The sequence below is a fragment of the Anabrus simplex genome, chromosome 3, assembly GCF_040414725.1.
Source record: "Anabrus simplex isolate iqAnaSimp1 chromosome 3, ASM4041472v1, whole genome shotgun sequence".
NCBI classification, from domain to species: Eukaryota; Metazoa; Arthropoda; class Insecta; order Orthoptera; family Tettigoniidae; genus Anabrus; species Anabrus simplex.
This window is the reverse complement of record NC_090267.1, coordinates 475,009,348-475,297,705: the sequence shown is the minus strand read 5'-3', so window position 1 is coordinate 475,297,705 and position 288,358 is coordinate 475,009,348. Positions and strand designations below refer to the sequence as shown.

At 38.6% G+C, this 288,358-nt stretch overlaps 2 protein-coding genes across 2 annotated transcripts; both read left to right on the top strand.

Moving 5' to 3' along the window:
• The first annotated feature begins 13,353 nt into the window (after window positions 1-13,353).
• LOC136867453 (uncharacterized) lies at window positions 13,354-23,330 on the top strand. The gene is made up of 4 exons (XM_067144660.2): window positions 13,354-14,343; window positions 14,449-14,535; window positions 14,632-14,677; window positions 22,430-23,330. The coding sequence occupies exons 1-4, from the start codon at window positions 13,396-13,398 to the stop codon at window positions 23,224-23,226; spliced, it is 1,878 nt and encodes a 625-aa protein (XP_067000761.1). The 5' UTR covers window positions 13,354-13,395; the 3' UTR covers window positions 23,227-23,330.
• A 77,548-nt stretch (window positions 23,331-100,878) lies between these two features.
• Window positions 100,879-232,794, top strand: SREBP (Sterol regulatory element binding protein). The gene is made up of 15 exons (XM_067143594.2): window positions 100,879-100,993; window positions 105,154-105,836; window positions 107,427-107,601; window positions 107,687-107,877; window positions 115,250-115,531; window positions 119,679-119,871; window positions 140,641-140,825; window positions 152,794-152,975; window positions 153,788-154,039; window positions 159,676-160,061; window positions 170,004-170,329; window positions 197,661-197,840; window positions 210,021-210,159; window positions 221,560-221,785; window positions 232,513-232,794. Exons 1-14 carry the CDS (start codon window positions 100,879-100,881, stop codon window positions 221,775-221,777), a joined length of 3,507 nt encoding a protein of 1,168 aa, XP_066999695.2. The 3' UTR covers window positions 221,778-221,785; window positions 232,513-232,794.
• Window positions 232,795-288,358: the final 55,564 nt, after the last annotated feature.

Below are 288,358 nucleotides of genomic sequence, written 5' to 3'. Positions count from 1 at the left end.
CTTTTTGACAGATTTGTGTTCACTTTGCTTCACAAACTTATTGATTTATTATTTTCGTTAGACCAGCCACGCTGCAATTGACAGCTAGATGTACCGTACCGTAAAAGTACTGGTTTGCGAAGAACAGAATAATGTTATTTGGTTTTCTAAAGAAGGTAGTTACTTAATTGTGTGTATGACAATGTTTTGCCGAATGCATTTGGCATTTATTATCGGAAATCTTAAAAATACATTTTCTATACCGATACCGTCCGCAAAATAATATTTTATATAAAGCCTGATGTCCAGTGCTATGTTACAAAAATGAAGTTCGTAATGATGCATGTCTGTAGGTGCGATATTGTTATTTTTTAAAGCTACTGTACTCCTTATGCGCAAATGAATTATGTTGGCTGTAGTTCGTAGTCCTAGAATATGCGTAATAGGGCGTGTGCCATATCATATAAATGACAGTCTATGCATGATCAATTCATGTAGGTAACTTATCGTACTCAATACAGTACCGTAGTGCGATGTATGGTGTTACCATGCGGTTATTTACTACGGTACTATAATTATTATACATGGGACTCGTCAGATCATCCCCAACCTAAACAATATGATTAAATAAATCACAGCAGACAATTCACTAAAAAATACGCTTCATATAAAGCAAATACCGTAGATCTTCAGTGTATTGTCATATTATTTTATTTGTGCAATTGCGACAGGATAACTACCGTATGTAATAGATTGTTGGAAGAGTTGTCAGTATATTTTGTTATTTTCCAGAAATGTAGGTTTGACTAGTAGTAATGCTTTTGTCCTTCTGACAGTATTACAAAATGTTATTCTAAATCTTTAACTATTGATAGTGAAGTGAACAAAAATTATTGTATGGTAACGGTATATACTTATTCTTCACAGGCTATTTTTACGTTGTTCAGAATTTCAAGATTTCATCCTATATCAATTGCTTTTCTTCTTTATAACATAACGTTTAATACTCAAATGCATATTACATTTAAATGAGAGTAGATATCTTTTGCAATTTTCTCTCGAAGGTGGGTGCTGAATATCAGATGCTAGAGGAAAGTAGCTTTCGTAGTCATTATTCTGAAAATGTGAATAAAATTACTGGATCTAATTAAATAAAAATTAAATTTTTCAATAGAATGGCCTAAATTCATGGAATCGCATTAAAGCCATGTGTCATAAACCTTGTTAGGGTTTATGTGTAAGAAGAGTGTCCAGAACATTTTCCTGGAATTCGTTAGTTTAATTAAGATTCAGAACAGCATTGTGTGGGTAAATGGTAAAAGTAGCATACATAAATTATTTGCAAAAAATATCAGGCAGATTTTTGTTTGTGGGCTTGGAATTGTACTGATAACACTAGCAGTTGTGTCGACACTTGTACAGTAATTGATCAACATTCTAATGTCAAACTTATACTGCCAGTACCATATCCAGCTTGCTGTTAGGAGCATTTGTTTGATTAGTGATACCATTACCAGTACAGACTTGTTGATTTGTGATTTTCTTCGATATGTAATAAACTATAGGATGTTGAGAAAATCCAGCAGGAGGTAAAATATTTGTAATCAAATTTTAGACCCTTAAGACAACAAGTTGCAACAGCCTGATGTACTTAATGCATGTATGAATGCTGTTTGATGATATTAACTGATGTACATTCTAATGAGTCAAATGTATTGTTACTCGATTGACCAGGGCTTTGATGTCTGTGGTATTTATTTTAAGGGCATAAATAGTAGGATTATTAGTCCCAGGGCTTTATTTGGAAAATATGAACCACCGGTACCTGTTCACCTAACATTTTGGCATTTTCTACTTAGATTCACAGGGGTGAGGTTCTGTTATTTTTGGTTTGTGGAAGTTGAGGTCACCTGCCGAACATCTTCCAGACGACAACTAAGTCTTCTCATAATATGGAATTCAAGAGGACCAATTAGGGTAAATATTCATTCATAGGAAGAGGAATTTAGGATTGGAATAATTTACCAAGGGGGATGTTTGATAAATTTCCAACTTCTTTGAAATCGTTAAAGAAAGGATTAGGTAAACGACTAATAAGGAACCTGCCACCTGGGAAGCAGTCCTAAATGCAGATCATTGATTGATTGATTGATTGATTGATTGATTGATTGTGGATCAAACTGCTGGAGTGTGGGTCTCATAAGATAATAAGTATTACCGGTAAGTCTGCTACATATTTAACTAAAAGAAGTCGCGATTTCATTAATTGAGCTGAAGGCTCATTCACACTGCTGAGAATACTGCAATAGTGTTGAAGAAAGAGTTCATCTGTTTTTCTCTCTTAATTTTTTACTTCCTTGTAAGTTACTGTCTGTAAACAATAATTATTTGACTGAATCCTGAATGTTAAGTTGATCGCACAGATACCCTACACTTTCGTCTGACTATTCGGATGGATACAACACATTTAAGTGATTATTAAGATTTATCATAACAGTTTTCTCTGAATTGTCAGAATTTAGTTCTCTATGAGATGACTGTATTGTTAGCAGTCTCAGTTCCAAATTGACTGCCAGACTTCTGTGGAATATTCATGATTACCGCAGTATGCCACCACTAATACGTATGGAAACTTCCAGTACTCATTTAGCAGTTTTGAACTACCGGTACTGAGTGCGGTGAGTACCAGCTCAAGGAACACCCCTCATTAGTTCCTAGTTCGTAGTCTATCCTTAATAGAAACTTTCTAGAATACTTACACTGTGAATTAGTACTCATAATTTTGTTACAGTTTTTTTCATAGACATACAAAAGTGACTATTGACATTTTAGTTAATGTTAAAACTGGTTAGAATATGATTTTATAAATTATACATAGGTCAGAAACATGCACTTAAAAACATTGCAGCATTCTATGTTATAAAGGAGTAATACGTATATTTTTCTAGTTGCTAAACTGTTGGTTAGCAACAAGATGTTCCATTCAAATATTATAGAGAGTAGCTAATTAATATTTAGAATTTCTGCATCATTTGTGCATCTTTATAATACTGTTTTTACTGGAAAGACCATATCGACGGTGTAAATGCAGTACCTCATATCTGTCAATGCTCCTCCTATCCATTATTCCATCATGTCCTCCAGCCACAAATGGACGAGGCCATCAGTACAATTTTCTTTTGGTTCATTTTCCTATGGTTACTCGTAAAGGAAATTGAACCTTACTGTACCACATTATAGGAATGCATGATAGTATGATGTACTTACACACTCCTACAGTATAATGTATTTAGTTCATTTTCTTTTACACATTAGCATAGGAAAATGAACACAACAAAAATTGTACTGATGGACCTCATATCCATATGTGGCTGGGAGGTGTGACCAGTCTTAATGAGAATAATGGATAGAAAATGCATTGTCAGGTATTGCATTGACACCGTCGATGTTTATTCTGAGATTCAGATGAAAATTAAAACCTACAGCCTGTTTTCCAGTCATTGACCAGGTCAGGGATGTAATGTTTCATATGTAGGCTATTATTACAATGGGGTTGCCACTCCCCAAGTGATTTAGTAATGACTGATAGATGCTATGAAATCAGAATGGAGAGTGTTGCTGGAATGAAAGATGACAGGGAAAACCAGAGTACCAGGAGAAAAACCTGTCCCTCCTCTGTTTTGTCCAGCACAAATTTCACATGGAGTGACCGGGATTTGAACCCCGGTATCCAGCGGTGAGATGACAATGCGCTGCCATCTGAGCCACGGAGGCTCCTGAGATTCAGTTATCTTTCATAAAAATGAAACTGAGAGATCTTATGGTCTGGAAAGAAACAGCTGTTCAGGTTTGCATATGCCAGTGCAAAATTTCTGCGAAGGCAATGCTGATATATACCTTTCAATCAATCAATCAATCAATCAATCAATCAATCAATCAATCAATCAATCAATCAATCAATCACTAGGCTACTGATCTGCATTTAGGGCAGTCGCCAGCTGGCAGATTCCCTATCTGTTGTTTTCCTAGGCTTTTCTTAAATGATTGCAAAGAAATTGGAAATTTATTGATCATCTCCCTTGGTAAGTTATTCCAATCCCTAACTCCCCTTCCTATAAATGAATATTTGCCCCAATTTGTCCTCTTGAATTTGCAGCTTTATCTACATATTGTGATCTTTCCTACTTTTAAAGACACCACTCAAACTTATTCGTCGGCAGCCCTGAAAATGGTTTCCCGTGGTTTCCCATTTTCACACCAGGCAAATGCTGGGGCTGTACCTTGATTAAGGCCACGGCCGCTTCCTTCCCACTCCCAGCCCTTTCCTGTCCCATCGTCGCCATAAGACCTATCTGTGTCCGTGTGACGTAAAGCAAGTAGCAAAAAAAGAAAAAAAAAACTTATTAGTCTTCTGATGTCATTCCACGCCATCTTTCCACTGACAGCTTGGAACATGCCACTTACGATATAGATGTTGATTCCCAACGTTGGCAACCAGGAATGAGTTAGCTGGAAAATTTATAATGTCCAATAACGGACCATTTATATTGGTATTGTACATGCCACTTAGTCGAGCAGCTTGTCTCCTTTCTCCCAAGTCTTCCCAGCCCAAACTTTGCAACATTTTTGTAACACTACTCTTTTGTCGGAAATCACCCAGAACAAATCGAGCTGCTTTTCTTCATTGCTAGAATTTCAACAAGTGTCCATTGTAAGGTTGTCACCACAAATATTGGTTCGCTTTTGTACCTAAATTAATTATGATGTCTTTACAGTATATGGCAGGATCAAACATAGCATACCCCTACTTACAGTTCCCCTTTCAATTTTTATGGAATAAATTGTATGCAGCTATATGTACTCCAAAGTGACGTCTCTATTCTGATGTTAGGAGGAGGATTTGAGGATATTATCAGAGGTACTGCTAAAAGTAACTTTACTCTATTGGTCATCAGATGGGTCTACCTGCAATTGGTAACAGCTTTTTAGATTTTTTTTACCAAGTGAGTTGACTGTGGGGTTAGGTGTATGCAGCTGTGAGCTTGCATTCAGAAGAGAGTGAGGTTTGAACCCCAATGTCAGCAGCCTTGCAGATGGTTTTCTGTTGTTTCCCTTTTCCCATCTGGCAAATGCTAGAGCTGTACCTTAACTAAGGTTACGACCGCTTCCTTCCCTCTCCTAGCCCTTTCCTTTCACATCATTGACATAGACCTATCTGTGGTGGTGCAATGTAAAGCCAATAAAAGAAATACAAATAAAAATTTTGTTTAGGAACCGAAGATTTACAAAGATGGTGCCACGGCATACCATAGCAAGGATGGCTGCGGACAGGTTTTATCACAAACTGTGCAAAGTAATGCACTTTCATCAACTGTGTAAGAACTATGTACGGTATGAGATGCAGGCAAATTACCATACACTGAAATTAAAGTGGCCTTCAGAATCACTGGTCCAATTCTGCACTGAAATATGAGTATTTCATTATTTTATTGTACCACCTTCAAATGACCATTGGCTGCAACAAATGTTTCATTCAAAATATAGGGTTGCCAGGTGTTCAGTCTGATACAGGATTTCTCATATTGTAATCACATGTAATGCATTTTCCCCCCATATTTTATAAAGTATTTGTACTTTGATTCTACATTATTGATAATTTACATTATTAGTTCTATGTCTCACAAACTTCTTACATATTTTTGTGTACCAATAAATTTACCAACATGAGGCTGAATATTTGATTACCTTTAAATATCACTAGACTTTGCCGGTATGGAACCTACCAACTTGGGCTTAGAAAGCCAGTGCTCCACAGTCTGAGCCACTGAGTGCAACTGTTCTACAGTGTAATACACATAATTTTGCAATTAATTATTCTGTGCTGTAATCAAAACAATCCTGGGCGACAGCCCTAAATTCAAATGAGAGGTAGAGGAAATGTTAGATAAATATTTGCCCCAATTTGTCCTCCTGAATTTCACTCAAAGTCTATTAGTCTGCCAATGTCTTTCCACGCTATCTCTCCACCGACAGCTCATGTAACCGAACATCTCGTCTCCTTACTCCCAAGACTTCTCAGCCCAATGTTTGTAACATTTTTACAATATTACCCCGTTGTCGGAAATCGCCCACAACAAATCGTGCTGCTTTCCTTTGGATCTTCTCCAGTTCTCGTATCAAGTAGTCCTGGTGTGGGTCCCATACACTGGAATCATACTTTAATTGGGTTCTTGATTGCTACGTTTTAAAATACCTCTTTACCCTTTACATTAACATTTCATGTTTCTCTCAATGTAGAAAAGTTCAGTTCATAATGAAATTGCACTCAAAACTGTTCTTATTATTTTTAAGCTTAAAAGGGACTCGAATATCTGATTTCCCTCATTAGCATAGGCTTCTTCTTGTTTCCTGGTTGTATGTGTGCCCACAATGGACATTCCCAAGTATCACTAGGAACAGCTTTTGTAGGATATGTTTTACCTTGAGGACAGATATCATTCTGAGGAGCTACAGTTATTACAAACCTTAGAAGTACCTTAGTTAGGAATTGATCTAGTTCAATGAGTTTGGGGAGGATTTGCTGTTGATAACGTTATGCTTACACTTCTGATCCTTAGAGAGTACTCCCTGCAGTTGGATATCTCCGCCACTGGAATGCCGTTTCTATTCAAGACCTTTTCGGCTGTACGCCACCATGTTGCTCTCGGACGTCCGCGTCCTCTCCTTGGTTCCTCGATTGCAAGAGCTCTCTTAATGGGATGATCTTTATTTTGACGTTGTACATGTCCGTACCAGCGCAACTGCCACTCCTCCAATTTCTGACTGATAGGGACTGTATTAAATGATCCTCATATATGCTCATTGCGCACTCGGTCCAAGAGGGTGACACCCGGTGACATCGCAGCATCCGCATTTCCATTGCGTGCATTTGCTGATCATGCTTCTTTTGCCTTGTCCAACATTCAAAACCGTATGTGAGGGCAGGCCTAACAACAGTCTTGTATATCTTGCCTTTGAGCTTTATAGGCATCTTCCAGTCACATAAGATGCCTATCAGCAAATGCCATGTGGTCTATCCAATGTTGATGCGATGCTTCATGTCATCATCAATCGTCGTATCGGTGGTAATAACTGAGCCCAGGTACTTGAATTTATTTGTCATTGCCAGTGGTTCACCCGCTAAGGAAATTGTATTGAGTAGACTTTGAACTTCTGGCTTGGCAAAGTTACAGAACATATACTCCGTCTTCTTACAGTTTATTCTGAGTCCATTCTTCTCCAAATTTCTAAGGCTGCCTCGACCTTTTCGTGTGTTTCACCAACAAGTATGATGTCGTCTGCATATAGAAGGGTCCATGCTAGTTGTGTCATCAGTTGTTCTGTGAGATAGTTAATAACTAGGCCTATATTGAATAAGATTGGGCTCAAAGCTGAACCTTGATGAACACTAACCTCAACAGGGAAACTTCTAAGGATACCACAACTAGACAACTAGATTCCCCTTTGTGGAGGGACTAACGTACATGTCCTGGATAAGCCTCACGTATTCCTCTGGAACATTTTGGTGTCTCAGTGCAGTCCAAACAATTTCCCATAGCATAGGCTATTACAATAGTATCTGTTTTGCGTTATTTTACTAGTATATCTGAGAATATCTTGATTGTATTCCTTTGTATTTTTACCCACCAAATGTATGTATTGGAATGGAATGATCAAGTGTACTAATATAACTCTATGAAAAAGCTCTAGGAAGGAGAATAGAAGCATACCCAAGGCAAGTAATGGAAAGGAATAAACATGTGAAAATTAAGTAATTCAGGGAGAGGCAGCAAAAAGTTACTGCTCTATGCTGGGAACAAATTGCCCACAATCCATAGCTAGACTCACCAGTAAACTGTTGCAACACAGGTGGACATTCAGTTTCATTACTGTAGGCCTAAATTATTAGTTAAAATTTAATAATAAATTTTGAAAACTAATGTAGATCTTACCTTTCATCAATAAAACTGTTGAAAATGATGTCCATTGTTCTCAATAGAAATGTGCCAGTATAAAAAATAATCTGAAATCCTCGTATCTCCACCTCAGAAATTTTTTGTATCAGTCATCTGATTTCATTCTCCAGGGCTTCAAGAGTACATGGTCTATTTTTGTAAACTTTCTCTTTTAAAGTTCCCCACCGGTAAAAAAAAAAGACACTTAAATTAGGGAATGAGGTGGGGGGCATAAGTCCATGACTATTTACTCATCGACCACCTGTTGTATGCATTAGGCCTAATTGATGAGTTGTGGTGTTATCCTGCTGGAAGTAGGCATGCTGTTTTTCTTCCTCAGTCAACATTTCAAAAAGTGGCTTCCATATAAAGTTTCAAGTTAACTGTACCGGTACCATAAAAGAAAATGGAGCCAATTATTCCGCATGCATTAATGCCACACCATATATTGACTTTCTGACCGTGAATAGGATTTTCGTGCATTACATGAGGATTGTTCATGCACTCATTTAAAAGGAAATAAGCTTCACCCATCTGTCATAATTTAAAGAGAAGGATCAACAATAAAGTCTTGGATAGATGCAGTGTCCATTGACAGAAATTTACTCGGGCAGGTGGATACTGTGGTGGTAACTGATGAACCACTGACACTTTGTAAGAATAAAAGTGTAGTATTTTCAGTCCCCGTAATGCCTATCTTTGTGAAACACCACACTCCTGTGCCAATCAACTTGAAAATTTCCTTGGGCTGATATCCATTCTTGCTTGAATATCTGCAAGCTTCTTCTCTGTTATGTGGTTTTGTTTAAACTGACCCTGTTCCTCTACATTTCCTGAATATGATATAGATGCTGATTCCCATAGGGAACCTGAAATATTTGTCCCGAATGAGTAAATTTATAATACCAATATTAATGGTCCGTTATTGGACATTATCAATTTTCCATCATCAGTTGGTACTTAGCACACCCACCAAGTCGCATGACTAGTGGATACCGTGGAGGCCTCTGCGTAGGCTATTTGGAGCCATCGGCAGTGTCAATGTACTATGAGAGACTGTCTCATTACCAAAAATTGATGCCTGCTTGGCCATCAGATGATATAGATGTTGATTGGCATAGGGAACGTGAAATATTTGTACCGAATGAGTAAACTTATAATACCAGTATAAGTGGTCCATTATTGGACATTATAAATTTTCCAAATCAGAAAATTTCCTGAATAACTTGGTGAAGGCATTGTAGAACCATGGAAGAAATATAGAAATTTGTGAATGGTTCTGACATATGATTTCTTCTTTAGGAGAAAGGTGTAAACTAGAAATATCCATTGTTCAATACCTATAGGTCATCATACTGATAGCTAACTCAAATAATGTTCATCAACAAATGTAGAATATATGAGTATCATGCATAGTTTTTAATACCATACACAGTAATTATAGTTCATAAGTGAAATGAAACTTAACATACAGTATTTCTTACAGCATATTGGAGGAAATGGAATACCCTAAGGAAATTTGCTAATTCTGTTTTGTACAGTTTTTACTTATCGCAAGGACAGGGGAAGTTAGTCATGTCATTTTATTTGACTTTATTCTTATTTCAACTTTATAATCTACATATCAAAGACAGAAAGAACAGTAGTTTTCAACAGATGAGATAAACTAGCTCTTCTGGTATGGTCACATCAGAAGAAGAAATGAATACCATTTAGTACAGAAGCTTTTGCAATCAACGAGCTGAAGAGAGGAAGAGGGCATCCTGAGACAACATGGAAATGAACTGCTGAGGCTGCCTTAAGGAAATGTAAAGTGCCATTAGATTTGGTGCAAGAATGTCGGACATACGCTCTCAGAGTCAGACGAGCCAACCCTGAATAAGCTTGGGAGTGCATGTTTTATGGGTACATACACAGCCAGGAAAGAAGAAGAAAATAAAAGAAATAATGAAATAAACCTATTTTATTTCAAATTTTTATGCCTTTAAAATTTCCCGACACTCCCTAAGCTGATTTTTTTTCTTTTTTCTATTGATTTTTTTTTTTTTTTAATGTTCCTATCTTTGACTCTGAGCTGTGTGTTCCAAAAATGTGAAACTAAAAATAGAAGTTGAGGAGTGAAAACTGTATAAGCAAAATTACTGTTAGTATTATCTAGGAAGTTTCAATTTATTTTATTTTTTAAATGCTATTTGTTCAGGGCGTCGACCCATGTGGATCTTTTGCCCCTACTGGCACCATTTTGTATGAACCTGAGTGTAATTGGAATGGTGATAATGTGGAACGTTGTGTGTGAGGAAAGGAAGATTAAGGACATCGCAAACACCCAGTCCCCAGGCCGGGCCTACACCGCGGGGCTGGACTAATTTATTTATCACATTTCTTTTAGTCTATGTGAATTTTTCATTATGTTCTGATTACTGTGCTTGGTGTACTGTATTGGAAAACAAATCAATCCAGTTAAGAGAAGAATGTATGTATGTCTACCTCTAAGTCCCGTTTCCTGATACGGGTCAGAGATGAGATGAGATGAGCTGAAATAATACAGCCTGTTTTTATGACCTGATGCCCTTCGTGACACCAGCGTCAGTTGAGGAGCTAATGAAAGTGAAATTTAAATTAGGTAAGTAGGTGGAAGGAATCAGCTGTGGTCTATGAATAGGAATTGTCATGCCTTTTGCCTGGAAGTGGAAATGGGGAACCACAGAAAATCATTTTCAGGACAGCCAACTATGGAGTTCGAACGCATTTGTCTCCCTAATGCAGAGTTTTGTCCCATAGCTGCAATGCATTAACACATGCAGCCACTCCATTCGATGTTGAGTGACTAAATGATGTACTAAATACTTTTTATATAATTATTTACTGTAGGTTATTACACAAGAAACACAAACGCATGTATTTTCTTATATTTAAGCATTGTTATATTTTACTATAAAAATGTTTCATAGTAAGAAAACACATAACATCATGCAAAAATATTCTCAATTCATTTCCATTTCCATTTTACCTACACTCAGATTGATTTACTCTTAGAAGTACCCTTAAATTTTAGATTATTAAGTTAAATGAATAAAATGTCAATGTAAGGTTAGAAACATTATAGTTTATATTTTTCGAGATATAGCTCTAATAATAGTAATTATTATAAATTAATTTTAAAATGTTAAAATGATTTTTATGATGCTTTACATTTCATACAAATTACATTTCACATTAACTTTAAATTATAATTAACTTATTTTTTAAGTAGTTATAATGTTCAGTATATTATGTTTATACAGGTGCATAATTATATGGTTTGGCATAATAGCAGGCTTCATAGCCTGAGCCCCGCCATGTACAGAAAGACATTAATAAATAAAATAAATAAATAAATAGTCACTGTTGTATTTTCTACAAGGTCTTTTCCTTCTTTTCTGGAGTTCTTTTAATCTGTTCATAAAAGTATTTCATTGGTTTAACCAGCATTACATTTCAGTACAGCGATTACCTTTAGCATTTTAATCTTCAGTTGAGATAGGTTTTGTATTCAAAAGTTATAGAAAAGTAGAAATAATATCTACTCGTTCTGCAGAGTGTATTCATTCACAGGATGCAAAAGGAAGAATCCAATAAGAAGTTTAAACGTGTCTGTTATTCAAAATAACTGAATACTTCCACCCATCGTTGACCGACAAGAATTTGAGATCACTCAATTCTTTAATTTTTTCTCCAGTGATATAATATTTCAGTCATTACGTGTTTTCAAACTGGTATTCACTTTCAAGTCAATCAAGAAAGCTTTTCTAGGTCCTTGAAATAGTAAGACCATTGCCGAAGATGGCCATCAAGTTTATACGGTCTGACACCGTGATTAGCCATTTTGAGTCCCCTTGGTGGAATAAACTTTCACCATCAGAATATTAGCCTGGATTCAGTCCCAAACTCCTCTGCAGTGTTCATATGGAGTGAGGCACCTGACGCTGTTGATGGTGATTCGTTGATCGAATGAGGATGTTAAGCATTGAGTAGATCCCTTGGTGTTATTCGACAGGAGTAGGTTATATGCTGATGCTGGGTTTCACCCTCTCCCTTACTATTATATCACTTTGTTAAAAAATACTAAGAGAACAAAACAAGAAAATTACCTCTAGATGAACTTAACATCCAAGAAATATACAATCATTTTGATTTTACAGACTGAAACAAAGTAGCATGTTTGTGATAATGGTTGAAAAATATTCCCTCAGCTTTTATTCATGAAACTTGGAAATGATAGAGGAAAATAACTATGAAATATGTTATGCCAATAATAAATGTTTTTCTAGAAATAAAATAGTCTTTAGACTTATGTTTTAATAATAATAAACTTTTGTGAGTAGGCAGCATCTGCTGTGTATGGGAAACTGCATGTTACAGGTCATTATCCTCATGTTTGTTCCGTATTGAATGATGTTGATCACAGCAATTATAATAAGTAGTATTTCTTATCCACCTATTCAATACAAATCACCTTTATTTGTGTTTACATTTTTATACAATTAATTCTTCTATGGACATTGTGATAATTTTAAATGTTCATATTATCACGTTTTTGAAATGTTTTAAAGTTGTTTTTTAGATGTGATGTAATTAGATTTGTAGACTACTGTAATTTTAATTTTGACTATTGTTTTTTTAATATGTTTACAACTGTTCATGAACATCATTTTAAGATTAAAATTAATGGCAGAAGATGCTCTTTATAAGAGCGAAACATGTCCTTAGAAGCATTAATTGTATAAAAATGTAAAAACCAATAAAGGTGATTTGTATTGAACAGGTGGATAAGAAATACTTATTATTATAATTGCTGTGACAAACTGCATGTTACCGGTAATGTGGTGGAGTGGAGGATAGTGTTGTATGTGGTGTGTGAGTTACAGGAATATTGGGGACAATGCAAATCTCTAGTGGCTGAGCCAAGAGAATTAACCATTTTAAAATTAAAATCCCTTGGCCCAGCTGAGAATTGAACACCGAAAACCAGATGCCGAGAAGCTGACCACTTGGCAGTGGAGCCAGACACTATTGTATTAGATTCAGTAGATTCAGAAATAGATTATTTTTTGACTATACATCATTGTATTTTCTTGAATTTTGGTGGTAAATTTTAGTCTTTGTTACGTGGAAAATGTTTATTAGAAGAAAATGTTATTTACATGTTCAAGATATTAGTTATTGGCTGATTGTCAGATGAACTCTCTTTGGTGTTACTGAAGCTTCGAACTGGATGAATGTGGATACTTTAAATATTACATAAAACATAATAGGTTATTGCTATAATTAGTGCTCTTTTCCTTTGTTTCAGGTGTAACCATTTTGTCCACCATTAAAGTATACTATTAAAGCATCAAAAGTGGAGTCGAACAGTTGCAACGTGACTTCAGAAGAAGTGACAATGGGGAGTAATATGCAACAGTATTGCTTGCGGTGGAACAACCATCGCTCTAATTTATTGACAGTCTTTGATGAGCTCCTTCGAAATGAAGCCTTTACTGATGTCACATTAGCATGTGAAGGTGGTACATTTGTCAAATGCCATAAGATGGTACTTGCAGCTTGTTCATCATATTTCCAGGCTCTCTTCACAGACTTACCCTGTCAGCATCCTGTTGTAGTATTGAAAGATGTAAAATATAGTGAAATGAAGGCAATATTAGAATATATGTACAGAGGAGAAGTAAATGTTGCTCAGGATCATCTTGCTGCTTTGCTCAAAGTTGCAGAAGCATTGAAAGTTAAAGGACTCATTGAGGAAAATGGCCCCTTGACAAGTACACCAAAGGCTAACCAGAACATGGCCACAAGAGTAACACGGGATGAGGATCCTTCCTCAGCCCATTCTCCTCCTAGCATAACTACCTCAACACCAAATCCTTCATGTGTGCCTCATAGTAGTAGTAATGGATCTCCTCCTCATTCCTCAGGTATGCCTGGCCCACCTTTCACAAAAACTCCATACAATCTGTATGGAAAATCGCCGGTTATGGATCGGGGAAGCCGCATCTCGTTACCTATGTGGCCCATGCCTGGACTGCCCCTACCTCATCATCCATCATCTGTGCCTCCTCCCAGTCATCCTCATGCAGCAGCTGCTACAGCAGCAGCCATGCTCAACAGTTGCTACGAGGCAGCTGGAGCCGACATGAATCCACTGAAGCGGAAGAAGCTGCAGAGCCTTCTCATGAGTCGAGATACACCCATACTGCGTACTGTATTGGGCCAAGGACAGGGGCAACCCCAGGCCCAGGCCCAGGCTGATTCTTCTCAGCCCATGTCGCTGGTGTGCCAACCCGACAGCCATGAACGCATTCACTCCAACGGGTCGGATCATGATGTAGATAAAGTAAGAAAGATTGTCTTCATTCATTGTCTTTTCATATGGACAGATTATTTCTAGAATGTTCAGTATATTATTGTCAGGATTTAATATATAACTTTTCTTTCTCAGCAAAGTGTGAAAGCCGAGCAGTCAATTGAGGAAGCTCGATCACCATACACTGATATATCGACAATGGATGAAGAAACAAATGACAAGGTAAGGGTGACCTTTGGTGAATCTGCTGTAATAATTAATATTTTGCAGTATGTGAAGTTCTTTTAATCAAATTCTTTGGGTTTTTTTTTTTTTCAGGCTAATAAGACAATGCTGTCTCAGTCATTTCCTGGAGATATGAGAGGTAAGCTTTGCTCTGTAGTAGAAGTTTGCATTCTCATTTGCTTGCCTGAGGGACCCTTTCATTTCATGCCTGAACAGAAAAGATGTGTGGACATTAAGCTTCCATATTTTTTTTTTTTTTTTCGTGTCTTATTTTTTCTTACTCATTTGGTAACCTAATTTTAAAAATTTTAAAGTTATTTTGGGTATTGTAAGACTGTGTAGGGTTTTCTATTATCCTTACCTCACTTTTAACATTACTAGGTGGAGTATAACTTGCAAGTGATAAAACTTGGCATAGGCCTACATTTTAGATCGTTATTTTTCTCTTGTAAACGATTCTAATATTAGTTAGCTGCAGCTCTCCAACTTTATTGAGCTCTGTGTTGATGGGATAGATGCCTTCATGACCTTATTGATGTATTTCAACAATTATCCACTCATGATTTATTTATTTATTTATTTATTTATTTATTTATTTATTTATTCATTCATTCATTCATTCATTCATTCATTCATTCATTCATTCATAACGTTCTTTCAATCCGCAGCAGCTTTGAGTATCATCTAAACAAGACTTCCCTGTCTTAGGAAATGATCAACCTAGACATTTTGTTTTGTTTTTTGAATGATTTCTCTGAGCCATGGTTTCTATTCCTTTATCTCAGCAGAACTTCTTCATTTGATACAGAGAAAAGTATCGCATTCCATTCTTAATAAAGTGTTTTCTGGCATATTTAGGCCTATTGATGGCATTTGAGGTGAAGAGATTGCTCATACTCTAGAAGGGTGCCTTTGCTTTATTGATGTAGTTTACAATGAATTTTGATCTTCCATTCAATGTAATCCTTGTCCTTAGAAGGGTCGGCAGTTTCAGAGTCGGCTTCGACCTACCAGTGGCCACGGCTGGTCTGTGGTCCGACAGCTCTGCATTCCAACTGTCCAACCGAGCAGAGGAGGGTTGGCCATGAGATGGAGAGGGACTGGTCCCCACCGTCGGCTGTCCTGTGAATGGCTTTCTGTGGTTTTCCATTCTCCTGCACTAAGGCGAATGCTGGGACAGTTCCTAGTATAGGCCACGGCGACCAACCCCCTCCCATTCTCTGAACATCTTTACCATATCATATCTCCCTGGCCTGAGAGAAAACGTTACCACATAGGAGGCCCACCATCTCCTTCAGGGACGGAATGAAAACATTTTAGTAGTAGTAATAGTAGTTGTCCCTAGATATCTTAATTATTCTACACTCTTCAGTCATTTCCCTCTAATTAAACAGCAAGCTTATATGCTCAGTTTGCTAGCAGCTAAGATCTTAGTCTTTACTGTTGTGTGTGTTACAGTTGTTGCTGAGAATGATCTGTGTTTCTTCCAAAATAATTTTATTCCCAGCTAACACTATTTATGTCATCAGCAAGGCTTAACATGGTAACTTTCTCTCCTTTTGTACACACTATTCCTATTTCTCTCAAGTTCCTCTCTCACCTCATCAGCCCTCTATGGAGATACCTGTTGAATAGAATCAGTGAGGGTACACAGCCCTGTAGCATACTTTGCATGATGTTAGCCTGTTTTAGGCATTTGCCATATCTGATCACTGCCACCTCTTTATTGCACAGGCACTGCAGCATTCTCCTTACCTTGTATTTCACTCCCACATCCTTAAACATCTTGAATAATTGTTGCTAGTCAATTCTGTTAAATGTCTTTTCTAGAACTATGAATGCAGTATAATTTGGAACTTGGTTTCTTTGTAATTCTTTTTCTTGTTACTAGGCAAAGGATTAAATTGGCCTGATGAGCGTTCTTTCCTTTCCTGACCTTTCCTTTCTCCTCTATTTTTCCCCTCTGCCATCTGCAACATTATGGTAGTTGGAGTAGACACAGGCTGTCGTATGAAAGTGTGATTGCTCTCTTTCAAATATTTGTATATTGTTATGCATCATTTGACCATGTGCCAAAAATAGATTTTGAGATATTTACACAAATGCAAAATGCTTTGTATTAATTCATCTTTCCTTCAAAATGTAAAGTATTACCAGTATATACCAAAATGAACATAAAAACATGAATTTTCTTGTTAACGTATCAAAATTAGTGATGCCTTGTTGTAGTTTCTGTAATTCTTTTGTTTTCTATCATTTGACTAACTAATAAAATTGTCATCTAGTGATTCGATTTGACTTGAAAAATTCAGTGCAGTGTAGAATATTTAAAAAAACCAAACCCCATGGCGCAACAACCCTGAAGGGCCATGGCCTACCAAGCGACTGCTGTTCAACCCGAAAGCCTGCAGATTATGAGGTGTCGTATGGTCAGCATGACAAATCCTCGTGGCTGTTATTCTTGGCTCTCAAGACCAGGGCCGCCATCTCACTGTTAGATAGTTCCTCAATTCTAATCACGTAGGCTGGGTGGACCTCGAACCAGCCCTCAGATGCAGGTAAAAATCCCTGACCTGGCCAGAAATCGAACCCGGGGCCTCCGGGTAAGAGGCACGCACGCTACCCCTACACCACGGGGCGGGCTTAGTGTAGAATATGGTACTTTAAAAAAAGTATTGCTCATTTAAGTACAGGATTATATTCACTCAAATACTTCATCATGTGTTATCTTGATACTATTCATCTGCAGACCTCTTTCACAAATGTCAGCAATTTTACAACTAAGTAGAACTGGCTGAGTCAGCAAAGAGGATGCATCTGGATGTGCTAGGAGTAAGTGATATTCGGGTAAGGGGAGATAGGAGATTGTAAAGTGTACTTGACGGGTGTTAGAAAGGGAAGGGCAGAGTCTGGGGTAGGGCTCTTTATCAGCAATACCATTGCACACAACATAGTTTCTGTTAGGCACGTAAATGAGCGAATGATGTGGGTATATTTGTCAGTTGGAGAAATTAGGACTAGAATTGTCTCCGTGTATTCACCATATGAGGGTGCAGATGAGGATGAAGTTGACAAGTTTTATGAAGCATTGAGTGACATCGTGGTCAGGGTCAACAGCAAGGATAGAATAGTGCTAACGGGCGATTTCAATGCAAGAGTTGGGAATAGAACTGAAGGACATGAAAGGGTGATTGGTAAATGTGGAGAAGATGTGGAAGCTAATGGGAATGGGAAGCATTTGCTGGACTTCTGTGGTAGTATAGGTTTAGCAGTTACGAATACATTCTTCAAGCATAAGGCTATTCACCGCTACACATGGGAGGCTAGGGGTACCAGATCCATAATAGACTATAACTTAACCGACTTCGAATTCAGGAAATCTGTTAGGAATGTACGAGTTTTCCGTGGATATTTCGATGATACAGACCACTATCTGATCTGTAGTGAACTAAGTATCTCTAGGCCTAGGGTAGAGAAAGTGAAATCTGTCTGCAAACGAATAAGGGTAGAAAATCTCCAGGACGAGGAAATTAGACAGAAGTACATGGATATGATTAGTGAGAAGTTTCGAACAGTAGACAGTAAGCAGGTTCAGGATATAGAAAGTGAATGGGTGGCATACAGAGATGCTGTAGTAGAAACAGCAAGGGAATGCCTAGGAACAGCTGTGTGTAAAAATGGGAAAAAGCGAACATCTTGCTGGAATGATCAAGTGAGAGCAGCTTGTAAACGTAAAAAGAAGGGTTATCGGAAATGGCTCCAAACAAGGGCCGAGGCAGACAGGGATTTGTACGTAGATGAAAGAAACAGAGCGAAACCAATAGTTGTTGAATCAAAAAAGAAGTCATGGGAAGATTTTGGTAATAACCTTGAAAGGCTAGGTCAGGCACCAGGGCAACCTTTCTGGACAGTAATAAAGAATCTTAGGAAGGGAGGGAAAAAGGAAATGAACAGTGTTTTGAGTAATTCAGGTGAACTCATAATAGATCCCAGGGAATCACTGGAGAGGTGGAGGGAATATTTCTTCTCAATGTAAAAGGAAATCATCCTTGTGGTGTTGTGAACAGTCAAGCTCATGGGGAGGAGGAAAATGATGTTGGTGAAATTATGCTTGAGGAAGTGGAAAGGATAGTAAATAAACTCCATTGTCATAAGGCAGCAGGAATAGGTGAAATTAGACCTGAAATGGTGAAGTATAGTGGGAAGGCAGGGATGAAATGGCTTCATAGAGTAGTAAGATTAGCATGGAGTGTTGGTAAGGTACCGTCAGATTGGACAAAAGCAGTAATTGCACCCATCCATAAGCAAGGGAACAGGAAGGATTGCAACAACTATTGAGGTATCTCATTGATTAGTATACCAGGCAAAGTATTCACTGGCATCTTGGGAGGGTGCGATCAGTCGTTGAGAGGAAGTTGGATGAAAACTAGTGTGGTTTCAGACCACAGAGAGGCTGTCAGGATCAGATTTTCAGTATGCACTAGGTAATTGAAAAATGCTACGAGAGGAAGAGGCAGTTGTGTTTATGATTCGTAGATCTAGATAAAGCATGTGACAGGGTACCAAAGGAAAATATGTTCACCATACTGGGTGACTATGGAATTAAAGGTAGATTATTAAAATCAATCAAAGGCATTTATGTTGACAGTTGGGCTTCAGTGAGAATTGATGGTAGAATGAGTTCTTGGTTCAGGGTACTTACAGGGGTTAGACAAGGCTGTAATCTTTCACCTTTGCTGTTCGTAGTTTACATGGATCATCTGCTGAAAGGTATAAAATGGCAGGGAGGGATTCAGTAAGGTGGAAATGTAGTAAGCAGTTTGGCCTATGCTGACGACTTGGTCTTAATGGCAGATTGTGCCGAAAGCCTGCAGTCTAATATCTTGGAACTTGAAAATAGGTGCAATGAGTATGGTATGAAAATTAGCCTTTCGAAGACTGAATTGATGTCAGTAGGTAAGAAATTCAACAGAATTGAATGTCAGATTGGTGATACAAAGCTAGAACAGGTAGATAATTTCAAGTATTTAGGTTGTGTGTTCTCCCAGGATGGTGATATAGTAAGTGAGATTGAATCAAGGTGTCGTAAAGCTAAGGCAGTGAGTTCGCAGTTGCGATCAACAGTATTCTGTAAGAAGGAAGTGAGCTCCCAGACGAAACTATCTTTACATCAGTCTGTTTTTAGACCAACCTTGCTTTATGGGAGCAAAAGCTTGGTGGACTCAGGATATCTTATTCATAAGTTAGAAGTAACAGACATGAAAGTAGCAAGAATGATTGCTGGTACAAACAGGTGGGAAGAATGGCAGGAGGGTACTCGTAGTTAGGAGATAAAGGCTAATTTAGGAATGAACTCGATGGATGAAGCTGTACGCATAAACCGGCTTCGGTGATGGGGTCATGTGAGGCGAATGGAGGAGGATAGGTTACCTAGCAGAATAATGAACTCTGTTATGGAGGGTAAGAGAAGTATAGGTAGAGCAAGATGACGATGGTTAGACTCAGTTTCTAACGATTTAAGGATAAGAGGTATAGAACTAAATGAGGCCACAACACTAGTTGCAAATCGAGGATTGTGGCGACGTTTAGTAAATTCGCAGAGGCTTGCAGACTGAACGCTGAAAGGCATAACAGTCTATAATGATAATGTATGTATGTATGTATGTATGTATGTATGTATGTATGTATGTATGTATGTATGTATGTATGTATGTATGTATGTAGATCAGAAGCTTTTAAACATTACAGTTACATCATAAATTGTTCATATAAAATGATCCAAAACAATATTCTAGTCCACCTCTGTGGTGTTGTGATTAGTGTGATTAGCTGCCACCCCTGGGGGCCTGGGTTGATTCCCGGCTCTGCCACGAAATTTGAAAGTGGTATGAAGACTGGAACGGGGTCTAGTCAGCCTTAGGAGGTCAGCTGAGTAGAGGGGGTTTGATTCCCACCTCAGCCATCCTCAAAGTGGTTTCTCGTGTTTCCCACTTCTCCAGGCAAATGCCGGGATGGTACCTAACTTAAGGCCATGACCACTTCCTTGTCTATCCCTTCCAATCTTCCCATCACCCACAAGGCCCCTGTTCAATGTAGCAAATGAGGCCATCTGGGTGAGGTACAGGTCATCCTTCCAATTTGTATCTGCGACCAAATATCTGATACTCCAGGACACTGCCATTGAGGTGCTAGAGTTGTGATCCCTCACTGATTCCGCAGGAAAAAACAACCCTGGAGGGTAAATGGATTAAATAACAATAGCATACAATACAAAATAATGTAATTCAGACTCAAAAATGGTGGTTAGTCACTTGATAGAAATCTTTAATTTAATGATTGAGGGGTTGGCGTTTAGGAAAATTAATTTTCCGAGAAATCATGTTGAGAACAAAAATCCGAACAATCAACTACGAGGGTTGGAACTTAAATAGTGGCAACACCACTGTGGAGACGCTATGCAATGGACTCTAATATTGTCACTGATAGCACACGTTGGTTACATACCTACCTTACCTCAGAGTAAATGGACTTGCCCTGCCCACATCGCCTAAGCAAGAGAAACACGGTCACTTTTGAGCTAGCAGTCTAACATAACATCACTATGTTTTTCAAACAGGAACAACGGAGTTGGATCAAGATTGAATGTGCCAGAGGTCGTACAGCACGACAGTGTCATCAAGGCCTTCAAGAGGCTTGCGGGGAATGTGTATTGCCTTACAGAACAGTGGCACGTTGGGTAAAAGCCTTCAACAATGGTCGGCAAACTGTGGCAGACATTCATCGGTCAGGTCGTCCTACGAGCGTCAATGGAGAAGAAGTGCATGCTCTTGCCACGTTACTGGACAATGATCGAAACCAGATGATTCATGAGCTTGCATTCACTTCAGAACTGTTGCAAAGATTCGACAGGCAGTAGACCACTCCATTCGCATCATCAACAGAACAGGCTCTGCTAAAGGTATACTACAACTTCCACATCGCTGGCATTGGTTTATACACAACGCTGGTGACTACATTGAAGGACAGTAAATGTTACTAACATGTAACTCTTTTGTATCTATTGTAAATAAATAGTTGCCACTATTTAAGTTCCAACCTTCGTATATAAAATGTACACCTTTAGCTACCAGATGAAGCAATAATCTAAAAAAGTAGAAAATAAAATTAATTTTTGTGCTTGGTCAAGTGATTCATAACACCATCCATTTCTTCAGTAGTATGATGCAGTCAGCCTGAAGTAATGGATTTTAAGCCTATACATCAGCAGCCTCTACAGTTATATCGTCATCAGTATGCAAGCATAGAAAATGCTAGTTTTGAATGTGTCTGTAACTTTTGAAAGTCTACATCCAAAAAATATTGCCCACAATTTTGATTTGAAATCTCGAAGGAGGCAACATTTGATCCATAGATCATAAGCTTGCGAAGAGTACAGCTTGCTCTTTGCACAAAACGCAAAACATTTGATGTAGAAATATGTCGCCTGCTGGTCTTGTGAAACACTCACGAAATATTCATATACTATTTTCTCAAAATTGGGTAGGAGTTGCACTTTGCAATTGGAACCAGTAAAAGTTCTTGTCATGGCCTGCACGGATATTTAAACTGGGTCAGATTGATGGGGACACGTTGGTTAGCTGTCTTAAGTTCTATTGTTTCTTATTATTATTACCATATGGTTTTGTATTAAATTATTCTTTTAATACTTTGGTTACGAATTGAGACAGATGATTCTGTTTGGTTGGTTACTGTTCATTAAGATTGAAACAGAGAGTCAGTTTTCTTCCTTTAATTAGCAGTTTATTTAGTTTTGATTTTTAAACTTTCCGTTCGAAGAAAATAATTTTGGTACTCATTTTTCATTAATTTGGTTGTGTTTTCTTTATTTCAGGACTTTCATCAGGCATTGCAACATATGTTCCTACCCAGAAACCTGAATGGAAGCGCTACAAGCAGTATACTCGAAATGACATAATGTCAGCAATAGAAGCAGTTCGTACTGGAATGAGTGCTTTACAAGCAGCCCGCAAGTATGGTGTTCCCTCACGCACACTGTATGACAAGGTAAAAAAGATGGGCATAACAACTAGTCGCCCATTTAATAAACGAGTCTCTAACATGAACTCGACAAGTTATTTTCCATACAGTACTGGTGGGAGCAATTCCATGGGATCTATGTTTGGTGGTGGGGGAATGTCAGAAGGTGAGGAACAGGGGGTAAATCATACTCCAGGAAATATGATGGAACCTTTATTTTTACAACATGCATTAGATGGCATGAAACGTGAAATTGGAGAGCGTGAAGCAATGGCGGCGATGGCTGCTGCTGCAGCTGCTCATGTCTCGGTTCAGTCTGGAAATTCATCCAGTCCAGGTGAAAATGGGAATGTTCACTCACCAAGTGATAGTCCCAATAACATTGTCAAATACATCCATCACAACAGTCTGACGCCCAGTCCTGCACCTGGCAGTGATGTACAGCAACCAGATCACATTGAAGAAGACGACGATCAGGTGGAGGATCTGTCTGTGAGTCGGAAACAAGAGCCTTTGCCTAATATGAGAGTAATAATGCCACCTATGAATCAGACTATCAAAAAGGATGAACCTCAAATTGAGGATACTAGGGAACATTGTAACATAGATGAATCAAGAAGTAATTCTCTTGAAAATACAGATGGGGATTAAATACACTGTTTCATGTAATGCAAATCACCACACTACCTCACAGATGCCACAAGACACTATAATATATAAGCTTGTCTGTTAACCTGTCAAGCTTTGTATTTCAATATAATCACATAAGACTGTCATAGTTAAAAAAAATAGAGGATACATTTTTGTTATATTTGCAGTTTACACATTATATTGATATTACATTTAACAACTGTTTATGCATTTATAAAATCAGTGCAATATTATTTACCGTATGTTGTTTCACATTAGAATTCTACAATGATCTGTACTCATGGTAGTTGGAGAGACTTCATTTGATATTTTTGTTGTTATTTTTATAGTTTAATTTCCATGTACTATAGTTTTCAAATTTTTACATTATCCTACTGTGCAATACACTGCCAGTTATTTTAACTTCCAAATACCTAGTTTGGAAGTTGCAAGTGATGATTACTGTGTAATCAGATTGGGAGTGGCTAACTTTCCTAGCTGTATTGAGGAGGAGTATATATTTTTAACATTGTTTTGACAATTTCATTTGGATGTTTTTTGGATGAATGAGAACATGTATAATTCATAGATTTAAGATAAATAAGCATATAGATGTTACACTCAAACACTTGATGATGCATGTCACTCTGTATCAGTGGAAGATCAAATCTGCTTATGTTAACTTGGATTCAAGCTTTGCTAATCCAAGAATAATCTTTTTACATTATATTTTCTGTGCAAGACTGTCAGATATTTAATATTTGTAAATTTTAATGATAATTGTAGGATAAAGATGATGTTGAAGAAGGATTACTCTTTTTCTTTCTTTAGCTGTTGATATTTTTTATGAGGAAAAATAGTAGTAAGCACGAAACATTTACCATATTTCTGCCAATTCTTCTTCATATTTAAATAATGTAAGCACATTTGAAGCTCTATGGCAACCAAACTGTATGATGCACTGTAATTCACTCTTAAAGGATACTTCTAATACTGAGCCAAAAGAAGATAAAAATACCCTTCTGATCTGGTAGTCAGTGGGGTGTGTGTAGCATTCCAGGCAAATTTCTCTCACATTTATATATATATTTATTTGCTAGTGGCTTTACGTCTTACGGCTTTAGGTCTTGTGGCGACGATGGGATAGGAAAGGCCTAGGAGTGGGAAGGAAGCGGCTGTGGCCTTAATTAAGGTACATCCCCAGCATTTGCCTGGTGTGAAAATGGGAAACCATGGAAAACCATCTTCAGGGCTGCCGACAGTGGGATTCGAACCCATGATCTCCCGGATGCAAGCTAACAGCCGCGTGCCCCTAACCGCAGGGCTAACTCGCCTGGTATTACTCATTTATAGGAAATACTTTCATTTAGATATGTTTGAGTCATTTGTGCTTCAACAGTTGGCATGACAGCATTCACACTGATATAAGATTATTGTTTTTCCTATCATTTGCAATTACACTCTTTTATGTGGTCATTGTAAGGTGGCAGTTTTATGTATGGCAGGTATTTAGTACTATTGTGATCATAAAACTGTCTGAAAGCTCCAAAGGAATAGTTGAAATGGCAAAGAAAATGTTACGAAGTACGAATAGAGACCGCCATGGTGATCCGGACAATATTCTTATTCCCACCTCAGATGTACTGAATTCCCGCAGAGACTACAGCGGTCCATATTTAAGTAATTTCCATTTAGCAGCAGTCCTCTAGTCTCCAAGAAACAATATGTTCAGTGTTTATTCAGCTGTCACCACGGACTATCATGACCTGTTGGGAAATTCAACTGGTGGTCTTAACGGACTGCTCTGGTGCTCAGTGTTAAGGCTCTACACTTTGACAGCTAGTACTGCAATTGAGAGCAGTGAGAGCAGTATACTCAGCACTGGATCTCAAAACCAGATTTTATTTCCCATAGGGAATCTGCCTATTGAAATAATTATTCTCCATAGGGAATTCACCAATGGAAATAATTATCTGATTAGAATTTGTAACTGTAATTTGCTAACCGAGTTCACACTGGAAGCCACCTGGAAAATTGGAGAGTAGGTCTAAGTAATAATGTTATTGGCTTTACGTCCCACTAACTCCTTTTATGGTTTCCGGAGACACTGAGGTTTTGGAATTTAGTCCCACAGGAGTTATTTTACATGCCGGGAAATCTACCAACACGAGGCTGACATATTTGAGCACCTTCAAATACCACCGGTCTGAGCTATGATCGAACCTGCCAAATTCGGGTCAGAAGGCCAGTGCCTCAACCGTCTGAGACAGCCTGGTGAGAGCAGTTCTAAAATCCTCTTCTCTATTGGGGATCAGACCTGACCTTCATCATTAAGTCAATACAGTTGAACATTACTTCCTTCTTCTATGAAAATAATATATCAATTGAACCAACCCAGCTTGTGTTATTTATGGATATATTGAAAAGGTCAGAAATCCTCATGAGTTTCTGGATTTACTATTATTATCAGATTTATCTGATATCTTAAAGTAACTCTTAAAAATCAGATTAGAGGAGAAAAATTAGCCAAGTGTCTAAAGTATGTCTTCAATTCTAGAGGAAAATGTTGTAGTTTCAGTCCTAACCCTTGTCACGGAGTTGAGAAAGTTAATCTCATGGGAGTCCGACTCGTTGGCTGAACGGTCAGCGTACTGGCCTTCGGTTCAGAGGGTCCCGGGTTCAATTCCCGGCCGGGTCAGGAATTTTAACCTTAGTTGGTTATTTTCAATGGCACGGGGGTTGGGTGTATGTGTTGTCTGCATCATCATTTCATCCTCATCACAACGCGCAGGTCACCTATGGGAGTCAAATAGAAAGACTTGCACCTGGCGAGCCGAACCCGTCCTGGGATATCCCGGCACTAAAAGCCATATGACATTTCATCTCATGGGTTAGGCGATTGGTGGGGTGGGGAAGTTAATAGGCCTGTTAATTTTACGAAAACCAGCCCATGGTGTAGCAGTAGCCTGCCTGTCTGCCTCTTACCTCGTCAGGTCAGGGATTTTATTTCAGGATCAAGGACAAGGGGTTCACCACTCAACCTTGTGAGACATAATTGTGGAGTTGTCTGATATGAGAGGCAGTGAACCCATCGTGAAAGCCAAATAATACGGCTGAGGCTGTTAGCACACTGTCTGTGCAACACTCCAGTGTTTTCAGACAATCTGGCTGAGCAGGTCAAAGGTCTCGATGGCCTACATGTGCTGTAGGATTTTTTCTTTAACTTCACTTAAACATAGGTCAAGAAACTCTCTTTAAAAAGCTTTGGCTAAATCTACAAATTGGTGTTATTTTGATTTGTTTATCAGTGCCATGTATTTAGTATCAGCTGATTCATACTGTTTCGGTCCTGTGTTTGATTCCTGGCCAAGTCAGGGATTATTATCTGGATCTGAGGACTGGTTTGAAGTCAACTCAGCCTACGTTAGAACAGTTGAGGAGCTATCTATAATGATATTGTTGTTTGTTTTACGTCCCACTAACTACTTTTATAGTTTTTGGAGACGCCGAGGTGCCAAGAGTTCTTTTACGCGCCAGTAAATCTACCGACAAGAGGCTGATGTATTTGAGCAGCTTCAAATACCACTGGACTGAGCGAGGATTGAACCTTCCACGTTTGGGTCAGAAGGCCTGTCTGAGCCACTCAGCCCGGCAAGGAGCTATCTGACGGTGACATTCTGCCCCTGGTCTAGAAACCAAGAATTTTGGCTGTGAGAACTCGTCATGTTGACAGTGCATCATTTCAAAATCTGCAGACTGTCAGGCTGAGCAGCAGGGCTAGCACATCAGGGCTGTAGTGCCATGTTTTTTTTTTTCTCTTTACATTCTGCATATGAATGTGATATCATAAAACATTTTAGTGGAATACATGCAGTGGAGTTACTGCAATGCAGTTGTGCAAACAGTACTTCGGTTTGCTAGTAACATGTACAAATGAGATGTACATGCTCTGTTGAAAGTAGTTTGAGTCAGTCAGGAGCAAGGGAGGCAAGTTCGTAAGCTCTGTCCTGGTTATCATGTTGATACTTGTTTAACCGATAACCAGTTAGGAGCATGATTGCAGAGTAATATTGTCACTGCGTCTTCACCAAGGACAGCCACAGTTCAGATCCCAACCAATGCATAGGGGTTTTTGAAACGAAAATGTCATGTTTCTCTGCATTGAATTCCATACTGAAATGGAAGCCCTGCTTTTGACTTCTGTAGACCTAATCCAAGATAAAAACGAAGTATGAGGAGAAAATGCTAATTTTATTTATATAGATTGTGCATGCAGTTGTGAGCCCTTGTCATAACTGTAACCTCACTTTTTAAAGACTTTAATTTTCTTCGACCATTGGCGACAGATTTGTCATTCTAAAAATGTCATATTGTCATTTATATATGGTGTATGTCAGGGGTGGCTATTGAGGGGTAGTAGGTGAAGTGGCACTTTCCCAATTAATTTTGCCAGAATTATTTTAAAACTTATTTTCCTTGTCACCTAGAGCCTCCGTGGCTCAGATGGCAGCACGTCGGCCTCTCACCGCTGCGTTCCGTGGTTCAAATCCCGGTCAGTCCACGTGAGAATCGTGCTGGACAAAGTGGAGGCGGGACAGGTTTTTCTCGGGTACTCCGGTTTTCCCTGTCATCTTTCATTCCACCAACACTCTCCACTATCATTTCATCCGTCAGTCATTAATCATTGCCCCAGAGGAGTGAGACAGGCTTCGGCAGCTGGCACATTTCCTATCCTTGCCACAAGATTTGGGCTTCATTCATTCCATCCCTAACCCAGTCATTGACTGGAAAACTGCTTGTAGGTTTTCATTCATTTCCTTGTCACCTATGTTGGTTTTAATAGAAATGCATTTCTATATGTCATTTGACTCTTACTGTTCTGGCCATAAGCATAGAGTGATTTTGGCCACAGTGACAGGAGAAGTGAAGTAGTCTTCCTCTCATGCTGCTCAGCCTCTGGGAGCAGAACTTATCTCCATGGTTTCTGTGACAACTGTGTCTTATCACTCACTTACAGAGATATACAGGTTTCTTCTTCTTCTAGTGTCTAATAGAGCACGCTTCCTTCTTTAGAGCTGTGCTGTTTTAAATATGAATCCTGTTTGATATAGAGGTGTTTTAATAGAAACAATATTTTTCCATTGGAAAGATGAAGATAGGAAGGAATTAGGGATTGGAATAATGTATCAGGAAAAATCTTCAATAAATTTCCAAGTTTTCAAAATCTTTTAAATAGGTAAATAATTGATAGGGAATCTGCTACCTGGGTGATGGCCCTAAATGCAAATCAGTGTTGATTGATTGATTGATTGATTGATTGATTGATTGATTGATTGATTGAAGTTTTAAAATTTTGGGCACCCTACTGAATCTCTACAAACATATGGTACAAAAGACATAAAACATTCAGGTATATTGTACAATCTGAATTTCAAATGGTTGTGGTTTAAGGAATTTCCGTGGTTGTACTCCTCTCCATCTCCGCAGAAATTGTTTTGTTGGCCAGGTTTTTTTTTTTTTTTTAAAGCAATAAAAGCACCGTTTGGAAGGGGCAAGTTCAGTTACCATTAAAATGAGCCTGAGTAAATATGGTATATACTTTTTCCTACTAGATCTTCACCTAAATTCACAACCACGACCTGCTGCTTTTGTGTGTTCTATTGTTGATGCAGGGAATTAATTCTACTCATTCACTTCTTACTCATTTATTTCACTATGGATAAAATTGTGGGACAAACTTGACATTTCTTCTTGGAAAATATTTTCGTTTTATTTGACAGTGTAGATAATAATACCAATATAGTTGGTTCGTTATTGGACATTATAAATTTTCCAGTGAACTCATTCCTGGTTGCCATTGTTTCAGCCCAGTGTGCTAAGTTGGGCTCATCAGTTGGTAAATAGCACACCTACCAAGACGCATGGTTAGTGCATACCGTGGAGGTCACTGTGTAGGCTACTTGGAGCCAACGGCAGGGCCATTGCACTATGAGAGAGTTTGTCTCGTTACCAAAAATTGATGCTTGCCTGGCAATCAGATGATATAGATGTAGATTCCCATAGGGAGCTTGAAATATTTGTCTCAAATGGGTAAATTTATAATTCATGGTATCTTTGCCCTCCAGTTACAGAAATACTGTAATACTTCACTGTATAAATGTGTCTTATTAATGTGAATGCCTTTTGTTGGATGAGGATTGCTGCCCTTAAATATTCATGGCATTTTAAAGACTTATTTTGCAGCACGGGTTTGAAAGCAATGTTGTAACTCTTTTGTGACTATAGATATTAAATAATAGAATATCATACATAATATAAATAACATTACTCAAAAACTTCATAAAATACTTAAATTAAATTAATAAACATAATTCATCGAAATTGTCCGTAGTATGGGCGCCAGAGTTCACCAGAATGGATCCCTTGAATTTAGATAGAGCATGATAATTCTTTATCTCCCAGGGCGTGTACATAATGCTGCGTACGGTACATCTGCTGCAGGCCTTACCTAACCTCCTGAAAATGACTAAATAGGTAGGAACTGCACCTAGATTCATCAATAACTCCACTGATTCTAAAATATCTAACTATATTCTCAGTAAAATCCGTGCATGAGCACCTCATCAACACACCAAAATACATTTATAATACACAAACCAAAAGATTGCTGGAAGACTCCATATTTACAACAACAACAACAAAGAAAACAGTGGGAAAACAAAAGCGAGAACTAAGCCACCATTTGTAGTTAGTTCGTTGAACAATGTACATATATGTATATAAGAACCCTTCACTGTCTCTGTATCAACACGACTTGCCGATTCTCATAATCAGCACTTATAATATCACACAGATACTGTACCTCGTAATACTGTGTTCACAGACTTTAACACTTGTTGTAAAGATATATACATTTGAGCAACACACGCTTGCCAATCCTGAACATAAATTATGGAAAGTCTGAGCTAGCTTTCACCAACATATAATGCCAGGCCGCCACAAGTGCTACAATACCTAATGCGTAAGCACTCCACAATTTGTCGATCAGCCACTTTCCATGAACTTAACAAGACAACGTTCCACGAACGTTTGAAGTTCAGTGCATTGTAGTCATGTCACTTGAATACCGTATATCCAGTTTCACTCCTGTGTGTTAGCATCACTTCCTTCCCGTACAGTCTGTCCGCACTACTTCCTTCTCGTACAGTGTGTCAGTTGTGGTTCCCTTTCCACTGTGATGTCGAAGTATATAAAGACCTCATCTTTCACATGATTCGCTGAGATTGATCCTTGCCAGCCAATCGTGAGTGATCGCCTTGTCAAGACCATGCCCTGAACTACTACTTGGTCCCAAGACATAAACAAACTCTCTGGAGTGTTTCACATGAGTCATAGAACTTTCCTAGTACAACATCAACAAGCTCATGTGATTCTGGGCTATTCACATGATTCATCGAACTTACCGACAACAACAAGTACATCTCATAAGACACTGGGATGTCCGCATGAATCATACAAATTACCAGAGTCCAATATAGCAATGTTTTCCCACTCATTGTTCAAAACAAATTACTCATACTACATATATGGAGATCTCCCAGCTTACAAATATAAATGACAAAATATACAAATAGAATACTGATAATAATAATAATAATAATAATAATAATAATAATAATAATAATAATAATAATAATAAATACTGACAATAACATCTCTCACTTCTACATATAGTGCGAGGGTGTGATATATGTACTATCACAATGTACAGTGGGATTTTCTTTTTACATGGACTGTAGTTGACCTTCTGAATTCAAAATACAATGGATATATTATTAAATTTAGCCAGCAGCTGATGAGGCAGTAAAAGCATTTTCTGTGTCTTCAATAATACAGTCATAAATCATAAAGCTGCCTCACTAGTTAAGTAACAGTAACATAACAATTAAGTCTAAAACTTCTTGCCTCCATCTCTCTCGATCCATGCCTCACCTTCACCCTCATTGATGCTGCTCTAGGTCATTGGCCCTTCACCCTCATTCCACTTGATTGATGTTCAGAATAATGGATTTCTCACATTATATTTAAAAATACTCTACATTTGTGGATAAAAATCATATGAGAAACCACTTTGAGAAGAAAAAAAATCTCAAAATTTCTCCACTGTACAAAAAAATAGATGTAGAAGGCAGGAAATGATATTTTATTATACCTTTGTTTTGTACAGTTTTTGGAAAGGATTAATATTAACTGAGATATAGGAAAATTAATTTTGAAATCTTCCCACCCTGCACTAACTGAGGTTACAATTCCTAATTCCTTCAGCTGTTTTCATGTGATGCCATAAGATATAAATGCTGTTGCTTTCAACCTTTATGTAGACTAAGTCAAGATAACAAAGTACAAGACAAATTCAAAGTTAAAAGACAAAAAAGTATAAATTTGAGAATGAGATTTCCACTTCATTTGTGCAAGTAGCATGAGACAAGCGTGTACAGATGAGTTCTGGTATTTTTAAACATGAGAATAATTTTCATATTAAAAGTTATAAAAGCCTGAGAGAAAATGATTCGTTTAAGCAGCCAGTCCTCATTCATTTCACTGAAATGGACTCTCCTCATCCAATACATCCGAAGTATCATTACCTCATTCTGTACTCTGCCAGTTCGACCAGAGTGTAACAAAAGGAGTAAATATTATGAAGAGTTGCAAAATAATATTAACATTTTTTAATAACCTATTTAATTTTATTTTTCCTTCTCAATACTGTGCATAAAACTTCTATATCTTAATCTTTATTTGTACAAAGTATCTTTTCTCCCTTGCAAAATATATTTACCACTGTAGTTTTCCATATTAAATATTATTCTTATTACTGATTTATATATATATATATATATTTATTTCTTCCACATGGGCATTACTTGCATTTACACATTAGAGCTACTATGGGAAAATTATTAATAACTTACTTCTAATTGTAATAAGTAATAAGAAATGATTTGATCATGTGCTCCAGATTTTCTGGATAACTACACAGGGTGATTCTAAACAACATGAACAATGATAGTATGTTGTGCAGGATGGTAAACTGATCATTTCTCTAGAAGGAACATGTGTCGGAAAATACATGGTTCGGATGCTGTGGGGCGTTGGTTTGGCAACGTCACAGATACGGGAATGGATGTGCATTCTGCATTTTGGCAAGAAACCTCCACCAAAACAACAAGAGCATTATATCGTGCATTAAATTACAAATGCGATTTGAATTACCAAACCGCCTACTTTATTACAGAGCTACGTCGGTGGTGCAGAGACTGACACAAATTGTCAAATACTATACAGTATATGTAGGCTCCGTAATCAACTAGGAGGTCGACTATTCAGACCCCCTTTTGTTTGTAATTTAATGCACAATATGATGCTCTTGTTGGGTTGGTGGAGATTTCTTGCCAAAATGTGGAACATACGCACATCTATGACGTTGCCAAACTTTGACGTTCCACAGTTTCCGGTTGAAAAGTGATGTTTGCCATCCTGTACAACACACTAAATGTTGTTGGTGTTATTTTGACACACCCTGTAAAAGTAAACATTAAACGTGGTATTTCAATACCAGAAGTTATTCTCAAGGTCAGTCAACGGAAGTATTGATTTTCTTTTACGGTAATCAAAAATATATCATGTTAATAATTTTCTTATGGTAGACGTGTATTTGTATTTAGTTTGTAAGGTGAATATTCATTGGTGAAGCAGACAATAATATTACTTCATCATCATTGTGTTAAAATAACTGGTTTTGTAGTGCATGTTGTTCATATTATAAAGTCTACTTCTCTTTCATACCGTAGAATAATCAGAGCCAGTAAAGAAAATATCTATATGAAGTTTCTCCACCTATATCTGTTATGTGTAATGGTGTACACATTTTAATATACTGTTAACAGAACATGGAATAATATTTTGCATTTGGAATAAAAAAATTAGGTTCAATACTGTAGAATGTAGCACCACAGTGAAGTTGAATCTTCGCAATCAAGTAAGATTACCTTCTTTTCATACTGTTCTGCAGAATGTACTTTTACTGTGTGTGGAACTGTCTCCAGGTATAAGTTTGTTATATACGGAAGATAGATGGTGATGGTACATAAATCCTGATAATGTAAATTATAAATTTGAAAGGTACATTAACCCTTGAAAATCTGGTTTTTACCTAATGATGTAATTACTTTGTAGCATTAGACTGCCATGATCCAAAAACAATCACATTTAATTCTTGAATCGACATCGTTGTTGTAATCCAGCCCATAAGTTGGTTAATTAGGTACTCATATCTGTTATTTGCAAAACATTTTCATGATAATTAACTGAATGGACCTTCACAAATCCGTGAAAATAATCATCATATTCATTTATTTATTTATTTATTTATTATCCTTTCCTTGCAATGTATTTTTCTCTTTCTATCCAAAATGTTATCATAAAGGGAAAGAGAAGGAGAAACTCAGTTCTAACAACCTTTATATGAAAATGTGGGTACCGTACCAAAATGATGATCAGGTATTATCTAATTAATACATTTTAATTTGTGAAATAGAACTTTCAGATGTTATACAGTATTTTCCTGATCATAATCATTAATGAGCAATATACAATAGATATACACTACCAGCATTGAAAGTTATGATCATTATTTCCTTAAAATATGCCATTATTTTTATAGCCATATCCAATTATATCTCTTCTATTTAAAAAAAGTTGTACCTCATTACCAGTCTTATGTACTGTATGGATAACAAAATATATTTGGGGCTTATTTTGTCATGTAAAGGAGGAATTTTACTAGCCAAATAAGGCAAATAAGCGTGTAGAAATGCACTCTCACGTGTGATTGCACTGACCATTTGATGTACAACATATAAATTGCCTTTTTTTTGTCATCATGTAATGAGTTTTGAAGTTTAAGCTTGAGGAGGGACCACAATAATCAAAGACTTTTCATTTATCATTATGTCATGATGATGAAAAAAATCGTTGCCTTTTATTGTCCAAAGAAAGGAACGTATATATAAGACTGATCAAAACACATTACTATATTATACACTCTTAGTTTGTAGTACCAAAGGTCTTGATTATGGACTCAGGCTGTGTTTCCATGATCAGGCCATTGCAGCTCCCTTGGTGGAGTTTGCGATCATGAGACTGACTTCATGTGTATTTTCCTTGTCATTTGCTCTTTTTAAAAGAATGTGTAAAGATTTGCTGGAACAAGAGGCTATTGACTGGAAACAGAATGGGGATTGATGCAATTTTTATTAGGGAAGGTAATGTCTTTTGGTGCCTTTGGCTTAATAGTTTTTACATCTGAGTGTATTTTGAGAGCTTGTTAAGCCTGCACTAATAGACATTTTGATGCAATTCAAAGAAGGAGCTCGAAGCGTGATGATGTGTGGTTAGAATATCTTTAAAAGCTATGTAAATATATATAACAAAATGATTCTTGTTTTTATTATTTTATTTGAGACGATTGAAGCCTTATTAGGTAAAGAAGGACAGTTGCTGTCAATGGTTTTTTCGTAGATAGAAAATGGTTTTGAGATGTAAGCCTATCTCATTAATAATTTGTATGAAAGAAAATGAATACATTTAGTCTTGAAGACTTGTAATGCTGTTACAGACTTCTTCAGATGTAACACAAGAATCATTAAAATGTCTGTCCTTGTGTTATATTTTGTCATCAGTTGATAACAAATTAAAAGATCCAGTTTACTCTTTCATTTGCAGATAAATTATAAGTGTTTTTTACTGACAGTTTGTTCTTTTCATGTCCATTTTTTAAATATAATAGTGGTTTTGGGATGGATTTATTTTCTCAAAGTTAGAAACATTTTGTATTTATAGCTTTGTAATTGTAAAAAAATACATCTGTAAATGGGAGAATGGTAGGGAATGGTCGCATTTTGTGAGAATCACTAACTATACTGTTTGGGGTTGGTTTTCATTGTGATAGTGTGGCTTATCTGCATTTGGCTTGTTTGTTGGTTATAGTAGAAAGTAATTTTAGCAAATTGTGTGTATATCACCCAACTCTTGAAAAAGTATATGCACATTTGTTCACGTTCACATTCATTTGTCACAATGTATATGTCAAATTGGAAAATTACTAATACAGGATAGCTGGATCAATTTACAATAGATTTTCTAAAGCAGTTTTTGTCCATCCACAATAAAATATATGCAATAAAATATTTTATAAATCAAGTTTCCATAATGCTATTGAGAGTGGTAATTTTCTTTTTAAACAAATATGTTATTTTCAGACATCATCCTGGTGGTCGTTACATCATAATGTTATCATTTTATTAATAATTTGGGTCATATTATTCAAGTTTTCTTTTTAAAAATTGATAATTAACTGTCTAAATCCTTAACACTGTTGATGTGTGCTGTTTGTTTAAATTCTTAATTACCTCTTTTTAAAACAAATTAATTACTATTATGTATACCTTGAAGATATGCTGTTTCTAATCAGTCCTTTCAATATTTTCATAAGGGTCATGCTTTCTTCACATAATCTCTAGAAGTTACATTGAAGTCATTCTCAGTACATGCAGAATAACAAACTGTATGGTAAATATGGCTGTATTTTGCAAGCTTATCAGTCCTCAAATATTACTGCCAGGCAGCCTCTATCACTCATCTCTTCTCTTTCACCTTGCATTCGTATTGGCTATATTTAATTAAGAATGATACAGTACGAGATTAGCAGCAATTTTATGCTAAATATATGATTAATTTGTTATCATATAGTACACAGTCTGTCTCTAGGGTCAAATAGCTATTGCAGTTTGTGTGTTCATTATTGAATATTTTATTGCTGTATTTGAGTGGATTACAAGTAATGTTGGCATGAGTTTGGTTATTCCATCTCTGAAGTTGGCACTTGCGATGTATTTTGTTATTGTTATCTTAACATTTTATTTAATTACTGTGATTTTCTAGACTGAGTACTGTTGAGCTTATTGAGTGAAATGAGCTTCACTGTACTAATTTTCACATCATATCCTATTTATAGCAGAGTACAGACTGATATATGCTTATCCTGTATTTAGTTAGCCCTGGGAATCTGCTACTATGTTAATTTTTAACTTTCTTGCAATTGGATTTAATTTTAGCCTATTGAAGAAATGTCAACTTCATGTTGGGTTTCATTTCAATGATAGAGGGAAGCTAGTGCTATCTTCCTGTCATATAATATCTGGAAATCTTGACTTCTCTTGAAATTTAAAACAAAAAAGAGTTTTCTTTTACTGTCTTCTGAGAAGTTAAATAACTTCATTAGGTTCTTTGTACATTTTTTGTAAGTCATATAGCCATATAATTGTTACCTGCAAGGCAGTCTATTCCCTGGGTTAACCAAGCTCTAGTCAATGAAAAGCATTTTCATTGTTAGGTCCCTTGTTACACAATATACCTCTGACAACAATACCATGCTTTTTATTAATGATGGTATTTATTATTTTATCCATTCAAGACTTGTTATATTTTTTATATATTAAAATAATTAAAAAAGCTGGATTGTGCCACACCGAGTTAATGTTTCTGTTTATCCAGATTTTTAAAAACAGTAAAAACGCAATGATTATATTAACATATATAAAACCCAATATTATATATATATATATGATGTTTTAATTATTATGTACAAATTCTACTTATTTAATCAATTAATAACTCTAGAATATTTTGTTTTTAATTAGGATGTAATCATCTTCTTTGAGGATGTGATTAAATAAGACTGAATTATACCTAGATTTATAGTTCTTCGTTTGTTTGTAGACTGAAAATAACTGTTATGTGTTTATCACGATGCCTTATTATTATGTCCTTACTCATCTGTGTCTGGAGGAAAATTTGTTTGCTCTTCTCCAGCAGGGATAAAAATTGTAAAGTGGCAATATTTGAATGCTAATGACTTGTATATAGAATGAACAGGCATTTTCATGTCCCAAGGGCATGCTAAAGAACAGTAGGTATTCTGTGATTCAGAAAGAATAAATATGGCTTCTAAAACAGGATTTTCAATGAAAGATATACTATATTTACTTGTGTTTAGCACATAACCTAAATGAGGATGCTGTTTTGTGAGAAAAAGCTATTAAGATGAAAAACTAACACAATACACCCAGAAAATATTTAAGTTTCAGAGCTTTCATTGTAATAATTCTAGTAGTTTCATGATCATAGTATCATAATTACTGTCACAAAATTCAGTACTTTGTTCTCTTCTTCAAGGTGGTGTTGTTGTTGTTGTTATGACTTCACATATTCACTAAATTTGTCTGGTGTTCCCTAATAGCAAACTGGCTGTCAATATTGTTATTGACAAATTATTAAGGGTTGAATTATGATACTTTTTTTTTTGCACATTATCAGAGCTCTTTTTTTGTTAGAATGCTGAAGAATGTATATCCCTACATTTTTAGGTTCCCAAAGAAAAACATAATAATTATTCCCTTATTTTGAAAATAATTTTAAAAATCGATCTCTTGTTTTTATTTTTATCTTCTTCGTTCTTTCACTATTATTATTCCTATATGGGGTCATGGTTTCCAGTCTTCATCTTCTCTCTCCAAACTTTCCTGTCGCCCTCGCGTCTCCATCATTTTTTTCCTCGGATCTTCAGCAACCTTTTCCTTCCACTGTAGTTTTAGGTTTTCCTCTTTTTCTTTTCTCCTTCACCTTCAAACGTTCTACTCTTTCCCTGGCATACTCTTTGCTCCTCTCTGCATGTCCAAACCATCTTGATCTGCATTCTTTGACCTTCTTTTTGAGTGGTCCCACTTTGACAGTTCCTTATTCTGTCCTTCCGGGTTACATTGATCTCCCTTCTCAATAACCTAATCTTCTCTCCTCGGCCTTGGTTATTGGCCACGTTTTAGCACTATAAAACATTGCTGGCCTCACTTCTGTATTGTACAGCTTTCCTTTCATCATATAACTCACCACGTTGTCACGCAGGACTCCACTCAACTTTCTCCAGTTCATTCAACCACTTATTTTTATATTTCATATGTTGCCAGTTGTGCTCTTTAATCATAGCAACCCTACTGACTGCTTCTGGTTACTAGTGTTATCAAAAAAGTACCCGAAAGACTAGATGGAGGATCACCTTCTGCAAACAGAGAATATTTCTATTCCGAAATGTGTTAAAGTTTTTGACTGTTCGACTTGGCTAGCTAGTCCTAGAACTACTTGATGAGTCGATCTGGGCTTCTTGTTAGGCAAATCATTCTAGATTTCTGGGATTATCTTAAGGGTGAGAAAATTCATATAGCCCTTCTTCTCAGTACAGAGAAGATTGTTCCCATATCCGCCGTCACGTGCGAGCATTGATTTTTCCCAAATTCATCTGATTATCACACCTACAAGAGCTTCGCTGTGCCATTCTACAGTCACCAGACTCCTGTTTATCAAATTGATTGGACTGCCACTGCAGCCATTTAAATCTACTGTATTGTGTGTGTGAACACCTGCTTTTTGATGGAAGTCATCTTGGAACTACTAAAAAGAGTAAAGGAGAGAAGGTGTGATGACTAGAACAGTGACAAATTGATGCCAATGTGGAATTCGCTGTGATGTAAAGTAGTTTCAGCTATATTTACATTAGTATTACTATCATCAGTTCTATCTCTCTTTGGAGGGAAACTTCAAATTTGTGGTTAGTGAAGTGATTACTCAAAGTTGGCTCTCGGATGAGAGTACTCATAAGAACATTTTAGGTAAGCAAATTCACCGTTTAAAAAATGTAGTATCGTAATTCCAGTTATGCATATTAGGAATGAAGGCTAAAGACTATTTTCTGTGGCATTGGATGCATCCTGTTTTAGGACTTATTTCTAAGGAAAAATTCCATGTACTACACACGAGTAAATACAGTAAGTTTTAGAAGCTTGTAACATAATTAAGATTGGAAGTTCAGCTTGGTTGATAATGTACTCAGCTCTGAGTTATACCAACCCTCTGTCGTAGTAGTTTATGACTCTGTCAGAAATCTATTTTAAATATTTAAAAATTTGTTCATATCTTTTTCAGAATATTGCAGTTAATCTCTTCTTAAAAAATGATAATTTCTCTTTGTTGATTATACTGCCACAATTTAGTTCATTTACTCAAGCCTGAGTACATATACAACCAGACTGAGCAAACTACCATAACGTATTAAAATGGTTTTATGTGACCGTGTGGATGTTAAAGTTTCAGAGAGTTTAGTTACAATTTGTTAGATATATTACATAATGTGCCTTGAATACAAGTTGGGGACATTCTCATTTTCTCATGAAATTCTTTTTTTTTTTATGCGGACATTCCATTAGAATTTATGAATTATTTTGCATGATTGATTGTAAACTTTTCAAATTGATTAGAAATTCTACTCAGTGGAAATTGTAATTACAGTTCATTTCACCGAGAAATTTATTCAGGGCGTTGTATCTTTCCAAATTAGTGAACTGTACTGGAATCCAGTATACTGCTATTAGGAGTAAAGCTGACAAAAGAAAAGTGTGTTACAGGTTGATATATAGGAAACCAAATAAATACTTTCAGTGAAATGCTTTTTTTTTTAAAGAATGATAACCAGTAAACTAAGAGTGCTACTGTAATGGTTGCAACATGAATTAACATTGTCAGATAGATTGATAAACAGATAGCTCATGCATCAGATTTGATATATTACCTTAACACATTCCAGTCTGGACTTTGAAATCTGTACCAATCACTCTGGTCTGGTTGTTTGTTCTGTTGTTGAGGTTTCTCAAGCATTTTTCCTCTGTAACCAATATAGTTATTTGTGAAACTGTTTATTGATTAGATCGAGTTGACTTCCTACATTAATGTCGTATGAAAATGTTGAACACAATCTCCACAGATCTTTTAAAGATAATTACCCTTTTTTCATTGAAACAAGAGACTCAACTGATAGGTTTTATACCTATTTTTGTTGCAAAAACAAAGCAATGTACAGGTTAAATGTGGAGGGACATGTCATTTTTAATGACAAACACTAACGAATAAAAAAGAACAGTAAATATTTACAATTTATTATTATTTTTTTGTGTTTAATATCCAAAATTCCATTTGCGTCTTAACACATCTCCACATTCTGCACCCATTTTTAGCAAGAGCCATAAAGTCGGAGAAAGTCTTCTAAGACGAAAATGCTTGGAAAATATCACGTACCAATATCATTCAGTTGGGCATTAGTATTACCATTTAGCAACATATATCCGTAATTAAACAGTGTAATGGCAAATGTCCCTCCATAGGCTGTATCTAATAATTAAATAAATAAATAAATAAATGTAGTTCATACCCGATATTTGATGTCTTGGCAAAGCCCACTGCGGGCTATGCTCACAGTGCGACCAGAACTTCTGTCGTTACGGGTTATTGTTGGTCTGCTTGCACTTACACCAGACTGTGTTAAAAGGGTCGATGATAATTATATTGGATTTCTGTCCTACTTACTGCTTTTTCCATTTTCAGAGACACCAGAATTTTGATTCACAGGAGTTAATTTTCATGTCAGTAAATCTATCAACATGAAACCGTCATTTTTAACACCTTTAAATACCCCTTGGCCTGGGCTGGGATTGAACCTACCAACTTGGGTTCAGAAGGCCAGCACTTCTACCGACTGAGCCACTTAGCCCACATAAAAAGGGGCAAGAACCAAATAAATATAATTAAAAGTCCATTAAAAGCATCATTCTTATGTTGTAAGCTGAAATTTTTTATTTTTTTTAATATTTACAATTGGCTTTACATTGCACTAACACGGATAGCTCTTATGGAGACAACGGGATAGGAAAGGGCTAGGAGTGAGAAGGAAACTGCTGTGCCTTAATTAAGGTACAGCTCCAACCTATGCCTGGTGTGAAAATAGGAAACCACAGAAAACCATCTTCAGGGCTGCGAACAGTGGGGTTTCGAATCCACTATCTGCCAAATGCAAGCTTACAGCTGTGCAGCCCTAACCACATGGCCAACTCGCTCGGTAAGCAACAATTATGAGTTGAAACTTACTGGCAACTCAAACATATTTGGTATAGTTCAGTGACTGGCAGGTTTAGCCCATGGAAGCTATCCACTGGTTCTCTCTTTCTTCCTGCAGAGTGGACCATACATTGAGCCTCTCACTTTGCCTTCATAGTGTCAGCAACGTACCGTGCCTCTAGCGTGAATTATGTATTGATGAAGGAATGCATGTAATGAATTAATACTTCAAAAAGCAAGTCATTGATAGTATTAAACCATATTTACAGTATTGCTATAGCAAACACTGTAAATACTATTAAATTGAAACAACTTCTTAGCATCTTTATAAAATTAACACTGTACTTTTGTTAGAACTACATGTTTGTTTTATAAATCTATTATTATCTTAATGCTTTCCTGTCATTCAGTATTTGGAGTTACATTCAGCTTTGAGGTTTTTATCTGATAACCTGCTTTTTTGGAGCACCTTACGTAATTTCATAACCGAAAATAGCTACTCATACAAGTATGTTGTACCAAGCATACACAATATTTTTGTAGATTTAATGTTTTATTGCTTAGCAAACATTTTGCAACCGTTCAAATTTAATGAAGAACGCTTCTTCCCAGTCACCCTCAAATGTAGGAGTACTTGCTCTCTGTTTACCTCTGCAACCAGCCTCAGACATTGTACAGTTGCTCAAAAAAGAGCGAGTGTATGGTATTGTGTAAGTTCTTGGCAGGTACACTTTTCTCAGAAACATTTGAACCTATAGATATAATGTTTACTGTGGGCATCCACAGGGTTTGTATCTACAAGGAAGGTGAAGTGTATTGTGGTGATTAAAAAGAATGCAGTACTATGTGCTCATTCTGTTTTTTTGAGCGGCTGTACATTTGACAGCGTGCACACCTATACTGAACATCTCTGCATTCTGATCATTGTTGCAGGCAGGCAGGTGGGTAACATGAATTAATCCTTTCCAACAGAACTAATACAACGTAAGCCACCATAGCTCAATTGGATAGAGCATCCGATGCAAAAACGGAAAGTTGTGGGTTCGGATCCCACTGGTGTCCGGTTGACCATTTTTGTTCTGTACTTAACATTTCTTCAGTATGTACTACATGAATTGAACATGAACTGATACATTGAAAGTTTATTTCAAGAATAACTCCTTTTGTTTTTAATTTGATCACTTTCACTGAGAGGTGGCGACATTGCTAGCCAGCTTAGTTTTATATGACTGTTGTTAATCGCAATCATAACCACATTGTAAAGGCATCAAGTCTATACGGTCTGACACTATGGTTAGTTGGTTAGAGTACCATTGGTCAAAAATACTGTATATTCACCACCAGCTGTTGCCGGTAGGGTAGGAAAGGTGGTGATATACAATTTCTAATCACTCGATTGTGTGCCAAAAGTCTGGACTCAGTTCTAAACCTCTCTGCGGTGTTCATATGGAGTGAGGGCATATGACGCTATTGATGATGATTCTTCCGTTAGGTGGAGGCGTAAAGCTCTGAGCAGACCCCTTGGTGTTATTCAACAGGAGTAGGCTACGTACTGACACCAGGTTTCACCTTCTCCCTACATCATTATTCCACATCCAGATGCACATGTCACCAATGGGTGTCAAATAAAAAAACCTGCACCAGGCAAGACAAACATGTTCTCCGACACTCCCAGCACTAAAAGCCCTATGATAAGTAATTACATGACTTGTAATTTACATGAAATCCAAACCATGGGAAAGTGACTTTCTATTTCAGTAGTCTTGCATGCATTGTCCGGTTTTGAAAACACAACTACCTCGGTGAGAAGTCAGTCACACTGGCACTCCCATATGTGTGAAACTAAAGGCCAGCTTTGCGAGAAAATTTTCTGAGTGACTTTGAAAGCAAAATGTTTACTACATAAATAAACTGAAAATTAAATAAGTTGTTTGTCTATACTTGCTCAAAAATATTTTAAATTATCTGTTTGTTGGTCAAGTCCAAAATAAAAGAGAGATGCAATTTTCAAATGTCTGCCATGTCTGTTTGTATGCAGGCTTTGTACTCACATTATGAAAAAATGGTCAGAAAGAATTTAATGAAGATTGGTATTTAAGGTTGAGGAAGAAGGTTCCTCAATCTTAAGATATAAATTACTTTATTCACGCGGGGTGAAACGGTAGTTGAGGGGGAGATCTAAGGATTAATTGTCAAAAATTTCTGTTAATAATGGTCCTTTTGATAAATGCTACAAAACAAAAGTTATAGAAACTAAAATTTCTAATCTTATGTGCAGTACAAATACATCCTGCGATAAGTAATAATGGATATATTTACCATTTAGTAATTCTTATTTTTTTCCAGCATCCTACTGTTGTTCACATCAATCTTACCAGATAATCCTTTGTAACAGAGAGAGGTGGAATGGAACATTCTGATCTTCCATACCTCACACATATTTAACGTAATGGAAAGGTTACTGGTCCTAATATTTGAATGTCGTAAAGCAAGCTGTGAGTGGACGTCTGCATGACGCACAATCTACAGAAGTATCTCACCAATTGCAACAACCTCTGTGAATATTGGCAGGAAGGAGCCTGGGAGTTAGATACTGTACGCAAATAATCCCCACATATAATTCAAAATTTTGTGGTGAAAAGTTTGGGGGCAGTTATTTTTTGCATCAAGATTGATATTGTGCTCCTGACACAGAAATCTGAAAGTTCTTATTTTTCCATCCACTCTGTTGGCAACTCTCCCACCCCAAGTTTTAAGCGTGCCATGTACGTATCGCATCATTTACTTGGCAGCTGTTTAAGTAGTATCACGTGTTCGGAATGACAGGTGTGAATTCTCATTATAAGCTGGTCACAACCAAAGAAAAGCTTCACATTACCGAAGAGGCAGAGCAAATTGGTAATCACGCTGTGGAATAAAGTACAATGTGGACAAAATTTGTGGTTGGAGGAAAAATAAAGCTTGTCTCGAACTTACAAATGGTAACCACCAGGTATTTTGTGGACAAAAGGCAAAATTTTCAGAAATCAAAAACAGGATATGCAGACATGCGACTGAAAAGAAACAGTTTGGATGTGCAGTCACAAGTGAAATTTGTTTGTTGATAGCTGTAGCAATGGCAAGAAAGTTAAAAATTAAGGGTTTTAAGGCTGGCCATAGATGACTCGCACATCTTTATGAACAAAATTGCTTCAGTTTTTGTAGGAAAACTAGTTTTGCATAATGTTTCTCAGTCAATAATGTTGAAAAGATTGTCAGTTTCTACAGATTTTAAATAGATTTGCACCACAGAAATTCGTATATACTCTCGTGAACTGGCAATGCAGACCATACGTTGGTATATTTTGAAGATTACGATGCAATGAGTTGTTTCATAATTTTGTAATTTAATGTACTGTAGTAATGAAAGTTTTAATATAAATATTTAACAAAGCTGTATGTATAGCAGTAAAACAAACTTTTATTTTTACAAAATTTTCCCTTCTATAATTAGGATGCAGGGATTATTGCTAATATACAGTAACTTTCATTTTTATTTTTCCATTCTTCTGGATCACACATATTCTGATAACTACTGGTACTTGACACAGTGGTCCGTCATACATTTGAACTATTCTATCCATGCTATGGAAGTGCTGACAGAAATCGGGAGTTTACACACTGGAAGGAACACAGCTGAGCAGCCTGTGGCCAGTTCAACCTAGCACTGGAACTTGCTATTGGTAGATTGTGAGCATACAGTAGAATTGTTCTTGAAAAGAGAATCTGTGCCACTCTGTGTGTCATGAAGCATTTCATATGATAGCATTGCTTTTAACTGCAACATTCGACCATGTTTCACTCTTGCTGTGAATCATATTGCTTTTTCCCGTTTAGCTGAACCACCTACATAGCCGACCTATCAAAGACAGGCATGCAGTAACTAATTTTAAATACAATTCAGGAAACTCAATTGTCAAAATTGACCAGTGTTTTGCTCCAGTGTGGCATGGACTCATCAGTTGGATACCACACCTTCCCAAGACACTGGCCAGTTAGCATGCTGGTAGCGACACCACTGCAAACTATCCTGCGCTAAGCACAAATGTAGTGCCGACGTACTTCGGGAGAACTACATCTTCACTTGCTATGTATGCCTTCCGGGCTAGCATAACCAGAAATATGGCTTCTGATTGGGATAGCTAAATAAAATTCAGGAAACTCAATCGTCAAAAATGACCAGTGTTTTGCCCCAGAGCGGTATGGGCTCATCAATTTTAAATATAATTAGCATTAATGTACATGCAACTTTTGTCAGCTTAACCCTAATAAGTACATTAGTTTATTTATATTAATGTGTAAAGTGTATTGTTTGACAGAACGTTATGGAAAACTTTTTTATATTGGAATATCATCTGGATTCTGATTTAAAAACACATTTTATTTATTATGTAAAAAATTCATGTACCTAGGTATATACATGTCATCATTTTCAAGGGTGGAACTAAAAAAAAAAAAAGGTATTAAAATTAGTGATTGCTGAAGTGTGCTAAATTAAATTACTGTGTAAATAGTGTACTAACTTTAAGTTCCTTCTATCTTTCACAGTGATGCTCTATATCGTTGTACAGAACTTAGTTCATCATACATTTTTATGTTATATACTTGTTTTATTTGTTGTATTTTTAAGAAACCAATAATTGGAGGTTACTCCAACATTTACATTGTTTTGTTACGTGGCTGTGTAAATGTTCTCAAGAGTAACTCTAAAAATTATTTTATAGAATGAATACATCACAGTGACTTTGTAGTCCGGTTTCTTTGACAGCTTTTAAACTTTAGTAGCTAATATCTTAAAGGTAATGAGAACACTTCGTAATTTTCATTATCATTGATTACTTCCATGTTGCATTTATGTGTTACTATACATTAGAACCATCTATTAAAAACTGCAACAAAGTAAAGGAATTTTTTTTTTGTGTTAAATATACTGCAGCTGGCAATTTTGACACAACGTGCTTAATCACACACACCATAAATTTTCTTCACATCACACCCAAGTTTTGATCTTATTTTGTAAATTACTTCAATTTTAGCATTTGTTGTTTGCTTTTGGGAATTGTTTTACCAAATGTGCTGTGAATCTGATCGATATAAAGGGAAATTGAAGAGACATTTTATGATTATTTATCAGGAATCTTTTTTTTTTTTTTTTTTTTTCACTTTTAAAGTTCATTTGAATGTAATTGTATAGTTGTGAAGACTGAGTTAATTATTTTCATTTATTATTTTTATACAATTGCAAATGGCCTTTTTTTGTCTTTTATTCATTTCAATATTTATTCCAATAGATCTCAAGGATCACAGGTAACAGAACCGTACTGTGCTTTTATCTACCTCATATTCCAGTGACATAAATAATTCATGATACGTAAATATGTAACTTATAGTTGGAAATCATTGGATGATTTCATTATTGCAGGTTTTTGTATATGTGTATATATGAAAGAAACCTTTTATACTGGTACACTCAAAACTATTTACAGATTATCCATTTATAGAAATGTTGCATAATGTTTGTTATTACAATCACACAAGTGGATCTGTCTTTTAGCACAAGTGAAATGAGTTATAATTCAGCTGAAATGCAGATTATAAGAATGAACGTGTTTCATCAGATTCTAAGGGTTCCTAACATGGCCTTAAAATTCTTATTCCATTTCATACGTTGCTCTTATAGATGTGAAAGATTGCTATTATACTAACATATTATTGTACAGATACAGAACAAAAGAATATATACAGCACTTAATTTTTATTACATATTGAAATGGATACTCTTGTAAGTCAGTGCAATTGCAAGATGTTTTATTTGCAATGTTTTTCTTCTCTATTAATTGTGCCATAAATTTAAAATAGTGCTTCCCAACCTGCTAGGTGCATTCTTTTAATGGCAATTAGCAACAGATATGTGTTCTCTTTTTCTAAATACTGTATATTATAGGCTTATAGCATTATGTAGATATTAGGAGTACTTTGTAGACAATAGCTGGTGCTGTATCGTGATATCATTTAGTATGGAACATAGTTTATTAAAGGGCGTTTTCTTTATCTTGAGACAATATATACTATCAATCAATATTAGATTGTTACAGCTGTAAACTCTTCCTTATTAGTGTTGTTATCCTGCAATTATATTTTTACTGTGTTGCAATAATTTGGGCATTTGGTTATTAATTTGTATCAGGACAGGAAGCACTAATTTAAAGAGATGGCACTTATTTACTTATTGTTCATTACTCTCTCTGAATAATGCTTTATTGAATGAGAAACTGGCTTCAGTGCTTATGGCCATTAATAAGTATAAAAATTATGGCTGTTGATGTTTTGTGATATCTCCCATACACTGGGTCTGGTTTTCAATGAATATGGTGAATTATTTAACAAAGTGTTCATAAAATGTAATCTCAGTGTATGATTGATCGTTGTGTTGAGTACAGTACTTGTAATGCCTGAAGAATTATAAATCTAGCTGAAATATTGCTTAGATTTCCTTTGGGAAAGTTCTGTTTTGTGGTCCCACTTAGCTTTGTTCTCAGGGAAATGAAATGGTACTTTGTGCCTAACAGTGTCTTAGCAAATTAAGGACCAAGTTAAGTTGTGACTTACATTGCACATTGTTTTTGTGTCATAAATAGACCTTTAATAGGAGGATAAAGTAGTAGCAGTTACATTTAACCATTGGCTTTTAACATTTAGAATACTCTGCTGTCCCAAGTAGAAAATACCGAAGTAATGATCTCTATCTGTAATGAGATTCAGTATAATTGTTTGTATCATTGCCCGATTTTCTCCAGCATAGTGGCAATATATTGAAATATGGTACATGCACTAAAATTTTTAAGAATTGAGTCTCCATATGCTATTTTAAATTTGTCTCTTTTCATAGTTGTTAGTCTGTCCTTTATAATTTTACAAACACCAGACATTTACATTTATAAGGTGACAGAGATCATGACAGTAATGCATACAGAAATGTATTGTGGGAAGAACAGCATGGTTATTACCATCAAATGGAAATAAAGATGAGGACACGAAGCAGTCTTGCAGGATCTGCATGAGAGATCCTGAAGATTAGCATTTTTTTTTTCCCCCTTTTTTTTTTTTTTCCGTGGTTGTTTAACTTTTCACCAATTCAGATGGGATTTTTGGTAATGATGGGATAGGAAAGAGCTTGGACAGGGAAGGAACTGACCATTGCCCTAACATTAAGGTACAAACATCCCCCCCCCCCCCAGCATTTGTCTAGTGCAGGGCCTCTCAAACACGTAAAATCTCACGCGTGAAGACCGAGGCGCAGAGGTTCTGTGCACCATGCATCGGTCCGACTCTGCTCAGTTTGGACCCAACATTTTGTCTCGGGGCGACTCGGCTAAGCTCGACTCAACTCTGCTTGGATGGTGGAGCACTGCACAGCAAGTGAGGAAGGGGGAGACAGGCGGAGAGAGCGATACAGGTGTAGGGAAAGAAAGAGACAGAGCTATTGCTTAAAATAGAGGAGTGGCTCGCCAGGTGTAGGTATTTTGATTTGATGCATGTAGGCGACCTGCGCATCGTGATGAAGATGAAACGATGATGAAGAAGATGACACATATACACCTAGCACCTGTGCCAGTGGAAGTAACCAATGATGATTAAAATTCCTGAACCTGCCGGAAATCAAACCCGGGACCCCTGTGACCAAAGGCCAGCACGCTAACCATTTAGTTACTCTTCTTTCAAAATTACTACTTGAATGAAAGATACCAGGTATATGAATAAGTTTTTGCTGGTTTTTGTGGTAAAGAAAACGCATAATTTTCAAGGGAATTTTATTTTTTGTTTATTCAAAATATTGGCCATCAGCTTCTACACACTTCGCCCATCTTTCAGGTAAGTTATGAATACCATGCCAGAAAAACTGCTTGTCTTTTGTGCCAAACCATTCATCGAGCCATTTTTCAACTTCCTCGAAATTGCTGAAGTGCTGCTTTGCGAGCAAGTGCCCCATTGATGCGAAGAGGTAATAGATGGTGCCAGGTCGGGGCAGTACAGGGGGTGAGGAAGGATGTCCCATCCAAGCGATTTCAAGGTGTCTTTCACTGGTTTTGCTGTGTGAGACGGCGCATTGTCATGTAACAAAATCACTTTGCCATACCTTCTGGCCCATTCCGGTTGTCTTTCAATCAATGCGTGATTTAAATGAATCATTTGTTGGCGATAGTGTTGTGCATTAACAGTTTCGCTGGGCTACAAGAGTTCATAATACACAATACCGCTATCAGAGCGTGCACTGTCTTTCACATTGAAATCATCACGTTTAAATTGTCTCGCATGTTCTAATCGATGGAGCATGTTCACCATATATTTCTACCAGCAAATTATTACTTTTCACAGCCCTTTTCTTTTTATTAAATAAAAAAAGCAATGCATGCCGCAAATGTTCTTTTCAGGCACAAACGTCGACACGATCACTGAACGATACAACACAGACGCTAGTGTTTGGCGGTTAATGTCAGACAAACAAACTAAAGCATGTATCAAATTCATACGCTTCGTACTGTTCGCTGGCGCCATCTCTTAGTGAAACCAGAAAAGACTTGGTGGATACACCTGGTATTTGATTGAAATTGAAGTTAGTAAAATTTTGAAGTACCGTAGCAGGGTATTGTACAGTTCATCATTTTCAAACATAACAACACATTGGTTGATAACCATGCAGAAATCTGAAAAAGTAACTGTCACCTGTAACTTTCATTAAAATGCTTATTTAAGTCTGGATGTTTCCAATAATATTAATTGTGTGTTAATACACATTATATCTAGGTTAAAGTATGCTATTATTTAATTTGTTTGAATATGAAATTACAGTTTAGATGAAAAAATTGCCAATAAAGCAATAGGAGCATTGCTGTTAATTGGTGTTTTAGGATTTAATTATGAAAATTGAATATTTTTGGAATATTACTGAAAAGTAAACTGCTGCTACAAAATTGGCAGATTTTCTTTTTCTTACTCTGGGACTTTTAAATATATCATGAAATATACACTTTGTACTAAAAGCATGGGTTGAATGTAATAAAATACCTGGAAGTAATCAGTTATTGAAGAACTCTATTTTCCACATCATAAAAAAAATGACGTCTGAATGAATATGATACATTATTTTGCTACACATATTAAATATATTCATAAGCATATTTTACAATGGTTTGTTATATGCTTAAACCATTGTAAAATGATAACAGAACATTGTTTAATGAATGCTAGGTGGTAATTATTGTGAAATTTACTGGATACAAGTTGACCTGTTTTAGTTGAATAATTATCTTTTATCCCAGTGACCATATTGTTAATCAGTGAAATTTTTATGTGGCTTTAAATATGAAATTTATTTGTTTGATAATTCTTTGAGATATCCAGTGATTTAGAGTGATTACAACAGTCAAACTGATTAATTCCATTGGAGTTAAATTATGATTATTTAGCCAATTGTTGTAATTTTTCTCCTTGGATAAAGGCTGATTTATTATTATCATTATATAGTTATTATTATGATGACTTTTAATTATTATAGTATCATTTTGTAGAAGATTAATAAATCTTGCACTGCACTTTGTACTACAAATAAATATGTAATTGACTTGTGTAATTGTTTATATTTTTCTTCCTTTTTATCCATAGATTAATTCCCTTTACTATTTTATTCAAATTAGGGCTGGAACAATGATAAATTAAGCTACCTATGGCCATAATTGTGAAGGCATCATACCTTTATGGTCTGACACTGTGGTTTGCCAATTTGAGCCCGTTGGTGGAAAAAAATTCGCCATCAGAATGTTGCAAGTAACAACTCTCATTATTGTTCCGTATTGAAGATGACGTTAGGCATAGATATGAAGGATAACTGTAAGAATCATCAGTGATAATATCAATAAACACAGCGGCCTTAGTAAGATGGAAATTGAAGAATTCATGAAGATATTAAATTTTGTCTTAAGCAACAAATTTTTCTCTTTCAATGGAAAGTTTTACCAACAAAAAGGCTTAGCGATGGGCGACCCTCTTTCTGGCATCTTAGCAGACATTTATATGGACACAATAGAACACACAAAAATTATAACATAAATAAAAGGTGTATGTTTATGGCTCAGATTTGTAGACAATACTTTCGTAATTTTCGACAAAAATGTCACTAATAGTGACGAGATCTTGGAGTCCCTAAACAAAATTGATCCCAGTGTTAAGTTTACTAAAGAGGATGAGGTTAGGAACTCATTAAACTTTTTGGACTTAACTATTACACGCGGACATAATACCTTCGATTTTCGAATATACAGGAAACCTACACACTCTCCCTTAACTATTATGAATTCATCCCTACACCCCAAGTCCCAAAAACAAGCCTCTTTCTATTATTTAATTTATAGAGCTTTTAAAATTCCTCTTTCTCCCAACAATTTAAAAATTGAACTGAAGTACATAAGGAGTCTTGTTCAACTCAACGGGTTTAAAATAGATATGGTCAACCGTTTGATTAATAAAATCAAAATTAAATTGTCCACTAATCTCGTCCCAGAAAAACCTAAAAAAACTAGTTTTGCCACATTTACATATAACAACCCAGCCGTCCATCAGATCACAAATACTTTAAAGAAGCACAATATTAATATAGCCTTCAGGACAGTTAACACCAATCAAAACATATTTTTTAACCACAATAAGGTCAATCACAATAGCAACCATTATTCAAGGTCCGGCATATATAAACTAACATGTACACAATGTGATTTCTCTTATATTGGACAAACTGGCCGGAGCTTTAACACGAGATATCTGGAACATTATAACGCTCAAAAACACAATAAGTACTCAGCGATGAGCCAAGATATGAGAGAAACGGGCCATCACTTTATATCTATAGAGAAAGATCTTACCATCATTAGAAGCATAGGTAAAGGGAAGTTAATGCATGAACTGGAAAATCTACACATCTTTTTAGACCAAACCTACAATAAAAATAAAAATCTCAATTACGTCAATGAAATTAAAAATCCTTTGTACGAATTAACACCTAGATTAATTAATATCGTGAATTCAGATCAAAACAAAATCCCTCAATTATTTAAATCTCCACACTCAAATGCTTCATCCACCATGCCAAAAGTTAAACCCGCCCATATCGCTTCTAGAAACTCCCCTCCAGCAATAACACACACGCCCATAGACCAGCCTACCCCCACTCTCCCTCCATGCCCCGCCCCTCCATTACCGCACCAGTACAACACCAGGAGTAGAAATGTTGATAAGACAGGCGCTGCCGGAACAGACAGGTCCATCTAGTATTAATTGAACAAGTAAGTCATTTTACAGTTAAGAGGTGTTAATTTAATACATTTTATCACAACACGTGCTCTAAATTTTTAATTCAATATTACTTTTCTACTTCATTACAGATATTCTTAAGATCCCTCCCAAAGACCAAGCAACACATCAACGGGAACAATATTCATACAAGACTGTATCAAGTGTCTAGGATGTTCCTTCTCAATTAAGCAGCAGCCTAAAACTATGAAACAGCTTAATATTGTACTCTTGTCAATTCCTTGATGTTACATGAGACCCAAAGTCAAGACGCTAACAGTTTCATTCACAACGTTCTTGACCAGTCTACCTACAACAATCGTTTTTTTAAATCTCCACTTGTGCATGACAACACATTTAAATATTAGTTACGTCAAGAACACAAAAATGAAAATCGTGGGTCAAATAAGCCCCAGTTTTAATATCACCCTTTCTCAAGACTTATGATAAAAAAGAAGATCCATTTCATTTTATTTTTGAACATTTTAAGTTAACCAGAATAGAACTGCCAAGTTAAAACACATTTAATTTAAATTTATATTTTCAATCTTGACCAACCTACAATCAACAATCAGTTCAAATCTCCACTTATTGTTGACGACACATCCTGTCAACAGACACGGTACGTCAAGAACATGATATGATATAGGGGTCACATAAACCCCGATATGTAACAGGGCAACAGTATGCAGTAAAGGGTTAAGAGAGCAGAGTGATCACACTTGGTATTCTATTTGTCACGGTTTAAGTAAACAAAAACAAGAAAGAAAGAAAGTAAGTAAAGCTTGACCGGAATGCCATGTCACCAAAATGTGCATGGTGTGCACTAGGTTGCTTTTGGCCGACAATTGCTTATCTTTCCACGGAATAACTCTAGCCCACTTTGCAAAGAGATTATTTTCCTTTGGCGGTGTAAAATAGCGTCTACCATCGCGCTTCCTTCCGTAACCCGATTTACAACCAGGAACGAAACTGTACATTTTCTCGAAATAATAGAAAACTAGTTAATTGCATACACAAAGCACTGCACAGAACTAACACGAACTTTCAGAAAATATTAAAACAAACTAACAGGCGTTAAGATTATCACCGTGACTTCACGCACGCTCGCTATACCTTTGCCGGATATTGGGCGCACGTATCGTTGCAGTTGGATCGTTGAGACTGCATCGCCACACTCTGGCAGGACCACCAGAAATTATTGCAGGAGAACCTCTTCCTAACACTGGTTGGATTATCAGCAAATAGAAAAAATTAACAACAGGAAGTTATTCCAGATTTCTGTAGTTGCTTAAGTGCGGCCAGTATCCAGTAATTGGGAGATAGTGGGTTTGAACCCCACTGTCGGCAGCCCTGAAGATGGTTTTCCGTGGTTTCCCATTTTCACACCAGGCAAATGCGGGGGCTGTATCTTAATTAAGGCCACGACCGCCTCCTTCCCATTCCTAGGCTATTCCCATCCCATCATCGCCATAAAACATGTGCGACGTAAAGCAAATAGCAAAAAAATATTCCAGATTTCATAAACTATCCTAGGTTATCGCGATAGCATCTACCTTTACACACACACAAAAAAAATTAATCTTTAATTTAATGAAGAAGAAAATTAATTAATAATGGTGTCATTAAACCTTGCAAATATTATCATAAATATTACATCATTATCTTTCCTCTTCGAGGATAAATTCATTTAATATTGTTTTTTCTTTCTGGTGTAAATTCAGCTGTTGAAAATATTTCCATTACGTAATTTTACTGAATCATGTCTATTCAAGACCTTACCAAAATTAATTACATTCACAAGAATTATTATTTCCACGAAAATCCTTCTAAACTGCTTAAAATAATATTGAACATTACTTTGTTCATGTTACTCGACGCCTTGAAAATGAATTTTACAATATTTACCATTTTTTATACTTTGCTCATATGATTTGAAATAACACTCACTTATTCATTTTTGGCTGGTACCTTAACATCAACTTTATGTAAAATTCAAATAAAATTTACTAAGGGTATTAATCATCTCAAAATAAGTCATCACAAACAACGCTGGAATAACCTGAGCCGAACATGATGAACACGTGGCCAGGTCAGAACCACATTTCAATAAACCACAGAAAAATATTACTGACTACTGCACTCATTCCACAATCACACAAATGATATACGATTATTATTTATATATTTTACAATTGGATTCTAGAATTTGAATATTAAGTTTTGGATTTTTATTCTCCTATCCATGGAATATTCAGATGACGGTATTGGATAAATAGTAACACACAGCACTCATAGAAATGTGATTAAATCTGGGCAATCACTTGTAAAGAAAATAACAGAGTTATCACAACGTTGATCATCGAGAAAATAAGCGATTCAATATTCAGAAGAATTGGTCGAAAAATAACTCGCACATAAATATTGGTTAAACATTAATATCATCGGACATGTGGTTCATGAGTTGTGATAAATTATTATTACTCCTAAATCTCATACACATTATTTAACACGTGTTCCAAAATTCGCAGAAGACATGGTTCTCTAGACATATATTTCCCAAATAAAATTACACAATTAATCCCTCAGGATCCGCCATATTCCAGGCTCATAATCCACTAGTAGAGCACACATCAAACATAACACACTAATGGCAAATAACATTTACCACTCATGTCCATTCAATTTCAATTTATCTCGACCTTCAATTTTATTATTATTATTATTATTATTATTATTATTATTATTATTATTATTATTATTATTATTATTAGTGCTGAATATTAACTTCACCAAAAATCTGAATTCGACACTGAGTCTGATGGCACTATCTTGCATTAATCCAATGAAATGTGTAAGGTGAAATATACTCTGAAATTCAACATGTCAAATGTGATGTAATTTTGTCCCACACTAGTTCACACATTTGAAATTTATCTCACATAAAATTATCTTTTATCGGAGAGGTCTATGATTTTTAAATAGCATTCTAATCATCGGAGGGACATTTAGAACAATATCAGAAGACACTCACTGACTATGCTAATAGAGTCCACCAAATCATTCGCTCACAACGTAACAACACTACCATTACCCGTAGGAAAGAAGAATGGAAATATTGTCAAAAAGCTCTAATCTAACAGAAATACTACCAACAATGAATATGCTAGTACTATTTCTACAAAGATGAACAGGAAAATTGTTATAAAAAGGTACCGTACTTAAATTTCTTATGAAATTGGATCTCGCCGTCGATGAATGAATTTGCTCACATGGTGATCTGCTTACATGGCAATCTGCATCCAGTCATTATCTCCCCCATGTCAGACAGTGCCTACATTTTAACACTGCATATTGACAGCAAAGTCCATTTTCAGATTCTCGTAGATCGCTCTTTCAGAAGATGGGTGAGACATCCTGGCAAAGATAATTGAGTATGTAAAGGCCCTCTTCTTTCTTATCTTGATGAGAGCTGAAACTGACACAAAAGTTTTAGAATGTGACCACACACACGAATACGTGGAAAATATCGAGCTGCTTTGCTTTGGATTTTTCCAGTTCTCAAATCACGTAATCCTAGTGAGGGTCCCATACATTGTGGAGCCATACTCTAGTTGGGGTCTTACCAGAAACTTATATGCCCTCTCCTTTACATCCTTACTCCAACCCTAAATACCCTCATAATCATATGCAGAGATCTGTACTCTTTATTTACAACCTCATTTATTTGATTACCCCAGTGAAGATCTTTCCTTATATTAATATCTAGGTACTTATAGTGATCCCCATAAGAAACTTTCACCCCATCAATACAGTAATTAAAATTGAGAGGACTTTTCCTGTCAGCAAAACTCACAACCTGACTTTTAACCCTGTTTATCATCATATTATTGCCTACTGTCCATCTCACAACATTGTTGAGGTCTTTTTATAGTTGCTCACAATCTTGTAACTTTGTTTAGTGTCTTTGAGATACAGAAAATATTCAAGAGGTAATGTCTTGCAGTGTGATGTTTTGAAATAAAAACAGTCATAGGAAATACATCTGTGACATAACTGATTTTATCTACATGCAAAAGAGCACAAGAGTGCACTGCTTCCTAAATCTCAGTTGGGATGTGTAACAAATTACTTTCATAAATTGAAACCGTATAAAAATAAATATTTGCAGATGATGTTATACTGTATAGAGTAGTAAATGAGTTGCAGGATTGTGAATAACTGCAGGAGGACTTAGACAATGTTGTAAGATGGACAGCAGATAATAGTATGAACGTAAATGGGATGAAAAGTCAAGTTGTAAGTTTCACCAAAAGGAAAAGTCTTCTTAGTTTTAATTACTGTGTTGATGGGGTGATAGTGCCTCATGGGGAACACTGTAAGTACCTAGGTGTTAATATAAGGAATGATCTTCATTGGGGTAATCATATTAACGAGGTTGTTAAGAAAGGTTACAGTCTCTTCACATGGTTATGAGAGTATTTAGGGATTGTAGTAAGGATGTAAAGGAGAGGGCATATCAGTCTCTGCTAAGACCACAATTAGATTATGGTTCCCATGTATGGGACCCACATCAGGACTACATGGAAAAGATCCAAAGGAAAACATCACAATTTGTTCTGGGTGATTTCCAACGAAGGAGTAGTGTACAAGTGTTAAGGATTTTTTAACCGGGCGAGTTGGCCATGCGAGGGGCATGCAGCTGTGAGCTTGCATCCGGTAAATAGTGGGTTCGAACCCCACTGTCGGCAGCCCTTTAAGTGGTTTTCTGTGGTTTCCCATTTTCACACCAGGCAATTAAGGCCATGGCCTTCCCACTCCTAGGCCTTTCCTATCCCATCGTCACCATAAAATATTTGAGGATAAATTCCACCTTTATAATATTTAAAATGATTACACCCACAGTTATAGACTGAGATTTCCCACCTAATCAATACTTAATTTGGTCCATATGTATATAAAATTCTTCAATAATATTGAGCAAAGTGCCTTTAGAATTTTTTTCATGATTTTCATATTGCTTTTGATGTCAGAAAATTTGTGTTTCATCTCTACCATGTGTTGACGAATGGAGGAAGATCAGTTATATTTAAGAGCGTTAATGTGTTCAATTAAGTGTATATTAGGCGGGAAATCTCAGTCTATAATATTGTGACTTATATGGAGAAGTTATGGAGTAAGAAAAGTTTCCTCAACTGTCTTTCTTTAGCCCAGCCGACCAGGGTGTGCTGGAGTGAGTTAGTTACAGCTGTAGTTTCCCGTTGCCTTCAGTCATGTAGCAGTAACAACATATCTAAGCCATGTTAAATTAGGAAGTCACATCAGTCAATCATCCAGGGTCAACAAGATCTGTAACCTAATTGCCCCGAAAGGAGCCTCCACATCTGAAACCATACTATGTTCCGAAACCCACCATTTTAGTGTCTATTGATCATGAAACTTCAACACCCAGCAAGAAGCTCTCATTGAATATTTGTATGAATACAATACTCTCTTTACTCATGCCGTCATTAGAAAGTAGACCAGACAGAGCGGCCATGGTGACTCCCATAAGGTCGCCTGCCGAGACTACCTGCTGAAGACAGCTGACTGAATGGTTGATGTTGTGCCTGATGATTAGTTAGATGGTTTTAACAGCATTTGAGTAATAGGACGTATGGAATAATATTTTGTTATAGCTGTAAGAAGAACATATTAGATTATTACCATCAAGACACGACGGGAAACCACATGGAAAACCATATTCAGGGCTGTCAACAGTGGGGTTCAAACCCACTGTCTCCTGAATGAAAGCCAAACCACGCAGCCATTTGCTCGGTGCATTCCTTGCACTCTTGCAACTCTAAAATATTACTCTCTTGACATTGCAACATTTAACTGGTCATGGCTGAAAACTAGCTGAGGTAAATAGAGATCTTCAAATCTCTCAAGGTTTATTGATCATGATACAAAATGCTGAGCGATTGGAAATTGATGCCTCTTGAAAGAAAATGGAAGTGTTTTATAGGATGTTGTTAAGTCAATTTGAGGGATGAAAGCTCTCTGCCCAGCTTTATCTCCACCTATTATTTCCAAATATAAACAATTTTCATACATACTTCTTACAATTAGGCCCTAATCTGGTTCCGTTTAGGAGCCATTGGGAAAGGTTCAGATTTCCAAGAGCATAACTATGGCTCCAATTTTTAGAATAAGAATATGTGGAGGCAAACCATTAATTTCAAGGAATGAAAGAATTATGTAGGAAATTGAAGTAGATAACTTTCATCTTCAGAATTAATCTGTTGACACTAGTATATCATTTTGAACTACCGGGTATAAGCCCAATGACTTTCAAATTAATTAAGAATGGCAACTTCCAAAAAAAAAAATATGACATCTTTCGCAGAAGTGAATGTTTTGCTAGAAATTTCTACCATGATATTATCATGTGCTAAAATTCTGGCTGGTAGTTCAATAACATTTGATCCATTACCATTTATAGAGAGGTAGTTGTTGTTATCGATTTCTTGCAAAAAATCAGTGAATGCCATTTTTTTGGTGGTTTTGCCCACATATTTTTATGTAAGTGGTGTATTTTGAAGAAGGGTCAAAGAGGAGAGTATTTAATACAATTAAAAATAAATAATTGTTTGGCAATAAGCATGTGGCAAAACAGGTAAAACCTTTATGAAATCTCCCCCAAGAACAATAATTTCCCCACCAGAAGGAATGGAATTTTATTACCTATGATACATTTTAAAAGACGATTCACACACATTAATGAATTAATATTTGCTATTAGGGCTTTATCCCATATTCAGCCATGCTAATTGAATTTGTCAGCTGCTTTGGAATTTAATTTTAATCCAGACACCGAACTCTCATTTAAATTTAAAGGAATTTTGAATGTAATGTCCACTGTTCAACCGCTGAGCAGCAAAACAGTGGCTATTCCTGTCCATGACATTGATATTACATGAAGCCCTAAATTGAAGCACTTTTGTATTATATATCCTAAATATTTTTCTAGTGCTCTGGGGACCAGTGATGAAAAATGCATTCTTGTAATTTGTGTTGTTTTGTCAGAGCACATCAATTAAGATCATTTTTCCTGGTTTGTTATGAGTTCCATGTCGGCCAACCAAAATTGAAAATTAGCACATTGGTATGACATGGAGGATCAACTCACTTCACAAATTACTGGAATGGAAGAAGTTCACAGCCTCAGTGTTAAAATTATGACACCACAAAAAAAAAAAAAAAAAGTTAAAATTTCTCCAAAATCACTCAAGCTGACAAATATAGGGAAAGACGACATGGAGAAGGAAATGTTTAAATTTATCTGAAATCACTTCAAGCTAGCAAATATAGGGAGAACTAGAGAAGAGACACTAAAATTATGCTGAATAGCTTCTTAATTAATTATTTTAACCATAATGGTCAACCATCTTAGGTCTGTATTAACTTAAAATGAATTACACATTCACTTATTCAAACACCTTGTTTCACCTTGTCAATAGTAGTAACAGTTTTTTGTTATTAAAAGCCATACATGTTTCGAGAAACTTAAACTGTTCTCTTCTTCAGTGGCATAAAATTACCAAACATACTCTTGGACTTGTTACATCATTATAATCCCAAAATTCTTAACTTGACACATTAAAATAATTTTAAACATCTGTAATAACTAGGTCCCAGATTCATATGCAATGAAAACTCCAAAAATATGCATGCACATATGCACTAACATTGTTGAAAATATACAAAAATATGTACTAAAAATAAAACAAAATACACGTAAAAACCCATCATTTAACTCCGTGTTAAATTGATGAACATGTTTCATTCCTTGCAAAATGATGCATGGCAGTGGGTTATGAACAGTTTTTCAATGTTTTCAGGAGTTAAATGACTTTCTGTTGTCGGACAGAATTAATTTATACGTTAAAAATGATCGTTCTACGTTGACGGTCGTAACTGGGCAATACTTGCACACTGGCACTAACTGCTTAGTACATGCTTCCGGCAAAGACTACCTGATTCCACTTATGTAGTTGCTTATGGATTGAATGTCTGAAAGAAGGAAATAGCTGTTGTGAAAATTGTCATTATCCGCCTGCAACACTGAAAGCACTTTCCTTGATCAGGGAAGATTTCTCGTGTTGCCAAGGGATATACAACATATATAGAGTTCATTATTGTTTTCATTTCGTTCAGTATCTTAGTTAATGGATCACACATAAGAGAAAAATATATCTAAATACACACTAATGTTCAAAATATGCACTTGCATATGCACATATGCATTTTTAAAATATCCGGGCCCTAGTAATAACTGTTGAAATGTTTTAGTCAAATGATTTAAAAACATTAAATGTATCACTTCATAAAATACAAACATCAATTCAAATCTTAGATTATCAATCAATCAACATTGATCTGCATTTAGGGCAGTCACCCAGATTCAGATACCCTATCTGTTGTTTTCCTAGCCTTTTTTAAAATGATTGCAAAGAATTTGGAAATTTATTGAACATCTCCCTCGGTAAATTATTACAAACTCTAACTCCCCTACCTATAATGAATATTTGCCCCAACTTCTTCTCTTGAATTCCAACTTTATCTTCATATTGTGATCTTTCCTACTTTTAAAAACACCACTCAAACCTATTTGTCTACTAATGTCATTCCACTCCATCTCTCCACTGAGAGACTGAGACATACCACTTAGAGTACCAATATAGCATTATTGGACATTATAAATTTTCCAGCTAACTCATTCCTGGTTGCCAGCATTTTACCCCATTGTGCTAATTTGGGTTCATCAGTTGGTAAATAGCACACCTACCAAGACATACCATGGAAGCTATCTATAATCTTTTCATTCCCCATCCTGAAGGGATAGGGCAGGCCACTTAGAGGGCTACACCTTCTCTATGCAAGCAGGTTGAAGAGGAGGTGAAGGATTGAGCAGTGGGATAAAGGATGTGAGGTAAGGAGATGGGGTTGAGGTTTTTTGGCCTATGGGCAAATTTCTTTATTGCATTAATTGGTTTACAATAGTAAGTATTAAAACAAAGTTTTTATTGTTTTCATGTTTCTTTCATCCTGTTTTTTTGGGCATATTTGATGTCACCTTTAACGCTGTTGCTCGTTTAGCACCACCCGGGGGTCACATGTAGGGTAATGTGAGGTAATTGCTATTCAATTTGTACATTCATGATCTACCAAACACAACATCAACCAAGTTCATATATGCTGATGACATTGCATTGGTAGCACAGAGTAATAACTTTGAAGACCGTGAACAAATTCTGACGGAGGATGTCAACTTTCTTTAAGACCTGGAGATTGATCCCCAGCACAACAAAAACTGAAGCCTCTTGTTTCCATCTGCAAACTACAAACCAAGAGTTCTGCTCAACGGACAAAAGCTGAGGTACAACCCTTTCCCAAAATATCTTGGAGTCACTTTAGATAGAACCCTGAGCTACAAAGAGCACATCACTAAGCTTTCTCATAAAGTCGCCGCAAGAAACAACATACTGCATAAGCTCTGTGGTACCTCCTGGGGAGCCTCTGCTGATTGTCTACGTTTAACTGGCATTAGCCTTGTCTACTCGGCTGCTGAGTACTATGCTCCTGTCTGGTCGGAAAGTGTACATGTGAAGAAGGTAGACACAAAATTGAATGATACAATGCATTGCATTACTGGTACCATCATATTAACTCCATGTCACTAGTTACCTGTGCTGAGTCACATCCCTCCACCTCAATTAAGACAGAAGCAAGCTCTACTAAGGGAAGCTAAGAAAATCTTTGCATCACCCTTTCTGCCATCCGTCACAGCAGCGACTTCAATCAAGAAGACCAGCAAGTGTCACTGCAGGGTAACTCATTGCGGATGGGTTTGACCTAACTGAAAGCTGGTAGCATGAGTGGTCAACAAAAACATTGGGAACAAGTGCCCACCATCTTGATCCCACAAAGAAGCCAAACGGTTTTGACCTACTGAGGAATCTCTGGTGCCGTATCAACAGGTTAAGGACTGGACATGGTTGTTGCAATTATTTCAGGTACAGGTGGGGTTGGATCAGTTCACCAATGTGTGATTGTAACCTGGAAGAACAGACGATTGAGCACCTGGTCCAACGATGTCCTCTTCATTCGTACCCTGGCACTCCTGATGATTTGTTTGCTCTCACACCTGGTTTATCTGAATGGCTGAGAAGGATGGACTTTAAAGTTTGATTCTGCCTTGTGTATATATATTGTATAAAATCACCATACGATTAAATAAATCCTGTTTTTTGTTTGTTGTTTCTTTTTTCATAGTGACACAATATCATATGCAAGTTACAAGGTTGACATGATTAGCAGACAGGAGATCCTTCGTCTAAGTTGACCAGTATATAAGTGGGAAGGTGGACTGAATGTGTGTTACTATATACAAAATTGGAATGCCACAACATTGTCATGTAACCTACAGTAATACGTAGGTCGAGTCATAAGTCATAAATCATGGCAAGTATTTTTTTTCTCGTGAACAGGAGACAATACGGAAAATCTAAGATATGCATTTGGAAACATAAGGTATGTACTTGCGTATGATGCCACTAGATGGTGTATGTAAACAACAGTGTGGGTCTAAGCATGCCCCCAATTTCAGTGTGTGAGTGAGAGCATCACAAAATGGAAGTCAAGAAGCAGGAGCAACGATAGTATATTAAAATAGCAGTTCTCCATGGCAGAAATGTACGCCAGTGCCATGCAGAGCTGCAGGAAGCATTAGGTGTGCATGCCATGCTCTATAGAACAGTGGCGAGGTGGGTGGAGACGTGCAAACGGGGTAGAGTATCAACTGCCGATTTGCCTTTCCTAGGCCATCCACCACCGCTGGCAACACACAGTGAAAACCTTGGGTGATTATTTCGAAGGTCTGTAACCAGTGGAGACCTGCCCTTTGTATGTAGTCGTGTGTATTTGTTGTCTATACCATAATAAAACAATGTTTACCAATGGCCTGTGTTCCGTCACTTTCCTACGAGAATCTCCTGAAGTCAGAATTTATCTTCAGGCACTATGCATGAGTACATGCCCTATATTTCCAAATGCATATCTTAGATTTTCCATGTTGTCCCCTGTTCACAAGAAAAAAAGTTGCTATTGTCCCCGTTAAAATTGGCGATATTGTGCATATTTTCAACAAGTGGAAATTAAAAGTTTTATTGTCTGCTTGGAACTGCAATGTGTCATTGGGGAAGTAGTGGCGAGCTAAGAACGAGGTTTTTTTTTTTCATCATTCAGAGGGGTGATACATGGCCCGGACCGTGCCAAGGTCGAGGAAAATCACGTGACTACTGAGTCTCTGAGTGGCAGCTTCTCTGTTGAGTTTGAAGAGCATCCCATTAGAAGTAGGGCAGATGTCAGTGATTTCTTCAAGTCTCGTATTGAAGAGGAGTAAGGTTTTGAATATGTGGGTTGAGGAACGGAAGTCTGGGGTGGGACTGAGCAGCAGAAACATGTGAGTGCCAGTAGGGGATGGCTGAAGAAAGCGGAGGTTGGTGATAGGTCGGTGAGTTCGGGAGGTTAGATTGGGCAGGTAGGTCCTGGAGAGGCAGTTGATTGTCGCTATTCATAGAAGTTGCTGGCGCTCTGGTGATGGGTTCATTAGGCAGTGATGGTGGAACCACAGCATAATGGCGGAGGGCTGGTTCCTCTTCAGCAGGGAGTAGTGAAGCTGTGTACTTAGACAGTGTTCGAGCGTACTGGGAGCCAGGGTCACAAGTAGGAACTGGGCCTGGCAGTTTGGAGCAGCGTGTGAAGACATGATGGCCATGTGATTTGCAGCAGCTGCAAGATCAGCAGTTGATTTGCGGCGCCTGAAGCGGTAGTAGTCAGTGTGATGGTTACGGTGGGGTACATGATGGTGCTAGAAGTTTACCGCACTGTACTTCTACAATGGCCTTGTAGGAAAGAGGATGATATTTAGTTGAAGACAATGTGTACTGGTCTGTTTGTATGCAAGTCCGGCGAAACACTTGTAATCGCCAAACCACCACTCTGTTTCACTATAGAAAATGAAAGAGTTCAGAGGGTAAAACCCCACGAATACCACTCTCTCCACCTGTCACAAACACATTTTCAAGCATCTACGAAGGCAGATCAAATATAAATGGGAATTTGAATGTACTGCTGCTGTTAGTAATAATTCTGAGGCAGGGCTTTGCCAGGATGTTGGTGGTGGTGTCTGGAGAAGGGGTTTGCATGTGACAATGATGGTGGAGAGCTGGGCTGCTTCAGTACACCATGAATGAGCAACACATCATTATCAAATTTCTCGCAAAAGAGGGCATCAAACCTTTCGAAATTTTGAGACAGCTCCATGCACAGTTTGGGGAAGAAACACTTTCACAAACTCGAGTGTATGAGTGGGCTAAAAAATGTGTGGCAGGAAGAGAAACTGTGGAAAATGAACCTCATGAAAGGAGACCACAGACAAGCATCACTGCAAACAATATTGTTGCCATTCGTGACATTATTGGTGAAGATCAGTGAATAAAAATTTTGCAAATTGTTTTAGCTGTAGGAAGAGTTATGGAAGTGTTCAAACCATCATCTGAGATGAACTCCATTTCAGAAAATTGTCTGCCAGGTGGGTTTCTAGTTTCCTCAACCAGGAACAAAAACCTTTATGCCAGGAAGTTTGTCAGAGACTCCTGTGTTGCTATGAGGAGGAAGGAGAGGATTTTTTGTGTCATATTGTGACTTATGATGAAATCTGGGTGCAGGTTGACCCCAGAGCCAAAGCAAGCAAGCATGGAGTGGCGGCAAAGAGATGAAGCAAGTCCGCTCAAGGCCAAAACATGTCCATCTGCTGGAAAGGTGCTTATGACCGTTTTCTGGGACTCCGTGGGCATTTTGCTGGCGGATTTTCTTCACAAACAAAGGAAAATTAATGCAGCCTATTACTGTCACCTTTTGGATGAAGCAAAAGCTGCTTATTGCAACAAGTGACGCTGGCAACCGATCCAAAATGTCATTCTTCTCCATGACAATGCAAGGCCGTATACCGCCGCTTTAACGCGGGAAAACTGGAGGAAATTCGATGGACACCTCTGGAACACCATCCGTAGAGTCCAGATTTATCACCCTGCAACTACCATTTTTTGTTTGGACCACTCAAACAAGACCTAGGATAGAGGTTTGATGATGATGCAAGTGTAAAAGTGTTCATGCGCAACTGGCTTCGCACACGTCCCAATTCTTTATATCAGGACAGCATCAAAATCTTACCAATCCAATGGAGAAAATGTGTATTGAAGGCAGGACACTATGTAGAAAAGTAATCTCTATAAGTGTATTATTTTTGATTGATGCAATAAATTTTAAAAAATAATTCCTGTTTATATTTGATCTGCCCTCGTATTAAATGCCATGCCGGATTTGGGTATATGGGCTTTCTTGGACTGTATGACAAAGGATGATGCCATGGAGGCCACTGTGTAAGCTACTTGGAGCCACCGGCAGTGCTTAGTGCACAATGAGAGACTATGTCTCATTTTCAAACATTGATGCCTACCTGGTCATCAGATGATAAAGATGTCGATTCCTATAGGGAACCCCAAATATTTGTCCCGAATGAGTCCACAGTAGGCATTAGCCATGCATCTTGGTAGGTGTGCTATTTACCAACTGATGAGACCAAATTAGCACACTGGGGTGAAATGCCGGCAACCAGGAATGAGTTGGCTGGAAATTTTATAATGTCCAATAATGGACCAACTATATTGGTATTACAAATTTACTCAGTTATTATAAATGTTTCAAATTATTTTAATGTGTCAAGTTAAGAATTTTGGGATTATAATGATGTAACAAGTCCAAGAGTATGTTTGGTAAATTTACACTGTTTAAGTTCCTTGAAACATGTATGGCTGTTAAAAAAACAAACTGTTAATGGTATTGACAAGTGAAACAAGGTGTCAAATAAATGAATGTATGAATATCTTCTTCTTGCCCAAGCGACTTGCTGCAACACAGGCTAAAGAAACTGAAGTACAGCTGTCGAGGAAGATGTCTGACCGCACATGCGTGCTTGCCCCCTTCCACCTCCTTTATCGTGTCACATCCCTCAGCACTTTCATGGTTCAGGCAGCCTTGAAGTACTGGCGAGCACTTTGGACAATCAGAATACTACATTTTTTAAATAATTTAAAAGTATATGGCAAGAAATGTTTATGCATTTTTTTAGAATCTGTGATACGTTGCACCAATTTTATGCTTTTAAAGACATGCTGCAAGTCTACAGGCCAAGAGATTTCGTCAGAATGCTTTATGATGTCAATTGATTCAGCCGTTCAAACTCGTGGTTACAAAAATCAGCCTAGTGTTTTAAATATATAGATGTGATTGTTTTCACTTCCCACTAATTACTTTTGACAGTTTTTGGAGATGCTGAGATGCCAGAATTTTGTTCCACAGGAGTTCTTTTTTGTGCCAGTAAGTCTACTGACATGATGCATTTTTGAGCACCTTCAAATACCACCAGATTGAGCCAGGATCAAACCTGCCAAGATGGGTTCAGAAGGCCCCATCTGAGTGACTCAGTCTGGCACAATGTTATTGAATGGTCTCTTCTGAGTCTTCCTTAGCAGCTGGAAGAGACTAATTGACGGTTTAACACAAGGCAGTATTCGAGCACCAACTCTTTTCAATCTGTATATGTCAGGCACAAATTTTCCAATGTGCTGTTGACTTGGCTCTAGTTTTCTAGGAGAAAACAAGAGCTGATTGCTAGAGGACGACCTGTGTGCACTCCACAGTTACTTTCATAAATGGCACATACCAAACCCAATTAAGTCAGAGGTATGTCATTTTCACCTGAGTATAAAACAGGATAGATTAAACTTGAAAGTGCACTGTGAAGGGGCACTGTTATCCAATAATTAGTATCCGAAGTGGGAATTAACTGAATAAAAGTGATTGATTTACTTATAATGAACACCTTTTTAGTAATTTTCACTTGTAATCATTCTCTTTCTTTCTCTCTTTCATTTCGTTTAGGCCTACTGAGGACCACAGGGCTCGTATCTACTCTTCGGTAAAGTTGTTGCTTTCTTCTTCTCCTTCCAATACTCCTTCATTTGCTAACCATGAGCCAGCTTTTTCTCCTCTGTCCCCTTAGTTCCTGTAGTCTTCCTACTTGTAAGGGACGTTGGGAAAACTCCCTGTCGGATGGCTTGACGGAACAGTAGTCAGTCATGATCTAGTTATTTCATATCCGACTTAGCTGACGTGATCCATTTGTTCTTAGAAGCCTTGCCTCTTCCTGTTACCGGTACTGTGAATATCCTGTTGATGAGTCTTTTGGAATCCAGATTGGCCAAATGTCCATAAAAGGTCAGGTGCCTTTTCTTAAAGACGTGACGATGTCCTCCTAGTGTTCATACAGTTCATCATTATGGCGGATTCTGCAAATGCCTCCTTCCTCTCTGATTGGTCCTAATATCCTCTCTTTTAACTCGATCTTTCTGAGTGGGCCCTTCCTGGCCATTATAAGGCACTCAGAAGCATACTGAAAAGATGGTATGATGATGATGATGATGATGATGATGCTTGTTATTTAAAGGAGCCTAATATCTAAGGTCATCGCCCCCAACAGATGGTTTGACGACCGAGTTGTAGTGTCTGAGTTTGAGGTTCTTGGAGAGGCACTTAGATGAATAAATACTACAACAGGAGTGATAAGCCTTTTCAAACTTGGTACATCTGGCATCTATGGCTAGGTTCTCACTCTGATTCACAGAGATCCATTCTCCCAAGTATTTAAAAAACTGCAGGTACTTTTTGTATGGTAGTGTAATTATTACTTTTTACAAAATGTAATTTTTTACTTGTCATTTACTTCTTGATACAGAATTGTTATTGTTAAATTGTAGTAATCATTACATTCTAGTAATTGATATACATCATATGGAAGCAGAAAAGGGGGGAAAAACATTAAGTGGTGATTAACACTTTCAATACCAGCTGCCAGAGCAGCTTGCCACTGTTGCGCCCCAGCCATTTTTAAAAAGCCATCTACTTGACAGCTGAGTTCTACATTAGTGCATATTAAAGAAAAAACTATTTACAAAAGATATAACATTGTTTCCTCACTGTTTTTATTTACACCTGTATGTATGTCAAATATTAAAGCTGATGGGCGATAGAAAGGAAATTTAGATCTGTCCGGATTACTATTCACCAATCCAGCGCTTTAGCCGTGCACACAATCACACTCAGTTTCACTATCTGAAGCTATCAGATCATCATCTATCATTATTGTACAAAATATCACATCGTTCTTCTGGTATCACTTTTATTACTACAAAATTTAGTTGTTTGAAGCTTTGTCTACTACACAACCACTGTCAATTTCAATCAGTTTGAGACGTGCTGAAATTGGTTTGGAAACAGTGAGAAGAACACAAAGGGAGGGTGATAACAGTGTTGAGAAAAGAGGACACTTGAGTCATTCTCCCTTCCCATGGTGCAAAAACCCTGAAGGGCCTTGGCCTACCAAGCGACAGCTGCTCAGCCTGAAACCTGCAGATTATGAGGTGTTGTGTGGTCAGCACGAAGAATCCTCTTGGCCGTTATTCTTGGTTTTCTAGACCGGGGCTGCTATCTCACCGTCAGATGGCTCCTCAATTGTAATCACGTAGGCTGATTGGACCTCGAACCAGCCCTCAGATACAGGTAAAAATCTTTGACCTGGCCAGGAATCGAACCTGCACATTACCCCTACACTGGTCTCCAAAAACACAAGCTTATTGGAGCGTGCTGGACTGAATGAGTGATAAACAACTTTACTTCTCTACAAGGCAAAGAAGATAGTGTGCTTAAACAACCATACTCCTCTATGGGAGCAAGGGTGTTAAGATTACCTTTTAGTTTTACTGCAGCAGAAGCAATAGTTTCAGCAATGCTCAATGAGGTACTTTCTTACATCTCCAGTACTTCCACAGATATCCTGCAATATCCATCACTGTTTGGCATGTTCTTAAAATTAAACACAGGTATTCCTTCAAGCATCCCATGTAGAATGCATTTTCAGTAAATACAAAGATATATCTTAGTTTAGCAATGGGAATTTTAAGAATCAATAATTTTTCAAAGTGAATGACAAATTATTTAAAATGCTAAAAGTCACTAACTAAAATAAAAGTTACGGGAAAATATAATTTTGAAATTTCCAAAGCAAAGTTAGTGATGATAGTCATTTAATGTTTCTTTGCTTAAAAAATGAAATAGGCCTAATATAGTTCTTGGAAAACTTCTGTTATCATCTCAGCCTCATAAAAAACAAAAAACAAAAAATAGAAAGTCAGTGATTTCCTTAAGTCTAGCATTCTAATTTTTCTGATTACTAATTGAAAAAGTAATTTGTAACTGTAACTGAAAAAAAATAATTCTTAGGCAAGTGCAATTTAGCCCAATTACCTTTTTCCTTGTACGTACTTTTACCATCACCTTCAAGACACATTTAACAAAAGGTGCAAAGTAGATCAATGCAAGGCTTAACATCATATAAAAATCGGCAGATACTAATTAGGAAGCAGATGTACATACTCATTCTGCTGCTCAGTACTGTGCCTCTGTGTGGCTCACCAGTGCACATATAGATAAAGTAGATATTGACATATGGGCTTTTGAGCTTATGCCGCATCAAGAAAACAAGGTGAAACAGTTCCTCGTGAACGGTCGAGATTTTCTTCTGAAGACGCGAAGTAAAGTTCTTTGGTAAACGTAAAGAGTTTCACCTTATTTTCTTGACATGGCATAAATCTAAAAGCCCATATCATGTCTACAGGTACGGGCCATGAAAGCATCAATGTTAACAAAGTAGATGTTTTGCTGATTTTGGGAATGGTGAGGTACCCCACCTGCACTGCGACATAAAGCCATGAATTTGTGAGCTGTCGTTCCCAAAGAAACTCACGTTATTTGAAGAATACCTTCCAGCCCTTAGGTTACATTCTAGGAGACCATCATGGACTGTAGACCCTCTGCTGACTAGAGTAACTCTCAAGATGAAAAAGAGGTGAGAGAAATTTTGGAATGCTTTCTTTTCTGCAAATGGACGTCTGATTTAGGACTCAACTGTTTGAGTCATTGGATACATTACAAGATATTAGAATCATTCCGTATTGACGGCTTTCACTTTACAATGGCGAAAAATGAGAGTATCCTCCTATTCAATACATCATGGTGATGGTGAACCAGCTTACCGGACCATTCAACACATCTTCAAGTATTCTAGATCCTTTGCCAGAGGACTATCAGAATTGCATTGAGTTATTCCAGAAGCAAAACATGAAAAGTACCTAAAAGATCTGGATGTCCAACTCTAGCCCATAATTACATTTCTTATTAAAAAAAATTTTTTTTTTGCTAGTGGCTTTACGTCGCACCGACACAGATAGGTCTTATGGCAATGATGGGATAGGAAAGGCCTAGGAGTTGGAAGGAAGCGGCCGTGGCCTTAATGAAGGTACAGCCTGGTGTGAAAATGGGAAACCAAAGAAAACCATCTTCAGAGCTGCCGACATTGGGATTCGAACCTACTATCTATCGGATGCAAGCTCACAGCTGAGCACCTCTAACCACATGGCCAATTCGCCCGGTACTTATTGTTTTAAGGTTTTATATACATACGGAGGTTGAGTCATAAGTCATGGCAACTATTTTTTTTCTCGCAAACAGGAGACAACACAGAAAATCTAAGATATTGCGTATGATGCCACTAGATGGTGTATGTACACAACAGTGTGGGTCTAAGCATGCCCCCAAGTTCAGTGTGTAAGTGAGAGCGTCACAAAATGGAACTCAACAAGCAGGAGCAACGATCATAAAATAGCAGTTCTCTGTGGCAAAAATGCACGCCAGTGCCATGCAGAGCTTTGGGAAGCATTAGGTGTGTGACTATGATCTAATCCCCAAAGTCAAGAAGCCATTATGTGGACAACGGTTTGCTAACAAAAAGGACATCGTAACAGCATTTCGGAGAGAGGTGTCACACGTTAGCGATACACATGCAGTGAATGGTATTCAGCGCCTGCCCTACCAGCGGCAACGCACAGTGGAAACCTTGGGTGATTATTTCGAAGGTCTGTAACCAGTGGAGACCTGTCCTTTGTACATAGTCTTGTGTATTTGCTGTCTATCTATAATAATAAAAGGAAGTGTCTGTCTGTCTGTCTGTCTGTCTGTCTGTCTGTCTGTCTGTCTGTCTGTCTGTCTGTCTGTCTGTCTGTCTGTCTGTCTGTCTGTCTGTCTGTGCGCAATGCCCAGCAAAATCTACAGCACGCAGAGATCTGAAATTTTGAACATAGGTAGATGGAATGGGGTCTGAATGCACCTCGAAGCCAGAATTTCCATTTTCGCTTTCGTTGATGAGTTATGGAAATCAATGGAAAATGTGTATTGGGATATGACAATCCAACGTGCTGTCACCAAGATTATATGCATAGAGTCACTGTCACTAGGCAGCATACATAACGTAGGTAGAGAACACAATTCAAGGAACCATTTTACGTCCATGGCATAGGAGCAGGCTGAGTAAGCACTTTGGTCTTCTGAATGTTGACAGTCAGGTCAAAATGCTCATAAGCTCTGTTGAAGCAGATGTAAGATTGTTGAAGCTCTTCTGGTGTGTGGGCTGGAGAAGCATTGTCATCTGCGTATTGCAATTCTGTGACACAGGTGGAATAGGTTAATCTTTTTGAGTGAAGTCTGGCCTGATTGAAAAGCCCCCTGTTGTGCCGATATTTAATTTCCACACCTGTGTTGTTTGCAGGCGTTGTCTCATAAAGCATAGCTGCCAGGTACAGGGCAAAAGTGTAGGTGCAAGTACACATCCTTACTTGAGTCTATTTGTGATTGGAAATTCTTCTGAGATATCAATCTGATACAGTACCTGACCATCAGACCAATAAAATGCTCAGGGCATCTAAAATGCCTCAAAACCATCCACATAGAGTATCGAGGAACCATATCAAAGACCTCTTCAATGTCATAGAAAACTAAGAACAAAGGTGTCATTTGTTCTCTACACTTCTCCTGGAGTTGTCTTGTGCAGAAGATCATGTTAATTGTACCACAAGAGGCATGAAACTCACACTGAGATTCAGGTAGTAACCTCTCAGAAACAACTTGAAGTCGATTCAGTAAGATTCTAGCAAATATTTTTCCAGCTATGGAGAGCAGGGATATACCATGGTAGTTTCCACAGACACTGCGATCACCTTTCTTGAAGATTGTAACTATTCTGGAGTTTTTCATGGCAGTAGGAACATATTTGGTTTCTCATATTAGAAGAATCAGATAGAAAAGCCTGGTTTTTAGAGGTGAGCCTCCACTTTGAATGAGTTTAAGAGGAATGTTGTCTGATCTTGGATCCTTCCCTGTTTTCATTCTTCTGAGAGCTCTGATAAACTCTTGGAAGGTTGGAGGAGTGTCATTCCAGGTTTGGGAAGTATGATGAGGAACATGTTGAAGAAAATCTTCAGCAGCAGCCAAACTATGGTTCAAGAGTGAGCTGAAGTGCTCTTTTCATCGTTTCAAAGTGTCCTGGCTATCTGTGAGAATGGTGGTATCATCAACAGCTTTCAGAGTTCCTAATGATGAGTGGACAGGGCCATACAGCTCTTTCAGTCCTGCATAAAAGTTGTGTATGTCCCTGATGTCTGAGAATTTCCAAAGTTCCTTGGCTTTTTGCTGCCACCAGTTGTTCTTTATTTCCCTGATTTCAGATTGACGCTTCTGTTTTAGTTCTTGAAAACACATTTTCTTCTCTATGGAGGATGGACCTTGAGAAACAGATATATAGGCATCCCGTTTAGCCTTGATGAGATTCAAGATTTCTTCATTGTTATTATCAAACCAGTCTTGTCTCTTCCTTTCCTCATAGCCAATGACTTTCTGTGCAGACTCTGTAATGATATTCTGAAGTGTGGTCCATTCACATTCTACATCCTTTGTGTTGAGTGGATTGTGAGTGAGTTATTCTAGAACAGATTTTGTTATTCTGTGGCAACACTTTGAAGTTGAAGCTTAGAGGTGTTGAACTTCTTCCTTGTTGGATTCATGAAGTGGGTTAGTGGCTTTTTACGTATGGTAATCCTGAATCGATTAATAAGAAGTTTATGATTTGTCCAGCAGTCATCAATATTCCAGGTTGTTTTCATGATTAGGACATCATTTTTGTCACACTGTTGGGTGATGACATAATCTATCACATGCCAATGTCCAGAGCGTGGGTGCATCCATGGGGTCTTGAAGCGATTTGGCAGTTGGAATTGGGTATTGGTGATAAAGAGCTCATGCTCAGCACACAGGTTAAGAAGTAACAGACCATTAGCACTGCAGTTCCCAATTCTATGTTTACCCATGACTTTTCCCCCTAAGAGATTTTCCCTCCCCACTGGCATTGAAATCTCCTAGTAGTGCAAGCTTGTTTGTAGCAGGCACCTTGGTGAGGACTGTGTTCAGTTGGTGGTAAAAGCAATTCTTAGAATCCTCATAATCCTAAAGAGTAGGGGAGATGAGATGAATCTGCCTCCACCAAGAGGTATGCAGAGAGTCATGAGACTTTCATTTACTGCGATGGGAGCGAGTCGATGATCATTCACCAATTTGGTCTTTACTGCAAAACCCATACCATAGATGTGACGTTCATTTTCCTACTTTCCCTTCCAGAAGACGGTGTAGCCTGATGAAGCCTCGATGAATTTTTCCTTCTCCCATGAATCTGGTTTCACTCAGGGCAATGACATCAATGTTGAGTCTCTTTAGCTCATGGCTGATGAGAGCTGCTGTTCTTTCTGGTCTGTTATTCTTGTCTAACAGTGTTCTGACGTTCCATACACCAATATTGATGAACGTAGACTTCTTTCTTTCATGATTTAGACCACAAGTTGGGGTAACCCTCTGAGTGCAGTTTCCCAGACAGGTTTTGAAGTGACTAACGATGATTAGCACACATTTTCTAGGGCTTTCCCCATTCAGGGTGGGTAGTGGTGGTCCTAAATAGGCCTGCCCAGTCACAGATGCAGGACCGGATCCCTGAGTAGTCACAGGTCTTCAGGAAGGTGACCATCACGCATCCGCTGCCATCGTGCAAGTCCAGACTAGAAGCTTCCAGTTTACCCAAACCTGCTTCTCTCAGGAGAGACTGCCATAGGCATGAGTTTGTTTAAGGTGGATCACAACTTGCTGGGGAGTAACCCACACGTTATGGTCCTGGAGCCATTCACTGTGGCACATAGAGCATGAAACATGCAGTTTCCATCACCAAAACTGCAATGGACAGCCACAGACACAGAGTATAATGAGCTGCGCCTTTACAGCCAATCCATCTGGCATGACCCCTTCCACCTCCACAGCCGTTGGGAACTAAGAAATAAGAGGTTCCCCCTCCGCCTACTTTGCTGTTGGGTTAAAAAACACTGGATTTCAGTGGCATTTCCTCCACTGGGGGGACCATCACCCAATCCTAAGGAGGCTCCTCTGCCCAAAGCCGTTGGCGTATCTTAGGGGGTCAAGTTATTTACAGCCACTCAACACTCAGCGTTAGCTGTTTTTACAAGCTGGTTGCAAACCCAGCTAACCCTCCTCCTTTCTCATTCCAGGCTCGGGACTGGACAACGGTAGAGTTAGAACAGAAGTAACAATCAGTATAAGATCAGTACAGAAGTTATATATATATTTTGTAGGTATTCCTTCATTTTGTATCAACTCCAATGAACTTAGCAACTAAATATTTGATATATAAATGACAATTAAACATAAAGCAATATATAACTTCTGATTATTCACAAACTCTTGTTGACACATCACTAGTTATCCTTTACATACGACCGTCAATATGACTGATATTACTTGCGACAGTTATAAAGACCAGAAAATTCCTTGTCAGTATTGTGGTAAACAGTACAAAGCACTTAAAATTCATATTAGCAAAGCCCACCCAGAAGAATATTGTGAATCCCTTGTAAATACGACCTCTTTGACTCTTACACTAGACCAAAATGTAGGCTTGGAAGATGTTGACTCATCTTTATCATCACCCTATTTACAAGAACCTGATGAATGCAGAGACATAAATAATTTATATATGAGGGGGAAATGAAGAAATGGCTACATATATTTCAGCAAGAGTTGACTGACTTGGACTTCAATGAAAACGTTTCAAAATATGTGGAGTTCTCAGCTATGGCTATAGATCTTTTACCTGGCTCAAAGAATCCAATATGTAAATATACTGAAGCTTGAAAACAAGGGTTTTCAAAAAAATAACAATCACCAATATAAAACTAGCAGTAATCCACAAAGAAAATCCAAAAAGACTGTCAAAGACGAAGGGAAAAATTTGATTATGAACTCGCACAATTTCAGTACTTTTATCAACGAAGGAAGGCCATCGGGAAAATTTTACGTGGAACTAAAATGTGCAGTATTAAAAGAAAGGAAAGATCTTGTCGAAGAACACGGGACCGCTAATTCTCATCGGAGAGAATTTTCTAATATGAAATTTAAGTCCTTTGTACTGTTTACCACGATACTGACGAGGAATTTTCTGGTCTTTATAACTGTTACCAGTAATATAAGTCATAATGACCTGACTGACAATGAAGATGTCGATAATGTTATAGATATTTCTGCAGAACTAGTCTCTTCAGTCATAAGAAAGATATCGATAGACACTAGGCCCAGGCCGGATAAAGTTGTACTTAAAACAATACCACATCCAATTGCAGCGAAGGTAATAGCACATATAGCTAGGCTGATGTTAAATAAGGGAGTTGTTCCAGATGTGCTTAAAACTGTTAGAATGGTTCTTATATTCAAAGAAGGGGATGAAATAGGGATTTAAAATTGAAGACCATTAACCATCTGCATCATAAGGAAATACGTCAAAGGGGATTTGTTTTGACACCTGGAACTTTTATTAACATAAATATCATTGATGGTATTCTCCTTACAGCTGCAGCATGCAAGTCTTCTGCATGCATAGTATTTTTAGATGACAGTAAAGCCTTTGACAGCATTGGCCATGACCATCTAACTGTGACTATTGAGTGTTCCTAGCTGCCTCAGTCCCTCAAACTTTTAACTAATGAAACTACCTACAGAGAATAAAACACAGATACAAACACATGAAGGCTGTACTGAGGAAATAAATGTGAAATGCAGAGTGATGCAAGGAGATCCAATATCACCTTTTTTATTTAACTGGGGAACCACATACTTAATGACATCACTGAAGAAAAAGTTGCTAAAGCTTACGGTTTCAAACTAACCCCTGATACAGACCCAATACCGGCATTATGTTTCACTGATGTAGCATTTGTTGGAAATGACAAAGAAGCAGCCTCATTCTTGGTCACAAACACCATCAATATGCTGCAAGAGAATAATAATGTTATTTGCATTACGTCCTGCTAACTACTTTTACAGTTTTTGGAGATGCTGAGGTGCCAAAATTTAGTCCTGCAAGAGTTCTTTTATGTGCCAGTAAATCTACTGACATGAGGCTGACATATTTGAGCACCTTCAAATACCACCGGACTGAGCCAGGACCGAACTTGCCAAGTTGGAGTCAGAAGGCCAGCGCCTCAACCGTCTGAACCACTCTGCTCAGCATGCTGCAAGAGATAGGCCTAGAAATCAATACTAAGAAATCTAGAGCTATTATAATCCAAAATGGAAAATTAATCTGTAATACAATTCCAACAATTTATGGCAATATCACAAGTATCGGCGGTGATGATAAAGTTAAATATCTGTGTGCGTCCTTCAATAAGACGCAGATATTCAATGAAAACCAAACTTTAGAACAATCTAGAAGTAATTTAGACAAGCTTGCTGCCTCCCATTTGCTTCAACCGCAACAAAAACTAACTGTTATAAATCACTTCACAGATCCCACTTTAATATATCACCTTCAATCAGCACCTGTAGGGAAAATTCCCAAGGAATTTTTAAATAAAGCAGACAATCTACTCAAAAGTGCATTGAAGGAAATTCTTCAGCTACCAAGTGACACTCTTAATGGTATGTTCTACACAAGCAATAAATATAAAGGCTTGTCTATACTTCGTGGGAGGCATATCTCCAACAATTAAACATCAACCACAAGCTTGAAGTAGTGAATGATCCTCATGTTAGTGCTGTCAGAAATTATAACGCCATCAGTCATCATTTTTTCTCAGAGCTGCAGATAAGTAATGACGACAGATGGAAGAGTGTTAAGAAGATCTGAGAAACTCTACGACTAAAGGGATTTTGTGCTTGGAGCAACTACCTACACAAAGAGAAAGGAGTTCCATTATCCAGCAAAGTACCATCCGCAACTCATGGGTGATGAAATACAATGGGCTATCGTCCTCAGAATGGAGAGACATGCTAAAAAATGACAGCAATGGTCACCCTAGTGCGCATTCTACCTGGATGTTCTACAAGCACAGGTCGCTGCAGTGAGTATGAAACCCTACCCCATGTGTTCGGGAGCTGCCCTCAGGGAGAGTTATTTTGCATTAAGGGTCACAACACTGTGAAATCTTTATTAGTGAGCAGTCTCAAAGAAAAAAGCCAAGAGGTTCATGAAGAAGTCCACTCTGTAGCAGAAGGTGGAAGTAACTGCCGTATTGATATAATGGCCATCAATCAGGGACAAAACAAAGCAGAAATCATTGATCCTACAATAAGGTTTGAAGACTCTCTTTCCCAACCAGATAACCTAGATAAAGTAAAACAGGATATATATGCACCAACAATACCCTACTTCCAGTAAGCCTACGGCATCAGGAACATACGAGTAAGAGGACTGCGCCTGGGTGCTAGAGAGACCATCCCCAGAAATTTTGTGAAATGGCAGCAATCATACAGACTGGGCAGAAATATTCAAGACAAAATTGTTACCACGATTATAAAATTCTCAGTGGCAATACTGCGGAACTATTTGTATGCAAAACAGTATTTAATTTCCTCCTGACAGCAAAAAAATAAAGTTCATATTCTTTTAGAAACCAATAATTCAATTATTTTTTTCAAAGAATGTATGAGCTATTCTGTGTTATTTGGCAAACACGTATTAGTGTCGGAATGAATGAATGAATGAATAAATAAATAATAGTGAGAAGAACAACAAGAAAAAGAAGAAGAAGACCTTCAGGAAATAGGCATCACAGATGACACTGCATTAGACAGATCTAAGTTCTGAAAATTAGTCGACAATCACCACTTTAAACATCATTCAAGCACTACATCCAACAAAACCTAGTCAGAAGATTGCAAGAAAAGCCACAGCAAGAAGAAAGATGAAAAGATTTTGGGAGAAGAAAAAGGCAACTACATCAGCTAAATAATTTCAATCGTGCTCCTTAGTTGAGCATACCGAAGAAATAATAATAATAATAATAATAATAATAATAATAATAATAATAATAATAATAATAATAATAATAATAATAATAATAATCACCACTAATTTGCATTTAGGGCTGTCACCCTGGTCTTTTCTTAGATGATTTCAAAGAAGTTGTAAATTACTCAACATCTCCCTTGGTAAATTATTACAATCCCTAATTCCTCTTCCTATAGATAAGTATTTGTCCCAGTTTTTCCTCTTGGATTCCAATTTCTACCTCTAAAAGCTCCACTCAAGGGTATTCATCTACTAATGTCACTCTACGCCATCTCTCCACTGACACTCAGAACATCCCACTTAGAGAGCAGTTTGTTTCTTTACTCCCAATAGCTTAACATTACAACTATTCTTTTTCGTCATAAATCACCCAGAACTAATTGTGCTGCTTTTCTTTGGGTCTTTTCCAGTCCTTGAATCAAGTAACACCAATGAGGGTCACACACACACACACTAGAGTAATACTCTAACTGAGTCTTACCAGTGACTTGTATGTCCTCACTTTTACATCTTTACTACAACCCTCAAATACCCTCCTAACCATATGAAAAGATCTGTAACCTTTCTTTATAATCTCATTCATGTGATTACCCCAATGAAGATCTTTCCTTAAAATAATACCTAGGTACTTACAGTGATCCGCATGAATTCCTGTCACCCCATCAACACAGTAATTGAAACTGAGAGGACTTCTCCTCTTTGTGAAACTTACAACCTGACTTTTCACACTATTTAACATCAATACCATTGCTGCTGTCCATCTCACAATTTTGCTGTGGCCTTTTTGCAGTCGCTCACAATCCTGTACTTTATTTATTATGCCATACAGTGTAACATCATCTCCAAAATGCCTTATCTCTGATTCCAGTTCTTTACTCATATCATTTATACATATATAAGAGGTATATCGTTTATATATATAAAAGTGTCCAGTAACACTACCTTGCGAGACTCCCCTCATAATCATTACAGAATCTCTTTCATCTATTCCAATAGCCCTCATTTTTAGAAAATTTGAAATTAGAGATCAAAGTTAGAAAATTTCTTGATGGAGAGTTCATTCACAAGGTATTTTGAAGAAAATAATTCTTGAAGTAATTTTTGAAGTCGTAGAAGTCCGGACAGTTATGCCCAAGGTTGACGGCAAGAGCGTCAGTCACTGCTGATGCCAGGGTGGGGTCCCTCAACCCCCCCCACAACTACCGTCAGATACCTCTCTCCTGCTACCTTGAGAGGAGCAGCAAAGGCTATGGCCACCAAGGGCAAGTAGCACAGTTCCACCCAACGATAGAGTGGGCAGTTGGGGTTCAGCATCCTAGCTACTCCCAAAGATGACAGTCCCCAAGTTGGTCGTTAAGAAGGAGATATGGCTGGAGCGAGGCGGGTTTATACCCCGCGCCAGCAACCCTCGCTACTTGTTACGACAGGGAGTCAGATGAAATCAGCGCACTGCAACAATTAATTCCTGGGCAACAGTAACTGATTTTATGGAGAGTGTTTCTTTTGATGGTGGTGCAGTTAAGGTTGGCGGCATGTAGGACGAGTGCACGGAATTCAGGCTCAGACTTGGAGGCGGGGCAAGGAATAGGCAGACAGAAAAAGAAATTACTCAAGGGAAGGTTTTTACAATAGAAAAAAGAAATACAGTTTGAACTGAACATAAATACCTACAACTTTTCACCATTATTAATAGGGGCAGAAGGCCACCTCTTTTAAACTTACTTGTAAAAATTAGGATTCTAAGCTGCTAAGGAAAGAAATATAATTAAATTGGCAATGCCATCACTTGGTAGCCTCTACAAAAAGCACAGATTCTATACAGGTTTTCCTTGGGACAGATGAACCCTAAAAATCCTCTCTGTGTCTGGATTACTCACCAAGAGGGTGACTGGCATTAAAAATCAAGAATTTATTATGCGCTGTCCATGAAATCTGGGGTCAAGCTTGCCTGCAGGAATGAAATTTTTTACCGTGACTTGATCTTCAACCTTTAAATTGGTGGGTTTCCATCCACGATCATATCTCTCTTTCACTTTCTCATGAGAGGCTTTAAGGTTATTTTTAGCCTTTCTCCACAGATCCCTGATATTATCGGGGTCAGTTGTCTCTGGTAAAATGCCATTGACTGACCACAAATTGGACAATAGAGTGTTAGGAACAAACTTAAACATAAGAGATGCAGGAGAATACTTGTGTGATTCGTGAACCTCCGAGTTGAATGCAAAAGATAGCCAATGCAGTGAAGTGTCCCACCGAGAATGATCTTCATGATGAAAAGCGATCAAGGCAGATCGAAGGTTACGGTTAACCTGCTCAGCTGGCGATGGTTGTAGGTAATAGGCTGACATTGTTACATGTGAGATGGATAGATCAAAACAGAATTTGCAAAATAAATTAAAGGTGAATTCCTTGGCATTTTCAGAGACTATATATCAACAAGGATCAAAAGAAGCAAAAAAAGTATTAAGGCAAAAAATAGTGGACTGAGCAGTGGCAAGCCTAGTCAGAAACAGCCATGAAAACCGTGTGAAACCATCACACAAAGATGAATTTATTCCCATTCCCCTTAGATTGAAGGAAAGGCCCGACATAATCTGTGTATAATCGCTCCATAGGACGAGATGCTTGATGAGATGACAATAGCCCTACCTTAGTAGACAACGTGGGCTTACTAAACAAACAAGATTTACAAGCTTTAACCATCTCCCTAATCTTACTGTCCATACTCTTCCAGATATATATTTCCCTAATCTTCTCTCTAGTTTTGAAAATGTCCCCTAATGGAGTCTCATGGTAATACTTGAAGATCATAGGTACAAGGACAGCTGGAATTACAATTTTAATCTTTTGATCATGTCTCAAAGGGCAACACAGAACCCCTTTCCTCAGAACATAAGGGACAATATGTTCCCCAGAAGAAAGGGTTTTCATAATAGGAGCCAGCATTGAATCTTCATGTTGATATTTTGCTATATCAAGAAACAACATAGGGGCATCAGTCAAAATGGCACTAACACTAGGAGGTATAGAAAAAGAAAGAGAAGTCCTCTGAGTCAATGGAATCAACCTCACCAGAAAACATATGGCTTAACCCATCTGCGACCACATTCTCTAATCCCCGAATGTGTCGCACGTCAAATTGAAACGCTGAAATTCTAATAGCCCAATGGGCTATTCACCCTATATGATGGTGCCTAGCCAAAACCCAGTTCAGAGCCTGATTGTTAGTCTCTAATTCGAACTTACAGTGACATGTTCAATATACAGGCAGAATTTTTCCAAGGCAAACAGGACAGCCAGTCCTTCTAACTCGTATAAGGAGTATTTGGCTTCTTGAGCTGATAAGATCCTAGATGCATAGGTAATTGGCCACCTTCTGAGTTCAGATTTCAGAAGAAGGACTGCAGCACCGCAGATGATGAGGCGTCTGTCTGAACTATGAATTTCTTAGAGAAATCAGGCATTGCTAAAGTGGGGCGTTACAGAGAGCTCACTTCAAGTTTTCGAACGCAGCTTGCTGCGACAGCCCCCATTCAAACTTGACACCTTTCCTATGGAGGAGGTTTAGGGGCACCACCCTATTAGCAAAGTTGGGAATAAATTTCCTGAAAAAATTCACCATGCTGATGAATCTAGCAATCCCTTTAACATCTTTAGGAGGCTTAAAGTCACGAATTGCCTGCGTTCTGGAATGATCGAGTGAAACTCCGTCAGGTGACATAATATGCCCTAAGAAGGCGATAGATGACTTAACAAAAGATACCTCAGATAACTTAATTGTCAATCCAGACTTTCGAAGGCAATTTAGGACTTCCTCTAGATGAGCTAAGTGTTCTTCATAGGTTTCTGAGGAAATAACATCATCTAGATAATGGTACAGATATTCAAACTTGATGTCGTAGAAGACCCTATCTGGCAATCTAGTAAGAACAGCCACACCCATGGATAGCCCCAAAGGCACACGGTTCTATTCGTACAGGTTCCAGTCGGTAGCGAAAGCAGTCAGATGTTTCGACTTTTCTGCCAGAGGTATCTGGTTATATGCTTGGTTAAGATCTAAGATTGTGAAGAACTTAGCCGTGCAAAACCAAGAAAAAAAATGAATTAAAATCAGGAAGGGGCACTGTTTGCAACACAACCTTATGGTTTAATGCCCTGTAATCAATAACTGGCCTGAAGCCGCCTTGAGGTTTTGGTACAAGAAAGATGGGCGATGAATATGCTGACTTTGAAGGCTGAATAATACCATCCTACAACATCTGATCAATAATTTCCTTGAGGGCCTTCATTTTAGGTGGAGATAGCCTATATGGAGGAAATCTTACAGCGACCGAATCCATCACCTTGATCTTATATTCGATTAAATCAGTGACATCAAGAGTTTCCAAAAATACCTTGGAAAATGACTGCCATAACTTGCAAATACTATTAGCCGGATCCTCAGGTAGATGTCTAAGGTCTAACGACATCTCACTCTGGGTAGGTGAAATCACAGACGATGATGCAGAGTTAGATTTTAAAAGGGGAATATGGAAATTACTCTCAAATTTGAATTTGAAGATTTACTTTGAAGATCAAGCATGAGACCAGAATTTGACATGAAATCTGCCCCTAATATCACAGGATATGACAAATGTTTGGCGATAAACAACTTAAGCTACCAAGTAAATTTAGAAACGCAAATTTTAGTGCGAATAAATCCTAGGATTTATGAAGGGGAAGAATTCACCAAAACACATTTAACAGAAGAAAAACTATAATCTGGAAATTTACAACAAACTTTCAGTTTGGAATACCAGTCTTCAGAAATGAGTCTAACAGTGCCATGACTGGTTCATTATTTATTTCAATTTTGAGGAAGGGCACAAATCTAGGAGTCTCGAAGGTGATTTTGAGACATTCTCTTGGACCTTCAAAAGATGTATTAGAGGGTCTTCCCTCCTCAGAGAATTCAATGCCCGAACTGACCTGGGCTGAGCCTCAAGAAGCTGATAGTGGTGACTTAGCCAGGCACACTAGTCACTTTCTATCACCTAGATTAGCAGGGGCAGCACCAGAAGTAAAACAAGAGGGTGTGCTGTTAGATGAAGTGCAGTTTTTAGCCAGGTGTGCGGATGACCCGCACTTAAAACATCCTTGGGACGGGGAGAGAAGGTTCGGCGAGGTGGTGGCCGAGAACTATTAGACAATGGTGGAAGATCCCTAGCAACTCAAAGAGTGTTGGCATATCTAACTCCCTCTGCGGACACTGGCATAGTCTCAAGTTCTGAAAATGTTTGTGGCTGAAAGGCAAAACACAAATACGACCGGTAAGATGGAGAAATCCCTTCGACAATGGTCTGTACAATTTAACCTTCAGAGTAGTGGAGGGCAAACACTCTTGTAGAATTTTTGATGCCCTGGATGAAATCTGCTAGATTCTCATCTAGCCTTTGGACTCGGAAGTAGCACTTTTGCACTAATGTTGACATGGCTCTTGCAGGGATGAAATTAGCTAAGAGATGAGCATGGAAGATTTCTTTAGAACTTCTATCCACTATGGCCTTTACGATTTTGTCAGAGAGGACCTCAACAGAGTAAGGGTAAATCATTTGTAAAATTTGGGAATGTGAGAGAGCAAACACTAATGCATGATCCTGAAATTCCACAAGAAACCTTAGAAAAGCAATTACATCATTAGTAGAGTTGACTGAGAATTTCAAAATACCCTTAAGCAACATGGCTAAGGGGTGAGGCAAACTACTGAAACCAGGTGGTATTACCGGTGCGGGCGCCAGAGGTTGAGGAGATTCAAAAGCTGTGTTACTGATGAAGAAGGGTGGAAGTTGTGGTGGATGACTAATAACTTGTTAAGATGGTGCAGAAGCTTGTTGTGGGTCAACAAATTCCCTACTCTCAGAAGACTTATTAGGGTCCTCTTCATTTTGTACATTTAAAGGGGTAAGATAGTCACTCTTTGCACTAGCGGCTCTGGACAACAATTGATTAATATTATTTGACAAATCAGAAATATGTTCCACCAGAGTGTTGGCCATACTAGATTGATCCTCATTCAGTTTCAGAGACAATAGGTCCCTAGCTTTATTATAGAAATGGAATAAGCTAGCTTGAACACACTTAAGCTGATTTCCTTTAAAAGGCTGAGAACAGAGGCAAGTTCAGTAATACTGGCAGTGATGGTGGATAGAGCATCACCAATTTCTCTCTCCCCATATACCGGGATACTGACAGGGGAACTCTAAAGAATCTTTAAGTCTAGCTGCGTCTATTGCAACCATGCCACCAGACCTGACCTTTTTTAATAGAGAATTCATAAATTTGTTCTTCCTTGCGCAGATACCACGGAGCAAGGAATTCTCTAGGACCAGACATAATGAAAGAAAATTTGACAAAATTTGGAAAAGTCCAGAAACAGAAATATTTTTAGTGTTCAATTTCAAATTCTATGAAAAGCCATCAAAAGGGCCTTTGTCCAGACCCATTCAACCACACTCTGCTACCACTTCTTACGGGGAAGGTGTACCTCCGGAATAATAATAATAATAGTACTAATAATAATAATAATAATAATAATAATAATAATAATGATGGCTCTGAGCAAATGGGAGTGAAATGCATTGTTGCATGTTATCTGCAGCTACAACATATTGGATTCAGGAAGAGAATCCAACTTAGCCTGTTTCACTCCAACTCCGGCACGTAACCTACAAGAGGTGTCCCTGTTAAGCCGAGCAACCCAGTGTAAGGTTGGGTAACCAATCCCAGCGGGAAATTGGGTCGGTGAGCCGATCAGTGCTGGGGGCTCCAAGGCTCACAACCTTGGCAGTACATTGGTCGGTATGAAATATCACTGGCCCCCATCTACAGTTTTTCAACTGTGAAAAGCATGGAGGAAAATTCAGCAGAAGCAACTACCCCAGGTGTTAACCATCCACTGTCGTCTCGCATGACGTATGCAGGCCTTCAGATTCTGGGGAGCCTGCAATGACATGCTTGGAGGTACCGGAGACTCCTATAAACAACATCAGACACAAACGACGCAACTTTTTTGCAGCGTTCTGGAAGTCGGTAAATAGAAACAATTGATTGACACCCTGCAACATCATCAATAATGATCACAGCAATTCAAGAAACAAGATTCGTAGATGAAGAAGCCTTTGAATCCCAAGGGTATAAGATCTTCAAGGGTAAAGTCAGGATTTGTGGTCAATAAGGAGATTTTACAGTCTGTCACCAACTTCACATCCCCCAACAGTTGAATCTCGAATCTTTCTTTTCAAAGCACAAATAAAATCTACACTATGCTGAACATCCATGCAACAATTAATGAAGCTAACAGGATGGACCCACAAGGAACAGAAATCTTGTGGGAAGAGCTTGAAGATATCCTGTCCAAGATTCCCGAAGAACACACCATCATCCTTCTTGGAGACTTCAACGCTCAGCTCTGAAAAGAAAAGAAGTACAAGATTATTGTTGGAGACTACCCAGCCCACAGGAGGACAAACCACAATGGAGAGCTAGTAGAGCTGTGCAACCCATTCAACCTAGTTATGATGTCAACTGCTTTTAAATGCCTTCCTAAGAAACAGAAAACATGGACATCCCCAAATCCTCATCTTGGTGAATTCCAAATTGACCATGTTCCTATTTCACAACTTAATATTTTTTTTATTTTCCACCTTGTCAATACATTAGTTGCTTAAGGCAACTTTTTGGTTAAAAGTGGTACATGTTTTGTATATTATTAACATCTTCAGCCACATAACACTGTTTACATGAAAAATTCACTGACTACTGCTCCAATGTAGTCAGTGCCTACTGTCGGATTTTTTATTATGGACACTCGAGTTTAGCCTTTAATTACAAACGAACCAATAGGCCTATTGCAATGCGAGTTATACCAATATTTTCCTTGTTTAATCCTACATTAGCTTATATAAGACACATTGTTTTCGACGTTCATTAAGTATTTTTTATTTGTGGTTGTAATAAATATTGCCCGGGTTTTTGGCTTCTTCTCTAGGAAGCGCTCACTTAGGAATATATACAAGGAAAACTACTTGTCTGATGGTAATGAAATTTTTATATGTTATAACCACATGTATTTGTAGTGTAATACTCAAGTTAAATGTTTTTTCAACCATCCCGAAAAAAGTTCTTATCATTTTTCTAAAGCAACTCTTTCTCAGCCCAGGATAAACGTACAACAGCAAACTTGGGCTTGTTTTGAAGCACTCAGTCATGGTTATCAGAAACTACAACAACTGTAACCGTACAGTTTGGTACCGAATTTATGAAGAGTAATATTGAAAGGAGGTTTTGTGTATGCCGGACCGTGCGATTAACAGCAGGCCGGGTGGTGAAAACGGGCGCAGTGTTGCCGCGTTCAGTAGTAATCATGCGCGCAACGAACACAGTACACTCGCCCCGGGCAGTTGTGCAATGGAATGCCCGTGACCTTGGTTTATCCGCAAGCTACTTTCAGTTGTCCTATGTTCTGCATGTTGGCCACGTCACTTCAAGATGCCTCCGAGACCGCCGTTATCAGAGGGTGAACTTGCAATGATTTTGGGTGTCATTTGTTTCTTTCAATGTGAGGGGGAAAAACTAGAGGACAAGAGGTTCCCTGTCTACAAGAAGGTGGCAGAGTGTCTTGGATTATCGCTGTCGTCAGTGAAGGGAGTAGGAGCCGCTTCAAAGGAGAATGATGGAAATACGTCATCCAGGTCAAGAAAGAAGCAGTGTGTGAGACAGGGGCGTCCGAAAATCCATCTCGATGATTTTACTTTGGGCATAATACGAAGAAATATGCACGAGTTTTATATGAATAAGATATTTCCCACAATTAAAAGCTTCCGTATGAAACTGTTAGAAAATTTGCCGGATTTTCCTGATATGTCAATTTCTACGCTTTTGAAAGTAGTTCGAAGCTTGGGATTCCGATTCAAAAAACTAAACAGGAAACCAGTGACCCCCGAACTCTGGAAACAATGCATTAAAAACGCTAAGAAAATTGAAGTCAACTACTGGGGAAAAAAGGACTGACTGAAAACGTCTCTTATTTCGAGCCAGTCATAATCAACATGAATGACAGCAGCACCGATTCATCGGGACACAGTGATTTTTTAGACGAAGAAAATTGGTAGAATTAAATATTGTAAATAACTTATATGTAAATAATAATGCAAATAACTCTTGTAAAAATTGTACAGTGTGATATTTCTAAATTAGGAAGTCAACCACTTTTAAACCTGCCTTTGATGGTCCAAAGCCCTTATGAGAAAATGTGATGGGAAGTAGAATTTATAAGAGGAAATAAAATAATTAAAGGTTGAAAGTATACGAAAAGCTGTGTTCGTTGCGCGCATGATTCCTACTGAATGCGGCAACACTGCGCCCGTTTTCACCACCCGGCCTGCTGTTAATCGCACGGTCCGGCATACACAAAACCTCCTTTCAATATTACTCTTCATAAATTCGGTACCAAACTGTACGGTTACAGTTTTTGTAGTTTCTGATAACCATGACTGAGTGCTTCAAAACAAGCCCAAGTTTGCTGTTGTACGTTTATCCTGGGCTGAGAAAGAGTTGCTTTAGAAAAATGATAAGAACTTTTTTTCGGGATGGTTGAAAAAACATTTAACTTGAGTATTACACTACAAATACATGTGGTTATAACATATAAAAATTTCATTACCATCAGACAAGTAGTTTTCCTTGTATATATTCCTAAGTGAGCGCTTCCTAGAGAAGAAGCCAAAAACCCGGGCAATATTTATTACAACCACAAATAAAAAATACTTAATGAACGTCGAAAACAATGTGTCTTATATAAGCTAATGTAGGATTAAACAAGGAAAATATTGGTATAACTCGCATTGCAATAGGCCTATTGGTTCGTTTGTAATTAAAGGCTAAACTCGAGTGTCCATAATAAAAAATCCGACAGTAGCATCCTGTACTCTGGAGGACCTGATTAGTGCTACACCAAATGCAATCAATGTTGCTAACTTCTGGGCAGCAAAAGTGTAAACTAACTGTCAATTCAATGTTACATTGTATTATGTACATATTATGCATTATTATTACCAATTAACTTCAATCATTGTAAGTGGTTCTGACATGAATAATAATAATTTGACACAGATAAACCAAAATTTCAAAAAGAACAACACTCGCGACTTCTACAAATCCTTCAAGCAAAATCTCAGTAAATACACACCACCCAGTCTTCACTTTAGGAATTCTGATAGGAAAGTTGCTTACAGTGACAAAGACAAATGTAAGATCCTGGCAAAATACTTTGAGTCCCTCCTCAACTGTGAGGCTCCAGCATCAAAATTTTCCTTTCAAGAAAATATGCCCGATAATCCAGACTCATGTCCACCAACCAGAGAAGAAATCAGGCAGATCACTTAAGAACAATAAAGAGACTCAATAGTTGCTGAGCTTTGGAAGTATGCAGGTGATTAAGCAGTTGACAAGCTTACGGATATCATCTGCGAAATTTGGGAAACAGAGAAACTGCCAAGTGACTGGACATCGGCCCTGATTCACCCCCTGCACAAGTAAGGTGACAAAGTTGACGTAAACAACTATTGTGGCATATCACTCCTCTCAATAACATACAAGATTCTCGCGAAAGCACTTGAAATGAGAGCTGAAGCACAGCTAGATCAGCAACTGGGAGAATACCAAGGAGGGATTAGGTGAGGGTGATCTTGTGTTGAGCAAATCCTGAATCTAAAATCAATTCTATCGTACATGAAACTGAGAAGTAAGAAATTCGTAGTGACCTTCGTTGACTTCAAAAAGGCTTACGACTCACTGGATTGAAGTACCCTGATCCAGGTTCTAAAAGAATTGGGTTTACATAATAAGACAAGAACAATCATTCAGAAAACCCTGTTGGACATGACCTCCAAAGTGAAATTCAAGGGAGAGATTTCTGAGTTCTTCGAAATACGGACAGGGGTAAGGCAGGGAAATGGGCTCTCTCCTCTGCTATTTAACTATGTTCTTGAGAAAATTATTCACGAATGGCGCAAAGAATTGTGTAAGGAACCTGTAAAGAATGGACTCAGACTAGGTTGTAAGAACAAGGACCTGACAATCGATAATAATAATAATAATAATAATAATAATAATAATAATAATAATAATAATAATAATAATAATAATGTGAATAGATTCACATAAACTACCATTGTGGGAAAAGGCACATCGGAAACTATCCCACTGATAAAATCCATGGCAAGAGAGAGTCTGGTCTATGCAGGGCACTGAATTCTGGGGACCTGCATTATCATGCTGGGATCAATCAGAGGATCCTTCACCCTGCAATAAGAAACATTTGTTCAGAACAATGAATGTGAATACCCTCCTAAGAGTTGGTAAACAGACAGAGCTCATCAAGGAACTAGAGAAATATCAGATTGAGCTACTCGCGGTAAGGAAACAATATTTCCCTTGAATTAAGTATTTACAGTGGGTAACTACAGGATAATAAAGGGACAACCAGCAATTGAGGAAAATAAAACATATAATAAAAGATCACCATCAATCCATAATTCAATTATAGATAACGTCATTAATTTTAGATCACCATTCCCAAGGCCCGAAGAGTGGAAATAAATCACGCCTAACAAGAAAAATCCAGACAAGGTTGAGGAATTCTGGTCTCTGATGGAGAAAGAGTTGTTGGAAATGCCCAATCATTTGGTTAAAAATACTAATTCATGATTTCAATGCACAGGTCAGGAAGGAAAGAATATACATGGAAATGGTAGCTACCCTGGGCATATGAGAACCAACTGAAAAGGAGAAAGGCTTATCGAAGTAAGTGAAGCATTCAATCTCAAGTTGATGTCCACTCCATTCAAGGGAGAAAAAAAAGTTAATGATAAGGCGTTCATCAAATTCCATGCCATATCAAGCCCATTGGAAATCTTGAGTGTTAAAATACAAATAGGAGCTAATATACACTACGTGGCCAAAAGTCACGGGTAGGGGTGTCTCATTAGAAAATGTGCCATGTATGACCCCTGAGCATTGCGGTTAGCTGTGCCATAGCTGAGCAGTCTGTCACAGACACCAGTGTCATGAAGATTGCACTTCGCAAGTTAACCGACTTTGAATGTGGGATGATCATCGGCACACGGGTCATAGCATTGTGGAGATTACAAGCGAATTTGGGTTTCCGAGGTCAACAGTGTCGAGGGTGGATCTCCAATATCGCAGAGAGAATGTTACCACCCGCGTAAACCGCTGCACGGGAAGACCACAGGTGCTTAACAAACGGACATCACGTTGCTCCGCGGAACCATACTGGGCGCTTGATGGGCCACTGTGAGTCACATCACCGCCCAGTTGAATGCTGATAGTCAGGAACCTATTTCTAGCAGGACTGTAAGGAGGCAACTGCACTGCATAGGCTTCGCTAGTCGATGACCAACTCGTGTCCCTTTGCCGACACCTCGACACAGAACTTAACGATGTGCATGGACCCACGAACATTGGCAGTGGCGGCATGTGGTATGGTCCGATAAATCCCAGTTCCAGTTGTATCGAGCTGATGGGTGTGTGAAAATTTGGCATATGCCCCATGAAGCTGTGGATCCTGCATTTCAACAAGGTTGTGTCAGGCGGGAGGTGGCTTAATTCTGGTCTGGGTGGCTTTCTCATGGTCACAATTAGGCTCCATTGTCTGGCTGCAGGGAGTGCTGACAGGTGCAAGTTATGTGGACATTCTTTCAGACCATCTGCATCCCTTTCTGGGCCTAGAGCGCCCTGATGGAAATGCTATGGTTTCAACAGGACAATGCATCATGTCACTGCTCTGTGGTGGCACACAGGTGGTTGGAGGAGCACTCCAGTGAAGTTACAACCATGGATTGGCCATCCAAATATTTCGATCTTAATCCAATGTAGCATTTATGGGATACTGTCGATTCTGGCGTATGCTCCATAAACCCCGCACCAACTCCACAAGATCAATTGTGGGTAACAGATCCCTCCAGGACAATTCCAACACCTTGTAGAGCCGATGCCTTGCCATATTGCTGCCATTTTGAGGGCTCGTGGAGGAGCAACTCGTTATTAACATCACAATCAGTGTCTTCTCATGACTTTAGGCCACTCAGTGTAGATTCTGACCACTACCCAATTAGAATCAAGATGAAGTTAATTCCAAAGTCCATTAGGAAACCTCCACAAATTGACAAACTGAAGATAAATCAGGAGATTGTTGAGAAGTACCGACAAGAGCTTGAGGTCTTGGAGTCTTCGAATTGGGACAAAATGGCCAGAAAGATTCAAGAAGCAGCTGAAAAGACTATAATGCTTGTCTAAAAGAAGAAACACCCATGGTGGAATGACGATTGTGAATGATGATGATAATAATAATAATAATAATAATAATAATAATAATAATAATAATAATAATAATAATAATAATAATAGTGGAGCCTCCGTGGCTCAGACGGCAGCGCGTCGGCCTCTCACCGCTGGATACCGTGGTTCAAATCTCGGTCACTCCATGTGAGATTTGTGCTGGACAAAGCAGAGGCGGGACAGGTTTTTCTCCGGGTACTCCGGTTTTCCCTGTCATCTTTCATTCCAGCAACACTCTCCATTCTCATTTCATAGCATCTATCGGTCATTACTAAATCACTTTGGGAGTGGCGACTCCATCGTACAAATAGCCTATATCTGTTTCATTCATTCCATTCCTGACCCGGTCAATGACTGGAAGACAGGTTGTAGGTTTTCTTTTTCAATAATAATAATAATAATAATAATAATAATAATAATAATAATAATAATAATAATAATAATAATAATAATAATAATCGTATGGCCTCAGCTACCGTGCGCAGACATTTCAATTTGAGGCCATCTGGCTGTCTGCTCGTCAATTTCGACGTTCCGTTTTACTCTAGGCCCGCTAGATGGCAGACCGAGTAAACCGAAACTCTCTTAGGGCGTCTATAGCTGAGATTTACTGAATTTTGTCGGGTAAACGCCAAATGTGTCACCAGAGATCTTTTACAAGCCGACAACGTACAACAAGGAGTCTCGAATGGACTTTTTTCTGCCCTTCAAAAATCCGACTTACTTTTTGGAGAATTCCAGTTTAAATTAAGGGCTTTGCTTTCACTGACTAATGAAGAAATTAAAAGTATCATTAAGGAACTAAATAAGCAACAAAGCTCTGGGGAAGGACTCAATTACTGCAGAGCTATTCAAATATGCTGGTGAAAATATAGTGAATAAAGCAGTGGAACTCTTTGACCGTATTTGGGAGACAGAAGGAATCCCGAGCGATAGGAAGAATGCACTCATTCACCCATTGCACAAAAAAAGGGGAATGAGCCAACGTCAGCAACCACAGAGGTATCTCCCTTCTTCCTATAGCATACAAAATCCTCTCAGAATCCTTAAAACGCAAACATGAAATTCATCTAGACAAACAGATAGGTGAATATGAGGCAGGGTTCTAGAAAAGACATTTGTGTGCAAAGCAAATATATATCCTAAAATCATTAATCAAAGTACGATCAATGAGAGACCAGAAGAGGACAGTCTTAACCTTTGTAAATTTCAAGAAGGCATATGATACCATTGATCCTGGAGTGCTCATGGATATTCTTTGGGAGTAGGGAGATGATTAAAAATCCTCACTACAGTTTTTCCCAAGTTAAATGCATGGGCAAACTCTCTAATCCATGTGAAATAAAAAACAGGCCTAAAGCAAGGAAATAGCTTTTGCACACTCCTTTTTAAATGCATTATTGAAGAGGTCATCAGAGAATGGAGATTGAGAATGACTGCAAATGAAACTCAGAATGGGATAAAGATAGGTTGTGGGTGTTGAACTGTCTAGCCCTTGCAGATGACATTATTCTGATAACACACAATCCTAACACAGCCAAGAAGCAAGTGGAAGAACTACAAAATGTTGTGGCCAAAACAGGAATACGAATCTCATTATCATCATCATCATTTCTTTGCTCCAGCAAGCTGGGTGCGGTTGTGTACGAGCCTCCTCCAGTTTGTTCTATCCATCCACAGATGCTGCTCATATATGCGACACCAGTTCGCATCTCTAATGTCAAGGTCCTTCATTATCTGTTTTTCCCAAACATCACGAGGTCTTCCTCTTGGTCTCTTCCCAGGAACATTGTGGTCAAAGTATGTTTGAGGAGTCCTGTGAGGGTTCATTCTTTTCATGTGACCATACCATTGCAATCTCTTCACTTCTAGAGTCTCCAGCAAGCTTCTTTCCAATCCAAGCTGTTGTCAGATATCCAAATTCCTTATTTTATCCATTTTTGTTTTTTGTAGACAAGAACAGAGAAACTTTATTTCTGTTGCCTGAAGACGACTCTTTGTTGGTCCAGTAAGTGTTGCTACTTCCAGGGCATACGTCAGTATAGGTACTAAATATATTTTGGACAAGCTGATCTTGGAAACTAATGGAAATGTTTCATCCCAAAGTATTTGTCGTACAGTGTGATAGAATTTGGAAGCTTTCTGTATTCTGTACAAACTAGACTAGATCTCTGGCATAAACTTTTACAACCTTTAGTCTCAAAATCAGCAAAACGAAGACAGTTGGCTTGGTGATGAGTAGAAACTCTCCAACTGTTCATCTAAGAATTGGAGATGAGGAGATGGATATTGTAGACAACTTCCACTATTTAGGTAGTGTTCTGTCATCAGACAATACCATACATCAAGAGATTAGTAACAGAATACAGAAATATGAATCTCCTTTGAAAAAATAGCATTCATAGACTTAGACAAAGCAGATGACATGGACAGAATTGTATCTCAATTTCCGGGACATCTGTCAAGTTCATAAATTTAAATACCTGGGGAAGGAAGCATTAAAGAGAGGGTGAGGAGGATAGAGATGGCCTTCAGAGTATGACATGACACCTACAAGTCCCAGTCCATCTCCATTAAAGCTGAATTAAGATAATGGTAAGAACAGAGTGCCTTTGTGGTGCAGAAACACTGATAAGGGTGGCAGACTCATACCTTGGAAAAAAATAAAGAAAATTCCTTAGAAAAGTCTTAGGTCCAAAAAAGTCGCAAAATGACAAACGTACTTTCCGGCTGAGGTCAAATCAGGAACTCTATAAACCATTTAAAAAATTACAATGTTGAGGAAAAGGAGACTGACCTTTTATGGATGAATCAAGAAAGGTTGGCCAACAGAATAATACTCTTTCTACAAGAAAAGTGGAAAAGACATCGAGTGTGGCTTACATAAGTGCACAAGGGTCTAGCAGAAGTGGGTGTCTAGGTGGAAGGGATACAGGACAGATTAACATTTAGGAAAAGGTTTACCAGGTTGAGTAGCTCAGATATCAGAGCGCTGGCCTTCTGAGCCCAACTTGGCTGGTTTGATTCTTGTTCAGTTTGATGGAATTTGAAGGTGCTCAAATATGTTGACCTCGTGCCAGTAGATTTACTGCCATGTAAAAGAACATCTGCGGGAAAAAATTCCAGCACCTCAGCATGTCTAGTTAGTGGGACGTAAAATAAATACCATTATTATTAGGAAAAAAAAAAGGGTCACGGAAGTGAGGGATGCACCCAAAAAGATACTGGCCGTCACAGAACATCTTGGTGAAAAGGATCTTTGGCAAGAGTGCAAAGCAAAGGACATTATTCTGAGTGACAGAAGGGCAGGTAGATTGTGTAAACATGGCCCAGAGATAGCCGTATCAATGAATGAATGAACGAATGAATAATTCCAAATTCCCACGCCCACCCACAATTTAGGAAACAGTGTTCTAGATTGACCACACATTTTCAATACATGAATATCATAACTTGTTAAGCATGATTATTTTACTAAATTGGCAGAGCTTCTGAAAATATTATTTTTAGAACGATCCAAAAAGACAATGTTATTGCTTTCACATCCCATGAATTACGGTAGGTACTTTTAAAGTTCCTGGAGATGCTGAGGAGTTGGAATTTTGTTCCTTTTACATGCCAGTAAATCTATCAACATGAAGTAGCACATTGCGCAGGTTCAAACGCGCCAAGTTGGTGTCATAAAATTAGCGCTCTTTTCTTGCAAGTTGCTTTACGACACAGATAGGTCTACATGTTATAATTCTCATGTTAGGTCCGTATTGAAATGTACGTAAATACAAAGTATGTTACAAGTGTTTATTTATATATCCACCTATTCAATACAAAGAGATCTTTTTAGAAATTAAATATTAATATAAAATGTTAAGGGACATGTTTCGCCCATATTAAGGGCATCATCAGCCTCAAATTCAAACCTGTATGGTGAAAAATCAGGATCCTGATTGCTCTTACAAGCCATAAAAAGAGGATATCATTATAGGTGTCAGTCTAAACATGCAAAATATTAGAATGTCCTTGGCTAAAATTGTAGTATCAAGCTGCATGTCATAAGTTCACATGAATATACTTTCCGGAGCGTTGAAAAACTTGTTGGGGTAGGGCAGTAAACAGCTCAGTCTTCATAATGAAACAGAAATGTGCCTCCTTGAAGATGATAAGAAAAAGCAAAGCTGATACACTGTTACAGATGTCAATATCGTATGTTGTGATAAGACAACAGATCTCTTAAATGGCTGTTCAGCTGCCTATAGTCTATTTAACTGGCTGAAGGAGTGAAAGTCGAATGTGTTATGATAAGATAACAGTCTTCCTTACGTAATTGTGGGAGCAAGGAAAAAGCATTCGGTTGTCTATAGATGTATTTATCTTATTTGAAGGACGAAAGTCGAAGGTTTATCGACGTTGATAGAGTTCTTTGGTGTGAAGTCTGTAACAAGAGGAGAGTGAATGCTTAGGAAGGTATTTTTGAAGAGAATGTGGGTTTAAAGAAAGGTAAAACATGGAAAATGTATAAAAACACTTACCCTTTTGTCTGTGAAGATGTAAATCAGTTATGGAAAGGTTAGTTGAAGAAAAATAACGTTATGTGTAGGTTCATTTATTTCTTTGACTGTTAATGCAGTTGCTATGGTAGCGTTGAATGACTGACACTTGTACTTCTGGTATTGTATCGATGTGAGATTGGCGGAGGAGGGTGTGGTTGAGGGGAGGGGGTAGGCGGAGCGTTAAATTTATGTGTTGTTGGTTGCGAGAGATTTACATGGTCGGACAGGGAGGGAGTCGTGTTGGGTTGCGGGAGAATTGTGGGGGCGGGCATGAAGGGAGTCAAGTTAGTTAAAGTTGTGGAGGTTCTAGAAGATGTTAACTTAAGATTTTTAAGAATGTAGTTATGTTTTGAATTTAGAGTTTGCAATAATTTGGGTAAACTTTCGTATAATGGATTCTTGACTTCAATTAAATCATTGAGGTTTAGATTTTTGTTGTAGTGTTGGTCCAAAAATATATAGATGGTTTCAAGTTCATTCATCAACTTTCCTTTGTCTACTCTTTTAATAATTGTGAGATCTCTTTCTATTGTTGTGAAGTGATGTCCTGTTTCTTTCATATGGGAGCTCATTGCTGAAAATTTATTGTGCTTAATGGCATTATAGTGTTCTAAGTACCTAGTTTGAAAACTCCGGCCTGTTTGACCAATATAAGAGGCGTTGCATTGCGTGCATGTGAGCCTGTATATGCCTGATCCTGAGTAAATGTTTTTACTTGAATTGACTGTGTTGTGATTAAAAAATAATTTTTGGTTAGTGTTTGTTGTTCTAAAAGCTATACTGGTATTTTTCTTTTTTATTGGGTTCAAGATCTGGTGAACGTTTGGATTGTTGTAGGTGAAGGTAACGAATTTAGATTTTTTGGGTTTGTCAGGGATGAGGTTTGTTGTTAATTTGAATTTGACCTTATTTATTAAACGGTTAATCATTTCAGGTTTATATCCATTGATTTTTGCTAAATCCTTTATATAATTTAGTTCTGTTTGAAGGTTCTTGGGTGTGAGAGGGATTTTTAAAGCTCTGTAAATTAAACTGTGAAATGTGGCCAATTTATGGGAGTTAGGATGTAAAGAAGTATTTTTGATTGTTAATGGGGTGTGAGTAGGTTTTCTGTAAATTTTAAAATCGAAGTTGCCATTAATATGAGTTACTGTGAGATCTAGGAAATTTAAGGATCCACTGACTTCATCTTCCTTGGTGAATTTAATATTTTGGTCTAGGTTGTTTAAATAATTTAAAATATCGGTACTGTTATTGAGATCTTTATTGATTATTACGAATGTGTCGTCTACATACCTAAGCCATAAGCTAAGGCCTTTTATTTTATTTATTATTTTATGATGTTCTAAAGAATCTAAATAGATGTCAGCTAAGATGCCTGATAAGGGATCACCCATAGCTAGGCCATCTTGGTGGTAAATTTTACCATTAAAGGTGAAATAGTTGTTTTTTAGCACAAAATTTAGGATTTTTATGAATTCTTCTAACTCAAGCTTGCTGAGGTTGCTGTGTTTTGCGAGGTTGTCTTTGATAATATTTACAGTTTCCTTTCCTGATGTTTAAGGTCGGGCCGTCAACATGTCTCTCAGTTTAGTAGAGGAAAATACGGCAATGACCAGTATTGTCTATAGTGTATTTGATGAGATGTACCTAGGGTTGTCAGCTCTCAAAATTTTAATAATAATAATAATAATAATAATAATAATAATAATAATAATAATAATAATAATAATAATAATAATAATAATAATAATAATAATAATGTTATTGGCTTTACGTCTCACTAACGTCTTCAACGGTTTTTGGAGACGCCGAGGTGCCGGAATTTAATCCCGCAGCTCATTATTTTTGCTAGTGGCTTTACGTCGCACCGACACAGATAGGTCTTATGGTGACGATGGGATAGGAAAGGCCTAGGAGTTGGAAGGAAGCGGCCGTGGCCTTAATCAGATAATACGCGACACTGAGCGAGATATCGAGGGACAGCTATTGGAGCTCACTCTAGCGGATAGACCTGAACAGTACTGATTCTCTCATAAGAGCACGTGTATTTTTGTGTGAAGTTTTTGGTGTTATTTATGCGTTTTCAGTGAGTTGACTAAACTAAATAGTAGCGTGTGTCATTCCTTGATATCTCCTCTCAACATGAGGGGAAAGGTGCTGTGTTTGGCTGCAGTAATTACGAAGTAGAGAAAAATGCGCGGTCGTTCTTCAGGTTCCCTCGTCACAAGAACATGTAAGTAATCTTGTGTTTGCATATATATTCTTCCACTGACAGATTTTTATAGTACTTCATAATCTTCTGACCTGCCCATCTGTGGGTTTTGAAATGTCACAGAAGCGATTTGGATAAGGTGTACAAGAAAGAAGGGATGTTACGCTTATATAAGAATTATAAGATCTGTTCAGATCATTTCCAGGCCAGCGACTTTAGAAATCCTCGACAATACAGCCAAGGGTATATTACATTTTTGCTCTAATTGCACGTAAATATTCCTTAAAGCATTACTATCGACAACATTTTCATACTTTCTTTCTTTTATCCCTCTTCTCAGATTAAAGCCGGTATTTTATAGATTTTCTTTCTGTTAGTAGTCTTCATGTTAAGAGGAAAATTGTCCAGCTTTTAAATGTTTATTCATTGCATCATGTGCGTAAGGAATGTGCCGATATTTTTATTGACAAGTGTCTTAATGTGTTGATACAATGTTTTTTAAATAAAAATAAGACAAATCCAACCGTAAAAGTTCAGGAAGGAATGTTAAAGCTAAAAAAGTAATGCATAAATGAAAGATCAAGCCATTTTACAGTAGCCCATTTCATATCTTGTTTACGTGTCTAATTTCAGTCTTCGAATAATAACCTTTTAAATAATTCTTCATTCATTTATCTAGAATTGCTTTAGCAACTTCGAAGTTAATATCTCAATAACTCTTTTTTTCTAGACGTAATTTATTTATCCATTTCCGTATATACATTTCCATTGATATTTGAATTTAAGCGCGATTTGTTCAGGTCAAGTCACTAGGAGCGCCACCGTCGAATTGTCTCCCATTTTAGCAAGGCGAAATCCGTAAGTGTCGCGTATTGTCTCTACTGTATTTGCCTTAATTTAGGTACAGCTTTAGCATTTGCCTGGTGTGAAAATGGGAAACCACGGAAAACAATCTTCAGGGCTGACGACAGTGGGATTCGAACCCACTATCTCCCGGATGCAAGCTCACAGCCGCGCGCCCCTAACCGCACGGCCAACTCGCCCGATCATTATTTTTTTTGTCGACGGCGTTTCTTTTTCACTTTCCCTGCTATAACAGCATACCAGCTGCAACATCGTATGCATCTTTCTTATAATTATATTATTCTTCCTTCAAAATCAAAGGAGAGTAAAATAAGACCTTGGCTATTATCATGCTCCCTATGCGCACAGTACACACTATTAGTACACTACGTAAACCCCGGGTAAACCTAACGCAAGCCTAATCGAAAGAGAATGTGTGTGCAAAACACCAATTTATTCATTTTTTGCACGTTTTACCAACCGAAACAAACTAGCCGAAAATTACGAAGGGAAATTCATGACGAGGTTATCCACTATAAACTGAGATATTTTAAAATGAATTTTATAATGTCTGATATTTTATTTAATGATATCAGGTCTTTCATACACTACACATAAACAGTTTATTCGTGGATTGGTTTTGGATAGTGGAATGAATCATAGAACGAATGTATCAAAATATAGATTGCACGCGGAGTCGAGCAGTGACGTAAAATCGTACGATAGAACGCTCGCTTTTCATTGGTCCAACTACGTATGCTGATCAGTGAACCAAAATAATGGCGGAACCAGGCGGGTGGACAATTTCGCAGACAGAAATGTCTGAATTTGACAGTGGTATAAACTTCTCCGCAGGGGACGGATTTAATATCAGTGAACTTAGTGGTTTAGATGGTAAACATTTCTTATTCACTTATAACTGTTGTTGATATTTACGTAGCAATGAATGCATTTTGTTGATTGCCTGATTGATTACCTTGCTGATAAACAGGGTTATATTTGACATCCTGGGTTATGGTTGCCACTTGTTTGAATCCAGTCTTAGGAATTCATATTTTCAAGTAGATAATTTACATTTATTAGCGTACCTGTCCAATACATTTTATTTCTGATGCAATACCATTTTGAAAGTTCACATGTCAGCATGTCAATGTGTCTGATGCATTTAAATCTTCGATTCTTCTATTCAGTATCATTTATCGACCGCCTTGAATATGACAGTTCATAGTAATTTCTCTCTTAGACAATATTCTTAATTTATTTTGAATTGTCTTATATTCTGGAACGCATGGTGTGGACGTATGGAACATGTGGATAGTAGTACATTTTGTGGTTAGATTGAGTGTGTCGCTGTGGAGTTCTTTACTGCTAATACCTAGGAATGTTTCATAAGGATGCACATGCTTCATTATTAGGGAGAATAAAAGAATAGTAATATATCTTTCTTTGAATAATACCAATTCAATAACTGTGATAAAGTACTTTGACCAACTTATCATAATAGTGGGAACTTATGTGTTTGTGGTAATCATTCCCTCATTTTTCTTTTTAAGGCATATTGTTCAAGAGCATTTTTTAAACTGGATGTAAGTTATCTTGTTCTCCAGTTTAACTGTCTATCTCTCAAGAACTCTCGAAAACCACCTGCTGTGTACTTACTGTATGGCATATTTGGAATTTAGTTGTTGCTGGATACAAAAGCAGACCCTACATAGTTGGTGACACAAAGTCAATATTACTGAAAGTCTGCGTTAGTAACCCTACACAGTTAGTATTTCAGTTCAGTATTGAGATGTTTCTTATTCATTCTAGGCTACATAATTTAAAATGGTAAAAGTTTTCTGCTATAATTTCACCATCTGTTGTTCCACAACTCGGGAAGAGTTTTCTTATTCCTCTTTAAACCTACACAATAATTCTATTATGCTGTGACTCGCCTAATTCTGAATTGAAAGCTATGTTAGGAACAGATATGTAGAAGTTCACAGCTAGGGCATGCTACAGCAGCACAGATGTGGCATGGAAGGTGATGCTCTGTTGTTGTTAGTGCCTTGCTCAGTTGCTTACACATTACGACACTGTTACTAAAGCACTCTTTCTCTGGTGTTAAGATACAAAGGCTTCGATGCCTGTAACACTATCCGTTGTACTTGCCTTCTTCACATTTTCATTAGGAGTTTGAGGAATAAATAAGTGTGAATGAAGAATCCTTAAAATAAAAAATAATATATAATAGATCATGAGGAAGTAAGAAGCTGTTATGGGCGGTGGTGTTTTACACTCGCTTAGTAACAATATAGAATTTTTGATTACTTAGCCTATTTAGACACAACGAATATTATAATGAACCGCAAAATGCAAATGAAACAGAATGCACAAAAAAAAATAGATATCCATGGATTATTACTGTGCAAAACCTTGCTCCAGCATAAATGTTACAAATCAATGTAATAAGACATGACTGAGATAGTCAGATTTTTGAAGGGCGGAAAAAAGTCCAGATGACACTCTTATGTTGTATGTCTGTATGTGAAAGATCTCGGACAGTGTTGCATGTGGTGTTTACCCACGTTGCTTTTTACAATTCAAAGGTTATCCAACAGAATTCTGAAATTTACCTGCAGGCAGTTTGCATGACATCAAACCTAAATGCTAGCACACGGTAGCTGAGGCCATACAATTATAATTATTTGTTGAATAAGCTTGCAATTTAAATACGATTACGAGATTCGTGATAAGATAGGGCGAACCCGTAATAAGTAACGTTAGTTCGTCCCATGTTAAAGCAATATGGTGATAATATCCAGTAACGGACCAACTATAGGCCTATTGGTATTAAAGCATACGGTATCGGACAAATAGATTTCTCCAGCAAATTGGTTCTGTTTGGTTTTCATCCTCATCCTAGTGGGCATACATCTGAGAGATTTTGAACAAGTGTTTGTTACCAAGTGTGTGGTTTCCTCTTTTTTTGTCTTTAGCTTAGAGTTAATGCACATCAGTGCTGATTTTCAGATTTTTCATTGCTAATAGACCACAAGTTGCAGTAGTGTTGGTAACAATTTTAGAAAGCCATGTAGACCACTTCCACAGATGACTAATTTGTTTGTGATGTGGACATAGTAGCTTATTTTTAGAATTCATGGTGTTGATGAACTGTTTAAGTCAAGGAGTGTGAGTATAGTTGTTTTGTCTTTCGTCCATTATTTGTCTGATGTCCTCAGTCACTTTGTGAGTAGGCAGTTGCTGTGCTCTGGCTCTTCGTGAAGCCAGACTACAGCAGGTCTAGAAGGGTGTAAGAGTGCAAGGTATTCCTGTACATGTATTTGAACATGTACCGTACATGTGCCATTTGTTAGAGCCAGAGTATCTGATTGTCGAAACTTGAGCAGTAATCAGATACTAGATAAGTTAAACCTTCGCCCGTTATCTAGTCGCAGGAAGGTAGCCGACCTTAGATTCCTATATAACGCTGTTAACGGTTTATTTTGTTCTAAATAATAATAATAATAATAATAATAATATAAAAGAATTTATTGGACTCCAACCTATTCAATACATTACTGGATGTTAACATTTTTAGTTAAACATCGTTACTTAAACATTATTATTGAGATTCTTTCAATACGGAAAATAAAATGATTTTCATTACTTATTTTGTTCTCCCGAACCTACATCCTTCTTTTCCTTACATGTTCCAACTCGCAAAACCAGGACTAATCCGCTCCTTCATATTCCGTATTCCCGCCTCGCTCTCGTTCAAAGAAGTTTATTTATCCACATACCAACCCTCCTTAACTCTTTATCTTCTGACAGGAACTTGGACGTTTTTTCTGCCTCCTTTAATCGATTCTTCCTTAACTTAGTTCATTTTCTTCATATTCATTTTTTCTCTTCTCATTGCTATCTTCCCTTTTGTACATAATGTAATATTCATTTATTTATTTTTTACTGTTCTATACCATTACTTATGTGTGTGTCTATTGTTTTGTTAGTTTTTAATTTTTTCCTCTATTTTTATCAATAGATGTTTTTTCCTCATTGTTCTTCCACTTATTTTTTTATGTTTGCCTTGTGCTGCTCCACTGTAAATATATTTTTCCTTTGTGGAACTTTGTAATTCGGCTTCTCGCTGTTTTGGTTTCCCAAATAAATAAACTATTCTAGTGCTTTGGAGATGGTAGGGAGAATAGAAACGGGACAGTAATTGGGTAGGAGTTTTGAACCTGGATTCCTAGGAAGACAGTAATTGAAAATATGGATGAGAATGTGTATAAAATTTATAGGATTATCATCGACCCCTCTTGGCCTGGATGTAATAGAATACAAGGCTTTCTTAACTTCATTTGTGATGACACTACAAAAGGCAAAGCAGGGGCCATTTTTTTTTTTTTTTTTGGACAGTGGTTATGTATATTGATTTTAAGATCAGTTTCCTGCCACATTGTTGTACAGTATGGTAGATCCTGGGCTGTGAACATCACAGTTTCCTCTCTATGGCTCCTGTGATTTAAATTACTTGTCTCCATACTCTTCATCATAAAACATGTTGAGAATTCTGTTGTCTCGGAATATTTAGTCCGGATCCATGGCTAAATGGTTAGCGTGCTTGCCTTTGGTCACAGGGGTCCCAGGTTCGATTCCTGGCACGGTTGGGAATTTTAATCATCACTGGTTAATTTTGCTGGCACGGGGGCTGGGTGTATGTGTCGTCTTCATCATTTCATCTTCATCACGACACGCAGGTCGCCCTTCAAAAGTGACAACTTCCAGAGGCTCCAACCTTGCAGCCCCCAGCAGTGTCTGGCATTTCTTGTAGTTGCTTGTACCAGATGCTTCACATTCATATTTTCTATCTGACCTGCATCATCTCTTGACCCCCATCATTGAGGTATGAGATTTACTATTTGTTAGAATATTTGCATACTTATCATCAAATGTGTGCTTCCTAGTCTCAGTCCTAGAAATGAATCTGAATATGCAGTTTTAATTATTTGTTATGACTGGTATTACAGATGAGTGAAGTGAAGAATACATTGTTTTCTTTGTTTCAGATTTGTTGACAAATTGTGAGAATGAGCTGTTTTCAAAGAATACTAACTTATTTTCTGATGATGCACTTCTCTCTCAACTTACTGAAGATCCATTGTCAATGGATGAAGATGTGAGCTTTGATTTTCTCAATTTACCTACAACAATGTCTTACACGCCACAAGCACAAACTTCTACACCGAGTGTGCAAAAGCAGGTGATGTCTTCTTCATTTCCTGCTACTGCTAATGTTCCAGTATCTGTTTCTCCTCGGAGGCTTCATCCTTCTCCTGCCCCTCAGACAGTACCTGTGTCTTCCCCTTTATCATCTCCAAAGACTGTTGATGCAAAATCCTCATCACCTGTGGTACAAACACAGGGAAAATCTACAGCTTCCATTCCTCTCATTCAAAATCCAACAGCTGTTGTTGTTCAACAGACTGGCATTGCACCACACCAGCAACGCAATCATAAAGTAGCCGTTGCTGTCCGTAATGTTCAAAACATCCAGTCGGCTGGACAGCAGTCGATTCATCTTCAGCCAGCATCAGCATTGCAAGGCTCTCACCTACAGTTTCAAGTGCAGACATTAAAACAGCAACATGCACCTGTTCTACAGCAGCATACAATGCAGAAAGTTCCTCAGCAGAATCAACTTCTCACTCTACAGAGTATGGGGCAACTTCAGTCAGATAAAATGCAGCAGGTAGGTAATCTTGTGAAGTAGAACATATAATGACAAATGCTAAAGAGAACAAAGTTACATTAATATGATTTTGAGAAAAAGCGTGAAAACACGTGGATGTTCCTACAACTTATTTACTTAGTATGAATCCATTGTAGGGCAGTAGTTGTGAAAACTTTTACATACAGCAGAACTTGTTGAGCAGTTTGCTATTAATAAAATAAGAATCTTTGATTTTATTTATCTTATGATTTTAACATGGTAACAAATTTTAATACACTTCTGAGTAGATAATGTGCATTAATGTGTCCATATTTACTGTACTGTATTGATATTACACTTACATCACTGTCAATAATTTTCCAGGTAATTACTGTTCAAACAAAACAAAAATGAAACTATTCTTAGCATTACTGAATTATGTTTTATAATGTTACTGAACACTGTCAAGTCAAATTACTTTCATCTCTGAACTTTAGGTTAATCTGTTTTAGCATGGTCATCATCTTCCATCTGTAATTCATTTCCTTTTGCTGTTCCTTTCAGTCCCTCATGAAAGGAGTGAAGCATTGCTGGGACAGATTTGAGCAGACTTCTGAGATTGTTCTGTTTTTCTGTATTTGATACTATTCCCCATGGGATATGGGATCGTATAGTAAGGGCTGCCCCGTTTCTTTGATAGTAGCACTGCCGCCTTGTGACTGCCATTCAGAGGCTGTGAAGTCGCTTGCCTGACGAGTTACGGTCTGGACAGAGGCAGATGAGACTTCCTCTGTTCTGTTCATGACCAGATCGGCGAAATCGCTGTACCTTTAGGTGCTGACGTTTTGTAATCTCGTGTTTATAGATATTTATAAAACATTAAATATGATTGAGTTTCAAAATTTTAGATAGTCCTGCATGTCCATGCATTGTCAGTGATCAAACAGTGGACCATTTATTAATACAGTGTGAATTACTTGAAAGAGAGAGGGGGAAGCATTTTAATTAAAGGTGTTCTAGGTAGAGAGTTGTGGCCAATGAGCAAATGTAGGTTAGTCAGAAACGAAACAATTTTTACATTTCACAAACTCAGTAGGATTTGAATAACTGTGAGAATAGGATATAGTTTATTTACACACTTAAATGTACATCCTAACAACCACCGGATTGTCAATATATCTTGCATGTAATTAGGAACTTAAGTTGCATTTTGTAATATGATTACTCAAAAACATGTCATGTAATTGGGCATGCTGTGAATTAATGGTAAAAAAGATGTATATAATATTCATTCAGTGTTCACACTGCAAGCCTCAATTTTCTAAATGCCTCCCATAATCCTCTGTTTGAAAGTAGCTCTGTGGCCTCGTTTAGTTCTGTACCTCTTGCCTTTAAATAATTAGAAACAGATTCTTACCCTCCATGACAGAGTCCATTATTCTCCTATGAAACTATCCTCCATTTGCCTATCAATTAACAAATTAATATTTACAACATGTGATAAATATACAAAAATATAAAAGATGAAATTGGAATAGCTATGGGTTACTCAGGATTTCAAGTGTTAATGTTGATGAAATTATTCTCTATGAAAACTAGTAAATTATTCATTTTTTGTTTCCATATTAGGTTCTAGTTCCTGCTCAACTTATAAAGTCTGAGCCGCAATTGAACTCGGCTGCTGTCATGTACACAACAGCTCCTGTGACTGGCGTGACTGCAACGTCAACAGGAACCCCTACACATGCATCAGCATCAATTCACACTTTGGTTAATACAGCGCATGGCACCATTCTTGCACCAGGTAACTTAATAACATTCTTTGATAAACTCGCTGTGAAGTTCAAAGTTATATTTTGAATGTTTTAATACTTCTCCTTATTTTGTAGGTATTCCAGTAGTTCTTGATCCTGAGAAGTTGCCCATCAATAGAATTACTGGAATTTCTACTCAAGTTAAAGAACCAAAAGTTAGAGAAGTGAAACGAAGTGCACATAATGCAATTGAAAGGCGGTACAGAACTAGTATAAATGATAAAATTATCGAATTGAAAAATATGATTGTTGGAATTGATGCTAAGGTATGTTATTTGGCAATTTATTTCATTATGTTTCTTCTTGTTTTTATGTTTTGTTGGATTGGCTGGTGTTTGGGTTTATCACAAGCAACAGTGCCATAACACTCAGTTTTTGATATACCGTATTTGCTTGTATATAACTTGCCACTGCGTATCTCTTGCACCCCATTTTTAACATATGAAATTACAGGAAAAATCCCCGCATATAACTCGCATTAATTTCTGAGGTGGTTATAAAGACATACGGTACATAAACGAAATAAAGTTGGGGTATTCCTTGGACGTGGCTACATTTAATATCAGGACTCGACGATTGCTGTTATGGTACTTTGTACGTGACAGTACAAGAAGAAGCTGCATTTCTTTCTATCTGCAGAATGGTTGAGGCTAGCTGTTGTAACAAAAATACGTAATTCTCAAACCACTGCCCAAAGGCTGCATTCCTAGCCAGTCAGTCACACTTAGCAATACCTCTCTCTCTTCAGTCTTTGTAAATATGCTTATCACTACCTGTGGCAGAGCTGATCGCATGAACTGGGAGTGTTTCCCTGTCCAGGCAGTCAAGTGATTATAGTACAGTATTAGTTATTGTCCATCTGTTGTTTTATCGACAAGTACCAGTATTCTGTCTAACATTTCATTGTTTCTCATTTAAATTTTTTTGTGTAGGTCGATCTTTAAGTTATGGAGAAACGTGGGAGTTACATGGCTGGGTTTAAACTCAGAGTGACTAAATAAGAACATAGTAACAGAGCTGCCAGTCCAGAATTCAGTGTGACTAAGTTGAATGTTCGCTACTGGCATAAACGAAAAGCTGCACTAGAAACCACCAACCGAACACGTAAGGCATTCAGAGGGCCGAAAACTGGTAAGTTTCCTGAGCTGGAAGATGAGTTGCTTCATTACGTTGCAGAGTTGCGAAATGATGGCTTTAGTATCTAGCATGAGATGCTACATTTCATTGCCCGCAAATTAGCGATTGAAGGAGGAATCAGCTGTTCGGATCTGAAAGTGAGCCAGGGTTGGATCCGTAGATTCATGAGATGAAAGGGATTGTGTCTGCATATGCAAACATCTCTCTGCCAGAGAATGCCAAACGATTTCAGCAACACAATGATAGATTTTTATCGCCATTTGATAGCAATGCGGAAGAAAAACAATTACCTCTTATCTCAAATTGGAAATGCAGATCAAACCCTGATAAACTTCGACGTGCCATGCAACACCGCCATCAACAAGAAGGGAGAATTTAGCATGCTTGTACGTGCAACTGGGTGTGAAAAACAGCGTTTCACTGTCATGCTAGCAATAACCTCAGACGGAAGAAAATTGCCACCGTACGTTATTTTCAAAAGAAAAAGTGTCTAAAGCGAAGTTTCCCAAAGGCATTCATGTACAAGTTCAAGAGAAAGGATGGATACAGCTCTTGTTCTGGAGTGGATCTGTACGGTGTGGGGAGCACGGCTAGGGGCACTGCTTCGATGCCCAGCAATGGTAGTGTTGGACAGTTTCTGCGGACACTTGGTGGAAGACATGAAGAAATGTCTTCAGGAAATGAACACTGATATCTCAATTCCTGGTGGACTCACACATTGTGAACAGTCCTTAGATGTTTCCATCAACAAGCTCTTCAAGGACAGCATACGTAAATTGTACGCCGAATGGATGGCAGGAGGGGAGCATGAGCTGACGCCAGCAGGCAAAATAAAGAGGCCAGGCCGTCGGTTGAACTCGTATGTGATTGAGTTATGCGGGCATGTGTTATGGTGTTGGCAGACGTTACTGTGAAGAGTTTCTTGAAGACGGGCATCGCAGATGTGTTGGATGGAAGTCAGGATGGTGCAGTATGGGGTGGTGACCAGAATGATGTACGCAAGATTAGCTCGGAGATTGAAGGCAGTGACAATGAATAGGTTAAGTATGCCAGTTGCCTTGTTTCAATAGCCTAATGCAAATTTTCGTTTTTTCGGGAATACTATCTTTCGCACACATATCCCCGCATATATCACACACTGAAAATGTTCACATTTATTTTTGGTTAAAAAAGTGAGAGTTATATGCGAGGAAATATAGTATTTACTGTTTATACGTGCATGACAATGAAGTTGTGTAGTGTAACATTGTGGATTTTTAATAATCTGCTCATTTAAATATTTTCATTAAATCTCTTGGTAGTGAAAAATGCTAACTTTCACTAAAGGTTAACCCCACAGCGCAGCCTTCCATACGTGGTGTAGACCTTGTTTTCTTCTCTAGCTGCTGACTTCGATATGTCGTATGGACGTAACATACCTACCTGTCTGGGTGAGAAGATACGTTTCATATCGAAGAAGTCCGACTTTTGATCTCTTAATTTTTGCTCAGTCTGATTGGTTTATTCTTACCTGTACTAGAGATGAACTCGTGATATGATTAGTTTGTCTTTGCATTTGGTATTCTTAGCTTTATTTCTACGTATAAGTGAGAATTATTTATTAGCTTCTGTTTAGTTTAGTTTTTCTACCTTGGAATGTTCTTGTTTCTGTTTGAGCTTTATATGGGTCTCAGTTCCTGGCTCTATCTTTCAAACCAACTATTTGTGCATGCTTTATCCAGCTAAAAAGAGGATGTTTTGACCTTTCATTTGATATGTCCTCAGTTGTGCAGAAAGGGACCTAAAGTAGGATTTTTCAGTTCTGAGATTTTGCGATTCTAAATTTGGCATAAGATACTGGAAATAAAAAAAAAACCACAGTTAATGCTTCTTCAACTTTGCGCAGCCAGGGTAAGCGGGCCCACACAACACTTGTCTTCCTTGCTGGAGAACTACTGATGATGATCGACACGTTCAAATATCTAGGATCAGTCATCACAACTGATGGTAATATCGACGCAGATGTCAAGCACCGCATCAGTGTTGGTTGGATGAAATGGCGCTCTCTTACTGGTGTTTCGTGTGATTAGCGGATGCCAGTCAAATTAAAGGTCAAAGTGTACAAAACCATTGTCCGGCTTGCCCTCATGTACGGCTCCGAATGTTGGGCAAAGCAGAAAAAGCTTGACCAGCGAATGCATGTCGCAGAGATGCGGATGTTATGATGGTCGGCGGGAGTCACTCTGCATGACAAAGTGCGCAATGAACATGTGCGAGAATCCTTTAAAGTTGTGCCCTTCAGCGACAAGATGGAGGAAAAATAGCTTCGCTGGTATGTATACGTCAGAAGAAGAACACAATTTAGCAGAGAAAGCTCTTGCCATCGAAGACCCGAAGAGAGGAAGAGGGCATCCTAGGGAAACATGGAAACAAACTGCCGAGGCTGCTTTAAGGAAAAGTGAAGTGCCATTAGATCTGGTACAGGAACGTCAAACATACTCTCTCCAAGTCAGATGAGCTGACCCTAAGTGAGCTCGGGAGTGCCCGTTTTATGGGTGCATATACGGCTAATAATAATATATAACCGAATAAGCAATAAAATTGAACCACATTTGGCTGAAGATCAGTTTGGATTCAGACAAAATAGAGGCACACGAGAAGCTATTCTAACGTTACGACAGGTTATAGACAAAATGCTATACGTAAGAAAACCTTTGTTTATTGCATCCGTGGATTTAGAAAAAGCTTTTGATAATGTGAACTGGAATATGTTAATGAAGATTATGACCAGTGTTGGTCTAGATTTTAGAGATAGACGAATATTATATGAACTCTATAACAACCAAAGAGGCATCGCAAACATAAATGGTGAAGTATGGGAGGCGTATATAAAGAAAGGAGTACGACAGGGATGTAATTTGTCACCAGGGTTGTTCAACCTGTATATTGAGAAAGGCATTGAGGAATGTAAAGAGGATATGGAAAGGATAAAGATAAATGGAGTAGAAATCAAAATGATGAGATTTGCTGATGACATAGCTGTCAGAGAAGAACGAAGAGAAACTACAAAGTGCATTAATAAAAATGAATAAGATATTGAGAGATAAATATAACATAAAATTAATACAAAAAAAAGACCAAAATTATGGTATGCAACCGCCAACATATTGCAGTCGACATCAGAATTAGTGATATACCACTAAGGCAAGTAAATGTCTTTACCTATTTAGGAAGCAAAATCACTCCAGATGGCAAAAGTTCAGTCGACATAAAGAGCAGAATTGCCCAAGCAAAGATTGCTTATTACAAGACAAGGATACTACTTACATCAAGGAATTTAAATGTGGAGACTAAGAAGACAATATTAAGTGCTATGTCTGGAGTGTGGCCTTGTATGGCTCAGAAACGTGGTTTATTAGTGCATGTGATAAGAAACGTCCGGAAGCATTTGAGATGTTGTGCTGGAGGAGGATGGAAAAGATCTCATGAACAGCAAAACTCACAAATGAAGAAGTTCTTCGATGAATAGGTGAAAAAAGATCCTTTTTAACAACAATAAGAAAGAGGAGACCAATTAATTGGCCATCTCTATAGGCACAATGGTTTCATAGTTAATGTCATGGAAGGAATGATTCAAGGTAAAAGAGGAAGACCTAGACTGCAATATTCACGACAGATCAGAGATGACGTAGGAGCAGGCTCATATGTGGAAATGAAGAGATTAGGGGATTATAGAGAAGAGTGGAGAAGACGAATTGCTGCCAACCAATCTTTGGATTGAGGATTAAGAAGAAGATACGGCTAGGAAATAAGAGGTTAATGCTTCTAGGTGAAATATTTCAGGAGCTATTAATTACTGACTTGCTATTAAGAAAAATTTTCACTTATTTCCTTACTAATTCTACAAAATTTTCATGACATCTAGTGGCAAGAATCGAACTGCTTCATTACTTAGTTTATAAAGACCTACAGGTACTATAAAAATTCATAACAAAATGCAATTTTTACACTGCAGACACTTTTTTCAGCTCTGCTGTAAAATTTCCATTGTCGACTTGGGTCCCTTTCTGTGCAACTGGTCACAATAAGGATTAACCTTTACTGTATATCAATATAGATATCCATATTATATTGAATCTTCAGTAAGAATCTATACCATAATGATAAATATGCATATTGGACAACGTAATATTATTCTTACAACATTATAATGCCCATTTTAAGAAGCAAAAATGTCAAACAAGGTCATATAGGTTAGGTGTTAACATTTACCCAGTCTAGAAAGCCAAGAATAACGGCCGAGAAGTTCGTCGTGCTGACCACACGACACCTCACAATCTGCAGGCCTTCAGGCTGAGTAGCGGTCGCTTGGTAGGCCAAGGCCCTTCAAGGGCTGTAGTGCCATGGAGTTTGGTTTGGTTAACATTTACTGCCATCTTGTCAGATAGATTTCTCGAAATATTAAGAAATAAGAATTCTGAATTAACTCAAAATATTAGTTGATATTAATAATGCATATTATTTTAAGTGATTTTAACAGTTTTGACAGTCAAATTTTTGTCTGTTTTTATTGCTGGCACACTAACAGACATGTTGCTTTACGAATGAAAGACAAATGTTGACCGTGTGATGCGGTGTGAATACTGCATTTACCTGATTGTAAGTCGACCTTTTGTTTTTTGTTCAAAAAATCTGTGCCGGTAAAGTAGAAGACACCCTTTATTGATGCACCAGGAAAAAGTTATGGAAAAATACGACCAGAAGCTGCCATAAGGAAGTTTGCGCCATCATGTATAGATTCAGGCTTGGTTCATTAATAGTTGTTAAATATAATGAGTTGTTAAGATGCTTGGGTTTCTTTAGCTGCAGTCGCTTAATTGCGGCCAGTATCCAGTATTCGGGAGATAGTAGGTTCGAACCCCACTGTCGGCAGCCCTGAAAATGGTTTTCCGTGGTTTCCCATTTTCACACCAGGCAAATGCTGGGGCTGTACCTTCATTAAGGCCACGGCCGCTTCCTTCCCACTCCCAGGCCTTCCCTGTCCCATCGTCGCCATAAGACCTATCTGTGTCGGCGCGACGTAAAGCAATTAGCAAAAAAAAAAAAAAAAAAAGCTTTAAACTTTTCCTGAGGAATGTTGTATATCTCTCTCCCCGCCTCATATATTTACAGAGTGAATTAATATATTTTATGTATTGTTTGAGTTTAGGAAATGTACAGGGTGGGGCAGAGTGGGCTCCCTGATTTGATGGGTTAACTGTATAAAAACCGTACAAGATTATTACAAAAGCTTTTTATTTCTGAAATCTACATACAATGCCATTTTTTTTCATTTGGTTCTAAAAATATCGTCTCAGGTGACAACCTTGACGAGCGACGCACATATTCAGCCGTTCAATAAAGTTTTCAAAAACTCTGCGCAGCATATCTGGCGTTATTCCAGCGATGACATCAGCAATTGCTTCCTTAAGGGCTTCCATGGTCCTTGGTCGAACTTTATAAACCTCAGATTTGAGGTAACCCCAAAGAAAATAATCGCATGGGCTTAAATCGGGGTATCGAGGGGGCCATGAAACATCCCCTCGTAATGAGATCACGCGGCTGGGAAACTGTTCTTGCAGAAGTTGGCGAGAGCGACGGGCGGTATGAGCCGTGGCACCATCCTGTTGAAACCAAAAGGCTTCCATTCCCTTTTCCTCACCATACTTTTCCATTTTGGGGAAGAAAAAGTTCTCCAACATCTCACAATAGTGCACAGCGTTCACAGTAACGGTTGCATCTTCCGATTCAAAAAAAGTAGGGGCCAATAATGCCTATGGAGGACACAGCACACCACACAGTCACCTTTGGTGAATGAAGAGGTCTTTGGTGAAGATTGCGTGGGTTTTCAGCTGCCCAGTAACGAAAATTTTGCTACCAAACCGCCTACGAAATGCCCTCTGCGTCGCCACCACACTATCGTTATTTTTAAAAAGGTTTCGACTACAAAACCAGGATGCTCGCCAGTCCACGGCATGGTGACTACTAAAATGGCGTCTTTCCCCCCATCAAATGCTACTACTCCCACTCCGCTTACTCACGTGCACGCTCTTCAGTGATTTATTGAAACTAGGGAGTCCACTCTGCCCCACCCTGTACCATTGGCTGAGCTTCAAGTTTTGAAACATGGCAGTATTTTTATTTGTATGAAATCGCAGAGGAATAGCACACAAGGTGGTTATATTCAGTGTGGCTATGCAGACCTCAAACTAGGAAATAACTGTAATGCCTGTGCTTTCTGAATACATAGATTTATTGCTGCTTCAATAAGTATGAATGGCGGCAAAGGTTTTAAACTGTCTTGACATTTGAAGATAAGAGTTATTTAACAAGTATTTTTACTTTAGAAAACTTTGGCTTTATGAATCATTGATGCGCTGTTCTGAAAGGGTTTTGTCTTATGGTTATCTAACAGTATTGATTGTGTTTGAAAAAATTAACTACTTCTGTATGTGTTATTTTTGATAATTATGTTTATTCCAGCTCAATAAATCAGCAATTCTAAGAAAAGCTATTGAATATATTCGCTTTCTGCAAAATTCAAATGCAAAATTGAAACAAGAAAATATGACTTTGAAGATGGCTGCTCAGAAACAAACTTTGAAAGACTTGCTGGCGATGGAAAATCCTGCGAGTTCAGATAAAATGTTCATGGAGGAAAGTACTGCTGAAATGACACCGCCACATTCGGATGCATCCTCTCCATCTCTGACTCCTCCTCATTCAGACAGTTCGTTACCACCATCGCCAGATTTTTCTCCCGAGGTATGTTGACTGTAATTAACATGTTTTTTGGAAGGATAACTGAAATGAAAATGAGTTTGCATTTTCCATGGCTTTGTATTTTGATCCACTATGTAGATTTGTTTTTATTATTATTTTATGACTGCAGTCTTGTCTGTAGTATATGAATGGTAATGAAATGAGTGTGGAAGTTAAGTGATGTTGGGAATAAACAATCTTTATTTCAAATTCTGTAGCAGATCAACATTGGAGCGATTAGATTTTACAGATGTTTGCATTTCACTACACTAGATTCATTGCTGTATGCATGCATTCTATTGTATACTGTATGCATGCAGTTTCTTGTATATTTCATTGTCCATATTGAGGTGGTGGTACAGGCATCTTTAGGAAAAGCTCACTTTTCATTCAGCTGTTGTTTATTAGTAGGGATCAGAAAATGCAGCAATTATTTTTATAAAAGCGGTGCTTACTATTCCCAAATTAAAATCTATGCCTTCGAATTAATTGCTACAAAAACAGAGATAATTCACGCTCGATCCATATGAAACTGTATTTGAAATAAATTTTCAGTTTATAAGCACACGTTGAGTGCATATAGAACTTTTATTTTTGATCGGGTTTAAGTAGCACTGACACAGATAGGTCTTATGGTGACGATGGGATAGGAAAGGTCTAGGAGTGGGAAGGAAGTGGTCGTGGCCTTAATTAAGGTACACCCCCAGCATTTGCCTTGTGTGAAAATGGGAAGCCATGGCAAGCCATCCTCAGGGCTGCCGACTGTGGGGTTTGAACTGATAAAACATACTAACTTTCTCATGCTTTCAAACAACTGAGAGAATAGATAACAGACCATTTCAGATCTTCCAGTTTCACATCGGATGCTCTACCGATTGAGCTATAGTGGCCTAGGTCATATCTGTCCTTTTGGAAAGGATGAGAGATCCGAAATTGGAAGGTTGTGGGTTTGGAGCCCTCTGGTGTCCAGTTGGTCAGTTTCTTCTTCTTTTGTACCATATCCTGATGGGATGTTGCCTGTTATAAGGGCAAGCTAATTCTTGTTCTCAGCAAGTCAGAAAAGAGTGGGGTTTCTAGTACCATTCTTGTCAGTTCCATTGCCAAGATACCCTTCGCCTACATTGATTACGAGCACCTCACACAAGTTGTGTATGAGTAGCCATTAGCTGAAGCTCATATTCTTCAGCAGTTCATATTTTTACACTCGCAATGCTTTAATAATGTTTCATATGGCTTAGTAGCCCAATCTAAGCATGAAACATACGTCCACACAAATCACATGGAATGGCTGGGGGAGGGGAGCTTGACGGAGCTGCTGTGCTTGTTAAGCCTCTTCGTGTCTGTCGTTCCTCTTCAAACTGATGTAGAAACAGTGTGGCGCCAAAAGTGTAAGATCCTCAGTAAGTGTATTCCAGGTTTGAGTGTTGATTCCAGCCCTCTTCAAAGTATGCTTTAGCTGGTTCGTGAAATGCCTCAAAGGGATTCCGTGAAGTCTTGTGCTCGAGTAGAGTTCATACAGGAGTTGAAGAGGAAACCTGGTATCATTCATGCGACGGATGTGCCCTATCCATCTGAGATTATGGCAAATGTTGGTAACCTTCTTCTTCTCAGGAACCGCAAGGTCTGTAACACGGTTCTCCCATTTGCTGAAGATTGATTTTTTTTCTTTCCAGATGGAAGCGCTGTAGTATTTTGATATTGGTGCGGTAGAGAGTCCAGGTTTCACAATAGCATGTTAAACCTCTATCTTGGTATGCACTGTGAGGTCCTTATTCATGAAGACACGATGGGATAAACATCCAAATGCTGAATGGGCAGCTTCAAATTTCCTATCCACATCTTGTGAATAGTTAGCATTTATTAAGAGGATACTCCCTAGATACAGCAAGTGATCGATCTGCTCCAATGTAGTATCTACATTGGAGATGCTGAAAACTTGAGAGGTTTGACCCAGATGTGGGCTGCAATATAAGAATCTCGTATTTACCGTAGTTTGTTCTGTATTGACTGTATAATAAAAGAAAATTATAAAAAGGGTTCACCTTAGGCACACTTGTATCGACTTCTTTTTCTTGAGGCGCCTTCTCCTAGCGGAGGTTGGCGGTCCACATTGTGCCATCTTCAGATGTCCTTCAGCCATAAATTCCTCCTCTTGCCTACAGACCAATGTCATTTTTCTTTCAGGTGCAGGCTGTGCGAGTACTTTGGTATGATCGCAAGCACTCTTGAAACAATTGACTGACTGTTGCAACTCCTCAGGTGTGAGAGCAGGTGCTGCAGGGTCATCTGCACATTGCATTTGCATAGTGAGCTTTTGGGAGAGTAGTCTAGTCGGGTCGAACAGTCCCCGATTGATGCAATATCTGACCTTTACACCTTGGTTGTCTATGGATGTTCCATATAGCATGACAGCCAGGCAAAGTGCAAAGAGTGTGGGAGCAAGAATGCATCCTCGTTTCAGTCCATGGGCGATAGTGATGAATGATTTACTGGATGTGTTATCATGAAGAGCCTTGACCAGATCTACAAAATGCTGAGGACAGCCAAAGTGTTTCAGCATTGTCCACTTGGCTGGTCCCGGTATGGAGTCGAAAGCTTTTTTGTGTATAAAATGTGTCCTAAACGAAAAAAGTACTTTTTCATATAAAACGGTTACCAGTGACTATGAAGAATGTAAAAATAGAACAGTAGGACACAATATTTCAATATCTGAGTAGGTCTCACTATAGGGTAATTCCTTCTTGGCATGTATTTAATAATGCTCATGGAACTTTTCTTCCTTCAACTTACAATCGTCCAAAGCCTGATGGTTATTTCTTGTCATTGTCCACAACTGAATGCAGCCTGCACTTGAGTCTAGGTCATGCTAGTTACAGGCCCCTTCTGTAAGCAGATCCCCCATTTATTTCTTCTTGTAGAACTTTTGATCAATAATAGCGTACACTATTAGCTTTATTCCACAATTACTACTAAACCCGTATCATAGGAGTTGTTTGAAGTGGTGTTCATCTGCATAACTTTAGATTAAATTTACATATATAATTATTCCAATTTCTGCTCTAATTTTTTTTCTGTCAAAATTATGCCAGTTATTCCTGCAGACTATTTTTGAGGTTTCTCCAGGAATAAAAGTCACACACACTAAGGTTGGGGGAATGTACGGACTAAAACCGAGTCTTGTCTACAAAAGCCTCTCTTATTGTTTTAAAAGAATCCAGAACAGTGTATGCTGTTGCAGAATCTTGTTGAAAACATGCATACCATGTTTTCTTTCATTATTGCACATGCTAAGAGGGTGGAAGAGGGAAGGATGTTGAGACAGACAAGGGAGACCCAGACTGAGATGGTTGAAAACTATCAAGAATAGTATAATTAGAAGAAACTTGGATTGGAACACAGTTAAGCAGGAACAGTGTAGGTTGGATAGAGGAAAATTGAAAGGTGCCATAAACATCCCAACCCAGCAGGAACTGGATGAGAAAATGATGGTTGAACAAAAATGGTACGAGTATTTGTGTATGGTATAGCCCTGAATTTACTGTATCTTAAACGAATATGGGTCCTATTATTTTTCCTGCAGTTACAGTACACTATATGCCAATGTATACTTTGTGTATTAATCAGGGATTTTCTGCATTCCAAGGCCTGTGAATTATTTTTGAATCAACGGAACACACGTAAATTAAATCACAGTTCTTTGGAGAAAATTATTACATGTGGATTGACAATATCATTAATATATATAAATCCAATTGTAAACACAGTTTGGATTGCCATGGGGTTGTAATTCTTGGTCTATGTACAGCATTGGAACTGTTCGTTAATGCTATTTCTATCCCATCGTCACCATACGACCTGTCTGTGTCGGTCGACGCAACACAAATGGCAATAGAATCTCTCCATTGCAGTATCAGGTGAGCACCAAAGGTGGACTTAGCACACCTGTATAAGTTCATAGAGAAAATAACTGACCAAACAAATGGTTTACCCAGTAATAGTACTCTCATATCTTTCTTATATTTCATGATGTTAAAACAGTTCCGGAAGAAGTCGTAGAAGCCATGTTTAAGTAGACTAGTCGCATTATGTCTTACAGTTTGTGTTTTAAACTATGTTTATTTTCTTTAATGACATGCTGTTGGAATCTTAGGTGAAAGAAGAAATGGATGATTCACTGCTGAGTGTCAGTCGGGGGATGTTGGACCACTCGAGAATGGCACTGTGCATGTTCATGTTAACAGTATTGACATTTAATCCATTTGGCATTGTCCTTAATAAGTATATGGGTTCTGCAAGAGATTACTCATCTGTTGTTGAAGGAAGGACCATATTAAATGTTGAAAGTAAGTAGCTCCTCTGACTAATTGAATTACTGAATTATTTGCAGAAATTTTGTGTATTCACTACTTGACCATGAAAACCAAATTTTAGATTAGTAGTCAGATTTACGTACCACATTTTCTCAAGTAATTCACAAACTTTCTCTGCTGAAAAATATTTGTAAAATTTTGGGTGCAGAAATTATTCACGGAATTCTTATACTGAAAGATTTATTAACAAATATAAACGAGCATACATAAAATATGGTAATGCACAAAAAAATGAACTTGATGAAGGTTCACATCATTTTACATCACATTAATTTTTTAAATCAGGGTTGTTCACAAGTGAAACAGAGGGTTTCTAGCGCACGTTGATCATATGAATACCAGAAAGATCCTGTTATGAGCTGGTAACAGCACCTGAAGCAAAATGAGATTAAAATAATTAAGGAACTTATCATATTATGAAATGGCATACTGGCAAAAAATGTGCCCCCCCCCCCCCCCCCACTGACTAAACAAAGGGTTTACCCTGTATCTTATATTTCATAATGTTAAAACAGTTCTGGAAGAAGTGTTAGAAGCCATGGATTAGGAACTTGTGTTTTAGTGTTTAAGTAGGCTGTAGTCACATTGTCTTAAGATTAACAAATATCTTATAAACGAGCATACATAAAATATGTTACCGTGTTTTCTCTCGTAATTAACACACTTTTTGGACGAAAAATACACGCGAAAACTTAAGATGCACGAGTTATTCGAGGAATTTGGATATTAAACAATTTATTTACAGTTCCTTTACATTTAGAAGATACATCAAGTATCTTTGAAGTACCGACACTGGAAAATATTCTTCCCGTTACAAACTGGCAACTGTGAACTAATAAAAGTACAATTCATTTAAGTCCATAATAATGACATATTGGCAAGAAGGAAAACTGTCCAACGCGAGAAGGGCCGGGCATCGAAGGAGGGACCCTGCTAGATTTCCCGAAACAGTTTGTACCCACTCTTGTACGAGTGATGTGTATGTCCACCCTTTTTCTTCGATACGAACATGGATCCCTGGCGGAAATTTTACTTTAGGCACGGTTTTTTGTTTTAGAACTGAGTAAGGTGCAAGCTTTCTGCCATCACCTGTTACAGCAAGCATTGCAGTACATCGTTGATTTTGTTTCTGGGAGTGCGTACGATAACACTCGATGTCCCTTTCTTATAGATTGTTTGACTTTGTTCCATATGGAAACTGAATGGCGTCTGTTCTGAGGTTCCTATTTGGGAGAGCAAGTATTCCTTCACTTTACACTTCTCAATCACAGAGCCATGAAAATCAATTATTTTTTGGTTGAAATCATTCGGCATTTTTTTTGGCATACGGGTAATGTTGTTGTTTGTTGAAGAGAAAGTCTGTTTCTCTTCATAAAATTAATCATTCAACCTCGGTTGACCTTCAACTCTGAGATGCAGATTCCATGTGCAGCAGCTATTTCTCGTCCTTTAAAATACATCATTTTGTGAGAAGTGGCATATCCAACATTGCGTAATGAAATCGTATATTTAAGCAGATCCTCCTCTACTTTTGGAAACTTGCCGTTTTTTGGTCTGCAAAATGCTCTGCGAGACTTGTTGGTTGCTTGAAGTGCACTTCTCTGTTGTTGCGGTAGTGCACGCTGCATTTGGACACTGAATACTTGCGGCCCGCTGCGCTATGCCCGTATGTTCCGGCGTAACTGATCACCGTGAGTTTATTTGATGCATTATTACTCAAATTACTCTCTGTGGACTAACGAATGATTTTGAGAGAACATAAAATGCATGTCCCTTACCCGAACACTCATAATATAAGTTCATACCAGACTGAAATAGAGCGTCACTAGTTACTTCTGCGCTGATTCTCTCACTGAACTAGTGCAGTGGTATTTCCTACTGGCTGATAACAGGTTACCCAGAATTTGGAATGGCCGGTTTTGCAATAGGAAGGCTGCTACTTGAGTAGCTGACATCTTTATTTCGAAACGCATCCGGAGCTGCGCGATGGATGTTCGAAGAAGTGGGTGCGTCAGATACGTGAACATTTCTTTTTCTCCACTTTGGGCCCAAAAATATTGGGATGCGTAAATTATGGAAGGCCGTGATATATGTGAGAAAATATGGTAATACACAAAAAAAATTAACTTGATGAACCTTCACATCATTTTACATCAAATTAATTTTTTAATTAGTGTTTAATGCGCATTTATTAATTCTTATCTCTTTGTGGAAGTCATTGCTTTTTAGTTTTGATTTAGTTTAGTTAGTTTCTCTGAAATATTTTCTAAATGTTATTAACCCTGCATTAGTTTCAACAGATTGAAAAACTTCACCCCCCCTCGGTGGTTGCATGTCAAAATTGATTGGCATCTGATTCGCGTTGCTGATTTGGGAGAGCAAATGATTTTTTCTTCAAGCTTCTTTATGACTGATGAAAACCAAATGTTTTCACTGTAATCACTCGTCATTCGTAGCCATGATGTTTTCTGTTGAATAGAAAGGTCATTTCTCCTCTTGAAATACAGTAGAAGTCCGCTATAGCGAGTACGGCATATAACGAGAACCCCGTTATAACGATAAGTTTTGTCCGTCCCTTCAAAATTCCTATATTAAACTGTGTATTATCCTTCGGTTACAGCGAGAACCCTATCACTGACGCATCCGTTATTACGAGTGATTATGCGCACTCCATTTTTTCGTTGCCGATATTTATGCACCCAGTCATTATACTGCATGCGATCGATCATCTTCAGTACCATATCGTTTTTCTCGCTATGCCCACCAGCGAGCTCTCTCGTTGACATTCGAAGGCAATGTCGGAGTCGATTAGTAATACCTGTCGACTGCTCTTCCGCGAGGAAAATGAAAGGGGAGAACATATTTTCGTAATATATGCGTAAATGTGTCTGATAGCCGTTGTTAACACGTTAAAAATAAACGCTAAATAAATGATCGCTTAATTTTAATGCTAAATACCGCAATTAAGTAAGAATGAGATAGGCCTACACCCCAAGGTATGGCAGAGTGCGTCATTGATTACGAGGTTCGTTTATATTTTCTTGCGTCCGTTAAATTACGGAAAGGCTATTATCATGTACATTTATAGCGAGAAGGTTATAATTTCTCTACTTCCGCTTGAAGTATGTTTTCATCATACATATAGTACATATAAGTTAGGATATGTGATGCTATTTGAATAACAAAACTGAAATGTTTGCCACAAAATGCGATCGATTATCTTTGGTACAGTATAGTTTTTGCTCTATGTGTATTTGCGAGCTCTCTCGTCAACATTCAAAGGCGATATTGGAGTCGATTAGTAATACCCAAGGGGCCGATGACCTTCGATGTTAGGCTCCTTAAAACAACAAGCATCAAGCAGTAATACCCGTCGACTACTGTTCTCAAAAGAAAATTCGAAATGAAAGAGGATAAGACGTTTTCGTAATAAATGCGTAAATAACGTGGCCAATAGCAGTTGTTAACTCGTTAAAAATACAGGCTGAAGTAGATGATCTCTTAATTTTAATAGTATACCGTATACTGAAATTAAGTAAGAAAGTGATACACCTCAAGATATGGCAGGGTACTATCACTGATTTCGGAGGATAGTTTATATTTTCTCACGTCTCATTAAATTTCGGAAAGCTGTTCCCATGTCAGTTGTTAGCGAGGAGGTCATCATTTCTCTACATACGTTCCAAATAGGTTTCCATGATACATATACGGTTAGGTTAGGTGATGCCGTTTGAAAAAGAGAACTGAAATGTTTGCCACAGAAGCCTCTGCAGTGATACTGTATTTCTTCGAATCCAAGACGACCTTTTCCCCTCAGAATCTCGTGTGAAAAATCAAGGATCGTTTTGCATTCGCGGCCTGATAGTAATGAACACCACTGGCAACTACCGCAGTAACCACGCTTTTTCCTTCACCCCCCCCCCGCACACACAAAACTCATTGATAATAAACGACCGCCTCTTTAAAATAGGCCTACATCGCTAGCCACGGCGATCGGTTGTACAGTGCCTATGTGTAACGTCACTGGATCTTGGAAAATAGTGAAGAGAGAATGACATTCTATTTTCCTCTACAAAAATGTTTCTCAAATCTGCAGAATGGCATCAAAACATGCGAGTCTTTGAATTCTTAGAAAGGCCACGGCTATCAGTAGCAGAGTTACAACACGTCTGTTGTACCTGACGCTTAGTAAAATTAAGTTTTATAGACAGCAGGAATATTTTCGTGATGGATCGTTGTATTGTAAAGATATGTGGAACAGGTGTTGCTGGAAAATTTTCAATGGGTTCTCGTCGATGTGATGATGCCAATTTTAAGTTAATGGCTATTAAACACTTGGAAATGTATAATAATTGTGCAGCCGCAAGAAAATACGGCATAGCCCTAATTAAAGCCCATATTTGGCATTACCGTGAAGACAGAGATAGCTTAAAAATGCGTACTGCACAAAAGATGCATTCAGTGGCCCGCAACAAGGCCGCTTTAAAGAAGTTGAAGATGAAATTGTGAGGTATGTGCACAAAAATGCATGGGCAGAATTGCCATACCGCGGCACAATAAACTCTTTCCTTGACTTTCAAAGTCTGCGATTAAGACCTATAAATCGCTAGCCGCTGAAGTTGGCCGAATCTGGCAAGCAAGACGTGCGTGTAGCGGCAACCAGTTATATCTGACGCTGAGTGAAAGTTAACAGTTTTATAGTAAGCAAGAATATTTTTCTGGTGGATCGTCGTATTGTAGAGACGCGTGGAATGTGTATTGCCGGCATATTTTCAACGAGTTCCCTTCGATATTATGATGCCAATTTTAGGTTAATGGTTATTAAACCCAATGAAATAAGGCATAATTTACAGCCGCAAAAAATACGGCATAACTAAAGCCTGTGTTCCGCGTCTACAGTCTAAAAATGCGTACTGTATAAGAAAAGACATATGATTTTACAAAGCACTTTTTAAGCCTGATAAAATTTTTTTGAAGGAGAAAGTTGTAGTCATCTTGGATTCGGAGAAATATGGTAATATTTTTTTCGCAGTGAAATTATACACACACTTTCACGTAGTATCAGATTTCGAAAAACAAGAAACAAGTAAGCTGCAGTGTGAATATTATCTGCGAAAACTCAAATTTTGAACAAACTGATTGCCATTTCATACTGAATTTAATGTGTATGGGGTTTTTCCCCGACTTTCACAAAAATCTGATATAACGACAATCCGCTATAGCAAGTAAATTTTTCATCATTGTGAATTCTCGCTATAACGGATTTCTACTGTATCACAGAGAGTTACAATAATTGAAAATCTTCCACCTTTTTGATACTTTTTATTTGCTTTTTAGCAAATTTTTATTTGTAAACAGTACATGTTAAGTTCTCACTTGGGAACATCTTCAACCGTTGTTAAGCTTAGGTGAATCGCTAAGTTTTTGAACACGTTATTTGCAAGTACATTGATTCTCTCAAAGACTACTAGAATACAAATTAAATTAAAATGATTTTAAACAATGTGGGAGTTAATGGGTAAATGAAATGAGACTGGATGATTACATAGTTGGTCAGCTTAAAAACTATATCTATTCATTGGAATAGTTGTTAAAAGTTTCACTTTGTTACATTAAAAATGTCTGTTTGTCTTCCGGTTAAAAGGTTTTGAAAATGATTGGCTTCATGACACTATTCAAATTGTTGTTGAATGTTTTTTCTTTCACTCCTTCCAGGTAAGCTGTTATTTATTATGAGCTTGCTTAAAGTGCCCTAAATTGAGTCTAATGCGGAACTTTGAAGCTGATTACTGGTCAATTTTTTGGAAGGGAGCTTCGTCTCAATTTCTTACTGTTGTTAGACTCCAATTCTACTGTGACCCTGGAGGGGGAACGTTTGATGCTGCTTTATGTCTAGTATAGTAATCAAATTACTATATACTATACTATTAATTAAAATAATGTCACAGGGTCACAGTAGAATTGGAGTCTAACAACAGTAAGAAATTGAGACGAAGCTCCCTTCCCAAAAATTGACCAGCAATCAGCTTCAAAGTTCCGCATTAGACTCAATTTAGGGCACTTTAAGCAAGCTCATAATAAATAACAGCTTACCTGGAAGGAGTGAAAGAAAAAACATTCAACAACAATTTGAACAGTGTCATGAAGCCAATCATTTTTAAAACCTTTTAACCGGAAGACAGACATTTTTAATGTAACAAAGTGAAACTTTTAACAACTATTCCAATGAATAGATATAGTTTTTAAGTTGACCAACTATGTAATCATCCAGTCTCATTTCATTTACCCATTAACCCCCACATTGTTTTAACATCATTTTAATTTAATTTGTATTCTAGTAGTCTTTAAGAGAATCAATGTACTTGCAAATGTGTTCAAAAACTTAGCGATTCACCTAAGCTTAACAGCAGCTGAAGATGTTCCCAAGTGAGAATGAAACGTGTACTGTTTACAAATAAAAATTTGCTAAAAAGCAAATAAAAAGTATCAAAAAGGTGGAAGATTTTCAATTATTGTAACTCTCTGTGATTAGATTTTGATATAGAAAATGAAGCTGATTACTTGCAATTTCTGCTGTATATCGTCCAGCCTTGGCTTGCCTTAAATTCAGTCATGCTAGTGCCATGTGTTGCAACTATTTCATGTCCTTTAGATATACTATCTTGTGAGAAACAGAATTCATTGTTGTGTAATTACTAAGCTGAGGATATTTCCTAAAATAAATGCCTTTTTGTTCCTGTAACTGCCAAACATATGAAGTAAAAAAAAATAAAAATATTTTAGGCCGAATTAAGACTAGAAAGAGGCATTTGTTAGTGCCTATAAATGCCTATTTCAACATTATTCCCTATTTTGCGTTAAAGCCCTTATCTATAACTGAAGTTTTTCAATCTGTTGAAACTAATGCAGGGTTAATTACATTCAGTTACATTCAGAAAATATTTGAGAGAAGATTATAACTGAGCAACTTCAGTTATGGATTAACTAAGTCGAAACTGAAAAGCAATGGGTTCCACTACAAGAAAAAGAATTAATAAATTGTGTATTTAAGCACCAAAAATGTTACTTTTTATATATTTTTCTTTGATCTCCCTCATTGGTTGGCTGTAAGTATAGCCTGATCATATCCTGTGAGGTTGAGAGGACATGTATCTCAATTTAGAAATATCCTGACTGAAACAAGTCATAGATTTAACCCTCTTAGTGCCACACCTGGGTGATCAGAGTATGCCAAGAGTGCCAGACAGATTTAGAGGATTTTGCAGGTTCTCACTCTCTGGGCTATATAGTTCACAAATATTATCACAGTGACTTGAAATTTTTAATAAATGTTAATAAGAAGACTCTTACTGCTGAAATAAATTAAAACACTAAAATGCTCTTGGATACTTTGAAACAAAATATTCTCCAAACAATTTTAAAACACAAAAAATTTAAAAAATCAGAAACAGAACAGAAAAATCAGGAAATTCAACTCAGTGATAAATATTGATGACTTCCTTGAAATGTCCTATTTCAGATGTATAAACATGTAAAGTTTCACATTTTTATCTTGAGTAGTTTTGAGTTATGTACAATGGTATTGTTATACACAATTGGCATGTTCAAGAATGGGATCGAACCTGGCTCATGGGTTGTAGTCAGGGTGACCAGATAGTGATATATTATCATTTTTCACAGGATGAAATCTTTCTTGAGAACTTATTTCCAAACCATTGAATATAACAGGAGTTTTTGACCCAATAAGAAAATATGCTCGGCCTTCTAGTTATGCCCATTTCCAACAAAACAGCCATGAAAGCCTTCATTTCAGTCAATGTAACCAGGTGCCACTGCTGTGCTCTGTCATATGGTGACAAGACATGACTTCTCATACCTGTTTGTCTCTGTACTTATGAGGTTCCATAATTGAGCTGTGAAAAATAAAATAAAAATACGCTATAGGTTTTGTGTCTGACAAGGGGCATGTCTTGGGCCAGGAGTATCATAATAATCAGGTGAGGGTTGGTATTTTGCATCTTGACGTAATTGACTTTCACGGAAGCAGGAAATTGTTGCTGTTGAATATTGTTACAGCCGTCGTCATCATCATCATCAGTACTGTCACTCAGACGGTCATTACCACTTTCACTGTTTACACTTGGACAATGAGCATGTGGTCAGTTGTTTACAGAAAAATCGCCGTTATCACTCCCAATAACACTTTCACTTTCCCCTTCCTCCTTTGTTGGAGGAATGAATTTCTCATCCGTGTCTTGATCATCCTCTTCACTTAAATTATTAAGATATACAGCCAGTTCGTCATCATTAACAAAATAACTTCTCCTGCTAGTCGCCATTTTACTCATGCGGCATGGAGATCATACGTCGTAGAAAACATGGACTTTAGAAATTCAATGCGTGATAACGAATGAATTTACATACTATCTAGTGGCGTAGTTAAAATCGAATGACTATTCTCTATGGACTTGCAACATAAGCTGTTGCCATCTGACGGCCCAGGTTGTACTAACTCATATAGAATAGCGCACTATCCAAACAACGATATATCGTGGTTGGCACTTTATGTGTATATACGAAACAACAATATATCGTTGTCTGGCTCTCTACGGGTTAAACCAGAAACATGTTTAGCATTACAGTTTCATTCTATCTTCACAGAATTGATATCAGTAACACAACTGGCACTTCAAAATATAGTTCTCTTCTGGCTTTTTCCCGTTATCACAAACATCCAGTCTCTAGCTATTGTAATTAACCAAACACAGTTAAAATCTCTGCCCAGACAGGTTATCGAACCTGAGACCCAGTGAACTGAAAGCTACTGTGCTAACCATTCAGCCAAGGAGCTAGACCGCTTCTAAATATAGTAAAATCCCCACTTAATACTATTCAGGAGACTATCTAAATTTTAAATTACAATATTTCTTCTAATCCAAGATGACCCTGAATGCAAGACGACCCTAACTTTTTTCTTAAAAAATAAAAAAAAATACACCAGGTTTAAAAAGTGCTTGGTGTAATCATATGAATGCCTTTCTTGTGCAATATGCATTTTTAGACTGCCTTTGTCTTCACGCCAATGCCGAACATTGGTTGTACTTATGCCGTATTTTCTTGTGGCTGCACAATTATAATTTTCACGAGTTTAATTACCATTAAATTAAAATTATTGTAATATTGACGAGAACCCGTTGAAAATTTGCCGGCAATACCTGTTCGATCTATCAGGAAAATATTCCCGTTGTCTATAAAACTGTTACTAAGCGTCAGGTAGAGTTGGCTGCCGCTGGACGCTGCACATCTCGCTTGACGGCTTTGATCGACTTCAACAGCAAGCGATGTGTAGTGACGACGCAGGTGTTGAAGGTCAAAGAGTTTATTGTGCCGTGGTATGGCCATTCCGTCCTTGTGTTTTTCACGCGTGTACCTCGCAATTTCATCTTCGTCTTCTTTAAAGCGTCCTTGTTGCCGGCCGCTGAATACATGTTTTGCTCATTACACATTTTAAAGCTATCTTTGTCTTCACGCTGCGCCGTTCCCGCGTCCAGGTTGGGTCGCATAAGATCCAGACTAGCTTGAAGACAATATCAATTTCCAAAATGCATACGAAATTCCGGGCTATGGATTCCGAAACGAGAGGAAACACCGCCGTGGTAAACTATCGGATAAACAAAACCTACACAACGGACGTCTCCTAGTCTCTAATCTTGTTCGTTTCCAACTATTATAACATAATTCTTAATCTATATTCACTTAAAAACTAAATACTTATCCTAGGAAGTCATTGAAAGAATCATTAATTTTATACAATACTATTTATTAAAGTGAAGAAAATCTTAAAAATACAAAAAACTTTTAAGTTCTGTGAATATCATTAAAGAAATAAATAATTGATGTTGCATCTCATCAATTGCTTTTAAAGTATTTTAAAATTAGAGACCTCCAACTAATTAACAAGAAGAAACATAATCAAATATTCATAATCTTGATTGGGAGCATATTGAAAATGTCTGACGCAAAATATTTACATTGCTTTAAATACAGATAAAATCAGCATCATGCTTTTATAACCTTCTCTCATCATCACATAATCTGGTCCTACAAACTTTCACTTGATTTAATTAATTATTCCCTACTCAATTCACAGTGTGACAAACCCATTTGCCAGTAGGTAACACATTCTGTCATGGATATTATTAGTCAAAGAAAACTTTCTTCTCAAATATCACAAACATTTCACATGTCTTCTACAAGTTTTCCGAGTTCTCAATGCGGTATTTCACTAGCATTGAAGAAAAGATAACTCTCTAAGTCATTCTTCTATGTAAAATAAAATAACTGAAATTTTTAATACTGATATTAGTTGAATTGCTTTTTTTTTTTTGCTATGGGCTTTACATCACACAGACACAGATAGGTCTTATGGCGACGATGGGGGAGGAAAGGCCTAGGAGCTGGAAGGAAGCGGCCATGGCCTTAATTAAGGTACAGCCCCAGCATTTGCCTGGTGTGAAAATGGGAAACCACGGAAAACCATTTTCAGGTTTGCTGATAGTGGGATTCGAACCTACTATCTCCTGGATGCAAGTTCACAGCCGCGCGCCTCTACGCGCACGGCCAACTCGCCCGGTGAATTGCTTATTAAATAAATAATAATTTCAGAAAAATATACTCTTAAGTGCCAGTTCAGTAATTATATGTGTCCTAACATTCAGCTATCACTCACATCTAACAGGTACATACAGTAGAACCTCGATTATACGTTCCCGGAAACTACGTTTTCCTGTATTATTAGTTCAAATTCCGTGGTCCTGCGAGCATCCTAATTAAATCACGTTGTAAAAATCCCACATTATCTGTTCCTTGAAAAAACAATTTCCCGGTTCAACCGTCCAGAAATCTCAGTCCCGTCAACGCTAAATTCTCATTCACACGTTTTTCAAGAAATTGCATCATACGAAAGGACGGCTATGGCATACTTACGGATCTTGGTGTTGACGTCCCGTCATGGTGATAATTTGAAGGAGTACTGTACTCTAGAGTACTGGAAAAACGATCAGCGGTGAACTTGCATAAGGGATCATCTTTGCATCGCATTCGTGTAGTATTGTTTAGAGAATCCTCGAAAATCATAAAGCAGAGAGTGGAGAGTGTAATGAGTCAGAGCGCATTTCGACAGCTCTATTTGAAGACGGAATGAGTTTCGTCAAATGTTTGTACTTGCAAAACGTCTATATTATGTCCAGAGTTAGATGCTTATTTTAAAAAAATCTTTTTTAGTGTGTCGCCGAACAGGTTTTCGGCATTTCCCTCTGAGCACTGTATAGTCGCTGGGCTTTCAGGAATTAATCGAAGCTACTCCTTGTTGTTGTTGTTGTTGTTGTTGTTGTTGTTTGAGTCATCAGTCCATAGACTGGTTTGATGCAGCTCTCCATGCCACTCTATCCTGCGCTAACCTTTTCATTTCTACGTAACTATTGCATCATACATCTGCTCTAATCTGCTTGTCATATTCATACCTTGGTCTACCCCTACCGTTCTTACCACCTACACTTCCTTCAAAAACCAACTGATCAAGTCCTGGGTGTCTTAAGATGTGTCCTATCATTCTATCTCTTCTTTTCGTCAGATTTAGCCAAATCGATCTCCTCTCACCAATTCGATTCAGTATCTCTTCATTCGTGATTCGATCTATCCATCTCACCTTCAGCATTCTTCTGTAACACCACATTTCAAAAGCTTCTATTCTCTTCCTTTCTGAGCTAGTTATCGTCCATGTTTCACTTCCATACAATGCCACGCTCCACACGAAAGTCTTCAAAAACATCTTTCTAATTCCGATATCAATGTTTGAAGTGAGCAAATTTCTTTTCTTAAGAAAGCTCTTCCTTGCTTGTGCTAGTCTGCATTTTATGTCCTCCTTACTTCTGCCATCGTTAGTTATTTTACTACCCAAGTAACAATATTCATCTACTTCCTTTAATCTAATATTTCCTACATCACCTGCCTTCGTTCGACTGCACTCCATTACTTTTGTTTTGGACTTATTTATTTTCATCTTGTACTCCTTACCCAAGACTTCATCCATACCATTCAGCAATTTCTCGAGATCTTCTGCAGTCTCAGATAAAATAACAATATCATCGGCAAATCTCAAGGTTTTGATTTCCTCTCCTTGGACTGTGATTCCATTTCTAAATTTCTCTTTGATTTCCTTTACTGCCTGTTCTATGTAAACATTGAAAAGGAGAGGGGACAAACTGCAGCCTTGCCTCACTCCTTTCTGGATTGCTGCTTCTTTTTCAAAGCCCTCGATTCTTATCACTGCAGACTGATTTTTATACAGATTGTAGATAATTCTTCGTTCTCGGTATCTGATCCCTATCATCTTCAGAATCATAAATAGCTTGGTCCAATCAACATTATCGAATGCCTTTTCTAGATCTACGAATGTCATGTACGTGGGCTTGTCCTTCTTGATTCGATCCTCTAAGATCAGACGTAAAGTCAGTATTGCTTCACGTGTGCCTACATTTCTTCTGAAGCCAAATTGATCTTCTCCCAACTCAGCTTCTACTTGTTTTTCCTACTCCTTAAGTAACAAAAATGTAGTATTTTAATATTGTCATATACGATTGTGTTATCGAGACCGGAACAGATGTTGCACCTTACATACATAAAGCCATGGGAGGTTTTGGGATTGCCTATTACTGTTTTTGTCCTAATATAAGACTGGGAATTTCATGCTTTTGTGTTTAAATGTTATAGACGCCGCAGTCGTTTTATTTGCGCACGTTACATTTAAAAACTTTGTATCATTTCGCACTTGTACCGACCTGTACAGCGAGTATTACAAGTTGTCCATTTGATGACCGTATTGATGAGTATAATCAAGAAGTTAGTATAAATAACCACCTAATCGATACTTTATTATTGCCTCAGGCAAAATTGAATATAAATTAGCACTTACAGGACATGTTTCAACCACTTAGTGGTCCTCTTCAGCTGTATAAAGAAAGAATTGAGAAAAAACATTAGGACAATAAGCACATATAATAAAAGTTCTTTGGAGATTCCTTTGTTAAAAAATGGACCTGGTCGCGCTTAAAGACAGACCCTCTAGACAGCTCAGAATAAACATCTTTTCCAAACAAGAACGAGAGGCAGGATGTCCTGTTATGATGACCTCCATTTTTTAACAAAGGAATCTCCAAAGAACTTTTATTATTTGTGCTTATTGTCCTAATGTTTTTTCTTATCAATTCTTTCTTTATACAGCTGAAGAGGACCACTAAGTGGTCGAAACATGTCCTGTAAGTGCTAATTTATATTCAATTTTGCCTGAGGCAAGAATAAAGTATCGATTAGGTGGTTTTTTATACTAACTTCTTGACTGTACAGCGAACGCGCTATCCAGCTGAGCTCAAGGTTGTGAATAATCGTGATTTCGGAAGTGTTAATGGTATTTTTTCTCTTTCCAGGTTGATTGTGATTAGTGACGGGCAGAACTAAATATAATGCATTCAAGAACTTGAGGATTGATACTTTCGAAACCATATTCCCGAGTTCAACTTGGTTCTACATAACCTTTAAAAGTCGATGTAGGCCTAATTTACGCGGTACAAGATTTCCATAAACTGACTAGCAACAGTATACCGGTGACCGAATTACAATGGAAGATTAAAAAAAAAAAAAAGGTTTTTTGCCATCATGTTGGACGCTTTTGAATCTAATGTGTTTTATTTTATTAGATTAGAGAATGAAAAACTACTTGTGGTCGATTGTTGTTTGGCTTGGCGTTACAGGCATTAGATTTTTTGAAGAGATTGGCTGATCAAAGTTGCTGAACTGAAAGAAGTTTTCAAAGGAATATGACGTTTTCAGAGGAAATTGACGAGGTTTCCCCGGTAAAACTGAATGTAAAGTTTCAAGATTTTTAAGTTGCGTACCGGTAATTAACGTTCAAAGCCAGCCCCGCGGTCTAACTTGCCTGCCTCTTACCCGGGGGGCCTGGGTTCGATTACTGGCCAGGTCAGGCAATTTTACCCGGATATGAGGGCTGGTTCCAGGTTCAGTCATTCTACGATTACCTTTAATTGAGGAGCTATTTATGGTGATAAGGCGACCCCAGTCTAGAGAGCCTGGAATAACGGCCGAGAGGATTCGTCACACTGATCTTGCATCACCTTGTAATCTGCGGGCCTTCGGACCAACGGCGGTCGCTTGGTAGGCAGAAGGCCCATTGGGGCTGTAGTTTGGTTTGGTTTGGTTTGGTTTGGAGGCTTTTTTAAGATTACAATTATACATGTATCATTTTTGTGATGTTTAGTAGCCAAATTGTTGATGGTTCATTCGTTCCTGGATTTTCTGTTTTCCCGTGTTGTACTTTTTTTTCCGTGGTCCCTCCAAAAACTGAGAATCGAGGTTCAGCTGTAATGTAATTAAACTAGATATTAGTAATCTGGTTTGTAAGAAGACTTTGTCATCATCTACCTTCAATTATGAATAATGTTACCAGTCATATCATACAATGTAAATAAATAAGCTTCTAAGCTTGTCTTATCAGAATAGAATATCTGTAGTTAGAAAATTGTACAGAAATAGGTTACATTCATGCTATCATCTGTGTATGGAATCATTTTCGATGATCAAATAAGTAGTTGTTAATTTAGACATGTTATATGGGTCGTAAGCGGTATAGTTTGGGACAAATCATGACGACCTCGCCTCACACCACTACTTTCCAGCAGCAGCTCTTTGTCTATTAGCGACTTAATAGGATTTACTACCTCTACTGCAGCCTGAGTTGCCAAATCGGCTACTGCACTCTATTGGAATAATAACAATAAGTTAATTCATTAATTTGAGCACCTAATCAATACAATAAGTCTTGTCTTAGTTGATTTACATTGGCATGTTAACTAAAATGGTACATGTTTCTCCTTGTATTTAGGCGTCATCACCATTACCTTAACCTTAAAATAAAATTAGGCACTTGATTTACATATACATGAAATAAAACAAATTTTTAAAAAGCCTTGGAGAGACTTGAACTGAAATTAACATATGGTAAAAGACTTGTAATGAAGTTGGTTTTAAAGTTATTACAGTGAGTATTTGTAATATTGACATTAGAAGGCTTCTATTATAATTAAAATGAACAAAGCAACAGTCTGTTATGAACAAGTGATAAGATTGCTACAAAATTATGTTGGCCAACCAGCGGTTACAACGAAGAAGACGATGAAAATCGTATTTAATAAAAAATAATGATGAAAGATGGTCAAGTGACCTGCAATTATTTGTTTACAAGAGATATGGTGATGTGGTTCACTTTGATAAAAAATACGAAGTTGTAGATGAAGGTTGAAGAACTATGTTTAAATTGGACCTTGGTGGACCATCTCAATTTGATGCAATGCTAAAATGTTAAGAATGTGGGTTTATTGACATGGTCCATCAAGGTCCAATTTAAACATTGTTCTGCAACCTTCATCTACAACTTCGTATTTTTGATCAAAGTGAACCACATCACCATATGCCATCAACTTTCAACTCTTATCTCTTGTAAACAAATAATTGCAGGTCACTTGACCATCTTTCATCATTATTACATTCAACATTATTTTTTATTAAATACGATTTTCATCGTCTTCTTCGTTGTAACCCCTGGTCGGCCAACATAATTTTATAGCAATCTTATCACTTGTTCATAACAGACTGTTGCTTTGTTCATTTTAATTATAATAGAAGCCTTCTAATGTCAACATTACAAATACTCATTGTAATATCTTTAAAACCAACTTCATTACAAGTCTTTTACCATATGTTAATTTTAGTTCAAGTCTCTCCAAGGCTTTTAAAAAATTTGTTTTATTTCATGTATATGTAAATCAAGTGGCTAATTTTATTTTAAGGTTAAGGTAATGGCTGATGATGCCTAAATACAAGGCGAAACATGTACCATTTTATAGTGCTATTAAAACAATGTGCGTGTTCTGACAGCTCTCAGCGTGGTAGTAGGAGGTGGCAGTTACTATGGCAACCAGTACACGCCTCCCGTTTCAGCCAATCCCAACTCGACATGCGCTCTCCCTTTTCCTACCCCCGCTGTCTTAAAGCTTTGTGAGGCGGTCGGTCCGAGTTCCACGTTGCCAATATAGTATACCGTAGCACATGTGGCTGGGCTATATAACAATGTCTACTTTGAGTGATATCATTGTCTGTATAGGCCTAGTGTGTTTTTGAAATCAACTAAATATTATAGTGCCATTGTGTTCATGTTAATAAAGTGTATCGTTATCGAGGCTGGCATTCTAGTGTAGTGTAAATTATAGTATTGTGTAGCATAGTGTAATTTTAACACCGTCTCATTTATTGAACTCAAAATGTTGCAACCCGTTCATAGCGCCGATAAACGACAACGAGGGCGACCAAGAATGTATTCACCTCGAGAAAAGGCAAGCGTAATGAGGAGGCATGGCTTCGCTATTCGTGGTCAAGCTCGCGATATGGTATGTGCCTTATGAGAACATTTTGAGGCTGAAAGGGAAAATGGAGGCCCACTGATAGACGTTAACAAAGTTGTAGAAAGAACAGCAGCAGCTTTAAAAATTTCTTAAGCTACAGTAATTAGAATAGGGAAAGAAAAAGAAAATAAATAAAAGGAGCCTTGTGAAGAAGGTGAAGGGGAAAGAGCGTAGCGCAGAACGAGAGATGTTAACTGTGATGTAGGAACTCCTGCCGGATCATGTGGCAACACAGCGCTCCCACTCCTTTGTTCGGCGCCACGTGCTGCGAACTGTCAGAACACGCACATTGTTTTAATAGCACTATAGTTAACATGCCAATGTAAATCAACTAAGATAAGACTTATTGTATTGATTAGGTGGTCATATTAATAAATTAACTTATTGTTATTATTCTAGTCAAATATCAATAGGAATCAAAAATGATATTTATCACATGTAATACTGCACTCTACACGAAGAAAGGGTAAATACTACAGAGAGTCGGGAAGAAAGTGGTTTGGCAGCCACTCCAAAACAAACAAGGATCGCTTGGAACTCGTTAACTCAGCAGGGTGCAGGGTGTGATTCGACTATTGGCTTCCAGCTCGCTTCTAGGAACTGAGGCCATCATGTTTTGTCCCCAACTATACTATATAAAGCTTCCTGAAGAATTAACATATGTTTGAGTACCAATTATAATTATTATTTATCAGTTATCACGAATAGCATCAATTAACCTAATTTCATTGCTAGGAATTATCTATCTCTTCATCTGCGACATAATAATAATCAACATCACCATCATTATTCCTCATACCATTCTACCGTTCCTCACATAACTCATTTATTTCATATAACACATCTCGTGTCTCATCCTAATACTATAACAACATAATAATTCATCTCAATTTGACGCTTGTCACTTTCTCATTGTTAATCATCCATCTAAATGTTCTATTTTGTTCTCAAATTCTCTTCACATTCCATAAATTATCTTATTACATCTTTCTACGACGTTATAATAACCTATATATGATCTCGTTTCATCTCAGCTTAATAGTACATGCCCTAATATAAACCTAATGTTAACCACAATATCGCATAATATCGCATTTACATAAATTAACCGCTTTTCATTCACCATTGGCAACATTACGAACGCAAACATTAAATAATCACTGGTTAATCATTTCCTATATCAATGGACTTGTCTTTCATGTTAGATGATTACCTATTAACCTCTGATACTGTGAATTCAGTTGACTATTCACGTAACATCACTCTTATAGGACACTTAAAATAGCACTTTTATATAAAACTTTCAAGTAAGGAATATAAATATAAAATGGCACTTTGCAAATAAATATTATCTGAATTACTTACTAGAAGAATGTTCTTAGTCAAGACTTATCTTTTCCTCCTGCTTTTGTTGCTGCTATCACATGTCCAGCTGGCTAGGACATGCGGTGTTTGGGTTTACGGCATCGTATTATCCTCTCGGAAATGTTAGGGATGGTCTTCGCTCATCTCTGGTCCTCGTGGACTGGACTTGTCGATCGTGTTACCATCATCAAGGTAGCCTCCGCATCTGCACGTCTAGCACATGACGTAGTTGGTTTCTTGCGCAGTGAAAATAGAAAAGCAGATCAACATGGCCATTTTCGTCATCTTCTGGAAACAAAGCCTACTATGATCTATTTGTTAATCTGTAATTACTGCTTCGTAGTATGATATTTTATGTCGTCTTAGTCTTTCAGTATGTCTAGTAAGGCTTCAATTTAACCGTAATATATAATCTTTCTATTCCTTGCGCGACAGTTGTTATTTTTCCGGAACTTCTTGATATTGAATTCCTTTCGTTATGTCTTCTTGCCGGTATCTTTTGATGTAGCACTGAGGTACTCTGCCAATTAGATCGTGCAGTTTTATATCGTGAAATGTTATAAGTTCTATATCGCCAATGACTTGTCCTATTTGTGAAGATGTTTACTATTATTTATCTTCAGCTCTATATATATTTCTCTCTTCTCAATCAGCCTTCTTCCAAATGCTTCATGTATTGCTCTGCTGGTATGTTTCTAGCAAAATCAATTTTTTTTTTTCAATAATAAATTTTTAACAATATTCCGATGTCTTTTCTCACTGCCTTCTATAATTTCTTCCCTTCTTTTACCTGACGAAAGTATCATTCTCTTAACATTCATGTACACGTTGACGATCTATTTCTGGCGTTCTTACGGTATAGTCACCATTTTTGCTCCAGATAAACTTCATTGCAAACAGTGAAATGGCACAACGCTAACACGGAACATTGGCTTTAGTTATACCGTATTTTTTTGCGGCTGCACATTTGTTCAATATTTCTGCTTGTTTAATAACCATTAACTTGAAATTGGCATCATAATATCAATGGGAACCCGTTGAAAATTTGCCGGCAATACCCGTTCCACGTGCCTTTACAATATGACTACCTATCACGGAAATATTGCTGCTGTCTGTAAAATTGTTAATTTTACCAAGTGTCAGGTACTGTAGATGCCTTATAACTCTGCCAGTGAGTAGCCATGGCCTTTCTAAGAATGTTTTGATGCCATTGTGAAGATTTGAGAAATGTTTTTATAGAGGATAATAGAGGGATATTTTTTATCTGCTCAGGAGATTGTCGGTCGCCCGCGCTGCGAGTCTGTCTCCACCTAGTAGAATGTCATTCTCTCTTCACTATTTCCCAAGAGTTAGAGACATTACACAGAAGCACTGTACAACCGGTTGCCATGGCTAGCGATGTAACCTATAGGCCTAATAAAGTCGCAGATATTGAAGGACGAGTTTTAAGGGAGATTGTGTGTGTGTGTGTGTGTGTGTGTGTGTGTGTGTGTGTGTGTGTGTGTGTGTGTGTTTGTGTGAAGCAGTGTGGTTACTATGGTAGCTGCCAGTGGTGTTTTACTGTTAGGTCGCGAATGCGAGACGGCCCTTGTTTTGTCACATGAGATTCCGAGGGGAAAATGTAGTCTTGGATTCGGAGAAATATGGTATGTAGTTAATATGAAGTCTGGCTCCTTGACTGGTTGGCAGTTATACAGGCTCTTAGTGGGTCAGCCCTGTCAATACTGTATTACATACATAAAAACAATGCTACTTTTCATCAGTCCAAGATGTTGTGAGAAATTGACTCATTCTCATCAGCAATGAAAATATTAAATCATCCGTACAAAAAATTAATTCTTGCTCATGGTGCTCTAACAGTAATCGCCACATCGTACATAACAAAACATAAGCAAATTGCAGAAACTGAATGTCGCTGCTTCAGGCCTGCACAGATTCTTTCACGCAGACTACAGTTCGTCATAACTGCCTCGGAACACAGAAATAGCACATTCCTTTTTCTGAAAATTCCAGGTTTCAGAATACGAAGGTTGCAACGACGACGTTTATATTTCAGAACTTGTCCTGAACTGTGCAGTAAACGTTTGAGAAAATGGGATCGTAAAATACACAAGCATTTATTAACAGGATTCAATTTGGAAAAAATTTGGCGTGCATGACTTATGTACTAGCGTAAAGTACTAAAGAAATTACAGCAATATTAAGTACAAGCATGATGGTATAATAAAAATTGATTGGTCTGTATTTAAGAAATTTCTTTCACTTCATTTGTCTTAGCAACAAAGAGGTCAAAGATAAATTCTGCATCTTCACACACTGCTAAGTTATCTTCATGGGTGTCTGGCTGCATGGCTGAGAGATCTGTGTCTTGACCTTTTTGGCCTCGGAGCCCTGTGTTCAATTCCTGGGTTTTTGCAACTTACTCATCACAACACCACTAGAATACATTTCAGTTTCCCACCCTCTTCAGAGTTCTCCATCCAGCTGTACTGGCCACGTAGTAGTAGTATTCTTACACTTGTATTTGAGGGTGGTTATTCTTAATGAAATGTTTTTGAGGTTGTATGCCGGACTTCCAACTTTCCTGGTAATTGATTTATTTGTATATATAATTTCTGTCTCTTGTGTGACGACTTCATCAACATAACTTGGCATTTCCAGTTACGTAGTCATTATACAAAGAACTGGAAACTATTGTTTACAGCTAAGCCTATCTACTAGTTTATGTTCACATCTTTGTATATTATTTTATAATGGCCATACCTGTTTTCCTTCTGCAGATCACTATTTACCTGTGAAGGAAAAAAAGTCATAGGTTCTACAGATGAATCATTGTCTTTTGCAGACTATGAAAATGGTATTTGGCAGTGGGCTAGTTCTTCACTCTTCCTGTGGTTCTTCAATTTGTTTGTACTGGGAATATGTTTGGTGAAAATGTTCGTCTACGGTGATCCAGTAATGCCCACTAAATCCAAAGCTTCAACTGCGTTTTGGAGGCATCGTAAACAGGCAGATTTTGATTTATCAAAGGTAGGACATTGAAGTTTTTTTTTATTTCATAGGCCGTTGGTAAAGGAATTCTTGATTTTCCATGACAGGACAAAATGTTTTCAAATAGTTTATTTTTTTTAAGTTCTGTGTGAAGATTTTTCAAATTATTCAGTCCTGGGTGAAAATTTTATGTAATTATTAATAAATAGGACTTAAAAGTTCATATGAAAAAACTAAATTTATGACAAATATCAAAACTGCTTATCTGAAGTTACCATTGATATGAATAAAATTGCACAAGTAAGGGAATTTAAGTACTTAGGTGAATGGATCACTGAAAATGACAATGAGAATAAATCAGTAGCTTCAAGAATTCAGAAAATGGAAATTGCTTTTCAACACACAAAGAATGCTTATAACAAAAAGTGTTTGTCCGGGAACAGTAAAATTGGTCATTACTTAAGTGATCAAACCTGAAGCTCTTTATGCTTCAGAAATGCTCAATTTACATACTAAAAATGTAAAGGAACAATTAGAGATTAAAGAAAAGAAAATCATGAGAAAAATCAGAAATACAGTAAAACCTAATTAAGATGTTTCTGCAGGGAACAACAAAAATGAATGTGTTAAGCGAGAAAACGTACTACTGAATATACAAATAAAAACTACCCGACGGGTATATGGAAACACTAGATATATTTTCCGACATGAAGGCATTTTATGTCATGTGTCTGCGGGTACAGTGAAAACCGTACCTACCCTTTCTCAAGATGAGAGGAAAGTATTAAAAGGTGTGAAAAACACGAGAGAACAAATATGAAACTCTTTTCTACTGGGACTTATAAAATAACAAGTGCACTGAACGGTGTGAAGAACACCAAACAATTATGAAAACTATGCACGGGGGCCAGTAAAAATATCCAAATATTGCAGATCACACTCTTTCTAAAACAGATGTAAGTAGAAGCCTTTTATTTTGGAGCAGTAGGTTATAAAACATTATATTCTGGTCACATTCTTAGACAATGAATTGGAGGTTATACTCTGCCATGTGCGACTGAGACAATGATTTTGGTCACCATTTTGAAAAATTTTGACCAAGTCGAATCGATTGAGTTGAAACTCGAAGGTGCGAGTTCAACATTCGCGACCTCTGCACGCTTAACGATCCGGTTGCCAGTCCACTTTCTGAAAGATTTTAATGTTTTCTTCATTAGAAAGGAAGTTCACTTTTTCTGTATCCATACCTAGGCTATCATAAGACAAATATGCACCACACTAGTCAGTTTGACACGATTATGTTCCTAATCCAGATATTGGCTACTGTATCACACGAAAAACTTAATTGTACCATTTAACACAAAATAAATTTCATACTTCGAATGGAATACAAGCACAAATAGGCTCACTTTTTTCCGTGATCATGCAACTGTGGCGACGGCTCTTACCCGAGTTGTAAATTACATTTGTTTCACAAGGGATGAGAAATATTTCCAGGGCTAGGAAAAATGTGATCGTACTCGTAGTAGGCGGTAGATTTGATGGGTACCTATGTTTATGTTCCTAATCCAGACGTGTATGTTCAGTCTTCAGCCCTAAGTCTGGTTGGATCCTCAACAGCTCTGCCGTCAGCTGTTATACATGCCCTAGGCATCACTGAAGAGGCGTAGTAGGGAAATGAGGAGTGAGGCAGTTTCCCTTTGCTTTCCTCACCAAGCCAGAAGTTGCTATTACATATAAGTCTGCCAAGCCCACTGAAATGCATGCACCTACCGACCCTATGAGCAACATTTTCATTTCATTTTCATAGCAGGGACTGGCTGTAGAAGGAATGGCATTACTAGCATCGCTCATACCTGTCACTTTCATATTGTCAAAGTTGAGCATAAGACAGAGACAGATCAATGAAAGTAACAAAATTACTCTAGCCTATATCAGAAGACATAGTGCACTGTAAACACTAGGTCCTGCCAGCAAAGGCAACCTAATTCAGATATAGGCTACCATATCACTCAACAAATATTCACTACACTTCACTGTATCACTCAACACAAAATTAATTTCTAACTTCTGAATGAAATGTGAAATACAAGCACAAATAGACTCGCTGTGTTATTCAGCAATCTTGCTGCTCACCAGCAAGCAGAATTCAACATTCCTGAGGCTAATAGCTTGCTCCCCGAACGTGCAACTTACTCTGTGAATTTCAGGAATTTAAGGCCTTTTTCCCGTAATCAAGAAACTGTGGCGATGGATCTTACCCGAGTTGGAATTCACGTTTGTTTCACAAGGGATGACAAATAACATTTTCAGGGCTAGGAAAAATGTGATCATAATAAGTGGTAATAACGATAATTCGTGACTCGATAAGTGGGGTATTTTTATATCGATTTAATATGATGAGAAACGGAACTTCGAATTTGCGATGTGCTAAGCGGGAAAACGTGTTAGTGAGGAACGCACTAACGAGGTTTCATTGTATTCCAGTCTCTTGGAAGTTTGTCTGCCCAAATCTCGTGGATGATGTCTGTTAGGTTTGGGGTAATGTGCTCCATTTTTAATTCTTGGCCCTAAGATTTTTCTCATGATTTTCCTTTCTTTAATTTCTAATTGTTCCTTTCAATTTTCATTATGTAAATTGAGTATTTCAGAACGATAAAGACCTTCAGGTTTGATCACTGTTAAGTAATGATGAATTTTACTGTTACAGCTGTATGTGGTCATATATGAATTTTTAAATAGTTGAATGTTGAATATTATTATTTAATCTCCAAAGTGCTGTGAACCTTATTTTACCATAAGGTATGTTAGGGTTGTAGTTTATACAAAATATACAATTTCTCTGATAAAATTCAATACATAAACAGCAAAATAGACATGAACAGAAATGGAAAGATAAAAGCATGATATGTACAATCCTTAATACTAAGAGTACTAATATTTAAAATACCAGATCATAATATATACAATACATATGAATGGATGAAAACCATAACGGTATAAGTAGCATTTTGGTCATTCAGAGAAAAAGGCATTTAAACATCGTCACCACCCATATAAAGCATGCCATTTGTAGTTATACCACCCATCACTAGAGCGCAGAATATTACCGCTATCACTGGTATCTCTTTGCTGGTGAAAGGATACATCCTCCCAGAGTTACATCCTGCACTTAACTCATTTTAAAAAAAATGTCACTTATACCGTTATGGTTTTCATCCATTCATATGTTAAACAGCTAATAAGCAGACAGTATCAAATTGTGTGTTTAAATACATAATCAACAAATTCTGAAAATTGAAAAGTGCAGCATTTTTTATAAAATATGAAATTTTTTGGTTTTTCAAAAGAGCGACTGCAAGTTAACAAATGCTTCTTAAGTTCAAAACGTGCTCTCTCAAAAGCAGGATAGTTGAACAGAATGTGTTCTACAGTTTGAATGTCTTCAAGTGCAGAAGCACAGTGAGCCATTTTGTGTTGGAATTTTGAATCGCTCGAAGTAAGCATTGAATTTACCATGATCTGATAGCACTTGAGTTAAATGAAAGTTGCACTCTATATATTTACATCCCAGCCTACTATATACATTTGGAAAAAACAGGTCTTTGGTTAGTGAGCCATTTTTGCTTGCTAACCACAGTTCATTCCAACGAGAGAGCATTTCATCCTTTACGGTTCTTTTGACAAAAGAAATTCGGCATTTAGTATAATTCTCTGACAAGTTAGAATTTACAAGCTTCTTTGGCCAATTGGTCAGCTCTTTCGTTCCCTTTTATGGGGGAATGACCTCCCACCCAACCGAAACATATATGGTTATTGTACTTGGATATATTCTCTCTCACATGTACTGCCAAATTGTGTAAGTTATTTTTATCTTTTGTGGAGTTCAGCGCTGCTTGTGAGTCACTGAGTATAGTCACATACATATTTTTGTTTATGCACCACTCGACTGCTTTCACTATTGCAAGCAGCTTGGTTTGAAACACGGAACAGTATTCCTTTAGTTTTATTTTCTCAGAATGAACTTTGTCTTCACCCTCACATACCATGTTCCGCTGCTGGTAATGCGAGAACCGTCTGTGTAAATTGAATGGCTGTGATCTCTGGGTGGTCAAATACAGAGCTCATATAATCTGCTGGATGTCCGGCGGCAGTATGATGTACAGGAAGTTCAAGTTCCACTCCTTCCAAATCCTGTGGATGTATTCTGTTCTTCTTACAGTTGACAGAAGTTGACATGCTGAGTCCTGTGAGATGCAGAGGTTCTATACCAGAAATAAGGGCAACGTCAGTCGATATTGTACGGTAAGCACGTGATGTGCAATACGAAACCTCTTTGAATTTGAGACAATTTCTGTTGTTCCCATTTTTTATGCAGAACATGTTCGAAAGCAGTGACACAATAAAATACCATTGGTTCAACAGCTCCACGATATATAATTTTCAAAATTTCTGAGTTTAGTCCCCAGGTGGGAATGCTACCATTGTCAGGCTCCTGTTGAATATCCGTAAAGATATTTATTTGTGCTAGTGGAGAACTCACTATTTTCCTTTTGAAGTATTCTTTCACAGTTTGGATGCATTTGCAGGATTTGCCTAAGAATTATACCTCCCTCATGACTGACTCAGTCATTATATGCACTTAACCCTTCCCAAGCAGATAGGTTTTTGCTTGTGAGCGTAATTATTTTTTTGTAAAAATATTTTTTTTCTTAACACATATGAAAATGCAAATATGTAAGTACTCTAAGGTTTATTAAGTCATTTATACCTGATTTCAGGAGGTCAGCTTGTAGGTATCCATGTAATCTTGAAAAAATAAATCCTTAACTGCTGGTTTTAGTGCAGAAATGATACAAGTCACAACACAAAGTAGTCTCAATTAAGATAACTAAACAACTGAGCTGTAATTCAATTTCTACCCTACTTCATGATTCACTATGACTACTGCTATAAATATTGAACTGTCAAATATATATATAAAATAAGAGTTTTGTTTGTACATTGCTCAGAAATTAAAAAAGGATGGTATTTCTGTATCGGTCTTGTCCATAGTAACAAGGAAATGCACCTTTTAATTTTCCGTAATTTCTGTCTGTCTCACTGTATGTACACGCATCACGAGAAAACGGCTGAAGAGAATTTAATGAAAATCAGTATGTAAAGTCCGGGAATAGGCCGTTACAATCAAGGCCATAAATAATCTTATTCACGCTGAGAGAAATGGTAATTTAGGGGAAGGCCTAAAATTTAATTCTCAAGTGTTTGTTATTAGTGGTCCTATCTTAATGAAAATTGGTATGTAAAGTCCGGGAATAAGTCGCTATAATCTAGGCTATAAATAATTTTATTAACGCTGAGGGAAATGGTAGTTTCAAGGAAGGCCTAAAATTTAACTCTCAAATATTTGTGTTATTAGTGGTCCTATCGACAAATACAACATGACTAAAGTTATATAGCATTAAATTTCCTATCATTTATGTCTGATACACTTTTACTGTACTGGGTATGATAACAGAGATATTCATGAATTTGGATTTTTGTTGCTAAGTCCATACCAGTGCAGAGTCACGAGAAAATGGATAAACAGAATTTAATGAAAATTGGTATATAATACAAGACAGAACAACTTTCAAAAGATTGATACAAAATTTCAATGGTTTCCAGGAGAAAGAAAAGAGGAAAGGTAATAACATCTGGACACAAGAGAGGAAGAAACAGCTAAGTGAAAGGATGAAGAACCATTGGAAGTCAAGAAAAGAAGGATGAAGATGAATTCATAGGGTTACTTTTCGTGGTCCTTAGATGGCCAAAATCGAAGAAAGAAGAAGAAAATCGGTATATAGTCGGGGAATAAGGAACTACAGTCTACGCTATAAATAATTTTGTAAGACGTCCTAATATCACAGAGTCGAAAGAAAAGTGTGAAAGCCTGCAATACAGAAAGCTCATAACATTGATCAACAATAACGTTACATTGACCATTGTTTGTTGTAATGTGCTTTGTGTCTTTGTTGCTACTAATCTCCGATAGATACGATTACTGCTGTATACAGGGTATTTTTTTCTTAATTTTCTTTACGTTGCACCGACACAGATAGGTCTTATGGCGACGATGGGATAGGAAAGGGCTATGGAGTGGGAAGGAAGTGGCCCTGGCCTTAATTACAGTACAGCCCCAGCATTTGCCTACTGTGAAAATGGGAGACCACGGAAAACCATCTTCAGGGCTGTTGACAGTGGGGTTCGAACCCACTACCTCCCGGATGCAAGCTCACAGCAGCGCGCCCCTAATCGCACGATCAACTCGACCAGTCGACCGAGTATAACACCCTTTCTGAATATTGGCGGGAAGTAGCTGGGGAGTTGGGTAACTTTCTTCCTTATCTGCCATTCCTTGGTTCATAAATTTTACGATACTACTGGTACGTAGTAAACTGGTTCATCATAGCATGTGAACTATTCAATCCCTACTCTGAGGCACTGATTGGAATGAGTAGTGTGCATATTTAATGGAATAATGGCAGAGGAGTGTTGACAGCTGTCTGCGGCCTGCTCATTCCAGCACTGGAACTTTGGGCTGTTAGATCGACACGGTAGTACTGCACAGCAATTATAATAAGTATTTCTATCCATCTATTCAATACAAGTCACCTTTATTGGTGTGTACACTTTCATACAATTAATTCTTCTAAGGGACATGTTTTGCTCTTAAAAAGAGTATCGTCAGCCATTTAAAATGATGTTTGTGAACAGTCGTAAACATATTAAAAAGACAATTGTCAAAATTAAAATTACAGTAGTCTAAAAACCAAATTACATTACATCTAAGAAACATCATTAAAGCATTTCAAAAACGTGATAACGTGAACATTTAAAATTATCACAATTTCCATTCAAAACCTTGTGTCTGAAACTGTTATTGAATCTTCGTCTTAAAAACAGTAGCAAATATTTTTCTATAAAAACAGCACCAAGGTGAACACCAATCTTACGGAAAAATGAAAATTAAAATGGAACTTACGTGACGTGATGTTTCCAGAATGTAAGTTAAAATAGTGCCCACAAGCTAAATTGTGTAAACACAAGTTGATCAGCATTTTCAACTAAAGCCCACATTTGACTCCTGCACGCATTCTATGTCCTGTCTGTTATGTTTTAAGCAATATGGATTATTGTGTTTTCACAATTTACTTTGTGGTCACTCTATTATAACTTAAATTCTGGAAACACCACGTCACACAAGTTGCATTTTAATTTTAGTTTTTCCGTAAGATTGGTGTTCACCTTGGTGCTGTTTTTATAGAAAAACATTTACTACTGTTTTTAAGATGAAGATTCAATAATAGTTTCAGACACAAGGTTTTGAATGGAAATTGTGATAATTTTAAATGTTCATGTTATCACGTTTTTGAAGTGCTTTAATGATGTTCTTTAGATGTAATGTAATTTGGTTTTTAGACTACTGTAATTTTAATTTTGACAATTGCCTTTTTAATATGTTTATGACCGTTCATGAACATCATTTTAAGATTAAAATTAATGGCTGAAGATGCTCTTTATAAGAGCGAAACATGTCCCTTAGAAGAATTAATTGTATGAAAGTGTAAACACCAATAAAGGTGATTTGTATTGAATGGGTAGATAGAAATACTTCTTATAATTGCTGTGAATAACTTCCTTCAGTACGGAACAACCATGAGGATAATGACCTGTAACCGTAGTACTGTTCATTAAGAGGAAATGTGCTGTTTTTCATTTGATCGAGTATTTATGTTAACATTGCTTTTAATCGCTACATTCCTACTGTCGTTTTTGTAACGGCCTAAGTTGACTTCCGTTAGGAAAACCACAAAGACAGTCTTTCTGAGAATCCTGTAGCGAAGCACGGGTACATCAGCTAGTTTATTAATAAATGTGTACAGTAACAATCTAACTAGTATTTATGATACAATTTTATACACGTGATGTTGAGTCTTCCCTGGCAGTTTAGAAACTTTCACTTGCGTGATACATTTCATGTATCAGGGTGTAAGAATGGCTTTGCTGTGCAAATTTTACAATAATAAATAGTCTTTTCTTACATTTTAGGTCTTACAGACAACACAGGAGAGACAACTCTTTTTTCGTCGTCTGTGTCTGCTCTGTCACTTAGGTTATTTTTGCACTCACATCGATTTCACTTTCCTCGCTTTCCCACTCATTATCAGTCATGTCCGGGTATTCATCATCAAATGATAATTGTGACTGTATTTCACTGTCGTTTTGAATATACGGTATTTCTGCGACATAACATCTAGAAAATGCAAACCATGAACTTTCACAATGTCAACAAACGTATATGAAGTACACAGCATGGAAACCGTGGTTTGGAATGAACACCTGCTTTTTTTTTTTTTTTTTTTTTTTTTTTTTTTTAAATTCAGCAGTATTGCAGTCTATAGATGGATCATAACATTTGATACAGCAAGAAATATACAGTGAAACTCGGTTAAGAAGTTCCCGCATAAGTAGTTTTCCCGCCTAAGAAGTGTGATATTCTTGGTCCCTCGATCGGTTGCATTAAAGATATATGCATATTTATCCCGCTTAAAGTGTTCTGTTGTAAATATATTTCCCGGATAAACAGTTCAAATTTTAGAGCCCCTTGAGATAGAAAACGTCCGCTCAAAGCAGCTCATGGTTAGAACCCTCCAGTCCTCGTGCAAGTTGAACCCTGTGTTAGACCGTTTGCGCCTGTCATGGAGCCTCTCTGGGCTTGCCAAGGCCATATGACGTCACGCTGTGACAACACCACCACCAGATGTTCACTCTCACCTTGTGGAATCGAATCGAACCCATCAGTCGTAATTTCCACTTCACTGTTTACATCAAGCAGAATAGAATCGAATGGGATTCTACGTGGGAAACACAAAGCACGCAGTGGAGGCTTTGATAAAACATTAATGCAGTAAGTTGCGTGCCGCGACAGGGTGCAGTCATTAATCGAGGTGGCATCAACATTAATTAAAAACCGAAAAATGTATTTGTCCACAACACAGCAGCTTCTTGTGCATTACCGTACTGTTTATTAGGAATACATGAACGACAACCGTCGGGAATGCCACTTACAAAATTGTTCACAGTAAATACTGTACATCACTAAGTTTTACAATATTTAAAATTCTTCCACCGTTTTGATACTTTTTGCCTTTTGGCAAAAATTTTTATTTGTCAACAGTGCATGTTTCGTTCCTTATTTAGGAACATCATCAGCTGTTATTGTAGCTTAGGTGAATTGCTAAGATTTAAAACACGTTAATTTGCTGGTACGGTACATTGATTCATTTAAAAACTACTAAAAATACCAATTAAATTAAATGATATTAAAAACAATGTAGGGGTTAGTGTGTTAATGATGGGAGAGCGGATGATTACATAGTTGGTAACTCATGGTTAGAACCCTCCAGTCCTCGTGCAAGTTGAACCCTGTGTTAGACCATTTGCCTGTCATGGAGTTGGTAACTATGTAATCATCCGCTCTCACATCATTAACACACTAACCCCTACATTGTTTTTAATATCATTTAATTGGTATTTTTAGTAGTTTTTAAATGAATCAATGTACCGTACCAGCAAATTAACGTGTTTTAAATCTTAGCAATTCACCTAAGCTACAATAACAGCTGAGGATGTTCCTAAATAAGGAACGGAACATGTACTGTTGACAAATAAATTTTTTTTTGCCAAAAGGCAAAAAAAGTATCAAAACGGTGGAAGAATTTTAAATATTGTAAAACTTAGTGATTAAATTTTGATATGGAAAATGAAGTTGATTACTTGCAAATACTGTACATCCAATCCATGTCAATTATCGTATTGACATACCGTACTGTATATGGACTCCAACATGATAATATGATTTGAAATAAGGTCAACAATAATTGCGTAATAAAGTACTGTATAGGTCTAATCTACCACAAAATTGAATATTCTAACCTGTTTGGTGTACATTCCCTTGCTTATTTCCTTCCAGACATTCTCTTACGTTGTTGCAATAATGCTTATGGGTCTTGTCATAGAGGAAATTACGTTTTGGAACTAAACTGATAAGATTTTCCGTGTCCATTATTAGTTAGGTGAATAAACGATTACGAAACGAAGAAACATCCAGACTCTATGCAGGAAACAGCCGACCAAAGAGAATGCAGCCGACTTGCCAGCTGATACATATTATGCCGCCAAACAGCCGACCGAAAGATCCCGATCGTCTACGAAGTTGAATGAATGTTGATAACCAGCTGGGTGTTGGTGAGAGGGGGGGCCTGATACACGCCCTCAGAGGCTTAGCAATACCACGTGTTGGCATAAAATTGAAAGTTTTTTATTTTTACCTTTATACGAGCTAAACGTTGTATTATCGTGTCACTCGTAATTATTACATCACATTATTAGAACGGAGCACAAGGATGAGGAGACATGTAATAAAATTCTCGCGTGGAAAGAAACTATTTACGTTTAGATGTGCTAGTGTTGCTACTGCGCCTTTATCACTCGCACGAAATACCCCAATACTTTCCCATGCACTCATTTCTGCAACTTCGAACCTGCTTTTCTTTTCTTCATTACCTTTAGCATGAAGAGGATTAAAGCAGGAAAATAAACTCAATATCGGCTTGTCCACGTGGTACTTGCGAAACGGCCAGAAACTACGCCCGTGGCCGCGACAACTGGTAGGAATGCAGGGGTGATATCGGCCTATGAATAGGTTCTAAGAACCTCTAAGAATAAGTTGCCGATGTCCCATCTGCTGAAGATGTCGGGGGGTGTGAAAAACTAAGGCGGTTTATGGAAGGTTCAGTCAGTGTGCTTCAGAACACATGGAAGGCAATGTGGGGAATGTGGGAAGTTTTATATATATATAATATATTTTTCTTTTTGCAAGTTGCTTTACGTCACACCGACACAGATAGGTCCTACGGCGACGATGGGACAGGAAAGGGCTAGGAATGGGAAGGAAGCAGCCGTGGCCTTAATTAAGGTACAGCCCCAGCATTTGCCTTGTGTGAAAATGGGAAACCATGGAAAACCATCTTCAGGGCTGCCGACAGTGGGGTTCGAACCCACTGTCTCCCGAATAATGAATACTGGCCACACTTAAGCGACTGCAGCTATCCAGCTCGGTGGTTTATAGTTCAAGAAAGCAGTAAAAACCTAAAAACAGTCAACCCTGGACAATTTCTTTTCCAAGTAGGAGCCTAGATTTTTGTGTTTGGAAATGTATTTAATGTCTAATGCAGTATGGAATTTACATAATGTACGGTCACCATCTACCGTTTTAATGTTCTTAGTATTTCTTTTCTCTTTTGTGCTAGGTTATGTTCAATTACAGTATTTTACTTTATCTCCAAAAATACATGTCATGATAATCTAGTACTGTATTTATATTGTGGCTTTCTTTTAGCAGCTCTTATATATCAGCCTATTTTGGTATTGTTCACAAACAAGGAAATCTGTTGGCTGTGTGTTTCACATGTATGTCAAAAGTACAGAATAAGTTTTCAGGCATTACCCCTTTTAAGAAGTTTCCTGCTTATGAAGTTTTTTTTTTTTTTGTGGTCCCTTGAAAAACTTTTTAACAGAGTTTCACTGTAATTTCAAGTTAGTAGGTTTCAGTCCATGCTGCTTTCTTTTTTCCCCTCAAGTGTCTTTGTTGTTTTAAGGGAGTATAAAGCTAATCTTGCTTGAGAATGACTTAGGCCAGGAAAAGTGGACAGATTCGAACATAAAACAAAATTGACCCTAGTTTGTGAAGTTGCGTTCAATCAAAATACTTGCACTTGGTGGCTGAGGCCGTATGTTTGGTCACTTTATATTACAGGCATAGATTTACAAACAAGTGGAAGGGAGAAGAATGATGCCAAGAAGTTTAATGTTCATGGCTTGCATAGGAATCAGGAATTGGTTAACTGTATTTCATTCATTGACATGGTTGTATTATTCAGTAATCTTTATTGTACTTTTTAAGGGTGATAATGCAGCTGCTAGTCAAGAACTGAGGAGATGTTTACAAGCATTTGGACGACCTTTACCAGCTTCCAAAGTGGAATTATTGTCTGCTACTACTTGGCAAATTGTTCGACAAATGTTGCATAGATTGTGGATTGGAAAATGGTTGTCTAAAAGAATGGGTGGATTCTTTGCAGACAGGTTAGTAGTATTGCTGGATATATAGATATATTTACCTTTTAGATGGCAGAGTTTTAATGCGGAATGTGAGGAATTTTTCTTTCCAAGATCAATCGACCATTCAGAGTTCTCCCTTATTTCATTCCCTGCAGTATTAAATAATATGGAGGTAGGAACACACAGTATGATAATTTCAAATTAAAATGGATGGGGGGCAATAGAAAAGGAGACAGGGTCAAACATGGAAATACTATGGGATATGGAAAATCTCTACATCTTTGTTCACTGCTGTCTTCATATAAATAGGCTTTCTCCGCGTCAATCTCAGTGCTTCTATGTCCGTTTCTTCTCAGCCCCTGACAAGTTCATTTCTACTTCCCAGTTTCATCAGGAGGGCGGGCTTTAACTTTTATTGAGGGGCCATCTTGACGAGTCTTCATTCTTGATGTGGAAAGTGTGAAGAAGAAAGCCAGACAAACACAGGAAAAAGAGACAAAAGATGAATACAGGTGATAAAAGACGAACACAACAGCAGATGAATATAATGGAAAGGAATAAGCAAGTGACAAATTGAGTAATATATAGAAAGGTAGGAAATAGTAGTTTAATGTAAATGGTTAGTGTTGATATAATATAAATTTTCACCTGGATAAAGGTGACACATATTGGCTTTTATGTGCCCTTAGCAGCTTCGTCACACCAAACTTTGTAAAAGGCATTTGACAAAATAACCACTATACTTCAGTATCAGCACATCCCTTAAAGTAGGTACTGCACTCTGCGATTTGCTAGAAGCAGTATTAAAAACTTTCTCTCTCTCTTTTTCTTCCCAGCACTGTGCGTAAGGAAGCCATAAGTTCAGCTAAGGAGTTGTCTCTGGTGTATCATAGACTCCACCAACTCCATCTAGTGTCGGGGTCTACAAGTGGAGGTCATTGCACTGGCTTAATGCTGGCATTTAGTGCAGTTAATATGGCCGAAGCTTCTTCTGACCTTTTGAGTGCCGAACAGCTGGCTGATATTTATGTTGCTGCTGCACTCAGAGTGAAGGAATCATTGCCATCTTTCTTGCAGATTTTAAACAGGTAAGATTGAATTACTAAAGTTCAAACTGTGAAATTCTATAGACACTGTGCATATTGATTTCTAGGATTTAGCGCTACGAGTGTAAGACTTAATTCTTTTATTCACTGGTGGATGTAATAGGCCTACCTAACTTTAGACTCTCCATGACAGATATGTTATTAAAAATATTTTAAGATTGTAGAGTGCTTTATGGTGGGGGATCTTTCTTACGTTACTTATGTGATCTAGAGATCTTGGGGTTATCAGGATCTCATGCACTTAGTTTTAGTTTCTATGATGTCTGGAAGTGCCTCATGAATTCATGTCCTTCATTTTTATACCTACCTTTATACTTTACTGCACTTTAACTTTGATTAGCATAGATATTGAGTGAACTTATTTACGATGTTCGGTAGTTCTATTGACTTCTATTGACTTCTTTTTATTTACGAGATCCTATCTCTCTTACATCACATACCGTACTAAATATTGTTAAATAAAATGGTTTACATTAACTAGCAACCATTCCTGGGTACACTGGCTAGCAACCAAGTTTTGTAGTTGACAGAAATTTAAGTTCAATACCAGTTTTCAGATTTTAAGGTTGTGAACTAATTCTGACATGCATTAATGAATGTTCATAACCATGGATAGTGCTGCAAGTTTTGTGCCACATAATATATTGAAAATATTAGTCTGTTACAATAGTGCTTCATATGCTGTAATATGTCTGCAACAAATGCAGTTTTGAGAAAAGGACATTTGAAATTATATTTTTCAGACAAACTCTACGAAAAAGAGCTTTCAGATGTTATACTTTTTCCAGATCATAATCATCTGCAGTTTCCAGGCATTGGCCGGGTCTGCTTACATTTTCCAGATAAAAATATTTATTCAAAAAATGCACAGCTGAATCCTTTTCTATTTTCTGTGTTCACATATTACAATATTTCTAGGAATTAATATCTCATCCAACTAGGCAAGTTCTCTCTATTCTTTTTGATACATAAGTCTGATCTTCATTCTGCTTCTGTTGACTTATTTTTTACTACCACTGTTGTGATTTCTTAGTTTTTTTCTGAGCATATACATCCACTACTCTATTCCACAATTGGCATTATAGACGTTCGGTACAAAATCTTTCTTTACTCTGCAGGAAAACGGTTTTCAGGCAGTGTAAGTTGACAGAGTTGGTATTCTTATTGGTAAATGTGCACACTGTTAAATTGAGCAACTGAGGGGGAAGGTGTGCTTGGAAATCCACAGGCACTTATATGAACAAGGAGGAGAGCCTTATATTGTAGTTCACCTTTCATCCTCGCAGCCATGTTGCTCAAAATCTTTGCTTGTTTCTTTATAATGCTTATTATCAAGCAGAGAAGTAGGAATTCAGTAAAGCTTACTTACATTGCTGTTCTCCAGGGTTAACAATTTAAAGAAACAAATTCATCCCATGTTGAGTTCACCTTTTATTTTTGCAGTACCACATATCAAATAAGATATACAGTAGAACATCGATTATACGTTCCCGGAAACTACGTTTTCCCGTATCATTCATTCAAGTTACGTGGTCCCGTGTGCATCTTAATTATAACCCGTTGTAAAAATTCCGCATTATCCGTTCCTCGAAGAAACGATTTCCCGGATCAACCGTCCAGAAATTTCATTCCATCAATGCTAAATCCTCGATCACGCGTTTTTCAAGACACTATATCTCACGAAACGATGGCTACGGCATACTTACGGATCTTGGTGTCAACGTCCCGTCATTGCGGTAATTTGAGGAAGTACTGTACTGGAAAAGCGATCGGCGGTGAACTTGCATAAGAGACCATCTTAGCATCACGTTCGGGTGGAATTGTTTAGAGAATCCTTGGAAATCATAAAGCTGAGTGTGTCCACAACAATTGGAAGGAGACAGGGCGCATTTCGACGGCTCTACTTGAAGACGGAAAGAGTTTCGTCAAATGTTCGTACAGTAGAAGTCCGTTATAGCGAGAATTCATAACAGCAAAAAATGTACTCGCTGTAATGGATTGTTGTTATATCCGATGTTTTGTAAAAAGTCGGCAAACCCTCATACACATTAAAATCAGTATGAAGCGATAGTCCAGCTTGCACAAAACTTGCATTTTCGCGGATAATATCCCCCTCTTCGGCTTACTTGTTTGTTATTTTTCGAAATCTGATATTACGTGAAGGTATGTTTAATTTCATTCTGAAAAATTATAGTACCGTATTTCTCCGAATCCGAGATGCCCCCACCTTCAAGAAATGTATATCAGTCTTAAAAAGTGCTTTGTAAAATCATATGAATGCCTTTCTTATACAGTACACATTTTAGACTAATTTTAGACGCCGAATATTGGCTTTAGTTATGGCGTATTACTTTTCGGCTGCACAATTATTCTCTATTTCACCGGGTTTAATAACCATTAACTTATAATTGGCATCATAATATCGAAGAGAACCCCTTGAAAATTTGCTGGCAATACCTATTTCACGCGTCCCTACAATACGACGATTCACCAGGAAAATATTCTTACTTACTATAAAACTGTTACTTTCACACAGTGTTAAATATAACTGGCTACACGCACGTCTCGCTTGCCGGCTTCGGCCAACTTCAGCGGCTAGTGATGTATAGGCCTAATCGCGGACGTTGAAGGTGAATGTACGAGTTTATTGCGCCGCGGTGTGGCAATTCCGCACTTGCGTTTTTTGTGCACATACTTCATAATTTCATCTCCGACTTCTTTAAAGTGTCCATGTTGCGGACCACAAATGCATTTTTAATCTCTCCTCGTCTTCACGCTAACGCCAAATATTGGCTTTAGTTAGGCCTATGCCGTATTTTCTTACGGCTGAACGATTATTCTACATTTACGAATGTTTAATAACCATTAATTTAAAATTTTCATCATAATATCGACGAGCACCTGTTGAAAATTTGCCGGTAATACGTGTTCCACGTATCTTTACAGTACAACGATCCATCACGAAAATATTCCTGCCATCTATAAAACTTAATTTTACTAAGCGTCAGGTACAGTGAACACGTTATAACTCAGTTACTGTGTAGCCATGGCCATTCTAAGAAATCGAAGGCTCGCGGTTTTTATGCCATTCTGCAGATTTGAGAAACGATTGCAGACTATTTCCCGAGGTCCAGCGACGTTACACATAGGCACTGAACAACTGGTCGCCGCGGGCTAGCGATGTATAATAAAGAGACGGTCGTTTATTGTCAACGAGTTTTGTGTGCACGCGCGGTGGGGGAAGGGGGGGGGGGGGCAGTGATGGCACCGTGGTTACTACGATAGTTGCCAGGGCCGCGAATGCAAGACGACCCTTGATATTTCACATGATATTCTGAGGGAAAAAAATTGTCGTCTTGGATTCCGAGAAATACGGTGTCACTCCAGATGCTTCTGTGGCAAACATTTCCGTTTTCTTCTTTAAACTGCGTCACCTAACCTAACCGCACCTATGTGTATCGTGAAAACACATTTCAAATGCATGTAGAGAAATGAAAACCACCTCGCTAAAATTTACATGAGAATAGCCATTTTGAAATTTAACTAGACGGGAGAAAATATAAACTATCCTTTGAAATCGGTGATGTACTCTGGCTATCATATACGATTGTTATTGAGACCAGAACTGATGTTATACCTTACATACGGTACATAAAGCCATGGGAGGTTTTGGGATTGCCTATTACTGTTTTGGTCCTAATATAAGACTGGGAATTTCACTTTGTGTTAAAATGTTATAAAAACCGCAGTTGTTTTATTTGCACACATTACATTAAAAAACTTTGCATTATTTCGCACTTGTTCCGACTTCTACAGCAAGCATGCTTTCCATCTGAGCTCAAGGTCGCAAATAACCGTAATTTCGGAAGTGTTAATGATATCTTTTCTCTTTCCAATTTGATTATGATTAGTGGTGGGCAGAATTGAATATAATGCATTCGAAATATTGAAAATCGAAATTTACATTCGATTGGAGTCTGTCTTGCGAAACTATACTGTATTCTCGAGTTCAACATAACTTTTAAAAGTCAATGTAGGCCTAATTTACGCGGTACAAGATTTCCATAAACTTACTACAAACAGTATACCGGTGACCAAATTACAATTTAAAAAAAAAGAGTATTTTGCCATCTTGTTAGGCACTTTTGTATCTAATGTGCATTATTAGATTAGAGAAGTGAAAACTACCGTACTGTGGTTGATTGTTGTTTGACTTGGCGTTACAGGGATTCGATTTTTCGAAGAGTTTGGCTGATCAGATTTGTTGAACTGAAAGAAGTTTTCAGTGGAAACTGACGAAGTTTCACTGGTAAAACTGAATGTAAAGTTTTGAGATTTTAAAGTCGCATGCCGGTAAGTAATGTTTAAAGCACGCCCCGCGGTCTAACTTGCCTGCCTCTCACCCGGAGGGCCTGGGCTGCATTTCCGGCCAGGTCAGGCATTTTCACATGGATATGAGGGCTGGTTCCAGGTTCACTCATTCTACAGTTACCTTTAATTGAGGAGCTGTTTAATGGTGATATGACCGAGCTCGATAGCTGCAGTCGCTTAAGTGCGGCCAGTATCCAGTATTCGGGAGATAGTAGGTTTGAACCCCACTGTTGGCAGCCCTGAAGATGGTTTTCCGTGGTTTCCCATTTTCACACCAGGCAAATGCTGGGGCTGTACCTTAATTAAGGCCACGGCTGCTTCCTTCCCACCCCTAGCCCTTTCCTGTCCCATCGTCGCCATAAGACCTATCTGTGTCGGTGCGACGTTAAGCAATTAGCAAAGAAAAAAGATAATGGTGATATGGCGACTCCGGCCTAGAGAGCCAGGAATAACGGCAGAGGGTATTCGTCACACTGACCATGCGCTACCTCGTAATTGCAGGCCTTCGGACCGAGCAGTGGTCGCCTGGTAAGCGGAAGGGCCATTGGGGCTGTAGCTTGCTTTGGTTTAGGGGTGTTTGTAAGATTATAAGTATATCGGTACATATTTCATTTTTTTGATGTTTAGTCAAATTGTTGATGGTTCATTCGTTCCCAGATTTTCTGTTTTCCCGCGTTGTACGTTTTTTTCCGTGGTCCCTCCAAAAACGGAGAATCGAGGTTCCATTGTATCAAATTGAGCATATTTTGCCTTGACCTATATTATTGTGTTATAGTGACAACCATTTTTCAGTTTCGATTGAATTTATAACTGTGGTGTTTTCAGCCTGTCAAAACTAATTCAGGGTAAATAAAATGTACTTGAAAAAAGAAAACATTTATTAACAGATTATACCTGATACCTTTTTGGGTATAATTCCCCCAGGTATTTTCTAATTTGGGACTTTAAGAACCTTGGTCACATATTACTAAGACCATTGCTAATAACCTTCCAGTGACAAGAGTAAATAGAAGGGTGAAGTTCAACTATTGCAGATAATTGTTAGATTTCTGTGTACATTCGATATTTTAAAGGTGTATTATTTTACTTTGTAAACCCAGACAGGCAAATGTTAAATAAATCAAAGTTAGGAAGCAATTCCTTGAAGTGTATGAATTAGTATATTTGCTCTTCTCTGAATAGTCTCTAGAAATGAACTTGGAATGCTGCTAGTCTTAATTAATAGATGATATGATCCTTCATTGCAGGTTCTACTTGAGTCTTGCAAGGCATGTTTGTCTTAAAGGCTGTAGTCAGGTGCCCATGAGACTTCAGTGGTTATTTACCGCATATGGACATCGGTTCTTTGTATCTCAGCGTTGGTCATATGGTTCTGTTCCCAACTCCCTCTTCAGTAGTCTGGGTAACAGGGCAGATCCCTTATCGTATGTGATGCGAGTCTACAGAGAACATTTATTGGAGCGAGCTCTGCAAACTTTGGTAGCTCCTGGTGGACGTTCAGAAGCATGTGATGAAGAGCCACTCAGACGCACCCAGACTGCAGATGTCTTGACATATGTGCAGCTCCTGATGGAAAATGCTATTGCTATGGGAACGACAACTTCATTTAGTTCATCTAATATTCATGTCCCAAGTAAGTTGTATTTTGTAGAAGTGTCATATTTTTATTTCTACTTGTACTAAGTTTGGACATATCTATGAACCTGTTGTTTGAAACACATGTTTATAATGCTGTAATTAGGCTGTTTTTTTTGCAGTAAAGGGAGATACAAATTAAAAAAATTAATAGGTTGCAGTGAATATTTTAATCATTACAAGTTTCCCAAGTTTAGGAGGAAAGTTTACGAAATGCCCTGACAATTGGACCTTGTTATACTGGTGAATTATTAGCAATTAAGTAGGCTAGCAAGTTTTACTACGCACGTTGGACAGAATGACAAACAAATGGTTAGCAAGTTATTCGCATTACTAAATATTTAAAAAAGCTCTTTCAGCTCGCTGTAAATTCAAACCAATGATTGTGGTTGTTTCATATAGAATAACATCAGACGTGGGAAAAAGAGCGAATGAGTATCAAAGAAGACTGGCAAGATCTGTAGCTTTAATATCTGTATTAGCATAAAGGATTTCCATGTGTATTTTAGTACTCGTGCATGAATTTTTTCCCTTCATAAATATTGAATACTAGCCAGTACCTGTTGTTGATGGGACAACTGTGTAGCATGTGCATAATAAGTTTTTCTATCCTTTATTGGCATTCTACACAGAACTGTGACTGAAATGTCCAGATATTGGTAATTTTCATGTTTTGAGGTTTTGTTTCTAAGAATACCCTTCTCTAACTCCCACTCCTCCCTTTCCTTATGGTTTTCCAGTCTGTGTCAGGCTAGCTCATTTGGTAGAGCAACTGACGCAAAAACGGTTAATGTGCAGGGAAATAGTTTCGTTTTGAATATCACATAAATGTTAAGATTATATTGATTTTAGTTTACAAGATATTAGAGCATTTATTTCTGTACTTGTTCAGGCCTTCCTCTCTGACCTCCCTCCCTTTTGTGCAGATTGCAGAATTCTGGTAAAAAGCAAAATATTAGGTTAATCCTTTAGAACGTTGCCAGGATGATATCTGTTGCAGCTCCATCATTTCCAGTTTCTAGCTTCCTGGGTCGAGTTGTGAATCAAGGACCTCCATCACTGCTTGTCTCTCCACCACTCTTCTTTTTTAAGTACTTCTTCTGGTGTTCCTCCCCTCTTCTCTGTGCACTCCTGCGCTGAATCTGTCCACCTCTTTCGGGGTCTTCCTCGTGGTCTCTTTCCTGTTAACTTTTCTGAAAAAGCTTTTTTTGGCACTCTCTCTTCTCCCATTCACATCATATGCCCATTCCACTTCAGCTTTGTTGTTTCTATCCTGTCTTGAAGTTTCAAGATACCTGTCCTTTTCCTTATCTCTTCACTTTTAATTCTATCCTTTCTGGTCTTGTCCTCGATACCTCTTAGGAATTTCATCTCCGTTGCCTGTATTCTACTCTCCTCTCATTTTGTTGTAGTCCACGATCCAGCTGCATAGGTTAGTATGGGTTCATAATATGTTGAATATAATACTTTCTTATTTCTTCGGGACATCTTGGTTCCACAAAATACCCCTTAAACTCTGGTGGAAGCTGTTTGCTTGTTCTATTCTTTTCCCAGTTTCATCGGTAATCTTTCCATCTTCTGTGATCACAGTTCCCAAGTACTTGAAACTTTTAACCACTTCCAGAATTTTACAATTTAGTTTTCTTTCCTCTTCCTTCTCCTTGTCTTCGCTATTGTTTTACTTTTCTCTGTGCTTACTTTCATCCCAAATTTTTCTATCTCTTGATTCCATATATCTACTTGTTTTTGCACTTCCGTTTCATCCTCACCCCATATCACTATATCATCTGCAAACAACATGGCTTTTGTTACCTGTCTTCCCAATCTCTGTTTAATGTTCTTGACGTTAAACACGGGGAAAATGAATTTCATCCATGACTATGATGAATAGTATGGGGGATAGTGCACTTCCCTGACAGAGACCAGTTTCAGCTTTAAATCATTTTGTTTTTCCTTTTCTTCACACTACTAACACAATTTTTGTACATAGCTTTTATCATTTGAACTTCCACTCTGTTAACTTTTTTTTTTTTTCCCTTAATGTGCCCATACCATCTGTCTAGGCACACTGTTATAAGCCTTCTTAGTGTCAATAAATGTCATCACTATGTCTTTCCCAAACTCCCATCTTTTCTCTGTCATATGTCTTAATGTAAATATCAGGTCAAATGTTGATCTGTCTTTCCTAAAACCATACTGTTCTTCTTCCATTTCTCCTTCTGGCTTCCTCCTCAGTCTTCCTTCCTATACTCTCTCAAATATCTTAACTACATGGGCAATAAGGGTGGTCCCTCTGTAGTTATTGCATTCCTTTTTATCACCTTTTTTAAATATCAGGATAATTAATCCTTTTCCCCACTCTTCTGGGATCTCTTTCTTCCTCCAGATTATTCTAAATAATCTCTACAGCCACTGTGGCCCTATTGGTTCTGTTGCTTTTATCATTTCCGTAGTTACCTCATCCATTCCTGCTGCTTTACCGCTCTTCATCTTTTGTATGGCTTCATCTATTTCTAACATCAAAATCTCCTTTTCTTGTTCTCCTTTTACCACTTCTTCCTCCTTCTCATATAATATTTAGCAATTCTGAGAAGTATTCTTCCCATCTTTTTAGTATGTCATCTCTTTGCGTCAATATCTGCCTGTTTCAGTTTTTACAAATTTTGTATCTTCCCTATTTCTTAAATGATTCTTCACCAAACCATAGAAAACCTTTTTACTTTCCTTTATATCTTCCTGTAAAGTTTCTGTGAAACTTTCCCAGCTCTTCTGTTTCTCTTCTTGTACTATTTTCTTTCATACCTTTTTGGCTTCTTTATATTTTTGCCAATTCTTTGTACTATTGCTGCCTATCCACTTCCTCAAAGCCATTTGTTTCTCTTTAACTGCTTCCTTTACCCTGCTGTTCCACCAATGAGTCTCCTTTTCCTTTTTCCTCCCTGATAGTCTTCCACAGGTGTTTACTGCACACTTTACAAATCCATTTCTGAAACATGTCCATTCATCTTCCACACTGTTCAAGTCATCTTTGGGAATTTCTTTCTTCAGATCCTCTTGAAACTTTTCCCTTATTTCTTTCTCTTTTAACATCCATCCCTTTATTTTTCTTTCCCTTTTTTCTATTAACTTCGATATTTTACCAAGTCTTACTTTGGCCAGCACCACTTTATGGTCTCCTTCGAAATCTGCTCTTGTCATTGCTGTCACATCTTCGAGCTGTCTACGTTTCTCTTTCTCCACCAGAATAATCATTCTTTGTTTTTCTATCTCCCCAACCATATCTAGTTATTTTTTGTGAGTTCTTTTTTCTAAATCATGTATTGCCAACAATTAATCCATTCCTTCTACAAAAATCTATTACCAAATCTCCTTCATCTTGGTTTCCGTAACTATAGGGGCCAATTATCTCTTCTTCTCCCTGTCTGTTCCAACATGTGCATTCATGTCTCCCAGTATTATAACCTTTTTGTCTTCAATACAACTTTCCTTGTCTTTTAGAAAGTCTTCTAAACATTCATCTGCATTCCATGATTGGGGTGCATAAACCTGTATAAAATCCTTGATTCCACTCTCAAGTCCAAGTCTGACTTTAATTATCCTGTCACTGATCTGGTCAATTTTGTCCAAGTATTGCGCTAGATCTTCTTGCCATCTTTCCTCCACTCCAATATAATCTATACCCTTCAATTCTTTTTGACCTTTCCCCTTCCATATTGTCTCACTTATTCCCATCATTGCTATGTCTTTCTTCTCCATGTACTCTGTCAGTTCTTCTACCTTGCCATTCAAAGTCATGACATTGATGATTTTGATTCTTGTGATGTCTGCTAGCCCACTTCTCACAGTTCCCCCAGAGCACTAGGAAGTGCACGTCACTTCAGAGTGACTCCCTAGCATTTTCCGAGGCCTCGATTCACTCGCACTCATTTTATAGGCTGTTTGTACAATGGGTTCGCAACACCCAAAGGCATTTTATTACCTTCTGCCAGGTTCAAATTAGGCCGTCCCTAACATGGAGTCAGGAGCCTTTTGTAGCCGCTCCTCTGGAGTAAAGACGCTACGGTTTTGCCCCTTTCGTCATCTCCACCGTACCGAAGTCCATCTTCTCTGCCATAGATGCCGTTGAGGTCTTCACCCATAACCCAGGGCAAGGACCCTCCATATTTATGATCCCTGAAGAGATGGTGTCCCAGTATTTTAGAGCCCCCCAGGAACTGGGTTGCGACTGGAATCGTGAAGAGTCGATTCCATATGCCTGAGAATTGATTCCGAGGAACTAAGAGTAGTAGCACCGTCTATGATGCAGATACATAAACACGTCAGCTCCCCATAGAGTTAAACTTTTACATGACTGCCCCTGGTATTTCCGTTATTTTTCACTGTAATTGAAAAAAGTAGAAAACAAAATAGTTCATAAATAAATTTTGTCATGAGCTTTTTTTTTCCTGTAAAGCAAACCATAAGAGATGCATAGTGTTAGTTTTAGGCTCCTTCTGAAACTCCTTGACCTGCTGAATGTTTTTAAAACTGCATGTCGATAAGATCCTACTTCCCTTTATCCTAAACTTAAATAATCAGTTTAATGAAAATTCACTTCTCTGTTTTCCTTTGATGCTGTGACACACAAAAATTAACCTGAACCCAATATTCGCCATTATTTTTTCTTCTTCCTGAAACGTTTCTGCTTATGCAGGTCGTTCATGGAGCCTCTTCCAATCTTCTCTTTTTTTCCACAGTCTATCGTTTTCATCACTGTCTCCCATTGTAGTCCCCTCTGATTTAAGTCATCCTCCACCTGATCCCTCCATCTTGTTTGCGATTTTGCAATTGGTCCTCTTCCAGATTCTGTCCATTCCAGAGCTCTTCTTGGTAATCTTTCTTGTCCCATTCTTTGATGTGGCCGAACCATTTCAGCCTATTTCTCTCCATAGTTTCTTTTAGGGGGTTGATCTGTAGTGTGTTTTGTATTATCTGGTATAAAACATAGTATGAAGTTGATATTCAGTAAGTACAGACTCTTTAATATATACTGCATATAGATTTTCAAGATATGTTCTTGTCTCTTACTAGTGATGGGTTGTGACTGGAATTGCGAAGAGTCGATTCCATATGCCTGGGGAATCGGGAGCCCGATTCCGGAATTGATTCCGAGGAATTACGAGTAGTAGCACCATCTAAGTTGCAGATACTACGTAAACATGTGCAGCATGAATATGCTCTTTAATACGAGTTCATTTTGGTTTATAATCAGGTCCCTCTACAAGCCACGCCTTCTCTCATTATAATGTCCTGGAGTTATATACTCTAATGCGACTGCAAATTGATCAGAAAATATGATTCTCCATTTGAAACAAATCAAATTATATGGATTGTTAACAAATCAACTTGTACAGGGATTATGTCATAATACTATTTCAACAAAATACAGTTGTACAAAAGGGACAGCCTTAACTAATGTTAAGCAATGATGAAAACATAGTAATTCTCAGTTTCTCATAATAATATTTAGCAGTAGTATGAAATGTTCTTCTTTTCCTACCACTTTTCTCACACCTGTGGGGTTGCGGATGTGAAGTGCATTGCACATGTGGATTTTGAACCGTTTTACAACCGGATGCCCTTCCTGCTGCCACCCCTATGTGGAGGGTTGTAATCACTATTGTGTGTTCCTGTGGTGGTTGGTAGTGTAGTGTAGTGTGTTGTCTGAATACGAAGAGGAAAGTGTTGGGACGAACACAACACACTCAGTATCCGGGCCAAAATAACTGATCAGAGGTTATTAAAATCCCACACTCGGCTGGGAATCGAACTCGGGACCTCTGAACCGAAGGCTCCAACGCTGACCATTCAGCCAATGGGTTGGACAGTAGCACGAAATGTTCATTGCAGATTAAATATAACGGAAGACAGGTATGCTATGAAACAAGTTTTGTACTTATTAAAAATGTGGCTTAATTCCACAGACTTTATACATTTATACTAGCGATATTTGAAAACCACATTAGAAAAATGCAGTATAAGCATAAATAACAATGTCGATTGCTACACCCAATGTCAAAATGTGTAATATAATTTCCAGACTAACAGGATACATTGTTATTTCATTCTTATGTGGCATAATTCATTCATGACAACCAATAAGACATTTCATTTAAATTAGTGTTATATCATACTACACTGTATACAAAAGAAATATCAAATACTGCACGTTTGAATTTGTCCCACTTACATACGGACGACTCGCTCTAGTGAACCATTTCCTCGCATGCGACATAGAGTATGACCTCTGAGTCGTAGGAACCGATTCTCGCGATTCCAAGCGTCATTCGCGCACATCACTATCTCTTACTAGTCAACAGTAGAAGTCTGTTATAGCGAGAATTCATAACGGCGAAAAATTTTCTCGCTCTGATAGTCGTTAAATAAGATTTTTTGTAAAAGTCAAGGAAAATCCCAAATATATTTAAAATCGATGTGAAACAGGAATCCGTTAGTTCAAAACTTGCATTTTCGCAGATTTCCATACTACGGCTTTCTCGTTAGTTATTTTTGTAATTCTGTGACAATGTGTATGTGTATGCTCAATTTCATTCAGAAAAATTGGAGTAGAATCACTCCAGTGGTTTCTATGGCAAACGTTTGTTTTTTTCTTCTTCTTCAGAGTCGTCAAACCCTAACTTAACCATATATGAGTCACGAAAACATTTCACATACCAGTGGAGTAATGATAACCTTTTCACTATAAATTTACATGGGAATAGCCCTTCCGAAATCTAATCATACACGAGAAAATACAGTGAAATCTCGTTAGTGTGTTCCTTATTACGACAATTCCTTGCTTAGCAAGTCGTAAATTCAAAATTTAGATTCACATCATATTAAATCTATATAAAATATCTTGCATGTCGCGTCGCAAATTTTCACCGCTTAGTAGATCACTTTTCCTTTTTCCTGATACGTTTCTGTTTATGCAGGCCGTTCAGAGCCTCTTCCAATCTTCTCTTTTTCCCCACATTCTATCGTTCATTACTGTCTGCCACTGTAGTCCTCTCCGATTTACGTCATCCTCCACCTGATCCCTCCATCTTTTTCGTGGTCTCCCAATTGGTCTTCTTTCAGATTTTATCCATTCCAGAGCTCTTCTTGGTAATCTTTCTTGTCCTATTCTTTTGACGTGGCCGAACCATTTCAGCCTATTTCTCTCCATACTTTCTTTTTGAGGGTATTGTTGGGTAAACCATAAACCTTATTGACATCAGGAAATGCATGTCAGGCACCGACCAGCTAGTGTATAACAAAATATTAATGTAAAGATCCATGATAGGCCTAGCAAGCCAGTGGTAGAGTATCAAGATCGCTTTCAACAATCAAACATTTTTCCTAGTCCTGTAAATGTTCTTTGTCATCTCTTGTGAAAGGAATATGATCTACAACACAGTCTAGCCCTTGCCACAGGAGGCAGGTCAGGGAAAGGTGCAATGGGAAATGTCCTTGAATTTGTGAACTTTAGAAGGTAAATTACACCTTCGGGAAGCACACCATTAGCCTCAGGAAAGTTTGCCCTTTGGTTTTCATTGATATTGCTGAATAACCCAGTAAGCCTGTTTGTGGTTATATTTCGCATTCTATTCAGAAGTTAAACAATGTTTAATTCCGAAATATAAGGCTTGAGCTGACATTTGTTTTAGAAAGAGTGTGATCTGCAATAATGTACTGATACTTTTATGGCCTCAGTGCAGATGTTTTTATATTTTGTTGACTGGTGTTTTACACACCTTTCAGTACACAGTTGTTATTTGATAAGTCCCAAAGAAAAAGTTCTTTGTACTTGTTCTCTCCTTTTCACACCTTTTAATACTCTCATCTTGCCTTTGGAAATGGTAGATAGCCTAAATCCTTCACTGTACCCATACATATGATGTAAAATGCATACGTCTGAAACATACTAAAGTGTTCAGGCCTACGTATCCCTGTTGGATAGCTTTTATTTATGTACCTGTGTAATAGTACGTTTTCTCGCGTAACACATTCTCTTTCCTTTTGCCCCGCAGAAACGTCCTAACATTTTTATTCTGAATGAACTAACCTCCGAAATCAGTCCTCTACTCTGCGCTGTATTTCAGTACATACTGTAGCATTACAATTAAATGATAGTTTATTTCAGCCTTTATTTCTAATGAGTTAACTACTGCTATTGGCCATGTTATTTACGCATTTATTACAAATTACAGTAGAACCTCGATAATTTGAAATTGGTTAATTCAAAATTCCGCTTAATTCGAAGAAGCTCTCGTTCCCGGAAACATGAGATACAGTTTTGCATGTTTTTTAAATTGTTTAATTCGAAATATGGATAATTCGTAATTCGAAGTACAATGTCGGCCCCATTATCGAAATTCAGACTTTTAATTCGAAACTGCCTTTACAGTTTAAAACAATAGTATGTTACAGATTAATTTCAACTCGAAATTTATCCGCGTCATAATAGAACGTGTGTTCCGCAATGTAGAGGGGTAGCTTTCCGCACTTACACTGACTTCGGTGGGTCTACAGTGCGCTTCATGATTGCTAAGTTGAATGAAATCGGAATTATTTTGTATTCAACCTTTTAAGGTACGCCGTAAAATCACACAACAGGCAGCGTGCAGAAAAACGGAATCCACGAACAATGGCGATGCCGACAGGTGACGAAAAACGTGGGCACGTGGCTCATATTATAAATTCGTAGGCACCGAACAATATTGTCACTGCCGATGAAACTGCATTGCTTTATTTTAATGCGAGCCCAAACTGTCTTATGGTTTTAAAGGAGAAAGTGCCAGCCGTAGAATCGTACAATGGTCCGGGATGGGGGTCATTGTAGTGCGTTACAATGCACATGGAAGCGAGAAACTTTATCCTCTCGTCATAGGAAAGTTCGATAAGTCAAATGTTTTAAGGGTGTTGGGCACTTTCCATGCCAGTACAAAGCATCTAAAAATTCAAACGGTACAGAAATCCAAAAAATAATGCATTTGCACAGGGGAACCAGCATAATTTATCCTCGTCTTTGAATTGTGTGATTTTTTTTTTTTTCTTTGCTGCGTGAGGTTATGTTTGCCAGTGAGATATCCAAGTGCATTATTTGAATACTGTAAATGCACCTTCTTGGATACATTTTGGAAATAGTTCTTTTTTCATGGTATTTGAAAGGTATAAACTGGGAATTAAGGTTAACTGCATGCAGTAACGGGCCTTAGAACATTTTGTAACGCGGCAAGTGTTGGTACTTCTGAATTGCGAATTGGCGGTTAATTCGAAATCATGTAATTTGAAGTTCGATTTTTTAGGTCCCAACGATTTCGAATTAACAAGGTTTTACTGTATTCATTTCAAATTGGGTTTGCAGAACACCAGTTGATGGGTATTAGTATTTGATTCCGACATCACCTTCGAGTTCAAATGTCAACAGGAGTGCTCACTCGTGCACATAGCGAGAAAACTATACTGAAGATGATTGATCGTATTCAATATAATTGTTGGAGTGCATAAATATTGATTATGGGCAAAAATAACTCACACTTAATCACTCATAATAACAGATGCATTAGTGATAGGGTTCTTGCTGTAACTGAAGGATAGTACTCAGTTCAATATACTGTAATACTGTAGGAATTTTCAAGGGACAGAAAAAAACTGTTGTTACAACGGAGTTCTCGCTATATGCCGTACTCCCTATACCGGACTTCTACTGTAATTGCTTTAGCGGAAAAAGTTTAATTGCCTGTAAAACTCTGTGTAAAGCTGGCTCTCTTTCAGTTACCAGGAAGTTCTTTTACTGGAAATAGACCTGTTAATTTGCACGTGTAAGAAAATCTTCCTGATAGTTTCTGTTTTTGAACCAGTTTTATTTTCATTTTATGATTGAAAACTAGAATTTTTCTCTCTATAATATTTGTAGATTTAGAAGATGAGATGGCTCACTGGTGGTCTGGTGTTGTGGGTATTGCTGCTTACTGGCTACTTGGAGAGGACAGCCAAGCAGAGCGTCTGTATCCGAGGGTGGAAATGTTACCAGAGTCTTTGGATCTGTTGAATGATCCCTTACCCAGAGCAGTGCTTGCTGCATTCAGAAGCCGCAGGGCATCCTTAGGTCTCTGCAAACCCCGAAGGCCTGGAATGACAACTAGCAGCAAGGCTATTTTAAGTCTGTGTAATACTGCTGGGCAGCTATTGGATGACAGTCTGACTTACACTAGCTGCAAACCAGAGAATGGAATGGTGCTGGTAAGATGTGAACATTTTTGTATATTTCATTGAAATGAATTCTTTTCATCTTAATTTTTTAACAACATTATTTTGTGAGGAGATGGCACATGCATGAACACCATTGAAGTGGCCTACATGACTTCCTTAGAAAGAATTAATTAAACTTGAGACCTGTCATACTCCATATTATATAATATCCAGCAGCTTTTTAATTTAAAACATGTAACAAAGATAATATTTATAAATCTCTATAGCTGCAGTTTAAGTGCAGCCAGTATCCAGTATTTGGGAGATAGTGGTTTCGAACCCCACTGTCGGCAGTCCTGAAGATGGTTTTCTGTGGTTTCCCCACTTTCACACCAGGCAAATGCTGGGACTGTACTTTCATTAAGGCCATGGCTGCTTCCTTCCCACTCCTAGCCCTTTCCTATCCCATCGTCGCCATAAGACTTATCTGTGTCTCTGCGATACAAAGCCAATTGTAAAAAAAAAAAATTATGTCGTTAAACACCATCTTTCAAAGACTCCGGTATGACACTACGTATTGTGTACAGCTGGTACTGTTCTGAACTCATTTTTCATAATAGGGGAGATTTTGTTGGCAAATAGGGATGGAAAACTTGCAAGACTTTACTGGAAACTTAACTTCTGTTGTCTTAGAGTATAAAGTAAAAGACAAAATAGCAGACAAACTGTTACACATGCCCATGGAAGGACGAGAAAGCACTTAACAGGAAGTCATACTTTTTAAATTTTATATTCACCTCCATGCAGCATCTTAAAACCCATTTCACATGAATACAAGTTACCTTTTTCTGTTTTATCGGAATACTACAGTGAAATCTTTGAAAAGTGATCATGATCAGTGTCTCAGAATTTGCAGCTGTCGATTGTTGCCTCCTGTTATTTACTCTGAGACTATATTTTGAAAAATACCTTCCAGAATTTACATGTGCACATGGATACCACACACATTTTAATGCAGCAGCTGCATAGTCTCAGTGTGCGAGCCTTAATCCCTTGAAGATCTTTGGAACATTCATATAATTTTCTTGACGAAGTTGGTTCTAGTCTACTAAGTTCTGTGAGTCTCTAAAAACTGTTGACTCCATCCTCTTCAGAAATGGGGTATTCTTTTTAAACTGGGGAACATGAACTGTAGTTCTGTAGAGCATTCTGTTTTCATATTTCTCTTAGAAGTGCACTGTAGTTGCTGCTTCTTTTTTGTGTATATATATACTAGCAAACGTACCCGTGCTTCGCTAGGGTATTCTACATTGTATATGGATATCGAAGTAAATTACTGTACATGAAGAGAATAAGAATTTTTAAATTGCATGTCTCCTGGCGTTATCAGAGAAAAAGCATAGGGAGGTCCGCAGGCATTGTTTCCAATGTAAAGTGCGATTTGCGGAGTTGTGATGATAACGACAGGTCCACTTGTCTACCGCAATTCACTATGCGTAACGTCAGTCACATTTTGATGGGTAAATTTGTTTATAATCAGGGGCACCCTTGCAAGGGGGTACCTATACCTAATGATAAAGAGAATCGGGTAAGTGTTGTGAAAAAAATGCTGATGATGATGCTTGTTGTTTAAAGGGGCCTAACATCAAAGGTCATCGGCCCCTGGAAAAAAAAATGCACACTCCCTTGCCTTCTGCTAGTCAAATCGAGAAGGGACTTATTCATTACAGTGGTACACAGGCGTTGGAGGAGGGCCCCATTCCTACTGCCAGTTAAGGTTGGTGTGGGGAGTACTGATTACAACAGCAGACGCCCTCCTGCTGACAGTCACTATCAATTTGTAAAGTATTAATTACATTGTCAGACACACCACTTCTAGATCGCTACAAACGATTTAAATGAATAAATATAGATCGACATATGGAAGTATATGCATGTTCACCTTCATTTACAGAATAGCTGCTGCTAAATGGTGCATCATATAAAAAATAGGATTGTATGAAAAGACGCCTCTGGCCTCATTTAGTGATCTAATGGCTGGCCGTATGATATTTCCTCGTATCATCTATTTAAAGGTAAAATTATTTTAGAAACGTTGAATAGGGTGAAATTTGTGTAAGGTTTTCACACAGAGAATTACTTTTCAGATACTTATGTGACAGTTTCAAACATAGAATTTGGCTCACATATGGCTACTGGGTGGGCCAATATTCGTGTAGAATTTGATGATCCCATCTTTCCTATAAGTGAATCAAACCATCAATTATACATGTACCAAGTGCAGAATTTACGTAAATCCAGAAATAGAGCCAAATTTAATGTATAAGGGATAGAGATACGACAAAAAGTCATAGGACCAAAGTTGTAAATCACTCCAAATTGAATGGAGGTTTTGCCTTCCGTTTTGTGATACGACTTACCGTTTAGCCACCAAATACCTCGAAAGGAAGGTCTGCATTATCATTAAAATTGCCTCCATATTTTGATATTTTTCTGGGGTAAAAAATACATTTTTTAAACAGCTCGTAAATTTTCCGTCTGTTACAGGCAAAAAGCTATAATTTTGCCAAATTTCTATTTTCTAACTCTACTGGGAGATTGTGCTGCCATCTTGATATGGGAAAGGGGGTTAAAAATTAGGTCTTTCAGAAAACTTTTAAGCCCATGAAAACTATAGGTTATCGTTTTGGATAAATATCACCAACTCTGTTCTAATGCAGATTTGAAACTCCCAGCGTGTCTCCCTTAGTCAATTTTGAAAATTTTAGATTTTTTAGGGATCCTGAAGTCATCAGCTTGCCTGGTACCAAGTTTTAAGATTCTAAGTTGCCTAGAATGGTCTCATTAACTCACGTCTGTTTTCATTTTTATGCCTTAATATATATAGATCACGTCAAACTGACTACAATTATTATTATTATTATTATTATTACAACTTCCCCCATGCGGAGGCTGCCACAAGGACAAAGTATGTCGACTACACAGTATTTTGTCTTCTAAGTTACTGTTGACTTTGCTAGTGTGCCAGGTAGAAGATTCTCCAAAAGGCTCAGGAATAGATTTGCAATACGGTTCGTCAGATGTTATATAGATGATTGCGGAGTATGGTCACTGAACCTCGTATTGCGGCGATAGCGATGTCGTGGAGTCGTGTCCGGCTGAGACCGAGAGAATCCCATAGCTGTACAAGAAATTTAGGGATTGTGCCTCGAGCTCCGATCATGAGTCCATGGACGGAAATATTGTCTAGGTGATATTTATCTTTATAGTAGTTTACAGTTGGCTGGTAAATTGACTTCTTTTCGGCGTCCACCTCTTCGGCCTGGCCAACGTGCGACTCGAAGCGTATTGTGGGATCTAAGATTAGTCCTTGCTTGCTAGCTGGTTGAAAGGCTATCATGTCAATACGTCTGTTACTCCCGTCGGTAGCTAGGCCAGAGACCTCTTCCTGCACCGTGAAACCGTGATCCCTCAGCGAGGTCGCAATCATGTGTCGTATTGTATGATGGCGGGAATTTCTCAATACCTCCCCGTGAGGGCAGGCTCCCAGGACATGGGCAAGGGTTTCGTGCTCTCTGTGGCAACGCCGACAGAGGGTGTTGTCCTGGGACCTTCCTGGCACGGAGCGAACGGCGCACACGTTCGCTGTCATCTTGATGGCCTCTCTCCATTCCGCACAGGATAAGCCTCGGTGATCTCTTATCCATTTGTTCGCTGGCGTGTATTCCTGGAAGAGTCCGACGCCCTTTCCTTTGTGCGGCAACTTCGTCCATGACTGAACTTCTCTGTCTCGTAGTGTCTGCCGGACCTTCCTTACGTTGGGAAGATGGCTATTTTTGGACATAACTCGATCATTCATTTCTATGCCTAGATCTTGCAAACAAATTGTACGCTCTTGTTCCAAGTTTCTAGTTGCATTAATGTAGCCGTTATTTGCAAGCGATAATTTATTACAGATGTTAATATGCTGTAGTTTGGCTTCCCAAGTCGCGCGAAACAAACCGAGGCCTTTATACTTCCTTTCGGAGTATACCATGTGATCCGGAACGTCTGCTGGCAGTTGTAATAATTCTTTAGTTCCGCTCTTTAATATTTTATCCGCATCTGATAGAAAAGATTGAGGTATCTTGTTTAGGGGAGTAACTTGGAGTGGATAAATAAGAGAAGGTGATATTAATATGGATTATATTTCACCCGCTTCCGTAGTGGTTCTAGGAACGTCTTACTCCCACAGTTGCTTTCCAGTTAGTAAGTCATACTTGAAAGTCATTCTGGAACATACACACATCCACTATCTCGGTCATTCTTGACAATTTATATTTTCACCCTTTTTCACCTCCTATGCCAAGGAGGGCTGAAGTTGGACTTTAACACATTGCGGACCGGGTGCCGTTCGCCCCATGCACAGCCCTGTTCCCGGCCACTTTCTAACTACCTCTAAGCTGGAGTGCATGCATACAAATAAACTGTCAGAACTTCAATAGCTTTTGAAGGACTATTGTGTATTTTTCTATTGGCTTTCCTGAATAGTTGTTGAAATGCAGGGTATTTCTTGAAATCTATTTCGGCTCATAGTTTTCGGAAATATTGGTCTTTTTATTAGGGGATCGGTTGGCTAGTAATCTTTCAGACATGATTTCTTCACCTGCCGTATCAATATACACAGAGGATTAATTTTTTAATTTCCCTGCTAGTGACATCAGTCCACTTCAGTGTTTTAGGGGATAAGTTATGAGAATGTAATTTCTGCTCATAGTGTAAGTTTGTCTTTTCAGCTACATACTGAAAAAATTCCTCACCAAACATAAGTCCTGCTACTTGTCCTATGTTTCCAGATTCATTAGGCCATACCTTTATACCAGGAGCACCTTCAAAATTCTCTAACCTAGGTTCACTGTTGTCCATAACCCAGTCGTCAGAAAACACTGCATTATTTACAATATTTAGAATATTTACACCCGTAACACAAATATACGACTCTTTCTGCGCTACTTGAGTTCCACACCTTGCCTCGTCATCACTTGAAACATTTCCGTTAGAAGATATTTCATCGTCGAACTCTAAATACTCAGCATCACTTAATATTCGGAGCCTGTATCAGCACATAATTCGCGAATAATTTCATCTTTGTGTAAACACGTGCGATCGCTAGGCGCTGCCATCTTGCATGGCTCTTCGAACTTTGTAAACATGTTGTCAAGAAATGCAAAGAAAATCTACGATATGAAGAATACTCGAAAATAAATGCGACTATCGATTGTGTAGAACCATACGCAACAGAGTTCTATCATCCTTGACCTTCAAATAGTTCCCGTATATCTCAAAAGATAGCACTAAAGTTCAGTCTGCTGGGTCTGCTGCTAACACGAGATAACTCGGGACCGGTCCGCAACGCTCGGCTAGGCAAACACGAGTTTTCTCGGGACCGGTCCGCAATGTGTTAAAAATACGGAATGTTACTATTCATCTCAGCAATCTGGAAAACTATGGATTCGGCAGGATATTTGATTATTATATCATCTTACTCCCCCTCCCTAAAGGGGGCTAAACTTTGAGTTTTAAAAAATCGTGAGTTTTACTATTCATCGCAGCGACCCCGACAACTATGGGTTCAACACTATTTTAGATTATTTTTATATATCACTCTCCCATTGCCCCCACCACAAAGGGGGCTGAACATAAAAAAAATCCGGAGTGTCATTATTCATCTCAGCGACCCCGAAAAGAATGGATTTGACACTGCTTTCGATGATTTTTATATCTCAGCCCCACCCCCTCTTTCTGCCCCTAAGGGTTCCTGGGGTGTCGACTCCTGATACTAAAAATTCGAAGTGTACAATTCACCTCGGCGTCCCCGAAAGCTATCTAATTGACACTATTTTCGATTAATTTTATATATCACTCCTCCATTGCCCCCCATCACGAAGAGAGCTAACTAGGGCATTAATAAATTCTGGAGTGTTGCTATTCATTTCAGCGAGCCCGAAGAGCATAGATTCGACACTACTTTCGATGATATTTTTATATCACCCTCCTCGCCCCACCCCGCCCCTAAGCGTTCTTGGGGTGTCCTATCCCCAAGTGGTTTATCTCCTCATACTAAAAATCCGAAATGTACGATTCACCTCGGTGACCCCGAAAACTATGTATTCACTATTTTCGATTCATTTTATATCACTCCCCCCTCTCTCCTCCCCTCCCCCCCAAAGTAGGGTGAACTTGGATTTATTAAATATCCGGAGTTTCACTATTCATCTCAGCGACCCTGACAAATATTGCTTTCATTCTTTCACTGTGTGCCTGTTTCTTTTCTTCTGACCACTTAGTCCCCGATCTTTTAGGGACTTCATTCTCTGGCTTTACTACCCAACTATTTATCTTGTTACGGTAAATGTTTCTGTCCAGTATTTCTGATGGTTCTATCTGGGCCTTTTCCAGATCATTTTTAACATCTTGTGTCAATGGTATGTTCTTCAGTTTTTCAGTATATGTTAAAATCTTGTGGGTTAGCATTGAAGACGACAGTCTGTGAACGTGTCCATAGAATTTCAGTCTTCGTTTCCTAACGTCTGCGGCGAGGTTGGACAGTCTTTCCGTAGCTTTGCGTGATTTGAGCCTATACCCTTCTTCTTTCTTCTCTGGGCCCAGAATTTTCCTCAAGATCTTCATTTCCTCCTTCAAGATGTTTTCCAGATCACCTTTATTATTAAGTACCAAGATTTCACTGGCATACAGCACTTCAGGTTTAATCACCGTATTATAATGTTTGATTTTTGTGTGTATGGACATGCATTTCTTTTTGTAGATGTTATGGGTTCTCCAATATGCTCTTTTGAGTTTTTGTAATCAAACTTTCTGTGCTTCCTTTTCCAACCCTGTTGGTTCTAGGATCTCACCGAGATATTTAAAGTATGGAACTCGTTTGATCTGCCCATATTTTGTTTGTAATTCCTGAATGTCGAATTTAGTGCAAATAAACTTGGTCTTCTCGAATGAGATTTGTAGTCCAGTTTTCTCAGTGCATTTCTTGAGAACTTCAATCTGTTTGATCGCTGATTTCGATTATTTTTATATATCACTCTCCCATCGCCCCCCCCCACCTCCACGAAGGGGGCTGACTTTAACCTTTTCGCTGCTAATATTGTGAGCGACTATCCGAACCCTCGGTGCTGAATTATTTTTAAAAAATAAAGTGCCTCAAAATACATGAAAAATATGAAAATTGTGCAAGATATTTCACATGAACTGGCATATAATTCCAGAACAGCTTTCATTTTTAATTTTTTCACAAAAATTAACAGAAAAAATCAGGGTTGTCCATGTGAACCAAAATACACTTTCCTATAAAAAATTCTATATTCCATTTGCACAAGTGCTAAATTCTCACCAAATTAGACAACGCTCTTTCAACAGTTACGAATGTGAGACAATTTAGCTAATTTTCAAATCAGGGTTGTCCATAATAGTCAAACTACTCCCTGGTCATCGCCTTGAATAGATCGGTTATGACTAATTATTTCATAATAAAAAGCAATCAAGGAACATTTCACTGTTACAGTAATGTAACAAAAATTAAATTAAAGTCAGGGTTGGCCAAAATAGGAAATGTAGTGAAAACACCAAGTTCTAAAATATCAACTCACCTAATTTACACCAAATTGTTTCATAATTTACAACGGACACTCCAATGTGCCCGTCTTCAAAACTTCATTAAAGTGTGGTATATTTCGAAGCAGGGGTGAACACAGAGGGCCACGTCACATTTGATGCACATGTACCGGGTTTCTCGCCTCTTCTTTTCGCCAGTTGTTGTGTTGGAGCAGACATGGCAGCATCTTGTAGGAAATTTCTTCTTTGGAGTAGGCTGTACAGGGGATGGGAAATGTGTCTCCGTTAGTCTGAGTGGTTGGTCACCAGATGTAGGACGTCCTCTTTTACTGGTTTGTCTATACACATGGTACTTCTGGATGAGTTCTCTTATGAGTTGTAGCTGGAAATCTGCTAGTGATATGTTCTGTCCAGTTTTGACATTGAAGAGGGCATGAGAATTTAGAACAGTGATGTCCAGCTGGTGGAAAAAGAACTTTCGGTAGCATTTCATTGACTTCCGCACACACTCTATAGAACTGATCATCATGTCTGACCGGTCAACAGGACCCATATACTTATTATAGTCAACAACACAATGAGGTTTCTCTTCAGGCAGTCTTGTCTGTCTGTCCGTCTTCCCTGTATGTATCATTTTGTCTGTATGTCGCGTGGTCAGCATACAAACGTCCCTACGATCGAACCACCTGATGGCAATCATGTTCTCTGTCGCTTTTGATTCAGTTTGTCCTTTCTTCAATTTTGTAGTACATTTCGGCACACCCCTCCTGTTTCTCCTGACGGTACCACATGTGTTGGTTTGGTTTTTGTGTAGGTGATCGTACAGTTGTGGACTTGAATACCAGTTATCTATCCACAATGTATGTCCTTTCTGCAAGTACCTTTCAATTAGTGTCAAGACAACTGCACCTGATACCCCAAATTCACGTTCAGGAATTATTTCTGTAGTTGACCCTGTGTAAACAATAAAATCCAGCACGTAACCGGTCTCACAATCGCAGATAACAAATGTCTTTATGACAAAATCTGTCTCTCTTAGATGGGATAAACTGAATGAATGAATGAAAGCCTGCCTTTGAAAAGCGTCAAACTTTCATCAATGCAAATGTTTTCAAACGGGGTGAACGTTTCTCTGAATTTGTTTCTGAGATGGTCAATTACAGGCTTTATTTTATATAGCCGGTCACCTTTAGGCTGGCTGTTGTTGTCATTGAAATGTAACAACCTCAATAATAAGAGATACCTGTCTCTAGATATGAAATCCAAGAACTGCGGTGTCATTATTAAAGGATCAGTAGACCAGTATTCAAGAATTGTAAGTTTCTTCATTCTTGCCATAAGCATTGTCACGGCGAAAAAGACGTACAGTTCTTCAGGTGTAGTTTCCCTCCATTTCTGTAGCTGTGAACTTGGAGACGGTGGCATTGTTTGCGTAACAAATACAAAGTACTTGTTTGTTTCAACTGCTATATGCTCCATAATTTCTCGTGAAAAGAAGCACTGAAATACATCTAAAACCGCTGGTTCATCATGAATCACACCGAATGGTATACCCGATGAACTGCCATCAAAAGTGTGTATTACAGGACTAAACATATTACCCATGCGCCATTGAAATAAATCAGGTTCGGAACGAATTCTTTTCCTGGTCTGTGGAGCTGGTACTTGAGGCTCAGCACTATCACTGTCATCACTGTCACTAGAACTGTAATCACTACCCAAATCACTGATATCTGAGTACTCATCTTCCGATTCAAGGGTATTTACAGCTTCTATAAGTTCGAACTCGGAAAGAACGCGCCGTCCGCTACTTGAAGCCATTTTTACAAACCCTGGATACAGGTGCTTTGCGGGACTGCCAACCTAGGTTGCGCGCTGAGCTGAGGGCATTATTTCAGATATTTGACCGTAGATAGCGTTAAAATGCAGTCTCAGTTTTGACTTATGGCCCATTATACCGCTAAAAGATGTAGCTTGCTGCCTGTCAAGTTTGAAAAACAAAGTAAACTCCAAAGGTATATATTTCCTGTTCAGAACTTTAGCTGTAGTTACCCGCGAGATATCTCGGGCGCAGCAAGGACGTGACGCATTACCACGCCCGAGATATCTCGGGCGTAGCAGTGTAAAGGTTAAAAAATTCAGGAGTGTCACTATTCATCTCAGCGACCACGAAAAGTATGGATTCAACACTACTTTCGATGATTTTTATATCTCAGGCCCCTCGCCCCCATGCCCCTAACTGTTCCTTGGGTGTATTACCCCCACGTGGTTTGTCTCCTGATACTAAAAATCCGGAGTGTCGCTATTCATCTCAGCGACCCCGAAAACTATGGATTCGACACTATTTTCGATTTTTTTTATTTATATCTCAATCCCCCTCTCCCCCCAACACAAAGGGGGATGAACTTGAACTTATAAAATATCCGGAGTCTCACTATTCATCTCAGCGATCCCGACAACTATGGATTCAACACTCTTTTAGATTATTTTATATATCACTCTCCCATTGCCCCCACCACGAAGGGGGCTGAACTTGGACATAAAAAATTCCGGAGTGTCACTATTCATTTCAGCGAGCCCGAAAAGTATAGATTCGACACTACTTTCGATGATTTGAATCTCTCACCGCCTTACCCTCCTGCCCTAACAGTTCCTGGGCTGTCTTACCCCTGATACTAAAAATCCGGAGTGTACAATTCACCTCGGCGACCCCGGAAACTATGTATTCGATACAATTTTTGTTTAATTTTTTATATCACTCTCCCCTCGCCCCCCACCCAAAAGGGAGCTGAACCTTGACTTTTAAAAAATTGGGATTGTCATTATTAATCTCAGCAACCCCGTAAACTGTGGAGTCGACACATTTTTCGATTATTTTTATACGTTGCCTTCACCCCTAAGGGAGCTACGGATGGCTTACCCCCACAGTGCTAGTCTCCAGATAGTAGTCATAAGTGTACAAAGTTTGGTTGAAATTGCTCCAGTGGTTTAGGAGGAGATGTGTCATTTACACACATACATCCATTTTTATATACATATTTTTTTTTTGCTAGTGGCTTTATGTCGTACCGACACAGATATGTCTTATGGTGACGATGGTATAGGAAAGGCCTAGGAGTTGGAAGGAAGTGGCCGTGGCCTTAATTAAGGTCCAGTCCTAGCATTTGCCTGGTGTGAAAATGGGAAACCACTGAAAACCATCTTCAGTGCTGCCAACTGTGGGATTCATACCCACTATCTCCCAGATGCAAGCTCACAGCTGCGCGCCTCTAAATGCACGCCAACTCGCCCGGTCTTTTTCGAGAATTAAAAAGGCATTCTTTGTCTTTACTTTAGACATGTTCAATTTGTCCAGCTCGTTTTCAAACGTGCAGCTGATAAGGTTGACTTTGAGCCCAGCTGATACACCCGTGCTTCGCTACGGGATTCTCAGAAAGACTGAATTTGTAGTTTTTCTAACTGAAGTCAACGTAGGTCATTACAAAAACGTTGGTAGGAATGTAGCAATTAAAAGCAACATTATCATATAAAATACTCAATCAAATGAAAAACCACACATTTTCTCACTTTTAACAAACAGTACTACAGTGCCGATATAACAGTCCAAAGTTCCAGAGCTGGAATGATCAGGCCGCAGACTGCCGTGAACACTCCTCCGCCTTTATTCCATTATCGTTCCAATCAGTGCTTCAGGGATTGAATAGCTCGAATGCTATGATGAACCAGTGTGTTACGTACCAGTAGTATCAGAAAATTTATGAACCAGAGGAATGGCATACTAAAGGAGAAAGTTATATGCCTCCCCATCTACTTCCCGCCAGTATTCATGCATTAATGGTTATGAATTTCATGTTTTTGGTCCGTATTGAACTGAGAATAATATATAAGTAATAATAATAACAACGTAAACGTTTCCACCTTTTCAATACTAAAATATATTCACAAAATTATAAATTACACGGTACTAGTTTCGACCCATCTAGGGGTCATCATCAGCCGTATTGGAGCAAAGATCACTGATACACCCGTGCTTCGCTACGGGATTCTCAGAAAGACTGAATTTGTAGTTTTTCTAACTGAAGTTAGATCACTTTGCTCCAATACGGCTGATGATGACCCCTAGATGGGTCGAAACTAGTACCGTGTAATTTATAATTTTGTGAATATATTTTAGTATTGAAAAGGTGGAAACGTTTACGTTGTTATTATTATTACTTATATAGTATTCATGCAGGCTGTTACACTTGGTACGATGGGCGAGTTGGCCGTGTGGTTAGGGCGACCATCTGGGAGATAGTGGATTCGAACCCCAATGTTGTCAGCCCTGAAGATGGTAGTCCATGGTTTTCCATTTTCACACCAGGCAAATGCTGGAGCTGTACCTTAATTAAGGCCAAAGCCGCTTCCTTCACACTCCTAGCCCTTTCCTATCCTATCGTTGTCATAAGACCTATCTGTGTCGGTGCGACGTAAAGCAAATTAAAAAAAAATACACTAAAACCTCGTTAATTTGAAGTCATCTGGACTCAAAAATCGGACTTTGAATTACGTGATTTCGAATTAACCTCCAGTTTGTAATTCAGAAGTGCCAACCCTTGCCACGTTACAAAATATTCTAAGGCCCGTTACTGCATGCAGTTAACCTTGATTCACAGTTTAAACCTTACAAATGCCATGGAAAAAATCTACAGTATTTTCAAAATGCATCCAAGAAGGTGCATTTAGAGTATTCAAGTAAAGCACTTGGATAACTCATTGACAAACATAACCTCTTGCAACAAAAGAAAGAAAAAAGAAAGTATGATTCAAAGATGAGGAGAAATCTATGCTGGCTCCCAGGTGCAAGTGCTTTATTCATTGGATTACTGTACTGTATGCATTTTAGATGCCCTGTACTTGCACAGAAAGTACCCGATGCCCTTAAAAAAATTTGTGGCTAATCAAACTTTCCTCTGATGAGGGGGAGAAAGTTTCTCGCTTCCTTCTGCATGACAACACAATAGTAACTCTATACCTGTACGATTTCCCGCCATGGCACTTCTCTCTTACTTCAGAAATGTAAACACTGGCTGCAACACAAAGTATTCTAAGACCTATTAATGCATGCAATCACCCTGATTCACAGTTTAAACCTTTCAAATGCCATGGAAAAAAACTATTTCCGAAATGTATCCAACAAGGTGCATTTACGATGTTCAAATAATGCCCTTGGACAAATCAATGACAAATATAACCTCATGCAATAAAAGAAAAAAATATCGCGATTCAAAGACGAGGATAAATTATGCTGGTTCCCTTGAGCAAATGCATTATTTTTTGGATTACTCTACCATTTGAATTTTTAGAAGCCTTATACTTGCACGGAAAGTGCCCGGATGTCCTTAAAACATTGTGGCTTATCGAACTTTCCAATGACGAGGGGAGGAATTCTCTCGCATCTGTGTGCATTGCAGCACAGTAAAATGACCCCCCAATCCTTGTACGATTTCCCGGCCGGCACTTTCTCCTTTACGACCATCAGATCGTTCGGGCTCAGCATTAAAAGAAAGCAATGCAGTTTCATCGACAATGGCAATATTGTTCGGTGCCTACGAATTGATTATATGAGCCATGCTTTTTTGTCAACTGTCGGCATCGCCAGTGTTACATGTTATAATTCTCATATTTTGGTCCGTATTGAATTGTACAATAAAGTCTAATTTCTTTGACTTCATCGCCCATGTTCATGGATTCTATTTCCCTGCACACTGCCTGCTGCGTGATATTACGTTGTTCCTTAAAACGTTGAATACAAAGAATTCCGACTTCACTCGAACTTCGCAATTATGAAGCACACTAGACACACCGAAGTGTGTGAAATTGCAGAAAGCTTCCCCTCCACGTTCCGGAAGACGTATTCTATCATGACGTGGATAAATTTTGAATTTAAATTACTCTGTAACATACTAAAAATGAAAATCTACAACCTGTTTTCCAGTCATTGACCGGGTCAGGAATGTGATGAATGAAACATGTGGGCTGTTATTACAATGGGGTCGCCACTCCCAAAGTGATTTATTAATGAGTGATAAATGCTATGAAATGAGTGATAAATGCTATGAAATGATAATGGAGAGTGTTGCTGGAATGAAAGATGACAGGGAAAACCGGAGTACCTGGAGAAAAACCTGTCGCGCCTCCGCTTTGCCCAGCACAAATCTCGCATGGAGTGACCGGGATTTGAACTACGGTATCAGCGGTGGGAGGCCGACGCGCTGCCGTCTGAGGCACGGCAGCTCATTCTGTAACATACTACAGTGGAACCTCGATTATCCGTTCCCGGAAAGTACGTTTTCCCGGAATATGCGTTCAAATTACGTGGTCCCGAGAGCATCATAATTAAATCACGTTGTAAAAGTCCCGCATTATCCGTTCCTCGAAGAAACGATTTCCCGGATCAACCGTCCAGAAATTCCAGTCCCATCAACGCTAAATCCTCGATCAATCGTTTTTTAATAAACTGTATCTCACGAAAGGACGGCTATGGCATATTTATGGATCTTGGCGATCGGCGGTGAACTTGCATAAGGGACCATCTTAGCATCGCATTCGGGTGGTATTGTTGAGAGAATCTCGGAAAATCATAGGGCAGAGAGTGGCCACAGCAATTGCTAGAAGACACGGCGTATTTCTACAGCTCTGCGTGAAGACGGAACGAGTTTCGTCAAATGTTCGCACTTATAAAACGTCCATATTATGTCCAGGGTTAGATGTTTTCTTATTTACATTTTTTCGATCGTACTGCCGAAGGGGTTTTCGGCACTTTGCTCAGGGCACTGCAGACCTAAGTGGGCTTTCAGGCAGGAATCGAAACTGCTCCTTAACACAAATTCAGTATTTTTTATATTATCGTACATGATTATGTTAGCGAGACGAAAACAGATGTTGCACCTTACATTTAAAAAAAAGAAAACCATGGGAGGTCTTGGGATTGCCTATTACTGTTACTAATGTAAGACTGGGAATTTTACGTTTTCGTGTTAAAATACCAAAAACCGCAGTCGTTTTACTTGCGCACGTTACATTTTAAATGATTGGTATCATTTCAAACTCGTACTGACATGTGCAGCGAGCGCACTTTCCAGATGACCTCAAGGTCACGAATAACCGTAATTTCTGAAGTTTTGATATTTCTTTTATCTTTCTAATTTGATTGGATTTGTGACGCGCAGAATTGAATATAATGTATTCGAGAACTTTTAAGAATCGATACTTACATTCGAAACCATGTTTTCGAGTTCAACATAACCTTTAAAAGTCGATGTAGGCCTAATTTGCGCGGTACGAGATTTCCAGAAACTGACTACGAACAGTATACCGGAGACCAAATTACAATGAAAGATTAAGAAATGAACGGATTTCGCCATCATTTTGGGTGCTTTTGTATCTAATATGCTTTATTTTATTAGATGAGAGAATTAAAAGCTACCGTACTTGTGGTCGATTGTCGTTTGGCTGGGCGTTGTTAGATTTTTCGAAGAGTTTGGCTAGCTTAATCAAAGTTGCTGAACTGAAAGAAGTTTTCACGGGAAACTAACGAAGATTCCCCTGCAAAATTGAATATAAAGTATCGAGATTTTGAACTCGCGTACCGGTAATTAATGCGGTTCGCGGTCTAACATGCCCGGCTCTCATCCAGAGGGCCCGGGTTCGATTGCGACCAGGTCAGGCAATTTTACCTGGATATAAGTCTGGTTCCAGGTCCACTTAGCCTACGTGATTACCTTCAATTGTGGAGCTACCGTATCTAATGGTGAGATGGCGACCCCGATCTACAGAGCCAGGAATATCGGCCGAGAGGATTCGTCGCACTGACGATGCGCCCCTCGTAATCTGCAGGCCTTCGGGCTGAGCAGCGGTCGCTTGGCAGGCAAAGTCTCACTGGGGCTGTAGTTTGGTTTGGTTTAGGAGTTTTTGTAAGATTATAATTATACATATTTCATTTTTGTGATGTTTAGCCAAATTGATAGTTTTCATTCATTCCCGGATTTTCCGTTTTCCCGTGTTGTACGTTTTATTTTCACGGTCCCTCGAAAAACGGAGAATCGAGGTTTCACTGTATTGTTTTAAAATATAAAGGCAGTTTTGAATTAAAATCTGAATTTTGGGAATGGGGCCGACATTGTACTTCGAATTACGAATTATCCGTATTTCGAATTAAACAATTTAAATAACATGCAAATTTGTATCATATGTTTCCGGGAATTAGAGTTTCTTCGAATTAGGCGGGATTTGGAATTAACTGATGTAGAGTTTAAAGTTAAAAACTTCATTATTGTTCCGTATTGAATAGAGAAATAAGATGTACAATATAATAGGTTAGGATCCACCTTTCAATACTCCGTAATAAGATGGTAAGAAGTAGTTACAACCTGTTTAATGGGACCGGTTTCAACACATTTTAAGTGTCATCATCAGCCAATTTTCGAAGATCTTAAAACAACTAGCACATTGAATACAGGCAAAAAATTAACAATGTATCATAACGTAGCAATTCAGTAAATGTTCAAAACACAATAAGATTATTGTGTTTTGAACATTTACTGAATTGCTACGTTATGATACATTGTTAATTTTTTGCCTGTATTCAATGTGCTAGTTGTTTTAAGATCTTCGAAAATTGGCTGATGATGACACTTAAAATGTGTTGAAACCGGTCCCATTAAACAGGTTGTAACTACTTCTTACCATCTTATTACGGAGTATTGAAAGGTGGATCCTAACCTGATGTAGAGTTATCGAGGTTCTACTGTACTCTGTATGCAGCAGTAATCCTATCTGTCGGAGATGAGTGGCAAACACTGGTCAATGTAATATTATTGTGGATCAACTTTATGAGCTTTCTATATTGTAGGTAGTCCTATAAAATTATTTTTAGCGTAGACTGTAGTTCCTTATTCTCCGACTTTACATACCGATTTTCATTAAGATACGATCACTAATAACATAAAATTTGAGAATTGAATTTTAGGCCTTCCCCTAAACTACCATTTCACTCGGTGTGAATAAAATTATTTATGACCTAGATTGTAGCGACTTATTCCCCACTCTGCATACCGATTTTCAGCCGTTTTCTCGTGATGTGTGTACCTACATACACGTCATTATATTGCCAACCAATGGAAAACTCCAAGAAACAAATCTCATTCTCAGCCAGAGTTTCTCTTGTAAGATACAATTTTTTACATCTGTGGTGATATGCCCGGCACTCGGTTTGTGCACTTTTTAAGAGAAGTTCCTCCTACAGCTCACAATATGTAACACTGTCAGCCTTCAACTAAAAAGGAACATGATATTTCCCAAGATCAGCGCATCAAGAATTCACTCAACTACAACACTTGCATAGTTCAAAACATCAGTGTGTTTTTAGTCTCCAGGCTTTCCAAATGTGTGTTTTGGAAGCTATTTCTGCTTTCAGTTTGACATAATTTAACTTACTTTGCATGCTTAGCATATTAAAAATAGCTAATATCCTTTATTTGGCATTTTGATAGATTCGTTAGCAGAATCACCCAGTGTCTTTTTTAAGGTATTTTAATGTATCCTTGTTTCAATTTTTCTCTCTTTTAACTATATCTGATATCCAAAAATGGACAAAACATGTCCCATTCTATTAAGTGAATGTTATTCTGAATAAGAATAAAATATTTATTGTATTGTAAAGGTGGAATTTTTACTAAAAAGTATCACAGTGGAAAACTCGCAGCCTAGCTGGCTAGCCAGCAAGAGTTTGGGTGTGGGGTGAGTATGAGAGAAGGTTGAATGCTTATTTCAAAACCTCAGAAATACAGTAAAACATTTGTATATACAGTGAAACTTTGTTAGTGCATTCATCACTAACGCATTTTCCTGCTTAGCACACCGTAAGTTCGTAGTCTCGATTCTCATCCTATTAAAATTACCTCGCATTGCGTCACGAATTTTCGCTATTGCTGCTGAGTACGATCACATATTTCCTAGCCCTGAAAATGTTATTTGTCATTCCTTGTGAAAGGATCATAATTTCCAGCTCGGGTAAGAAAGAGCCCTCACCACAGTTGCGTGATAACGGGAAAAGGCCATGAATTCCTGAATTTCTCAGGAAAAGTTGCATCTTTGGGCAGCAAGCTGTTAGCTTCAGGAACGTTCAGTTTTGCTTGCCAGTTAGTAGCGAGATTGCTGAATAACACAGCGAGACTGTTCGTGCTTATATTTCACATTCCATCCAGAAATTAGAAATTTAATTTGTGTTGGGTGGTACAGTGTAGGGTAGCGATTTTTTATTGCCTGATAGCCTACATCTGGATTAGGAATGTAATCGTGTGAAGTTGACTACCGTGGTGCATACTTGTCTTGTGACAGCCTAGTTACGGATTTGGAAAAGTTCTCGAATTCCTTACTAATGGAGACAAAATTAAAATCTGTCAGAAAGTGGATTGGCACACGTATCTTCAAGCGTGCAGAGTTAGTGCAAATGTCGATACTCGAACTCGCACCTTTGAGTTTCGACTCGATAATTCAAATTAGTTGAATCAAAGTTTTGTCATTCAAAATGGCAGCCAATGTCGCAGTTGCACATGGTTAAGTGTAACCTCCCATTCATTGTCTAAGGAGTGAGACCAAAAAATAATTGATAATAACCCACTGGTCCGAAATGAAAGGCTTCTACTGCCGTTTGTTTTAAAAAGTGTGTGATCTACAATGATACATATTTTCCTGGGCCCCTATGCAAAGTGTTCGTATTTATTGCCTTTTTTTTCACACCTTTCACTGCGCTGTTGTTATTTTATAATCCATAACAGAAAACTTTTTCATATTCGTTCTCGTGTTGTTCAGAATTTTAATATTCTCCTCTCATCTTGAGAAATGGCAGATAATAGTTTTCACTGTACCAGCAGATACACGACTTAAAATGCTATCATGTCAGGAAAAAATCGAATACAGTGTTTCCATGTTCCTGTTGCATAGATTTTATTCGTGAATTCAACAGTGCGTTTTCTCGCTTAACATGTTCTTTTTTCCTTTTACCCTGCAGAAACATCTTAACGATGTTTTACTGTATATGTTACACTACCAGACCAATAATCATCTTAATCTGTTTCCCTCCTCTGGCTCCTGCCAGACCATTATCAAAAGATGACTGGATTATTTGAGTTGAGAGTGGTTTGTAGTTCCAAAGGTTTTAGAAATCACTTGATCTTCTTGAAGAAAACTAAAAAAATTGTGCAATTAAATTCTATAACCAGGAGAGATAAATACAGTTCCGTTACTGCTGAGTCTTGGGGTGCATTGTAGTTGCATTGCATGTGATTTAATATTTGCAATTCTTCTGCAATGCAACCTCAATATTCAGTGTTTCTGCCAAACTGTCAAATTGAAGGTGCATAACTGCAATATAAATGTACAGAAGGTAGGCAATATCTTTGGAGGAAAAGGAGGAACATACAATTAATACACTTGAAAAGTAATCTTTGTGTTTTGACATGTGAGTAATGTATAATCAATGCTAGTAATGCTATTCCTTGTGCAGCCATTCCCTCGTGTGAGTGGTGCGAAAATATTGCTCATAGGGTCAGTTGGTGTGTACATTTCAATGGGCTTGACAGCCCAATATGTAATAGCTACTTCTGGCTCAGTGAGGAAAGCAGTGGGAAACATCATGCCCGAGTTCCTGTGTACGCCTCTTCAGTGATGCTTAGGCCATATGACAGCTGATGGCTGAGTTGTTGAGGGTGCAACCAACGTTTGGGCTGAGAACTGGTCACAATATTGTCTGGTAGCACCAGGCTGTTTATTGATTCCGTTTTGTATGACATATATACACTGGCTTGGCAAATGTCATGGGATAGTCACCTAATAGCGTGTGGGGCCTCCTCTGGCCCTGCGAATTGCAGTGATACGCCGTGAAAGTGAGTCGACTAGTTCCTGGTAGTCCTCTGGATGCAGCTGACACCAAATCGTTTGCAGAGCGGCCGCCAATGCTGATCTGTTCGTGGGTGCAGGATCCAGGGCACGGAGCCTGCATTCCAGGACATCCCAGATATGCTCGATGGGGTTCATATCGGGGCTCCTAGATGGCCATGGCAGTCGTTGGACCTCCACTGCATGTTCCTGGAATCTTTCCCGGGCGACGTGGGAGCGATGTGGCGGCGCGTTTTCATCTTGAAGCACCGCAGAACCTTCTGGGCACTGGAAGGCCAAAAATGGGCGGAGATGGTCTCCGAGCAGCTCAACATACCGCGTACCATTCAAAGTCTCTTCCAGAACAACTAGGGAGTCCATTCCATACGAGGAAAATGCACCCCAGACCATAAGAGACACCAGCGCCCTGGACCACACCTTCGAGACAGGCAGGATCCATCGCTTCATGTGGTCTGCGTCATACACTGTGCCATACACTGTGCCTCCCATCGACATGGTGCAGTTGAAATCGTGATTCGTCCGACCATATCACGTTACGCCATTGTTCCAGTGTCCATCCCTGGTGACTGGCGACAAATGCGCGTCGTCGTGCCCGATGACGTTGGGTTAACAGTGGCACCCGTGTGCGGCGCCGGCTCCCATACCCCATAGAACCCACGTTCCTACGGATTGTCCACTGCGAGACGTGTCTAGCACCGCCTGTGTTGAATGGAGCCGTGATTTGTTACACGGTTGCCCGTCTGTCACTATGGACAGTCCGTCTCAGATGTCGCCGGCCACGGTCATCGAGAGTGGCTGGACGGCCAGTCGTTCGTCTGTTGTGGACGGTGAGATCCGCATTCACCATTCACGATACACCCTGGACTCGGTTGATCGTGTGAAACCGAATTCCCGCACCACTTCCGAAATCGCACTTCCCATTCGTCAGGCACCGACCACCATACCCCGTTCGAACGGTGTCAGCTCACGACGACGTTCCATGTTATACCTGTTACATGCGCAGCCACTGCTCACATGGTCTCCTATACAACTGCCATTGGCTCAGGGGGCATGTGGTGCGCAGACAACACACCTGCGCATCAGTGTTCCGCTCTCCCATGACATTTGCTCAGTCAGTGTACATAGGCTGTATATTCTGTGACAAGTGACTAGGAAGGAATGAAGTTGCTGAAAGCACTGGAGACACAAGAACAGTACAGTAAAACCTTGATGCATCTTTTTCAAGGGGGAGCGGAAACATAATGATGAATGCGAGAAAACGACAAATGCGGGTGAAAGCAAAATAATAAAATATGGGTACTGTATTTGGGCATTTTTCGTCATGTAAATATAATAATAATAATAATAATAATAATAATGGCGTGTGGCCTCCGTAGCCGGTTGGAGATCTTTCGAGTTGTCGCGTGATATGCGTTCTCCGCACTTATGAAAATGCAGCTCTACCCAAGATAAATCCTAATGCATAAGTCGGCAGTCACACACAGCCCCCGAACTGTCGGAATTAACCAACGAAGTTAAAATCTCCGACCTGATCGTGACCCCTTGAACTGAAGGCTAAAACGTGCTAACCATTTAGTCATAGAGCCGGACATACTCATACTATACATAACGGTATCAAAATATTGCAACCATGATATATGCGATGCAAATAAACAGTGCGACTTTTACGGCGTTTTGTTTCACTTTTCCTTACATCTCGTAGTAATTGGAAAACCTTCAAGGTCATTTCTCTTGTTGCAAATTGATATACTTTGTTAGTACGGCGATAACCTGTATTTTGGTAAAGATTCTGTAGAGCCTTCGCGAGCGATAGGTTAGAAATTCAACATGGCGCGTCTCGGACGATGTCACAGCGAGCTAATCGATGCTGCCAACTTAGGAATTAGTTTCAAGACCAGGCTAGTGAAAAGATTATTGGTCCAGCTTGTAACCAGACAACTGGGCAGGGGGCAACAATGTTGTCAACAGGCCTCTAGCATCTCACACACATCACACGGTACGACACGATTAATAACCCTGTGACTAATTAAAACTTGCCTGGTGCACGCTGTGACTATTTTTAATGGAGCGATTTTCTCATTTTCAACGAAGCTGACAGCCCTAGCCAGCCAATAGCAACACAGAAAATGTGGCAAGTGTGAGTTTTACAGTGCCTCGATTTTAATTCTTGTAAATAAGAATACTTCTAGGGGCTGGTTAGCGGGTCCGAGCAGAAGTGTTGGCGGCAGGAGGCTCGTAGTGATGTTGCGCGTGAATAACCTGTGCACAGCACTCCAGCCTACGAGATCCTTGCTCAAGACTAGCAACTTGTAATCACTCGAACATTCTTGCGTAATAGGTTGCCTCTATTATATTATGCTCTTTTGATTCAAAAGACTTTTGTGTATATTTTTCTTACGTGCGATCGATCCGTGCGAGAAAATTGTGGCAGAGGACAAATATTTTTTTGACGATCGATGCAATAAAACAATATTTCAAGGAACGATAGATGCGGGGGAATTTAACATTTGTTTATATGGGGCATTTTTGGGACCGAATAAATTGAATGATGGATACAGGAAAAAGACAGTTTCGAGAATGATGCATCGTGGTTCTACTGTAGTTGTAACTCATAAGCTGTCTCCATGTCACGTATTGAAATGTGTGTCTGTAAATACAATGCTAAATGCTTTCTGCGCTTTTAAAAACCGAAAAGGTAGATTGTCTTCTTCAGCCAGGAAATGAAAACTAACAAAAGAAATGGACATGATAATCTATTGGAATTTTTTGTGTCGAGGAAATAAACAGTAGGAGTTCATGATGTTTCAGAAGAAAATCTGTTCATGAGGAAGACTTCTTCAAGAATCGAGAAGACGCAGAGCAAAGTTCTCTGCGAAACGTAAATTTCACCTTTTTTTTTGACACGGCATAAGCCCAAAAGCCTATATCATGTCTATGAGTGCGGGCCGTGAAAGCATCAATGGTAACAAGTAAGACTATGTCTTCTCTAATGACTATGGTTGGAACTTAAGTCATTTGACTGTTGGGCATCATCGTCATCATAATTATCATTTCCCTTTATCCAGCTGTAGCCGGGTAAGGGCAAATATGGTTCCTCTCCACTTTCTTCGGTCTTTCCACGACTCCTACAACACTGTGTCCTAGTCCAGGTTTCTTTCTATAACACTGCGTTGGATTGTATCCTTCCATCTCAATCGTGGTCATCCACGGCCTCTCCTTCCTTGCATTTGCATTTCCATTATCTTTCTTGGCATTCTTTTGTCACCCATTCGCTTTATGTGCCCAAACCACCTATTTTTCACTCCAATTTCTGCCCGGATTGTCTCATTCCTTATTTTCTCTCTTCTACTCTTCTGTATCATTCTCCTCAAGAACTTCATTTCGGCTGCCTGTATTCGACTCGCATCCTTGTTTGTCATTGTTCAAGTTTCTGCTCCGTAAGTTGTTATGGGTATGTAATACATCTTGTACATAGTTTCCTTTGCTTCCATTGGCACATCTTTGTCCCATAACATGTTTCTTACACTATGATAGAAACAACTTCCAGCTCCTCTTACTAATCTCAGCATCCAGTCGAGCATTCTCCATTAATTCACTCCCCAGGTATTTGAATGTTTCCACTACTTCCAGGGGCTTGTCTGCAAGTCTGTTCTGACCTTTCCTTTCTTTCTCCCTTCTAGTCATAACAAGAGTTTTACTCTTTTCTACACTTTTCAATCCACATTCTTTGATCTTCCCATTCACCACATTCAGCTGTTCTTGAACCTTCCTCTCATCTTCTCCCCCAAATCACAATATCATCTATAAATAACATGTTCCTATCTCTTCCTCCATATGCTGCTTTTGCTGTTCTCATGATGTCATCCATTACTATTGTAAACAGGTTTGGTGATAGAACACTTCCCTGTCTCAGCCCACTAGTTATTTTGAACCAACTTGTCCTGCCAACTTGTGTTTGCACGCAAATACAACATTCCTTGTACATTGCCATGATCATTTTTATTAATCACTGTCCAATTCCTTTTTGCACCAGACTGTCCCAAACTTCAGTCTTGGGGACACTGTCATGTGCCTTTTCATTGTCAATGAATGTCATCACCGCATCATTCCCATACTCCCATTGCTTTTCCATTAGTTGTCTTGGGCTTTCTTGTTGACCTTCCATTTCTGAAATCAAACTGATTTTCCTATATCTGATTCTTAACCCTCAACCTTATTCTACTTTCCATTATCTTAGCAACATGGGATATTGGAATAAGCATTAAGGAGTTGAGAAAACTGGATATAGAACCACATGTGAACATGATTGATGCGTGCTGTGAAATGGGCATTTTACCTTTGAGAAAGTCGGATGTAAAATTTGAAGCTAGTTCAAAGGAAGGTAGGAAGTTGAAAAGAAACTAGAAGAGGGGCAGAGAAGATGAAGATAATGCAGATGATCCAGAATATGGGCCTGGTGCACATTAATGTATATCTTCAGGAGCATTTTTCTCCATTTTGTTTTTTTCCTACATGAACGTTCTTTTTCTCAGGAAGTATTAAGGGTAGAGATTTGAATTTTTTTCATCAATTCAAGTAGTAGGAATAAAGGATTGGAGGTTTCCTTGTGAATTTACCATTAATAGTAAAAAAGTTCAAAAATAATTAAACATTATATACAAACATACAGATTTCAGTGGGAAAATGCTAAGAAGGAGAAGAAGAAAACAGTTTTCAAAAAACTATCATTTAAAGAGAGTACAGATTTAAAAGCCTGCAAAATTTTCTTTTAATGGGTCAAATACTTACTGAGGAAAAGGAATATCAACACCACAAATTTAACATGGCAGAGAAACAGAGATACAACTTCCCCTTAAGTTTAACAATGAATGAAGTTGAATACTAATGTAAATCTTACCTTTCGTCAAAGTAGCTGTTGAATATTATTTCCATCGTCGTTCTCGATACAAACATTGCAGCAGCGTTAAAAAGTGTAGCCTTTTTAGTCCCTGTAATTCCGCTCTTGTCACACTCCTGCACCAGTCGTTGTGAAGATTTCTTTGGGCTGATATCCATTCTTGCTAGAATATCTGCAAGCATTTCCTCTATAAATACCCTCTTCTCTGGTTCTCTCTTTTTGTTTAAAACTTACCGTGTTCCTCGCCATTTCCAGAATAACTTGGTTATGTATTCTCTTGAACCCATTGCAACACCATGGAAATGACAGCAATTTCTGAACTGTTCCGTCATACGATTCTTTCTTCAGGAAAATGTCTCGATTAGAAATATCCGTTATCCAATACTGTGTCACCATACTGATAGCTAACTCTAACATTCAACAAGTGTAGGAATGCAACACTAATAACATGCGGTCCACTCATAAACTAAACATTCTTGCCATACACACTTTGGCCCACTGCTAATCAAGCCTGCCTGGTGGTCATAATCATTAAGGCAAAAGTCTTTATGGTTTCACACTGTGGTTAGCCAGTTCGGGAATGTTGACCAGCAGGGTAGGAGGTGGTGGTTTACAATTTCTAATATTTAGATTGTGTACCAAAAACCTGGGTTCAGTTCTAAACCTCTGCGGTCTTCATATGGATTGAGGGTGTACGACTCTGTTGGTGGTGATTCATCTGTCACATGGAGACATGAAGCCTTCAGCAGATCTTTTGATGTTATGAAGATCATCCGGAAAGTAGTACCCGTTTGTGCCGCATGAAGCACTGACGACTCGGGTAGCCGCTGGGCAAGGTCAGACCGCGTCAGTGGCTCGTTGGCCTGCTCTATGCGAGGTTGCGTGACGCTAGCATTGCCTGTGTTGTGTCTATGATCGTTTAAAATGTTTAAACTAATTGAGAACCCCGCCAGTTGTGAAGTGAGGGCCGTGATTAAATTTCTTAATGCACGAAACGTTCGACCTTGTTATTTTCATCGCCAATTAACGGAGGTGTATGGAGACAATGCGATGGACGAGTCGTCTGTTCGGCGCTGGTGTCGCAACTTCAACCTGAGGAGGGGGAATACACACGACGAGGAGCGTTCAGGGAGACCATCTGTCATTACAGACCAACTGTTGAGCGCAGTAGACGAATGCGTGAGGAACGATCGGCAGGTCACAATTGATGAACTCTGTGAACATTTTCCTAATGTGTCTCGAACAATTGTTCATGAAATTGTCAAAGACCATCTGCATTATTCAAAAATCTGTGCAAGATGGGTCCCTCGCATGCTTACAGAGGAGCACAAAACCAAGCGTATTGCTGAAGTACTGACGTTTCTGGGACGTTATTCCGATGAAGGAGACTCTTTCCTGACTCGCATTATTACCGGAGACGAAACATGGGTTTGTTATGCATCACCTGAGAGTAAACGACAGTAAATGGAGTGGTATCATGCTCATTCACCAACCAAACCAAAAAAATTCAAGAAAGTTCTGTCCACCAGGTAACTCATGGCAATCGTTTTCTGGGATCACCGAGGTGTACTGCTCATTGATTTTATGGCCCATGGAGACACAATTAATGCTAATGCATATTGTGAAACATTGATGAAATTACGGCGGGCAATACAAAATCGACGGTAAGGTCTATTGTCTACAGGCGTCATTCTCCTTCATGACAATGCCAGGCCTCATGCAGCTGCGATAACACAACTTCTGCAGCAATTCAATTGGGAAACCTTCGACCATCCCCCGTATAGCCCAGGCTTGGCCCCTTCGGATTTTCATCTCTTTACGAAGCTTAAAGACTTTCTGGTGGGAAAAAGATTTGACAGCGATGAAGAACTTAAACGAGCCATGACTACGTATCTCAATATGCTGGTGGCGGAGGACTATGACTCTGGAATACAAAAACTCGCCCCACGTTATGACAAATGCCTAAATTCGCTTGGAGATTTTTCCAATAAAAATGTGTATATATGTTAATATTTACTCCCGTGTCTTTATTGCGCAAACGGGTACCACTTTCTGAATGGCCTTCGTATTTGACAGTAGTAGGCTATGTGCCAACTCCAGGTTTCACCCTCATCCTGCCTCATTATCACCACCACACACTCAGACATGCACGTCGCCCATGGGCGTTAACTAGGGAGATCTGGACCAGACCTCTCCAGAGGCCATACTGTATCAGTAAATCAACTGCTAACCATGCTCACTGTGTTGTCTTGACCACACCTTCTATCCCAGACACTCGGGGAATAAAGCACGCCTTTCGTCAGTCCATCTGCATGGCAGGACTGGCTAAAGTGCTGGTAACTTTTTGCTGCCTGTCCCTGTAATAGAAGTGATCAGATACTGAATGAAGTGAGTGAAAGAAAAATAATTTGGGCAAATTTGACCAGAATCAGGAAGGACAATTTTTGATACAATTGGGACTAGTCATGTTAGTTTTGAAAGGAGAGTGATGCCAAGACATGAATCTGTCAAGTAGATTAGAGTAGATGTAGGATCCAGTAGTTACAGAGAGATTAAATAGTTTGTGTAGAGTAGCCAAAATCTTTATAACATAGGTAGGTTTGCAGACTGCTTCTCTGAATGTAAATACACATGACTGGTAATTCTAACCCCCAAAAGTGAATGACCACTACCACCAGAATATTGTTTGTAATATTTATGACAAAATGTATCACTAATGCTGAAGCTAACTATCTACTGGATGTATATGGAGTGTCCTCTCACTGCCTACCAGGGAAACTCAAGAGACTTTTTTCTGCTCTCCCCCTTGTGTGTTGATTATGTAAATAATTTGAACCTGTAAATACTTCAGACTGTAAATATTATGTATTACTACTGTATTTATATGTAATGTGATGTGTTAGCCATACGCTAAATAATAAATAATCTTTTGTGCAGCTTGCCCAATTACTTGTTTGTGACTGGCTTCTTGAGACAAGAACCACAGTATGGGAAGAAGAGGGTCTTGACATGGAAACAAGTATGAACAGCATTTCCCCTGTTCCTGTTCCAAGTTCTGTCCTTACAGGATTTCAGAGGGATCTTGGTTCCCTTAGGAGACTCACACAATTTGTTCCTGTAAGTATTTCATGATTTGGAATTCAGATTTGGATTTTTTTTTTTTACTTGTTTCATTAATAAAGCTTTTCTTCTCCAAGCCAATTTAAATTGGTGTGACAACTTCACAATTTTGGATAACACAGTGATCTGAATATTGTCTTTTCCTTGTTTTCAGTAGATTAGTGAAGTGAAAAGCAGGTATTAATGGCAAAAGAATGGGTATTAAATTGGTGGCCTGGGCCTGTTGGATGCTTAATTGGAACCAGAATAGTTAAGAACAATGTTTACAGTATACAGTAGATCCTCGGTGCATCATTCCCGGAACTGTTGTTTTCCCTGTATTCATCGTTACATTTATTCAGTCCCAAAAATGTTCCATATAAACCAATGTTAAATTTCCACGTATCTATCGTTCCTTGAACTATCGTTTTATCCCATTGATCGTCAAAAAAAAATCCCGCAGGAATTGATTATACGTAAGAAAAATATATGCAAAAGCTTTATGAATAGAAAGAGACAGCTCACTACTCCAGTATAGGCCTATAATAGCGGCAACCTGTTACACGAAAATATTCAGAGTTGCTAGTCTTGAGCAAGGATGGTATAGGCTGGAGTGCTGTTCACAGGTTATTCGCGTGCAACCTCACTACGAGCCTCCTGGTGCCAGCGTTACTCCTCAATCCATTAACCGACCCCTAGAATTATTGTTATTTACGAGAATTAAAATGGAGACACTGTAAAACTCATATGCCACCATTTTCTGTGTTGCTATTGGCTGGCTAGGGCTGCCACCTTAGTTGAGAATGAGAAAATCGCTGCGTTTAAAATAGTCACAGCGTGTGCCAGGTATGTTTTAATTAGTCACAAGGTGATTAATCGCGTTGCTTGTACCTTGCGGAATATGTGGGATGCTAGAGGCATGTCGACAGCTTTGTTGCCTCTTGTCCAATTGTCTTGTTACAAGCTGGACCTAACCAAGCCAGTCCAATAATCTTTTCACTAGCCTAATCTAGTTGGCAGCCTCGCATAGCCCGCTGTAACATCGTCTGAGACGTGCCCTGTTGAATTTCTAACCTCTGTGACATCATCCGAGCCATGCCGTGTTGGTTCTCTAACCTATCGTTTGCGAAGGGTGTATGGAATCTTTACCGAAATACAGGTTATCTCCATAATATCCACGTATGTCATTAATTTGTAATAAGAGAACTGTCCTTAAAGGTTTGCAGTTATTACGAGATGTAAAGAAAAGTTAAAAGAAACGGCATAAAAGTCACACATCTTATTTTTATTGTGTATATCGTGGTTGCAATATTTTGATATTATGTATATTAGTCTGAGCCTGTTCGGCTCCATGGCTAAACGGTTAGCGCACGTTGGCCTTTGGTTCAAGGGGTCTCGACCGGGTCAGGGATTTTAACTTTCCATGGTTAATTCCGACAGTTCGGGGGCTGTGTGTGTGCCAGCCTAAGCATTGGAATTCATCTTATAGGTATCGCCGCATTTTCATAGGCGCTTCGATCGCCTGTCGTGCGACAACTCAGAAGACCTGCATCCAGCCCCAGAGGTCACACACGATTATTGTTGTTATAATAGTTACATGACGAAAAATGTCCAAATACTGGAACCGTATTGTGTTATTCTGCTTTCCCCCTGGTTTTTGTTACCTGTACTTGTCCTTTTCCCGCATCCATCATAATTTTCTCCCCCCCCCCCCCCCCCCCCCTCCCTGAAAAACTATGCATTGCGATTTTACTGTACTGAATTTTGTGAGGATATTTGTGTACCAGTTTTATATCCCTTTTACAAAATCAGTATCACAAAAATACATTGCGTAGCAGTCTCTTATGGGCATCCGAATTTGAAACTATATTTTGGTATTGTTGATGAAGCCTCCGTGGCTGAGGCGACAGCGCGCCGGCCTCTCGCTGCTGGGTTCCTTGGTTCAAACCCTGGTCACTCCATGTGAGATTTGTGCTGGACAAAGCAGAGGCAGGACAGGTTTTCCTTCGGGTACTCCGGTTTTGTCTGTCATCTTTCATTCCAGCGACACTCTCCACTGTCGTTTCATTTCATCTGCCAGTCATTAACCCTCTTAGTGCCAGGCCCGATTGCTCACAGTATGCCAAGAGTGCCAGACAGATTTAGAGAATTTTGCAGGTTCTCACTCTGTGGACTATATAGTTCACACATAGTATAACTATGACTTGAAATTTTTATTAAATGTTAACAAGAAGACATTCTTACTGCTGAACTAAATTACAGCACTAAAATGCTCTTGGGTATTTTGAAAAGAAAATATTTTCCAAACAATTTCAAAACACCAAAAATTAAAAAACAGAAACAAAACTAAAAAACACAGAAAATTCAACTCAACGGTAAATATTGATGACTTCTTTGAAATGTCCTATTTTAGACGAATAAACATGTAAAGTTTTACATTTTTATCTTCAATAGTTTGAGTTATGTACAATGGTATCGTAATATACAATTGGCATGTTCAACAATGGGATCGAACCTGGCACATGGGTTGTAGTCACGGTGGTCAGATGGTGATACATTATCATTGTTCACAAGATGAAAGAATCTCGAGATCAATTGGAATCTGTTTCTTGAGAGCATATTTCCAAACCACTGAATATAACGGGAGTTTTTGACCCAATAAGAAAATATGCTCGGCCAAAAAAACAGCAATGAAAGCCTTCATTTCAGTCGATGTAACCGGGCGCCACTGCTGTGCTCTGGCATATGGTGACAAGACATGATTTCTCATATCTGCTTGTCTCTGTAGTTGTGAGATTCAATCATAGAGCCGTGAAAAATAAAATAAAAATACACTATTGGTTTGCGTCTGACGAAGGGGCGTGTCTCGGGCTAGGAGTATCATAATAATCAGGTTAGGGTTGGTATTTTGCATCTTGACCTAATTGAATTTCACGGAAAACAGGAAATTGTTGGTGTTGGATATTGTTACAGCCGTCATCATCATCAGTACTCTCACTCAGACTGTCATTACCACTTCCAATGTTTACATTCGGACAATGAGCACGTGGTTGAGTGTTTACAGAAAACTTGCCGTTATCACTCCCAATAACACTTTCACTTTACCCTTCCTCACTTGTTGGAGGAATGAATTCCTGATCAGAGTCTTCATTATCTCCTTCTTCATTAAAAATATTAAGATATACAGCCAGTTCGTCATCGTTAACAAAATAACTTCTCCCGCTAGTCGCCATTTTACTCACGCGGCATGGAGATCATACGTCGTAGATGAACACGGACTTTAGAAATTCAATGCATGATAGCGAATGAATTTACGCACTATCTAGCGGCGTAGTTAAAATCTAGTGACAATTATCTATGGACTCGACACATAAGATGTTTCAATCTGACGGCCCAAGTTGTACTAACTCATATAGAATTGCCCGCTACCCAAACAATGATATATCGTGGTTGGCACTTTATGCTTATATACGAAACAACGATATATCGTTGTCTGGCTCTCTACGGGTTAATCATTGCCCTACGGGAGTGCGACAGGCTTCGGCAGCTGGCACAGTTCCTTTCCTCGCCACTAGATGGGGGCTTAATTCATTCCATTCCTGACCCGGTCAAATGACTGGAAACAGGCTGCGGATTTTCATTTTGGTATTGTTGATGTGTAGTCTTGGAAGATTAGACATCATTCATGCTAGAAAATGAGATGATCGTGTATGTTACATTCATCGATCATGAGGGTATGAAGATATAGGAAGAAGGCACATCATTTATGAGAAAATGTGTAGAGGCACCTGTTTTTCACAAAGCATGAAATCACGACACTTTCACGAAATTTTGCAAATTTGGCTCAAAACGCAAAACTAGTTACCGTAAAGCAATATCGCAAAATAATTGATAAAATCGTGTGGAAATACTCTTTGATCCAAGAAGCATAATTTACAACATTCTGATGAAATCTCGCATCTAATAAAGCAAATTCCCTTCCTACGAGAATTTTTAATATCAGAATATCTTGAACCATGCACAGTGTTTAGGGATCTCTATAGTTGGTAGTTCATGTACAGCAAGTAAAGACATTGATGTGATTGCCATTCTTCATGTACAGCAAGTAAAGACATTGATGCGATTGCCATTCTTCTTTCCCTGATATCAGATTACGAGTATTTTGTGGAAGCTGCAGTGAAGGCTTTATAGAACTCAGTAATATTGATGGTGAGAGGTCATTTTCAACATACTGTAATGTTTTTCACACCAGGCAAATTCTTGGGGGTGTTCCTTAATTAAATAATAATGTTATTAGCTTTACGTCCCACCAGCTACTTTTTTCGGGTTTCGGAGACGCTGAGATGCCAATAAATCTAACGACACGAGGCTGACGTATTTGAGCACCTTCAAATACCACCGGACTGAGCCAGGATCGAACCTGCCTAGCTGGGGTCAGAAGGTCAGTGTTTCAACCATCTGAGCCACTCAGCCCGGCTGTGCCTTAATTAAGGCCACGGCCGCTTCCTTCTCATTCTTAGCCCTTTTCTATCCCATCGTTGCCATAAGACCTATCTGTGTCGGTGCAACGTAAAGCCAATTTTATGTATATAATGTGTGACAGGAGAGCAGCTCATGTTATCTATTTCTTTATTAGACTGATGTGTAAATTAACGTATTTACTCGCGTGTTAAACCCCCTTTTTCTCCCACATTTACAGCCAAGAAAAGTAATGGGGTTTCAATATGCGATAACCTAAAATTTTGTGCCGTGAACATACGACTTCTAGGCTATAAACAGCTATAAATTGTACGTGTTAACATCCAACACTGTTCTTTAACAAACTTATTCCGAGTTTTATTGTTGGAAGGCAGTATTTCTAAATTTCTATTACGTTCCAATCCTGACCTATGGTTGCAAAACATGGACCATGAGAAGTAAAGATGTCAGTAGAATCCAGGCAGCAGAAATGAGATTTCTCCGTAGCATGAGCGGTAAAACATGGAGGGACAGAGTCCGTAATGGGAAAATCCGCAAGCAGGCTCAAGTTATAAGACTGCAGGACAGAATAACATTGCAGCAACTGAGATGGTATTTACATATACAACGCATGGAAGATAACAGATTACCGAAACGACGACGTGCTGAAGACTTACATTGAACAGCGAGGACATACTTTGGAAAGCATCGAAGAAGGAGAGAAGTTCAGAGACCGGAAGTGATGGAGAAGCCTTGTTTGCTGACCCATCGCTTAAGATGGAACGACATGGGATATGAAGATCAAATGAAGAAATGCTGAACATATGATTTTTAGGCCTACATAGTAAATATAGTCAGTTTTAATTACTCTTATATTAAGTCATTTGTTTCATCTCATTAACTCCTCCGATGAGGTTGACGTCAGGAAGGGGCATGCAGTTGTAAAAACTCGCTACAAAGATTCGTCTCGCTTCATACTCGACCGCGTAGAGAAAAGGGATAAGGATATTGTATTATGTAATATTAATACAGAAGAACATAATGGCAGTCATTTGTGTCTGTCAGCTAAGCAGTAGGCCTACCACACAGTAAACCTGAGCATTGCTTTAATTTGAATTGTCATAGTATTGTGCCATCAACTTCACTGCTACCAGCGTGTCATCATTCCAAATGACGTCATCTTCACGGCAATCACGATTATTCGAGATCCCATCTTTTGCAACTTAATAAGTAGTTTCGTTCCTGACTATAGAGTCCAAACAGTGAGAGTCTACTCGCAAATGTTTTCTGGAGATGGTCTATGTTGTTCCCAGTTGGTGTATGTGGATCAGAAGCCATTCCTTCTGAATATAGCCATGCTGTAAAAAGCGTGCCAACCCACCTGCTGATAACTAGCCTATGTTACGAGTTGTACTTCCAAATGTAATACGTAGTGATTGGAAGCATTCTTAGGATAACTGCAGCTATTGAAAGCCAGACCTTTGTTTTTTAAAGTATATTTCATGCTTGTTCTGTACATTTCACATCAGCATTTACCTAAACAGCTGTAATTGAGATAAGAAAGACTGCATTGTTTAGGATCGGTATGTACTAAGTGCCCGGATAGTATTGAAGTTCCACTACGGAAAAAATAAAAATAACTAACAGGAAAGCTTGTCGCATTTATGGATTTCTACAGGTGTGGCGGTTATGCGTTTTATTATCATAATGTTTCATTTTGCCTCCTTATTTTTTTTAAATTAATGTTTAGTATGTTCTGTTTGGCGTCTCGAAAAATCGTAAAAGTAGTTAGTGGGGACATTTATTATTATTATTATTATTATTATTATTATTATTATTATTATTATTATTATTATTATTATTTGCGTATGGAATCTGTTGGATCACACATTACATTTATGATTCGCCTTTCTAACAGGCCCTATTGCTTTCATTCTTTCACTGTGTGCCTGTTTTCTCTCCTCTGACCACTTAGTCCCGGATCTTTTAGGGATTTCATTCTCTGGCTTTACTACCCATCTATTTATCTTGTGACGGTAAATTTTTATGTCCAGTATTTCTGATGTTTTTATCTGGGCCTTTTCCATATCATTTATAACATCTTTTATCCATGGTACGTTCTTCAGTTTTCAGTATATATCAAAATCTTGTGGGTTAGCCTTGAAGACGATAGTCTGTGAACGTGTCCATAGAATTTCAGTTTTCGTTTCCTGACGTCTGCGGCAAGGTTGGACAGTCTTTCCGTAGCTTTGCGTGATTTCATGTTTAATGACCGTATTATAATGTTTGATTTTTGTATGTATGGACATGCATTTCTTGTTGTAGATGTCACGGGTTCCTCAATATGCTCTTTTGAGTTTTTGTAATCAAACTTTCTGTGCTTCCTTTTCCAACCCTGTTGGTTCTAGGATCTCACCGAGATACTTAGAGTATGGAACTCATTTGATCTGCCCGGATTTTGTTTGTAATTCCTGAATATCGATTTAGTGCAAATAAACTTGGTCTCCTCGAATGAGATTTGTAGTCCAGTTTTCTCAGTGCATTCCTTGAGGACTTCAGTCGGTTTGATCACTGAAATATCACTGTCTGTTAGTATCGCTAGGTCGTCTGTGAAAGCTAAACAACTGACCTTTGTCATCATTCTTTCGGCCAAGTTTGAATGGGTTTCCAGTGCTTCTGAACTTTCAATTCCGTCTCCCATTCTTGAATGACTTTGTCTAGAACAAGGTTTAAAAGCAGTGGTGACAATCCGTCACCCTGTCACACGCCGGTCTTAATGGCAAAGGGCTCCGATACTTCACCCATGAATTTAACTTTTGACTTCATGTCCGTGAGAGTTTCCTTGATGCGTCTTAATATGTTTGGGTCAAGCCCTTGTTCTTCTAAGATGTTAAAGAGGGACTGTCGATCGTCTGAATCGTACGCTTTCTTGAAGTTGACAAAATTACAAATAATCGGAGAGCTTCGAGTTGCTCTATATTTCAATATCGTCTTCAAGTTAAAAATTTGTTCAACACAGGACCGCCCACGTCGGAAACGGGCTTGATATTCTCCAATTTTATGTTCAAGCTATTCTTGTACTCTTTGAAGAAAATATGTGGAGGGAATCTTGTAGGTGACTTGAACGAGAGAAATCCCTCTGTAGTTATTTACATCTGTTTTGTCACCTGTCTTGTGTACCAGATGGATAAGTGCACATTTCCATTCTTCAGGTAGCTTTTCTTTTTTCCAGATGTCCATGATTATTAGTGTGAGCCCCTCAAGTGTATTTGGGCCTATTTTCTTTAAGAGTTCTGCAACTATGCCATCTTCTCCAGACGCCCTGTTATTTTTGAGTCTGTAGATGTGTCTCCGGATTTCTTCTTTGGTAGGTGGTGGAGATTCAGGGTTTACGTGTACAGGAGTTTCTTTGGGCCACCGTAATGTTGTCTCCTGGCAATTAAGTAATTCAGAGAATTATCGAGCCAACTCCTTACAATTATTCTGGTTGGACAGCGAGAGTTTTCCATCTTGTTTTTGGAAGCATGAATTCTGTGGGGTGTATCCTCGGATTCTTCCTGTGAAAGTCCTGTAGAAGTCTCGCATATTGTGATCTCGGAAATCTTTTTCTATAGATTCCAGTTGGTCCTTCATGTATCTCCTCTTCGTTTGTCTGATTACTTTTGACACTTCCTTCTTTGTCTGAAGATAGTGTTGTTGAGTCTCGAGTGACTTCTTAGTTATATTTCTGAAAAGCTCTCTTCCGCTTTTCCAGTGCTTCTTCACATGTGGGTATGATGGCGAGTAAAATAATTATGTTTGGATTGTTTTTATCGCGTTTTAAACCTACTTCTCTCCAAAGATTACGTAGGCTTGGGCTGTATTGGCCCGAGTTATGAGATATTAAACGATCGCTTTGTTAATAAGAAATCAGGTCTAATTGATTGTCTCCACCTTTCATTTGAATTATCATCTTATTGTGCCCTCAACTTTGTTGTTACCGGCGTGTCGTCATTCCAAATTACATCATCTTCATGGCAATCACAAGTACTCGAGAAATTTATTTCTAGTATTTACAATTCTTATTTTTATTATCCACTCAATTCAATACATAAAATGTTTGTCTCTAAAGGGACATTATAATACAAACGTTACTTGGGACATGTTTTGCTCGCTGAATCGAGCATCTTCAGCCGTCGTTTATAAGATTTTCTCAAGGTTGAGTCATACATTAAACCTTATTTATAATAATTTTGTTCATACAAATGTCCAGTACTCCCGCATTCGTTGCTGTTATCTCTTTCTTTCTTTCTTTCTTTGGTCCACACCTTCCCTGTTTTCAGCTTCGGCTGAACTCCTATGGTCTTGAAGTTTCTTCTTAAGTGGGTTGCGCTCCAGTATATCGTCATGAGTGATGCCCACCTCTTGGTCTTTTTCTAACCTCACTGAACCAGGACCCTTTTATCTTCTTACCTTGGAAGTAGGAGAAGATCCGATTGGTTGACCTTGGCATGTGGCCATAGAAAGCATTCCTTCTCTTCCGCATCGTATCCGTTATCTTTTCTACGTGGAAATGAAGCCCGTGGTTGTGCCATCTTCTGTATTCACCTTCGTCTTTAATGGGGCTCAAGATTTTCTTCAAAATCTTTTTCTTTCTTTCTTTCTTTCTTTCTTTCTTTCTTTCTTTCTTTCTTTGATCACAAGTTTCTCAATAAGGCCTGTTTTGTTCATTGCAAGGCAGTCTGTTGCATTGAGAGCTTCCGGACAAATGACTGCAGTAGTGTCTGAACTTGGCTTTCAAGGATTTTGGTCTTTTGTTGTATACATTCTTGGTAGATGGTATGCCATTTGCATTTTATTCATGCGTGACATGAAGGCTTCTTTCTCAGACATGTTGGGTCCTATCCACTCGCCTAGATATTTAAACTTTCCTATCTGCTTGATTTTTCCCTGTTTCACATTTAGCTCTTTTGGTGCCTCCTTTTTATTTGTTATAAACTGAGTTTTCTCAAAGGAGATCTGAAGACCTGCTTTCGCTGCCTGTGTCTTAAGCTGCCTGGTTTCTTTTGTAGCTGGAAAAGATTGCTAGATCATGTGCAAAAGCGAGACTGTCAATTAATTTCAAGGTTTGTGTTCCTGCAACCCAGTCTTACTCCACTCTTGACCCCTTCATTTCTCATTTCTTTGCGCCATTCGCAGATGACTTACTCTAAAACACAGTTGAAGAGCAAAGGTGAGAGCCCATCTCCTTGCCCAACTCCTGTCCTTATTTCAAAGGCGTCTGAAACTACTGTCGAATGATGGCTCTTGTTTTGTTGTCCAAGCCAAATTCCTTTAGGATTTATATTAGGACATTTTGATCAATCGAGTCGTAAGCCTTGGGGAAATCAAGTCGCCATGAATTTCTTGTTTCTGAGCTTCAGATATGAAAGGGTAGATTTTAGATTCATAATCTGCTCAATAGAAGAGCGTCCTTTCCTGAACCCTTCACTGCATTTTCCTAGTTGTGTACGTAGTTGGTCTTCTGCCCTAGCCTGAAGAGCTTTTGAAAGAGACTCATAGGTAATTAAGAGGAGAAAATACTACAATAGTTGTTGACATTCTTTTTTGTTGCCTTTCCTTTGAAGGGGATGAATCAGTGCAGTATTCCAGTCTCTTGGAAGTTTGTCTGCGCAAATCTCGTGGATGATATCTGTCGGTTTATCAATTGTGTTGTCACCTGCGTACTTCCACAGTTCAGCTACTATCGATTTCTCACCTGGTGCTTTGTCACAATTGAGGAGGGATTCAAAGTAATCTGCCAGAATGTGGCAATTTTCTTTTTCACTATGTGCTGTTTTCCCATGGGAGTTTGTGAACTGTAGGCTCGGGGGGTTGTACCTGCTTAGATTTTGTCTGAAATTTCTATAAAAGTCTCGTGTGTTACTCTTCTGAAAGTCCTGCTCAGTCTGTGTCAACCAATCCTTGTCGAAAGCAAATTTCACTCTGCGGATGTTTTTTGCAACATGTTTTCTCTCATTCAGGAAGTTTGCCCAGTTTTGGTATTTTGAGCGTTCCATCTCTGCCATTCGAGCTGTTTTTGCTACACCGCAGCATTGTAATCGTTGTTCCACCAGGCATGTTTTTGTGGTTTTGTTAGTGGAATTGTCTCCTTAGCTGTTACGACCAGGGCCTCTTTAATTCTTCCTAGTTCTGGGGTCAATAGATTCTACCTTTTGGGTGAACTTCCAACTAGATTCCAGATTTTCTGTATCAAATCTAATGATCTTTCTCGGATGGTTCTTCTAGTGTTTCTTGGGAGCAACTTAAATTTTGATATTGGATACTGGTCTGAATCTAGGTCGGCATTTCTTAGAACCTTCATGTTCTGGATCTCTTCCTGGGCTTCCCGAGAGATCGCAAGTTGATCTATTTGGAACTTGCCAAGATTTGGATTTGGTGATTTCCAAGTTTTCTGCTTTCTGGGCAGGTGTCTAAAAGCGGTTCATTTCAGAACCAGGTTGAATGCTTTACACAGTTCCACCAGCCTCTCTCCATTGGGATTTGTGCTCCGGTGAGCTGTATAATTGCCTACAATGTTTCGGAATTTCTTCTCTTTGCCGAGCTGCTCATTGAAATCTCTAAGCAGGATTGGTTGTATTTTTTTCTGGGATCTTAGAGATGATGTCTTCAAGCTCTTCCCAGAATTTCTGGGTCTTTCTTATTTCCCTGATTAATCCGTGCTTGCACATTCACAATAGCATACGCTTCATTGATGGTTCGAAAGGAGAGGGTCGAAACTCGGCTGCTGGATGACATGAAGTCTGTGACTGAATCCAGAGACTTCCTGCTGACTATAAATCCAGTTCTTAGGTGAGGGATAGATTTAATGACACATTTACGAGTGAAAATCCTGTAACCTTGTGACTTGAAGGCCTGTTTGTAACTTTTGTCTCCTGAATCTCTGCTATTAGGATTTGATGTTGGGACAAAGTATCAGTGAGTTGTTTTAGCTTGCCGATCTTTAGAAGAGAATTCGCTTTAAAGGTAGCAATGACATGCTGGCGTTTGTGACTGTTTTTTCCTGGAGTTTCCGATACCTCCAAGCATTGCAACAAATCGGCTTCAGTTCCTGTATCAAATCTTATTTCCATTAAATTAATAAATGTAAATTTCCACCTGTTTGATACTATATATTTCCTTTAAGCAAATTAATTTTAATTAATTTTATATACGGTATAAAACAGGTGGAAATTCAATTTATTGATTTAATGTAAACCTCCAAGCATGTAGGTGCAGGCTTCCCAGAATCTGAATGCCTGCAAGCATCACTCAAAGAGACTGCTTGGGGTAATAGCTTCTGCTGAACTTTCTGCCGCACTTTTGACAGTTGAAAAACCGTTGATTGGAACCAGCAATGCTTCACACCGACCACAAGTTGCGTGCCTTGGGGAGGCATCTCTTGATCACCGCAGATCAACGTGGCTGAATCCCACTCCTCTGGCATTTCCTCCATACCTCACTCTTCGGTTTTCCTGCCGGTACTCGGTTTGCTGATTGCACTGTTTTCCCACTGGGCGATGGGTGCGCCTTGTCCTTACGCAGGTGTTGTTGTTATTATTATTATTATTATTATTATTATTATTATTATTAAATGGAAATTATTCTCGTACTATTGGAAGCATGTTACTTCAGTGATAAGACTACTTTGATACCCATTTTGGCATTACTGATTTTACCACAGTAAATTAAAATGTTTCCTTTGGTTCATGACTGTTGCAGTCTGCCCTGCCTCGTGTCTTCCTGTTTGAAGCTACTGCAAGGTTGATGGCTGGAGCAGCTCCTGGACGCACACAGCAACTGCTGGATCGTAGTTTGCGACACAGACATAACCGCTCCTCCATTATTTGTGGTGGTAAAGGTACGTTATTAGTAGAGATCCATGGTAATTGTTTAACTTTTTGAGAAATTTTGTTTTAAGATCGATCAATCAATACTGATCTACATTTAGGGCATTCACCCAGGTGGCAGATTCCCTATCTATTGTTTTCCCAGCCTTTTCCTAAATGATTTCAAAGAAATTGGAAATTTATTGAACATCTCCCTTGGCAAGTTTTTCCAATCCCTAACTCCCCTTCCTATAAATGAATATTTGCCCCAGTTTGTCCTCTTGAAATCAAAGTTTATCTTCATATTGTGATCTTTCCTACTTTTATAAACGCCACTCACACTTATTAGTCTACTGATGTCCTACCACGCCATCTCTCTACTGACAGCTCGGAACACACCGAACATTGACGCCAGATACTCTATATCCTTTCTCCCCTGACTGTTTTAATGTAAATATTTGTATAAACTTTATAATTTCCTTCGATTTTCAATGAGTGAGTCAATTATTCTTCGGAACACCACCGCTGGACTCTGCCAAAATACCCAGTGATTTTACGCATTGGTGCTGACTACTATGTCTATAAACTTACATTGTTTAACTGTATCACCTGTGAACAAGTTTTTCTTGGTTGCTTAATTTTCCCATTGTAATGTATCTTAATGTTTATAATCTAATCACTAATCAGGTACCTGATTTTTGCATTGAGGAGGTAATTTGACTGATGATCCCCTCAATGAAGGATGAAACATGTCTCAAATGGAATTAATAATAAATTCCTAAATGTTTAAATTTTATATGTATTGAATAGGTGACACAATAAACCCTTTAGCATCCTACACACACCACTTAATCGAGCAGCTCGTCTTCTCTCTCCTAATTCTTCCCAGCCCAAACTTCGCAACATTTTTGTAACACTACTCTTTTGTCGGAAATCATCCAGAACAAATCGGGCTGCTTTTCTGTGGATTTTTTCCAGTTCTTGAATCAGGTAATCCTGGTGAGGGTCCCATACACTGGAACCATACTCTAGTTGGGGTCTTACCGGAGACTTATATGCCCTCTCCTTTACATCCTTACTACAACCCCTAAACACCCTCATAACAATGTGCAGAGATCTGTACCCTTTATTTACAATCCCATTTATGTGATTGTGCCAATGGAGATCTTTCCTTATATTAACTCCTAGATACATTAGAAGTCAGCTATAGCAAGTACGGCATATAACGAGAACCCCTTTATACCGACAATATTTTGCTGTCCCTTCAAAATTCCTACATTAAACTGTGTATTATCCTTCGGTTATAGCAAGAGCCCTATCACTAATGCATCCGTTATTACGAGCGGTTAAGCGCATGCGCGCGAGAGTTTTTCCGTTATCGATAATTATGCACCCCAGCCATTATTATGCATGCAATCGATTATTTTTGGTATCGTTTCCTCGCTATGGTAACTAGCGAGTACTCTCATAGACATTCGAAGGCGATGTTGGAGTCGATTAGCAATACCGAACGACTGCTATTCTCGAAAGAAAATTCGAAATGAAAGAGGATAACAAGTTTTCGTAATAAATGCGTAAATAACGTGGCCGACAGCAGTTGTTAACCCGTTCAAAATAACAGCTGAGGTAAACGATTTCTTAATTTTATTGTTACTGAAATTGAGTAAGAATGTGATGCACCTCAAGATATGGCAGAATACATCACTGATTTCAGAGGATAATTCATATTTTCTCGCGTCTAGTTAAATTTCGGAAAGGATATTCACATGTAAATTTTAGCGAGGATAACTCATTTCTCTACGTGCATTTCAATTATGTTTTCATGACACACATACGGTTAAGTTAGGTGACACTATCTGAAGAAGAAAACTCTGGAGTGATACCGTATTTCTCCAAATCCAAGACGACGTTTTTGTTCTCGGAATCTCGTGCGAAAAATCAAAATCAAATCGTCTTGCATTTGGGGCCTAACAGTAATGAATACCACTGGCAACTCTCGCGGTAACCACGCTGCTTCTTTTCACCCGCGCACGCAAACACAAAATTTGCTGACAAACGACCGACTCTTTATTATACATCGCTAGCTGTGACAAAGGGTTGTACAGTGCCTGTGTGTAACGTCACTGGATCTCGGGAAATAGTGAAGAGAGAAATGGCATTCTATTAGCCTCTACAAAAATGTTTCTCAAATCTGCAGAATGACATCAAAACATGCCGGGCTTCGAATTCTTAGAAAGGCCACGGCTACTCAGTGGCAAGTTATAACGCGTCTACTGTACCTGACTCTTCGTAAAATTAAATTTTATAGACAGCAAGAATATTTTCGTGATGGATAGTCGTAATGATGCGTGCAACAGGTATTGCCGGCAAATTTTCAACGGGTTCTCTTCGGTATTATGATGCCAATTTTAAGTTAATGGTCATTAAACCCGCGGAAATAAAGAATAATTGTGCAGCCGCAAAAATGCAGCATAACGAAAGCCAATGAAGGCGTCTAAAATAGTATAAAAATGCGTACTGTACAACAAAAGCATTCATATGATTTTACAATGCCCTTTTTGAGCCTCATTTAAATTTTTTAAGGAAAAAATGGGGATCGTCTTGGATTCGGAGAAATACGGAACTGTAATTTTTTCAGAATGAAATTAAACGTACACTTTCATGCAGTATCGCATTTCGAAAAATAACAAACAAGTAAGTCGCAGTGTGGATATTATCCGCGGAAGTGGAAGTTTTGAACGAACTGAATGCCGTTTCATAGGGATTTCATTGTGTATGGGGAGTTTTCCGACTTTGAAAAAAAATCGCATATAGCGACAATCCGTTATAGCGAGTAAATTTTCTGCTGTTGTTAATTCTCGCTATAACGGACTCCTACTGTACTTACAATGATCCCCAAAAGGAACTTTCACCCCATCAGTGCAGTAATTAAAACTATAGAGGACTTTTCCTATTTGTGAAACTCACAACCTGACTTTTAACCCCATTTATCAACATACCATTGCCTGCTGTCCATCTCACAACATTGAGGTCACGTTGCAGTTGCTCACAATCTTGTAACTTAATTATTACTCTATACAGAATAACATCATCCGCAAAAAGCCTTACCTCTGATTCCATTCCTTTACTCATATCATTTATATATATAAGAAAACATAAAGGTCCAATAATACTGGGAGAATTTAGGTGGTATTGTTAATATGGCGGTATTTTTAAATGTGCACATAGGTCTATAACTTTTGATCAAAACCTAAGAAAAATCGTATATTGCTTGCATTACAGGTACAGTAGAAGTATGTTATAACGAGAATTCATAACGGCGATAAATTTACTTGCTATAGTGGATTGGCGTTGGCCTAATTTAGATTTTCCGTGAAAGCCATAAAAGATGACGAAGAAGAAGAATGAGAGTAGTTCTGACAACAGTCCGATGTTGGTACAAGTTTCGCCAGATACATCACTATTGACTACTACTTCAGAGGAGTGTGATTTTGCCATGTTGATTTGTGGTGATTGCGTGATGCCAGAGGGAGATACAGGTCCAACTGGTGCCAAGATACGGCGCAGCCTACAACTATTCCGACCGGGCGAGTTGGCCATGCGTGTAGAGGCGCGCGGCTGTGAGCTTGCATCCGGGAGATAGTAGGTTCAAATCCCACTATCGGCAGCCCCGAAAATGGTTTTCCATGGTTTTCCATTCTCACACCAGGCAAATGCTGGGGCTGTACCTTAATTAAGGCCACGGCCGCTTCCTTCCAACTCCTAGGCCTTTCCTATCCCATCGTCGCCATAAGACCTATCTGTGTCGGTGCGACGTAAAGCCCCCTAGCAAAAAAAAAGCAAAAAAAACTATTCCGTTGAAAAATATGTACTTGCCGCTCTAGCTGTGGCGGATCTGTGATAAGTGCAAGTGATGCTGATGAAGCGACAAGTAGGGCTATGAACTATATGGAGCAGTTAGTTGCTAGTGTTCAAAAAAGAGAAAGAGAGAAGCAGCAACCTCTCATTAAAAAAAAAAAAAAAAAAAAAAGGCAATAAACCTAATGTGTGACCAAAAAGAACCATTGAACCATTAAACATAAGAGGTTTATTTTACGTACTGAACACAGGTTTTTCTTCTTGATATTTGTATTAAATGTATGTTGGTTTTTTCAATGTTTCTTGTGCCGTGTGTTTCCAATTGAACAGTCTTACTGGCTCCTCCTGTTCAAATGCTTTATTCATTAGGTTACTGCACTTGTATCATGCATAGATTTCTCCTGGTGTAAGTTTGTTTGCCAGTGTATGGCTTTGTCTTCTGAGTTATCCAAGTGCATTGTTTGAATAAATGCACCATATTGGATACATCTCAGGAGCATAGTGATTTTTATGGCATGTGAAAGATTAAACTGTAAAGCAAGGTAATTGCTTGCATTCATTATTCTTAAGAATATTTTGTGATATGGCAACGGTTGACATTTCATAAATGACCTTAGATATTAGGCCTCTTTACACAAAAAGCATCATCATCGACATTTCATAATGAAGAATTTTGTGGTTGGTTAATCAGAAATCTCGTAATTTGCAGTCTGATTTTTCTTGCAATACCAATATAAATTGTCCATTATTGGACATTTTTCTTGGGTGGGCAACCGTCTAGGTCAGAAATGTTGTGTGGTTTATTTACCTTCTCCTGATATTTGTATTTCTTGATATACCGTATTTCACGGCATAATCGTCGCACTTTTTATACCAAAATTTTCGAAAAAAATTGTAGGGTGCGACCATTATACGATGAATATTTAATACCAGTATTTGTATTACTCAAAAAATGTATTTATAACTAAATTGTATTTGATACAAATTTAAGATGCACGTAATACTCGCGTTTATACATCAAAATAATTAAAATAGTCTAAAACAAAATTCATAATTTTTCGCAACAATTCGGCGAACGTTTTTCCAACCTGAAAATAAAAATGAACGTATTAAGTTAATTTGTCATTAATTTGAGTATTAAAATTAAAATATTACACTTGCAAAAAATTATCGCTTCGTGAAATGCGGACTTACCAGTACGCAATTTATTCCAAATCTTTGGTGTCGCTATCGCAGGTTTCGCTATCTGATGCGCCGTCCTCGCCTCTGTTAATACCAGTATCAGATTCTTCGTCTCCCTGCCACACTGCGTCATCTTCGGAACCGTCTAGTGCATTCGAAATCCCAGTCCTTTTGAAGCTCTTGGAGACTAGTTCAGGTGGTATAAGATCCCAACTCTTCTTCACCCACGAGCATAACAAGTCCAAGGGTGGACGCCTGATATTTCCGGCGGGCGTCAATTGCTGATCGCCGCTCATCATCCACTCGTAAAATCGACGTAAGTGGTCTTTAAAGGGTTTATTAACACATACGCCTAGTGGCTGCAAAGCAGATGTTAGGCCACCAGGAATGACTGTCGTGTCTTATTTGTAGTGAGAATTTGCTTCACTTCGTTCACGAGGTGACCTCGGAAACTATCTAAAACAAGCAGAGCTGGTTGTTTTAGTAGTGCACCAGGTCTTCTATTCCACACAGTTTTAACCCAGTCCAGCATGAGTTCTACGTCCATCCAACCCTTTGGTTGCACTCGTACATGAATTCCACGGGGAAACTGTATATTCTTAGGCATCGTTTTCCTCTTGAAAATGATGTAAGGCGGCAACTTTCTCCCGTCAGCTGTAATGGCTAGCATTGCCGTGCATCGCAACTTCTCACTACCGCTGGTTTTCATTAATACACTCCGTGATCCTTTTAGCGCAATAGTGCTGTTGCGAGGCATATCAAAAAAGATTGGAGTCCGATCGGCATTACCGATTTGAGAAAGCAAGTACGAAGTTTCCTTGCGCAAACGTATGACAAATCGGTGAAAATTTACAATCTTGTCCGTGTAATCAGCAGGCAACTTTTGGCTTAGTGTTGTTCTCCTTCGCACTGACAGATTATGTCGTCGCATGAACCCCTTAATCCACCCACGAGTCGCCTTAAACTGAGTTACCGGTATGTTGTGTTTGCGCGCTACCCCCTGTCCCTTAATTTGTAACATTTCATATGATACACTGCAGCCATTGTTACGTATTTCACTGACGTACCCAAACACTTCTTCGTCAATTATAGGAAACTTCCCTGTTTTAGGACCTCTAAACGCGCGTCTAGAAGGGTTTGTGCTTTTTAGCTTGTTTTTTTACTTTCCGCCAGTCACGCACCAACTTTTCACTCACAGAAAATTTTCTTTCTGCAGCTCTGTTCCCGTGCTGTTCAGCGAAGGCAATTACGCTTAGCTTGAAGCCCGCAGAATAGTTTCTATATTTACCCATAATCGCTTATAAATGCTTCACACGTTAATGTTTTGCGATATAAATGACTTTCCGTAATTGTTCACTATTAAAACAAATTATTTCTGCAAACACCCAAAACACAAATTAAAAACTTAAATTCTCACGCACACATGTCTACAGTAATCACGTAAATCTGAAACAAATAAATGCAATATTGTTAGGCAGCAAGGAAGCATGCAACAATTTATCAGTTTAGCTCGTTGGTTGCGACACACTACTGCGCTTGCGCAAAGCTCGCAAACCGGAGCTCTAGCTAGCGCGGTGTAAATCTACTGTATAGTTGACTGTATTCCGAGAAGTCAGTAACAAACATTCATCTTTTTCAATTTCTTTTAAACATACGGTAATTAGGTTAATATTTCTTCCCAGTTATTGATGATTTTACATTACATTACTGACGAGTTTATAAAATAAAACTTTAATAGCATTGGATAATAATTATCTTGACTGCTTGGATAAAAGTTTTCATCCCATGCCCGGACACTTATGACGTAGTAGTAAGATAAGAGTCTAGTGATGACAACTGAGACATCGTAAATAATTCGGCTGAATAATTCCGTGGAAATCTGCGTTATCGTCTTGGATTTCACTTCGTGCGCAATAACACAGGAGCCGGCCCCATGGTGTAGGGGTAGCGTGCTTGCCTCTTACACGGAGGCCTCGGGTTCAATTCACGGCCGGGTCGGGGAATTTTACCTGTATCTGAGGGCTGGTTCGAGGTCCATTCAACCTACCTAGCCGGTATTTCCTGGCGACGTTGCCGATAAGCGATAACTTACAGCCTTACGTATTTCAAATGGGAACTCATAATATGTAGGGGGTGAATAAATAGTACACTGTCTCGCGACCACGTTGTCAAACTGCCGATAGTCTACCGGTAAGCCATGCGTCGTACATATACCGGCATTATTTATTTATACGCTGTGCAACATGTTGCAAACGTGACTGTGTTGCCAAATTGCTCATAAACCATACACGTATTTAAATTGCGCATTCATGTGCAACTTACGTTGCAGTTCCATTTACCTTTTAACCAGATTAGTGAACAAAATTTGGACGTGCGACGATTATGTAATTAAAGGTTTAAAGTCCTATTTTTGTATTGAAAATAAAGGATGCGACGATTACGCGGTGGCGACGATTATGCCGTGAAATACGGTATATATGTATTGTCAAATGAATGTACTGTATCGTTGGCCACACAGACCGAGGCTGGGCTATTCAGTTGATGGAACGGCGGATAATGCTCTATAGGAAGATGGCAACAACAAATGTGATTCTTTCATTAGTGATGATAATGAATTGAATTATGGGAACTTGCATTTACTGTACTGACTTATTTTATTGCCACAAGGTAACATTAAATTGACGGCAATGACAAATATGATTCTTCTTCTAGCGATGATGATAATGAGGCTCAGGTTCGATTTCCGGCTCTGCCACAAAATATGAAGTCGTATGAGGGCTGGAATGGGGTCCACTTAGCCTCGGGAGGTCAACTGATTGTGAGTAGAGGAGGGTTTGAATCCCTCATCAGCCATCCTCGAAGTGGTTTCCCACTTCTCCTCCAGGCAGATGCCAGGATGGTACCTAACTTAAGGCCACGAATGCTTCCTTCCCTCTTCCTTGTCTATCCCTTCCAATCTTTCCATCCCCCTACTAGGCCCCTGTTCAGCAGAGCAGGTGAGGCCAGCTGGGCGAGGTACTGGTCCTCCTCAGTTTCATTCCCTGACCCGAAGTCTCATGCTCCAGGACACTGCCCTTGAGGCGGTAGAGGTGGGATCCCTTGCAGTGTCTGAGGGAGAAACCATTCCTGGAGGGTAGACAGATTAAGAAAGAAAGTAAGTTTGGAAGAATTAAATTGACAGTGCTGGCTTTAATATTTTTTTGGATGTTTTGCAGCAGCTTATAAAGATTGATACGTTTCTTAAAACAAATGTATATTTTATTCAGTTTTAGAGTGCATAACTGTGTAGGATTAATATCTTGTAAATAAAACTTTAATTAAAGCCACGTTTTTTTCCTCTCTCCCAAAATTAGGGTGAGTGGATTATTCGATGGTGGGGAGAATTCATGTACAGTATATTCTGCCCGTTTAAGCCACGACTAACACATTAGAGGCACGAGACACCCTCAGGGGTGCTCAGTGAGGGATTCGCATGTTCCATAAAAGAAATGGTGTGGATCAAGGAAATGGGCAGATATCAGTGAATAATAAACCATCGAAATACAAATTAAAGGTGGATGATTTATTACAAAGTAATTCCGTCCTAAGAGTTTTGGTTGTGTGAGATCACTAAAAATTTTAATTTAACATTAACTCTTGCTGTACATCCAAAAATGAAAGCAATTGGGATGGTACATGTTAATGAATTCTTATTAATTCTGACAAAATTGTTTCCATAAAAGCCAAATTTTATCGAATATTATTTGAATGTTAAATTTGATTTTGCTTGAGAATGATGCTCGCGCGCTTGTCAGATCATGCCGGAAAATCTGGAACAAGATTTTAAAAGCTTAAGTTACATGACTGATCAAAAGATGAAATACAAAAAAATTAAATAAATTGCTTTTGTCACTTAATTTCACTTTCAATTATTTCTCCAATTTAACTCGACCTTTCAGTGATTGTGTTCAGCGTAACAGAATACACGTAGCTTTACGTGATAAAAGTAAGCAGAATTTTAAAAAAAATTAAATTAAATCTTTAACCATGTGTCATGACTTTAACACAACGCCGAAACTCAGAACAACGATGGTAACACATCAATAATTCACAATAAAATAAAATCACTCAACCTGTGGAAATAACAAAATAAAAATGCACGTAATAAGTCTTCCCATTACCATCATCCACCAAAGAAAGAATTGTAACCAACTACAACTAAGGATACTATTTTACAAATATACACACACGTCCACATGTTATCCGTCCATTTCTATGGACAAGAAGACTCCCATAAATAATGGTTTGCACCTATAAGTAATCCATCCGGTACAAACAGTCTGGGTAATGGTGACTGATAATATCGTCAATATCTGCATCAAACTCAGAACGTTACCAAAATTGATCAAATATTGAGGAATTGAGTAATTTTATGCAGCTACGATTTTGATATTATTGCGACGATGCTCATCCAGTATGACAAAAAGGCTCTAACCATCTCATACACTCAATTTTATTTTGTAGGAAGACATGTGGTTTACCTCGTCGTTCAATAATATTTTATGAAGACGCTATCGTCTATGGTTCTCTCACGAAAACAACTCGCTATTACATCAAAATGACGATAAATTATTCCTAAATATCCATTCCTCACTGCACACATCATCGCAGAAAATAGATTACATGTGCTTCTGTTCATAGACACGCGAAGATTCGCTCCCAAATAGCACATAAAATCACCATAATCCATGCCACATTTCTCCACATGGTACAGCGTGAGAGGTACAATAGCGAAAATAATTCTCAACATCCGTCCAAAATATCACGGGAAAATTCTCATAAATGACTGGAACCACATATAAATATAATAATCGGACAATGTCCTCCCTTAAAAGTATGAAATCGGATCCAAAAGAAAGCTATCCGTATTGTTAGCGTAGCATTAATATGTCAGATGAGCCTGCTCCCTCATAAAAAATGTAGCTAACACTTTTGGCAAAATATAAGAGAAATACATTCTGAAGAATAAAAATATCACGCGCACACAATCCTCAATATTATAGTAATTGAATGGAAACGTAATATTCCCTAAAGGTTAGCCGATGGCTGATATTTAAACCAGATACTTGTCCGATGGCATGACTGATTGAAACCCGCGTGGTCGATGATGTTGACATACCGTCATCACGCACCTTAAAATCACATAGTAAGAGAGAATACAAATCCAACGTCGTATAACACAAGAAAATGACATGGTAAAGATACTAGAAATCTACTCAAACAACTGTTCAATCAATAATCCCTTCAAAAAGAAAGTTAACTACTTATTACAGCTACATAGAACAGATAATGCCCAGTATAAATGAAATGTCTAATTAACTTGGATGTCTTGTTGACCCTGGTCTCCTTCTAGGCGTGATTCTTGGCATTAGGACACTGCCAGCATTGGTCCTGTCTTTTAGTACTGCATCCTGATGTGGGTGATGTTTCTGGGGCACACAAATTTCTTACTGTAGGTCTTCATTGCCTTGGCCGGTATAGAACCGGTACTGCTTGATGTGCACTGAAACTTTCACAAAAATGTTAGTACAAATTCCCCACTCGTGGTTTCACAATTGACATGTAATGATACGTACTTTCTTCCTAGACACTATTGACGTCTCTTATGACTGCAGATGTCTGTTAAACTGCCAAGAAATGACACTGTTCTCCTCGTGGTGCAAGTAACAGCTGTCCAGGTCTATAAAAGACTTCCCTGCGTAGTGAGCTTCCGAGCAACACACGTAGCCAGCAGATAAGCAAGAGTAAGAATATTCTAGTTCGGTTTGCCACCTATATTCTGAGCTCTGACGTCATACCTCGTGATTCAATTGACGTCCTGAATTCCTCGATGTTGTAATTAACATGTCCCCTAATCTCTTGTTAATTAATTAGTTAATTAATTCCACAATTAATTTAATTTCCAAATATTATTATTTATGCCTTCCTGAAATGTAATATCAAAGCTTTTATGCACACTTGTTGGAGAATGTTTATTAAGACGTTGAATCTTAAGTTGTAATATGATGAAAGATTTTGAATGTAATACTTCTCGTGGATGAAAAGTTCAGCAGTATTAAAATTTTTCCCGTCTTCTCTTGCGGTGATAACATTGTCTTTCACCCCTTAACAGGTTACACAAAAAGAAAAGAATAAAGTTATCCCTTTGGGTTCCACTGCCGACAATCTGCGCGGAGCACCTGGCGTACAGTCTGGTCACATAAAATTCACTGCCAATTACAATAGACCTAAAATGTCACAATATAAAGTATATCATTTTTGCAAGATAGTAACTAGAAGTTCTGCTAGTAAGTTAGATGCCTTATAGCTGTGGTTTTTATTAAAACTTGGTTTTCATCTTTTGTTTTTTACAGACAAATCACAACAAGAGATGGGTGGTGAACGTGAACATGCTGCTGCTTTATATATGGCATGCAGACATTTACCAGCATCATTGTTGTCTTCTCCTGGGGAGCGGGCTGGAATGCTAGCCGAAGCAGCCAAGACACTGGAACGGATAGGAGATCGTAAACGTCTGCAGGAATGCTATCGACTCATGAAGTCATTGGGCAGTAGTTCAGTCACAAATTGAACCTACAGGTAACAGAAATGTTAGATAATGGGGGTGTATTCATAATTTTCTAAGATATTTAGATATGAGAGTTAATATCTTGTATCTATTTCCATTTTTTTTAAATCCTGTGTTTCTGGTTAAAATTCATTATATTGAAAATATAAACAGTTTTTAAATGCTTAGACAACTCTGCAGGTTGTTACTTAAGAAAATTGGCATTAAACAAACAAAATTTGAAATATGCTGACACTATGCTTTTATGTGTCTCTTCAAAGAGAAGCCAGAAAAATATTCATAATTCAGAGTAAAATAGGGTAGTTAAATTCTGAATAGATATAGAATTAATATCACGGAAATAAAACACACATTAAATCTAGTTTTGCCTCTGTAATATTACCTCGTAGAGAGGCCTTAATATAAACTTATCGGAAGCAATGCAGATGTTCAGTGCTGCGTATAGATCACTGAAAGAAGAAATTATTGCAAATTAATGTAGAAAGTTTGGAGTGATTTATGCAAGAAGACATCACAGAAAGTGAAGTGTTGGATGATGCAGAAACAAGAAATATGAAAGCGTTTGTGTGAAAAGTTAGATGTGCCAGTAAGTGTGAATCTTGCAGACTACGTCAACAACCACTGTGACATGTAAGTGCAAAAATGCTGAAGTGCTAATGATAAAGTTGTGGCGGACATTGGGAGATATAGAAATCCATGTGATGATGAGGTGGCAGGCAACAGTAAAGTTGTCTTCAAGATTTCCTTGTCACAAAGTGATGTGCCAGAATCGGTCTTAAATTTATGTGCAGTGATTTGGTGACTATCTTGAATATTCTTCTGTTTCTGGGTATGTTCAGAAGAAAATAAAACTATTTCAAAAAATAAAGTCCAGAACGTCGTGTGCCAGAACAATGTATAATTTACAGAAAACCTCATGCTGTCACTGTATATCATTTCATGTACATATATCCTAATTTTCCTATCATATAATTAATATTAGGCTTTTTAATATGTAAATTCATGCTGAAGTAATGTACATCCTGCAATGGATATAACAACAGGTAGCTTCTTAGGAATTGACGTATTTAATTACAACAGTTTCACTATAACAAATTCATTTCTGCGGTCCCCAAAATTTTATTATGCTGGAAGTTTACCATACTTGTTTGTTTGGGTCATATGAACTGACTCGAGTAGATATTAACTGTTTGATGGACTTGACCCTTGCATTATTGTTGACTATAACAAAATTGTAAATTACAGTATAACCACGATTTTGCATGACCTCGATTTGGAGTAAACCTGCATTAAAATAAGAAAATTCCTGTCTCGAAAATTATTCTATAAGAGCAATGCAATTTTATATTTTATATCAATAATAATTGGTCTGTTATTGGACATTATAAATTTTCCAGCCAACTTATTCTTGGTTGCCATTGTTTTGCCCCAGTGTGCGAAATTGGGCTCATGAGTTGGTAAATAGCACACCTATCAAGACGCATGGTTAGTGCATACTATGGAGGCCACTGCGTAGGATACTTGGAACCACCAGCAGTGCCTATACGCTATGAAAGACTTCCTCATTTTCAAAAATTGATGCCTGCCTGCCTGCCTGGCCATCAGATGATGCAGATATTGATTCCCATAGGGAACCTGAAATATTTGTTCAGAATGAGTAAATTTATAATACCAATATAATTGGTCCATTATTAGACATTATAAATTAAAAATCTGTATCATCTGATGGCCAGGCAGGCATCAATTTTTGAAAATGAGACAGTCTCTCATAGTGTATTGGCACTGCTCGTGGATTCAAGTAGCCTACGTAGTGGCCTCCACAGTATGCACTAGCCATGCGTATTGGTAGGTGTGCTATTTACCAACTGATGAGCCTAACCTAGCACGCTGGCAACCAGGAATGAGGTAGCTGGAAAATTTTAATGTCCAATAACGGACCACTTATATTGGTATTATAAATTTACCCATTTGGGACAAATATTTCAGGTTCTCTAGGGGAATGAACATCTATATAATTTTATATTAATTTAACGTAATTCACAATAGGGAAAAACCCGCATTTAGTGTTAAGGTAATGTTAAAATTCTGAGATATTTATTTCCATTCGTTTTGGTTACGGAGCATCAAGAACTTATGAAAAAGACTTCATAAGCTTGCTAAAGATGATTCAAGGCAGAAGAGGAGTTTAGAGCGCAAACATTTAGGGATAAAGTGAGATGTCTGACTCGGGTACACATCTGACTGTGGCTGTTGTAGTACAATAGAACGGAACCCCTGTTTCAATGACAGTGTTATTATAACCTCTGAAAATTCCTATATTAATCTTTGCAATATCCTTAGGTTACAATGAGAACCCTATTATGGATTCATCCGTTATTACGGGCAAATTAGGGTGTATTCGTTTTTATTCGTTATCAGCATTTATATTAAATACGATCGATCACCTTCCATATCGATTCCTCGCTATGCACGAGCAAGTTGATCTTGAGCTAGCCCTAGCTCTCCTCTCCTCTCCTCAAAGCTCCGACTGGTGTAGACAAACATCGGGATAACATGTTTTCACAATAAGTGCAAAGACAGCAGTTGTTAGCTCCTTAAAAATAAAGGCTGAAGTTAGCGATGCTTAATTTTAATACTGTACTATGTACTGAAATAAAATAAGAATGTGATACTTCTCTTTCTCAAGATTCACCAGTGTGCATAACTAATTTCAGAGGTTAGGTTATGTTCTTTCGCATCTTGTTAACCCCTTAACTGGGAAATAGTTTCATAACTTCAACCAGCCCGTGGGTAATTATTCAGCGCAACGCGCACTTTTGGAATGGGTACAGTAGCATGTGGCAGATGTAAATACAAACAAAAACAAACCCCATGGCACTACAGTCCTTGAAGGGCCTTGGCCTACCAAGCGACCGCTGCTCAGCCTGAAGGCCTGCAGATTACGAGGTGTTGTGTGGTCACCATGACGAATCCTCTCGGCCATTATTCTTGGCTTTCGAAACCGGGGCCGCTATCTCACCGTCAGATAGCTCCTCAATTGTAATCACGTGGGCTGAGTGGACCTCGAACCAGCCCTCGGGTCCAGGTAAAAATCCCTGACTTGGCCGGTAATCGAACCCGGGGCCTCCGGGTAAGAAGCAGGCACGCTACCCCTACACCACGGATAGGCACAGATGTAAATACTCAACAGAAAAATATTTTACTTGATTTATTTAAATTATGAGTGGTATAGTAGAAATTCAATAGCATTATGTTATTACCGTTTTTCTTGTAAAACCGTAAATATATACACAGTGTGTTCATACAAAAGTGAATTTAAAAAGTGTTCCTTTCATTATTAGATGACATTTTTCAAGTTTTCAGATAGGCATCAACAATAGGTTCTACATACTTTCTGGTTCATAGGTCATTCAGAAATTGCGCACAGTGTGGTAAATACGGAAGCAAGGGCAAGCACAAAGTGCCATGTCACATTCCTCACAGTAGTAGACAGTTTCCCGTCGCCTCTCGTTTGACAGGCACACAACACGTTTTCTTGAGTGATTCCTACATCCGGTCGGCAGATTCTTAGATAATCCTACATCTTTCCTAACCAAGCCATTATCACGTCACATGGAACAGTTTACCATCATATACAGACCAATTTACAAAAAGTTATCAGAACATGGACTATGGCGTTCACAGAACAATTGTATCATAGTAACGACGACGACGACAACTCGCAAATTTAGTTATTTCAATGTACATATACACAAATAAATTCTTTACGAAGAATTTGGCGTGGACCGTACGAGGCAACACGAGACAGCTGTCTGACTGCCGCCTAGGCGCGAACTACCCAACTGGCGTGAGACCGGATAAAAATGAATAGGACAGCAATAATCACATCTAATATGAATGGAATTTGTTTTACATTACGATAGTAGATGGCAGAAGTGATTAAGAATAGTCAGACGCCTATAGGAAGGTAACCCTACGTAAGAACACATATAGAAGTACAAGAACGCCTAAAGGTGTCAAACCCAATACTCGTGCGACAGCTGTTGACGCCTTTAGGCGTCAAACCCAGTTAAGGGGTTAAATTTCAGAAAGGCTGTTCCCATGTAGATTTATAGTGAAAATGTTATTATTCTAAAAGGAACTTGAAATATGTTTTCATAATACGTATGTGGTAAACCTAGGTTAGGTGACGCTGTTTGAAGTAAGAAAATGGAAAGGTTTGCCACAAGCCCCTGGAGTGATGCTGTTACTGTTTTAAGAATGATACTGAAAATGCGTGTTCAGAGCTTTAGAATGAGAAAATATGTGCTACCGAGTAAGTCGCCAGTTTTTAAACCTCCGCGAAAGTGTTTAAAGAATCTGATTGCTGTTTCATATCAATTTTAATGTGTTTTTATGGGAGTTTGGTATCTTTCCTGGCTTTTATGGAAAATCATGTGTAACGTTATAAGAACAACTGTAAACCCAAAGCGGTTTTGCGTTCACAGACAAAAATCTGTCAAAAGGAAGGATTAACCATGGGCTCACCTTTTATCAGGAATAATAGCGAACATATTCCTGAAATACACTGAAAACAATTTAACCAACTAAGAGACCTAGAGGGAGACTAAAATTTTAAGAGTTGTGCAACTACACTGACTTGCAAAATTAATGGATCGATTTTTCTGAACCATTTTCTTGAATTGTCTCACCCAAATATTTAAATTTCTTTACCTTTTCTATTTGACCAATATCTATTACTAAAAACTTTGGGGCACTTTTTATATTCATCAAAAATTTTGTTTTCTTGGCAGAGATTCTCAAGCCTGTCATGTTGGCTGTCTTTTCAAGGAGATTGACTTGCACTGCTGCATCTGTAAGGCTTTCTGAAAGTATGGCAAAGTCATCTGCAAATGCTAGGCAATTTATTGAAACATCTTTGTTCTTCTTCCCCAGCATAAGTGGCAATATTTTGGATTCTTTCAGTTCTTCATTCCAAATTCTTACAATTTTCTCCATGACACAATTGAAAAGGAGTGGAGATAGACCATCGCCCTGCCTGACACCTGTATTTATTTTGAAAGGTAGAGATATTTCACCCATAAATTTTACTTTCGAGATAGTGTCTGTTAGTGTTTCACGAATTAGGTTTGCCAATTTAGTTTTAACTCCAAATTCCCGGATTATTTTATCTAGGGTTTCCCTATCAACAGAGTCAAAAGCTTTTTTAAAGTCAATAAACGTAACAACTATGTCTTTCAAGTTTATTAATCTGTGTCGAATTATAGATTTCAGGTTGAAAATCTGTTCAGAGCAAGATCTTCCCTCTCTAAATCCACCATGATATTCACCCAATCGACTCTCCAGTGTCGATTTTACTCTGTTTAGTAGTATTGTTGAAAATATCTTGTAAGCAACTGGCAAGAGAGATATATCTCTGTAGTTGTTGACATCTTGCTTGTTACCCTTCTTGTGTAATGGGTGTATTAGAGCCACTTTCCAATTCTCTGGGATCTTTCCTGTTTCCCAAATTTCTTCAAATTATTTGTAGATCTTCTATAATTTTTGGTTCAGCCCATTTTAAAAGTTCAGCTGTTATGGAGTCTTCCCCACTAGCTTTGTTATTTTTAAGATTTTTTAAATACTTCCTTAATTTTTTCCGCTGTTGGAGGTGAATCGGCTTCTAGATTTTCGTGAATTTCTGAAAATTCTAATTTATGATTTGGCTCAGGGCAGTTCAGCAGGTGTTCGAAGTGTTTTGCCAGAATCTCACAATTCTCAGCATTGTTAAGGCCAATATTACCATTTGCATCTCTGAAGCAAATACTCCGGGATCGATAACCTTTCAGGTTATTCTTAAAGGTCTGATAGAAATTTCGGGAGTTATTTCTTACAAAATTATTCTCCCTACTAGCTGCAATTTTTCAAAAGATCTTTTAACCTGCCTTATTATTCTTGTTGTTTCTTTTCTTTGTTGTTTAAATAGCTCATAGTGTTCCTTCTTTCCGGAACATTTTCTCAACCTTCTTTGATTCCATGAGGTAGAAGCTTTAGCTTAATTTTAGAGAGGTAGTGATCGGAGTCAAACTCCCCACTTCTTATTACTTTAACATTCATAATTTCCTTAATACTTTTTTGAGAAATAGCTACAAGGTCCAATTGAAACTCACCTAACGTCGGGTTTGGGGCCACCCATGTTTCAGCCTTTCTTGGAAGTTTCTTACAGAAGGTCGACATTAATTTTAGGTGAAAGGATTTACAGAGATTAATTAGTCTCATGCCATTTTTGTTTGTTCTTTTGTGTGCCGGATATGCCCCTGCTGTTTTGCTGAAAACTTTTTCTTTGCCTATCTGTGCTATAAAATCACCTAGTAGAATAATAACATTTAATTTTGGAAATTTTGACATTTCATCATCTAGAAGACTCCAGAATTCTTCAGTTTTACTCGGGTTCTTGCTACTATTATTATTATTATTATTATTATTATTATTATTATTATTATTATTATCTCCATATGTGGTATGTGTAATTTGTTTGTACAGTCTCTGGGAAAACACTGTTATATTGAACTTGGAGACTTTGCATGAGTCATGCGTATATCCAAGTGTTTAATAAGATGGACTTCTTGTTGTAGTTGGGGAGTTCTATGAATTATGTGAATAGCCCAGAATCACATGAGCTTCTTGATGTTGTAGTCGGAAATCTCCGATGATTCATGTGAAACACCCTGGAGTTTGTTGATCTTGTGACACTGGAAGAAGTTCAGGGCGTGGTCTTGACATGAGGATCTACTCATGATTGGTTGGTCAGGATCAATCTCCACATCTTTTTGAGAGGAAGGGGAATGCTGATGGCTATTTAGCATGTGATCGAACGGCGGGAAGGGACCACACACTGTACGGGTATGAAGTAGTGCAGACACACGGTACAGGAGTGAAACTGGATATACAGTACTGGAGTGACTCTGCTGCTCTATACTGGAATGGACTTCAAACGTTCATGGAACATAGTCTTTTTATGTTCGTGGAAAGTGGCTGACCGACAAACTGTGGAATGCTTAGGCATTTAGTATTATATCACTTTGTGGCAGCCTGGTATTACATGTTACTGAAAGCTGTGAGGTGCTATATCTCAGACTTTCCATAATTTATGTTCAGGAATGACAAGCGTGTGTTGCTCAAGTGAATATATCTTTATAACGAGTGTTAGACTCGGTGAATACAGTATTATGAGGTACAGTATCTGTGTGATGATATGTGCCGATTGTGAGAATCGGCAAGTCGTGTTGATACAGAGACAGTGAAGGGTTCTTATCTACATATATGTACATTGTTGAACGGTCTAATCACAAATGGTGGCTTCATTCTCGCTTTCGTTTTCCCACTGTTCTCATTATTGTTGTTGTAAATATGGAGTCTTCCAGCAATCTTTTGTGTGTGTATTCTATGTATATTTTGGTGTTGATGAGGTGTTCATGCACGGACTTTATTGAGAATATAGGTAGTTATTTTAGAATCAGTGTTATTGATGAACCTAGGTGCAGTTCCTACCTATTCAGTCATTTTCAGAAGGTTAGGTAAGGCCTGAAGCAGATGTACCAGTACGCAGCTTTTATGTACACGCCCTGGGAGATAAAGAATTATCATGCTCTATCTAAATTCGAGGGATCCATTCTGGTGAACTCTGGCGCCCATACTACGGACATTTTGGTTAATTATTTTTTAAAATTCATTTTATTTCAATCATTTTATTAAGTGTTTGATTAATTTTATTTATTCAGTCATTTATTTTATTATTAACAGTAAAGTTACAAATGGCACCGAAGCGTGGGGCAATGATTATAGTTAATTATTATTTATTGGTAATTATATAAACAGTTACAAATGAAGCTGCATGTATGAGATAATGCTTCATCATCTAGCAAACGCATTTCCTTATGTATGTGCCTTCAGCAATTATTCAGTTGTGTTCAGCGAATAGGATAGGTCTGTTATCTGATTATAGTGCAAAGGAGCAAATTTGTTAGGTTGTACTCAAGCATTTATTTATTTGATTAAATTTATTTATTTTCAAAAAACAATCTGAGCCAAAGCTAGTTATGGTGCAATACAGGTGTCTTGCTTAGGTAGCAGGGGCAGTTTAACACAAGAGTGATCTTCAGCACAAACCATACAAAGTTGTAACTACAGTACAGTGTGTAGGGTAGATAATCTCCTTGTGTTATTGCTGTCACTGTGTAAATAATGTATGTTAATACAGGCAAAGATCTCTGGAAAAGATGTGCTTTCTGCTGAAAGGTCAATTCAAGGTAAACCCCCATTTAAGGTTAAAAAAAAAAATCAGGTCCTTGTGAAAACATTAAAACGGGGTTCTACTGTGTTTTATTACTTAAGAAGCAATATTAATATGCCAGTGACTTCGGACTTTATTACTTGTTAACCTTTTAACTGCCGAGGGTTTTTTTTTTTCTTAGGATGAAGCACTTTTACAGATACATTTTTACTGATACTATTAATGGAATGCATAACATCCCCTTAGCCCAATACGGGGTCGGGGATGAAGTGAGATGATATTCGACAGCATATTTTTGCGGCCAGATGTCCTTCCTGATGCAAACCTCAGTTAAGAAGATAATAAATATGAAATGGATGATGGCGAATGAAACTGGGTAAGGAAGTGGAAGGAATCGGCATTTTCTTAGGAGTGCAAGAGGGGAAACCACAAAAATAAAACAAACAAACAAAGAACAAAAAACTCAGAACAGCTGACGGTGGGTTTCGAACCCACTTGTCTGCTGAAATCAGAGCTTGTCTCCACAACGGTGGCATGTTAACATGCACGGCTACTCCGCTTGGTGATACAATTACTGAAATATAAAATTGTTGCTCCCAAAACTAATTTTATCGAAATCATTAACATTTGGGGAGGGGGAAGAATTTATCTGAGGAGGGGGTGACAATTCCGCATGAGATTCATCATTACTACTTTGTCTCGCAGTTTCTTGTAGTTCAGTATCGCCTCCTATATATTCTCCATCTTCATTATCAAAATATAGCTCTCCAGAATCACTATTTATGAGGAAACATTCAATTTCTTCGTCAACAAGAGTGAATGTATACTTCAAGACTCCATAATGGCTACACGTTAGCGGGAAAGAACTTGCACTCCAACGAAGCTGAAATAACATGAGATCGCTTTCAAAACACGCAAAATCGAGTGGTACATCTGCCGTACAGAACTTCTTTGAGCAATTCCACGGAATCTCAAAGCATAACACTACATCCCGTTCATTTGTGAGATCAGTAAAGTACACACTGCACCAAAATAATAATAATAATAATAATAATAATAATAATAATAATAATAATCGTATGGCCTCAGCTACCGTGTGCAGACATTTCTATTTGACGCCATCTGGCTGTCTGCTCATCAATTTCGACGTTCCGTTTTACTCTAGGCCCACTAGATGGCAGACAGAGTAAACCGGATCTCTCTTGGGCATCTATGGCTGAGATTTAATTAATTTTGTCGGGTAAATACCAAATGTATCACCAGAGATCTTTTATATGATGACATCGTACGACATGGAGTGTCGAGTGGACTTTTTTCCGCCCTTCAAAAATCCGACTACCTCTGCCGGGTTTGAACCCGCTATCTTGGGATCCGGAGGCCGACGCTCTACCACGGATCCACAGAGGCAGATACACACTGCACCAAAACGTATATATACGGGTTTGGCAGTGAATGGGTTAAACAGCATGGACTGCCACTGGTATTTTTTTGTAATGTGCTAGATGGATGTACTATGGTGCTACATAGCATTTTTGTTTAGTTTGAGGAAGAAAAGAGAGCTGCTTATGAAACTGCAATGTTACGTGTAAGTGGACTAAAGTTGAATATTGCAGTGAAGGGGAAAAAAAAATTACATTTGACTATAGCTTAAGGGTTAAAACATCCCATTCTTCTGTCTCGTCACAGAAAGTAGGTGACCATCAAGGAGTATTATTTTTTCCATTTCAGAGTAGCCATATTGTGGATGTCAAACCACTGTAGGAAGTACAGTGTCCAGGAACATCTTCACCTATGTCCAAGTTTCCCTTCTGTCTTGCCTACCATGACCAGTGTATATTGGGCTGTATTTGTCATTTCAGAAGATTGTCCGAAATATGCATCACACGATTTCTAGGAATGACAGAGTACCTCCTTGTTGGTGACATGAAATATTTCTTTGATTTTTTAAGAGAACGGATCGGACTCATTTTATATTCCATTCCTTATAATACACAACTCAGTTTTGACATGGTGAATCAAGCAAATTGTCATATTTGAGCTGTTATTTTTAAAATAAAATGAATTATAGACAGCTTCATATAGGTTTCATATTGTCCATATTGATGATTTCTTAATTCAATATATAATTCAAAGGAGGGGATATTCCAACTGATCAGTACAATAATGTAAAACACAAATGTTATAGTTTACATATCAAAACACTAGTACTAGCTTCGACCCTTTGATTGGGTCGCCTTCAACTAGATAGGTAATTCTTAGACTAAAATAGCACTCTTCAATATATTGAAATTGTTTTAATGTATGAAATATAAGATTGGTATGTTATATCTTTGTATTGATCAGGTAGAACATCCCCTCCTTTGAATTATATATTGAATTATAGCTGGTTCACTTCACCTTATGCTATCTATACATGTAAAATAATTGGGAAAGTCTTTTATATATTCTGCTTTTTTCTTTTTTCAGCTTTATTTCAGTACTGTGATGAAGGACTTCAAGCAAGCTCCTGTATATTCCTTTGAGAATAATTTATTGCCAGTGACATTGTAAATTAATTTATAAATATATTAGTGTGTTGATTTAAAATGAAAGTTGCTAGAGATTTTACTCTATTTCGTTAATATACAGACATAGGAGCAAATTCATTTTGAATACCAAATGTAAGATAGTAAGTTTTGATGTACAGTTGTGATTGATTTGTATATATATTTTATATTTGTAAATATATTTTGTATATTAATTGTTTTATATGAGTTATTCCTTCTTCATTTCCTGCAGTTCACTTTCAGTTGTGAACATTACATACAGGTAGGTCTTCGACGATTGAGAGTACTACTTACTATAGGCCAACTTAACCTTTTAAGTGCTGAGTTACCAGTTGACTGTTTGGTACCTCATTGCTGAGTTTTTTTCATTCATATGTAAAATTTTTTGTAGAAGCCTCAATGTTTAACTTATCAGTGGGGTGATTAGCTTAAAATGTTTATGGGCTAAATGTTGGTTCTTTATAAATCAAAATGCATATGTAAAATACTACACTTATGTTCAATATTCTTTTGAGAGAAAACAAAATTACACCTTTTGTATCCGCATGTACAACATCTTTATATAAAATAAAGAATCCAAAATAAAATCATTTCCTAAAATCTGTAGGCAACTAATACATGTAATTCCTTACAAATACATATAGCGGTATTGATATCTTAAAATGCTTTCTAAACATGGAATGTGGCAAGAGCTCAGTTTTCCACCAGTTGTTTGTGATACCGGTTTGTTTCATCAGCAGCCAGCTGCACCAACTCCATTGGCCCAAAAGTTTTTAAAAGGTCAGTGATTTTAGGGTTGTCATTAAACACTACTTGGCTCCCAGACTCTGTCACAGTTACGTAAAAGTCTGGTGGAGAAAAGTCATCCGTCCGCCACAAAAATGGTGATAAAATAGCTTTTGAACTCACCGTGTTTCACAAGAAAATGGGTAAATAGAATATAATGAAAATTGGTATGTAAAGTCGGGGAATTAGGAACTACGATCTACACTATAAGATATTTTATAAGATGCCCTAATATCACAGAGTTGGAAAAAAACTAAATGTGAAGGCGTACAATACAGAAAGCTCATAAAAATGATAAATAATAACATTACATTGACCATTGTGTATTGTGATGTACTTTGTGTCTCCTGCTGCTGCTCATCTCCAATAGATGGGATTACTACTGCATAACAAGTATAACAGCCTACCTGAAAATTGGTGGGAATTAGCTGGGGAGTTAGATCTCTCTTCTTTAGCCTGCCATTCCTCTGGTTCATACGTTTTCTGATACTACTGGTATGTAACACACTGATTTATCATAGCATTCCAGCAGTTCACTCCCTACCCTGAGGTACTGATTGAAATGAACAGTGTGCACGTTTAACAGAATAATGGCAGAGGAGTGTTCACGGCTCTCTGTGGCCTGGTTATTCCAGCACTGGAACTTAGGACTGTTACACCGGCACCGTAGTACTGTTCGTTACAAGTGAGAAAATGTGCGGTTTTTCATTTGATCGAGTATTATTATATGATAACATTGCTTTTAATCGTTACATTGTAATGACTAGAGCCCGGAATTCCATGCATTATCAAATCTCAAAATATGCATGAATTCATGCACTATCATATGGCAAAACTTGCACAGTAAACTGGAAAATACGCACTATCAAAATTCGGCTCCTTTTGAACCATTGTATAACTACTGTAATTTCTCCAAATTGTCTTGATTTAAGCTCATCCGTTTATCTGGCAGCATATTCTGAAACACAGAAAATGATATTTCTGCATCACAAGAAGTGACAGGTGCGTACTTTAGGACATTTGGGACCGCCCTACATCACTACGATCATCAAGAGAGTTGGCTACGCGGTTCAAAGCGTGTAGCTGTTAGCTTGCATTTTGAGGACAGTAGGTTCTAATCTGTCGACAGCCCTGATGGATGGTTTTCCGTAGTTTCCCAATTTCACATCAGGCTGGAGCTGCTGTACTTTAATAACTAAGGCCATGGCCACTACCTTACGAAATGCCATTGAAGCTATGAGATGTGTCTGAATCCGTGCGACATTTGGGAAATAAAAAGAATCGGCATTACCGGAATCTTTGTCCAAAAACGGGAATTTAATTATACAGATAAATATGAGATTTGCCATCATTAGACTAACACAAGGCCATGAACCTGCTACGCAGGCGTAGCAGGGGGAGAGATGATACTCCCAGGTGGCGTGTCCCAGGTGGCAGATAGGGGGGTCCTAACCGGCTTGCCGGCGGACTTGAAAATAAAATACCTCTCGCGGACCAAACACACAACCTCCTGTGGGTGGGGGACGCAGACGAATACACCCACGATATCCCCTGCCTGTCGTACGAGGCAACTAAAAGGGGCAACCAAGGGATGATTGTCTTGCAACCATGAAACTACTTGTGATTAGTACCACCACGCGGAGAACATCATGGGTCGCTTTTACTTGCGCGTTGCACCACTATATTATGTACCAAATAGGTTTGTGATTAGTAGCAAACAGGAGCACCGTGCTGTCGGCTTTTGCAGTACCTGTGATTAGTACCACCATATAAGCGGGACCATGGGATGATAGCTACCATGGTTCTGCCTTGCCTATGATTAGTACCCACTATATGAAGAACACCACGGGATAGGGGAAGGTCCCTGTGGTTAGTACTCTTATGTGCTGAACACCATAGGGTTGCGTTGCCTGTAAATGGCGCCGCAATGTGAGAAAAACCATAGGTCTGTAGTATATGTCGAACTTCATAACCCGTGAGTAGTACCGCAATATGTGGAATACCACGAGTCTCGGCTACTTTTGATTAGTACCGCAGCATGACAAATACCATGGTTCTACATTCCTAGCGATAAGTACCGTTATGAGGGTCCGATAACTTGGATTTTGGACCCCCTTTAGACTGCAAGCATTAATCTCCATCCATTCATTCTTTGTCCTCACGTTTTGAATTCTGGTCAGTGGAGAATTTTGGACTTTTAATTTGTCATTCCATTTTGTACCATTAGGGGCCGATGACCTCGATGTTAGACCCCTTTAAACAGCAAGCATCATCATCATCATCACTAACACAAGGACTGTTCTGTTAAAAATACAAACGGGGTGTCCGACAACTTCTTGTTCTGATTATTATTTTAATTTTATTATTATTATTCTTTCTTTTTTCTTTCTTAATCTGTTTACCCTCCAGGGTTGGATTTTCCCTTGGACTCAGCGCGGGATCCTTCCTCTACCGCCTCAAGGGCCGTGTCCTGAAGCGTGAGACTTCGGCTCGGGGGATACAACTGGGAAGGAGGACCTATACCTCGCCCAGGCGGCCTCACCTGCTATGCTGAACGGGCCTTGTGGGGGGATAGGAAGATTGGAAAGGATAGACAAGGAAGAGGGAAGGAAGCAGCCGTGGACTTAAGTTAGGTACCATCCCAGCATTTGCCTGGAGAAGTAGAAAACCACTTCGAGGATGGCTGAGGTGGGAATCGAACCCACCTGTACTCAGTTGACCTCTCGAGGCTGAGTGGACCCAGTTCCAGCCCTCATCCCACTTTTCAAATTTTGTGGTAGAGCCGGGACTCAAACTCGGGCCTCCGGGGATGGCAGCTAATCACGCTAACCACTACACCACAGAGGTGGACATTATTATTATTATTATTAAATTGTGATATTTTATCACAGCATTGTTCACTTCAAACCTTTTTCTCTGGCTGTAGAATACTTATATTTCGTGAATTATTATTATTATTATTATTATTGTGGTTCGGAAGTTTATGACCTAAGGAAGTACAAAATATGCAAGCAATTTATGCCCTGAAAACTAGCTAAATATGACCTAAACAGAGCCTAATACAGTATGATTATACTGTGTACGAAATATAGTAAATTGTGACATAAAGAAGAGGACAAAGGAATGCCAAATATATTTACCGCAGTTTCAATGAAAATCCACCACTGCATTTGTAGTATTTACTATATAGTGGCATTTATTTGTTCAGATATATATTGCAATTTGCTTGACTTATGGTGACGATGGGACAGGAAAGGCCTGGGAGTGGGAAGAAAGCGGCCGTGGCCGTAATTACACACATGTGAATAGGAATAGGTGGAAGTATCAGTGTAATACTAACTCTGAACATGTGAAAATGTGATAAGCGATAAAACAGACACATTTAATCATGCAAACTGTTAAGTTACAGTAGGTAAATTGAAATTTATACATACATTCATTATCATAACCCTGAGGCGCAGTCTCATTCTGTTTTCCTAAAAAATTGCAAAAAAATGAGGTATGAACAGAAACTTACTACCTACCTCTTTCTGAAAAAAATTAAGATAATACATCTACTGCAGTATTTTGAAATCATGTGTTTCAAAATTTATGCAGATAACATGTACTTTGCTGAAAATGACTCCTCAGTTTAAAGAAAAATGCTCAAAATATAACAAAATATGACCTTATATCACTAAAATGAGCAAACTATGGCCAAAAGATTAAAAATTAACGAAATATGCGTTTATATGCAATATAAAATTGCTTTTAAATGGGGTCAGGTACCCATCATTTGCAGTTATTTTCATATTTTGGGTAAAATCACCTCAGGAAAGGAATAGAACTTTTCCTTAATATCTGAACCTTAATTAGTATTATTCGGATCCTTGGATGAATGATCAGCATGGTGCCATTCTGTTTAGAGGGCACTGAGTTCGATTCCCGGCTGGGTCGAGGATATTAACAGCGTAGTTATTTTTCTGCCTCGTGGTCTGCGTATTAGTGTTTGTTTCAACAATCATCATCTACACACAACACAGCACACCACAAACCACCACAGAAACACGCAATAGTGAATACATCCCTCCACATAAAGTTAGCATCAGGAAAGGCAGCCTGACGTAAAACTGGGCTGAATCCGTACAAAATGCTGAACCCTGGTAACTGGAAAAGGCCAGGAATGATGATGATTATGACGATGATGATGATAATAATAATAATAATAATAATAATAATAATAATAATAATAGTTGTACCAGGAGGTACACCTGAACTCCGCACATTCAAAAGATATGCCTTAAAGAACTCCATCTATCTAACCAAACGTGAAACTGCTACTACATGAAGTTGGAACTTTAATCAGAAGATGTCATACTGAAGTATTAAGTAATTCTGTTATTGTGAAGTTGCCGAAACTGACTGGATTTATTTGCTTTGTGTTCGTTTACTTCAAGAAGTTTGGACATTCCTCCATAGATGTCACTACCAAAAACTATGGTCATGTACTCTGGTGCAAGGTAAAAGGAGCTGTCATGGAAAGAAATTTTGTGTTTATAGGTTTTTTTTAAAGATAAAAATTTCATTGTTCCGTATTGAAAAGTATCACAGTTAAAATTGAAATAATAAATAAAGAGGTTTAACCTATTCAATACCAAAGAATAAGAAATGCAGTGATTACATTTTTATTTAGTAATAAGTAGAAGTGGTACCGGTTTCGACCCTAGTCCAGGTCATCATCAGCCGATTAAAACATGAAAAACAATGCATAGGAAAAAGAAAATAAAAGACCAAGTTCACTCCGGAACAGTAGAAGAGGCGATATCAAAAATGATGGGGGTAGACACTGTAAAATTTAGAAGTAAAATGTAAGTCACTTAAAAGAAACAGTGTGTAATTTTCTGAGCGGCAGTATGGAACACGCAGTGTTAGGCAAAGTCTTATAATGTTTATGAAAAGCGGAGAACGATTAAATGAGCTAGCTTGTATACTCTGTTAGGCACAAAGTCATGACACAATCGAACACGTATGAAGAGCCATAGTCGTGCTGAAGCTGAAGATGAGTAGATCAATTGAAGTAACTTGCCAGCTCCCGGTGATCAGCGCAATGTATTCAACATCAGGCAATGTGGTTTCAAACGCCAACGTAAAATGTAGAATAGCTTAAAGATCCAGTATTTGCTTCGGTTGCGGGAATGTCGGTATATATAGATACATGTAATAAAATTCAATATAATTGAATAAGCAATTGTGATCCTGTAGAATTTTTGGAACAGTTGACGTAAAGAAACAATTGTGAAGAGAAAAAAATATAGTAAAAAGCGCAATACCGGAAACAAATGAAAACATATGCACAGTGCGCTATTTTTTGAAAATGTAAAAAATTCAGGTCGTGATTGAAGTAGTCAAAGTCGGCGCAAGTCAAGAGTTAAATTTGAATGAGAAGAACCAAAATGAAGGTGGCAGTTTTTTTTTTTTGAGGTGAAAAGAAAGGAGAAATTAATAGAGGGAGAGGAATAGTGGAATAAGAGAAGAATAAAAGAGATTGAAATTAAACGGTGTTGAGGAAGGATAAGATATGAAGATGAAGGAGGGGTAGTTTAGGGTGGGTGAGGAGGGTTGGTTATTGGAGGTAGAAAATGTGGGTAGGAACTATTTAAGGCATGGGAAATAGAATTGGGGTTTTGAAATTTAGAATTTTTGAGAAGAAGAATTACGAAGTCGAAAAGGATGTTGGGTTTTTCAGAAATGTTGTTTAAATTGAAATTAGGGTAGAAGTATTGGTCAAGGTGAATAAAGCAATTTTCAGTAGTGTTTAAGTATTTTCATGTCTTTTTCAATATTGGTGAAATTATGCTTGGAGTCTTGTATGTGTTGTCCTATGGCGGAGAATCTGTTGTATTTAATAGCGTTGATATGTTCGCAGTATCTGATATTGAAGTTGCGGCCAGTTTGTCCGATGTAGGAGGAGCTGCAGTTGTTACATTTGAATCTGTATACTCCAGATTTAGAAAAAGCATTAGATTTATTTAGTGATTTAGAGTTGTGTAAAATATCAAAATTTCTATTGTTAGTTCTAAAAGAAATTTTCATGTTGTGTTTTTTAAAAGCATTAGTTTTTTTATAAGCATCTTGAGTGAAAGTGAAAGTGGAAAATGCAGTTGGTTTTGTTATGTCTTTAGATAACGTGGTTTTAGGACGGTGTTTGAATTTGTTGGTGATACGGTTTATGAAGGATTTGTTAAAGCCATTGAATTTAGCAATGTTACAGATGGTGTTTAATTAATTATTTAAATCTTTTTTAGACATAGGGGTGTTAAAAAAAAAAGAACTGCCACCTTCATTTTGGTTCTTCTCATTCAAATTTAACTCTTGACTTGCGCCGACTTCGACTACTTCAATCACGACCTGAATTTTTTACATTTTAAAAAATAGCGCACTGTGCATATATGTTTTAATTTGTTTCCGGTGTTGCGCTTTTTACTATATTTTTTTCTCTTCACAATTGTTTTTTTACGTCAACTGTTCCAAAAATTCTACAGGATCACAATTGCTTATTCAATTATATTGAATTTTATTACATGTATCTATATATGATATACTAACAATTTGTTGGTTATTTTGATCCACCTTTTCAATACAAATTACAGTTTGTGTTGCTAAGTTGTAATGTTACAACACTAATTTACCGGGACATGTTTCGCTTTTATTCACAAGCATCATCAGCCTATACAATTGCCTCAAGGTTTGTCATTTTTGGGTTGTTGTTACAATTTTCATTACATTGAATGTAAATCTAATTTCAGTGATAACAATTTAAAACAAGAATAATATACACTTTAAAAATTTTTATGACAATATAATTTGCAATGTTAAAATGGATTAACTCTTAATTCTAAAACACATTGACGTCCAAAACACAGTTTTTAATTTGGCTAAAAATTGTTTGCGATGTTAAAATAAAATTGATTCAACTATAATTTGGCATTACAATTTGAGTCATAAATATATAAATATTGGATGTTAATATATAGGAGCCATAGTTTCTGAAGTGTGTTGGTTTCTAGAATGCAGTAACATTTCAGTATTGAAAATTATAGTTAAGAATTGTGCTCTCTAAATAATGTTATTTAAAAAGACTGTAATTTTGCATTATGCGTGATTAGTCATGATGATAATCTAGAATTGAAGTCTTGAGTTTGTTGGAAAATGGCTTCTAGATTTGATGAGGCTTGCTGCTGCAGTTTGGCAATTTGATCAGAGGAAGTATTGACATATTTAATTCTTGTTTGTAGCGATCAGACTCTCCGTTGGAAGTTGATTGTTTTGATGTAAGTTATGGTTAAAAGGGGCTTCAATCCAAATTTTGAGTACTGGTATCTGATTATGTTTCTTTCGATTTATGGAATGGAAGAAGCATCCCTTTGTTTGCTGCTACAGAATCTTGTGGGCCTTATTGCGTTACTGTGACTATTGTCTGTTGTGGCTCTACTCCTTGTGTTGTACGTATCACTGTTATCACTGAAATTAGATTTACATTCAATGTAATGAAAATTGTAACAACAACCCGAAAATGACAAACCTTGAGGCAATTGTATAGGCTGATGATGCTTGTGAATAAAAGCGAAACATTTCCCGGTAAATTAGTGTTGTAACATTACAACTTAGCAACACAAACTGTAATTTGTATTGAAAAGGTGGATCAAAATAACCAACAAATTGTTAGTATATCATAGCATAGTTCAATACGGATCTAATAATGAGATTAGTTACATGTAATATATCTATATATACCAACATTCCCGCAACCGAAGCAAATACTGGATCTTTAAGCTATTCTACATTTTACGTTGGCGTTTGAAACCACATTGCCTGATGTTGAATACATTGCGCTGATCACCGGGAGCTGGCAAGTTACTTCAATTGATCTACTCATCTTCAGCTTCAGCACGACTGTGGCTCTTCATACGTGTTCGATTGTGTTATAACTTTGTGCCTAACAGAGTATACAAGCTCGCTCATTTAATCGTTCTTCGCTTTTCATAAACATTATAAGACTTTGCCTAACACTGCGTGTTCCATACTGCCGCTCAGAAAATTACACACTGTTTCTTTTAAGTGACTTACATTTTACTTCTTCTGAATTTTACAGTGTCTACCCCCATCATTTTTGATATTGCCTCTTCTGCTGTTCCGGAGTGAACTTGGTCTTTTATTTTCTTTTTCCTATGCATTGTTTTTCATATTTTAATCGGCTGATGATGACCTGGACTAGGGTCGAAACCGGTACCACTTCTACTTATTACTAAATAAGAATGTAATCACTGCATTTCTTATTCTTTGGTATTGAATAGGTTGAACCTCTTTATTTATTATTTCAATTTTAACTTTATAGTTTTTCTCAAGTAAATCAACTTTCATTAATTTTTTTTGTATGTTTCAAGGTTTGCAACACTTCTCTCTCATTCCGCAGTTTTTGAATGTGACCAATCACTAATTTTCTATACTTATTTTTCAGCCTATCACAGGCCTCTTCTTGGTATTTTGGGTATAACTTTTGAATTTACCAATAAAATTGAGAGGGTGTGTCCGGACTAGTCCAGCATCCTCTCAAACCTCCCCTTCAGGTATATAAGCTGAGGCTTTTATCGCTGTTTTGTCTATTGATTACCGTATTTCTGAGAGTGTGCGTATATTAAGACAGGAGGCAGGGCGCATTCATCGACGGGCAGACCAACAGCCAAGGTAATGACCACCAGACTTTTTTTTTAGCTACCTCTGCAGACTTACACGAGGGGAAGATCCTTATTTCTAATTGAAGACATGGATAGAAGAAGGGCGTAAGTCACATTGCGTCGTTATTCGGTAAATTGCATATACACATTCCCTGGTGGCTGTTCTATATACTACCTAAATGGCTTCGCAGTACCGTCAATAGATGGCGTACGATGTGCTATATTGAGTTGCAATGTTCTTTGGAATATTGCCCCTGCCTGACTTACGGCGAGCAAGCACACATCAGAAACGAAATGGCTGATGCAGTAGTCTCAGGAGGAGATACGTCTGATATTTCAGCAGACGAAAGTGAATATATACCTAGTGAAAGTGCAGATGATTAGGTGTTTACAAGTTAAGAGAAGAGATGAAAATAAAGGTGTAAAAAAGAGGCTGTTCCCAGAATTAAGAAAACAACAGTCGAAGAAAATACGTCGTAATTCTGGCAAGTCAACACAGCTGGTAACAAGGTAAGATTGTTTATATTTAAATTTATTTGAAAGTCACCTTTGACACTTTCATTACTGTTCTTGTATGTTAATGTCGACATGTTCATCCCTCCTTAGATTTTTAAAAATCTACCATAACGCAAGATGAGTAAAGACGTGACTTATATTCAGAAGTTATTAACAAGACCCCATAGATGTAAGGAAATCATACGTTGTTATGTAATTAATTTGTACACAGTCCACTTTACATCATGAAATTTGCACTGAATGTTGAAACAAATTGCCACCTATAATGTAAATTTTCTGTTTCCAGATAAAGAAGAAAGTCTTTAAGGATATTGAGAAGTTTTACTCCAGAAAGTGTTATAATGATGTACCACTTGAAGATCAAAGGAAGCTCCACTGTGCATTCTGGAATATTGGAAACAAGGAAACTCAAGACACATTACTTATCTTCAAAAGAAGGACATCAAGCAGAAACAGGTGGTAACAAAAACAAAGAATCATGATTGTCCCTGGTCTTATTCTATAACTTTGGATAAAACATCTCATCAGGTATGGAAATCTTACATTTTAAAATTATTTCAAATATCTGAAAAACAGCTCAGGACTATACAAAATAAACTGAAAGACAGAAATATTGTCATGAAAGATATGAGAGGAAAGCATGGTAATAGGCCACACAAAATACCTGCAAATATTTTTGAAACTGCCTTGATGCATTTGTTGTCAGTACCACACAGAACATCACACTATTCCAGTAGAAGCAGAACATATTTTGATAATCCAGATATAACTGTGAAGAAACTGTACCATTCATTTCAGCAATACTATTTTGAAAAAACAAGGAGTGTTCTGAGCATGAAATATTGTACTTACCATAAGTTTTTTAGGGAACATAGTCCATTTTCCATTAAACACCCATGCAGTGATGTGTGTGACTTTTGTGCTGAGTGTACTCTTAAACTCAAAGAGAATCCCAGTGACCAGTGTAAGGAGAGCTATAACCTACATTTGAAGAAGTATGCAAAATACAAAAAACTGAAGGAATAGTTACTGTGCAACTGCAAGACTGATAGATCAGTGTTGGTTTTTGAGTTTGACTATGCCCAAAATTTGCCCCTACCCAAACTAACTGTTACCCCTCAGTTTTACAAGAGATTACTTTGGATGTTTGTTTTTAATGTGCACTGTCATAACGATGGTAATAGCGCCTTTTATTGGTTTCTAGAACATGTGTCCAAAATAAATCCAAACACTGTAATTTCATTTCTGATTTTTTTTTTTATTGCATTACTTACCTAGCGAAAATGTTACAAAGGTTGTATTGTTTTCAGACTCATGTGGAGGACAGAACAAGAACATTACAGTTGTTAATTATTGTTCATGGCTTGCTTCCAAATATAACATTCAGGTTGAGCATATTTTCCCTGTGTGTGGGCCATTCTTTTAATGTTTGTGACAGAAACTTTGATTTGTATAGGTGGATGCTGAAACGTGTAGAAGAAATCCATACTGCTGATGAGTAAGTTTGTATTTTCAAGAGCTGTAGGAGTGACCCTTCCCCCTTTTTAGTTGTTGATGGAAAATCCTTACTATCAGACTGGTCTGCTGTTCTCAGCCCAGTGTCATTTGCAACACCACAAGCAAAAGGACATAAGTTTTCAGTTCAAAAGTATGTCATATTATGTTACTCTCCTGAAGGAACTGTATCAGGAAGCTAGACTTACAATATTATGTTTTATGACAAGTTTCAGTTACTGAAGGATATAAGGTTTGTTATTTTATCTGAGACTGCAGAAGATCTCTAGAAGTTGCTGAATGGTATGGATGAAGTCTTGGGCAAGGAGTACAAGATGAAAATAAATAAGTCCAAAACAAAAGTAATGGAGTGCAGTCGAACGAAGGCAGGTGATGTAGGAAATATTAGATTAGGAAATGAAGCCTTAAAGGAAGTAGATGAATATTGTTACTTGGGTAGTAAAATAACTAACGATGGCAGAAGTAAGGAGGACATAAAATGCAGACAAGCACAAGCAAGGAAGAGCTTTCTTAAGAAAAGAAATTTGCTCACTTCAAACATTGATATCGGAATTAGAAAGATGTTTTTGAAGACTTTCGTGTGGAGTGTGGCATTGTATGGAAGTGAAACATGGACGATAACTAGCTCAGAAAGAAAGAGAATAGAAGCTTTTGAAATGTGGTGTTACAGAAGAATGCTGAAGGCGAGTTGGATAGATCGAATCACGAATGAAGAGATACTGAATCGAATTGGTGAGAGGAGATCGATTTGGCTAAATTTGACGAAAAGAAGAGATAGAATGATAGGACACATCTTAAGACACCCGGGACTTGTTCAGTTGGTTTTTGAAGGAAGTGTAGGTGGTAAGAACGGTAGGGGTAGACCAAGGTATGAATATGACAAGCAGATTAGAGCAGATGTAGGATGCAATAGTTACGTAGAAATGAAAAGGTTAGCGCAGGATAGAGTGGCATGGAGAGCTGCATCAAACCAGTCTATGGACTGATGACTCAAACAACAATAGCAGATACTTTGGGTAATATCCCGGTCCCTCATGTAGGTATTAAACCTGGGAAATTAAAAGATATTAAAGATTTACTGAGATTTGTAAGCACAGATGCACGTGCATGGTATGAAAATATTTTCCGGGAAGCTGAATCTGTGGGAGTAGGAAATTCTGGAGATAGTGACAACCTAATGAAATGTTGTTACCTGTCAAATGTTCTAACCTGTAAATCTTGTCTACATGCTTCTAACATTGTAAATAAAATAAATAAAATTAATTTTCAATAAAAATATTTCTCGAAAATGGAATAAGGACGTAACTCCAAAATAAAAAAAACTGACGACAATGCCCAAAATTTATAAATATTTTTTATGTACATATTATGAAATAATCAATATTGTAGTTATGTATAATATTCCAAAAGTCTGTATTTCTGAGAAAAGTATTTGATGTTATAATTCTTTAAACTCATTTATCTCGAAAGTATGTTTTATGAGTTACGCCCTTTTCTTCATCCATGTCTTCAATTGTGTAACCTACCTTTTCTAAAATGTAAATTTTCATTTGGCTAATGTAAAATTTCATAAAGTTTTCAACTGTAAACTTGGGATAGAGAGCGTTACCCTCATGAGTTCTCCTTCAACTTGGTTCGAGGTGACTACGATTTTGTGCCTTTTTTCTCTCCTGTAATGTATTAAATTAACCTTCATTCGAGCCACCTCAGTAGATTGGGCTTAGCCCCTGTATCACTGGGCCGGGAGCCCCGTTAGGATTTTATTCTTCATTATCTAGGAGTGCAAGTTTACGTCTCCATTCATTTTGTGTTTGGGCCATTAATTTAACCTGTTATTCTTTTTCCACGAAGGCCCAGTAGGTTGAGTACTAGATACCTCTGCGTTCTAACTTTTGTTAATTGTAAATTGTGCCTAGAGAGGCCAGAGATCATAAAGTTTTGGGTAATGTTCCCGTAAGTGGGCGGTTAAAATTGGATGAGTGTTGGAGAGGACGTAAGCTCTTTTCTAGTGTACTGTAATATTGAGAAGTGCCTCTGGAAGGCTGTAAATTTGTTGAAGCAAAATGCTCTTGAATTGGGAGATTTCTGCCCTTGCCAAAATAATACCACTTTGAAATTGTAAATTTGTAACCTAGGGGCCTGAAGCCCAGAATTGTTAAAGTTCTGAATCTTGAATTTTCCAATGTTTGAAATTGTCATTGGACCTGTAACATTATTTCACTGAGTGAAAAATTTGTTAAGTTTGAAATTCTGAAAGAAATATAAACCTTTATTTAAAGTGTTAACTCAATTTCTGATATCGTAGTTAGACCCATTCAACACCCTCACCTTCTTTCACCTCTTTCTGCTCCACGGATATCTCTGTAACAAGTGGTAGCAGAGTGTGGTTGAATGGGTCTAAATTAAGCCCTTTTTGACGGCTAAACATCGAATCCGCTCCAAACTCTAAGAATTTTCTCGGGTGCTGGGAATTTTTTTTCTAAATTTGTAGTTTTCTATCATCATGTCTGGCCCTTGCGAAGTCCTCACTCCTGGGTACTTGTGCAAGGAGGAATTGATCTATGAGTTACTCATTAGGAAGATCCAGTCTAGAGGCATGGTTGTGGCAGACATTGCCAAACTTAAAGAATCCCTAGAGTTGCTTATTTGTATCCCAGTCTTTGGCAAAAGGAAATTGATGAGGCTCTATCCACCATTACTGGCAACCCCACACCAAATTAGCATCTGTAGTAAGTTTTTTGAAGTAAGCGATCCATCTGCTAACCAACTTAATAGAGTACAGGCTAGACTGTTTCATTTTTACAACAGGGCTAGGGACCTATTGTCTCTCAAATTAAAAGATCATGCTAAGGAGGCTAGTAATATTGTTAAACATCTTTCAGAAATGTCGAATAGGGTTAGTCGGTTGTTGACTGGGCAGCTGTTCCCAAAACCGACCAAGTCCCTGTGATAAACATAGCAAGTGAGGAGAATTCTTCCAAAACAGTAGAAAGTAAAAAATCTGTGGTGACTCAACAGGCATCAGCCCCATTGAAAACTGAGTCTGGTCTCCTAGACAAATTCCACCTTTTGTTTTGAACAGTGCTGTGTTTGAGACCTCTCAAGCCTCTATGCCGTCATCTATTATGTCACCTGGTTTCAGTAGTCTGCCTCATCCATTGGCTATGTTGCTGAAGGGCATTTCTAAATTTTCAGTAAATTCCACCAATGAAGTAATTTCATTTCTCAGGTTCCTTGTTGAATTTCAAGATCACGCTCTAGTGTTTTCCCTCTCATTCTCAAATTCTTCAAATCGTGTACCCATATTCCATAGGTGTCCTTTCTGACAAAATAGTTAAGGCCATAGCCGATAGATCATCCATAGAAGACTTCCACGCCCACCTTTTGGCAAATTTCATTCCGGCTAGGGCAATGTCATCTTTAATACAAAAGTTTTATTTCAGAGTACAGCGAAAGGATGAGAATCTTGCCGATTTCATCCAAGACAGTAAATTCTACACCAGGGTGTTCGCACTCCACTTTTAGGAAGAGCAAATAGTGCAAACTATTGTGAAAGGTATCTCTCCGCCTTATAGGTCTTAGGTTTTGCGTCTGGTCCCCAAACTTTTGCAGAGTTAGAGGCTATGGCGGTGCCAGCAGAAGGATGAAGGTATGCCGACACCTTACTAATAGTTTTCGGCCTCCACCCCGCCGAACGTTCACCACCCGCAAATGCTATGCTTGTGGGTCTACGGAATATTTGCGCAACAGGTGCCCATTGATAAAATCGAGTGGGACAAAGAATGGAGCAGGGTTATCTCAAGGATGTTTCAAATGTGGCTCGTTCATTCACCTCGCCAAGAATTGCATTAATGCCAATAGCGCCCCCCCCCCCCCTCTCTCCTGGTCAACTTCTGGTGCAACCTCCGCGAACACCAATAATAGGAAGTGACTAGTGTCATCGGCTGAGTCGGTATGTTCATCTTCCCAAGGCTCAGCCCCGGTTGAACCTAGCGAAAGCTCGGATGAGCGTAAAGGTTCCTCTAATCTATCGTTTGAATGCCCTAAAGAATGCCTCAGAATTGCGGCGGATTCCCCCGCGCTTGTGCCATTTCTCAAAATCGAAGTGAATAATGAACCCGTCACGGCTCTGTTAGACTCAGGGAGTGTGATTTCCATGATTTCGGCTGAATGGTATTCTACATTAAAAACTGTTTCTAAGTTTCCTGACCTTTGTTCGTCTTCTGTCAAATGCGTTTCGGCTAACTCGTCTCCATTAGAAATTTTGGGCGTCATCTTTGCTAAAATTCGTATTTCTAAATTCACCTGGAAAATAAAATTGTTTGTGGTTAAACACTTGTCTTGCCCTGTAATTTTGGGGGCGGATCTCATATCTTCTACTGGTCTCGTGCTCGACATTCAGCGTAAGTCGTGCACCTTCAAATTTGCTAATAATTTTAAGATTCATTTGTCAAAGTGTAATTCTGTATTATATTCATCTGTTTCGCCTACCCAAGATGAGATGTTGTTAGACCTTAGACATCTACCTGAGGAGCAGGCTGAAGGTATTCGTAAATTGTGTCAGTCTTTTCCGGATGTATTTTCTGATACTCTTGGTGTTACTGACCTGATCGAATACAAGATCGAGGTTACGGATTCGATCCCAGTTAGGTTTCCGCCTTATAGGCTATTTCCAAAATGAAAGCTCTTAAGGAGGTCATCAATCAAATGCTAAAGGATAGTATAATTCGACCTTCAAAGTCGGCGTATTCTTCGCCCATTTTTCTTGGCACAAGGGGGCTGCAGGCCTGTGATTGATTACAGGGCTTTTACCCATAAGGTGGTGTTACAATTTGTGCCCCTTCCTGATCTTCACTCTTGTTTTTCATGGTTTCGGAAAGTCAAGATCCGTACCATCTTAGACCTTAATCAGGCGTATAACTAGATCCCTCTAGCTGAAGAATCGAAACATCTAACAGCTTTTGCCACGGATTGGAACTTGTATGAATACAAGCGCGTGCCTTTCGGGATATCCATGGGGGCAGCTGTTCTCACTAGACTGCTAGGTAGGGACTTCTCGGACATCAAATTTGAATACTTGTATGACTATCTTGATGATGTCGTATTTTCTGAGACCTTTGAAGACCACCTAGATCATCTAAAGGAGGTACTCCATCGCCTTTGTAAAGCTGGGTTCACTGTCAAATTATCGAAGGTAGCCTTTTGCTAAACCTTCCATGTCATTCCTTGGGCATATTGTATCGCCCGATGGTGTTACCATTGATCATTCCAGAACACAGACCGTTCGTGATTTTAAACCTCCTAAGGACATCAAAGGTATTGCCAGGTTCATAGGCATGGTCAATTTCTTCAGGTAATTCATTCCTAACTTCGCTAATTGAGCGGTGCCCTTGAACTTACTCCGTAGGAAAGGCCTCAAATTTGAATGGGGGCTGTCTCAGCAAGCCGCTTTTGAAGATCTGAAATTAGCTTTTTTTTAACGCCCCTTTATTAGCTATGCCAGATTTTCGAAGAAATTCATTGTCCAAACAGACGCCTCGTCATCGGCGGTTGCTGCTGTCCTTCTTCAGGAAACGGAACTCGGAAGGCGACCCTTCGCTTATGCTTCTAGGACCTTATCGGCTCAAGAGGCCAAATATTCCATCTACGAACTTGAGGGTGTGGCAGTTTTGTTTGCGCTAGAGGAGTTCCGCCTTTATCTGGAACATGTCAAATTCGACTTGGAAACAGACAATTTTGGGACCAGCTGCCCCAGTCAATAATTGACTGACTTTATTTGACATTTCTGATAGATGGTCAACTAAATTACTAGCCTCCTCAGCATGATCTTTCAACTTTAGAGACTATAGGTCCCTAGCCCTATGATAAAAATGGAGCAATCTAGCCTGTACTCTTTTAAGTTGGTTAGGAGATGGATCGCTTACTTAAAAAAACTCACTACAGACGCTAGTTCAGTGGTGTTGTCAGTGATGATGGATAGAGCCTCATCAATTTTCTTCTCCCCAAAATTGGGATATAAATTGTTAATTCTAATGACTCTTTAAAATTGGTGGTATCTGTCGCAACTGTGCCTCCAGATTAAACATTTCTAATGAGTAACTCATAGATCAATTCGTCCTTCCGCAAGTACCCGGGATGGAGGACTTCGCGAGGGCCAGACATGATGATAGAAAATTTACAACTTTAGAAAAACTCCTAGTGACCGGGAAAATTCTTAGAGTTCGGCGTGGATCCTATGTTTAGCCGTCAAAAGGGGCTTACTTTAGACCCATTCAACCGCGCTCTACTACCACTTGTTTTGGGGTATGTGTGGAACGCAGAGATGGTGAAAGAAGGTGCGGGCTTGAATGGGTCTACCTACAATATCAGGAACTGAATTAAAATTTGAACAAAGGTTATATATCTTTCAATATTAAAAAAATTAAATTTTCTCCAAGTGAAGTAACAATCGGGTACAATGCCAATCTTGAAACCAGATTTGGAAAAATCCAAGATTCAGAACTTTAACAATTTTGAGCTTCGACCCCCTAGTTTTACAATTTCAGAGATACCGGATCCAGTTTACAAAACTTTAATTCAAAATAAGGAATAATTTAGTCAAGGGCAGAAATCCCCTAATTCAAGAGCACTTGCTCTCAAAATACAATATCTAGCCTTCCAGAGGCACTCGTTACTCTTACAAAACTTTGAAAAAGAGCTCTCAGTTTCTTACAGCCCATCAAGGCAACATTACATCAAAATCTGACACTCTCAGGCCTCACAAGGCATGATTTACAAATGAAAATAGTTCAACACGGGTATCTAGTACCCAACCTACCGGGCTCTTGCGAAAAAGAACAGGTTAATTAAATGGCCCGAAAACAACCGGAACGGAGGTGTACACTGCGCTCCCGGATGATGAAATATTAAACACCTACCGGGCTCTCGGCCGATGAAACTGGGGCTAGTCCCAAACTACTGAGGTGGCTCGTATGGAAGTAACTTCAATATATTACAGGAAAGAAAGGTTGCGAAAACGTAGTCACCTCAAACCAAGATGAAGGGGAGCTCGAGAGGGCAACTCACTCCCTATCCTCGATTTAAAGTTAAAATGAGATTTTTACATTAACCGAAAGATTTACATTTTAGAAAGTTTGTTACATATTTAAAGATTCGGACCTTCCCCTCGGATGAATTTGCGGAAACAGCAAGAAAGATAGAATTTATGTGGTCATTACCTTGTAGATGTACTGCCGGCCGAAGAAAGAGGCGCCCCGCCTCCTGGCTTAACACATACACTTAGAAAGACGGCGATCAATTGACAAGGGAGCCAGAAAAGCCGCAGTTTATATACCCTCAGGGAAGGTTTGAGAGAATTCAAGACTAAACCGGCCACACCCTCTCAATTTTTATTGGTTAACACAAAGTGAACAAGAAATGCGGGATTGGTTGAAAATTAATTACAAAAATTCCTGATTGGTTATATTCAAAACTGGCGGAAAGAAAAAGAAGTGTTGCAAACCCAAAAGTACATGAACATAGATTCAGTTATGGAAAACCTAGAAATACGAAACTTCTTTAAGTTATAAGTCCTCCCATCTTGCACCAGAGTGCATGATCATAGTTTTTGGTAGTGTCATCTGTGGAAAAATGTCCAAACTGCTTGATGTACAGCAAAACAAAACGAGGAGAAATTCAATCAGTTTAGGAAACTTCAGCATAACACAATTATTTAATATTTCAGTAGTGACATCTTCTGATTAAAGTTCCAAGTTCATGTAGTATCAGTTCACCTTTTGATCGATAGAGGAGTTTATTAAGGCGCTTATTTTGAATGAGCGGAGTTGAGGTGTACCTCCCGGTTATGCCTAAATTACACACACACACAGTATATTGTATTACTTACAATTGCTTTTGTATTGCCCTATGCGTATTTTGGTAATGCACATTGTAAAACACAGTTTAATTAATGCCCTGTACAAGAAATTGTGACTTCCTCAACAATTTATTAAAGTTGTTATAAGGGATTTTGAATTTAGAGGATTCAGTCTTAACCAATTGCGAGGATTTAACAGTATATGATGGCTCAACTAAAGCATGTACCAGTGTCCATGCAAAATAATCAGAAGGGATTATTAAATTTATAAAAGTATTGAATAGATGGATAAATATATACTTCTGATCATTATTATCAAGATGGTACCTGAAAATTGATTTCAGCACTTGTTATAATCAGATGTAGAAAATAGGTTTCAGTTAGGGAATATGTACCTGCCCAGTTTGGGTCACGTAGCTGTTAGCTTGCATTCGGGAGATTGTAGTTTTGAACCGCATTGTCGGCAGCCCTGCAGATGTTTTTCCGTGGTTTCCCATTTTCACACTGGCAAATTCTGGAGCTGTGCCTTAATAAAGACCACGACTTCCTTCCCAATCCTAGCCCTTTCCTATCCCATCGTCACCAAAAACCTATCTGTGTCGGTGCGACGTAAAAAAGTAAGAGTAGAAGGATTTAGCACCAATGGGAGCCATTAGACTAAATGTAATCTGTGAGAAGTTTCCAGGACCCATCATCTTTTAATTTTGTGTTTGTACTTAAAGGTTTAATCAATCTAATCTTCGCCCAAAACTCATTGTCGTTACGTTTCTTCGTATCACATTACGAGCGCGCGGAGACGATATCGTGCACTGGTCGGTCGCCATGCTTCTGGGGAGCGGGGTTGGGCTCCCCCAGCCGCACAACACCTCAAATATTTTGTGTGTGTTTCACTCTCTCTCTCTCATACAGGTAATACTGGAACGATATCTACAGCTGTATGTCACACCTATCTCAGAAGACTCAAACCAAATGTAATGGTCTCAATAGACTTAATGATGGTTCTAGAAGTCTTCAACATTCTGACAATAAAGTTCATTTTATAACCTTAACCAAATGTCTTGTTATTTTGTGCATAACATATTTTTATTGTTTCAATAACATGGATGCTGGTCCACGAATATAAATACAATGTGGGATATATTAACGAACATCCTCAAGGAAATAAATACATTTACTGAAGCATTAAATGGGAATGCAATAAATCCACCTCTTGGTAAAGAAATCAATATTCCTATTTGTTGCCATTAATGCTTTCAAGGCCCGTACTTACGGACATGATAGTGTATATGCTTTTGGGCTTATGCCGTGTCAAGAAAATAAGATGAAATTCTTAACGTTTCGCAGAAAACTGTGTTCTGCGTCCTCAAGAAATCTCGACTGTCGACGAGAAAGGCTTCTTAAACAATGACACTTTGAATTTCGGAACGTTATAATAGAAGTAGAAATGGCACGTTCATTCGCCACCAGATGGAACAACGCTAGCGTTCGAAGCGGAAGCTGACTGAACCATCACAATAAGACTAAGCGGTTCACATATCGTGTTTGCGTAACATATGGCATGTGTAAGACATAGAGATAAGCCTGGAATGAAACATCTGGCGACGAGGAACGTACGAATTTGGAAAACACCGAGACGAAATAACAATAGTGAAGGGACAAGGAAGGGAAGTACCTACGTAAATTCTTAATGACTGGCAACCAGGTATTACTGAATTGATAGCCAGTGTCCCTGTTGAAATTGTTAGGATTTCTACGTATTTCCACAGCTTCCCGTATAATCCTGGACCTGTAGTGTCTAGTGTGGGTATGAGCTCGAGCATCTTGAAACATGACATCCTGACCCGACGATAGAGCGTGCTCAGCTATTGCCGATTTTCAGCTTGGTTGAGACGAATATTACGTTCATGTTCTTTGATGCGGGTACCAATGGTCCGGCATGTTTGGCCGATGTATACTTATCGCGTACTTTCAAGGAGGTATATCACGATAGTATTTGCACGACCATGGGTAGTATAAACACGGAAATACCCAATAGAAGGTCGTAGCAACACGTGGAAGATACTAGGGCCCACCAAGGTCAGGTGGATAAAGAATAAATAATTTACTACTAAGTAAAAGAAGTTAATACTGACTAAAATAAAACAACAGACTTAAGTTAAACAGGAACTTTAATAATAGGAAAGAAAGGTTGACACAAATCAAATAATAAGTCCTGCATATAAGACACAGGGAAGATTAAATTAAATTAGGAAGCCTTGGACATCAAGTTAGATTCAAATTAAAATCAAAAGAAACTGCTTTCACAATTCAAATCGTAGGATAAATCTGGAATATATTTCAGGGTAAATTAGGAAACGTAGTACTTAAGGAAAGTTCCAACCCTAAGATCTTGGTTTGATTACACTATGGTAGTAGAGTAGAAAAATGCTTTTGTATGACTACTTTAGAAGTTTATCAACATAAATCAGAAAAGCCAAGTTACAGATCCCCAAAAAGCACCAAGAGCAGATCAGGCGCACGTAATTAAAATAAAACATAGAGGAGAAATTAGAAATAAAAGCCACCAAGTAAACTAATTATTTAGTTTAAAATGTTAATACTTTAGAACACCAAGAACCGCAGAAATACGAAGCACGAACTCCGATTCACATACCCAACCAGAACAAAAAACACTCAACTCACGTCATATGTCCACCAGCAAGAGTCGTATCAGACGTCAAATGTCAAAATATAATAATTACATTCACCAACCAAGGGTTGTGAATGTAACCAAGGTAACCGGTCACATGACCAAGAAAATGGCTACCCTTACAAGATAATCAACCAAAGCTAGAACCAGTCATTTGAAAACAATTTTTCTACTCGTACATTCTCCCATTTTCTCACAATGCTTCGTATAGTAAGATATTAAAGATTTTCCAGACAGGATTAATGCATAATACCCCCTTTTAAAATTAAGACGTACTCTCGAAGGTATAGTAGAAGTATGGAGACGAACTTGTCACAAAATCTTTGAATACATTAATTTTCGTATTAAAAGAACATCTCTAGAGTGGTTAACCCAAAATCATTCTATGAATAATTACATAAAAGCCCCACGAAAGTTTATAACCTATTCACAATAAAGATAACCAGCAATTCAGTCTCTTTGGTTAATCGAATATTTCACTAACAGTGTACAATGTAGGTGTAGATATACCCGACGACACGGAACAGTTCGCTGATAATTACTGTTATCACATCCATATACTTCCAGGATCAAATGAAGATTGTAGTTACTTACAGTTTCCCAAGTTGACAAATAAAATACATCAAAACGGCGATAGAATTACCCCGGATCAAAAGGGTACATTTTCCTCCTTTTTTCCTCTGCTAATATGTAATTTAAAGATCCACAGCAGGAGCAAGATTTTTCTTCTTCTATCCTCCATTCAGGAAAAAAACAGATGACGACCGAAAATATTGTCGTTGTGTACAGGAACAATACAGTACAAGTTAAGTTGGGTACATGCTATAAGAGGGCAGCACAATACATGTCTTGAAGTTCACTGAAGGCTACTGCCTGCGGGAGGCACCAGTACTACTAGCACTTTGCAGAATGAAAATGTGGCTTATTTTAAATGCCCTTAAACTGTCCAATTTCCGTCAGATACTTTACCGCACGTATAGGGAATTTCGTATATCCCAGGATGTAAAAGTGGGGACAATTTGTCCTTGGTTTTACTCAGACTGTGAGCAATTTTAGTGGCGGTGCCAAACACGGTTTTTATATTTTTGCGGAGGACCTTGGCAATTTGATCTGTGGTGGTGTGAATGTAAGGCAAGTTGGCAGTTCCCTTCACTTCTTCCTTCTGTGAGCTTTGCTTGATCGTTTCTCTGGGATGTAGGGCTCTATGAATCTGCAAATCGCTGTAGCCATTACCCTTGAACGCGACTTTGAGCTTGTCCATCTCCATCTGGATATGTGATGGCTCACAAATTCGTCTCGTCCTCTTGGCGAGTGTCGTGAGAATGCCTTGTTTTTGTGCTGGATGGTGGTGAGAATATGCATAAAGATAGCGATTTGTGTGGATAGGCTTACGATAGACGGTATGTCCTAAGCAGCGGTCCGATTTCTTTCTTACTAGAACATCCATGAAAAGAAGGCATCCGTCCGACTCCATCTCCATAGTGATTTCTTTTGACGGATGTTGCTGATTTAGATGGTTTGGAAATAGATGAAGTTTCTTAGGACCTTCTGTCCAGACCACAAATGCATCATCAACATACCTCCACCATATCATAGGCTTGACGGGCGCCGAAGCAATAGCCTCTTCCTCAAAATACTCCATAAAGAAATTAGCCACTACGGGCGAAACTGGACTTCCCGAAATTCAAAGTGTCATTGTTTAAGAAGCCTTTCTCGTGGACAGTCGAGATTTCTTCTGAGGACGCAAAGCACAGTTTTCTGCGAAACGTTAAGAATTTCACCTTATTTTCTTGACACGGCATAAGCCCAAAAGCCTATACACTATCATGTCAATATTCTATTTTTTTTGCGCTAAAATCTATCACCAGAGAAAATGTTTCTTCCACAATGAAATGTTAGCTAAAATTGCTGAAAGATAACCCACAAGATACTTAGAGAATATAATTTAACATCATACACTTTTATAATGTTTCATTTTTCAAAGAATTTTAAATTTATGTCTAGTATGACTTTTAGTGCCGGGAGTGTCCTAGAACGTATTCGGCGGTGGTGATGGTGCAACGTAAAGTTATGTGGAAGTACAACTGGGCAAGCATCGTCTATCAGCACTAAACAGAAAGGAAAGAAAAATAATGCGTCCAACACTTTAAAATGAAGGTATCGGCTGAAGAAAGGCAAGGGCCGCAAAGGGCGTGAAAATGAAACAGGCTACTCCTGAGGCCTCGTAACCTAATAGAATCGGGGTCAAAAAAGAACAGGAGTTGACCAAGGAAGGTCGGATAGGGTGGATGAAAGTGAGGAGCCTGGCACAAATATGTGGAAGTAATGTCAGGACTCAGTTAAGGGCCCCGTGATCGCCAACTCACTCTGGTTCCTATTTCAGTCGCCTCTTACGACAAGCAGGAGATACCGCGGGTGTTATTCTACCGTCCCCACTGGTGCAAATCTTCCTATTTGAAGCCTGTAGGTGACCAGTGCGTCTTGATAGATGATGTTGATGAGACAGTGAGAAGTTGAAACCCGGTGCAGGAACAGCGCCTACTCCTGTTGAATAACACCAAGGTGTCTGATCAACACTTAACATCCCCATCCGACGGACGAATCACCATCAGCAGCGTCATATGCCCTCACTCCATATGAGCACTGCGGATAAATTTTGAATTGAATCAAAGATTTTGGCACGCGATCTAGTGATTATAAATTGTACACCACCACCACCTCTCCTACGCTGCCGACCAACATTCTAATAGTGACCCTTTTTGCGCCAACGAGACTCGAACTGGCTAACCACATACAATTGACGCCTTAACGATTATGGCCATCAGGCGGGCTGTGCATCGTAATATAAATTACTGAAAAAGCATTGAGCCCGCCTGTGTGGTGTAGTGGTTAGTGTGATTAACTGCCACCCCCAGAGGCCCGGGTTCGATTCCCGGCTCTTGAAAAGTGGTACGAAGGCTGAAACCGGGTCCACTCAGCCTCGGGAAGTCAACTGAGTAGAATTGGCTTCGATTCCCACCTTAGCCATCCTCGAAGTGATTTTCCGTGGTTTCCCACTTTTCCAGGCAAATGCAGGGATGGTACCTAACTTAGGACCACGGCCGCTTCCTTCCCTTTTCTTTGTCTGTCCCTTCCAATCTTCCCACTGCCTGGGCGAGGTAATGGTCCTTTTCCCCAGTTTTATAACCCCGACCCAAAGTGTCATGCCCCAGCACACTGTCCTTGAGGTGGTAGAGGTGGGATCCTCCGCTGAGTCCGAGAGAAAAACCAACCCTGGAGGGTAAACAGATTAAGAAAGAAGAAAAGCAGCATTGACATTTCATTTTTGTACAGTCATTCATTTTGCACGAAGGCTCATATCCCTAAAGTTAGTAGCGTAGCCAGGATTTCAGTTTGGGGGCGGGGGGGCATTCATCCAGAATTTTATTTTGATAGGTGTCCAAACTGCCAGAGTTTAGGTGGTATAGAATACCTAAAAAGGAAATGAATGTCCTTGGAACCAACTAAGAGTGGTGGATTCGTGCGGATTCCGGAAGCTAATAGTAATCTTCTTCTTCTACATCTTTTTCTTTTTTTCCGTTTTTCCTACATCTGTGGGGTAGTGGGTGCGGACTGTGTAGCGCATGGGAATTTGGCCCTGTTTTACGGCCGGATGCCCTTCCCGACGCCAACCCTATATGGGGGATGTAATCACTGTTGTGTGTTTCTTTGGTCGTTGGTAGTGTAGTACGTTGTCGGAATATGAAGAAGAAAATTTTGGGACAAACGCCCAGTCCCCGAACCAAAATAATTAATCAGACGCGATTAAAATCCTGACCCGGCCGGGAATCGAACCCGGGACGCTCTGAACCGAAGGCCTCAACACTGATTATTCAGCCAATGAGTCGGATTCCGGAAGCTAATAGTAATATACATTATATATAAAATGCTTAATAAAAAGTATATTCGTTAAAACTCCTGGGTTGTCTGGACTCCTTGTACGACAACCTCTCCCTCCCCCCACCCCCCGGGCAGCCCCTGTTACTCCCATTCCAACATAACTGCAGCATTTCATATATTTCGAGTACAAGTGAAATGAATGCAAGAATAAACAATTTGAGTAAAGATGCAATATGGTGGTTTAGAATAAATACGGTAATTTTATTCTAATAATCGTCATGTGATAAGCTATAAAGAAGTGACATTTTTTTACAAATAATGCGGCAAAGAAACACACACATAAACGTCGAATAAAGGTTTCTGGCCCTTCTTCTCCATAGCTAGATGATGAAACCAAGAGAATGATGGCCCACCGTGACTCGTTATTTCGACATTATAAACAAACCCTAGATGACACAGACTTCGAATCTTACCGCATCCTAAGAAATCGTACAACGCAGTTAATCAGAAATTTTAAAAAATGTGCATATTTCCGGAATTTAGCTAACAACTTAAATTCTAATTGCGCATGGACCAATTTAGAGCTCTGTGAATAGGAAAACATCAACAGAGGCAGACAACTCCTGATATTCTACTTGACGAACTAAACAATTACTCAAGTAGAATAAATATTCAACCTACCCCAATTAACTGCACCGACTCACCGTCCTCCCTTCCAGCCAATCCACCATTTTCATTTCACATTGTCACAGAAAATAAGGTTAAAAAGGCTTTGCACTCGATTAAATCGAAGGCTACACGTGTACCGTATATGATTTTCCTATTACTTTTATACACAGCATTATGGGTGCTGTCCTGCCTATACTGACGCACATACTGAACTACTGTTTACGAAACGGAACTTTCCCTACTGTCTGGAAAACAGCCAATATTAAATATTATATTGGTACCTAAGAGTTTAGACCCACAATCACTCTCTGACATTCGTCCTGTGTCTATACTCCCTGCGCATTCTAAAGCCTTTGAACGTTTAGTATACGAGCAAGTTCTGGAATACCTGAATAAAAATGCTCTTTTGGACCCCTTGCATTATGGATTTAAGAAGAGTCACAGTACCGCGACAGCACTTTTGAAGGTTACTGAAGACATTAGAAACGCTATAGACAAATGACTGCTCACTATTCTACCCGTAAAAAGTGTTCATATCATTAAGGCGCTTGATATTAAATTAACGAGCATGGTTCTTAACCTAGGGAGTGGCTTTATCATTAGAGTTGGTACAGAGAGGGGTATTGTTATCAATTTTGGAGATTCTTTTGATAAATTGAGTTTATTGATCATCAAAAGCAAGTTCATATCACCTTCGTACAGCAGCATGGAAGTGTCGTGGCTGGTTGGTACCTCCAAGTCCTGGGATGGCGTTGGACATCGCCTGGGCAGGGACCAGAGACGTAATTCACACTTGAGTTTTCTGCACGGCACTCCACACATTCATGGCACTGTCTGAACAGATATGACCTTTTAATTATGGTCACTGCACTGTAGATATTAAATCAAAACGTTCTGGAATAATCACTCGAAGAACAAGATGATTTTGACTTTGTACAGGTAGAAATGCAAGTTCATAACACAAGCTTACTGTAAGTCAGAATGTTCTAGAGGATTACTGTCACTACAGTTCTAAATGCGTAGTTCTGAAGATTTTAAACACATTGGCGATGAACTGAATAAATAGCACTCGGAAACTGTCCTGTTCCGTCGATAGGCGAAGTGAATAGCCATTAAAGAAAACAATATTTGAAAGAAAAAGTCTGATTTCATAAATTATGGATTCACTCAAAATACTGGAAAGTTCTAGGCTTTCTGGGAACGCGACATGCGTATTCTGAATTGTCACAGTCTTTAATGAGGATAAGAATCAAAACACAAGTCTCCGTGCAGCACTTGGGAAATATTGCATATTTCACAATTAAACGTAATATTGAACGTCCCCTAAGTTCCACAGTTTTTACAAGACGTAAGTTCAATGAGGCACTTGGGAAAAGTCATATCGCTCACACGAAAGTTTATGTCGGTAGGGCACAAGTTCATCCTACACGCTCGGAAAATTTCAATGTTCCAGAAATTGATTCACAAAATACAAGTTCGAAACGTAAGTTCAGTGTGGTACACAACACTCGTGAAAATTCAAAGTCCTTTCAATCGTCGTCGAATAACTAAGTCCTTATGTGGCACTTCAAAAAAATAACAAAGTCCCAATGTGTAGAAATAACAAAGTTCCAATGTGTCAAAATACTAAAGTCCCAACACGACACTCGAAGAAAATAAAGTTCTGATGTGTCGAAATATTAAAGTCCCAACACGGCACTCGAAGAAAATAAAGTTCCGATGACATTGTTCCAGTATGTCACCTTAAGAAAATAATAAAGTCTTATCGCGACACTTGGCGAAAATAATAAGTTCCAATGAGACGCTTCAGAAAAATAACAAAGTTCTTATATGGCACTTTAAGAAAATATCAAAGTCCAATCACGACACACGAAAAATAACAAAGTTCGAATGTGGAAGTTCCAATACATGGATTTCGAAGACTGTCAACTAGAAGTTCGACACATACAATACTCCTCCTGTCACCCGTGTCACAGAGACGGCGGAGTGACAGATACTGAATTCGTAGGTCGGGTGGTCCTCCTTTTATACACGTTCGCATGGAAGTGTCTAGAACCCGGGTATTATCTACCCTTATAACTCCTATAATACTCGGTGGATTTTCTTGAAATCTTGACAGATGGCATCCATTGTAAAGGTTTTTAAGATGGCAGTGTCGAAATAGCGACAAAGTAGCGCAAAATGTACTTTTGAGGGTAAACTGGAACATTACCATATATGGCGGGCTGCCTACCTTCCACCTCGCGCGAAGTTCAACAAACATACTTCGGACTTCTCTCGTAGCGGCGTTACCGGTACACTATACTTATCCTTCTTGACTTCAGTAGCGCCTTTGACACTATAGAAATTCTGACTATGATAAAGAAAATTGAACTGCTAAATTTCGACCTGGCTGCGCTTAAGCTTTTTAGTTCTTATTTGAGTAACCATCAACAGGGTGTAAAAGTAAACGACAAGGCCTCTAAATGGGAAATGAAAGTTAGCGGTACCCCACAGGGCAGTAATCTAGAGTCCTTACTTTTCTGTATTTATATCAATGACATAAGGTAAATCCGGTACAGATGCCGTTCCGGTGCAGATGTCGCATACACTGTAGGCACAGGTTCCCATCGTTAGAGCTATATGGCACTGTGTATGGTTTTTCAGTTTCCAAGGAAGAACTACCTACTGTCTGTGGGTGTGATGGAATTTGCTAGTATATTACGCCAATTATAGCCAATATCTTGTGGAGAGTACATGTTTCCTACTGACAAGGTTTTCCTTGTGTTCATTTATTGAATATTAAATTGATTTCAAATGCTTAAATCAGCCATTTTTGGTAGAGCAGAAATCAGAAGCATTACTCTAATTGATAATAAGTTTATTTTCGGCCACGTTGGTCTTGAGATGCGACAACAGAGGGGGCGGCGTCTCCACCTGATAGTTGGGAGAGTTGGCGCACAGCAATCCGGTAGAGATGCCTCATTGCTAACAGATTCTAAAAGCGATCTGGAAACATTCAATACTATTCATAGGGTACCAGTATTTTATTCGAATATATTATTGCCTCACGATTAAAATAGATCATTTATTTTAATGCTTTAATTCCTAACATTGTTGTTATTATATACAATTACATTATTTTCAGAAATCAAAATGTATTTGATAAACCAGAGAGTGCTTTTAACATGGATGAGTTTGGAGTGCAGGCTAACAGCCAAACTGGTTCTGTGATAACGAAAAAAGGGTGCCAAATCTGTTTCTGTACAAAAGTCAGGAGAGGAAGGTGAAAATATAACTGTTCTGGCTTGTTGTAAAGCTTCAGGCCAATTTATGCTTAAAGTTTTGATTTCTAAGGGTGTTCTAATGTTCAGTTATATTAAAGTTGAAGGAATTAGCTTAAATTTTGATTTTGCTCTTGATTATTTTACTTGCGGCATCTCTCCCAAGCAAAGTCGGCATCTATATGGGGTTCCAGGGAGAGACGCCGTTGATGCAAAAATTGTTTTGTTCTTTCCTTTCTCTCATTCATTTTCAACTACCAATGTTGTTGCTCATCTCTGGTCTAATGTAAATATTTTCAAATCATGCTCTATCAATTTGCAACAAATTTTCAAATAAATGTACGGATATATTAAAAATATCTAAAAAAGTGCGGCAACTCTACCGGAATTATCTTACCATCTTTGACAGGAAACAACACGCACCACCTCTATGCTGATGATCTTCAAACATATCGACGCTGCAAGACAAGATATCAACAATGACCTCCGACGACTCAGTATATATGCACAACGCATTCTCTTATACCGGTACTAAACTCCACAAAATCTCAGGCAATCATAATACTGTAATTGGATCACGAAAATTACTGAGCTGCTCAAGCGATGTCACTATCCCGCCTATCTTACTGAAGGGTAACATTATTCCCTACAGTAAAACGGTTAAAAATCTCGGCGTAATTATGAATGAAACACTTGATTGGTCTGGTCACACAAAATAAATACGTAAAATGATTTTTGGAATGCTTCACCCTCTTAAACGGCAGAGGGATATATTTCCATTTGAGCTAAAGGCCAAACGAATACAGACACTCATTCTCCCTATTCTTGATTATTGTGACGTTGTTTTAGTTGACATGACGATAGAAAATACACTTAAATTTCAACGAGTACTGAATTCCTGCCGGCGATTTATTTACAACGTCAGGTACGATGTTCATATCACCCCATATTATCAGGCTGTCTCATGGCTGAAGCCTGATAAACGTCGGCAGCTACACGCTTTAACGATGGTGTTTAGGAGTGTTAGCTGAAAGTCAGCCACTGTATATTTCTTCTAAATTCACCTTTTTAACATCATTTCACAACTTAAATACATGTTCTAAATCCTTTCTTTCTATTCCACTGCACCGCACAAATAAAATTAATAGATCATTTGTAGTGACCGGCGCCAGATTATGGAATTCAATGCCAGCTCAGGTCAGAGAAACTAGCTCTTTATCAAGATTTAAGGTCACCTGCCGAGACTACCTGCTGAGGACAGCTGACTGAATGGTTGAAGTATGAATGTGTGAGTGCCTGAGGATTAGTCATTTTAAAAGTTTTTAATATTAATTAGTTTTAATATTAATTTAGTTAGTATCTTATTTAAATTTATTTTCAGTTATATTAATTTATGTAGTTTTAATTATTTTACGTACCTCAGTATTTTATTTAAGATTTTTATTAGTATGTGGTTAAGTGTACGAGAGGGCCTCGAGCCCTAACTTCTCCACTGTAAAAAAGGCACAAATAAATAAATAAATAAATAAATAAATAAATAAATAAATAAATAAATAAATAAATATAGAAGTACAGCGACTAAACCAACTGAGTCGCATGAAAAAGAGGCGTTTGTGATTATTGTTGTAAATATATATTTTGTTAGTTGGTAAAGAAAAATACACGTCACAACATATACTAGGGAGGGTTTACATTGTCCTATTAGTTTCTTTAGCGGTTAGGGCCGCGCAGCTGTGAGCTTGCATCCGGGAGACAGTGGATTCGAACCCTTCTGTCGGCAGCCCTGAAAATGGTTTCCCGTGTTTTCCCATTTTCACACCAAGAAAATGCTGGGGCTGTACCTTAATTAAGACCACGGCCGTTTCCTTCCCACTCCTAGGCCTTTCCTACCCCACCATCACCATAAGGCCTTTCTGTGTCGGTGCGACGTAAAGCAAATTGTTAATTTGTTTCCCTCGCAAGCCTGGGATGCAGAATATAGTAGTATAAAGTTACAGTTTTGTGACGCTAATATTCGTATGTATAATTTTTATTAACGTGCCAGAAACCAACGACATGGAACTGTTGCCATTTCAACACCGTTTTGAGGGACACCGACCCATGTCAGGATTTGAACCTGCGAACTCGGACTCAGAAGGACAGCGACTCAACCAACTGAGCCACATGAAAAGGAGGCGTTTGTGATTATTGTTATAAATAAATTCAGTTAGTATGTTTACAAATGTTTTATGAGGAGTGTTTATTAAGGCGTACGTTTTCCAACTATCCTAAATGCACGAGACCGGACGGAAGAACTAGCTGGAAGCTAAAGAGCCTTGCAGGGGTGTCACTTCCTTCTCTGTTCGCTTTTCCAAACCAAACTCCATGGCGTAACAGCCCCGAAGGGTCATCGCCTACCAAGCGACCGCTGTTCAACCCGAAGTCCTGCAAATTACGAGGTGTCCTGTGGTCAGCACGAAGAATCCTTTCCGCCGTTATTCTAGGCTTTCTAGACCGGAGCCGCCATCTCACCGTCAGATAGGCCCCCAATTATAAGCACGTGGGCTGAGTGTACCTCGAACCATCCCTCAGATCCAGGTAAAAATCCCTGACCTGGCCGGGAATCGATCCCGGGTCCTCCGATAAGAGGCAGGCACGCTACCCCTACAACGCGGAGCCGGCTGGTTACTTTTAGGTCTCCTTATTTTAGAATTTGACTTAAGGCATCCTAAATTCGATGCCCGGCACTGACAGAGTTAAGAAAGTCATGGGATCGGGAAGATAAGCCTTGTTTGTGGCCATGAGTCTCCCATAATCGAAATATCTACGACCTGGCAGGTAGTCACCTTAACGGGGCGTAGTACCAAAGTGGCTCCTTTTTTAAGAAGGCAAATTACTTCCTCACAAAAGAAGAATGATATTATCAGTTTTACGAACAGTTTCAATAATGCAGCCGGTTAAGAGTAGAGAAGTTACGATTTCGATTGTTGGATATAATTACATGGTAACAAACAAAACCATCAACATCTACAGAAGATCCGTCACCGCACTCGGTAGGACCGGCTTTCTTTTCATATCCACCGGGCGAGTTGGCCGTGCGGTTAAGGGCGCACAGCGGTGTGCTTGCATCCGGGAGATAGTGGGTTCGAACCCCACTGTCGGCAGCCCTAAAGATGGTTTTCCGTGGTTTCCCATTTTCACACCTTAATTAAGGCCATGGCCGCTTCCTTCCCACTCCTATCCCTTTCCTTTCCCATCGTCGCCATAAGACCTACGGTGCGACGCAAAGCAAATTCTAAAATAAAATAAAACATCTTTTCACAACCCTTTCAAAGGAAAAGTTGTATCCACGCTACTGGCCTGGACTTGGCCACTGAAATTATTTTGTGGGTACGCCACTCCATCCACTTACCATTTAAGGTACAAGGTAACCCCGAAGAATGGTTGGATACTCAAAATACACCACCATAAATAATGCGGTTATGACTCAAAAGTCCTAAAGAAAGGTAAGGGACGGGATGTAGTGTTTTAAGTAGAATCCGAATCAATAGAACGTGACTTCCCAGTTTAAGAATGTTTCATGCATCGACTGCGATAAAAGCCTCGGCCGTCTCGATGAGAAAATAGAACCATTGGAACTGAGTTATCACGTCCGCTAATTACAAGATAGTTATCCGCACTTTTAATGCTGCCATTTGAGGTTCCAATCAGTCCCTGGGCATTTGACAAAATACATAGACCTACCTATAGAACTTAGACACTCATCCGCGATTTGTCTTGCTACTGTTAGAATAAAAATCTTTTCATAACTTTCATCTTTTCATAAAAAAAAAAAAAAAGGTTACTTATATGGCACAAAATGAAGAACTAACGCGCAACTCAAATCCTGTCACAGTCTTCCGAACGCTGCAAATTAAATACAGCAGATTTTTCAACCACGGTACAACCCCAGTTTCCTGAAACCAATCTGCAAAAGCTGACACGATGTTGTAAGCTTGCAACTGTTTCTGGCCGTGGACCCCGTTATCTCGGTGGTCACGTTCCGGCCCCCTACTGAGTAATCCCTGGCTAACTGCCCTTTTCCTCATCTTTTGACATTTGTCAACACACGGTTACATTCCCAATACTGAGGCCTCTACAGGGAAATATCCCCGCGCATCACAATCCTAAGTGTTTTCCTTTCATTCAAGCAGTACATGATGATGATGATGCTTGTTGTTTAATGGGGCCTAACATCGAGGTCATCGCCCCCAAGCAGTACAAATATGGATAATTATGTATGGTCCTATTGAGCCCTGCTAGTAGATTCTTTGTCGCTACGTTAATTTATCATTCCGGCGTAAGTTTTTAAGTTATTCGTACCGTACGTAAAACAACGGCTGATCCTCGTCCTAGTTTCAGGAACATTTTTTTGGGGGGGGCGGGCCCCCTGCCCCCCCTTGGCTACGCCAGTGCCTAAAGAAACTAGATAGTCTGGAATTTCCTACTCAAAATTACTACTATTAAAATGTTCTCATTCCTCTCCTGTGTTAGTTTCAGATAACCGAGCTCGATAGCTGCAGTTGCTTAAGTGCGGCCAGTATCCAGTAATCGGGAGATAGTGGTTTCGAGCTTTCGAGCCCCACTGTCGGCAGCCCTGAAGATGGTTTTCTGTGGTTTCCCATTTTCACACCAGGCGAATGCCGGGGCTGTACCTTAATTAGGGCCACGGGCGTTTCCTTCCAATTCCTAGGCCTTTCCTATCCTATCGTCGCCATAAGTCTATCTGTGTCAGTGCGACGTAAAGCAAGTAGCCAAAAAAGAAAACGTAGTTTCAAATAGGTGCATCTGTTGCAAGGTAGTTAGTAGTCTTATACTGATATATTACTAACGTAATGATAATAGGGACCGATAGTCATGTTGTTTTGCCCCTTAAAAGAAAATCAACACCGCCAGACGTTGACCAGTATTTTAAACTTGAAATGAAACGGACATTGTTTCCAATAAATGACCGCAGTGATATCGTTTACGGTGGTACGTAAGTAAAAACTGCATAAACATTGAAGTGAATAATTTCTAGAGTTCTCCCCTATGGGGTGAGTCTGATTTGAGTAGGGAAATCAAGTAATGGTACAGAACAGCCCTGTTCAAACAGCGACTACAATATTATCCTTCCCAGCTCGGCGCCGAGGGCGACATTGCTGTACAGATGTATGAGGCGTGAAAGATGCTATGATCATCGTGTACATGTCCGACTCGTTGGCTGAATGGTCTTTGGTTCAGAGTGTTCCGGGTTCGATTCTCGGCCGGGTCGGGGATTTTAACCTTCGTTGGTTAATTCCAATGGCCCGGGGGCTGGGTGTTTGTGCTGTTCCCAACATCCCTGCAACTCACACACCAAGCATAACACTATCCTCCACCACAATAACACGCAATTACCTGCACATGGCAGGTGCCGCCCACCCTCATCGGAGGGTCAGCCTTTCAAGGGCTGCAATCGGCTAGAAATAGCTACACGAAATTATTATTATTATCGTGTACATGATAGGAAGCTAACAATGAATGCACTGGATGTTACATTGCATCTGGAACTGTTTCGTTATGTATGAGAGAACACAGGTTGTCCGGAAGCTGCCGCGTAAGACGGCTCTTAGTTCATTTATCTCGGTCAACATTTTGCTTAATGTTTCGATGAGTTAGAATCAGTTTGATTATCTGGCAATTGTACATCTGAAGCGTCGTACTCGTAAAGTTTGCTCAGTTGTAAAACAATTTTACGTTACGTATGGGTAATGAGTGCGTGACTTACAGTTCGAGACACCCACAAATACTTTTAAGTATGATTTTTATTTTTTATTGTTTTCCAAAATTTTAGTTTATATGTTTACCCTTTTATTGTCGTTATCTCTTTCAAATTTTGGAAATTTGCACGTTAATATAAACTAAAATACATACCATTTATTTCTTTGATCAGTACCTATCGATACTTCTAGTAATCTACAGGTATTAAATTAACAATCGATTAATAGGCAGTCTGGCTCTGCGGTGTAGTGGTTAGCGTGATTAGCCGCCAACCCTGGAGACCCGGGTTCGATTCCTGGTTCTGCCACGAAATTTGAAAAGTGGTACGAGGGCTGGAAAAGGGTTCACTCAGCCTCGGGAGGTGAACTGAGTAGTCGAAAATTTTAAGAAACGAGATTTCCACTTCCGGAGGTGTACACTGCCCTGAGGTTCCCTCAGCCTACACCAAAAATGAGTACCAGGTTAACTTCTGGGGGCAAAGGCGGCCGGGCTTAGAGCCAACTTACGAAGTGCCGAAGTTGGGGGATAGTGGAAGCCTTTACCTTCCAGCCCTCCAAGGGTCTCCAAGGCCTGTATGGACTTTGCTTTTCTTTGCTTTACAGTACTTAAAGTATCGATACTGATTAAAGAAAGAAATGGTATTTTAGATGATAGCAGTGTGAAAACTTCAAAATTTGTAACGAGGAAATGGCAATCAAAGGATACATATTTAAATTGAAGGGCAGTGTCCTGGAGCGTGAGACTTTGGGTCGGGTGATACAACTGTGGATGAGGACCAGTATCTCGCCCAGGCTGCCGCACCTGCTATGCTGAACGGGGGCCTGGTGGGGGGTGGGTAGAATGGAAGGGATATGCAAGGAAGACGGAAGGAAGCGGCCGTGGCCTTAAGTGAGATACCGACGGAGAAGTGGAAAACCACGGAAATCCACTTCGGGGTTGGGGAATCGAACCCATGTCCTTCCGGATGAACCAAGCACAGGCTGGACTTAGGAAGACTTTAATAAAGAAAGCAGACAGCGAACGCTAAAAGGAAAATATTCGCCCTTCATTATGGCTTCAATAACTGTGAGTACAAGTGCCTCTACGATATAGCCAATCAGAAACTGTCTGGCTGCAAAAAGTTCATGTCGTAAACGGACGTTGTAACTCCAGAAATAACTGCAACCTTGTCTGCGCCGTATCAGAATATGAGACAGTATTTGTGTTCGGATGTCACCTACAACATGTCCGGCTACTTGGCTGAATGGTTAGTGTGCTGGCCTTTGGTCACAGGGGTCCCGGGTTCGATTCCGGTTAGGGTCGGGAATTTTAAACATAATTGGTCAATATCGCTGGCCCGGGGGCTGGGTGTATGTGTCGTCTTCATCATCATTTCATCCTCATTGCGACGCGCAGGTCGCCTAGGGGTGTCAAATCAAAAGACCTGCATCCGGCGAGCCGAACTTGTCCTCGGACATTCCCGGCACTAAAAGCCATACGCCATTTCATTTTACATAACATGATATTGGAGAAGTCGATAAACGAGCTGCCTCTGTGGATCAGTGGTAGAGTGTCGGCCTCCGGATACCAGTATAGCGGGTTCAAACTCGGCAGAGGTAGTCTGATTTTTGAAGGGCGGAAAAAAGTCCATTCGACACTCCATGTCGTACGATGTCGGCATGTAAAAGATCTCTGGTAATACATTTGGTGTTTACCCGGCAAAATTCATTAAATCTCAGCCATAGACGCCCAAGAGAGTTTCGGTTTACTCGGTCTGCCATCTAGTGGGCCTAGAGTAAAACGGAACGTCGAAATTGACGAGCAGACAGCCAGATGGCGTCAAATTGAAATGTCTGCACAAGGTAGCTGAGGCCATACGATTATTATTATTATTATTATTATTATTATTATTATTATTATTATTATTATTATTATTATTATTTTTGCTAGGGGCTTTACGTCGCACCGACACAGATAGGTCTTATGGCGACGATGGGATAGGGAAGGCCTAGGAGTTGGAAGGAAGCGGCCGTGGCCTTAATTAAGGTACAGCTCCAGCATTTGCCTGGTGTGAAAATGGGAAACCACGGAAAACCATTTTCAGGGCTGCCGATAGTGGGATTCGAACCTACTATCTCCCGGATTATTATTATTATTATTATTATTATTATTATTATTATTATTATTATTATTATTATTATTATTATTATTATTATTATTATTATTCGATAAACAAGTCTATCTGACTTCTCGGACAATCTGCTGGAATGCTAAAATATGCCTCCTTATTTTTGTGTCGTAGTCGGTTAGATTGTGGTAGTCCCTTCTCCTATTCCACTTTCCATTATGCCAGCGATCCATGGTATTGAAAGAAGTCTATGCGATAACTCTATAACGTTAGCTTCCTCTACGTTAAATAACCCCTGGGTGACAATATTCCAACACCTTACGGTCAATTAAGCTATTGGTCCATTGAGACTCGCATGAAGGAACACCGAAGGAATATCCGTCTCAACCAGTCAGGTAAGTCTGTAATAGCTGAGCACATCCTGTCCACGTCCAGCTCTTACCGACACAAAACAACAGGTTTATCCGTTTATGATCATGCGGGAAGGCATGGAAATACGCAAACTTCCCGATAATTTTACAGGGACGCTTGCTATCTATTAGGGCAGTCATTCACAAAGTGTGATTCGCGGACCCCTGGGGTGCCGCGACGATATAATGTGAAAATAAGAGTGAAAATGTATTATACACACACCATTCGTAGATCATTGGCCTATATTTAGGAAGTACTATTCTCCGCGCGGCTTTACTTCTAAATTGACGTTTTGACCGATTTTGGCTCTGTCTGGTGGTTACGCGCTGAAACATAGACATTCAACCAATCCCAAGCTGCCATTCAAATCGACTCATATCGGCAGAGTGCTATCTCGAAGCCTAGTTGCCGATTCTAAATTTACATTCACCACTGTTCCCGTTGATTATTCTACATCTTATTGATGTGAAATGGTCGCCCATTGAATCGGTTGGTGCGTGCATTTCATTGGTCTTAGGCACCGCCGTCTCGATCCTCTTATACTGCCTGCTCTATGCCACTAGTTTAACACAGGAAGGCGCGACTACCAATATTTCTCCAAGTCGCCGTAAGAGTACAGCAGTAGACGCACAATCTTCGCTGTCAATGTGGGTGTAGCACTGTGTTATTGGGGCATGAAAGTGTGTGAAAACCTGAGTAAACGTGAATGGTCACTTCCGTTCGTACAATAGATATTTTGTATAGAACTGTGAAATGAATTAATCATGTCATGCTTATAGATATTTCAAAAGTGATTTTAAGGTGTTGGTACCTGTTTCTTTCCGTTCGTGCAAGGTATATTTTTCGTAGAACTAAAACTTCAGATTCTTTCCCCGAAATATTCAACTGTTGTGTACCATTTTGCCTATCTCGGCAAGGTGGTTCGCAGCCAGAAAAGATACGACTCCATGAAATACCGTCTAGAAGGGAATTAAGAGAAAAGCGGCTGTCGGTTTTATCTAGTCAAGGACCTAATAAAGGAAGTAATTGGATATCCTCAGATTACCCCCGGATCTGTGGCTTTTCACTTTATTTCAGAAGGTGATGGAGCCTCCGCGGCTCAGGCGGCAGCGCGTCGGCCTCTCACCGCTGAGTTCTGTGGTTCAAATCCCGGTCACTCCATTGAGATTTGTGCTGGACAAATCGGAGGCGGGACAAGTTTTTCTTCCAATTCTCCGGTTTTCCCTGTCATATTTCTTTCCAGCAACACTCTCGAATATCATTTCATTTCATCTGTCATTCATTAATCATTGCCCCAGAGGAGTGCGACAGACTTCGGCAGCCGACACAATTCATATCCTCGCTGTTAGATGGGAGCTTCAGTCATTCCATTCCTGACCCGGACGAATGACTGGAAACAGGCTGAGGATTTTTTTTTGAGAAGGTGATTAAAGCCGTGAAGGATAGTGGATTCCTTGTGATAAGAATTGTGACGGACAATCACATATTGGACAACCTCAGATATCCAGACTATAATATTCCAATCAAACTAGAAACAGGAAATCAGATCCTAATTTGCGGGTACTAGGTTCGTGTTGTTGAAGAGAGGATGGAGTGTGACATTTGTGTCAGCAACCATCTCACTGCCTAGACACCGCTAAATGGAACTGATTATGCATCAAAACACGGGAGGAGTTTGATAACCAAAACCTTGTTTTGTTGCTCTGGTGAAGCATCTGCAGGAGTTCGCTTAAGCTGCTGTGCTCTATTGTCGAAGTGTGATAGAAAGGAAGGTCTTCAAAGTAGGACTGTTAGGCAGTACCATATGGCTGATAAAGCAGGCATGAGGCAGTTTCTAAAAAGTAACTATGATCGGTGGAAAACGGTAAATAAAAATGTAAACAGACTCTGGGATGGGTTTAAAGAAATTGTTGAGGAATGCGAAAACAGGTTTGTACCTTTAAGGGTGGTAAGGAATGGCAAAGACCCACCTTATTATAATAGAGAAATAAAGAGACTAAGAAGGAGGTGCAGACTGGAAAGAAATAGAGTTAGAAATGGCTGTGGATGTAAGGAGAAATTGAAGGAACTTACTAGAAAATTCAATCTAGCAAAGAAGGCAGCTAAGGATAACATGATGGCAAGCATAATTGGCAGTATTAAAAATTTTAGTGAAAAATGGAAGGGTATGTATAGGTATTTTAAGGCAGAAACAGGTTCCAAGAAGGACATTCCTGGAATAATTAATGAACAAGGGGAGTGTGTATGTGAGGATCTTCAAAAGGCAGAAGTATTCAGTCAGCAGTATGTAAAGATTGTTGGTTACAAGGAAAATGTCGAGATAGAGGAGGAGACTAAGGCCAAAGAAGTAATAAAATGTAAATATGATAACAATGACATTTACAATAAGATACAAAAGTTGAAAACTAGAAAAGCGGCTGGAATTGATCAGATTTCTGGGGATATACTAAAGACAATGGGTTGGGATATAGTACCATATCTGAAGTACTTATTTGATTATTGTCTGATCGAAGGAGCTATACCAGATGAATGGAGAGTTTCTATAGTAGCCCCTGTGTATAAAGGAAAGGGTGATAGACATAAAGCTGAAAATTACAGGCCAGTAAGTTTGACATGCATTGTATGTAAGCTTTGGGAAGGCATTCTTTCTGATTATATTAGACATGTTTGTGAAATTAATAACTGGTTCGATAGAAGGCAATTCGGTTTTAGGAAAGGTTATTCCACTGAAGCTCAACTTGTAGGATTCCAGCAAGATATAGCAGATATCTTGGATTCTGGAGGTCAAATGGACTGTATCGCGATTGACCTGTCTAAAGCATTTGATAGGGTGGATCATGGGAGACTACTGGCAAAAATGAGTGCAATTGGACTAGACAAAAGAGTGACTGAATGGGTTGCTATATTTCTAGAAAATAGATCTCAGAGAGTTAGAGTAGGTGAAGCTTTGTCTGACCCTGTAATAGTTGAGAGGGGAGTTCCTCAGGGCAGTGTTATCGGACCTTTATGTTTTCTGAGTAAAGGAGTGGAATCGGAGGTAAGGCTTGTTCTCTACAGAGTGATAAATAAGTTACAAGATTGTGAGCAACTGCAACATGACCTCGAAAATGTTGTGAGATGGACAGCAGGCAATGGTATGTTGATAAACGGGGCTAAAAGTCAGGTTGTGAGTTTCACAAATAGGGAAAGTCCTCTCAGTTTTAATTACTGCGTTGATGGGGTGAAAGTTCCTTTTGGGGATCATTGTAAGTATCTAGGTGTTAATATAAGGAAAGATCTTCACTGGGGTAATCACATAAATGGGATTGTAAATAAAGGGTACCGATCTCTACACATGGTTATGAGGGTGTTTAGGGGTTGTAGTAAGGATGTAAAGGAGGGTGCATATAAGTCTCTGGTAAGACCCCAACTAGAGTATGGTTCCAGTGTATGGGACCCTCACCAGGATTACCTGATTCAAGAACTGGAAAAAATCCAAAGAAAAGCAGCTCGATTTGTTCTGGGTGATTTCCGACAAAAGAGTAGCGTTACAAAAATGTTGCAAAGTTTGGGCTGGGAAGAATTGGGAGAAAGAAGACGAGCTGCTCGACTAAGTGGTATGTTCCGAGCTGTCAGCGGAGAGATGGCGTGGAATGACATTAGTAGACGAATAAGTTTGAATGGCGTTTTTAAAAGTAGGAAAGATCACTATATGAAGATAAAGTTGGAATTCAAGAGGACAAACTGGGGCAAATATTCATTTATAGGAAGGGGAGTTAGGGATTGGAATAACTTACCAAGGGTGATGTTCAATAAATTTCCAATTTCTTTGAAATCATTTCTGAAAAGGCTAGGAAAGCAACAGATAGGGAATCTGCTACCTGGGCGACTGCCCTAAATGCAGATCAGTATTGATTGATTGATTGATTGATTGATTGATTAATTGATTGAAGTCCTTCGAACGTACGAGTGTAATGCGAGGACTTGCGACGTCTTCCCTTTCAGAATACCGGGCGAGTTGGCCGTGCGGTTAGGAGCGTGCAGCTGTGAGCTTGCATCCGGGAGATAGTCGGTTCGAACCCCACTGTCGGCAGCCCTGAAGATGGTTTTCCGTGGTTTCTCATTTTCACACCAGGAAAATGCTGGGGCTGTACCTTAATTAAGGCCACGGCTGCTTCCTTCCCATTCCTAGGCCTTTCCTATCCCATCGTCGCCATAAGACCTGTCTGTGTCGGTGCGACGTTAAACAAATAGCAAAAAAAAAAAAAAAAAAACCCTTTCCGAATGTGTTTTGTTACAGTGTGAGGTCAAAGAACATAAGCAAACTGTTAGTTATATTATCCTGACCAAATTCGTAAGACCTCTATTACGGTATTTGGTATTGCGTTGGCAAGAACACAAAACGTACAGTACCACTCCAAGCCTTAGTCCAGAAAAATCTTTCAATTGTGCATGAAGAGGCCTATTGCGACTTCATACAGGTAATGTTGCCGATATTTAATATTACTTATGTAATTTACCAGCTTCAGTGAAAATATGACCATACTGCATGCTGTTTTGTAGGCTGTCGTCATTAGAATAAGTTCAGAACATTGTGCGTCTATGTCTGCCATCTAGCGGAGAAATGTTGTCGCAGCGTAGTCGCAAAAAGGCTCGCATAGAGCAGGCAGTATAGGAGGATCGAGACGGCGGTGGTCTTAGGAGACTGATGCTGCCTCTGTGGATCCGTGGTAGAGTGTCGGCCTCCGGATCCCAAGATAGCGGGTTCAAACCCGGCAGAGGTAGTCGGATTTTTGAAGGGCGGAAAAAAGTCCATTCGACACTCCATGTCGTACGATGTCGGCATGTAAAAGATCTCTGGTGATACATTTGGTATTTACCCGACAAAATTAATTAAATCTCAGCCATAGACGCCCAAGAGAGATCCGGTTTACTCTAGGTCCGCTAGATGGCAGACAGAGTAAACCGGAACGTCGAAATTGACGAGCCAGATGGCGTCAATTCGAAATGTCTGCAAACGGTAGCTGAGGCCATACGATTAAAGCAGAAAAAAAAGAGAGACTGATACGCAACAACAACAACAACAACAGCAACAACCTCTGGCTCGGTGAGGAAAGCAACAGGAAACCATCTCATTCCTCATTTTCATAGTATTCCTCTTCAGCGACGCCTAGGCCATCTAGGACAGCTAATGAGCTGTTGAGGAACAAACCAGCCTTTGGGGCTGAATACTCAACTCTAAAGGGTAATTTTGTTAGGTTGATTCGAAGACACTCTAAACCTAATGCAGGATGGTCGGAAACAACGTGAACCGAGTATATGAGCGTTAGAGTGGCATAACTCTTTATCGGAATGATGTTAAATCTCATATTTATCTGAATAATTAGCCTAAATTCCATATTTTAGCTACTGAAGTTAGCCAATCTGATTGCTTCGAGGGCGAATTCAAATGGGCTTTACGAGGCGGTGTTGCTAAATCTGCACGTGGCTTGGGCGGGCTTGAGAGCCATGTCGAGAAATGAGCATCAAACACTAACACACAGAGGGTTTCAGTCAATGTCACCGTAGCGTGCTTGCTATGGGCCGACCCGATGAGCAGAGAGGTCCTTGTTCAAGTCCCTCCCCTGGAGAAGTTTATTTCTTTTATTGGCCCTCTCAAACCGATCATAAGCCACGTGTAGATTTAGCAACACTGCCTTGTAAAGCACATTTCAACTTGCCCGCGAAGTGATCTGATTGGCAAATTTCAGCAGCTGATAAAATGACAACGGCGCGAGATATGGACGTAATCTTTTCAAATTACCTATCAGTATGACCAACCCTCTAACGCTCATATACCCGGTTGACGTTGTTTCCAATCACCCATTATAGGAATATTTGTCATTTTGATGAAACATGCTTAAAAATACACAAACTTAATCTGTATTGCAACTGTTTGTTAGGTGTATGTATCTTCTTGATGTGCAGGTAGATTTGAGTGGAAGGGGTGTGAATCATTGATAATTTTATTTGTATTTCTCTTGAGCTCCTCTTCTTTTACAAATCTCCCAAGAGAACTGTCACAGTCGGGAGATCTGAGCTGACAGACTGCGCGCCGTCTAAATACATTCGAGATGCAGGATATTCACTTGTCGTTCGCTAAACTTCTGTTCCTTTGCTTTCACCAAGCGGTATTAGATTTCTTGCCTCTGCTCACCCTACAGCGGATCCCTTTCCATACTTCAGCTGGGAAGGAACAGTCGAATACATTAGAGAGGCTATTAGTCTTCCATTGCAATCCATTTCCATGATTTGGAGTCGTCAATGGTCAAATAAGAGTTTTTAACGTAGGCACGTTTTTTTTCCAACGGGCACCGAAACCCAGTACGGAAGTTGTTAAATAATAATAATAATGGTGCCTCCGGAGAGTCTTGGTGCTGGTCTTTTGATTTGACGCTCGTAGGCGACCTGCGCCTCGTGATGAGGGTGAAATAATGATTAAGATGGCACGTACATCCAGTCCCCGTGCCAGGGGAATTAACCAACAATGGTTAAAATTCCCGTCCCTTCCGGGAATCGAACCCACGACCCCAAATACCAAAGGCCAGCACGCTATCCATTTATCCATGGAGCCGGACACGGAAGTTGCTGACGTATGGATAGTGCTGAGTAATAATTATGGTGAGGATTTATTGGCACTAAAAACACTTAAAATAGACAGCCATTAAATAGCCAAAATACCGGGCGAGTTGGCCGTGCGCGTAGAGGCGCGCGGCTGTGAGCTTGCATCCGGGAGATAGTAGGTTCGAAACCCACTATCGGCAGCCCTGAAAATGGTTTTCCGTGGTTTCCCATTTTTACACCAGGCAAATGCTGGGGCTGTACCTTAATTAAGGCCACGGCCGCTTCCTTCCAACTCCTAGGCCTTTCCTATCCCATCGTCGCCATAAGACCTATCTGTGTCGGTGCGACGTAAAGCCCATAGCAAAACAAAAAAAAATAGCCAAAATGGGCAAATAAATATGTACCATTGTGTAAATTAGGCAAGCAAACAGATATGAAGAGAAATAATCAACTTGATAGCCGCCCCTGTTAGGGAATCAAAAGATTGGCCTGTTAATCAGTTCATATGAACAATATGTATTTTATATATGTTTTGATTAAGCAGGGCTTGAGTCATAACTCAAGATTAAAATTGCCACGACAAGGCAGATTTTCTCTTTCAGATTTTATTTGAAAAAGAAAATCCAGTGTCCGCCTCTGTGGTGTAGTGGTTAGCGTAATTAGCTGCCACCCCCGGAGGCCCGGGTTCGATTCCCAGCTCTGCCACGAAATTTGAAAAGTGGTATGAGGGCTGGAACGGGGTCCACTCAGCCTCGGGAGGTCAACTGAGTAGAGGTGGGTTCGATTCCCACCTCAGCCATCCTGGAAGTGGTTTTCCGTGGTTTCCCACTTCTCCTCCAGGCGAATGCCGGGATGGTACCTAACATAAGGCCACGGCCGCTTCCTTCCCTCTTCCTTGCCTATCCCTTCCAATCTTCCCATCCCTCCACAAGGCCCCTGTTCAGCATAGCAGGTGAGGCCGCCTGGGCGAGGTACTGGTCATTCTCCCCAGTTGTATCCCCGACCAAGAGTCTGAAGCTCCAGGACACTGCCCTTGAGGCGGTAGAGATGGGATCCCTCGCTGTGTCCGAGGGAAAAGCCGACTCTGGAGGGTAAACAGATGATGATGAAAATCCAGTACGTGGTGGGCTACTTCAAGTTAACGAATACAAAAAAATGGTGTCTAAAAATCACCAATGAATTTTTCAACGCATACTCCACTGGATAATGGCGTCCGGGGTTTTGTTTATTCTTAATAAGTTCAGGGGCTCTTTAGGAATTGTCCCTCTAGCTCCAATCATAATGCCAATGACTTCCCATTTTGTAATGTCATACTTATTTCCGAGATCCTCAAAGCATGGCTCATATGTGGACTTTTTCTCCACACTAATCGAGGCTGTGGTACATTTTCCTCGAATCTTACAGTGGGATCAATCACCATAACCCGTACCTTTTGCCCGGTCGATGACACCAATACCAGCTCGTCTTGTGGATCCATTTGTGGAAAGACATCCTACTTCAAACGATTCCAACTGAGGTGCTTCCATGGCCCCGGCCGGCTCCGTCAGCAGCCCCGGTGCTGTGCTGTAGCACCGGTGACGTGGTGGGGGAAGGAGTGGAAGTGGCAGAGGAAGAACCACAGGTCGTTAAGTCAGCGCGCAGCTTACGAAAACAATATTATTTACGACAATTCTGTGAACACGTAAACAATTTATCCTGTACATACATTGCATTTGCCTTAATGTACATTTAGCGTTAAAGTCTATTGTTGACATCGTTTTGCGGCAACTAATTTACCATTATTGGGTACAATCGATTTGGCAGTAGAAATTCTAAGTATAGCCGCTAGGACAACATCAGACAGAAGTCCTAGTTCTATATTTATTTAAATTCAGAATAGAAAACATCTGTTGGCATGCATAAGTTGTACCGAACATCGACGTAAATTTTCAGGCAAGTGTATGAAGTCTGAGAAATTCTTGTGGATGAACACCTTTGTAAAAGGAAATTAATTACCGTTGTAGTGGTAGTACCTGTCCTTTAGGATTGCATTGCACTGTAGTTTTATCAGCTCTGTTTGGAAATATGATGGTTGTTTTTCAGGACGCGCTGAAAATGGGGTCAAATATTTCAAGTTGAGGTGCCATATCATTCATTTCTTTGAATCGGGCATTGAATTCATCATGGAAAGTCTGTAACGACGTCTGATGGTCTCCAAGATTTCCGTAAGTAGACAAATGCAATGAAGTAAAATTGTCAAAATTTTCGGCCTCAAGCTGACTTTTCAATAACAAACTCTGCATTTTGAAACCCTTAATTCTATCTCACATGTGCTAATCAATGTGTTTCTCCCTTGCAATGACATATTTAAAGCATTCAAATAAGACGTTATTTCCGTCAAGCAAGTGAGGTCAGCTACCCATTGTTTATTCCGCAAAGTTGATTGTGGAGAACCTTTCATCTCCATGAACAGAGCAATTTCTTTAATTATTGCAAAAACGGTGGCTAGCACTTTCGCGCAACTTAACCTGCGCGCAATAAATAAAAGGGAATGTCGCTACATTCTGCCACGAGATATTTTAAAAATTATTTGAACTGCCGATTCAAACCTTGCTTTTTGCAGAAATTTACACATTTGAGACCGTATCCATAACTGATTTAAAGTTTCGAAAGTTTCTTGCACATCATTGTACTTGATGTAAAATACAATGTACTGCGTGGACTAGGTGGGGAAGGAGGGGAACGGTGCTGCTGAGTGCAGCACTGGTGCGCCCCAGCCTAAGTGCTCGAGTTGGAAAGGCCTGTCCTACTTCTTTATAGTACACTCAATTACTATTGAAGGAATTTAAAACTAATTCATTTTCAATATTTTCAGTTAACAATCGTATTCTATTGTCATGGAGAACGTTTCTGTGTTGTAGGATGGGATCTCGCAACATCATATCATATGAAGTGGTACTTGTACTATATCCTCCCCCCCCCCCCCCCCAGTGAATTTTGTTTGCAGGACCCTATTAAACTTTTCCCTGATAGCGGCTCCATTCCAGATATCTGCTCAAGAATTCCCTGAACTTCTTTCACAATCCTAATAGACTCCACAAGGGGTATGACACTTCTCCTCTCCAACTCTGCGATGACTCCCGGCAGCTTGCTGAAGTTGCTTTCAGGAACGCCAAATCTGATTAAACCGATGGGCAGGGCATAACTTGATTGGCTTCTCTTATATGGTAGACAGCATCCTCATCGTCCATGGGCGAAATTATATAGCGTTGTAACAAAACAACTTGCTACAATACAATAAGCCTATGAATGCTATACTTCGGGACAAAATATGATGACCTCACCTCACACCATTCCCATCCAGCGACAGCCCGGTGTCTATTAGGGGCTTGTAGGATTGACTACGTCTACTCTAGCCGGAGTTGCCAAATCGTTTTCTGCACTCAACATGAAGAAAGGGTAAAGACTGAACAGAGTGCGGAAGAAGGTAGTTTGGAAACTTCTCCATACCAAACAAGGATCACTTAGAACTCGTTAATTCAGCAGGGCGCAGGGTGTCATTGACTGCTGGCTTCCAGCTCGCTTCCAGGAACTGAGGCCGTCATGTTTTGCCCCCAAGCATAGAACGAAATGCGATCGTAGTCAGACACAAAAAGATAAAAGAGACCTCCTTACTTCAAGCTTGGTAGAAGACTACCTGTCCATCGGTACGGAAGTTGGGATTTCAAGTGATCCACTGCTTCAGCAAGTAGGACTTGGAAGAACTTTTTAGGCACTGGCAAACACAATTTTTCAAAGGGGCCGATGACCTAGATGTTGGGTCCCTTTAAACAACAATCATCATACTTCTTCAAAGTAGATCTCAACACGATCTCAAGACAAAGCGTCCAACAATTTGCAGCGAGAGGGAGGGGTAGGGAATTTGGGTCTGCTCAACATAGTTCAACGTTGATTGGTTCTCGCATATCATCTTAGGAAGTTTGAGGTGTGGAAGAGTTCGTGGTCAAATTGTTCCTTGTTTTTCTGAAGTAAATTCCCCAAGCGCTATTTCTGGAGAATTCCGAGACTTGTTAGTGGAGTAAATAGATTTTGAGAATCTATAAAAGAATTCTGTCGACCACACCAGATAGAATAAATTGCACTGGAAGAAAATTGGATTTAAAAGACTGCCAAAAGGCATTAAATGGTCATTTTTACTCCAAAAAAACACGAACACCTGAAATAGGAATTTATAGGCAATCAATAGTTTTGTGAACGTTTAATGCCGGTAATGTAGTTTATAACACTTCTTTCCATACAATATTCTCTGCATTCGGCCGTACCTGGATCTTAACATTTTCAAACGATTTTGCCCGAGATAGTGCAACATGTCGTGGCTGAATACTGGTTAGGGTAAGTAGACACCCACTTTTTCAAGAGTTTGTCCCTGCGCTTTATTAATGGTCCACTTGATACCTTCCCGCCTGTGCGTACGTAAACTGTTTTCTCTTAGCAGCGTGTAAGTTATTAGGAACGTTCTGCCATCTGTTGAGTATGTTCAGAAGCTGGGGAAGGTCAGAGAATCAAAGAGTATCTAGCAGATAATAGTATTCTTCCGTCATCAGAGGAAGTGTATCCCGTAGGGAAACGGGACAAGGGTTGGACAAACAACAACATCAGAGGGAGTGTATACTCTTTGGCTGTACAGATAGTAATCAAACCTGGCTGCATTCAATGATATCACTAAGGATGAAAATCACACATATCAGAATATTAATGAAAGTACTAGTCACTTAGCAACCTGCTAAGTACAGCATGTATTGCGGGTTACGGTAAGTCTTCTCCTGCAGTTATTGGAGTGATCATGTAATGGTTAGTGTTTTTTTTGTTTGATTACTCAAAGTTGGCTGAACTCAGCGATATATCAATGTCTCATGATTCACCGACAGGTAATTTCGGAGAGAATAAAACAGAAACGAAGCAGATTGGTCAGTACAACGGACGAACGGATTTGCCAAAGCTGTTTTTAGTAAACTCTTTTAATAATAGTAATAATACCGGTAATAATAATAATGATAATCATTGAGCCATAAGTTAGGCCTCTCCTGCTATTCAAATATTCCATCAACTTCTACGGTGATGTAATCTATGTCATACCTAATGAACTATCAGACTGAAGAAGTCTCATCAATAGGGGCCGGAAACCTCTAGTGTCAATTTTCTAGCGAAGCCTAGGGTTTAAAAACTTTAACTACTATTGCGAAAGCTATTGCGTTCAAGTTGGTCTTGTAATCTGCCTATATTTGTTTCACGGTTACCATCCCTGTTATTAAATTGATCCTCCAATCTGCTTTATAATGAGTGACTTCTTATGACACTAATGGCTTGCGGTAGTGCGACGTAAAGGATAGTTCCACTGAAGGAGAAATGCTGGAGATGGGGGGAGCGGCCGGCGTACGGAGGCAATTAAAGAGGTAGGGCAGAATACGAATTATGTGAATGATCTGCGTGTGTATTTAGCGAAGATTTCTACGAACCCCTTTAGAATGTATAAATGTCAGTTTGCGGCTTCTTTAAACTTAAATGTAGGGTTTTCTCTTGTCAACTTAAATTAAATATAGACCTCCCTTCCCCATCGTCGGACTTTCATATTTACTTCCCGAATGTGAATTCATAAAATATAAGGAAGCACGAATGTGGTACCCTCGTTAACTTCCTCTCAAACTTATCTAGTTTTGGTGACTGACTAAACATTTAAATTATATTTAATCTGTTCGGCCTTTAATACTTTCACAACTTAGTCACCTCGTAGCATGGCTTAGCCTCTGTTTCTGTGTACCTTTCCAGTTAGGTTGTATGTAAATTTCTCTGGGAGTGCTTGTGTTTTGCCTCCATTCTATTTTGGGTTTTCGGCCCTTGTAAAAGCTAACCTCTGTTTATTCTTTCTTCACTTTTGCGGCCGTGTAGTGTGGCCTTTTGCTCCTGTTTACTGTGCATCTGTCGATCTCTGTTTTTTTTTTTTTGCGTAGTCGCCTATCGTTGTGCATAACGAAGGCACGAACTGCTTTGTAAGCAATGTGTTGTTGCTTATTCCTATGCTACTGTAATCTACTGGGCCATTTGAGGGCGTCTTGTAAACATTTGTAAACTGAACTTCAGGGTTCGAGACCCGAAATGTAAATTATTCCAAACGTTACGGCTTCTTTCTTGTGTGAGATCAGGCTTATCTGTGAAAAACTTCACAGGATAGCCTAACTCCATATGTAACGACTTGTAAGGGCCAGGAAACTCTGACGGTGAAATTGTAAGTTGTCTGAACTTAAGTGCTCATCAAATATGAATTATCCTGAGCTTCTGAGCTCTATATTTGTAAATGATTTCAACAATCTTTTGAGCTCCTTTTGTATAAACTGATTCAGAACTGACGAACTCCCCTTTTGGTGTTTATGAGTTACAGTATGTAAAGATTACTGAGTATTTATGCTCAACCTGTTGTCTGAGCTTCCGGCCCTCTCTCTAGTATATTAGCTTCTTATATTCGTGTTAAAATGTATCCTGTTATAAAGAAAGAAAATAAATTTCTCAAATTTTATTAAGTCTTCTCCAACTTTGGTTTATGCTTTGTCCAGCCATTCACAACACACGCTTCCTTCCCTCTGCGAACCACAGAAACAACCGTAATAATAATAATAATAATAATAATAATAATAATAATAATAATAATAATAATAATAATAATAATAATAATGTTGTTTGTTATTTATCCAACCCTTGTCCCGCTTCCCTACGGAATCGGGTATGAGGTGAGATGAATCTGTCGTGGCGGTTTGTTTATGACCGGATGCCCTTCCTGACGTCAACCTTATCAGAGGAGTTAATTAGATGAAATGAATGACGTGATATGTGATAGTAGGGAGAGGGTGAAACCAGGTGCCGGTACATAGCCTACTCCTGTCGAATAGCACCAAGGGGTCTGCTCAAGGCTTAACGTCTCCATCCGACGGACGAATCACCATCAACAGCGTCATATGCCCTCACTCCATATGAGCACTGTGGAGAGGTTTGCAATTTAATCCAGGCTTTTGGCACGCAATCTATAATAATAATAATAATAATAATAATAATAATAATAATAATAATAATAATAATAATAATAATAATAATAATAATAATAATAATAATAATAATAATAATAATAATTTCTTATTTATTTTAAATTTTATGGCCTATATTGGACCACTCTGGTAACAAATGATCATGGAGGTGGCAGCCTTTGCTTCTAACCTCAATTTTCAATAGGGAAACTAACCCACTTATAGCTGCTTTTGCTTCTCAAAAGCGTTGGAAATTGCTAGAAAACATCAAGGAGAATCCATTTACTGTCATAACCTGAGTTATGAAAACGTGGAGACTGCTGACTTTGCTACTAGGCACCAATAAAATGTATTACACAGCCCGGCTGAGTGGCTCAGACGGTTAAGGCGCTGGTCTTGGCAGGTTCGATTCTGGGTCAGTCCGATGGTATTTGAAGGTAGGCCTACTCAACTACGTCAGCCTCGAGTCGGCAGATTTACTGGCACTTACCGTATCCCCTGCGGGACCAAAGTCAGGCACTTTGGCATCTCCGAAAACCGTAAAAGTTGATAGTGGGACGCAAACTTATTATTATTTCTAAATGCATGGCATTTTGTTGGAACGCTCTGCATTTATAGATGGTGTGAGTGAAGGACTGGAATCACAGATAAAAGGCTTTTTCGGATAATATTATAATGTATAGAGTAATAAATAAGTTACAGGATTGTGAGCGACTGGAAAAGGACGCGGACAATATTGTGAGATCGACAGCAGACGATGGTACGTTGATAAACGGGATGAAAAGTCAAGTTGTAAGTTTCACCAAGGGGAAAAGTTCTCTCAGTTTTAATTACTGTGTTGATGGTGTGAAAGTACTGTAAGTACCTAGGCGTTAATGTAAGAAATTATCTTCACTGGGGCAGTCACATAAACGAGATTGTAAAGAAAAAATTATAGATGTCTTCACGTAGTTATGAGGGTATGTAGGGGTTGTAGTAAGGATGTAAATGAGAGAGTGTATAGGTCCCTGGTAAGACCCCAATTAGATCATGTTCTCAGAGGTATGTAGTGTAAATAAGAAAAAAAAAGACGGCTGAGATTCACATGGCCAAATCGGAGCTCTAATTGGCCAAGGTGGGTATTGCAGGCTTTGCTTCTCAGATTGTAACAAAAGTTTATAAGAGTGTGGTACGGCCAGCAGCGATCTATGGGACTGAATGTCGCCCCATGACGAAACAACAGGAGCAAATGTTGACAACCATGGAGATGAAGATGCTTCGATGGTCCATGGGGCTGACCCGATGTGACCACATAAGGAACACGGACGTCCGGCAAAGGTTTGGTGTCGCGCCCATCATAGACAAAGTGAGGGAAGCCCGTCTCCGCTGGTACGGCCACGTCATGAGAAAACAGGACGAATCAGTTGCCAAAACACCGCTCCACATCAACCCAGAGGGAACAAGACCACGAGGAAGGCCGCCAAAGAGATGGACTGACAACATCAGGGCAGACATGCACAGTGTTGGCTTAACACCAGAAGATGTCAACGACAGACAGAAATGGAGGAGATGTAGCAAAGCAGCAGACCCTGCAAGTCGGGATTAATGCTAAGAAAGAGAGAGTTCATGGAGGTTGCAGCTTTTGCATCTATCCCCAGTTTTCAATAGGGAAACTAATCCACGTGGGACCCACACCAGGATTACTTGATACGAAAACTTGACGAGATCGGAAGGAAAACAGCATGTTTTGTTCTTAGTGATTTCCGAAAAAAGTGCATTATGAAAATGTATTAAACTTCGGGCTGGGAAAACTCGGAAGTAAGGAGACTATAGCTCTTATGGCTCTACAAGGAGTGAACTCAACCCCCCTTTGAGACACCCATCATTCCTCGTGAATATTGGGTATTATTATACTGTACTTTATAATGTCTTATGAAAGACAGATAAAAAGGATTATGCATTTTTGCCCGTGAGTTATTAATGTAACTACATAACATTTTATTTTTCATAAGTATATTCGAAGGGAGGAAGCACAATGACAGAAACAGCCGTCGCTTCGTTGCCCTCCTTCATTTTCCTTCTTCTGTGTATCGTAGAGTGCAGCGATACGTCATGGCATAACTTGTAATGATAAAAGAAATATGCCGTGTGTTTTATTTGTACTTGGTTTTGTTATTCAGCTTCTTTCTTAAGCGCATTTAATTTTTACAGTTGTTTTTGTGAGCGATACGACAGCACAGTAGTACCCCGCGTTGCCTGGGGAAATTTATTAAATGCAATTAAATGCATCCCTTACCCCTTGAGTCCATAAAACATATTTTCCTATTTTCTTCCCGAATTTGCCTTGCACTTTAATGCTGAGGTTTTTTGTGCGCCGTAGTTTACCTGTAATTCTGTACAAACCAAAAATAGCCCATCTAAACCCCACGTCCCCTTTAGTTCATAAAAATTATTTGCAGATTAGTTTCTTCCGCTTTTTATGAAATGAAAATCCACAGCCTGTTTCCAGTCATTTGACCGGGTCAGGAATGGAATGAATGAAGTCCCCATCTAGCTGCGAGGATGGGAATTGTGCCGGCTGCCGAAGCCTGTCGCACTCCTCTGGGGCAGTGATTAATGAATGATTAATGAAATGAAATGATATTGGAGAGTGTCGCTGGACTGAAAGATGAGAGCGAAACCGGAGTACCTGTCCCGCCTCCGCTTTGTCCAGCACAAATCTCACATGGAGTGACGGGGATTTGAACCACGGAACCTAGCGGTGAGAGGCCGGCGCGCTGCCGACTGAGCCACGGAGGCTCCTCCCGCTTTTTATCTTGAACTTAAATGCTTAATTTCACACCGCCGTTTTCCCGTGATGGTGTTAAGCAGAACCGTTCCATATGGCAACCCTGTTGTCATAAGAACAGTACTGTTTTCTTAACATGGAATGAATGCTCGACTAAGCGGTATGTTCCGATCTGTCAGTAGAAAGACGACAGTGAATGAATGACATTCGTAAGCTAATAGGCTCGAGTGGAGCTTTTAGTAGGAAATTTGAATATGAATATGGAGATAAAGTTGGAATTCAAAATGATAAGTTGGGGCAAATATTTATTTATAGGACAAAGAATAAGGGATTGGAATATTCTGCACATTTCCAAGTCTTTTGAAAAAAAAAAAAAACTATTGGTAAACAATCGATAGGGATTCTGCCACCCGAGCGACAGTCCTAAATGCAGATCATTCATGACTGATTCATTGACGAATGTCATGTGCGATAGTTTTTCATCAAGGTGACTGTAGTTCGAATTCCGGCTAATGGTACTTGAAAACCACGTTCCTCTAGTTCAGATCCCGTGCAAACCAGTACCTGTGGCATAGAAACCTACAAGCTTGCTTACTATTGCTTTTGCTGTAGGAGAAGTTTTGTGAATAGTTTTAACCGCATTGTGACCTCGGTGACAGTCCCAATTGTAATTGGCCTTTACTACAAATTACATAATTTAGTGTGTTTACATGACACTGAGTGGGTAATCTAATTACAGAAACCAAAGAGAATATCTAGTGCCACTTTCTCGCTCATTTGGTTGCATCTGTAACTGGCATTAAACATGCTTTCAAAGTCCAATTTTAACCGCTAATCTAATTGTTTAACACGTCATCAAAAACGAATAAAGCATGTATATTTCAAACATGGAATGTTATGGTTACATTACATACAGTTATTTATACTCGATTACAAGCCCAGATTACAGTCAAGAGATTAATTCCAGCTGTGTTCAATAAATTCAACCGCAAGTGCCGCCTGAATATTACGTAGATACGGACCACTAAATGGACAATCTCCTTTTGAAAATATGAAACAAATCACACAGCAGATCAAGATCTTGGTTTCCACTGGGTTTTCCTGTTCACTACTGACTTAATAGTTAGATTAAAGCCAAGCCCATCTACCTCGTCAGTAAAATTAGCTGCTTTTGTCACTTGCAACGGTAATTATTTTTATT

Bases quoted from the DNA above. Each gene is read 5' to 3' on its own strand.
- LOC136867453 (XM_067144660.2), top strand. From the start codon at position 13,396: ATGGGGAGTAATATGCAACAGTATTGCTTGCGGTGGAACAACCATCGC. The intron at 14,536-14,631 runs GTAAGGGTGACC...TTTTTTTTTCAG, and splicing joins ATGAAGAAACAAATGACAAG to GCTAATAAGACAATGCTGTC. The intron at 14,678-22,429 runs GTAAGCTTTGCT...TCTTTATTTCAG, and splicing joins ATTTCCTGGAGATATGAGAG to GACTTTCATCAGGCATTGCA.
- SREBP (XM_067143594.2), top strand. From the start codon at position 100,879: ATGGCGGAACCAGGCGGGTGGACAATTTCGCAGACAGAAATGTCTGAA. The intron at 115,532-119,678 runs GTATGTTGACTG...TTGGAATCTTAG, and splicing joins CGCCAGATTTTTCTCCCGAG to GTGAAAGAAGAAATGGATGA. The intron at 160,062-170,003 runs GTAAGTTGTATT...TAATATTTGTAG, and splicing joins ATCTAATATTCATGTCCCAA to ATTTAGAAGATGAGATGGCT.